Source organism: Phaenicophaeus curvirostris, chromosome 7 (assembly GCF_032191515.1).
Source record: "Phaenicophaeus curvirostris isolate KB17595 chromosome 7, BPBGC_Pcur_1.0, whole genome shotgun sequence".
Classification (NCBI taxonomy): Eukaryota; Metazoa; Chordata; class Aves; order Cuculiformes; family Cuculidae; genus Phaenicophaeus; species Phaenicophaeus curvirostris.
Genome location: NC_091398.1, coordinates 25565649 through 25848343, shown reverse-complemented (window position 1 = coordinate 25848343; position 282695 = coordinate 25565649). Strand labels below are relative to the sequence as shown.

At 51.2% G+C, this 282695-nt stretch overlaps 9 protein-coding genes across 25 annotated transcripts; 5 read left to right on the top strand and 4 right to left on the bottom strand.

Moving 5' to 3' along the window:
- Positions 1–141933: 141933 nt before the first annotated feature.
- On the bottom strand, positions 141934–206385 carry TNS1 (tensin 1). Of its 14 annotated transcripts, none has more exons than XM_069861336.1 (34): positions 206321–206385; positions 202734–202848; positions 201603–201640; positions 186000–186038; positions 183809–183850; positions 181054–181103; positions 180548–180719; positions 180118–180168; positions 179490–179612; positions 179119–179183; positions 178914–178997; positions 178690–178802; positions 177961–178021; positions 176647–176722; positions 176379–176508; positions 175965–176030; positions 175256–175417; positions 164103–165800; positions 161648–161728; positions 157785–157963; positions 157375–157513; positions 154885–154977; positions 153938–153973; positions 150633–150807; positions 149110–149978; positions 147603–147689; positions 146751–146882; positions 146273–146365; positions 145667–145744; positions 145292–145363; positions 145045–145213; positions 144729–144797; positions 144343–144375; positions 141934–143307 (listed from the first exon to the last, which is right to left on the bottom strand). In XM_069861336.1, the coding sequence occupies exons 1-34, from the start codon at positions 206351–206353 to the stop codon at positions 143163–143165; spliced, it is 5568 nt and encodes a 1855-aa protein (XP_069717437.1). In that variant the 5' UTR covers positions 206354–206385; the 3' UTR covers positions 141934–143162. The 14 variants fall into 14 exon arrangements, with proteins under 14 accessions (XP_069717437.1, XP_069717440.1, XP_069717438.1 ...); XM_069861339.1 differs by having other exon boundaries at positions 157438–157513; XM_069861337.1 differs by lacking the exon at positions 153938–153973.
- A 5901-nt stretch (positions 206386–212286) lies between these two features.
- RUFY4 (RUN and FYVE domain containing 4) lies at positions 212287–219054 on the top strand. Of its 2 annotated transcripts, none has more exons than XM_069861812.1 (12): positions 212287–212382; positions 212876–212979; positions 213951–214013; positions 214361–214467; positions 214848–214973; positions 215245–215351; positions 215507–215650; positions 216333–217458; positions 217535–217641; positions 218251–218397; positions 218616–218735; positions 218816–219054. In XM_069861812.1, exons 3-12 carry the CDS (start codon positions 213968–213970, stop codon positions 218916–218918), a joined length of 2133 nt encoding a protein of 710 aa, XP_069717913.1. In that variant the 5' UTR covers positions 212287–212382; positions 212876–212979; positions 213951–213967; the 3' UTR covers positions 218919–219054. The 2 variants fall into 2 exon arrangements, with proteins under 2 accessions (XP_069717913.1, XP_069717912.1); XM_069861811.1 differs by having other exon boundaries at positions 218616–218747.
- A 1136-nt stretch (positions 219055–220190) lies between these two features.
- Positions 220191–223629, bottom strand: LOC138722974 (C-X-C chemokine receptor type 2-like). Of its 2 annotated transcripts, none has more exons than XM_069861810.1 (2): positions 223528–223629; positions 220191–221592 (listed from the first exon to the last, which is right to left on the bottom strand). In XM_069861810.1, exon 2 carries the CDS (start codon positions 221585–221587, stop codon positions 220511–220513), a length of 1077 nt encoding a protein of 358 aa, XP_069717911.1. In that variant the 5' UTR covers positions 221588–221592; positions 223528–223629; the 3' UTR covers positions 220191–220510. The 2 variants fall into 2 exon arrangements, with proteins under 2 accessions (XP_069717911.1, XP_069717910.1); XM_069861809.1 differs by having other exon boundaries at positions 223354–223598.
- Positions 223630–225119: 1490 nt separating this feature from the next.
- On the top strand, positions 225120–246933 carry ARPC2 (actin related protein 2/3 complex subunit 2). The gene is made up of 10 exons (XM_069861333.1): positions 225120–225265; positions 235975–236009; positions 237003–237115; positions 239097–239142; positions 239713–239899; positions 240310–240403; positions 242704–242830; positions 244904–245004; positions 245431–245531; positions 246492–246933. The coding sequence occupies exons 1-10, from the start codon at positions 225192–225194 to the stop codon at positions 246514–246516; spliced, it is 903 nt and encodes a 300-aa protein (XP_069717434.1). The 5' UTR covers positions 225120–225191; the 3' UTR covers positions 246517–246933.
- Positions 246934–247375: 442 nt separating this feature from the next.
- AAMP (angio associated migratory cell protein) lies at positions 247376–251529 on the bottom strand. The gene is given in 13 exon segments (XM_069861101.1): positions 247376–247613; positions 247855–247928; positions 247930–248006; positions 248294–248355; positions 248919–248983; positions 248985–249023; positions 249396–249511; positions 249779–249862; positions 250021–250165; positions 250277–250416; positions 250567–250686; positions 251057–251209; positions 251379–251529. Coding segments are annotated over 13 exon segments (1263 nt in total). The 5' UTR covers positions 251491–251529; the 3' UTR covers positions 247376–247537.
- A 119-nt stretch (positions 251530–251648) lies between these two features.
- On the top strand, positions 251649–266729 carry PNKD (PNKD metallo-beta-lactamase domain containing). Of its 2 annotated transcripts, XM_069861300.1 has the most exons (10): positions 251649–251735; positions 252277–252490; positions 263653–263768; positions 263957–264069; positions 264339–264397; positions 264519–264611; positions 265167–265330; positions 265431–265517; positions 265615–265730; positions 265925–266726. In XM_069861300.1, exons 1-10 carry the CDS (start codon positions 251672–251674, stop codon positions 266096–266098), a joined length of 1200 nt encoding a protein of 399 aa, XP_069717401.1. In that variant the 5' UTR covers positions 251649–251671; the 3' UTR covers positions 266099–266726. The 2 variants fall into 2 exon arrangements, with proteins under 2 accessions (XP_069717401.1, XP_069717400.1); XM_069861299.1 differs by lacking the exons at positions 251649–251735; positions 252277–252490 and adding an exon at positions 261934–262004 and having other exon boundaries at positions 265925–266729.
- Positions 253195–259926, bottom strand: TMBIM1 (transmembrane BAX inhibitor motif containing 1). Its single transcript, XM_069861301.1, has 12 exons — positions 259852–259926; positions 256358–256602; positions 256168–256250; positions 256031–256095; positions 255845–255898; positions 255684–255734; positions 255477–255516; positions 255273–255310; positions 254961–255048; positions 254267–254362; positions 253952–254005; positions 253195–253865 (listed from the first exon to the last, which is right to left on the bottom strand). Exons 2-12 carry the CDS (start codon positions 256572–256574, stop codon positions 253722–253724), a joined length of 930 nt encoding a protein of 309 aa, XP_069717402.1. The 5' UTR covers positions 256575–256602; positions 259852–259926; the 3' UTR covers positions 253195–253721.
- A 355-nt stretch (positions 266730–267084) lies between the features above and the next one.
- On the top strand, positions 267085–269729 carry CATIP (ciliogenesis associated TTC17 interacting protein). Its single transcript, XM_069861100.1, has 9 exons — positions 267085–267148; positions 267613–267825; positions 267964–268019; positions 268275–268361; positions 268500–268670; positions 268810–268934; positions 269014–269090; positions 269190–269278; positions 269490–269729. The coding sequence occupies exons 1-9, from the start codon at positions 267085–267087 to the stop codon at positions 269727–269729; spliced, it is 1122 nt and encodes a 373-aa protein (XP_069717201.1).
- A 959-nt stretch (positions 269730–270688) lies between these two features.
- SLC11A1 (solute carrier family 11 member 1) lies at positions 270689–277148 on the top strand. The gene is made up of 15 exons (XM_069861807.1): positions 270689–270792; positions 271351–271484; positions 272197–272319; positions 272646–272765; positions 273458–273564; positions 273654–273724; positions 273835–273902; positions 274049–274204; positions 274328–274486; positions 274642–274731; positions 274877–274996; positions 275749–275898; positions 275977–276050; positions 276710–276863; positions 276957–277148. The coding sequence occupies exons 1-15, from the start codon at positions 270753–270755 to the stop codon at positions 277065–277067; spliced, it is 1677 nt and encodes a 558-aa protein (XP_069717908.1). The 5' UTR covers positions 270689–270752; the 3' UTR covers positions 277068–277148.
- The last annotated feature ends 5547 nt before the right edge of the window (positions 277149–282695 follow it).

The following is a 282695-nucleotide window of genomic DNA, read 5'->3' as shown; positions in this document are numbered from 1 at the left end:
CAGTGGCATGGTGGTCTCATAAGGATGTTTCCTTGGGGAAAGAGATATGTAATGTATATAGGGAAACACACAGGATAATTAATTAATTGTAATGGAGGGAGAATGAAGCTATATGCTAAAATAACCCAGAAATGTTAACTGATTGAGTTTAGTCAGACCTGTTTATGAATTGGGCTTGGGTAGTGTTTTAATGATTAAATGACCTTTGTGTAAGCTCATCAGATGTGCAAATCAGGAGCAACAGCAGTGTTACACTCACATACTGGTAGCACAAAGCCAGATTGCTGCTCTTCGCCATTAAGAACTGGGGAAGAATTCTCCAATGGAAATGTTTGTTTTCAGAAAATGTGGGTTTATCAACAGCTGCACACATGGTAAGGGCGGACTGAATTTAGTGACACTTTTTTTATTATTTTTTTTTAAATAAGAAGAGCTTTCAGGTCCAGCACAGTCAAAAACAGAGCAGAAAACACCAGGACCAGAGTGCTCAATTCTCCAGTAATTAGCCTGTGAACCTGGAGATGGAAAGCATGAGTTCAAGTCTTTGTTGCATCCGATTCAGCTTTCATGTCCTTTCACTCTAGAGGTGGTTATCTGGGCAGAAGAACATGATCCCACTTTCTGGAGAGGGTTATGTTCTTTTTCTTTCTCTTTTTCTTAATGAAATAGAAGCCATGTTAACACACATTTGCTACCAGAGAATTTGGTCTTGTTTCAGTTGGTGCAAAACAGGAACAGTGAAATATCGATTTAGAGAGATACACAAGGGGCTTTTTTTTTTTCCCACCAACCTTAATTTTCTATTTGAGTGAGTTGTCTGCAATCCAGATGTTATCTATGAGGGGTGATGAAGACAGGCACCATTTTTTTCTTCTAGTTTTCTTCCAGGAACTGCATTGCAAATAAATTTGAAAAAGCAGTCATTTAGAGAAGACCTGTTTCAGGATATCCCGGTTATAATTGTGCAAAGGTGATTAGCACATCTATTTTTCTACAGAGTTTTTATAATTTTTAAGTCCTCAACTGGACATTAAATGACTCACCTGCTTTTAGAACATATTCTTTCATCTGAAACTTTTCTCACTGTGCCCTTTGGCAATGGATTTTATGCTGTAATTTTGTCAAAATATTTGCATGAGTTACTGCAAGATTAAGAAGAAAAAAAGCTTATGCCTTCATCTGTAACTGCATAGCTTTGCACATCTGGAGAGTACCAGGTGATGAGACCTTTCCCTTTCCTAGCACAGACCTGAGTTTGATCCTATGCTTCCATTGTATTACACATTTTAATGCATTTCTCTGCATTCTCAATGATTTTTATGAGTAAATAACATCAAGTACTAGCTTAGAATGTCAAGCTCTTGAACTCAGGATTGGGTTGCACAGTGAACAGTGAAGTTCACTTTCTCATAATGAAAATAACAGGCTTGTATTTGACAGAACCAAGATAAATTCCTACTGTGGACTTTTTCAGTCTTTGTGATGCCTTTCGAGCTAAGACTAGGCTTTGCACATATATAGTAACATACTTAATGTTATATTGCTTTTAGTTAAGACCCTTTCATTTCCTCTGAGTCCTGGACTCTGTTCATGCAATGACTCATGAGCAAACAGCCTTGCAGAACATATCCTTTGATTTGTAATGCTCCCTACCATGCCTCTGCAAAGTCTTTTATTTCTTTGCAATGTTTGCACAGAACACTTTCATAACTATGATCTCCCAAGAGTTGAAATCAATGGGAGCTGTATTCATTACACTAGGGATGCATTTGTCTTGCTGTTTTGAACTTCAAAATTTGGAAGCTTTAAAGCATTCATCACTGAAGGCAAGAACACATACTGCCATGTATGAGCCCAAATCCTGTTAGATTTCAGAGGAGATTAGATACTAAGGGCAGATTCTTAAACAATGTTTTTTAGAAATCTAGCAGCAGTCTAAGGTGCATAAGCCTCCTTTTTAAATCCAAGCTCTCCAGCTATGTTTGTGCTGCCTCCAGCAGAAGCACTTGAGTTCAGAGCAAGCCAAATGACTTTGCATTTCCTTGGAAGCCTCCCTCCTTCTCCTTCTTGTCTCAGAGTTGAGGGACAACTGAAACAATTACTTGACAGTGAGAGCTAGATGGGAAATTTTGTTCCACTCATGTTTTGTTCTCTCTTCTTATAGGGTACTTTATTTTGTTAGGGACTTCAAAGAATTGCACCAGATAAGCAGAGGAGAAACAGAGATTAGTTGAGACATCAAATCTTCGGATGAGGTCAATTAAGAGCCAAATTAAACAAATGGAACTTTCAAATGCAATCCAGACAGGAAGAAGCAGTTGAGTTGCAAGTGTTGGAGATGAAAAGAATTCCAAACGGCTGATGCAGAACAGGGGCATGGAAGTGGGAAGAGCAGAAGGATAGAGGGAGGGGGTGGAGCTTTTTGGAGAGGGGAGTGGGGGGGAAAGAAGTACATTCTCTTCCATCTATTGTCTTCAGACAGGACCAAAGCTCATCTGGATATGTCCTCTATGGAGGATCTGGAAGGGAAAAGACCTGGCCATGCTAAGAACTACTCTGGTGCCTACAAAAGGAAGGAGAAGCAAAGTCCTGTAGTAAGGGTAGGGGTGAGCGAGGGCAAGGACAAGCTTTTCTGCAGCAAGCAGAGCAGTGGTCTAACAGAGAGAAGAGGCAGGCTTTATGCCAAGTGGATTCTGGGTCACGTAACTGGAGCTGCTGAGTCACTCTGCAGAGCCTTCCAAAAGCCACTTTGTTCACCCCCTGCTGCCACAGTCAAACCTGCCTTGAAACAGGGGTCAGGACAGCTGGGAACTGTGCTGTGAATACAAGATACTGGCTGAATGTGCCAGGGGTGACCATGTAAAGGTCTTGGTGCTGAGCTCACAACAAGGCCCTCTAGGTCAACAGCTGACTACCTCTGAAATGCTGAGATAAAAAGACTGGTTTCATTTCATAGAGGAGTGCCAAAAGGTCTTGGCATTTTGCTTTGCCTATCCAATCCACTAACTTGTATGAGACATCAAACACAAGCTGTGTAGAAATATTGACATGGTAGTACCTCTGAGGAGGCAATATACAATGTATGGAGCAATAAATAGTCTCCTTTGGGGGGCTGTTGGCAACTCTGCCACTAGAACATACATGTGGCAAAATCTGTCCTATAATGTGCAAATTCAGGTAGAAATTCTTTCACCTGTATGCTTCAGCAGCCATCAATTTTTGGTCTAAATTTGTCTTGTGACTTATAGGTCTTTTTCTGTTCTGGTTCTACTATATTAAAAAAAAATATTTGCTCTCTGGAATATAGTTGTCAAACAGGTATTTGAAAGACACGCTTGCTGGTTTATGGATCACTCAATCAGACAGTATCCATCTGCTCTCTCAATTAGACCAAAGTTCTCAGATTTTGAATAAAACAGAGGCTGTTTGTTGAATTCTCCTTTCTGTTTTTCAAGATACTTTTTGCAGTGTGGACAACTGGAGCAAAAGCTCCAGTTGTAGCTGTAATAGATGAGAGTAATTTATAAGCAGGCCATACTCTTTGGTCTCATGAGTATTCAAAAAAAAAGGGGGGGGGGCTTTTATTCAAATGACTGCTTCAAATCCCTTTCTAGGATCATTGTTTCCCTTGCTTTGGTCTTTCAGTTCCCAAGTTTAACATATACTTGTATCCTTGCTTTCTAAACAGAAATAGTATTAATGATCTCAAAATTACTGTCTTCAGGCTATGCTTCCACTTGAGCCACCTGACTCTATTAAGACATTTCATTCAGTCAGTTATAATCTCAAAAAGGCTATGATCCCCAATAAACAATGGCAGATTAGAGGAGCTAGAGGCCAACAAGTGCTCTCTTGCCAAGGGAAAAGCTGCAGTTTTATTTCAGTGATTATCTATCATGTTTGGTCAGAAGATCTGGAGTTTTGAACCAGTTATTGATATGTGACCACTTACCAAGATCTAGGAAGATAAGAGATGAGGAAGGGGCTACAGAATGTGGGAACATGGCAAGCAGTCATACAGGGTATGAAGGAGAGAGAAGGTGATTGCATTAGAGGGGTGACAGAGGGGATACTGAATGCAAATCCATAAGAAAACTGTTTAATTTACTTTCTGTGCCCAGGAAATTATTCACCTGCCTGGATCAGAACATGGTTTACTTGAACAAACCTTTCCCTGTAAAGCAATCTAGTTCCAACTAGACGCAGAGCATTCCTTTTGCTACCTATTTACTGCCGTTGCAAAGACCCAAACTTGAAGGCCCCTCCAACCATTTCCCTTCAGTATCTCAGTTTATCTTCCTTTTCTTCTTAAGAATCACAGGATAAGCCTGATGTCAAACTCTTCGCTTCAGGCTGATTTCCATCACTCCCAGAATTATGTTCAAACACACATATAGCCCAGTAATTAATACAAACTATCATGAGCTGACACGCACTCCCGTCTATGTATCAGTATCCTCCATGCCTCCAGAAGATGGATGGATTTAAATAGCATCTTTGAAGACAGCTGAAGCAAGTTAATTAGGGATTGACTAACACAGTAAAGCTATTTTTAGCAGTCAATTTATATCTGGTTACCTTGTTACGGGAAGCTTACGCAATGCTACTAAATTCTTAACTGAGGAGATAGATTGGACACCAAAATTATTTCACTGTTAACACTTTGAGTCTCTCTTTGGAATAACTATAGGACTTCAAAAATTTATACATTGGACAGAGAGATTTATTTTCTTTATGATGCTGGAGTCACAAGAGGTTTATCTTTTCCTTCAAGGTTTCCTCTGAAGCTACCAGCATTTGGGGGCATGTATTTTTAAAAGACTGGTTTTAATATACATGCACAAAATAAACTTTTCTGGGCAGCAAGGAAGCATTGGTACGACCAGACTGATCTGAACTGTCCTAAGCTGGCAGTCCCAGAGAGTGAATAACTTTTCACAGACAGAAAACACCAAGCAAAACAAGATCCCCTTAAAAGTCTGTCTCTCTGGAGAGGGAAGGAGTATGGAAGAGAAGTCGCAATTCCAATTCTGTTTTTATCTTTGCAACCCTGCTAAGATTGTCGCTGGTTCCAAGTAAGGACAGAGTTTGGCCCACTGACTACTGAGCAGGAGTAGGGGCTGATGCAATTGAACCCCTATGCAGAGGCAGCTGGCCAGTAAAAACAAGCTGCCCCGAGAGCCAGGGCACGATACTGTGAAATGCTTGATCCAGCACAGCAAGATGTTTTCCTTCTTTGCAAGCCCTAATAAGAGAACAAGGCACACCAAGTATATATAGGTCTGGGGATCTGGATGGAGAGTTTTTGTGTCCTCAAAAAATATATAAAGAAATAATTTGCTGGACAAAGGGAACAGCATTGCCCAGCTTGGAAGAAATTTATTTTTTGGAAGGCTCAAGGCAAGGCAAATGGCACCAAGCCACTTCTAAAAATTGATTCAGAGGGCAAAGCATGCACAGGTTTCCAACCAATGAGCAAGCACCATGACTTAAGGGGAAGGTTTTGTCGGTAGGATGAAGAATTTCCAATGGTGACGTGTCTTGGGGATGCAGAGCCAGGTAAATGGTAGAAGATCCCTGAGAACTGTCTCTTGAAACACGCTATCACACAGTCCTAGAAATTGTGGTTCAGACTTGTTTAGAGACATAGGGCAGATTATTTCATAGGATCACACATCCAAGGTCTCTTTAATGCCATATCCTGGCCCAAACAGTCAGCAATGCCAGCAGAGCCTTAGAAAGGAATAAAATGTTAGAATCACCCTCATGAGATGAAGCAACCCCATATCCCAAGTTAGATCTTTGATCTTTAATAATCAAAATTGGCCTGCACTGGGTAGCTATGGGTCTAATATCCCTTTTAAAATCACAATAATTAATTCTGGTAACTGAAAAATCTTGTATTCAACATAAAAAGCAGAAACCTTTTCCCGTTATCTTTGATAAATAGTTCTGTGGATACATCCCACTGCAGGGAGTACTATATACCAAGTTAAAAAACAAACACGCACACGTATTTCCTCTGCCCTAGTTCTGAGCTTGTGTGGCTACTTGATGTCACTGAGTGGAAGAATCCACTGCTGTTCCTAGATTCTTAGCTCCTTTGATCCGGGCAGGCCTGGAGGCAGGATCAGTCCTGTAGGTCTCCATGGCAGCAGCTACTCTGCTGGAGTAGACTCACCTCCCAGCTTCTGGCCTCCAGCTGTAGCGATTAGCTCTGTTTTCCAAGGAAAGCAAGTCCTTCCTGCAGCACCTCTCTAACTGTATACTAGTGTGGATGAGTGGAAGTAACTTGACTCATGCTGCCAGGCAATGCCACAAGCACAGAAGACCCAAGGCTTGACAGCCCTTGTAACTATCATCTTATCTGCTGGAGCTGATGTATGCTGGTTTTGCAAGTGAAGTACCTAATCCTCTTTTATCTCTCCTAAGCACTGGGCCTCCCTGTTAGCCTCAGGCAAACCCAATCCCTGTATTAATTATTGGTTGTATTTTCTTAAAGCCCCTCTCTTTTCTTTTCTTTTCTTTTCTTTTCTTTTCTTTTCTTTTCTTTTCTTTTCTTTTCTTTTCTTTTCTTTTCTTTTCTTTTCTTTTCTTTTCTTTTCTTTTCTTCCCTTCCCTTCCCTTCCCTTCCCTTCCCTTCCCTTCCCTTCCCTTCCCTTCCCTTCCCTTCCCTTCCCTTCCCTTCCCTTCCCTTCCCTTCCCTTCCCTTCCCTTCCCTTCCCTTCCCTTCCCTCCCCTCCCCTCCCCTCCCCTCCCCTCCCCTCCCCTCCCCTCCCCTCCCCTCCCCTCCCCTCCCCTCCCCTCCCCTCCCTTTCAGACTGAACCACTCCTAAGCAAAATCCTGTCACTCACCCTTTTCTCATAACTGGCTTGCTTCTGTTTCTGTGGTCTCTCAATATCACAGCAAGCTCTAATTGTGTGAGAGTGGACACATTTGTGGATCTGAGAGCATTTTCGGATCTGGGGAGTGCAGATTAATGATGCAGAAGTTGTGATTAACAAACTGAACAAACTTCATAGCGGCATCAGACTACAGGTCGAATTCTAGGGAGCAAACATCACCTCCACACCTCCAATCTTGCTTCTCAGCTCGTTATGCTAGTTCCATTCCACGGTGCTAGTGTATCTATATGTGCATCCTGAGGCAAAGCAAACATAGCAAAATGAACAAGGACGAAAATACAGGTATATATCTGGCCCAAAAAACACATCCTTAATTTCTTTTTCCTGCCCTACTCACAGCAGCTTCAAAAATGAGAATGAGAGACAGTGAGTACTGGTAGAGGATTCATAAGCCTGTTAAAAGAGTACCATACTACTTCCTATGTAGTATAGCACAGGTGCAAGTAAGAAAACCTCAGGCATATGCATTTCTTATTTTCCAGGTGTAAATTATATCTTTGTAATAACCCCTGGCCCAAGCCTATGGCAGCTCCTGAGAACAAATGACTTTTGCTGTGCTTGGCTTTGTTTGCACCATCAGCATACAGGATCCCTCAGCTTTACACCTTCTACTCCATGTTTTCTATCACCTTCCAACCACCCTTGGCATAACCTCAGAGAGATCACATCACAGCACTCACTACAGTAGGGCCGTTTGTTCCAGATTCGGGATGGTTTCTTGTCCAATTTCCCCCCACCTGCAGAACAGGCATCTGGGGCCTCCTTGGCTGTTGCCCTCTGGAGTGTGATTTCCAAGGGTAACCTTCACTTGAAGGTTTTGATCAAAGCACCTGGGTCACCCCCTTTCCTCTGCTTCCAAGGTGAAGAAGTTGGAAAGCTTTGAGACTCTTGAAAATGCTCTCAACTTCTGGAGAAGCAACCCCACCTCTTCTCACCTCCCACATGCTTGTCATGGGCAAGAGTGGAGGAAGCCCTCCTAGGCAGAGATGACAGGCTTGATTTCACCCCATCATTTGCTCTGGCAAAGAGACTCACTTGGTCTGGACTATCTGCTGCTTCTACTGTTGAAACAGCCTCAATTTCACCTCCCTCCTCTGGCTCCTCTCATGCTGAGTCATGACTCTGAACACCCTGGCCCCTTACACATCTGCAGGGAGGTTAAGTGAGGCAAAGGAGAGTATGGCTTGATCTGCTCCATTGCCTGGGGGGCATGCTTCAGCAGCTCCCTGCTGTAGAGTGAGGAACTGGCTACTGAAAGGAACCATCTCTGTGTTGCAACCTGCTCTCCCTCTGATTCAGTCCAATGCAAACCAGTTACAGCAATGTCAGGCAGTTTCTCGCCTTAAGGACTCTCCCAGCTGCCTGCTGTAGCCTTCCACCAGCTGCAGCTGTATGTATGTATATATATAGATGTATACACACGTACACGTATATATATAAACTACAATCACCATTGGTTTGAAAGGGATAAGTCTGTACATCCAAGCAATTAACCTAACTCTGGTAAGTAGAAGGCTTGGTTTGGTATCATCATTCCTATCCAGAAACCATCCATAGGAAAAACAATAACTGAACAATAAAGCCATGTGCAGTCCTGCAAATGGGCTTTACATCTTTGCTTTCCCCCATTCCTTCCATGTGGCGTTTTTTGTTTGGGGTTTATAGGTAAGAACATATGAGACCTGCCAAGGTACTCCATCCTACCTCTTGGGTCACCCTGAGCCACGAAAGAATAAGTCCTACCTGTGTCCTGTGTATCATCAGGCTTGTTGAGGAGCTGTTTTCAGTCCTGCAGAGCTGTCTGTGTCTGCATTGGGAACCTTTTGCAGCTAGAAGGTGAGCCCCCAGGGGCAGGAGGTGACCCTTCATCTAAGGCAGGGCTGTACACCACAGACTAATAAGGACTTAGTTTTTTAAGTTCATATATTCAGGTCTGAATATTACTTCAAGTTATGATAAATGCTGTCTTTATTAGTTTAGATGCACTACTGTGGTAAGTATATCTCATGTGTTATTCCAAATACTTTGATCTTGTCTTAATACTTGCTTTTGGTGTATGGATGTATAACATGAGTCTATCTATCTTCTATCTCCAGGGAGCTTCTTAGTGGAGAGGAACAAGGAGTGGAAGTGTCCAGATATTTATGGCTTTTTGCAGAACAACATCAAGAATATGTTCTTAGTCATCCCCCGAGACAGGCTGTAAGGGTGAACAACCTTTATTAGACATCAGAAGATCTCTGTGAGACGGGACTTTGGGAAAGTCCCAAACATAGATCAGACCAACAGAGGTGTACACCTCCTCAAACAAAACAGAATTCAGGTAGTCTACCTTATCAAGGTTTCATGTCCCTAGGTTTGCTAATTCCACTGCTTACAACCTCTTTTGTTTCTTTTCCTCCAAAGCTTTGTTTCACAGTTCAGTTCCACTGGGATAACACTAGTTCTTGAGATGTCCGACTTCAGTATCAGCCCGTATGTGCATGTACCTCAGGTTTTAGAGAGCAATGTTGACAAATGTTCTAAGAATACCCTGGCATTGTACTGAAACAATGCCAAATGAAAACAAAAACCATCCTCCTCATTTTTGCAACAGAGATGTTGGGTCCCATGCTGTCTATTCTTAATCTGTAGCACCATCTTTTGAGGGGATGCTGTACTCCCAGGCAAATATGCTGAGCTCTCCCCAGAGGATCCCCATGAGGCCTCACTGGCCATAGTTTAAGCTGGCTGAAAAGAATTGTGACAGAAGCTGTTTTCCATTGGGAAGGGACATTTCAAGGCAAACTGTTTCTTGGGAACATGTAACACTGAGAAAATTTTTGACTGAAAAATGTTGGGCTGCTACAACAGCAAGGAAGACTTACTTTGTTCCAAGATTCTCAAGTTGTTCTGTCCCAAATTTTTTTGTCCAGCTCACATTTATATTTGCCATGTGTATTGATACTTTCTATGCAACATTTACACTGCTATATTTAATGTTTTGGTATAATATTTTGACATTGATAAACTGTCATTTTGGTGTTTTCAAGTGGAAAATTTTATTCAGGATGGGGGGAGGAGGGGAATAGAGAAATGCTGACCTTTTTGAACTGATTCAGGGTGGAACACAAATGTCTAAATGGCAGTTTTCTGCAGGGCAGATCTTCTCCAATCCAACCAACTATTCCCCTAAAAAGTAAAATATGTTCTTCATTCATTCTTCCTCCTTGTTGTTAATGGCATCACCATCCACACAGTTTCACTGTCTTCAACCTCAACACTTAATAGCATATAATTGCTTTATGACACACTTAAGCTCTGCAGGACTTTACAGGGAAGGGAGTGAATGTCTGCGTTCAGCATGTGTCTCCCTTCCCTTCATCCTGGATTTCAACCAGGACTGGGGGAAGGGAAGATACGGAATTATTTACCACAATGTGTCAGTAACTTGCAATGATAAAATTGCCATGCAATTACTGACCCTTCTATCCATACCATGCTCTGGGGTGGAATATTCACACCCAAGAGATAATGAGGAAACTGAAGCATGAGGAAGGGTAGTGATTATTATATAGTTATGCTCCAATACCTTCACCTTTTCTTTTCAAAACTTCATGAAAGACCATGGAACTAAAGAGGTTTGTTTCAGGAGAGTCATTTTTCATTCCCATCTAGGTAGATACTGGGTATCAGCTCAGGGTGATGCACTGCACCACTTGCAAAATGTTACTCAGGCATGTAACCTACTGAGCTGCAGGAGACGGGCAAGGTCACTGAAGCCATAAGTAAGAGCTTGGCACGGTGGAAGTTCCTGGGTCCTGTGGTGTGGATAGTAGTGAAAGCATCTTCCAAATGCTGGTCATGTCTAGAGAGGAACAAAGACTAGGAAAAGGTTTCCACTTTCCTTTTTTTCTTTCTTTTTTTTTCAACTCCTTTTATTTGTCTTGTTTCATAGCTTTACATTGGAAAGAAAACTGTTTCCTGGTACATACAGCAGCTTGACTGAGCATAGCTTGGCAACTGTGTCTGTTGCTTTAGGGAAGAACAGAGCATATTCTCATTGTGCGTGTTTTCCCTTGGAAACATTTCATCCTGTCTATATAATTCTATATATGGCTCCCAGCCATGCCACTACAAGCTGCAAAAACATCAGCTTTTATATACTAACTGTGTCAGGCCTATTGAATGACTGGATCCAGGACCATTAAGAAATTATCTATGATTCTTTCGATTGTCTTCCTCAGACAGATTGAACCTATTTTGCCTTTTTGGAGGAGACCCTCAAAAACCTCATCTGTCCCATGCTCACCACATACCTTCTTTGCTGCTTTTCACAGTGGTAAGAAAATATATTTTGTGTCCCAGCTAAATTGCAGTATCATCAATTTATGTGATTGTCCCTGGTCTGAGGAGTTTCTTGCATCCATCTCACAGAATGCCTGGATCCCTCTTCCACAATGCAAGCTGTGCGCTTCTCTTGCATTGAACTGGATATGCCTGCACTGAAGGACCTAATTCAGCCTTGTTCTTCTGCTAACAAGCTAAATGGAAATAAAAGGGAAGGAATATCCTTCAGGAACTGGTCAAAAGAGAGATTCTTCAGTGTCCTGTCTCTGTAAAATGAAAACAAAATATTACATGTTCATTTCAGGCCTTGTTTCATGTCTACACTAAATTGATGTCAACTTTGCTGTTATTAATAACATTGATGTTAAAACAGGAAGAAAAAGTTTGCAAATTCTTAGTGTGGCTCTCACCCATGTGAGCATGGATTTCTTCTATTGTAACATCTGCCCTACTAAGAGAAGTACTGTTTCTCTGGCTACTTTCTGGCTCAAATCCTCTGAAGACACTCATAGAGCCATACTTTTTAATTGGGTTCTTTATGCATTGTACTGAGTGCCCTCAGCTCCCAAGGTCTGTAATGGTAATTCCATGCTTCTCCAGAGGTGACCTCTATTGGAGCTGTCAGTGAAGAGATATGGCTTTGAATGCAGGGGGACATTTACTCCAGAAATTAGCAGCTTCAGCTCCATCTCTGTCCTTGATGCTGCAGCACTTGCTTGATTCACGCCATCCTCAGGCATAGTGTCAAGTATCTAAGACCTCCTCTCTCTGGCTTCTTCTCTGCTGAGTGGAAGAGTGTTTCAGTTCTGACGTTAATCTAATTTTTAGATGTTTTTCAGCTCCTCAACTGATCTGTCTCCCCAGCGTGTACAGTAGAAGAATGAGGAAGGGACCCCTCAAACTTTTCCTTTATGTGCTTGCTGCTGTCTCTTTGGCAGCTCTGCAGATGCCCTGCTGTTCTCTAGGATGTGATGTTTGTCTGGAGAACAACCTGGCAAGAAGGGATGTTGAAAAATAGCAGTAGCAGCAACAGTAGCAACAGATGGGGCTAGCAACCTTTCCCTGGGTGAGTATCAGAACTGTTACTCTTCTCAGCTGTTTGGCAGGTCATTGCTGGGTTATGCATCCAGTGATGTTTGCACTGTTCTCTGACCCAGCGATGTATATTCCTCTGTTTCTACTCATTACTTTGCTTTACTTTACTTGAGCAGTGTGCTCAAAAGCTCGGCAAAGGTTTTGCAGTATCTGAACTGGAACAGCCAAAGAATGTAATGTCCTAAAGGTTGAAACAACTTGTTAATTTCACAGACATGTATGCATACATACTGCATGATTTCTCTTCATTCAGCTTTGGCATCTGCTCTCTGCAGCCATCAGAATCTTCTGCCTGAAATCGTGTTTTCTCCTGGGCATCATTGGTTGTTATCTCAGGGGTGACTCACTATCTGCCTGAATTGTTTACCAGAGGGCTTTTTTGGGTGTGAAAATTTTCTATAGTGGAGTCATGAACTACAAAGCCAAGAAGGACCATTTTGGATCACCTAAAATAACCCCTGAGCTGTTCATGTATTGAGCTGTGACTGTTGGCTGGTGACTGCAAGAGTTTTGCATACAGAAATGGATGCTTGCATTTTCAGTGCAAGTTTGCGCTTGTCTGTCTTCTCTCAGTAACATTTCCCAAGTTTTCATAATAAAATGGATGCTAACTGTCCTTATGTGGCCCAGAAATTGGGCCTTTTTTCCAAATAGTCATTAAAGACAGTGGATAATAAACATTAACTGCATAAGGTGATGTTTACATTGTACAAACAAGTGAAGGACTGGAATTCCTTGACTAGGGCACCTAGGTGTGACATCCACATGGCATAAGGCACAACAGAAATGTTGCCTTTTCATAAACTGCCTTTTTAGCACAGAGTCACTCCCAAAATTGAAAGTTTGGGTTTTCAGTAAAAAAGTTCTGAATACAGATTGCTTTCTTATTTTTTTTTAATTTATTCGCAGGTGCCATTGATTAGTGTAGAAATGACCCAAAGAGCCATGCTTGTCCTTGCAGCTTTCTCTGTGATAAAGAATTTCCTTCCCTACTATTGCTTGAAAGTTTGATATCCATGTGATTTATCTTCCTATTTAAGGCAGAAGTCCTTGGAGAATGAGACTGTATAATAATAGATCCCAATAGCAACTAATGCTTATGCTTAGGCTGAGGACTGCATAGTAGGACAGGACAGGAGATCTGTCGATAAGAATATCACACTGGACATATTGGGTCAGACTAATGGTCTGTTTGCATACATATATTGTCTCTAATAATACTCAAAATGCATGCCTAGGGAAGGATATTAGAATAGGGGAAGCACCATCCTTTCTCTTCTACCCTTCTAGCCTCCAGCCTTTGGGCATCAAATGGGATCCCATGGGAGCTGAGACCGCTGTAGCCCAAAAGTGAACTGAGCATCGATCTGTATAAGTAAATCAAATTCAAAGAGAATACCTGACAGGTCTTAGACCACCCAGTGATCCTTACTCACCTGCAAACAGAGCAGCAAAACCAGTAGACCTAACCAAAAGGTGAATGGAAGTGGTGGCATGTAGTGGCAGGACAGGGTAATTTTTCATCCAGTATTTCACTAGGGATCAAGTCACGCATGGTATGGCACAGAAGAAAGGAACAGAATACACAACCTGCTCTCCCAGCCATGCTGCCACCTCCCTCATCCATGGAACAAGCTCTTTTCAACGCTTCCAATGGGAGATATTTCCTGTGAGTAATGTTCCCAGCTGTCCAATTTTGTTGTCCCGTTGGCGACATAGCCTTTAGAGAAAAAATGGTCTGTGTTACAAAGGTAAGAGACAGTTCTGGAGTATGGCTGCTGCCAGGTGGACAGACTTAATTGTTTCCTTAGCAACTGCAATTTCTCTTCACACTAGGGAAATAAAATTGCCTTACTCTGAAGAGCTTATCGGCAAGCAGGGCACAGTACAGAAGACCTCATTCAGTTTTACAAGAGAGAAATAGAGGCAGCAGCACCAAAAGGATGCATCAAATTCATCCAGAAACATATGAGACATGAAGCCACATTGCAATTCCTGTCCTTGGTGTGTGTCCTGCCTCAGGGGCAAGATGTTTTTCCTCCGCCCAAGATGACCTGCCTGAACACCTGAGCTCACCACATCAAACCTTCTTTCATGAAAAGCATCGTCGTCCCATGGCTCATTGCTCCCTACCAAACCTAGCCCTTACAGAGCATAAATGCATGTCCAAAGACTGGCTGTGCCCTGAAATAAAAGTGTAGTCAATCCCCACGCATCTGGATGCCATACTGCATGGCTCAAAATGCTTCTTTTGACCGTGATTCATCCCTCTTCATTTTTTCACTCTATAAGGTTCAGTGAGTGATTCAAATCTGACACCCATGAAAGACTTTTATCTCCTTATAATTCCTGTCAAGCTGCTAATTAATTGCTATGCTTGTTCTCTAATACCTGACAAATTAGCATAAGTAAATAACATGGGTAGAACAAGATGTCATGTAGAGCTAATAAAACTACTGCAGCGTCTTTAATTACCATGTTAAAACACTGTGAAGTTTTTACCACAGAAGGAGAACAGGAAGGAAATTGATTGAGGGCCTAAATGATGAGCTATAAGAGGTCTACAAATAAGGACATTAAAAAGTAGTAGTATTTTCAGCAGATATGAAATCAGGAGGGCTGATGAATCCATGCAAGTTGAATACCAGTCTCTAAGCAAGACCCATAGCTGGATCCAGATCCTTAATACTGGAATCACTGTACTTCCCAGCCGATTGCTATGTCTGCTGTACGTTTATTTTACTGGCTCACTATATAAAATTACAGGGTGGAAAGAGCAGGAATGTCTAGGGAAACCTTAGATATCACTGTAACAGCCCTGCTACATTTCTAAAGCTGTATATATGCATTAACACAGTATTGCTTTCAAACTAAACAATATCCTGCCTCTTAGCTTGGCTACTTACCCCAAACTACAGTTCATCAATGCAGGTACATGATTTCTGGAATAGAATCATATGCCTACACTGCTTGGACTAGGAGTAAAGCTGCTCAGTGTCTCTGTTTAGAAATGCTTTGGTGATGGGAAAAGGTAATAAAACCCCAGAAGCTATTTGGAGACGCTAGAAAAGAGAGGGTGGGATTTTTTTATGCGTTCAGTGAGAACCAGGGAAATGGAGGGGCACAGGTTTAGATTAATCATTAACTAAAAGGCAGACCAAACATCAGGATGACAATTCTCACAGCAAGAGACATAAAGCCACAGAGCCGGCTTGACAGAAGCACCATTACTGACACATTTCAAACTAGCCTGAGCAAATTAATGGAGAGAGCAGCAAAGCAGGAAAACCTGGCAACAAGATTGGGGCTGATGATACTACTTGATCCAAGAAACTGTTGGCCCTTCTCATTTTGAGTTTTCTTTGATTCTGCAGAAGCTTTTAATAATTTTATGGATCTTTGCATAAAACAGCTACAGTGTTGCATAAGGTCTCTATTAGCAGCTCCAGCTCTGAAGACATGTCATCAATTCTAGTGTTGCTGCACTCAAAGGGGTTGGAGCAGCGAGCACTGCTTACACTGTGGAGATATCCCCCACCAACACCCTTTTTTGAAGATGGGCACAAAAATGAGATTTATGAATTTTTCCATCTTTCAATGTGGGTCACCTTTCTATATAGTCTATGGAAAAGCAGGCATAGGTGTTAGGCACTCAGATTCTTCCACGGTTCTTTTCAATTCAGACTCTACAGCTGCTAAAACGCCTAGCTTAGGTTTTGAGATACAGTTCTCTTAGCCACAATTTTAAAGGCCTTGAGAGTTAAGCATCTCAAAGTCTCTGCAGTTTACTTTTTGAGCCGAATCCACTATTTCACATGGAAATTCTGAGGTGTGAATCTGTGCTGCTTTCCTTAAACTAGGGGTTTCTGAAACTTGCGGAGTGCCTTTGGGATGTATCACTGTGCATTTACCGTGGTCTTGTACTCTTCCCTCAGTCTGTTCTAGTTACCTCTCTTCATGACATTCACCTGAGTCTGTGTGGCTATGCATATGTACCCGAGGAGACCTGGCAGCTACAGGAGTTGGCTACTACAGCAATGCACGGCAGGCTTTATGTGCTTGCAGGGAGCATCTTGTAGGCATGCGGTCTCCATGCTTATGTGTAGGGACCTCATGTGAAAGTTTAACATCAGGTTTGACCCCTCAGTTATAGGACACAAGAAAGGCTGTTGGAAGCAGCAGGGCAGTTACAAGGAACATTTGGTATGAATTTTCCCCTGTTTTGCAGTTAATGAATCATTCCTGAGCCTGCCCTTCCACTGTTCTCATTATTCCAGTTCATACTGTTAGGAACAGAGCTCTTTAGGAGACAGAGCAGAGTCAGTTTTTATACATTTAGTTTGGTCAGCCAGAGAAAGAGGGAAGATAGACTGTGTGCCATTTATTATCCGACTACTTTCTTAACCAGTGCAAGCTTAAGCCTGCTCTCAAGGCAGTCCACAGTCTAAATTCATAGGCTACTGTGAAGCTATGATGCTTCAGGGGACCCAGGAGGTGTTTTTGCTGTGCCCCAGGACCCCACCTTTGAATGCACCCTGCAAGGAGTTGCAGGTATGGCTATTGCAATCAGGTATGGTGCACAAGGGCCTTTTCCAGATGGTGGACACAGTTCTGTCAATCACAGTCAGCAAAGAGATCACAGAACACGGAAACTGCACTTGGAGCACTGGAAACCAGACACCAGGAACAGGAGCATCAAGAGTGAGTGGGACACCAAGAGATGGTGGACACTGAGAGAAGGGGGATGTCCCTGGCAAACTTCCTCCTTATAAAAGGAGTGTGATCATGATGTCTATGGCATGGAATACTTCGGTTGGTTGATTTGGGTCAGCTGTTCTGGCTCTGCTGCTCCCAGTTTTATACACTTGCTTACTTGTAAGAACATAGGAAACTGAAAAAGTTCTTTATTTCCTAGCAGCAACCAAAAACATCAGTATTTTTCACCAATCTTCTCATAATACTCATGATAAGCAGCAGCAGCTGAGAAGAAAATTAATTGTACCCCAGCTGAACATAAGGATTACCCAGTAACCAGCTAAAACAATATGAGTTATCAACGTAATTGTAACACTAAAATGAAATGTAACAGTTGCTGAGAAGAAAATTTGCTCTATTACATCCAAAATCAGGACAAGTCATCTTAGTTTTAAACACCTCAAGTGCAGAACATCAACAGGGCAGGTAAGAAGTGTCTTTCTGCTAATTACATTCTTTTCACAAAGGAAAAATAAAACCACTGGCTTTTTGTCCAAAACCATCAGCAGAACTTGGCTGACATTTATATGTGCATGTGTGAAAGCCAGCTGAGGGCACAACTCTACAATCCAGGAAAGGGTTAACTTCAGAGCACTGTTGAGCTAGGCTAAACCATTTATGCTGGCCTTCTTCTAGGAAATTCCCTGCAAGAGAAAATTAGAGGCAGAGGACAGTGTGTAGCCATAATCAAATGTTGTTTAGGTTGGCACTTTCTCTATCTATCCCATCTTTACCAATCTGACTTGTTCTGCTGCTTTTCTTGGCTGGATGACCAGAGTGTAGATATATGTAGGTATATGTTATATTTTAACATACACAGCTAGTGGGGCTGCTGCCTTGTCCACGCTTTGTGAAGCAAACTTTGGCAAATTATTTCGAATGCGATAAATATCGTTGTTTTGCTGGAATTCTGCTCCAGGTCTGGGTGGATACTCAGAGCAAGGGTTCTTCTAAGCTTAGCGTGAGAGAGGAGGGGAGAGCGTTTTCCTTCTTGTGTATCAGGCATTTGAACTTCAGACACCTGATGTGCACCCCTGAGATATGTCTGAGATTTCAACAGAGAAGAGTCTGAAAATACTTTCATACTTCGTGCTGCATAGTTGGCCCATGATAATGAGCTTGTTCTAAACCAAAATTCTGCCTTATCTATGCATGCATCTTTATCCCAATAAAACTGAATTTTGTACAGCTGAGACACAAAAGTACCTCTTTAATGTGTGAAAAGATGACCTATAGGAAGGAATATCACCAAAAGCAGCTGAGAAGAGTCTAGGGCATGACAGTGTTTTTCTCCCATTAATGGGCAATCCTTATATTTTAATAGTTTTTTTCTATTTTCCAGAAGTGACTGCCAAACCCCATAAATAAACATAGTATTCTATACACTAAGGAAAGGGATTGACGTTCAATGGTATTTCATAGCATGTACGCTCTAATTAAGACATGATGACCTGGATTCAGTGGATTGACACGAGGGAGCATTAACTCTCCATTCTAACAGTTCTGCTGCCAAGGACAAATTCTCTGTTGCATCGGTGTGACTCAGTTCAAACAACAAACAATCTTGCAATTTAAAATCCCTACAGGCCCTGGTCAAGTTTCCCCAGTTCTTGGATAACTTCCTCTTTTCTCCTTGATGTTTTTCTTAAAGTGAGATATTCTGTTGCTTTGTCCTCATTTTCCAAGTAACGGGTGGGTCTTTATACTCCTGACAATACAGTTGCTTTCCAAATATTTATCACATCAAATAGCATACTTTTCCATGTTATTAATCCTGGAGAATCTCCATCTTTCCATTTGGTGAACTATGTTGTCTAACTGGACAGAATTAATGGCTTGGGATTTCACATTTGTGACATACATTATGAAGCCTATGATGAAAAGAAATAGGGATAAATTCTGCTTTGTTTACTTTTTGTTGTTAACATTGAAGTGGTTCTGCTCGAGTCAGAGATCCCGGACATGTTTGTGTGAAACTGAGTAGTTTAAACAGGAGATGGATGAACTACCAGAGGAAGAATGCACATCATCTTCTGAGAGGTAGAGGTTAAGTTCTTCTGAGTTCTGGCTTGGTAGAAGGGCTACCCATTGAGCTCCATCATACAGTCTCACATGGCCTTATATCATCAATGTTCTTCAAGTGCCTTCAGCACAGTATGAAATTCATGGAGTTGAAATAAACCAAAAATGAACTTAGTTAGAGCTGAGTAAGTTTCTCTACTGCAAATCCATGGTAATGAGACCTGAGCTCACCTCCATAAATCACCCAGTTTATCCTGAAATCTGCCCTTGTCTTCCTTTGAGTGAACCAATAAAGGACTCGGCAGTCTATTACTGAAAATAAGGTAAGGTGAGGTCCAGTTAAAGACTTAGATGAAATTTTGCAGTTGTCTCAGGTCCTGATGTTGCAACAACACAGGAAACCAAAGCCTTTTTGCCAACTCTTCAAACTTCATCATACAAGCCTCCCTTTGGTCCAAAAACCATAAACACACGGAGGGAAGGTGAAAACTGAATCAGAATGACAGCAGAGTCCTTGTAATGTGTCCAACTCACAGTGTTAGGCAAAGCATCGCAAGCAAATGAGAGAACTTTGATGACTTGATTTACAATGCACGCCTACCCATTTTGGTGAGACTATGTCCTACTCATCAAGCATTATATGTGGTGGTTTGCTGCAGAATTTAGTGGGGACATGTAACTGCCTGTAATGGGACCATGGCTTCACTGTCCTAGAGACTTTATAGCTTTTGATGCTCTTCTGGAAGGCTCTGAATCCACCTGTGTGTATAGTATAAGGATGACATCAACCTATTGTAGCTTGCTCCATGTTTCCTAACCTCTGTTAGTAGCAGGCGTTTGATAATTCTATGCGCAAAGGGCTTTGAAACCAAGCCTAGTTGTAGCCTCTGGAATGGGCCAAGAGGTGGGGCTGATGTCTGCATTGGGATGAGTGAGGGCAGTACTCCTCCATGACATTACCACAGGTGAATTCCTTGCTTCCAGTCTTTCCTCATCTGCATATGCATTGGAGATACTTTTATTTTGTTCTTGTGGTCTAAAGACATGAAATTTGTGGAGCCCTTTTTTCTTTTAGAAAGGCATACTCCTGAAGCTCGTGTGCCTTTCCAGTCACAGAGATGGAGAGCTCATGTATGCACACAGCTTCACCTCTGCTGGGGATTATTTTTATACAGCTCCAAATACCACAAGAGCTGGCTGCTTCTGAAGGCAATGGCTGGCTTGCAGTCCTTTCTGATGGATACAGCTTGTGCGCAATATAACAGCTCCTGAGAAAAGTACCAGTAGTTCTGCACAGCCAGTCTCCTGTTATCCTGCCTTGGCCAGGTCTGAGGGTTCATGACAGCTGATACCAGGGAGTCTGTGGAGCTCAAGGGGATGTGGAGAGAATAAATTCCATGGTATGCACTTGTCTCGCTTCTCCATCAATAGCTTCAGACCACACACAGGTCATCGTGCAGGACAGCTGTAAACACTGCCTGTGATAGAGGTCTGGCAAAGAGGCCAGTGGTCCTCCTGTGAATCCAGATGGGTCCCAGAGGAGAACAGCTGTGTGTGAACAGGAAGGGAGAGCTTCCTCCTGCCTCTTCCAAAACCTACCACTCAACCGCTAAATAAATCAACATCAGCAGTGACTCTTCACAAGGCAGAGTGAGCCAAGCCCAGGCTGGGAGTTTACCTCAGTACATAGCAAAGGGAGAGGAACTGCCTACAGCAAACCAAGGCTTTCTTGTCACAAAGCTTTAGGGCATCACCAACACATTTTTTACTTTGTTTTCATATAGCTTCTTTCCTATTCTGTTTGTGCTGCCTGAAGTTACAGCAATGGTATGATGTATTTCACTAGATGGAGAAAATGCATCCAGAGTTAGAACAGGTGAAGTAAAAATTTCTTTCAGAATCCAATAGAAGAAAAATCAAGCAGAGGCTCAGAAAGATTTGATTTGGGTAATGCAGGATGTCTGACCACTACTGTCACTGCCAAGAGCTGTGGAAGAAAACCTCTCCTACTTTCAAATAGAAGATCGGATATGTTTATAAGTTGCAAGCAAGTTTGATTTCTGCAAGAATGTATTCTTGAAAGAATAAAAAAAAAGCAAGACCGAGAAGCTAGACTGTTTGAATCTGCTGTCCCCACAGCAGCCAAACAGAAATGTCCAGTTTGGCATTAGACAACATCTGAAGTGACAAAAGAGACTGCAGTTCCTCTGGTATCTTCACAGAGCACTGTACTGATCATTCAGAATTTTCAGACTGCGCTTGGTGTCCTGTTAACATGAGGGCTTTGTAATCAGCCCATCAAGCCTCATATCTAATAATCTCAGCTTCAATTTAGGAAGTATAACTACAGGTGCTTAGGTATCACCATCATGAATATAGTTACACTACAGTAGGATAAAGGGAATTTGATGGGTTTACTGTGTGTTGTGTATGGTGTGCTCTGCTTAGTATCACAAAGTCACTTATTAGAAGGGACTCAGCACATCTTCTGGTCCAGCTCCTATAGCTTAGGACACTCATACAATGAATGTACCAAGGAAGAATTGTGCAATGTACAAAGCAAGGATTAAACTGCATATCATATTCACTAAGCTGTCTGGAGGCTTCCATATGAGTGGCTGGATAGAACAGCCTGGCCTTTCTAATCACAGAATCACCTGAGATGGAAGGAACCCACAAGGAACATGAAGTCCAACTCCTATCCCTGCACAGGACAACACGTAATACTGTTATGAAATGGTTACCCTTGTTTGTCTGTAGAAGAGGTGAAAATACCCCTTTTCCAAGAAGATATTTTCCTAGAAACATGTTTGGACAGATGTTTGTTTAGGAAGAAGAGTGTGAAAAGCAGAACTTTAAAACCAAGCATTCACAAAATATGTTAGTTCAGTGTGTATGGTTTAGGGCTTTTTTTACATTGTGAAACACCTTTTTAACTCCCTCTTTCTAGGCTGATTATCATACATGACTGAGCAGGAAATAAACAAAAATAACCTAGAGAAATTGTTTAATTCATGAAAGGGAACCAGCTTTCTTTCTCCAGAAGAAAATACTGGCACAGAAATTTTCAAGCACCCTTGTGTTTGCCCCCTATCGGAATGCATCCTGGTGTGGATTCACAAGCTTCATTCTTACTTAGAAGATGAGCTGCACCAGCTCAAGAGCCAACGTTCCCTAGCTGGGTACCTCTCAGTTTTCGTATTGGGTTCACGTAACCTTCTAGACAACTTCTAGACAAGAGACAGGTTTATTCTGGTGCTTCTTAATCTGCTTAAGATTTATTCCAAGACAAGGTGCTCCACTGGGGCCTTAGGGAAATGCTACAGTTGGTAATCACACATGGTTTTTGTTTCCCAGTCAGAAAGTCAGGGTCCCACTCATAGTTGGGTGAACCTGGGCAAGATCAAAGCAGGGCTTGAGCACAGGCGTCTGGCTTCAAAGGAGCACATGCCACACAGCATTCTGGTACCCTTTCTATAGTATATGAATTTCATCCCTGCAGAAAATACATAGAATTTCAGGTATCTACAAATTTTAAACATGTTTAGGGTGGTTCTCATCATGAAACCTCACCAAATCTCACCATCCCTGATTCCCTCTAAGAAAACTCAGCAAATGAAATTTTCTCATTTGTTTAGATAAAGGGGCAAAAAAGAGGCAGAATGAAGCCTTGGATTTTTTTGTTTAAGGGAAACCATATTTTTCTAGCCAGGCTGAAGCTGTTCTTCTTCATGCATCCCAATAAAATTCACATTCAGGCGTGGACTACATTTGGAAAACTTCAGCTGAAAACTTAAATGCTCTGAAACAACAACAAAAAAAAATTTATGAGAATGAATAAAAGAGAGGCTTAGCATGGAAACTGCTCTGCAGCCTTCACTATAAAGCACTGCCAGATGCCTCCTCTAAAAGAACTCATACAAGGTATTGCTCACATAGCAGTTCCATTGGTCCCTTTGAGTCTACGAACATAAATTAGGGTTACTCATGTGAGTAAAGCATTGTGGGATCAGCCTCCTCTTTCACTCAACTGAGAGCATCTGTAAAAAACCCTTTTGGGATAAAAGACACAGAAGAACTATAAGACCCTTATGGCTGTCAAATACAATTTCCTTTACTTGCATTTTTTTCTTCCATTTGGGCTCTGACCTCCATCTGTTTATGGAAATATTTAGATCCCTCTGGTGTATTTTTAGCAGATCGTTTTGCTTTTGCTGCTGCAATATCATTGCATCATCATTCTCCTGTTGCTCAGCTCCTATTCCTAAGCATTTTTGGGTTCGGGTTTTTTTTGGTTTTGTTTTTTTTTGTTTTGTTTTAAGCTTCAAGCATTCCAGCAGACCCACACAAAAAAAAAAGTAAATGCTACACTCTGTTTACACTCTTGAGTGCTCACACAAACATTCTGGAAAAGTGCACACAGAGACACACACAGCACTGCTTGTTGTGAGTGTTAGTGTTGGGCTTTTTTCAATGGTATTTCCATTTGTGAATCATCTTGCCTGAGACATTACAGCATGGTTGCCCTGGAGCCGAGATCTTAGGCTCTTAGAGGTACCTCCTGTAAACAGTTGAAGTCTGAAGATAGCCAAGACTGTCACTGTCCTCTGAAATGTTTGGTGTCCCATTGTTCAGTCAGCCATAAATACACCAGATCGTGGCATATTTCCTTTACAGGTGTTAACACCTGCATGCACATTTGTATATGAATCACCTTTTCTATCGTCTGAACAATTTTCCTACATAGGTAGGAGCCTTCCTTTGACAGTGCACAGTAATCCTCCCTCGCCATTCCTGTTTATTCTGTCTGCAGACATGTCACAGCTTCAGATATTTTCAAAATCAGGAGTCATTTGGGTCTAATTACTTACAAAGGCAGGGAATGAACCAACCTGCTGGCAGACATTAAGTAGAACACCTGCAGTATGGAAACTCAGCTGAGGCCAAACAACTCATTAAATAATCCCCTTTGTCCCTCACTGTCAGGTAACACTCACTGGGTTTTACAATGTCATTACCTACAGTCTGAAATGACCAGCTACAACTGAAATCCTGTCAGAAGTTTTCTGGTGGACCCTGATGAAGGTCTAGGTGAGATCCATGGGGATACAATTAGAACTGACTTCTGTGTGGACGTTTGAAAGACACCAAGAATTATGTCTTCTGGGTGAATAGTTACCCTTTTTTGTGATAACCTTAGGGAAGAAAATATATGACTCGTTGCATGTATTCGATTTCATAACCCTGTATTAGGTAACAAGGTAGAAAAGACAACTATTACATCATTGGGAGGATATGTCATTCTTTGGCCTAGCTGTGTTAGTTTTAGGACACACAGTGATTTGTGCCTCATACATAAACAGACCTGTACTCAGGAGAGGTCAGGCTCCTTTTGCACACCTGAAGAGGCTCTGACTAGGCACTAATGCAAACCCATCAAAAGCCAAGCCATGCTCAACATCTGCTCTTGCTAAATGTTTCAAAATTGCATTGCCATTTGCAAAATTTCAAACCACAGGAGTCTGTTTATCCTTCTTAGCCTGAACAGAGAGTGTGTGATGCTTGCTCCGGACAAATCAAACCATTGCGCTTCTCAAAATGCTTTCATCATCATCATTATTTATTATTATTTATCATCCCTGCCATGTGTTATGCTTTTTCCATGCACAAAGAACAGGCAGATGTTTTCCATCTGCATGATTTCTTAATTTTAGATCTGAGGGGGGAAAAAAAAGAAAAAAAACAAGGAATAAAACCATTAAGAATGAAGAAATGCACAGCATTGTCGGGGAGTGGCACTGACCTTTGTTTACAGGTATGTGCATGCATGAAGTCTCTAGAATCAGACCCAATGGCTTCACCTTTCCTCAAGCTCTTGGATGGCTCAGAAAAAAGGCTCCTGGGATTGCAGTAGGTGACTTCACTAGAGCACAGGTCCTGGAGGAGCTGTACACCATGGGAATGAATTACCTGCTTTGCTTACTTTAAATCAAAATGTTGGAATGAACTTGCGCAGACCCAGGCCAGTGTGCAGATCTGCTTCCCCCATGCAAACTCTTTTTCATGCCTTTGGCCTCTTGCCTCCTTTCAGTTTCTTCTCTGCACATAAGTTCTGCTGAGTCGCCAGTTCCTTCTAAGCTTCTTTCACTATACACAGGCTATGCTCTTTTTTCATTACCTGATGGCTCAGCTGAGCAAAGCTCTTTCTTTTCCCCACCATATGAGACCTGTGGATCAGGCAAAGTGGCCCAGGACTATCCCCTGGCAGCAGGAGGTTGTGCAGCTTAGCAGTCTCTCTCAGCTTTGGCACAGCTGTAGTCAGTGCTGGCTTTACTGGGACACTGGAGTTTTGATTAAACATACATTTTCTTGAAAAGTGTTTTCTTTCCACAGGAATTTTGACTTTTTGATGAAGACCAAAAAAGTTTTGGCCTGAACATTTGAGGATTTTGACTCTTTTTTTGGAGGATACGGAAGGCAAGACATTCAAAAATTGCCACAACCAAATTCCAGGGGGAATGGTTTTATTTTGGTTTCCTTCAGAGTTTTTCCAGAATCCCTTTCTCTTTTCTGAGAAGCTTTAGTGTTTGATGTGCACACATAGCAGGCAGGATACCAAAATGGGCTGACAGAAAGGTGAAAGGACTTCTATGATATATCAGTCTTCTGAGAAATCTAGTTGCCTGAAAGGAAATAATGCATAAATAATAACGAAACAATGATGGGAACAGGAGCTATACTAATAACAATGCGCCATAAATGCACATGGCTTTTTACAACCATATTACTAACAGACCATATCAAAGACCTTGCAAGAACAGCTCAGTGCCTCCAGGGCATTTGGAACACAAACCACGATTTTATCCATAGAAACTTATGTGATACATAAGGTGACAGTTTAAATTCAGACATCTGGTGGGTTGTGGGGAATGGGTACTGTGACTATGGTATTAATAGTACATTCCCTCCATTCACTAGTTCAAACAAGTTGCCGTGTTGTTGTTAGCTTCAGAAAGCAACCAGGCTTGCAAAAAATTAAGCTGTTTTCTTTCTGCTTGACATATTGTCGAAGAACTGAACAGACGCAGTAACAAGTTCAGGCACTCTGAAGTTGTTTTGGTTAGTGATTATTGCTATAAAGTCCTCTGTTTCTTCACCCCCACCACCCTTCCTGCCAAAATGAGAATTTGATGACAAGGTAACTTGACTCTGCCTCACTCTCCAAAAGATAGAAAGATGCAAAAATAGTTGTATGCTTCAGGCTACATGGAAAGCTTGCAAAGAAAATTTACTTGAATGAGTAAAATGAAAATTTGTTGCATGGAAGCTCCCCAAATTCATAGCTGACCAGAAAATCATGAGAAACATTTGACAGAGGGCAAGGGGAAGGAGGGGATCTGGGAGGGTTGGATGCTGCCTGTTGCTGGTTGTCTTTTTGTTTGATTAGTATTCCACCACCTTGGGGATCTACTTTTATTATTCTTCTCCCAGTAAAAATGTAATGACTGTATTTCCAGCCTGAAGATGTGAAGAAAGAAGAAAATCAGATGAGCCATCTACTATTATGTTGATTTGCAGATATTTGGATTAATTTTCTCCCAGGATGCTTCTGCAAAGAGAGACAGCTCTGAGTTGCGAATAATCCCAACCAGAAGAGAAATCTCCCACTTCAGGTCTGCTTTGCCAGGTTTCTGTGACAAGATAATCCTATGGTCCTCTCCTGTAATGTTTGCCTAATCTCTTACCCTGTCTCCTAGCCAAACCCTGCTGATACCAGTACTGTCATGCCCAGTCACCAGGAATAACATGAGGCACTCTGGGAGATTTGCCCACAATGCAGAGCCCAAGCACAACTGAATCGCAGCATCTCAGCTCCAGCACCTCCTCACTGAACTGAGTTTCAGGCTTGATTTTGTTTTCTCTCTGTCTCACCTTCCCCAATGAGCAGAGACACAACTGCTAGGGGATCTGATGGAAAAAACTGTATGTCACCCGCTGCACAAACAGCACTAACAGGTGAGAGAGCCTCTGGTGGGCACCCTGAAGACCTTGGTTTCTGGACATGCCTATTCCCTTGTCCAGCTGCCTGAAGGCAAGGGTGCTAGCAAAAAGAGAGAAGGAGAAGGGCTTATTCACTGAACTAGATTTGGATACTTGGGCTTGATTAGTTTACTCTTAGAAGCAGTGAGACCGACAGTTCACAACAGAAGACAATGGAAATAGAAACAGGTTTTGGAAATAAATACACAAATTCAGTGTCTAACCTCCTTCTCCTCTGTGTGGAATAGCATCCCCACTCATCCATTTCATCATCCTCACATGCAGTCCTCTTAATCTTTACCCTGCACTGTGCTGGGCAGGAAATTCTTGGTAAGATGAAACAGCCAGTGAGATGTGACCCTTGCAGATCCAGCAGGTCTAAAACCTTTCAAATCTAAACTCATCTGTTCTGCCATTTTGCAAACCTTTAAGCCTGCCCAAAGAAGATGCCTCAGCCCAAGAGCCAGAGTTTTCTAAGGGATCCAAGTGAGTTTGGCACGGAGGGGTGGGAGGCCAATGGCAGAGGAAGAGAGCAAGAACATGGTCATGGGTTGAGCATGTTGAAGGCCATGTCTCTACCTTGTAGCACTGGCATTAGCAGACGCACAGGGCCATTTGGCACAGCAAGTCTGGGATAGAGCAGAGAACTGGCCCTGGAAGATGGAAAGTTAATGTTTCAACCGATGGGTGAATCTGTCGCACTAGAAAGAAATTCTTTGCATTCAATATCTGTGAAGTTGTGTTCAGAAGAGGAAGGCAAATACCGTTTGTCTGCACTCATCTCTCTGACAATCCAAACCAATATAAAGAAATCTTTTCTTTTCCCCTCTCTCTCCCTTCCTTGATCCAACCCTGTCTCTCTCTTGATTTTTATTTCTTTGGAAATGCTCCTTCTGGTTCCTTGTGAATGGTCTGTGTGGTGTGGAGACAACTTAAGGGAACTTTTTCACAGGCACAGAAAAGGAAAAGAATCACCTTGTTTGATACATGTTACCTATTTTTCTTTAATCCCTTCAGATGGGGGTATCGGTCCCGACTCCCAGCCTTTTGACATGATGGCTTAACACTGTCCATGAGGTAGAAATTTATTTATTAGCCCTGTGGAATTTTGCACTTCAGTTTATCTTAGAAAATGTGGGAGACTAAGAAGGTACAATTGCATCTATTAAGTCTTTCCAAGTGGTGCTATTACGCTGTTTAACCTTTCCCCACAGATGTATAATGCTAGACCTATCAATCTGGATACAGCAAGTCTTTGCATGTACTTAATGCATAGACAGAGACCAGATCTTTACAAGAAAATGTCTGCATAAGCAACTTCGTATTCACTTACTGGTGGTTCATTTAACTCTTTCTCTCCTGAGATGCATCCTGCTCTCTTTCTACAGCAGGATATATATGTGTATGTGTGTGTGTTATACATATGTATATGTAACATTTGTATGAAGTCATGTTCCTATTACACTGTTTGGGTCATCTAAGGATAAAAAGTATTGCAGGCCAGTCCTGAATTCTAATGATGGAGCCCACGCTTTGATGTTAAAGGTCACAGTTCATACCTTTGATAAGGTTTTGGTAATACATAGTGGCATGTGAAAAACATCTCACCTCCCAATGTAGCAAGTACAATGCAGCTATAGAGCTTAAATTACTTTTTGGGTTTGTTGTTTTAAGTTGAATAAATCTCATTTTTGAGAATACAGTTCTATTGAACAAATTTTCAGTTTGATAAATATAACTAACTTGAACATGATTTATTTTGGGGAGAGGTTTGAGCTGGATATGTCCTCCCCAACATCCCCTGACAACAAAACAAAATATCCCCTAATAGTTCAGTTCAGGGTTGAGTTTCAGAAGTCCTGAAATCCAATCCTGATCCTACTACTATTTCTGCTGTGAACACGGGTATGCCATTTCACTTCTCTGTGCATCTTCTTTTCCTGCTAACCTGTGTTTCATCTACTCTTAGTTTGTCTCCTGTTTTGTACAGAAGCTATCAAGAGCATAGTCCTGACATCATCATCACTCAGCAGATAATGATATAGAGCTTCCCTAGAGATATTGGAGTCTCAGCTGGGATGAATGACAGTGGAGGCTGGAGACCGGTTTGAGAGAGTCCACTTGCTTTGCTTGAACCGTTTGTGTGTTTAAGGGAGAATTCAAGGTGTTTAAAAACTCTAAAAATCTAGAGCTTTTCAGACAGATACGCCCAAGGCAACTAGATGTTCTTGAGTCATTATCTAACCCAAAGTCTTTGTTAGGCCAGCAGATTACTTTGGAACTAACTAAAACCAATCGGAATAACTAAGAAGAGGAATTTAATTCCCAGGGAAATCTCAGAATCTCTTAGTTTTTGCAAAGCAGAATACAGAAATTAAAAGGAAAAAAAAAAGCATTAATGAATTTCTCTGGAATTAGGATTCATGAAGGCATTTAGTTCAGGAACACAGGAAGAGGAGATTCTGTTCTGAAAACATAAAATATTTCATGCAGAATTTTTCCCAGCCAAACTAATTCAAACAGAATTTCTGTGCATCAAAAAATGCCACTCACTGCTACTAGAACTCCAAGTGTGCTAAGAGCAAGCACCTACCTGAATAACCATTTTGTCACTATCTACTGCTACACAGCCAAAGAAGAGAAACCCTTCTCTTCTGGTATATCACCTTCTTTCCCATTCAATGGAGAGGCAGTATAGAACCCCAATTACTTAAAGGTTCACTGATGGTGAGTAGGTAGGTGCTGGGAGTGGCAGACTAGAAGGAAAAAATACAATATTTGTAGAGGAAATCCCAGATCAATACCATGCTTCTGCACCTTGGGTGTGGTACATATTACTTTCCACATCCCAAACAGTTATGATTTCTTTTTCTTACCAAATGAAGATGACAGAATAAGGGAAGGAGTGAAACTAGGATTTTTCAGAAAGAGATAAAAGACAGAAGTTCTTGGCACAGGGAAAAGTTAGTTGGGCAAATTGACTTGAAGGCAGGCAACTTATGCCAAGGAATGAGAAACAGTGGAAGAAAAGCCATGCAAAAGCCAGCACACCACAAAGACACAGCCAGGGATTGGCTGAGAGTGATGTCACTGCCCTCCCCCTGATGACTGACTGTGGGTGATGTCATCTCTTATCCCATAACACGTTCTAACAAACAACATGGTACAGAGGGAGGCTTTTCTTTTTTCTTCCTATTATTATTATTTTAATTTCAAAATTAATTTTGTAATAACAGCAATTAGACTCTCCTGCCAGCTTGTCCCTGGGGGGTGTTTCTAGTTCTTGTGCAGTAAAAGTTTGTTCCTGAAGAACATTGTAACAGGCACGCAATAATCACCCAGAAATGCACAGCCTGTCGTGTCTTATTGCTTAATTATCCATCTTACCTTCTTTCAACCCTCTTCTTACTGTACCTTGTGTGATGCCTGTTTATTTTATTTAATTTTTCCCAATTGCCCTCCCTCCCTGCCTAAAGATTATGAAAGCTGAAAACATTTTTCCCTTTCATTCTGCTGCCCTCAGGTTCCTCCTGTTTGGTCACCACTGATTGTTCCCATGAAGGATTATGGGCTCAACACTTTCTGAGAGCATTTCCCATTTTTAGTTCTTGTGCCCAGTTCTACCAGCTGTAACATTACTACTGGCATTTCACCAAATGTGAGTGTGGCCTTTTGGTTGTACACCCTCAGAATACTATTGACTATGACCCAGTTCCTGAGAAGAACCTCTCCTGAAAGGGAGATGAACCCAAAGAAACGTAACATGCCGCAGCCAAAAACTCCTGTATGAAACAGTGACTAGGAGTTCCTGAGATTGGCTTGGTAGAACATATGCAAAACTGTACAAAAAAAAGCTATTTAATGTTTATTTGGGTGTGCCTTGAGTTCCCTTGCACCAAAAGCTTCTCCAGTCTAAGATAGTAACTAATTTTTGCCAGATGCTGAAATCACAGCCCAGCATCTGAGCAGTATCAGAGTGGAGCAGCCCCTGCCCCTTCCACCCGACCACACGGAGACAAAAAAATCCATTCATTTTGCATCATTTTACTCTTCTGGTCAGGAGAGATGCTCTTTAAGGAGTAGAATTCGAGCCTTCATATCACATCTAAGCAAGACTCTAACTACACTGTGAGTAGTTAGAAACATATATCTGAAGCTGAAGAGAGGAAAAAGCTGAATATTTCACTGGATAGCAAAGACATTTACATCTCTCTTGAAAATATGAATTAGGCTGTGAAGTTGCTGGGGTAAAAGTAACAAAAATGGACAATTTTGTATCCATGTTCCAAAGTCTCTTTGGTTTCTTTATACTCTCATTTCTTGTGCTTTATCATTCAAATCAAACCAGGATTAGGAGCGATTGTGAGTAGTTCAGCTGAGACACCTGTGACCAGGTGACAGGAGAGGATTGGTAGTTGGTTTAGGGAGCAAATGTGCCAAAGGGAGCTGAGAAAATCCACATCACTGGGAGATCCCACTGGAAGCCTCAAAGAAAGGCTTCACAATAGGTGGGGAGATTTGCATTGTATTTGATTTTCCCCCTTCTGTTTTCTTGGAGAATTTTTAGATCAATGAAACAAAATAAAGAAGGGGAAAGAGTTCCTCTTCTGTTTAAAAGAATTTTTAAGAAGATTTTTACCAAATGAGAATGAAAATAAGTAGGCACTTTTAAACTGATGTTTTAAATCCAGTGTTAGCCATCTTTAAACATGTGTAAAAATACAGAAAGGTAAATTTTTAAATGACCTATTTCCAAGGCAAATAATGGAAAGCATTTCTTTTCCAACCTGTTGGAATGAGAAGACTGGACGGGAAGGGGCTTTGGTATTATTATTGGGTGCTTTTTCCCTGCCTAAATGAATTGCTCAGGGGGAAAAGACATGAATTCATAACATATTTCATTACTACTAAATCAGGACAGGATTTGTTTTTTCTTTTTTTCTCCTGATGTAAAAAAGATCAGATGAAAAATATCACCTAGCTCAGTTTAGTTAGTAGTCTAGTGTTTGCTGGAGTTTGCACCTCGAGCATTTCCCACCATGTTTACCCCCGCTGAGAGCTGGGAGGGGAAGTCCATAACTCTCCTTGGCAGGGCCCTGCCTGGCCCCTGTGAGGACCAGGTTTGCTGTCGCCAGCGCAGACCACGGGGCTGCTCAGACAACCTCCCTCCCATGGCCTCCTGCCTGCTGGGCCTCCGGCGGTTGTGCAGCGGAGCCGGCGCGTGTCCAGGCACGCGGCAGCTGGGTGGTCAGCCCTGGGTGGGACAGGGAGTTCCCTGTGTTCACATCTGCACCCAACGCGGTGCTTTATGAACAGTTCGGATACAAACCCAGCCAAGAAATATCACTGGTAATTCCTCCCTCCAAACTACCATCTTTATTTTTTTCCCTAAGATATGTCAAAGCTTAGCTTAGGAAGGGCTTTTAAGAGATCTTTACCATTCGAGGCAGGCTGTGGTTTCATTATTTTTATTATTTTGGTACAATGAGTACATGAATAATAGTAGCTGAGGGTTGTTTCTCTTCATTGACTCTGTGTTAGGTTTGGAAGCTGTTTGACCAGGACAGTCAAAACACAGACAGGAAATAATCTGTGATAATGTCCAACTGGGGTATCAATTACGGCTTTAGAGTTGCATGTTAAAGAGATATTGTCAGATCAAATTTAAACTAAAAGTTGTGGGTTGCGTTTTTCAAATACATGTATATACATATAGACATGTATACGTATGAGAGAGAGAAATTGAGAATACTACAAACATTTCCAATTCTCTTTTATTTTTAAGTAAAAAAAAAAAATATTCTAAAGCAGTCTCCTCCCTGCCATGTGTGAGACTTGACTGCAGACCTCAGTATCACCTGACCTTATGAGCTTGTTGTGTTTTTTTAACACCCTCTCTGAAAAGGCTCTGGTGGGTGAAGTGCCTCTTTCCCCAGAAACAAGAGGGGACACAGGGTTAATCTGTCGCAGTGGCCCTGTTGCAGTCTCTGGAGCAGAAATGGGCATGTGCCCACATGGAGGCTTGACAAGAGCATCTCTGATCAGGGTATGGTAAATCCAAACACAGACATCAATTGGGCTGTTCCCCAAAGAGGTGTCTCACAACAAAATTCACGGGAGCTGGGAGGATGGCATTTAACCCAACCTTGCTTAGCCTTGTACTGTCATGTGAATATGGAATGGAGGGGATGCTGTAGCAACCTTTCTTTTGGCCAGGGTGGAAAAAATAGGTGGGACTGATGACTGATTTTGTGCAAAACCATTTTCTTTTTGGACATCTGCTGTCAGGTCTCATAAAGATAAGAAGGTAACTGCAGCTTGGTGTTACACCAAAAAGTTAGTGAGTGGTCACCAGAAAACTGTGAAATCTTCCATGCCAGGATCATAGAATCATAGAATAACCAGGCTGGAAGAGACCTATCGGATCATCGAGTCCAACCTTTCCTATCAAACACTAAACCATGTCCCTTAGCACCTCGTCCACCCGTGCCTTAAACACCTCCAGGGAAGGTGACTCAACCACCTCCCTGGGCAGCATGTTCCAGTGCCCAATGACTCTTTCTGTGAAAAATTTTTTCTTAATGTCCAGCCTAAATCTCCCCTGGCGGAGCTCGAGGCCATTCCCTCTTGTCCTGTCCCCTGTCACTTGGGAGAAGAGGCCAGCACCCTCCTCTCTACAACCTCCTTTCAGGTAGTTATAGAGAGCAATGAGGTCTCCCCTCAGCCTCCTCTTCTCCAGGCTAAACAACCCCAGCTCTCTCAGCTGTTCCTCATAAGGCCTGTTCTCCAGCCCCTTCACCAGCTTTGTTGCTCTTCTCTGGACTCACTCCAGAGCCTCAACATCCTTCTTGTGGTGAGGGGCCCAGAACTGAACACAGTACTTGAGGAGCGGTCTCACCAGTGCCGAGTACAGAGGGAGAATAACCTCCCTGGACCTGCTGGTCACGCCGTTTCTGATCCAAGCCAAGATGCCATTGGCCTTCTTGGCCACCTGGGCACACTGCTGGCTCATGTTCAGTTGCTGTCAACCAACACCCCCAGGTCCCTCTCCTCCAGGCAGCTTTCCAGACAGACTTCTCCTAGTCTGTAGCACTGCACAGGGTTGTTGTGCCCCAAGTGCAGGACCCAGCACTTGGCCTTGTTAAACCTCATGCCATTGGACTCTGCCCAGCAGTCCAGCCTGTTCAGATCCCTTTGCAGAGCCTCCCTGCCCTCCAGCAGATCGGCACTTCCACCCAGCTTAGTGTCGTCCGCAAACTTGCTAAAGGAACAACATCATACCCTATGACTTTCCTTCTCCCTCTCCCTTTTGCCATCCAGAACTGGCAGAAATATATAGAAGGGAGATGTATTTTTTGAAACTAACCTCTGGCAAACACGTGAGAATAAAATCCTGTGTCCAGTCCTGGAGCTGGCACTTTAAAAAAGAATCTTGGAGAAAACTCAAAGAAGAGCCGCCAGAAAGATTTATAGCCTGGCAAGCATTCTTGCCAGTGAGAGAGCAAAGGAGAGCAATTTGTGAGATGGCATATGGGCTAAGAGGTTAATAAGTGATTAGGGGACTTACAGAGTGAAAGACTGATATAAAATGGATCTTTGATCTAGCAGCCAGGGGCACAAGAAACTCCATGGTCTGCAATCTGGAAATCAGCAAAGCCCAAAGAGGAAATCAGCAGCACATTTCTGCACAGAAGAGCAATGCAGTACAGGGAAAGTTGCACTCCAAGGGACCCTATGGCATCATTTGAAGGCATAGGTTGACATTTCTCATCCTGACCCAAACGAACATGAAATGCTATGTCCCATGTTAAGTACAGAGCCAGATAAACTATTGAGAGTGATGTTTTCCAGATCGTCAGCCTGAAAGGTCTTCTAGGAAGAAATTGTCACTGCCCTGGTGTCCCAGCTGTGTGACCTCTCCAATGCTGGTACAAAACTATTTTCTACATGCATGGACAGAAAGGTATTTTTACATATAGAGGGAAGGGACCAGGAATCCCTGGATAATGCCTCCATCCCTAGCAGGTCACAACTGGATCTCACTTGTACACCATCATGGTTGATCAGGCACTTGTCAGGTACAGAGGCCAAATGGGAGTCTGCAAAGAGAAAACCATATGTAAAGCCTTCCTAGTAGCTGCTAAGTACAGCTAAGTGTGAGCTCCTTGGCTCAAAGAGTAAGGGACCTGAGGCATTTTTCAAGTGAGGTCTTGTGCTAATGTGGTAGGAGCCTTTGGCCTCATGTAGTGATTTGCATGGATTTGGGACCCTGCTCAAGGAAATTAGAGTCATCATACAGCTCCGGGGGACTGATGTAGAGAAAGTTAACAGGCTCAAGGCAAGAGCTAAAACAAGAGAGCTTTTAAGCGTATAGCCACGGGTATAAGACAGTGATTTTCAAGGAGGAAAAAGTATCAAGAAGAGCTGTTTCTGCTCTTTCTATTCTCTGAGAGAGCTTTCACTACTGTTTTCGTTAGCTCTTGGTCTTAATAAAAGCCATGCTACAAAAGACCAGGAGCTACTGCAGACTTATCTCATCCACATCCTTCAAGTTCTAGAGAGAGCTTTCCAACCTTAGAAAACCTTTAAGTCCAGCATGGTTGCAAAGCTTGCTCAGCATTTAAGAGGAATGTGTGAAATTCCAGGGGCATTTCAGAAAAGCTGACTTGTGCAAAACCAGGTCTTGACCCCAGGATATGATTATGCCTGAGGATAAGAGAAAGATTTCTTTATATTGGGGAAATACAAAGGAAAGCAAATTTCCAGAATCAAATAGGTTCTGAGATCTGTATCTTCTTCCCTGACCCCTCTTCTCACAAGTAATATTAAAAACCATGTTTATTTGCAGACAAATCACCCATCGGCAGCAAACTGGGAGGTCTTACATGGGTAATGACTGAAACCTAGAACTCTGTTCCAGAATCTCAATGTAGGTAATCGGACCACGATGTAGAGACTGGACCCAGCTGGGGCATAAAGGCAGGTGTCATGCATCCCATATTCTCCTCAGTCCATAGGAACCACCTCCCAAAGCCACTGACTGGTGGATGCATTTGAAACCCTGACCTCGAGGTGCAAGGTCCCTGTTTCATTGCCTTGCTGTGGAGCTTTCCTGTGCCCAGTGAGGAAGCTTTTTGTCTAAGCTCCCGTTCTTTCTCTCATGCTCCCTTTCTCCCCAAGCTCTCTTAGACAGTTCATGTTCCATGTGACTAGAAACTGGAATGATTAAAAAGGGAGCCTCTGATTATAATAAAACAAAAAAGCCAGTTTGTTTTGTTTTCTCTGAAAGAAGATCCTGTGGTCTGCCATTCTTTAGAGAGTTACAATTTAGACAATTTGTCAGTGTGTTCAGGGCAGAGGAAAGCATGTGACAATGGATTCAGGGACCATGACCATAGCTTGGGACAGTGAGAGGATACACAGTTGACTGATCCCAACAGCATATTCTGCCTTTCTCCAGAGCTGATAAACAGCCCCCAGTGATGATTCAGCAACAAGTATCAAAGGCACATTTTAAACTATTTTAGCCTTTTTTTTTCTTACTCTTGGCTCAAGTAAAGCATTATACCAGAACCCTATGTGTATGTGCTTGAGGTGTTTCACGTAAGCTTAAGGATCATCCCAAGCATCCCATGCTGAACTGGGACATATCCCACAACTGGCCAACAGAAGGCCCTGTATTTAACCCTTTTCACAGAGCCAGAGTGTCAGATTTCTTCTCCCCCAATTTAGCAAGTAAAAATCAGGCTTCTAGCCTAGGCTAAGTACCTTGGGAAGCAATTAATTCTACCTGGAATTATCTAAAGAAATTGAAATATCACTTTCTATTGACTTGTTAAAAAAGGTGGCATCTGATTTTAGGTGGCTGAAGTGTAAATATTCTTAAATTTTTGGGAGGCATACAAACATTATCGGGTTCATGCCAGGACAGAGGAACTAAAGTTTACCGAAGGATAAGTTTGATGATAAATATAATTACAGTACATTCAGGAGATCTTCTGGACAGTAGAGCTGTGGCCTAAATTTCCAAGATAAGGTACCTAACCTGGGGCCCCTACTTCCATTCATATAAAAGGTTGAAAAATACTGAGAACACCTGGCTCTCACAGAGGCCATGCAAAAAGAAAACGAAGAAATAGAGTTGCTAATCACAAAGAAGAGGTAAACTAAAGTAATACCTTTTAAAAGCAGGGACAATGAAAGACAATCTGTATCCCTACTTGATGATAAGGGAAGGCTCAGCCAGGAGAACAGAAAAGTGACAAATTCCGTCTTAACAAAAAGAAATAGATGTTTAGTTTTCATGGGACAGTGAAACTCACTGCCACAGGAAAACTGGGATGCCAAGGGCCGAAAGTTTAAGCCATTGCCTAGTTATGAGCACTTGAGAATTTTTCCATTACAGAGAGAGGAAGGGGCTGGACAGACCATCCAGCAGCTCTCTGCTTTGGATTGCATGAGCTCCCTTCTGAAACACTGGTGTCAGTCGTGACTACAGAAAACCTCATGTGTAAATGTACCAGAAGTACCCTTTGTCTCTGTGATTTCAGCAGGAGGCATGTACAAATGACTTGCCAAACACAGAAAGAAAAGCTTTGAAAGACACCTTCAGATGCCCATGACTTACCCACTCCGTGCTCACCACTTTTTTATTGTCAGGCACCAGATCCTAAAGCTGGGATCATATTCCTAGAATATGAAGGCAAGTGAAAAAGGACAGTATCTCCTACAGGAAGGCATAATGGTGAGAGCATCAATAGAAAATTTGGCATGGATTTTCAAGGAACTCCAGAAATAGCAGACATGCTGTCATTGAAATGTAAGAGGAGGAGGGCAGACCAAAAATATATAGGTTTTATGGGGATTTGGAAGATTAGAAGAACAAATAAGTAACACAATGGCTGGATATTGACTCAAAGAATACTTTAACTAGATTTGACTGGCAAACAGTCCCAGTCTCTATTTGCCAACTGCTTGGAATTGTTTGAGCAATGACCTTGAAAAACATGCAGCAGGCTCAGAGACTGGGAAGCCAGAAGGCCACACTGCACTAGTCTGATCTGATCCTCTGCAAAACAGCATACCTTCTAGTCTCCTAGTCTCAACTCTGCTAACTTTTTAAGCCAGCAAAAGTGGCTTAGCCACTTTAAGATATTAAACTGGTTTAAAGAATTAAGTCCTCCTAAATCTTGAAAGCTGTTTATCAGATCATGCTGGTTTTGAGACACTAAATTCTTAAAGCATCTTAACTCTGGTGGAGGAGCTGAGAGCTTAGTACACCAGAGCCATGCCAACTTAAGAGTTTAGCCTCTTAAGATGCTTTTTACATTATAAGCCAAATTCAGGATCAAGTACAGTGCCCACGTTCTTGCCTGCTGCTAGTTCAGATGTTCCACAGCCAGCTGTGCCACCCTCTTCCAGGCTGAGAGACTCAGAGCAGAATATCTGTTTTAACTCATTGCCTGCTTTGCCAAATCACTTGATTTGTCTTCCAAGAGCTTTTGTTTGTATCAGTCGGACTTAATTTATAAAGTTTATCTATCTTTGCAAATGGTTTTGATGTGGTATAATAGTGCATTGAGTCAGTTTTTTTAAGTTGAACTCATGTCAAAATTTTCTGATGATAAATAAAAGTACAAGATCGTATCCTGATCAGCTCTAAAATTTTAAGAGGCCTGACCACAGCATATTTTAAGTGAAGGCTTTTGCTATGCTTTTGTAACTGAAGCAGCACATATACAATTAGGTTTAAAGAATGGCAGGAGAGGATGGGTAGTTAGGAAATCAGCTTGATTCCTTAGCAAACGCCGGTCCAGAGAACTCACCTTTTAGCAGAAATGTTTATGGCTGGTCATAAACTACCTTTCCTGTGCATGTACGGTGTCCGTATTTACAGCCTCAGAGCTGATCTTTCTTCTACAGGGGTGGAGACATGCAAAAGAACATAGAATTCCTTTTTTCCCATAGAGATGGGCTCACCTGGGATAAGAAGACCTCCTGTGGTTTTGTGGGATATGATGACTCCTGGAACAGTAGCTTACTGTGGTAAAGAAAGAAACTTAACTTACAAAACAGGTAATATATAAGAAAACTGAATGCACAAAAAGGATTTTGTTACATTTTAGAGGTCTCTATATTGTCTAGAGTGAATTATTTGAGGAGGAGAGAGAAGGACTCTCTGAAAGGGTGGTTCAGAGTAGAAGTGTACTCAAGCTATATTTAAATTACAAATATTGTCTTTCACATGCCCAGACCAATCTGGGCCATGTAGTTTGGAGAGATATCTATATATGCACCACTTCAGTGCCATCATCTCCATAGGAATAAAACTAGGCATGTGGGCCAGAAGGGAGACACAGTGTTCTCAAGATGGACCGTCAAGGAATGAGAACCCCTGTGTGTGCTACTCACACACAATTCCCCAGAGTACCCAACACACACACTCTGTATTGCATCAACACCACCTTCTGAAATTAATTCACTATTAAAGGGGCTTTCAGCTTACGATCAAAAGAAGGCTGAGCTTCTTCAGGCTGGTAGTGAGTCCCTGAGATGATACATGTTGTGGTCATCTACAGAGCAGCTCAGCCCAAGACTATATTTTCAGCTTGTTCCTGCCATGCTCTGGTCAGTGGTATAGAGCCAATGAGCCCGCTGTCCATTTCTTTGACACATGTACTTTGCAAATTTGCTTAAGAAGTTAAAGAAAGCCACAGTTAAAAGCAGCTTTGTTTTCCTGAGGTAACAGGTTTGCTCTGTACAAACAGTACCTCTTATCTAATAGCCTTGGAAAGGCATGCAGCATCAAGCTGATACTGTCTTCATGCTTGGCTTATTTTTGCATTTCAGCCCTGAGATATGCAGGCAACCTGCCATCAGCTGTAAAACCACAAACCTCGATCTGTGATGGGGACTGATAACAGAAAATATATGAAAACAGACTCCTTAGATCTTGACTCCCTTCCAGGAGGCTCTGGATTGAGATCTGGCATTTGAAAGTGATTGTTCATGCATAAGAAGCAGCATTTTTTATGTTTCCTTTTTAAGGCTGCAGAAAGGCTAAACGAAAAGTGAGCTAGTAGGGGGGAAATCAACATGATGTTATTAAGCTCCCATCATGACATTAGCAAGTGCAAATCCAGTAGAACAATGGCTTTGACCTGTGCAACCTCCTGTACTCCCAGGAGCCTTGTCCCCACTTCAAAATGAGAGGAAACTTCATGTCAGTGGGTTGACGTGATTCACAGGGACAGAAAACAGAACACAAAGCTGTCAGCTTCCACTCCAATGGGCTGTTTATCAATCCATCTTTCTCTTACTTGCTTAGTCTAAACATGCACTTACTGACTGTAAACTTCAGTCTTCAAGTCTTCTCAGACTTCCGGCTCCCAAATAATTGTTTGCTTCTTGAGTATAGAAATTAGGTAGCATCCCTTAAAGTAAGTTCTTGCTTGTGATGCTCTTTGATTCATAACATTTCAAGATGAAGATAAATCACCCGAGTGCCTACAGTACCTGTGTGAGAATGGTGCAATGATGTGCATGCTCCAGGCTCAGGGCACAACCATACCTACTTTCTTCTTTCGTGTTTTGTGTCAAATTCCTTGCAGAATTTCTGCCTAAAGACAGAACCAAGGTAGTGGAAGAAGAACTCCCCTGGGTCTGTCTGAGTCTGAAAACAGAAACAGCAGCTACTGCTGCCACTGATGTGTGAAATGTGCTTCCCAGAAGGAAGTCTTTGTAGCTGTTATTTAGCCTGCCTCTATCTCAAAACACCAGATTCCCCTGCAGCTTGAGCTAAGAGGGTATTTCACCACCTGCTTGTAGAGCAGGGTCTGAGAGACACTCCCAAGCTGTTGTGATGCTGCCTCCAAGCAGGCAACACCACCTCCACACTCTCACCTGCCTAATAAACATTATCAGTCCTTGCATTTCTTTCTGGGAACAAGCTACAGCCATGTGTTAGGAGCAGGTCTTCCACCCTTGTTGAATGTATGGCATTGACCTATCCCCATACTTCGTCTTTCCAAAGTCCTTGGGAGAAATACCGAGCCACAAAGGAATTTAAATGGATGGGGAGGCAACAACTACACTAAATGGCTTATCTGATTCTCCGGGGAATCCATCTGGAGCCAAGAGCTTTTCCCCATCTGCGTAACAGTGATTACACTGCCTTCCCACCCTCATCCTCCATAAAGTCTCATAATCCCCTGCCTTTCTATCCAGACAAGAGCAGTAATTCTCTGGAGTAAACTGAGCTTGCCAAGGGAGAGCTTCACCTTATCGGGAACACACTCGCCATCAGTGTTCAGTTAAAAGATGACCACACAAATGAAATCTCCAAGAAGAGCTCTTGCTCCCTCCCACCAGGTAAAAGAATGAAACAGAGTTTTGCTTTGAGCATGCCGTGGTTGCACAAAAATATTCTGAAGATTATTAAGATCCTGTGACAGCTGCACCTACCTGGCACTATTCTGGACCCTATTTTCTGCACATCCTGAAAGGTTGAATTCTTCAGTGCACATGGCTACTAGGACCAGTGCAGAGGACTGACACCTTCTTCCCACGATGTACTGCTTATAGATGTTAAGGACATGTTCCTGACTGCCACAGGGCTGGGGAGAAGCAGTTATTGGCATCCTGACCCATGTGGCTCCATTTGGCTCTCTTGAACCTGTCCACTTGCAACAACTCTGAAGAATGGAAAATGTAAGCAAGAGGATGCAGAGTTGAGATGAGGAAATCAGAGTTGAGCGTAGCACTAATATATAGAGACTAAAAGGGCATTTTCTTCATGGAGCATTTCTCGGAATGGTTGGAGCTGTCCAGAGCCAGCTGCAGGCCACTTTCCAGCAGGCCATGAGCAATGAAGAAACCCAAGGAACAGTCACATGAAGAAAGCAAGCATGTACTGACACCTTCCCAGAAAACTACCCTGGACCCCTCACATGTCAGATTTGTGGACTTCCTGAGCCACTTCTGGTGTATTCACACTGAACAGCATTTGATGGATTCAAGAACCAGTTGAAGAGATCACTGGAAGAAAAATCTTTCGCATAGAACATTATGCAGCAAGGAATTCCACAGCTTAGCAACTTAATGTGAAAAAAATATCTCCTGTTGTTTGTTTTATGCTTGCCTTTCAGTTTGTCCTCCCATTTTTCCACCTTTTGAGTAACTCTTCTTTTACTTGTGATGCTTGACCCAAATGGATTGCAGAAGCTCTTTTTAATTAGTTTGTATGGAAAGATAATCTTTATTTGAACATGCAAGTTGCAAATAAAGACAAGATCTGGACTAATTTCCTCGTGAAAAGTCCATGGTTGCTCAAACATACCTAATCACTTACCTTCCTCTAGCCCATATTTTTCTTATTATAATGATTTTCTGTCTTTAACTATATAAGACTTTATTTTTGTATCCTGGGGTAGCTAAATGAATTTGAAATGAATATGTATTTCCTGCTGATCTCATTTAGTTTTAGTCTTCACCCTAGAATTGAAAACATCAATGCCAGGGTGTGTTAGAGGTACACTTCTGGAAAGGCAATTATCCTATAAATGCTCAGCTGTAACTTATATAATAATTATTTCTTCAAATGAAGTGCCTTTTGAAGTACTTTCCAAAAACTTACAATAGTCCTAACCCATAAGAATTTCAGTAGGGCAGGGAGACCAAATTCTGCACTCCATCTGAAACCACTCTGCAGAAATTTTGTCTGAAGTGCACTGGCTTTGGGTGTAGCTGGATAGCTGGATCTCTCACATTAGGTGTTTGGAAATCTGTCTGCAAAGATGTATGCCCTGCAATGTTTACTTTTTAAATATTACTTGGAAATTATATGATGGATGACTGATCCTTTTTTTTTTATCCCCTCTTGGCTGAGGGTTTCCCTGGAACTTGAGACATGTCTATGCTGAAAAAATCACTCAACATTTATGAAGAACAAAAGAAAGCAGAAGGTTATTCAGTGTGTTATGTAGTTTCACCTGAACCCCAGTGGTTTCAGTGTATACGAGATCTACCAAGCATCTTGTCCAAGTCAAAAGCAGACTGCTTGTAAAACCTAAACTAGTTCTTGTGATGCCAGTCATCTGCATTAGCTGATAACTTGTCACTAATACAGCTGTTAACTGAGTGGAGAAAGGTATGGGCTGAGAATCAGTAGATTGGGGGGGTCAGTAATCTTTGGCAGTTCAAGTAATCTTGGGAACCTTCCATCATTTCCCTGGAGCCCTTCCTTTCCTTTCTTTTCTTTTCTTTTCTTTTCTTTTCTTTTCTTTTCTTTTCTTTTCTTTTCTTTTCTTTTCTTTTCTTTTCTTTTCTTTTCTTTTCTTTTCTTTTCTTTTCTTTTCTTTTCTTTTCTTTTCTTTTCTTTTCTTTTCTTTTCTTTTCTTTTCTTCTCTTTTCTTCTCTTTTCTTCTCTTTTCTTCTCTTCTCTTTTCTTCTCTTTTCTTTTCCCTCTTCAAGTCAGGGATTTGTTAAGTCTTGTTCTTAGCACATGGCAGAGGGAGCCCTCAACTGTCTTTGGGATCCATTGTAGGCACTGCCTGAGTTTAGAAATGGTATTAGGCTGCAACATTTGAACGAATTATGTTGGTGAAGAGCAGCCGTCTGGGAGGTTGGGCGGCAGCATGAAGCTGAACAGCTGGAGCAAAGTAGAGAGTCTGGTGTTTTGAGGCAAGGCCTTTTAAAAGTCAGTATGTGCTTAGGATTCAGAAAATAGTCACAGAGGGGCAAATTCACCCCTGGCAAAACCCTGGCCTGGGGTCATTTTAGAGGTAAGCGTGCTTCCCTTCTATCAGAGGGATTTGCAAGCAGAAAGAATTTTAACAAGGTCTCCAGACGTGACTAAAGACCCTGTTTGTTTTAGATCAAACTCCCTCCACCCCAGAGCCCTGAGTATATCTCTTGTTCATAAAATATCACAACCTCGGATATGTGTTTGGTTTTGGGGGTGGTTTGGTTTTTTCCGCCCCCTCCCGTCAGCCTCGTTCACCTGTTAAAAGCTTATGAGAAATTGTATCCGTAGCATTCCTGTCCCTGTAACACCTGCACACGGTGAAAGACAACAAGCTGGTTCTCTTCAGACTATGGGAAAATGCTGTCTTTCAAGCCTTACTTCATCTGAAGCACACTGAATCCTTTCCAGAGATGGCATCTGATACTGAGTTCACACATCTCAAGACATGGAAAAAATTTTTCAGGGGCTCTTTAAGAAATAAAATAATAACAATGATGATGAAGATGATGCTAGTAATAATAATAATAATAATAATAATAATAATAGCCTCTAAATCTGCTGCTGTACCCCCCACAGTTCCTTCTGTTGGGGAGAATCTTATTTCATGGGCTCAAATGGATGATTCACAACTAACTCAATTATTCAAAAGCAATATCCTTCATAAAGAGGAGCCCTTGCTGCTGTTCCTTTGGAGGGTTCCCCTTTCCTGCTCCAAGCAGCTGTGTTGGTATTTAGACACAGGATACCAGCTCAGCCTCTACTTCCAGCCCAACCTCGATTCATATCCTGCAGGCTTTGTAAGTCCCCAGATGGTCCATAATGCTTGTATAGTAGTTAGCCAGCCAAACAGTGCTTGCTGCTTATCTGGTGTATAACTCTCTGGAATGCATGTGGGGGGAGAATGAGAAAAAATGCCAGATCATCTTCCCACAGAACATTTCCTTTCTTGTCCTCAGCCTCCCCTCTCTAAGCCCAGACAGAAACAAAACACCAGCTAGGGAATCGGCCACACTTGCGTCGCAATGGACTTGATCCTTGCGTCTTTTCAGAAGCAGCCTGGTGTATTGTGGCTATGAGCCTTTGATGCCAGGACATTTATGCTGATCTCTGAGCATGTGACAACTCGTTTAGCTCTAGCTTAAATGACAGCACCAGATGGAAGTTAGTAACAAAACATGTCCAAGGCTAACCATTTTCAAAATAATGGAAACTCAGAGGATTCCTGCTAGCAGCAGAAAGAGGACAGAAATGTAACAAGAGAAAGAAGTTATGGGGAAGGGTTCAGCATACTGTTGACATTCGGAAATCTTCATGAGGGTCTTTTGCTAGTTTAACCTTCGGTCTCAGCTCTAGCCTGGCTCTTCCTCCAACATGTAAAGAGCCACACTGGTAACTCCCAAAGTTCCTAGTTCAGTCCTTCACACTGGCCAGCAGACGTGACCACAGTAAGGGAAATATTTTGGGCAGTGGAAAGCCCAAGAATACCTACAGTGAGTAAGAAAACAGGTGTCTCCAGAGACAGCTTACTCTGCTCCCCCAGCAAAGATCTGAGGTTGGCCTGTTTGTTTGTGTTGTTCTTGACTTAATGAGTATTGGCAACATTTGGATGATTCCCATCCTAACACCATGGGCAAATGAGGCATTCATTTCTTTTGCCACTGCTGATCTGTTGTTCTGATACACAGCTACCCCGGAGCAGAGTAGGAAGGCCACAGGAACACACGGAGACACAGATGGAGGTTTTCATTTCACATTCACAGCTTCAGAGGTTCCACTTTAATGCAGAAATGGAATCTTCTGTAGAGTGTGAAAAAACAAATCAGTAAATGTTGCTGTTGTTGCTCAGTTTTTTGTTTTCATGAATAACTGCTGAATCCAGAAAGTGCTGGTCTTGAACATCACCTGTGGCTGGACAAATGAGGTGAGTAATGTGGGCACCTTAGGACAAGGAAAAATTTGTCGTACATCCCAGTTCTTTATATTTTGTTACAGCAAAATAAAAGGAGGCAGGGTGAACACTTTTTCCCTAGATTCCATAAACACTGCTCAATTCCCAAGCAGTAACTCTGGATGCTAAAGAGTATAACACCAGTCAATAAAAAATGCAAAGGCATTAAATAGAAGACAGCAGTGACAAAAGAGAGGTTTCATATTCGTTTGGTGTGATGGTGAAAATGTATACTGTGATACTCCATCAGGTAGCCACACCCAGCTTCGTTATCAAATATTGAATAAACAAATGGAAATATATTCAGTCTTCTATTTCTCAAGGGAAGCCCCTAAGGTTCTTTCTAACTTTATCTTCTGTGATTAAACCCTTACATAAAACGGACTGTGGACAAGGGTATGGTGGAACTGAAGATGAGTCACTGAAAGATCATTGAAGTATTTTGGTCTCTTGTTTTCAAGTGTTTTCAAAGGAATTAAGAACACTGACCTGACACAGAACGCTTAAACCCCCAGCTGCAGGTCAGCAGAAGGTATTGCTATCTCCCATTTCATTCAGTGCCTGAGACTCCATGGATTTTGCTACCCAGAGCCTGAATGGTGGCCATCTAACTTCCAGTGTTGTTAATTGTTCCCTGGAGGCTGAATGAGTGCATTGAAAGAATTAATTCAAAATATATCCCATTGTCTTGATGTTTCTGTCTTTTATGGCAACTCTATCTTAGTGCCTGGTAAGTGTTTACATGTGGTTACTTCTCTTACACATAACATGACCCACACCTAAGACATCAGACAATTGAGCTGGTCAATGACTGTTCTCACAGCACAGCACTCACCTAAAAATTCAAGACTTGCACTGCCATGCAGCAGTCTTTTTCCATGTTCTGCTGTCATGCATTGGGGCTGACATATTACTTCTCTTTTCCCCTGAAAAGATTCCACAGGCTCTAATCCTCCACCAGAAAAACAGGGTGGGCAGGAAGGCAAAAAGCATGACGTTAAAATTCAGATGCCAAATTCAGTAGCATGAATAAAAATTGTCTTAACCTCTGAGGTCAGGAAGTCACCAGCTGGAAGCGGAAAATCGCCACCAGTAAATTGCTGTGGGTTGGAGTGATGAATGCTAGTTAGTACCAGTGAATTTCAGAACAACCTCAGCTGCAGGGAGACAGGGCATCTTGGAACAAGGCTGAACAATTCCCGACTGTGTTTTCTTTCTTCTTTCATCTGTCTTGTGCTTTCTCTGCTTCCACAGATTTCTCAGTTGAGGCAGTGAAAGATTAAACCCTTGTGGGAAAGTCTTGTGGCACATAATAGGGGTGAAAGAAGTAAGATTCCATAGGGATTGAGTGGTATTGTAAGAAAATTGCTCTCATATCCTATGGATGTCAAGAAGGAGGGGAAACACCCCAGTACTTGTGATCTGCAAAGCTAACTGGAGCACAAAGGTGCATGTATTGCCCTAGTAAGCTGAGTTCACTGCCACTTCTGTCAAACTACAGCCCAGTCAAGCAGCAGGCACCCTGTACCAATTATGTGCGCATGTTTGAGCCCTATTTATAAACAGTAAAAGTTGTGAAGGTGCTGAGCTGATCTTTCTCTGCTGGTTAATCTTTCCCTTGCAGGCACATTTTGTCTCAGTTCCCCATTGGCTTACCGTCATTCAGCCATCCATTGCTGTATAGATCAGGTTACAGCCTTGTGGGATGTAGTCATTGCTTAGGCACCACCTAGAATAATGGATTCTTACTCTGTTCCCAGGATGCGTGAATAGAAGATGTGCCCATATCAGTTTAGCTTGTCCAAAATTTTAGGGTGGGGAAGATTTCAGGTTGAAGAGGTCAGACCACACCACAATGATGATACAATTCTCTACAAGACTTTATGGGACACTTAAATATAAGCCCCTACTATTGAGTTTGGTTTGAGGTTTCCATAACGGAAAGGGGCCAGCTTGCATTTCAGATGTCATTTGTGTAGAGGAAGCTGGACAAAAAGCAGAAAGTTGGCAGCAAAAAATACCAGGCTCCTTTCTCCTTCCAGCCACCCCTCTCCAACCTCTTTGGCTAACCCCCAAACCATGGCAGGGGTTGAACACTGCTTTTCATTGAGTGACATACCTGGCTCTAGAGGAAGACGCCCTTGTGGAATTGGCACGTGGGCAACATTTCCATTCCCTCTGCACAACAATTTTCTTTAATGCCTTCCAAACTAAAACAAAACCCAAAAGATTTGTTACCACGTTCTGCTCATTATATTGGTTTTATAAGGGTGTGGAACTTTCTCGCATGATGGCAGGACGGATCCATCCCTAAAAGTTAAAGTACAGCAAAAAAATATAATAGATGGGACCTTTTCCTTTTTTGCCATCAGACTTTTTATGGTTTTGGTTTGTTTCTTGAATACTTACCATTTCATCCCAAATCAATCCACAATAACTTATGTCCTTTTTCAGGAATGTGTTTAGCCTTTAGAGCTAGAACAGCAGTGGTCAAATCAGACTTCTTGGACTTGCTGTGTGGAAAATACAAAGGATCATGGCAAACAAGATGGCCAGGACCTCAGAAAGTCACCATGGAAAGTGACTCCAATACAGGATGGCTATACCTCTGCTATATTTAAACACTTCTTCTAGCTTTTAGGGCTTATGATTCCACAAGTCCTGATGGATTCATCTCCCCATGTTATGGACACGTTTCCCCAAGCTGCTAATGCTGTCCTTGGTCTCTCTGCCCTTAATACCAACAAGCTTTCCTTATTTCCAACCAATTCTTCTTTGCTTCAGTTTTAACCCATTGCATCTCACCCTGTCCGCATTGACAGGCAAGACACATTCCTTTTTCTTTGCAGCTTTGTGTGTGCACAAAGACATCTATCATAGACACCTTCAGTTCCTTTTCTCCAGACTAAACAACCCTATTTTCAATCTTTCTTTCTAAATCAGGTCTTCAATCATTCCTTTTACTTTCCAGCTGGTACACATCTTTCCTGAAAAGCAGTAACCAAAACTACACATAGTATTAAAATTGAGTCCCTACTAACGGCGAGAATTACAGAATAATTTCTTCATACATACAGGCTGTTCTCCTGCTTATCCATCACAATATGGTGCTTGTCTCTTTCCCAACAGCATGATTGTATTAGATTATGCCCAATATCTGACTTGCTCTAGGCAATCCTACTCCTTCCCCTGGCAACTCAGCTGATCATTCTGCTTAAGGGCAACATCCCACACATTTCTTGACTGAAATTCATCCCATTTCCCTTCTACAAGCAGATCTGACTCAATCCACTGTGAAGCCTATAGAAAGAATACACTCTGTACTTACATTACAATGTGTAATGAGGCTATGACGCATCTTCTGTGTAAGCATTCTGCACAAAAGACATGCTACTTACATAGAACCATTTGCCAATTGGCCATTAGAGGAGCATATAGAGATGTAAGAAAGCCATGTCTTTGACCAGGATACACCACTCTGCTATTGCATGTCACTTCCTTCTGTCATCCTCCTCATGATTTTCTGAAGCCTGATGCAGCCATAGTGAGATTAAGAGTCCCTAGGAATATAAGGAAATTGCTTTCATGTCTTACAGACTGCAAGAGGGACGTACATAGTCCCTTGGGCTAGCTAAAAGAATCTCTCTAATAAATCTGTGAAAGATGTGTCTCAAAGAACATCTATTGAGACCATGAGTTTTGAAAATAAAGTCATAGCTCCACATAGGGATTCTGTTGATTTTGTCACTTCCTACACTGTATAAAGGGCTTTGAGAACCCTTGGTAGGAAACTGATGTGGGAAATGCAGTTGTTCTCTTATTCCTTCAGCTGGCTGAAAGCCTGGATTTCAGTTGAAAGGCTTTTACAGTACCTGTACTGCATGGTACATTTATTTTTCAGGGATGAGGCAGGTTATTCCAAGCTGCCACAGGAGTAGCAGTAAATTGAGGCAGATGGTTTGTTTCCCTAAGATGGCATTCCTAACAAACGGTTATGTTCACACAAAGCTTCAATAGGAAGGAAAAAATGAGAAAAAAATGAGGCTTCAAAATGAGGAACAATGTAGATGGAAAGGCTTCATATCAATACTGCCAACTTCCAGCTTCTCCATGGGTTAAAGAGTTCAGCACACTCCATTGCTCCTCCTCCTTCCCTCTCTTCCTAAAAGTCTTGTAATGTGTTTCACAGAAAGTACCTTTTCTCTTCCTTTTTGGTATAATATTAATCTTGGGGGGAAGGGAGGAAGGACTGGGGGGAGGGACACAATGTTTTGAGGTTCATATTCCCCTTGCAGTTAATCTCTTTAACAAACCCCTTTAACAAATGAAAGGTCTGACAGGAGGCAGAGTCATTAAAATGAATTAAAATGCATCCAGGAGAGATTAGTAATGAAGCCACTCAGCAGACAATGCCCCTTTTCTTCTTGTGTGGACTGCTAGGAATTATGGAACAAAAGGATTTGCAGTTGAAAATGCTGATCCTTGAAAGATGCTCCATAGCCTCTTCTCCTTTCTTCCATTCCTTTCTCTACACAAGTACATCTGCAGCCAAGGGATCCAAATTTAATCTCCTCACGGGGGAGGGTCAGAGGGACTGGTTTTAAGTACCAGTGAGCCTGCAAACCCTTGCACATAACATCAGCACACAGTTATTGTAGGCCCAGTGATGCAGTATGGTGTTTATCATATTGGTGTGCTATGACAGCCAAACACATCTACAGAGGAGTTTCCATCAGCATCAAAGGATAAAGCTGGAAGATTTGGTACAGGATGAGGGCCAGGATGAGGTCAGCAGCAAATGTTGCATACATGCAGCAAATAAGAATTTGAGAGGGGAACAATGCAGGCCCAGGAGAAACAAGCAGTCACCAGTGCCCTGGTGACAAGGGATAAATAGGCAATGGTAAGGAGAAAAGCAGCTGTAGGGAGAGAAACTAACTAGATGTAGAAAGTAGGTTTTCCTAACCCAGGCAAGGATGTTAGGATAGAGAATTTATTCAATATTTCAAAGGGGGCCAACTAGATCCTTGCTTCAAGAAATCTGTTGATAAATTGATTAAGCTGAAATTACGCTACTATCTGGTCCATCAGAGAGAGTCCCCCAAGGCACAGCTACCATATGTGACAATACTAACAAAGATATGGCATACCTGGATGATATTTTCTTCCAGCTCTTGTTCAAGGAAGAGACATATGACCAGGTGTGAAGGTGTGGCCTCTGCTCTCAGGCGTAAGTCAGTCAACTTGTGATCCACATGTGCATCTTACAATGAACAGCAATAGAGACAAGCCAAAATTCAGTGGGCTCTAGCTGCTCTTCTGGGTTTGCTCCTTCACTGAAAGTGTTGAGAGGTCGGCAAATTGGCAGGAGGTTGAAAACAACTCCTCTAAGTGAAAGATAAAGCAACAGATAAATAAGGACTGGATGACTTGAGGGAAAGAAATCAGTTTTTAAAATACCTTATATTTTTTCAAAACATAATTCCCACTGGGAGAAAGAGGGGAGAATGTTAAAGACCCTTCACCACTGCTGTGTCTCAGTTCTTTCGGATCTCTCCGTTTTTCTTTCCAGTGGGAAAAGGGTGCAGAAGTTCCCCAAGATGCCACCCACCACATTTGCAGTTTCTGAGCACCAAAGCAAAACAAGTTTCTACCTTCTAAGGTGCCAAAAAATTAATTTTGAAACTCAGCAAAACATGTGTTTTGAATCTGTTGATTTCAATTGATAGAGCCTCAGTTTCCCAACCAGCCCACGTATCTGCCTGGAAAATGGCAGCTGCCGTATCTCAGGTTAAGGTTACTGGTGAACAAAGATTCCCATCTGTGGCTGGAAACTCAGCAGAACTTCCAGGCAAATAAAAAGCCATAATAAGCCACTCTGCTGACGTGAATCAAACTCTAAGCTACGTCGGCTAAGTCTATACCCCAGAGTTTCCTGATGACAGAAAAACAATGAGGTAGTGAATTGGTGAGGGACTCATTTCACTTGTGGTCCACACAGTTGTTATATCAAAACATGTCCGGCGGAGTTTAATAGTGTCAGCATTTAATGTTCAGTATAATGTCATTCCTACAGACCAAGACAGACACTTCCCATAGGTAATTAATCTTTTAGAAGTAATTTAGCCATCGTAAGCAAAAGTGGATGAAATGTATTAATGGAGAGAAAACCATGCATGGAGAAACATTTCTCTGCGTCAGTCCCACAGAATTACAAGTGAGTTACAGCTGATAGATTTAGGACAGTTCCTGTTGAGTAATTGTATTCCATGAGGGTTTTCAATACAATGTGATATTCATTTTCACTTTATACAGTAGAGACAATAATGGCTACAGGTGCACAGGCTGTCTTGCTGGGAAGAATAAAACTGTGATTGTTTAACGTCTGACTTTTCTCACACAGTTACAGCCTTTAGATTTGAGCTATATTTTGCACATGTCTCAGACATGGGTTGTACTTTTTTTTTTTAACTCCAAGAGTCTAGCTTTAAAAAATGCAGGCTCTAAAGACCCATTGTCAAATGAAACACACTTCCCTCATTTGATTTGTTTTTTCCTCTCTTGCGATATCAGCTTTCATTACAGAAATGCAGACAACACCATTTTTGAGTTGAGGAATGAAACTGCCAGCTCATGCAGGTTGCATGGCTGCCAGGCTGGGCTCCTAAAACCCAAGTCCTGAAACGGGAACTTTTCGGTGCACTTCTGAAAACATGGATATCCCTGTAAACTTCTCTCCATTCTACAGGGCTTTATACTGTTGCTTTTTTTTTGCTTTGGCATCTGATCAGAGCTTTGCTGTGTCCTTCTGGGACTTTCCCAGTTTCTCAAACAAGAATAACAACAAATCCAATGAGCCAAGTGAAGAGAGAACCTGAACTTTCTCCTGAAGAAGACAGTATGGCTATTCTTGAGTTTTGCTTGCCAGCTGCCTTCTACCTCAGAAATAAATTCTCCTTCCTTCTGTTCCCCAGAGACACAACAAGTTTGCTTATGAAGTAACTGAGACTAACTGTACCCACCTGTCAGGGTGACTCTGCTTCCTTATGAAGGACCCAGTTATCTGAGATGAAGATGGGACAGGAGAGAAGCTGAACAGAGTCTAGCAAAAGCTTAATATATGGTTTTCTCTCCACCAGAAAAGCTGTCAGTTCAGTCTGAGCAGGAAGTGATTGGAGGCTTTCTTATGTGAAAAATGTACATCATTTTATTATGTTTATATCCTACATTTTAGTTAAGGGAGAAGAGTGATTGCCACTAAACGTGTCATGGTTTCCTGCCATGGAACAAAGAATTTTTTCTTCCTTCGTACCTAAAAAAATTAAAACACAGGCTAAACACTAACTTTTTCTAATGTGCTGGGGAAAAAATTTGTGGGGAAAATCAGGTTAAGAAGAGCTTCAATTTTTTAAACAAAAAGTTGCAGCAGTGTTTTGGCAAAATGTTTGTTGCTTTTTTTTTCCAAAAGAAAATTCCCTCCCACAAGTTCTTTGATTTGGGGAAATATTGACTTTCAATAGATTTCTCTCTTTTAATTGTCTCTGGGTTAACTGCCTCTGGTCTTTGCTCTTTTGCATTTCTCCAGGAAGAAAATAAATCCTGGCAGTTTTGCTTCTGGGCTTAAAGGGTCCGTCAATAAAACTTTTCAAACCATCTTGGTGGCCTGGGAACCTAGGCCCTCCATCCACTCCCTGGGCTAAGTATCCCAAGTGCCTTTTTGACCATTTCCCTTCTATTCTTGTAATTCTTGTAAGAGCTGGCACTTCTGCTGATTTCATACAATTTTGCTTTCCATTGCTGTCCCCAAAGTGCAAGTTCCCATCAAAACTTTCCAACTGGATGAAACAAAATGTCTCTGCGATGTGTAAGAAGAGGCATCCTCATGCTCCTGTCACCAGCTGCCAAGTTTTCTCAAAGCTTTTAGGAATGTAGCATCGGTTGTAGCTGTGCTCCTCTCACAGACAGGAGGCAAATGAGGACTCTGAAAGTCCTGGGAATGGCACAGGCAAAAAGGTACACACACAGCTGCACATGCACACACACTGTGCCAGGTAGCATAGACTTTGCTTCTGTAGGCAACAAGGCTTAAAGCAACCAGAAAAAAACATGCACCCAGTATAAATCATACATCAGCTTCCATCACTCACACTAGGACTTCTGAATCTGTGTTTAGAGCATTATTCTTAGGCCCAGCATTAACTGAGGGTCTCATTTCTCATCTGAAACCATTAAGCTGTTCCCCTTGCGAACTCTAATCAACATCTGAATCCACATATCCTGAACATAATGTGTCACCTTCCCCACTCTTGGGAAATGAAGTCCTCCAACGAGCATTACAGGGATGAAATATGGGCTGCAGATGTTGAACCAGGAAAGGGCACAGAAACAAGTTTGCGGAGCTGAAGTACAACTTCCAAAACCTGTTTCCTTTGACATTTCAGTCAGCTGTTCTGCAAGTCTTTGGGGGGAAAGAAAGGATTGCTGTTTCTTCCCTTCTCCTTCTTCCTTCCCCTTATAATTTTGGAATTTTGGGCTATTATTTATTCACTTTTATCTTCTAACTATTTAACATCTGCATGCATTTTGGAAGTCATTTCCAAAGTTTAGCTTGGTCCTCACTTGTTGAAATGTGCCAGTTTTAAATAGCTCCACTGAGGTGCAGGCAGGGAAAGTGCTGGCACTTCTAGACTCGATGTATTTATTTTAACTGAAATTCATCTTCCACAGGGAATAACTCTAGTGGATATTGAAGGACACAGCAAGGCAGGTGTGGCATGCATCTAGGGCAGGAGAAGGCTCCCAAGCCAGTCAGGTTTGCCCACTCACACAATACAAAAGCAGAAGCAAAATTGAAGCCATATTGATCAGGGCAGGCTCTGGAGCCCAAGTGAGTCATAAGCAGCCTTTCGACTGATTTTGAAGCAGGTCTTTGAGACCCAGTCTATTTTATATGGTGGAATGTGGAAAAACAACCACCACAGCTTGTAAAATAGGGGGAAACAAAGCCATGCTCCTGTGCGCCTGCCAGCCCCAGCTTCCCAGCTCCTTCAGTGCCTGCACTGGCCAGACTGCACCCTTTCCCCACTTGACTCCCACAATTTTCTGACCAATTTAGGTACAACCCGTAACTTCCCCTTTTACATCATTCATAAATTCAAATGCCTCCTAATTTTAGCTGCACCTTGTAAATCCAATGGAAGTGATTGTGTGATCAAAAAGCCTTGGCCTAACTCCCAGAGGAGCTATTCCAGTCATGAGCAATATGGTTGACATCAGAAATGGGTCCCTTTGGAATAAACCCACAGGCACACACCCCATACACGTTGCACATGAGGACACACTCACACACACACACATGTGAGCTAAAGCTACACACGAAACTGAAGCTGCAGGTATGAACGATGTTTGCACAAGTGCAGCTTCCATACCGTATGCACATGGTTTATAGCCTCTGTCCATTTCACAGTCAGTTTTTTCTGGGCAGCTTCACATTTTTCTGAATAAAAGGTATTTAAAAATAGTTCTCCAGGTTGCAGTGCCCTGAAGGCTCCTTTGAATAAAAAAGACCAGATCAGAGGATTGATATACATCAGAGGGATGGAGGAAGAAGGCACTGCCTTTCCAGCCTTGTTGCCTGCAACACACAGAGAAACGTCAGCAGTTGGTACAGGTAGATGGAGGCTGATGTTTATTTTGGCACCTGCCAAGGTGACTTTGTTGTTGGGATCAGGGCTTGGCCAGCAAACTGTGCTGGTAGGATGGCATCCAGACCAATGCAATAAGCCGTGTCTTGAGGAAAGCCAAAAGAAAAGACAAAAAGACCACACACAAACCAGAGTTAGTGCCTGGATTTTACAGGCGGGTGTGTGGAGTTTTTTCTTCCTTTTTTTATTTTTTTCCTTATTTTTTTCCTTAACTTCTTTCCTTATTTTTTTCCTTTTTGTGAATATACTTAAGGAATTGACAAAAGATTTGAGTCATTATGAAAATGTAGTTCTACATGAGACAGGGCAACTGTCTCATGTAGAACTCATGTCTCTACATAAGACAGGGCAACTAGGTCTGGGGGAGTAAGCAAATTGGGTTCTCTGATTAGGAAGCAGGATCATCTTTGGTCAAATTTAATAAAAATAGACTTGTTATATTTGGAACATTTTACCTGAGTAAATGCTGTCTCTTTAATGCCATCTAGTATCTGCTTGTCACGCAGTGAGATAGTTCCTGTGAGAGGGGCAGGCTCTCAAGAAAACTCAGATCTGTGGCTGAGAGGGATCTGTGACTGCTATGGGCAGAAGGAGCTGTTAAGATGATTTCTGGCTACCACAAAATGTTGTCCAGGCTGAGGGGAATGTTAACTTTTACGTGGCAGGAGTTGCCTATAGGAATTTGTCTCCCTCCAATGACATACAGGAAAAAAAATCCATTTGCTTGTCTCGTCTGTCAGCTAAAAGCAAAGCAAAACAGACGCCATGATATTTACAGCTTAGGTTTTAGACAACTGGCTAGTGTCCCTCCTCCCTAGTGAATCACTGCTATTGATTTAATAAGCTTTAATGCAGCATGCAAACAGCAAAAATTAGCCCAGCCAAAACCATTGAAACCACTGGGAAATCCTCAGGTCTTTGCAGTGGTGTTGTCAGCCTGTAACAATGATGGACAGAAACTCTCTGGCAGCCCAGTTTGGGGGCAAATAAGAGATTTGCACAGTACTTAGCAGCTGTAACTGACTATCTATGGAAAGGAGCAACAGCCAAGGAGGTAGTGAGTCAGTAGACTGTAAATCATTAGAGAAAGCTATCAGATCATTTCCCTTCATTTTTTACTCTGAACTCCTTTGGGCAGTTATGGGTCCCCAGTATAAGAGAAATTTAGGGCAGGTGAAGAGGAGTCAGCAGAGAGCCACTGAGATTGACATAAGGCATGAACATCACGTTCAAGGAAGGTCGGAGGCAGGCGCGTAGGGCCCAAGACCTTAATCAGCTTCAGAGCATAAAAGGAAGACTGATGAACAACACGATTTAAAAGGAGGAATCTGTCTTCCCAGATCCCAAAGCTCCCATTGAATAGATTGTGCTGGATTCCACTGGAGAACTGCCCAGAAAAAGAGGGATTTGGTGATCGGGTTCCGTTTTCCTTGTCCCTCATGACAGACCCTCACAGAGTCGTTATCTCCTAGGTCTCAGTCTTGCATTTAGCAAGAAGACATCTCTCTAGACTTGCCGTCCACCTTGATGTAAATTCTACAGTGGTCTTCCTTTCAGAAGTGACCTCTAGAAACTTTCCTGTTAAGATTTCTTTATTCAGGATAAGCCTCTGATGAGCAACTGCTCCACATTCCTCAGAAAACATAAATAAGCTAAACGAGGAAAACCAGTGTTTTTCATCTGACAATAGATACCATCCACTGTAAGGAACTGCTTCACTGTCACTTTATTTTACAGGGTAGGTGTCCTAAAAGTGAAAGTATGAGAAACATGATAAAGCCCAGGATGAGGGAGACAGAGGAATCAATTGACTTTTGAATGCTTCTTTATACAGTTACATTTGATAGCAGAAGTGTCAGACTAGGAAAGCTTTCAGGCTGTAAAGCTCAGTATTTCACTTCTCCAGGGCTTCACCACCTCCAGACACAAGCCACAGACTTCTCTTGGAGTCTGGAGTTTCTCTAATATGTAGTTGCAATTGCCTGCTAGGCTCTTAATACCACATAAAAACAGACTGAGGTTCTAAGAACCTTCTCATCCTTCTCTTTCCTGTCTAATTTTATCTGAGTAGTCTGAAATGTCACCACCCGAGGGTATAAAAATGGTCGCTGATAAAGCTGACTGTACATATTTCCATCTGTTGTTGTTCCTTGCACTCACACATTCTGCCTGTTTGGAGTTAATTGTACCTTGGCTTTACTTCTCATAAGGGACCCAAAGGACCTTGACCTTTGGTACTCACACAGCTTTTTTAGTGTAGTCTTATGCACGTGGATTATGCAGTATGTATGGATAGGAAGTAGTTGGCTGAACATGGCTTTGGAAGTCATGAACTCTAGAACATGTACTGGGATCTAAGGAGACCCTAAGAATTTAGCATTTCCATCTCACCTTACAATATGAGTATCACCACTCTGATACAAAACACCTACAGGCTTAATCTACCCTTGGGTGAGATGAATTCTCTCATAACTGTAGCTTAGCCCAAATAAGTGTATGTGCTGTAGAGACTTGACGCAGTGGGGTAGATTTAATAAACCAGAGCTGCATAGACAATTCCTGTGGTTTAGCTTTAGAACCTCTCTATCGAAAACTTAGGAAATGAAGAGTTAAAAAGGAAATCCACATGTGTTTATAGCCAAATGGACTCTAATGAGTGTGTGAAATGAGTTACCAAGGAAAGTTATTGGTAAATTATGGTTTAAGCATCAAGACCAGTCAAAAAAAAAAAACAAAAACAAAAAAAAGATTAAATGAGAAAACGGAAGACGTAAGATTCAGAAGGTGAAAGTTACAGGCAGCTGACAGGCTTGTCAGAACGAGCATCCATCTTCCCTATAGTGACTCATGGTTTTTACCTCAGTTGCCATGTGTATCCTTTCAGAAAGAGAGCAGACCACCTATGTGACACTGAGTTGCTCCTCCACATGCATAGATGTGCCTATACACTTATAAGCAGAAGGCTGTGTGGTCTAGGGTTTCAAGGGGGAAGTAAAAGTTGGATTCAAGATCCTGAGTTTTAATCCCAATGGTTCCCAAAGGCTCATCACACCAAATCTGAGAAAGTCACTTGCTCCTAGCTGCAATTAAGGAATATGAGACCTTTGGGGGGCCATGTTTTCCATGGAGTAGATCTTTCTTGTTTCCTTGCTTCTTTTTAAGGAGGGTAATAAAAGCAAAATGAGCCTATTTAGATGGTCCATCTTTATGTTTCCATTCATTCACTTGTTTGTTTGCTTGCTTTGCCAAGTGGTCCAGGCGGTAAGTAGACCCATTAAGAATAACTTGCTCCTTAGAGCCTGAGAATAATCACAAAGAAAATATTTTAAGAGACGCCCAGATTCATGTACAAAATTTCTCCCCTAAGATGCGGCTGCTATTCCTTCTGAGTTAGCCCCAGAGCCCACAAGTGCTGCAGCCTTGTATCTTTACCCTACTTGCCTGAGTGTCTTGGAGCCGGAGTTGCTCACCCGAAATCCCAGCCTCTGTTGCTAATGTCTAGAACTTTGTGCAAGTCATAACTAAACCAGGGTAAGAGACATTTATTACACTTCTTGGCTAAGGCAAGCTTGTCCACATCAGTGCTTTCCCCAGGCTAGTTTTGAAATAGCTGAGCAATAAGGAATTTTCATCCTTATAGATTATAGGGTTGTACACTGATGGGATCTTCTTGTCCTGGCTTAGCAATGGAGTCTTGTTATTCCAAGCTGTCCTTGCTCCAGTTTTACCTTATTTTCTTGAAACTGATGACCTCCAGAAAAGTACGGGTGACTTGCCTGATCAACATACATTGTCAGCTCTTGGGTGTGCTGAGGCTCATAATAAGTGAAAGTCATGCAGGAGATCAAGATGGTGCTAGGGTTGTCTCTCCAGTGGAAAGGACAATTGTTTCTCAGGGCACTTTTTTGCATCACACAAAATATCAATTTCTTCAAAACCTCCAGCTATGGAAGGAAGTTTTCCAACTGAAAACATGAAAACTTTCCATTGAATGCCAGATTGTGTGATAAAAAGCACTGATGGTCCTCTGGCCACAGCTGCTTCTGTTTAGTCATAGTGTGAGCAAAGAGACACTCAAATAACACATTTGCACTGGAACAGCCTTTGCTGTAATTTGCATTACTGCAGCTGGACTCACATCAAAACCCACTGCACCGTGTAGAAAGCAATTACCCACTGCAAAATAGTGGAATGAAAAGCACTCTTCAATATCCCCTTTCTTAATGGCGCTGAACCAGATCCAGCAACTCAACAAAATATTTGAGACACTTTCTCTGTTTCCCCCACCCCAGCACTCTTTCTTTCCTTCTTTTCCCCTGTTGTTCAAGCTGCAACAGAAAGATACAAACAGGGATATTAAGATGAGTGCAATTTTACCAGACATTTTATCAGCCCATCCAGGTTCTCAGCTGGCCTGGCAAGACTTGTGTTGCTGCTTGTAAAACTGAGAGTATCCTAGTTAGGGGCCACATTGCACTGATTTACAGAATATAAATAAATATTGTGAGACCAACCATGAGATACGGGGAGGATTCAGCTAAGCTTCTTGCACAGACTTTGGGGCCCAGCTGGTGGCCAGATATAACCCAGCCACGTGTTTTTGAATCTGGGAAGGGATGAGTTGGGGAGCTGTGGGATCAAGGACAGCAAAACCCACAGCAGAAAAATTCATGATGTGGAGCCTGTTAGAAGAGATGAGTAAATTAAATATTAGAGGTCCCATTTGGTTCCATTTCACAAAACAGGTGCTTGCTTTTTCTCCGGCTAAACACATGCTTGAGAAAACACTCATGAGGACCAAGATGACAGCCCTGCGATGCAAAGGAGGGAGTCTACTGAAGCAGCTTTGCATTTTTCAAGTGTGTCCAATGGAGCACCTTTTTGGGGGAGATGCAGCTTGTCAAGTTCAAGTGAAATTAGATCATTGATTTTCTGCTGCAGCAAGCAACACAAGATTTCCAGGCAGCCTGGAGAGTGGTTTGTTTGTTTGGTTTTCATTACTATCATAAATGGTTTTCCTAGCTGTTAAAATTTTTGTTGAAGTACAGTGCCATTTGTAATCCAAGTAATTTAAATAATTTGCAGTAATTTTTTTTATTGTTCCTTTTAGGCTTTCTTCCTACCACTCTGCGGGTAAGAACCTTACCTTTGGAATAAAACATCTCTATTCAGTAGCTTTAGGCCACCTTTAATACTTCATGACCTGCTAGCAGATTGGAGGGCCAGTGCCCCATCAGAAACCAATACCTATCATCGCCTAATGAGCTAGTTAGCACATGGCCTCAACTTCAAAGGTAGTCCCTGCCTCAAAGAGATTGCTACCTACCCACACAAAACTGGGCTGTACAAGTGGGCATCAATAAAGCAAAGAGCACACAGAAATAGTACTCCACATGGGAAGGTGCTCAACGTCTGCTGCCACTCCTTGCAGTCATTCACTGTTGTCATCCTAGTATGCACCATGAAAACACTCAGATTCCCATCCCATGGCAACTGCTGATTAGCCAAAAGTGTACTATCTTGATGCAGTCCTCCCCAAAGCACAACACCAGTGTAGCACACCAGCCAGATGGGTCAGAGCATGTGTCACCCATCACAAGGGATAACCTGGGGTGTTAGTTTGCAGGGCACGCAAATTACTCCTCACCAGCAGAGCTGTGGTAACTGCCTGGTGCACATATGATGTGCATCTGATTTTCCTGAGCCACTGCAGAGGCTTGTCTGGTTGATGGCAGGAGTATCTCCCCACTAAGAAGTGACTACATGACAGGTTATGCAGGGTTAGAGCTAGTGAAGATCTAACCAGTCTGTGGAAGATGCATGACGTGAGGACTACAACTCTGCTCCCCGGAAACAGATACTCAGCAGTTTTGGGGACAAGGCACAGACCAAAGAAGAGGAACTGTGTCTCAAAAGCTTCATCTGAGAAGCACTGTTGTAATGAGTGCACGAGGAGTCAGGGGAGGTTAAAAGGGGAGCATGCGGGGGAAGGAGAAGGAGCTAGCGAGAAGAGCAGCGAACAAGCATGCTAATTGCAAGAGCAGCAAGGAAAATGTGACAGGGAAAGGAGTCGAGGGGAAGCTGGAGGGGCCTCATCAGCCTGCTTCTGGGTCGGGTGCAAATGGTTTCAGCAGAGGCAGCTCACAGCTGTAGGGAGCAGGTGCAAGGGCAGACGGACGTTGCCTTGAACCTGAGGAGAAGGCTGTAGGCAGGAAGGAAACCAGTTTTCCCAAGCTCCAAACAACAGCACGCGAGAGAGGGAGAAGGAGAGTAGCACTCAGACGAAGGAGAAACAGCTCTGTCACTCTCCACTTCAGGAGCTTGATGGGCAGATGAAAGATTAATTTACTTCAGCCACTCCTGTCAGATGTTTCTGAGCTGTGGGACTTATCAGCTGTCAGACCAGAGAAGAATAAGCTAAACAAAAAGCTTTCACAACCCTCATTCCCAAACCTGTGTGTCACAGTGTGCCAGGAAAAATTATTTCTGGCCTTTTTCTATTTTTTTTTTCTTTTTCTTTTCTTTGCTACTACTAAATGCTTTCCTCTTTCTCTCACTGAACAGCTGGAGAGAATCCAGGTGGCTGCTGTTCATGTGGCTGCACGCTGAATGCAATGGGGGCAGGCTTGTAAATGGCTTTCCAAGTAGCCAGACAGTAGGGACAGTCTGTGTAGGGGGAGCAGATGGCTTTCTCTGCCCTGAAATGGCAGGGGCAATGGCAGCGTGGCAATCAAGGCTTCCTGTCTCTTCATTCTTCCACTATCCACCTCAAAACCTTCCGCTCCTCTTCCCCTGCTCCACCTCCTTTCAAGGGCCAGCTTGTTCAGATGGTTGCCACCACACAAAGCCCCGGATGTCTCCACACAGCAGCCTCACTGACGGAGTCAGTTGATGGCTCGTTCTAATTAATTCCTTTTAAACCAGAGTCTGGAGGTAATTGCCAGTCCAGATACTCTTGACTAACTCAAATGAATACCCAGGAATGGGCTGGAGGAGGTAATAGGAGTTCTGCTGTGATAGACCAACTCTCTACCGAGGTCTCAGAATCAAGAAGTAGATCCACAGGACTCCCGAGGACTGTCCCAACTGAATTAGCCCATGTTCCAGTGTGGTATCTTCTCTGCAACAGAGACCTGGGGCAGTTTACTGAGGAATAAGAATGACAGGGATTGGCCACTCCCTTGCATGGTTCACGTCTCAGCAGGTAAAACTCACTCAAGGATCGCCAAACCACATTCAATCATTTCTGACTTCTCCGATGGCATTTTAAGGGGTCTTTACATTGTTCTCTAGTTTACCCGTATTTAGTGTCCAAGAAGGTCTGAGGAGCAGGGTTGGAAGAGTAGAAAAAAAGGTTAAGAGCTTGACCTAATGGTGAGACTGACTTGACAAGAGAAATCAAATCTCACCAGAGACAGAGGAGTCGTGCTTCTTTCCAGGTTATCATGGGTTCATGGGCTACTAAGCATCAGCTAAGCTGTTATATCCATCTACATCAGCAGTCTTAGCTGGACAAGGGAGTATGGCAGGGCACAATGCTTAAAAGAATTTGAGTCTAAGCTAAGTTGCATTACTCTGTCCTTGCTTCAGGTCAACAGGAAACGCTCAGGATATTCCCTTAGCTCTGCTGGTGCCTGGTAACTTGCCGTGCTCTTTATCATCTTATTATGACCGTCACACTCACCCTATGGACTTGGTTGACATTTTTCCTCCCTCGTTTTCCCCTGCATTTTGGCTGTGTCTTCGCATCCGGTCCCTAGTTTGTTTCTGTCAATTTTTTAAACAGCTGCTATGTTCTGCTCCAGAGGTGGCTTCATTCCAGCAGTGGGGAATGTGACTCCTGACATATGGGAGAGCTGGTGCCGTGTGTCAGGAGCAGTGAAGCTGAGAGATGTGACACAACCAGGGTCGGCTTGTCAGCACCATGCAGCCCCAAGAGAGGTCCCAGTTTGGACATTCATTTCATTATTTTCATGTGCTTCATCTTGATTTCTAGTAACAGTTCCTTATGTTCATTTCTCGGCCCATAACCAAGTCACCCCCTCTGAAAGCCTCAGTAGTTGCCATACACTGGACAGATTTCACACACGCAGTCCCATGCTGGAAATGACCCTCAGTCATCAACAGCAAGAAGCACCAGGGAATGGAGTGGCTGAGCATGATCCTAGTGTTGAGTATCCAAGCAGCTGGACTGCTCTTCTCTTTCCCTATGCTGTGTTAGAGAAGGTCATGCTTCATTTGCCACGCTGGGTTGGATCCCCATTTTCAAAATACTTTCTGAGCTTCTCAGGAATCCCCCTCTGGCTCCCTCACTCTTTGCCAGGCTCTTCACCACATCCCCCTCCTTTCTCTCCTGTGGTCAGCTAATGCCAATGCCCTCTACAAAGAAGGACCCATTCACTGCTGCCCCTGGTGTCCAACAGGCTCCAGTGTGTCTGAAGCCTCTTCCACCTATTTCCCATGACAGACACCAGAACACTGGCTGTGCAATAAGGCATCTGTAGGTTTGCTGCATTCTTCTTTTTTTTTTCTCTGCTGTTTCACAGGCCATCTTTGGAGTTCTCTTGTACCAGCAGTTGTCCATAAGCAATCACCTGGGAGAGTCAGCAGTACAGAACATAGGCTACAACACAGTTTCCCACAAACCAATTCCTTTCATGCCATTATTAACCAGTATCAGTATCATAAACTCTCCATACCCTGCGAAGAAGCTGTGGGGAGTGATACTATTGGCATGGAGGAACATTCCAGTATGGTGAGGAGGACAAAAGCATGGGAAGTACAGCAGAGCTAAAGCTACTATATCTAGTAGAAGCTTTTATACTCCCCATTGATAGCAGAAGATCATGAGTCTGTGGAGCACCTCCTCTTCCAGCTGAGCCAGTATACTGCCCCCTCTTCCACTTCCCTCCTGAAGAGCTTTTTTCAACAGCTGCTTTCAAGGAACCTCTGCTCAGTCATTTCTCCAAGTTGTTCACCCCAGCCTCACCCATAATGCTCATCTGTTAAGTCTCATCTTCTTCTTCCCAGGAGCTGCACAGCCATTTCCATAGATAAATATCCCCACTCCACTGAAAGATCAGGCTATAATCAGGATGTCTAGGGCAACTTTACAGCAGACTCTCATGGAAGCTGTTACTGACCTCAGCTCAGCTTGAGACAAGAGTAGCAAGAGGATCTTTAAGTCACAGAATCACAGAATCACAGAATAACCAGGTTGGAAGAGACCCACCGGATCACCGAGTCCAACCGTTCCTACCAAACACTAAACCATATCCCTCAGCACCTCGTCCACCCGTGCCTTAAACACCTCCAGGGAAGGTGACTCAACCACCTCCCTGGGCAGCCTGTTCCAGTGCCCAATGACCCTTTCTGTAAAGAATTTTTTCCTAACGTCTAGCCTAAACCTCCCCTGTCGGAGCTTGAGGCCATTCCCTCTTGTCCTGTCCCCTGTCACTTGGAAGAAGAGGCCAGCACCCTCCTCTCTACAACATCCTTTCAGGTAGTTGTAGAGAGCAATGAGGTCTCCCCTCAGCCTCCTCTTCTCCAGGCTAAACAACCCCAGCTCTCTCAGCCGCTCCTCATAAGGCCTCTTCTCCAGCCCTTTCACCAGCTTTGTTGCTCTTCTCTGTACTCTCTCCAGAGCCTCAACATCCTTCTTGTGGTGAGGGGCCCAGAACTGAACACAGTATTCGAGGAGCGGTCTCACCAGTGCCGAGTACAGAGGGAGGATAACCTCCCTGGACCTGCTGGTCACGCCGTTTCTGATACAAGCCAAGATGCCATTGGCCTTCTTGGCCACCTGGGCACACTGCTGGCTCATATTCAGTCGGCTGTCAACCAACATCCCCAGGTCCCTCTCCTCCAGGCAGCTTTCTAGACAGACTTCTCCCAGTCTGTAGCTGCACAGGGTTGTTGTGCCCCAAGTGAAGGACCCGGCATTTGGCCTTGTTAAACCTCATGCCATTGGACTCTGCCCAGTGGTCCAGCCTGTTCAGATCCCTTTGCAGAGCCTCCCGACCCTCCAGCAGATCGACACTTCCACCCAGCTTAGTGTCGTCCGCAAACTTGCTAAGGGTGCATTCGATGCCTTCATCCAGGTCATTGATGAAGACATTGAACAGGGCTGGACCCAGCACTGAGCCCTGGGGAACCCCACTTGTCACTGGCCTCCAGCTGGATTTCACACCATTTACCACCACTCTCTGGGCCCGGCCATCCAACCAGTTTTCCACCCAGGAGAGTGTGCGCCTGTCCAGCCCAGAGGCTGACAGTTTCCGAAGCAGAACGCTGTGAGAAACTGTGTCAAAGGCTTTGCTGAAGTCCAGGAAGACCACATCCACAGCCTTTCCCTCATCCAGTAGCCGGGTCACTTTGTCATAGAAGGCGATCAGGTTAGTCTGGCAAGACCTGCCTTTTGTGAACCCATGTTGACTGGGCCTGATCACCCGGTTCTCTTGCATGTGCTTCATGATAGCACTCAAGATCACCTGTTCCATGACTTTCCCTGGCACTGAGGTCAGACTGACAGGCCTGTAGTTCCCTGGATCCTCCCTGCGGCCCTTTTTGTAGATGGGCACGACATCAGCCAGCCTCCAGTCCAGTGGGACTTCCCCAGTCTTCCAGGACTGTTGGAAGATGATGGAAAGGGGTTTGGCCAGCACATCCGCCAGCTCCTTCAGTACCCTAGGGTGAATCCCGTCCGGCCCCATAGACTTGTGACTGTCCAGTCGGGCTAGCAAGGCTCTGACCACCTCCTCTTGGATCATGGGAGCCTCATTATGCTCCTCTAGCTCCTGGGTTTGTACACAGACGGAACGACCCTCCTTACAACTAAAGACTGAGGCAAAGAAGGCATTAAGTACCTCAGCCTTTTCCTCATCCCCTGTTACTGTTGTCCCTTCTGTGTCCAATAGGGACTGTATGGTCTCCCTAGTCTGCCTTTTATTATTTATATATTTGTAGAAAGATTTTTTGTTATCTTTCACTGACTTGGCCAATCCAATTTCTAGCTGAGCCTTAGCCCTTCTGATTTTTTCCCTACACAATCTCACTTCCCTCCTGTAGTCCACCCAAGAGGCCTGTCCCTTCTTCCAGAGGCCATAAACATTTCTTTTCTTCTTGATATCCCTCAAGATCTCTCTATTCAACCAAGCTGGCTTTCTCCCCTGCCGGCTTTTTTTCCGGACCACGGGGATGGCTTTCTCCTGAGCTGCTAGGACCACCCCTTTGAAGAGCTCCCAGCCCTCCTGGGCTCCCTTGCCCTTGAGTACTGTCTCCCATGAGACTTCACCAACCAGCCTGCTGAAGAGATCAAAGTCTGCCCTCTGGAAATTTAATGTTACCATCTTGCTAACCACCCTCTTCACTTCACCTAGAACAGAAAATTTTATAATCTCATGGTCGCTTAGTCCTAGGCGTCCACCTACCGCCACATCCCCTACAAGGCCTTCTCTGTTCACCAACAGGAGGTCCAGGAGGGCACCTTCCCTGGTTGGTTCATTCACCAACTGTGCAAGGAAGTTATCTCCCACGCACTCCAGGAACCTCCTAGACTGCTTCCTTTCTGCTGTGTTGTACACCCAGCAGATATCAGGCAGATTGAAGTCTCCCACCAGAACGAGAGGCATCGATCTAGAGATTAACCCCAGCTGTTTATAGAAGAGCTCATCAGCTGCTTCTCCTTGGTTGGGTGGTCTGTAACAGACTCCCATCACAAAATCTACCTTCTGGTGGGCTCCTCTGATTTTGACCCACAGGCACTCAACCTCCTCATCTCCACAATCCATCTCAGTGATGTCCAAGTCCTCCCTTACAAAGAGGGCTACCCCACCTCCTCTCCTACCCTTCCTGTCCCGCCTGAAAAGCTTATACCATGTCAATCCCACTGGGCCATTCTCTAGGCCCAGGAGGAGACTTTGCTCAAAAGATTCCAATGCCGGAATGCATAGCAGAGAAACAAACCTCTACAGGAGGGTCAAATCAAGGTCTAAGCTCTGTACATCTGGAACATACCCTAAATTGGTGGAAGACAAGGACCATCTTTCTGAGCAAGAAGGATTGCTAGCCCCAGGAGTGGGGTGATGACCCACACAAATTGCATAGGTTAAGGATCCAGTTATCCAGAATGTAAGAATATAACTTCTATTTCTTTTCATGAGACCAGGATTTCTTAACATCATATGCCCTGTGCTTCACTTCTGTCCTTTCCCTGGAACAAAGCAGAATGGGACAGCCTGTATGTACTTTAGCCAGTAACAATGAAGACATTTCTTTAGGGATGGGAGAAAAATTTGCTTCAGGTTAAAAAACGGAGACCATTGGGGTAGCCCAAAGTACAGCTGTACGACAGAGTTACAAACATGTTCCCAGCCTCCAGGAACAAGTAAGAGGGCAAAAAAGGCAGGAACATAACAGGAGGACTTTGCACAAGCCAAAAAAACCCAAAGAAAACAAGTAGAGGTACTTGTGGCTTATCTTAAAACTGTCTTTATACTACTGGAGAATATGGAGATAAAACACCACTCAGTATCACAAACTAGCAACAGAGATGTTTGTGATGGAAACACAATAGCTTTATACCTAGAACAAGAACAAGAGACTGAAACTACTAAAGGAAAAGCATAAACTGAACCTGTCAACACAAGCCACATGTAGGGATCTATGTTCCCTACAGCAATGATAAAAATATCACTGCTGGGGTCATTGCTAAATATGTGCAAACCCTCGCCAGAGGGAACACTGGTGCTGTAGACTGATGAACCTCTAGTGGTGTTGGCACTATAAGTTTTTTCTCAGCCATGGAAGTACATCCCATTTTCCACCAAAGGATCAAAAGATTAACTGTGTGCAGTTATTGCAGGATCTATGAGAAAACTACGAACTATCGCACAATGCCGTTCTTGTCATGGAGCCAAATGGCAGCAACTTCTTTGTTTTGACAATGCATTCAATCCTTCATCTACAGAACTGCTTTCTTGGGCCACAAAGTTCAAGCACGATATTAGACAACCAGAGATGTTGGGCTTTTTTTCTTGTACTAAGCCAACACAAGAATATATTGCAGCTTATGCATTGTTTTTCCTGGCTTGACTTCACATCAGTTTATCAAATTGTCAGCATCTCCATCTGCCAGGATGGAGGAGATGTTTTCACAGACAGATCATCTAATTTATGTTATTATTTCCCAGGTTCACAGATTTTAGGATCACTGCAACAAACTATTGCAGTTTTATGAGTAGTACAGACTAGAATCAAGATGGGTTTAAAATTTCAATACTGTCACAAGTAGGGCAAGAACATACCTCCACAACTGCCAGTGGATATTAGACAGTTCTAAATAGAGACGCTGAATAGGAGATGATTGTAGCTTGGCCATCATAATGTAAGGCTGAAAGGAAACAATTTCAGAATGAAGAAAACAAAGCACTTCATGCAGTTTGTCATTGACCAGTTCGAGTCTGACACCGGACATTGAGGAAGCAGAAAGCTTGCATGGACTTAGAACTTCAATGGACACATTAATGGAAAAACAATCCATCAAGATTAATCATGGATACAGCACCTTTGCACCACCAGATGCTGGAATAGTTACCTGCGAAGCATCACCATTCCCCAGGCATCCACTGTTGGACTCTGTCAGAGGGTTCAAGGCAGCTGGGGTTTTAGTTAGATGTGGCTCAGTCTCTCTTATATAGAAACCACTGACAGGCCACACTGAATTTTCAGAACTATCCTGAGCCTGAGAGCAGTCTTTTTATCTGTACTTGAAGGCAGTGGATCTGCCAGTATGGTCTTAGGTTGTACATCACTGAATCTGAGGCTGCATGTGCTCCAGCAGGCTTGATCCCTGCTTCCCTGGGAATCAGCCTAACAGACACAGAGCAGGTTGCTCTGGAAGCTCTTCGTTCTCCCAGTCATTCCCAAAACCACACTGCAGAGCAGTGTAGACACAGCCTGGCAAACTTCTGCTTCTCTGTTTGAAGTACAAACCCTTCACATCAGCTGTCTTCTAGCCTTGGAAAAATATTTAAGGTACTTAAGTGTGAAACCAAGCAAGTCTCCCTATTTGTCCCTGCCAGGAAGCACTCCAGAGGGCTGGAATTTGTTTTTCCAATTAGACTTCACGCAGCATGACCTTTGCCATCTCCAAGCCAGGTCGAGCTGATTAATGGGCTGTCATCCCAGCACAATGAGGTCCAGAGCTGTGCGAGGTTGCTAGGACATTCTCCTAACAGCTTCTGCAGGAATCACTTTCGGATCGGTCTGCATCATTAAGCAAAGAACCTAAGGGTCTTTAATTTATCAGGTGGGAAGTGAGGATAATTACTTTTCAAGCAGCTGATATACCCGACATGCACTCACAGCGGAAGCAAAGAGGGGAAGCTGGGGGATTCAGGCACTGTTTACATTCCGGTGAAACTGGATCTCAAGCTACACACCAAGCTTGAGAAGGGAGTGTCAGACCAGGATGGAGAGGAGGACAGGCTGCTATATAAAGTGACTGACAGATTAATCTAATAGTCTGGAATCTAAAGCTCCACAGGTGTTCAGACCAGTGGTCAGATCAGCCAAATTTGCAGACAATAAATCCAAAACCTGCATGGGGCCATCATGACTAATGTTGCCAGGGGCACTGTCAGGTGTGTGATAGGAGACAGGTTCTCTCCCGCAAGGACCAAAAGGATCAAGTTAATATTGAGAGTATTTTGCAAAAATAATTTCTTTCCCCTTTCCAACTTCTCTCTGGTTTTGATATTATATTTTATTGTCAACATCTTTGGTCATTACATAAACATAAAGAGGATTGAAGCCTGAAGGGGGGACGACCCCTCCTCTTCTCCTGAGCAGAGAGTTGTAGTTGTTTCATGTCACAACAGGTTTGTAGTTACTGTTCAACTTCCACGGGAGCAGTTGAAAGCTTCAGTGTCAGTTGATGGTCTGACCCAAGAGAACCTTGTTTAATATTTTAGCCTGAAATCGAGAACCCCTCTGTGCTCTTTTGAAAAGGTGAGCAGTGGTTTGACCAGAGACTGGTCTCTGAAACTGGGATGGGTCAGCTCTACTTGGCCTGGGAATTCATTTGGGATGAGTACAAACAGTGAGAGATGATTTATTCCTCCCACCTGACCAAGGCTGTCTGAGAGGCAGGACCAGCAAGGCTTGTTATCTTCTCAGGAAGATAATGGTTGGGAAGAAAGGAGGTAAAAGAAGAAGAAGAAGAAGAAGAAGAAGAAGAAGAAGAAGAAGAAGAAGAAGAAGAAGAAGAAAAGAGAGAATCTAAATGTGTTTTTAAATCCCTAGGAAAAAATTTGGGAGCTGACATATTTACCAAGCAGGCATATCTCTGTAGGAGGCACAGGATGGATGGGGCAAACACAAATCCTTTATCTGAGAAGAAGAGTGACTGAAATCTTGTCATGAGTGATGCTGCAGAGCACAGTATACAGCCTTTCCTCCCACCCAATGCAACCAGAATACAAAGAAGACTCAGTATTTTGAGACCTGAAACCTCTGTGTGTGCCACCCCTCCCTTGGATACGGAGGGCTATCACTGAGCAAAGAGCCCGTTCCCCTCCTACAGGCCATCCCACAGGAACCATATCATAGGTGAAACCAACTCACCAATGATATCTTAATAATATTTAACAGACGCATGCACCTCCCATGGGCTCAATAAATACGTTCTAGACTCACCTCCTATCCCTCTTAAAACACTAGTTAAAAGAATGGGGGGAAGGAGGTGGGGGGGAGGGGGCAGGGAAATAACCCCACATGCAGCTCTGAGGGATAAGGCTTGGGTCTCAAAACTTTCTTCATGCTGAACCACCCCCTGCAAGTGAAATATGTCTCACGTGGGGTAAGAGGTAAAGAGATGGTGATCTATCAGCTGCTAAAAGGTGTCAGCACCAAACAAGGAAGCGGAAAAGCAGGCCCTGGAGGGACAGGTGGAGATCATTCAGGAGCACAGGCAACCCCACAAGCAGCAGAGGCATTTACGGAGGCCATCAATCCTCATGGACTGAACAGCCCATCAGTTAGGATCAGGCAAGAGTTTCCTCCCCTGTGTCACGAAGCACTGGTGCCAAGGACCTGAATTATGATGCTGAGTAGTGTAGAGGAAAAGGGCTCTGTCTTTTGAAATATCCAGTGTTGGCTTACCATCAAAAACAGTATAACATGCTGCATGGAGCACTGATCTGGGATCTCCAAGTCTTGAAGCAGCAGCATGGCTGCAGGTGGTTGCAAGGCAGTTGTATCTAAGTACATTGCCTTTATGTTTCCAGCCCTCTGAGAGGAAAGAGAGGATGGTATCATTACTCTTTTATCTAGAGTGGCAGCAGAGGTCCACAGAGATCACAGAAGGACCCTGAATGTCCTTTTCATCCATTGTCCTGCTTCCCCTTGACTGCCCTGTACCCCAAGCGTTGTATTATATGTGAGATCTTTGGGAGAGGACCATGGGTTTGCTCTGTGCTGTACAATGCCTAGCAGCTAAAGCCATTCCCCATGCAGAGCTCAGAGGCACTAGCTCAACAGTACCAGAAATAATAAAATAGCACAAGCACAGTGTAGTTTCAGTAAAGAAATCTAACCACACATGAGCAGGGGGAATTCAGCTTTCTGGTGGAAATTAAAGGGTAAAGCAAACCTCTTAAGACTAATGAAATTTTCCTGGCTGTCATCAGGGCTGAAAAAAAAAATGGGCTTTTCCTGTTGATTTTGCTATTTCCTCAAGCCAGTAATTATTTCCTTCACTTGCTTTAAGCTCTCACACCTTAACCTCATAATCTCAGAGGCTACAAGGATCTCACTCTGTGCATTTATTGGAGACTTTTTGACAAGGTCTATTTAGACACAGGAAACTTCTCTGTACTTTTATATGGGCAAAGTCATAGGGGCTAATTGTCAGTTCCTTGGGAATTTTTATGGGCAAAAAGCCAATTCCTGGTACAACAGCACTAGACAGGCATCTTTTAACTTCTTCAGTCTTTCTTCATACTTAACATACTTAAGTTGTGTTTTCAGAGGATTAGAGAGTCAGAGGAGCACCTCCTATGCGCACACACACACAGAGTTTGTTAGTCTGTGAATTTACTTGGATGGTGAACTTACCTGCATCTAATACAATAGGTTCCTGACTTAGGACATGTATCTTCCAGGAACCTTAACACACACCACAAATCATCACTATGCCTCGTGAAGCTTTGGAGATTCATCTCACTAAATCAGCAGTTATCTCAGTATTATCTCAACCATTTACAGATCCTCAACAGCTGTGAAGATTGTGATTTTGTACATTTGGAGATAACCTCTTGACCCTTTTTCTTCTGAACAGAGCAGTCATCTGGTCAAGGTAGGAGAACTGTGGTCTCCACAAGGGCAATGAGAATGGGCATCAACAGGGCAAAATTGCACTTGAACACAGAGAGACTCTGTGTTAAAAACGGTAAAAAATATTTGTAGCCTAGTCAAGAGCTTTGAGCGAGCAGATGGCTTGACTACAGCACCACCAAGTCAGTCAAAATGGTTTCATGGTTGTGAACATCTTAGAGGAATCTGTTTGCAACACCCACCCTGGCACATATGCTTAAACAACACCACTTGACCTGACAACTACACAAACAGAATCCCCTTTAGAGGACTGTCTTGTAGCACCTGTCAAAGATACTCCTGATCCTCTAATGCAAGGTCTAAGCGAAGAGATGGGGAACCTAACACCACACCCACATGCTGTCTAACCCCGCAGAGAAAACACAGGCAAAGTGAAATCCTTCCCAATCTGTCATGCACAACCAACCTGCCAGAAAGCAGCACATATCTCTAAATACACTGAGGAAAGGAAAACGTATTGATAACACACATAAAAACATGCTTTCGTTTCGAGAGAGGATTGAAAGGTGTTCAAGGCTAGCCAGCAGCAAAGAGGCCTCCAAAGTGTGTGCTTCCTAAGAGCTCTCAATTCTTTCCACTGTAAGCGTTCATCATGGCTTGAATCAACATTGCCAGTGCAAAACCTGTTCTTCACCAATGGCACAATGTTAAGGAAAGCCTATGTTTTGCCTTGCCCTTCTGTTGGGATGGATGTCAATCATCATCTGCGAGGATCATGATCTAATTCTCTGAAAGACAGCAATGAGGTTACCTGGGGCAGTTCATTTGTGGGGAAGTTTTTTCTGCATACATCACTGAACAGAGATGGATATTTGTTATATATATAATATATATCAATATATCATATCTTTTACAATCTTCCTGTTTCCTGGGTAAGTGCTGTTCTAGTCAGAGTGGCACAATTTGACAGTCCCACTATGAACCTCTTTCTATCCGGCTCCACCGTTTTAACTAACAAATGCTGGTATGAAAAGTTCAGTTCCTTTCCCTAGTTATGTCCAGGGTCTACCACAGTGGAACTTCTCTGATCACAAGAGTTTCTAAGTCTTATGTCAGTTGAAAATACTGGAATATTTTATCATATCAGTGATTCCTCTTGGAAATGGTCTGTGTATTTTCAAACTTGGATGCCATTTGTGGATGTGGAACCTAAGCAGAGTATCTACATGCAAGCCGTGGGACCAAGCTCCCAAATAATCAATGGAAATACAGCAACTGCTGTCAATACATGACCTTAGAGCTGGCCAAACAACCAACTTGTGTGTGTACTCTATCTGTTTATAAAACACACAGTCATATAGCTCAGAGAAAAAGAAAGAGACGATGTGATGTCTAGGATATCTTACAGATCAAAATATTGGCTTGATATAAAGATGGCAGCAGAATAATTATTTCCCACAGCAGAGGTGATTCATCTGAGAGAGAAGTTTAGGTACTGTTACTGTAAATAAGAGAAAGATGAGGCATCCTGGAATAAGAGAACTTTGTTCGTGTAATTGCTCTTAGTACAATGCAACTCAAAAATCAGCTATATTTTCTCTCTGAAAACACAGGACAGGCGGAGTTCACTGAGGGGGGGACACTGCATTCATAATAGAGGATCTGAATTAACCAGTAATGTAAAGAGGACACCAGTAAGGTCTGTTTGTAGGCGTACTTATGAAACATACCAGGGAAGAGATGGAAGAGACTTTTGAGACCAGATCAGAGACACCTTCATTACCAAAGCTACTAGATCAAGCCTACAAGCTCAGCCTAGGAAGGTGATCTACCCTTCCTTTCTCAAGGCTCCCCACTGCGATGGGGGAAAGCCATTTCCTTCTCGAGGCTCTTTGCCTGGTCTATGAATTAAGATGTTGCTCTCCGGGGATATCCATCTGGAATGCATCTGACATATTTCTCCGGTGTTGCATTTGGCTCATGGGAATTCCTGTCCTCCCGAATCAGATCAGGGGTCCATCTACCCCATCTGCCTGTCTCCGAGAACAGACAACACCAGATGCTGGAGGTGAAGCTGCAGGAAACCCCTGTGGTCAGGAGTTATAGGATATCCTACCTAGGGAGATATTTTCCTTCAAAAATCTTATTGCTGAATGTTAACGAATGGACTAGAACGTGAGGTTTCTGCCTTCTCTAAGAATATGTGCCTGTGAGCAAACATGAGAAGTTGCTATTTATGGGTTACCCTCCCTCAGCTGAGCTGCTGTAAATAACCATATATGCTGTTGGCCTGCTCCTGCTGAGAGAGAAAATGTGTTAGTTTAAAACTCAATGAACTCCTAGTTCAACCCTGTCTCTTCCTAAAGAAATAAACTGCAATAAAACAAGAGTTTGGCTCATGTTTGATCAGCTCCATCCATCTGAACACACCCCACTGTTCCTGAATCAAGTATGCATTGAAGCAAGATCATACTGGAATTGCACAGCAAGTGAAACTGTGAGAGCTGGCTGTGTTAGGTACAGCGCTTTCACAACAGGGTATAAATCTTCTCTGAGAGCAGGAGGACAAAGGGAAGGCAAAAAGGAGAGCAAAAACAAGGTGCAGCTCTTATTTTCTATAAACTTCCCAGACAGAAAATGAAAGCTTTAAGTCTTGACATGATGTGCTTAGATTCATATTTTTCTTATACACAGTGAAAAAAATAATAAAAGCCTTACATTCCACAGCAGCAAGTCAGGACAAAGATGAGACTGAAACCGTCTATGAAGGACAAGAAACTGCAGAGGTGCAAGACAGTTACCAAGAAAGAAAAGAAGCCAGTGCTGTGGGGGTGTCAGCTGTACCTCTAGGGCTGACTACTGGGAGACTGAAAGTAACCTTCGAGTAGAGTCCTGGTCCATGAAGCAATGAGGGTGCCTGGATCCATGGGTCCACACTTATTAATTCCTTGCTCTGCAAAGGAGTTGTGTGAAGATAATGTTTGGGAAACACAAGGGAATTTCACCTTCTGCAACATCATGGACTTCAGCACCAAACAAATGATGTGGAAATCAGCACAGTACTTGACTGTTTGCATCTATTGTAGGGCATTAAATGGTTGAAATCTTGTCAGCAGCAGTTAGAGCAATGACCAGAGTTTCAGAGGGAGAGATGTTATCTACCTGATGGATGAGAAAATGTTGGGTCTGATACAGTGCTGTTGGACTCAATCATAATTATCTACCTCGTGCCAGTTCTGATCAGGTAAAACCAAACAACACAAATCTCTGAATCAGATCCCATCAAGTGTCCTACCCTGGCCACTGATGGATGCAGTCAGGCTAGCTTAGCCAGCAGGCAGTGAGTAGATAAGCAGGTCATTTGGCTGCCAGGATGACTGATGAATCCCAGCTTCCTATGGCTTTGTGCCTCAGGAGTCATCACCCATCCCAGTTAGCTGGTGTTAAAACAAGGCTGAGGCCATGCCCTGGCTTTCCCCGGACACAGGCACTGAAGGAGTTTCTTTCTTCAGCCAGCTGCTCATCTTATAATTATGATCCAGTACACATGACATGATGTTATGGTGAAAGAAAGAAAAAAACACGCAGTGTAGTCTTGTTGCTTTAGGAACCAGGGTGAACAAGGTAACAGTCCTCCCAAAATTACTGCCTCTGAGAAATCATACACTCCTCATCTGCATCTGCAACGGAGTCAACTCTACCAACTCTTGCCAGACAAAATCCTTGTCCTGGTCTTAGGGACTCCTGGACTTGACACATTTCCAGACCTTCCCAACAGCTTGTAAGGTTTCAATGTTGTCCTGACCACCTTAGGAAGAAAACATAAGACTGGACTGGATAAGACCCTGAGCAACCTGACCTAACTTTGAAGTTAGCCCTGCTTTGAGCAGCAGTTTAGTTTAGAGACCTCCTGAAGTGCCTTTCAACCTAAGCCATCCCAATCTAACCTATGCCACTCCAAGGGTACAGCCATCGCTGGCGATGTGCCACAATGTTCCTGATGGCTGGATGCAATCACGCAGTGACATACTGAGCCTCCACAGCAACATGTTGGTTTGATTGTGGAAAGACACCTGCCTCCAGCAAAGGTGGAAAAGGCAGTCTCCATTTGTTAGATTTATTTAATCCTTCTCAAATTTGTGCCAATCAACACAAAAAGGCTTCTCTCAGCAGAAAAAAAAAATAGAAAGAAAGAAAAAGATAGAAAGTGAGGAAGGGGGAAGGGGGGAAGGGAGGAAGGGAGGAAGGGAGGGAAGGAGGAGAGGGGGGAAGAGGGAGGGAAGGAGGGAGGGAAAGAGAGAAGCAAAGAGAGAAGGAAGGAAGGAAGGAAGGAAGGAAGGAAGGAAGGAAGGAAGGAAGGAAGGAAGGAAGGAAGGAAGGAAGGAAGGAAGGAAGGAAGGAAGGAAGGAAGGAAGGAAGGAAGGAAGGAAGGAAGGAAGGAAGGAAGGAAGGAAGGAAGGAAGGAAGGAAGGAAGGAAGGAAGGAAGGAAGGAAGGAAGGAAGGAAGGAAGGAAGGAAGGAAGGAAGGAAGGAGGATTAAATAAACCCTTATTCAAGGTGCTAACCATCCTGTCAGCCTAACACTTGAAGCTCCTGAGGGTTACCTTATATTTCATCTCTCCTCTTGCCCTTTGGATTCTGGATTTTTCTTCCCCACCCCCAACCTCATTATAACAGCACAACCTTCAAGCCAGTCCTGGCATCTCTCTCCCTCTTGTGCAATGTTTGCCTACTACATAATCCCCTCTTCAGCAAGAGGTGGCTCCTGCTGTAATGAAAGCTGACAGCAAACAGGGACCAAGGCTTGTTTTATGCAGAAATGCACACACCTCACAGATTCCTACATGCTTCTTGCTATTGGCCATAATAAACTCTCCTGGCAGCCTTAAGCAGAATTAATACATGTTCAAGTCCTCAGCTGGGGGTGCTGATGGCATACCAGATAAAACAGAAATGACTATTGTATTTCCAAAACAGCACTGGGGGAGATGTCTTTCCTTATGACACCACATCGCATGAAATCACATGGATTTCTGCTAACGTGAAGCTTCAGGGGATTACTGTGTGAAGCAGAGAGCCAATGGCTTCCTACAGCCCTACATCTGAGTAATTAGCAGTTGTTTATGACCTCACACATACCAAAAGATAAATCTGGAGAAATCGAGGCAGGATAGGGGGCTTTCAGGAAGGAGATATTTCCAGGATAAGATCTAATAGGTACTGTCCTTGAGATAAATCATTGCAGGATATCATAGCATAGACATTATCAGATAAGCCTAGTGGATACTGAAATTGCTTTATGTCCTGTGCACTCATGGCCGGGTCATGCCTGGTGAGGCAGGTTGTGTCATCCTCTCCCTTTTCCTTCTCTTTCCAGGTTGGAAAATGAACTGAGCTCCCACAACAGCCCCCTGACCAAGAGGTATCACATACTTTTTTGATAGCAACCCTCTCTTCCCAGCTGGAGACCATCTGTCTCATGCTGGTGAAACATAGTGGCTATTTAAACAAATTCTCAGCTTTATACAGCAGATAACCCAAGGCATCAGAAGTACTTTCTCCAGCCAATCAAGCAAGTTGTCTTTGGGTAGAGCAGCATGCAGCTACCTAGGCAGGAATTAGGTAAAGGCAACAGAAGCTTTTCCTGCAATGCTTTTCTACAATGTTTTTAGTGGAGCTCTGTGTCCCTTTGGTATGCGCCTCTAAGGCTCTCTTCCTTGTCCAGCACATGAACAGCTGAGTCTGCATTAGGAAGTCATATCAACCCAAACTGCAGAGCTCTAAGTGCTGCAGTGAGATGTTGAGCACTTAAATGGATGAAAGGGATGCAGACAAACAATAAACTAAGCCCAGAGTTCCTGGAGATACCTCCTCTGCAGTATCCAGCTGAAGCTTTGACTGTTTGCCTTGCAGACTAACTGACAATATTTGTTCAGCTTGGGATGCTCAGGACATTTGCATTGCCATACAGATACTGTACTGTAACAGTCCCTCATCTTTCCTTTTCCAAGTCACTAAGCATGTGAAGTACAGATCTACAGGATAGTCCAGGCAGACAGCTTTAGCACTCTTTCCTCTAACAGATTCTGGGGCACTACTATGCTTAGCTGAGTGAACAGGGAACAACTGTTATTATTACTGTAACAGCCAATGGTCCATGGTCAAAATGAGTTGTGCACTAAGCAGACCCACTGACAGTCTGTCTTTGCACTGAAGATATTATACCAATACAGAGAGGATATTGCAATGAAAAGAGGGTCGTGTTCCCCCACGTAAAATGCCCCACTGTAGGAGCAGTGGTAAGGGCAGGTTCTGGAAGTACCTGTCTCTCTCTATTAGCTTAGACTTCAGAAGTCCCTTCCAATTTCATACATCTACAGCATCCACATTACTGGCTTAGGTTAGGCACTCAGTCTGTTGACAGCAAATCCCATGGCTAACTGACTGTCCCAAGCTCGAGTGAGGTCCCCAGCTGAATCAGGAACTGGACCTCTCTTTTTCATCCCTTTCCAAATATATCCAACCCTCTCATCACTTGAATTTTCCACTTTTGTCAAAACTTCTTGAAAACTAACAAAACTTCAGCATTCAAAACCCTGTCTCTTTAAACACCACAGTGACTCCACAGGATGACAGTCATTCCCATAGAAATGGCTAGTACCAGGAGTTAAATGGCTTGCTAAAATTCTGCTAGTTCTCTCTCTTCATGGCTGACTTCCATGCTCTGAAAGCTGAGCACACGCAGGTCTGTGTTTCTGCTCACAGTGCCAAGACTTTGCCCTTCTTTTGTTCAAAACTGCTGGAAAAGGAGGACTGTTTCTTTGTCAGTTATTTGAAACCTTGGTGATTGTATTTTTCATTTTACAAGAGGATGGAAGGGGTGGAGATTAGACATTGCCTATAGCAAACTAGCAGTATTTCACTAGCTCTGCGATGAGAGTTTCCAAAACCTTTGTAATCTGCTCATGAAAGAACACACTGACCGTGAACTTATTTCTTCCAACCTCATTTGCTAGTTTTGACCCTAGACCTTCCTCCTGGTTTAGGACATTGGCTGAAATCTTGCTGTTGGGATTCTTATCTCTCTCTCTCTAACTGACCTCTGGAAGGGGAAACAAGGTTTATCTTTCAGGGAGTTAAGAAGAGGTTTGCGAAGCACCCAGAAGATAATCAGTGAGCCCTTCTTCTCTGCACAGCAGTGTCATTGAAATCGATACATATCATACGAGGGCTTGGGCTCAAAAGGAGTAGGAAGCATGAAGCAATTTTCCTGTTAGAATCAGTTTTCCCATCTCTGTATTTTACTGCTTTGGCTGGGAGAGGAGAATGGGAGCCACAATTGATGTATCTGTGGCCATGGAGAAATCAGCTCCAGATCCGAGACTGTGAATGCCCCTTCTCCTCTTAGCCTCTTGCCTTTCTCAGTTGTCACTATACAATGTCCTTAGGCTGTTGACAGTTCCTCAGCAGCTGAGTTCCAGTTTATTCCTATAGACTTTTATGGCTACATATATCATCCTGAGACAATTTAATCTCTAAGAATCATCAAGTTTATCCTCTTTGATCTGACAAATCCAGTCTCTTTTTTTCTTTTCTTTTCTTTTCTTTTCTTTTCTTTTCTTTTCTTTTCTTTTCTTTTCTTTTCTTTTCTTTTCTTTTCTTTTCTTTTCTTTTCTTTTCTTTTCTTTTCTTTTCTTTTCTTTTCTTTTCTTTTCTCTTTTCTTTTCTTTTCTCTTTCCTTTTCCTTTTCCTTTCTTTTCTTCAGTCTTTGTGGTTAATCTTTTGCCTGCTGCGATGTTGTTGTTCTGCAACTGTAGCAGGTCAGGGAACTTAGCTGCTGACTTTGCAAATATTGTTCTGAATCATGATTTGATGGCTTTTCATCCATAATGATAGCCAAACAACTATGACCAGAGATCCTGTTCCATCATGTGAGTTACCTGAGTTTGGATAGTTGGACCAAAAATATTTACACACACACAAAATCCCTACAGCAAGCACCTAAGTGTCACTTAGGTGGAGAAAGCCACTTTTTTCACAACAGCATCCAACCACAGAGCTCATGGCCAGCTGATCTGCTGAATTCCCTTCTTTTCAATGACCCAGTTCACTCCTATCACTTGTGAATAAGAGGCATCCTTCAGGATTTGGCAAGAGGAGGGGTGCAAGATTCTTTGTCCAATCCCATCTGATGGACCAACAGTCCATTCTTCCCTCTGTAGGCCCCAATCCAGTAAAGCCCTTAAGCACTTGCAAAAACCCCCTTGACTTCAGTGGAATTTCTCACTGGCTTAACGCTAAGCATATGGTTGTATTCATACCACTGCCTCAGCATGCTTCTCCAATGGCTGTGTAACGTGCCCATGACCTAGTAAGCAGCTGACACATTCCACCCGGCAGCAGTTCTCCACTGTGCAAAGTGATTTCTGCATCCAGAGAGCGGGAGGTCCTTCAGCAAGAGAAATGCCTTATTGCTAAATATCCCTTTACTTATTTTACTTATTTCTTATTTTTTTTTGTGCCCAACTCTCAGCAATATATTAAACTGTCAGGAGGGCAGGGAGAGGGAAAAAATCTCTGGTTAGTTTGCTTCTTATCAATCACTGAAACAGGCTGCTAAGAGGAGAAGGAGTGTGAGGACCTGTAGGCCCACTACATGCAAGAATCATAATTACTGACTGAGGGAGGGAGAAAGAGACATATCTTGAGAAAAAGATACAAGTTTAAAGAGAGCTAGGAGCAGGCAGGAGTCTGCCCGTAGGAGACTTGCCTGACAGGTGAGAAAATTCTCTCAGTGGTTGACAAACCCATGGCTAAACCTTCATACCGCCTTGTTCATTTCTTTTAAGAATAACCATGCTTTTTCCACCTTCTTTTCTTCATCCCTCTTCCTTAAGGTCATCCTGGCCCAAAATAAAAGCTTGGGCAGAGATTTTCACATCTGTGGGGCTTGTCCTTCTCTCCCATCCAATCACTGTGATAGACATAGGAACACCAAGGTGGGGAGGCCAGCTACAGAGATGCCTAAGGAAGCATTGCATGGAAATTGCAGCTGGGACAGGACAGATAAGGCAGGATTCAGAACTTGCTACAGAGAAAAAGACTGAAAAATCCTTCTAGGAATATTTTATTTTAAAAGTTGGTCCACCTATAATGTAAGTCCACGTCTGTTCTGTCACATTTCCAACTCCATCTCACCCATGCAAACAGACCAAGGAGGATCTTTAGCAACCCACACTAACAAGACTTATTAAAATGTTTCCCATGGAGGAGATCTGAACCTGACCAACTTCTATTGATATTTCATTTGTACCTGTGCCAGAGGACTTAGAAAAAGACACTGACTTTGTGTTGCTTTTGTTTGTTGACCTCACTGGATTTTACTGCTCCATTTCTGCTGCCCCAGCCATGTGCGTGCTTTGGCAGAGGGTGAATAACTTCTGAAAAGTTGACATCTGCCCCATGTTTCCTTAGCAGGGTTTGGAGTTCATGAGGGATATTTACTTTTGGAAAGTTGCAGGGAGAAAGTTGATGACTGAGACATAGGTGACTCAACAAACAAGAAGTTTGAGCTAAAATTTTAAGGTATACAGAATCCTTCCCTTTGCTAAAAGTGCTACAGTAACTTTGAAGAGATAAGAAAGCAGGTAAACTTTAACAGCCCATCCCCACCTTCCTTCTATTTGCTTTGCAATATTCAGGTTTGAAGTACTTAGTGTTGCAAGAGCAGTCACCAGGTTTCAATTCTTCAAAGACTTTCTGACTTCACTCTGGCAAGTTCATCTGGAAATTATTTTGGCTTGTGAAGAAGCATCTTTCATTGGCCAGAACTGGCAAAGTTGTAACATGAATGTGGGGGAACAGGCCCAGGGAGCAGAGGTCTTGAAGGAATCGAACAAGAGCAGGATAGGAAATGTTCCCTTATCCTTCTCTTTCCTACAGTCTCAGATATTTGTGGGATGTCTTTACATGATCAGAGCCAAGTCAGGTTTATAAAAAGACCTGGTCTTGGCCAGGACCAGATTCCAAATGCATTGTTCTGATGTTTCTACCACCTTCTTTTCAACCCCCAAACTAGAGAGGACAAAGCCTATATTGGGTGTCTAGATGTGACTCTCTGACACTCGACTTTTCTAGACAAATGCACAGATACAACAGATGTCTTTATATCATTACATCCTTAAGCAGTTAGCATCCACCTAGAACGTGGGATTTCACCCATCCATCCACTCATCTGTCAAAAACACCACACTATTTTTTTTCTTAGGTCTTTGCACAGACTGTCCAAAGATCCACTTGTTGTTAGAAAGGACAATGAAAAGGAGAGAACTACTGCTTCAGCACATATCCATGGGAAATTTGTATTTCAGATCCTATCTCAGGGTGTTTAATGAAGACTTTCCAGCTGAATACTATGGTATATAAAATTTAACAATAAAAAGAAGGTGTTTACCCTGTGTAGGTTACTGGCTACCACTCACATGATGGGCTGAAAGTTGCTGAGAGAAAGTAGCTGTGACTGTTTCTGACATATATGGGTGCCTGACTTGGCAAGAAAATAACTTTTTTCTGCAGTATAAAAGGATATAAAAGAATATTTTGCCATAATCTTTGCACCAGGATGGAAATACACATAAATAAATCCAAATGGAAATTGCCAGCTGGTCACAGCTAACAAGGAAAATTTTGGAGGAGAAAAATGGTTCTGTTGGTTTTTAAATTCCCCATTTCTTCAAATAAAACCAAGTTGAGAGCATGCAAAAGACTAGTGGAAGATTCATAAGTGTAATGGCTGCCTTCATAAGAATTCTTTTCGCTGGAAGGAATATTTTCTGTCCCACGTACAAAATAGATTAACCAGAACTAGCATAATGTACCTCCTGGTAAAAGATCTAAGACAAACATCCTTCGACTTCATGACTTGGCCTTAGACTATTCTCCCAGTAGGGAAAAAAACACTGGTCCCAATTTCTAGAACATTCCAAACTAAACTAATCATATAGCTGTGATAATTAATTACGTATCCTTTAGTGGACAGAGATAACAGATAAGAAGATTAATAGCTCTATTACATCTCTACTTTGATATCTGTAATTTCATAAACATGGTACTCATGTTAAGTGTTCATCAAAGTAAATAATAATGCATTTTGAAATCACGTAGAAAAATGGATAAATGTTCCATGACCACAGGTCTTCAGGGGAAGGCAGAAAGCAGCTTGCTTTCAAGAGCTAGCTACATATAATAGAAATTCAAATGATGCACAAGAGATTTACTTGGTGACTGTGGCTTTTTCTCTTAGCAAGTGGTCGTGACCAAGACTTCAGCATTCTCATAATTATTCAGTATGGGGGATTTATTTGTGAATTGCTTAAGAAAGTAAATTCTGTTCCACAAATTATTAATAGCCCCAACTGTTACAGACTACTGATATTTTTTGGCAATTTGGCTAGCCTGACATTAGTGTACGGGAAGCCTTATAAATTTTGCAAGTCTGTATTGTAAAACAAAAGAAAATAGATGGGAAGTGACTTCATTTTACTCCTGTTACCATTTAACTTAAACATTCACTTTGGAAAAGAGAAACAGACCCTCTAGAGGTACTGGTCCTTCACCTTTGACTAGAGTATGAGCTTAGAGAACTAGAAAAGGTTACATTTGTTTAAAGCTTAGGATAAAGCATCGTGAAACAAATCCCACCTCTAATTTTGTCCTATGCTGCATTTTATGACTCCTAGCCATCACTGGATTTGCACTGAAAGTTTTATTTTGTGGCCATCATCACATATGATTGTCCCTAGCCAACTTGAGATCTTTGCAGAGCACTTTAGAAGGAAGTCTGAGCCTCCACAACTCTCAGGGCCATCCCCAGCACCTCACTATATGGGTCCCTTTGCTAGCTGGTGTTCTCACTGTCAGCAGCACTGCATTTCAACGGCATGTTCTTTTCCACATGGAGAAACACAGGTAGCTGGTGCACACAATGCATGTTAAGCCTGTCTCCAAATCAGCATACAGATGCAAAATGCAACACTGATTTATTATTTACTAGTTATCATGCAGATTCACACAATGGAGGATAGAAAATCCTCTTTATCTTTGGTGACTGATTAGCCAAGAGTCATGAGAAATGAGAAACAGAATCCAGAAACTACCACCAAAGCAATAAGAGTGAAATTCTGAAACAGATGGCCTGGAAAGTTTGTGAAATCTCCATCACTGGGAACAAGACTTTTGGTGGAGATGAAATCCCTGTGGGTAAGTGTCTTTGTACTTTGTTCTCTTGGAGAGACAAAAGCCCAGCACAGCAGAGCCTGCACTGACACTAGTTCCAGCCCCTGCCCGTGGAAGAGACAGCAGCTCTCCCACCAGGCACTTGGCTGCAGGATGCACATCACCTCTGTGCCCAGCAGCTAGAAATGCTGAGGCACCCCCAGGCTGCTTTATTAAACACCCTGGCCCAGGTCTGGTTAAGAAATAACCCATTCATCCTGTAGAACAGCATGCTGGACCTCTCTGGGGTACAGCAGCAAAACGACAACAGCACAACCAGAGGAGACCCTCAACCCCAAGTCAGAGCTGCCACGCCAAGGTCTCCAGGCACATCCTTTCTGTCTCAGGTCAGAAGTGAGGGAATAGCAGCTTTCCTTTTGTCTGCCACCGCTGCTGACAGCATTTCTCTCCGGTGCAGTTTACAACAAGCAGCCTCTTGCCCTCCCTGTCTATCTCTCATCCACACAGACCCTCGAAATTCAGCTGTAAACCCCAGCCTCCCCCGGCCAAGCAGGGGAGGGGGATGTTTTGAAGTGGCTCTTCACGGTTGACTCCTTGGTTCCAACGCAGAGTTCAGGTCGCAACAGACTCACTTGTTTGCTTATATTTGAAAGGAGGGGGTGGAAAGGAGGAGGAGATGGGACACAAGTGCAAACTTTTTGCTCTCAGGCAGAGCAAGAGCACCCCCAGCAGCTCACTGCTCATAGCGCAGGCAGGCTGGGAAAAGGAGGGTGGCTTACCTCCAGCCATCTGTTCCAGGGAGAAGAAGGGATAGAAGGAGGCAAAGCACCAACTGACCCTCAGGTCGCAGGGGTTTTCTCACTTCTTATGTTCCCAGGCCCTTTGCAGCGCTCTCAGACCTGTTAAGTAGACCAGGTTAATCTGCCCAAGACCTATGTTGACTTGCAGATGTCTCCATAGCTCAGGGGAGGGTGAAAGTAACTGATTCACTGCAGTTCTGATCTGGAAAGGCATATGTACCCTCTTCAAGGGCTGAGATCAGACCAAGGCTAGTCTGGCTCTTCTGTTGTTGCAGTGTTTCCAGACATAATTGTTGGAGCACAACAAGGTGGGCTCACCTACACCAGAAGGATCAGAAAATCACAGGGTTTTCTTGGGTACTATGAGACTTCACAAAAATACAAAATGATGTTTTGTTTATTTAGTGGCCTCGCTGCTTCTCATCATTAGCTCAGGTTTATCATCCTTATTGCAGAAGTTTGTCCTCTTTCACAGAAAGTGAAAACAAAGAGCCCTGTCATATGATGATCTCATGAACCTCAAAGCTGCAGCTTCATGGCAACAACCTAAAACTGTGGCTGAGGAATGAGGAACATAGCATTAGTCTCTCTCTTCCCCTTCCCATCTTCGCTTATGAACACAGTTTTGTATCCCACTTGTATTAAAGATACAGAATTGGTATGGCTGTCCGGTTTCCAACAATAAAAAGAGGTAAAATGGCACTTCACAAAACTCTCACTCCTTACTATGAAAGGACCAGAGCCATTTCACCATTGTTTTCAAGGGCACTTGTTCAGTATTCCAACAACTCTGTGATCAGCTACATCCCACTAGAACATCAAAAAGAAGCCCTTGTCCTTTTCAGCAAACACTAGCACCTTGTTGCACCTGGCAAATTGTGCAGAAGTCCCATAGAAGTCAATAAGCAATTTCTTTTTAATTTTTGTGTGATTTCAGAACTGTTTCTGAAGGGAGGGCAGGCTAATGAAATAATAACCAGCAAACCTCTTCCGTTGCTTTCCAGAGATACGATTTGATCCAGCTTTTCTCTCGTTGTAACAGACCCTTGAAAATGAACTGATTGTCCCTGGACTTTTCTTCAGCAGAAATATAACTGAAATTTTGCTGAGAGCTGGGGCCCATTTGGCTTCTTTGGAGATCTGAACCATATTATAATAACTAGAAATGACACAGCTGCACCCAGGGACTCCAAAGCTTCTAAATTCTGGAATCAGACCCAATTCATGAGTTGTCTGGTCTCATATCCAAAACTCTGAACTATGCTTGCTTTCTCCCAGCTGAAAGGATAGGTTGACTTGAAAAGGAACCAGATTCATTAGGTCCCTTTGTTTTTCCTCCTACATATCAGCAAATCCAAACTGCTGACATCTGTCTTCTCTCCCAGCTGCAGAACCTCTGGATCTTAGCATTTGCAGAAGGGCCCATGTGACTCCTCTTGCACCTCGCATCTATACACACATCTTGCATTTGTGACAGGTCTTAGAAAGATGGACCATGCTCCCTGCAGAACAGTTGCACTTAGAGACTCCTGTGGTAGTACCGTGATACAGGTGCATCTGCAGAACATGGCAACATCTCTACATCCTCTTGAGGCCAGGAACTTCACCACTGCTTCACCCACATTCTGTAGGCACTCATCTCACCGCCCACAGCACTCCCCAGAAATGCAGAAGTCATGCCAGGAGCAAAAGAGAAGATAACCTGGAGGCAGTTTTATGCTTGCTTATGCAACACCACTAGCTTTTCTGAAGGGATACAATGCCTGGTGCTGCTGGGAAAGCAAGAAAGCCACTACTATTTGCGTGCTACGAAAAAAGCATCCCAAGAATTTTTTTCAGTGCTGCAGAGAGTCTGGAGGTGTTTCATTCAAGCCAGATTCATAGGTGCCCAGCCCATCTCTTGTACACACAGCTAGCTGCTCATCTCTAATTAGTTTTCTGTGCAGGTGCTCTGGTCACAGCCTGGGCCAGACAAAGCCTTTCATCCCAACCAGGAGCAGCCCAGACAATTCAAGCAGAGAAAACCACCCCGGAACCACAGGGATCAGACCTTTCTTTTTATTTGAATTCTATGTTCTTTTTGCATAATGTTCATTTTACATTTCAAAAGCCAAGCCCTAGCCTTTCTTCTTGCAGATAATTAGCTGGAGAAATGCCTATATATCCCAGTATATTTTTCAAGGCCCATAAGGAGTTACGATACTCTTGATCCAGCTCTCTGTACCTCCTCATTAAAGTCAAAGGCATCCTCAGCGACTGACCTTGAACACTTCACAGGGCAAGTTCTTCTTGATGTGTGCATTAAATTCCTAAATTGGGGTTCATATATTGGTGATGCTTTGCCCACTGTTGGGTGCAAGAGTACTTTCAAGAAATGCTATAGAATCCCATCTCCACTATCCCCTAGTCAAGATGAGAGAGCAGCCCTGAATGCTCACCCACAAAATGACATGTGCAGGCACCAAGCATCCTCCATCTGAGTTTCAGCACATGCCTTCAAATAGGCCTGAGATTATGATGCTGCCTGTATGGCCTCAGAGGCAGCTGCTAGGGTCACAGAGAGCAGCTTAAAATCATGAATGGCTGTAGCTAAACAATGGCCACATGAGCCTTAGTTAGACTGGATATTAGGAAAAATTACTCCACCAAAAGGCTTGTCAAGCCCTGGAACAGGCTGCCCAGGGAAGTGGTTGAGTCATCACCCCTAGAGGTATTTAAAAGACATGTAGATGTGGTGCGTAGGGACATGGTTTAGCGGTGAACTCGGCAGTGTTAAGGTTGAACTTGGTGATCTTGAAGGTCTTTTCCAACCTAAACAATTCTATGTTTCTCTGATTTTAAGAAAGGATTGTAAATTGAAGAGAAATAGGCCCCTTATAGAGGAAAAACATGAGATTCCACCCATGTTTAGGCTGTGTCTAATAGACAAGGACAGTTAGGCATAATTACCCTAAATTTCCAAAAGAAGGGAGGAAAACAGAGGCTGAATTTTCTGCTCAAGGTCACTTTATGTTACATCGTGTTTCAAAGACCAGCATTTTGAGTTTAGACTCTAAAGCACTGATTTTAAAACTGGAATTTGAAAGGGTCTCTAGTCAAGTATCTTTGGCAAACCAAAGAACATCACAGCTCAGAACACCAGCCCAGTCTTTCTTACTCCCCACCAACAGGACGGTGCTTTGGGCCAACCAGATCTTGTCTGAGGTGTCCAATGTTAGTCACAATTGAACATCTAGCATAGCTGAGATGGAACTACAAATCCAGTGACAAAGACTAAGTAAAGTCTCTGTTTATTCCCCATTTTATGCTATTCCAATAGCTTCACAGTAATTTGGTGAGTAATTTGCATGCACAATTGCACATCTATACTCACTGACAATCTGATTCCAGACTAATGCTTGCCAACAGCATTCGGCCATCAGTATTTGAGCAATGTGGCCCATATTCAGATTATATGACTCACTTCTATATGGACACTTTATTTTAAATGAACTCATCCAAACAGCAGCATTGTCAGCTCCCTGCAGGCCCTGATGTCCGAGAGTTAATGTGTCTCCTGGTCACCCAAGGTAAGAGACCTCTCTGTCACTTAAAAGTCAACTTACATGCCTCAAAATTTTGCCCTTATCTTCTTAATCAAAGTGGTGATGGGTTTGGACATGATTGCTTCAGTCTGAAGACCTTCCTGTCATGGCCACATGCTCCTCATTTCGAATGACATTTTTGCTTGCACAAACAACCTTTTATACATGCAAAAGCTCACATTTGTGCTTGCCAGTCAAGCAAGTTATTGTCTGCTTAGCCTGTCTTTGTGCCTGCAAAAATTCTAGGGCAAATGCAAAGGCTGGACAGAAGAGCCTTTGGGACTCCCAATTTTCCTAGCAGCCAAAACCAAATGCATTTCTAACTCACAACGACCTCATCACAGTGAACGCAAGCACAAATCCATCCATCCAAGCACAAAGGCTGAAGTCTTGGTCCTGTCCAAGCTGATGGTAGTCCTGCTTCTGATTTCCAAGAGATGCCTGAATTTTCTTTCTGTATTTTTTTTCAAGATTCCCTTTAGGAGAAATTATGTTCCTCGGTTGCATGTGCTCTGCCACTTGCAGCAGTGGAGGCAGCCACATGACCCAAAGTAATTAAGGCACCAAGTACTGTGGCTGCCTTGCTCTCGCATTCTCTTTGGTCACAAAAGAGCAGTCATGGACCGTTTCGACTGAAAACAGACCTGAACACAGAGACTTCATTGTCCCAGGGCCAGAAGAGATGGCTGCTGAGAAGAATTTGAAAGGCATAGGTTTCGGTATATATGTTGCTTTTCCATGAAACTATATACACTTTTGCAAATTATAAGCTGTTTCCCGTCTATGTTCCAGTACTTTGGGCTCAAATTAAAATCTCCTTAAAATTGGACCAGCAGGAGGGGGAAGAAGGAGGAGGTGTTTGCTGGAGTTCTTGAGCAGATGGGAGGAATTTAAGGTCTTGTCCTCTCTAGTTCGTCCCCTATAAAGGAACATACTACACCAGGTTGCCACGTACAGAAATAAACTTGGCAGCAGTGAGAGAAGCAATGTTTTCCTTCAGGTTTTTAATGCTTTTGGCTTGGACTGCATTCTCATTGCTTCTTCCTATTGCATTCTCCTGCCTTTCCATCCAGGTGCAACTTAGCACACTGGCTATTTTGCCCAGGCACACAGCAATAAAAGAAACTGTCCCACCAGGCTCTGATGTTTTCCTTCCCCTTTGCCACTGGTGACCAGCAGGCCTCCAGCCAGGGGGCATTGGCCAAGGGATAGGTAATGTTTTATATGCCCCTTGCGTGGGTCTTGCTTGCATACCAGTTACAGCCTGGCGCGCCTCTGTCCCCCTGAGGGCTGAGAACATCTGGAAGCATTCACACTCCAAGCACAATCTGGGCCAAGTCCCAGATTGGAGGGGAAACAAACCAGAGAGCCCGGGAAGTCAGCAGAGCGAGGTTCACTGAGGCCCACTGGGGACGTGCCTCTGATGTCTCTGCTCCTCTCTCTGCTATGTGATGGGAGTGCTATAGGACAAAGTTATCCACCTGTCTGCTGGCCCCATGCTGTGCCCCTTTGCAGTCTCCAGGGATGCCCTCCTCAGTGCAAAGGATCTATCTCAAGGGCTGCTTGCCTTCTGTCCCCAAGAAGGACTTGGTGTCCCCGTCTCAAACTCAATATTCACACATTTCAAGTCTTGCCTCCTGAAACTGGTGTCCTGTTTCCCTGACTCAGTTTTTCCAATGTATGCTGGATGCCTTGAGAGAGCACACAGCCTCACTGAGACATGGACAGGCACTTCAGCTCCCAGGAGTGTGCTGTTCTCTCTAACACCAATGCTCAGTCGTGGCCTACGACTCTTTCAGCCACTGCAAAGGGCTCAGCATCTGCTAGAGGATAAATAAGGCTGTGCACTTTATACACTGGCATGAAGTTGGTGTGGTGCCCTAAGGAACCAGCTGACATTGTTCTGGAGGAATGGACACCAGGTTCCTAAACTGACACTGCTACAGCGACTGCAGTTGTTGTGTAGAGGTAGAGTGCTCAGTGCCAGCTGCCTATGCCGGTACAGAGCACAGCGTAAGGTAACTCACCCTACTTCTGAGGTCGATTTTCTAGGCCATCTTCAGTTCTGCATCAGCACTATACTCAAGGCACCTGTTTTAAAAGCTGAAACTCAAACAAGCAAGGAAGCTAAATAGAATGGTTTGGTGTAGAAGAAAAATGGACTGGCCTTCAAAGCTTTTTTCTGATAGTTGTGTTGTTGTGATAGTTGTGTGAAAGATAACACCACACCGGAGCCATCTATGTACCAAATAACTGTATTATTTATAGCCCAACATGAGTTCTCAGCTCAGATTTCCATCCAATATTACAGAAACTAGGAACAACCTTTCTAGGTGTATCCTTGGTGCAGAAAGGTGGGAAAAGAAATGTGGAGAAAGCTTTTGAATTGTTTTCTTTGTCTTCTTCTGCATTCCACATATACATAAAGACAAAAAGATAGGAGGTAAGCGGTTAACTTGTTGGCTTGCCACTCTAATTGGAGTTTCAGAGAAATATAAGGCAGGCAGCACAACTGTGATTTTTTTTGCCCAACCTCAGTTTTCTTGATTGAGTGACTGCAACAGCACGTTCCTTTATTTGCAGATGTCTCAAGGGAATAGAAACAGTCTATGTCCTCCTAAGTTGATGTTGGGAGAAGAGATTGATTTTGCAGTGCCTGATACCTACAGCCTAAGCTCCCATAAGATGCTGGCCTTGCTAAGTGCAAATCGTAAGTGAGATACTTGAGTCTTCAACGTGGTGGAACAGGAATCTGTTTCTTTAAGTCCTGAAGGGGACTAGGGGTGTCTTGGCCAGCTGTTTGTCCTGTGCTGATTTACTCTCCACACCCACTCTGAATACTGTTCCTTTCTCTTTCGACATACCTGCAGATTTGAAGGCAGAGTGTTGAGTTGGTACCATGAATCCAGCCCAGGAGAGAACCACGGAAAGAAACAGGCAACCTGGTGAGCAGACCATGGTGAAGCACAAGTGAAAGGGATAGAAGTTACTCCAGTGTGGAACACAGGTAGCCTGGCAGAAAAGGACATATATTCATTTCAGGCAATATGAATCAAGATTCAGTTGTGGCTTCATGTTTTATGTGAGGAATTTCATGGCAGCAGATAGACTTGCAGTCTGGGCGATGAAGTCAAGTGCATTTCTGTGGTTATCACAAGCAGGTACAGAACCAGCAAGAACAGTACTTTCCTGCCTGTGCTTTCAACTTGCTTCAGCTCTGCTAAGGCCAAGACATGCTGAGAACAAAGTAACTCTTTCATTTTTGCCAGCTTCAGCTGGAAGGCTCAGGGGTCTAAACTCAGCTGAAAAAGCCAATTTTTCTAAAGCCGAATTTCATAAAGGTGGAAAAATAGAGAGCACAATAATACAGAAAGCTGCTGCCACCTCTCCATGCCCAGGGTGTGCCCTCTGCTGGAGGATGCAGAGGTGCACAGTCCATGTTCAGAGCTCAGAAGGGGGTCCTTCCTACTCAGCCACAAACAATTGCCCTGGGAAAAGTGTTCCTGTAGGCACATGCCTGCTCTGACCTCACCTCCATTCTGAAGGCAAAGGAAGTTGTAGTTGCAATTTCCAGAGCTACCCAGTCCTCAGGTCTGATTATGATCCTCTTAATGGTCTGCTCACCCTGTCCCTGATCAGAGCCTTGAGAGGTGATGTGCAGGTTCCCTTGCTTTGCACCTCATCACAACCTAATGCCTTAGTCAGTCCCAAAAGAGTTAACAGCTCTGCTGTGTTGTTGTGGGGGTTTTCCCTACTCAAAGCAAAACACAAAAGCCTGTGTGGAGAGGCCTATGCTGACAGGTGTGTTTTGTCTCTCCTTGGGGTGCTCAGAAAAAAGTACTGATGAGGCAGATTTTTGCCTAATGAAGGGACGAAAGAATGAAGGAAAAAAAACCCTGGGGAATCCCCTTCCATTATGCTTCCATTATATTTTTCACTTGAGTGAATGAAATGAGCTAACTTTCTGTACAGCATTTGGGATTTTTCTAATCAAGATGGTTAAGTGCTGCCTGAAACCAATGCAGACAGAGTTTCCCATTGGTCTTTTGGAAACGTTCCATGTGCCGACCTCAAATCCTGCAAGTCCTAGTGGATTTTAAGTGTGTAGCTGAATTTGGCCGTGCCATTCTGCTCATTTGCTTACAGCTCCAGGGTAAAGCCTAGTCTGTGAACACCCTGTGCATGCTAGATAATGAAGAACGTCTAGATGTTCCAGTAGAGGCTGAAGATGAGAGATATCTAAGGCAATTAGACCAATCCTAGGTCCCTGACCATGCTAGGACTCTGGTGACCCATAAGCCAGGGCAGAACTGATTATACCTCGCTGCCCAAACCCTGTTTGTAGACAGGGAAAGCAGCATCCCCAGGAATCAGTTTGTACAGCCTTTCTTGCTTCATTCCTGAAAGGTAATGAATCCTTCCAGTCTAAACAATCCACTCTCTATTAACTGATACCACACTTTCCTCTGCTAGGCATCATATGTCTCTATATATCTCTATACACTCTTAATTTTGGGTCAAAAAACCAAACAAGTATAACACTAGTGAATGCAAATATGGACTTCATCTTACTCCTGATTCCCCAGAGTGGCAAGACTTCTTTAATATAGCTCACTTTCCTCCTGGAAGAGGAGCCCAATTTGAACGTATCAAGTTCTAGCCTGTAAGGAGAGTTTATGAGCCAGCTGTAAGAGCCTGAAAAGCGAGTCCAAAATGTGTCTGAGAATATTGCCAGTGAAAGCCCCTCAACTGAAAATCCTTCATATAAAAACCTTCATTAGAGCAGCCGAAGAAGAATGCTGGTGTCTGAGTACAGGCTGAGGAACCAGCAAATTCATTTGAAATTCAGATGCCAGCACTAAGACACATATGGAAACAGCCCTATCCCTTCTAATCCAGTTGATCACGGGAATCGGGTTCATTGCAGGAGCCAGGCCTCAGACAGACAGAGGGGGTTAGGCAATGGATGACATTGAAAATGCCACAGCATAAATCATCATGCAAGCCCAGGAGGGTGGGTCTGTTTTCCCCATATAAATATTTAAAGAACACTCATTTTTTCTAAGTGATAGATGACAAGCAGGTGGCCTGAAAACTGGAAATATTTTTGCCATTTGTTCAGGGAGCTTTCTACATAGGTTTTGCATTTACTCCTTTATCTATTTATTTATTGGTGGTTTGCCATGTTATTCTCCAAGGCCAGGAGTTGGTTTTGGAAACTTTCCTAGAGAACAGTGCTCCTGCTCTGGGATTGCTTTCTAAGCTTGTGTTTGATTTTAAACAAGCAAGGTCCGATTTCCCTGCTTTGCTCCAAGCTACCTTGCAGATCAGACTTCGGGTCGGACCCTCAGTGCTCACTCCATGGTTGGGACTGTGCTGATTTCATCAGCATGTGAGTACAGCCAGATCCGACCAGCCCAAAGGGCCCCATGTCTTTTCTTTGACATTAGGCAGTAACAGGCTCCCAGTGAAGAATATGAGGCCAGACAAGGGTGCAGTGATGCTTCCTTGGAGCACTCTCCCACCCTCCAAAGGTCAAAGACAGTAGCTTTGTGCTCAAAACCCCTTTATTTATCCAGTCAGTTTTTGAACCCATGCCAATTTTTAGCCTTCAGTTTCCCATGGTAAGGAGCTCCCTTGGTTAACTTTGAGGATTTGGAGGGTGGTGGTGGTTTATATTTGTTTGCATGCTTGTTTGCTTCCTTCATACTTTTCGTGCCTCTACATATGTCTATAAAATCCTCCCTTGGCCACCTTGTTTCCCAGCTGTACAGTTCTAGTAGTTATTTCTCTTATAAGAGCTCTTCCCTGCTTCTGATCACACCTGTCAAAGGAGCACGAGACACAAGTATGAAATCCATCACTAAATCCCAGCACCTGATGGGTTAGGAAGTGGGGCAAGACAGTTTGTATTTCCAGTGTGGCCAAACTTGAGTCCATACATACACACCACATCTGTATCTGGCACAAACATATCTATAAAGGGCATCTCCCCAGCGGCTTTACAATGTAGATAGGAACTGGAAGGAACAAGACAAGACACAAATCAGACGGCAAGATATTTTCTCAGATAACCTGGTGACTTCAAAGTCCATTTGAAGGGTAGGTTAATGAAACAAATATCTATATTATCCTAGCATTAATGGAGTCATGCACCAAGGCCACTTCCTGAACTGGAGCAGGGTTTTAAGAGTAGGTAGGAGAACAGCACTGTAAAAGCACACTTTGTGGGATGAAGTGGTACTGGGACAGAAGCTAGAGACTGGCAGGGAGAAAACAGTTAATGAGCCTCAGTCTGCCCTAGTTTATTTCTCCCTGCCTCCTTGTTAGTATTAATAATAACAAGATAACATGAGAAGGGTTGCTGGTGGCAGGACACTAGAGTCCCAAAGGAGTGTATGCAATTACCTGAATGAGTTAAGACTGAAGCCAGAGATAATCATTACGAATAAATGAGCATGAATGAGATCAGACTGACGTCATTCACCCCAGGCAAATTTTGGACTTCTCTCCAGGTGGAAGTTTCACAAACCAGCACAGTGGAAATAGGAAATTAAAAACAAGCCTCTGAACCATGAATTTCACCATTGAGTGGTAACTCAACTCTCTCCTCAAAGCCAAAGAGGAGGCCAAGTGGGGGAGAAAAGATCAGGTTCCCATTTATCTCAGATCTATCTCCCAGTCCTCAGCAGTGGTTTGACATGGTTGAGTGGCTTCTGATGTGTCACTTCCCTTCAGTCTCCCCTTCCCATTTTCCTCCACCTTATGCAGTTAGACATTGCATTCACAGAGGTAAGACACAACTCCGTCTCCTGTGGTCATACCTAACAGTCCTGATGTTTGCCAAGGCTCCAGCAATTCTGCTAGGAATTTTTTGGACATGTTAAGCACCACTTGACAGCAACAGGAGTCAAAGAGACTCAACAAGCTTTCAAAACAAAGCCAGAGGAGAAAACTGAGCTACTGCTGTCCTTTTTTCCTGTGGAGGCATGTGTATGGAGAGTGGACCAGATGACTGGTCTTGCTGTGACTGACCTGCAACCACTCAGTAAAGCCATTGGCCATGGACATGCAACGGTTGTTTCTTTCTTTTTTTCACCAGTCATATTTATAAATTTGCAGAATGCTCTCTGCAGTTTGCAAATAACTGCTTCATACAGCTCTCTCCATCTTTAAGATTTTTATGATGTGGAGCCAATCCAGTGTCTAGACCAATAATGATAGCCCACATCTCAGCCAAGCCTTTTCTTAAGCATCCACAGGGCTGGTGAGGAAATATAAACATTCGTACAAACGGCGACATTACTAAACAGGCTTTGACCAGCTGGCATCCTTCCCTGCCAGTCCTGGGGCAGCTTCTTACTGTATATTTCCTAGAGCTCAATCCAGTCTGGTCTTAAAATAGCTCAAATGATGGTGGTTCCCTGAGAAGGAGAGAGTTTCTGCAGAAAATGTAATGTCCAAAGACTTGTCTTCTGATTCTGCCCATTGGGGTAAGGCTTTGCTACTCCACTACTCACCTTCAGACCACTCAGCTTCTTTTTGACATAGTGTGGTAGGGACAAGTTTTTTTATGTGCCTCATGGAAAGGCCTAGAATCCTCCATCCCCTATTCCTCTCCTGCATTGATGGGGTCACCTCTCACACACTGGAGTATCAGAGCCATGGCGTGAACCAGTGTCACCTGCCAAGTGCTCCTGGTCCTATTTAGGGCCTACACGGTCACGGTGCAAAAATACCTTTGTTTCAACAGATAGTAGTTTGTATTGGAGGAAGCTTGGATGTACCACCAAGGCATATGTCTATGCCACCCTTTCTTAAACTGTATTATTTTTTTCTGTACTTTCAGCACCTGCTGAATAAGGTTATGTCCTTTGTTCATAGCACAGCTTTCCGTCACTTCTCTCCCCAGCCAGCTGTCATGCAATTTGGTGATCTCCTCATTCTTCCACAGTTTATCCATATCACTTCCAGATTTTTTCATTGTCTGTCCTCCCACTTTGGCTATGTACTTTTACAAAAAGCATGCCCAAGGACAAGTGTTGTGACCCAGATGTGGCTGTACCAGCAGCCTTGACAAATCCTTCCCTAAATTTCTCTGAGACCCAGATGCTCATAAATATGTCGGCATGCCTTGCCATCATGTGGCCTTGTGCCTTTGTGTTCAACCCTCCATATCCACCTATCATATCTCGCTTAACACTGTAAAGTTGCTAGGATGGAATGTTACTCTTAATTTTGAAGTTTAAATAACACCAGGCAAAAGGAGAGAGCAATGAGGAAGGAAATTAATTGGGTTCCTCAGTGTCCCCTCCAGATAAACAATTATTAGTAAGAACCCTTAAACTGCCTGTCTCTCTTGCACTTACAGGGAAACCCTACTTCACCAGCCCAGATCTTGTGTACCCCATCCCAGTTCCATTTCAAGTCCAGCTCAAGCTATACTTTGTGGCATTAAATGGGAGTTAAGTACTGAGCAGGCTTTATGCAGACTTTGGGTAAAGAGGGAAGTTTCACCACAAAAGCATTATCAGAGATTGCTGACTCAACCGCTGCAACACCTCATTTTCAATTGCATGAAAGCTGCAGGATTCAGACTCCAATGTCAGGGGCCAGGGGCTTCAGGGTTTTGGTTGGGGCCTATGCCCCCTTGCAAATTACCACTGAAGACACATGCGAAGCTGTGGGGTGTCACATAATATGAGGCATTTTACTGCAGCCGGATTGGGGTTTTAAAATAACATGATAACATGCATCGAACAGTTGGGGAATGGAGCTAGAGAGTATGCCACTCCAAGCCTTGCCCGCTGGGAGCCAGCAGCAGAGCCAGGACATAAACCCACAGCTCCCAAGACCCAAACTGGTGGCTGAGCCACAGGTTCATTCCTCTCCCTTTCCGGCAATCATAGTAACTGCCCCACCCAAGGGCTTGCAAGCTCCCCAGCTCCCAGGGGACCCAGCAGGCAGAGCAGGCTTACAAAACATCACTAGCAGAAAGACTTAGATGATGCTGGATCTTGTCCTCATAGTGTAGAATCAGCTCTTGCTGCTACCCAAGATATAATCATTATGTACATTTGTGCCATGCTTGCTGGCAGGGCGCAAGGAAGCTTGGAAAGCTGCAGTTGCTTCTTCCTTCCAAGTATTCAGCTTCATTTCTCAGATAAAAGAAACCCAGCGAGTCTAGGATCCTCCATCCTAGACATTCTGTGCAAAGATTCTTTCAACATTACTAAAAAATGCAACCATCCCATTTCACTCACATGTTCAGAGATAAAACATATTGACTCTGGATGCCATCACGTTGTCAATGTCATGGAGCAAGAGAGGTGCAGTTAGAAGCTGAAATGTATGATACCCTGATAGGAAAGCATCAAGCTGGGCAAGTCCATTGAAAAGAGTATTCACCCACAGTCACCCTCTGTTTTCTTTACTTCCTAATAGTCCTGTGGAAACACTCGGGTGCTGGGTTAGTGCAATTTCAAGCACTCACTCTTCATCTGAATTCAGTGGGAGTTGGGCAAATGTATACCAGTAAGCAATGTCTACTGTGTATGAAGTGATTAAATGTCCTTATAGAAAACAAACAAACAAAGCAAAAGTATATGCCACCATGTCCAAATGAATGTTGCGCGCACAGACTATTTCTAGTCTCCTGACCTTGAGTTTGAAAGCAGAGCACTCTATTCACTTCCTTTTTGATATAATACTAGCAGAGCTCCATCACGCCTCTGTTACTGAAAGGATTGTGTCAGCTCTTCTAACCACATCATTACATGAGGAATGTGTATTGAGCTGGACAGTCACCATAAACCCTATGTCTTTTGCATAGTCACCATTTTTTGGAGAAGAGCTTTTCCGTTTTTTCTAATTCACTTTTCTTTTTTCTCTACAGATAAGTGCATAGATGTATGCATGTGGCCCTTTTAAAACCCACTTCCACGCACAACCAGCCGTCACTGCTCAGCTGGTTATTAGCAACCAAGGGGTTGAGCCAGATGGATAGATCACTGCAAACTTGTGGTAATGACAGCATTGCCCTGGCGCACAAATGAGAGGGTTTCTCATCTCCTGTGCTTCATTGTTCCCTAGAAGACGAAGTCTTCCAGGCTGCAACCTGGTGCTCTAGGTTACTGGGAACATAGATACTATAGAAACAAAACAGGTGGGTGGCTAAATGGTTGGAGACTTGTCAAGCCAACAAAAATAGCTGAGTAATGCCACAGCTTGAGTCAAGGATGGATAAATTCTAAATTCTTGAGAAACTCTTGTATTCCCAGGCAGGTGTTCAGGGACCAGGCATATGCATTTTAATGCTGCAACTTTCCTAATAAATCCTACCAGACCTAATCTGGGTCTGCATTGCTCCCACAACAAACATGCTTCCAGGATGGTAGGTCCAACTGTAAACCAGATACTGTGGTCTTCATCCAACTTTTGGGTTGTTTGTTAGTAAACCTTAAACAATCTAAACAGAGAAAGCAAACATGGGATATGGCCCCCTCTCTCATGTTGACAATGCTTGTCTTCGATAAAAATGTCAACATTTCCCTGTTCCATAAATCCTTTCCATTTGTAAGGACACAAGGAAAATAACACACATTACACAGATCATAAACTGCTCTAGGCATTGATTCCACACAAAAATTCTTACATTTGGAGCATGACATCAATTTGGCCCAGTGGTCACATGAATTCCCAGGCCTCTCCTCTCCTTTTTACTTACAGACAATCCCACATTATCCCCATTCCACAAAAAGTGTAGGGAAAGCTAGAGCAAAGGCCAGGATGTTTCTTTCCTCATGTTAGAGGCAGCTCCAGAAGTGTGATGTAGAATTGGCAAGTCCATCTTCAAAGGACATAAAATAGACAGAAGGCAATTACTTTAGGGCATACCTGGCATAGCTGTTGTTTGCTTGTCATCTGGTGCTCAGCCTACCCTGTCTAGCCAGGACCTTCCTGCAGGAATATTTCATTAGCTGCCTAAACACACCATGTGCTGCAGTCCTGGATCATGGGTCATCTGGTTCTAGTGACACAAGACTAGACTTTAGCAGGTCCATTCCTCACAGGGCCACAAACCATTTTGGGGAATGTAAATAAATCCCATTTCCACTTGTGAACTGTAGATAATACTTCTTTTCAGACCTTCTTTGCCTATTAAATTTATAATCCCTTTATGGCTAGGGCTGTCCATTGACCATTCCACACCATGCATGTCCAATTTCATGTGAGACACAACATCCCCACCACTTCTGACCTGCCCAGTCAAAGCAACAAGGTACCTTTTTACTTACAGTTTGGCAGGAAGCCTTTGCCATAAGTGTGAAAGAAAATGTGAACTCACAGCCCTGGACCTGCAGCAAAATACTTGAGTTGCTTTGGTATCTCATGCCAGCTGGAAATAGTAAATTACGAACTAGATAAAAGAACAATGTCGGTTCTTATCTGTGTACACACTTGGGAAAATGTAACCCATAGTTCTTCTAGAAGTGCAGTTCCATCTAAAGCAGCAGTGGATGTAGGCTGTGGGTAGCTCTAAATCCACCAGAGCTCTTAAAGAAATGCTATGGTAAGCAGCAAAGTGGGATAGTCATCCCTAGAGCCAATAGCAGGAAATTAAATTTGACAGCTTTCTGGATATAAAAATGCAAGTTTTGAATACTGTATACTCACTTTTGAAATTATTTAATTGGAACTGCAGCAGATTTTCCATTGTTTGAAGTCTTCAAAGTGAGGCTGGGACTATATTGAGATGACCTACTCTTGATGCCTCCTTTAATCATTACACATGCTATGCTCTCAAAATAAACCCAAGAAATTCTGGTTGTTTTCTCTCCAGAGCTATAAGATCCTTGGACCCCTGTACAGTTAGTGGAAAGAGATGTTCATAACAATGAAGTCAGCTTCCTAGAATTGTTGGCCTGCAGTTGTTTATGGCTGCCTTTCTGTGCAATAGGCTTTGGCTTCACCTCAGATTGGTGGATTCAACACACAGTTCTCCAGGATTTGGCTTACGTGCCACATATCAGATTTCATCTTTATAATTTCCCTGTCCAACCCTAATGCACAGGTACTACCACTTAGAACACCTTTAGGGAGAAATGAGGAATGCCATAGATATTTTCAGCTAGAGAAATGATCATCAGCTGAAATTTAGTGTGGTCTGGGACTTTTTAGTGGTGCTACAGATTTGTCTTTTTAGTTTGCTAAGAAGTTATGACAGGCAAAGGCAGAAAATCAGAGCAGTCACCTCTCCTTTCTGTGGGATGAACATATTCAATAGCTCCTTGATCTGTTTCTGTTGGGGACCATCCCTCTACTCCATCTCTCCATGATGCATGAGCACCATAACAGGAGTAACACAATTACCATTTGTCTTCAGCAAAGAAGGGGTTAAGCAGGACCACAAGTGTCTTGTAAACAGACTAAAAGTGTAACTTTTGCATATAAATCATGTGTTCAGCCCCAGAACATGCCTTTAATCCAGCAATTGCACTCAGAACTTGCTGTTTTAGTTAAGGAAATACGAGCTTCTCTCCAAATGGCACCAGGGCTGACCTTAAATGATATGTTAGCTCCCCAAAATGACCATAGAGCCCCACAGCTTCCAGTATCTCATTCCCAGGCAGTAGGGCAGAGAGGAGCACGTGCTGGGTTTTGTGAAACTTGCCTGCGGGGGCCTTGCCTCCAGCCAGTAATTCCCCAAGAGAGAAAGATTGTCTGCAAGCATTGAGGTGGTTTTGCAGCTGTGGCTGATGGGAATCCAGCTCCTCGGCAGCTTGGGTGCACACAAGGCTGGGGTCAAACTTTCTGACCAGTCCTTGTAGTTCCCCACCCTTGTAGTACCATAGCAGCAAGATCTCTCTGCTCCCTCCAGGGCAGTTCTGTTGCTCAGGACACAGAGTATGACCCCTCTTTGTCACCTCTCATCCTCTTATGGACACAGCCTGTCTCCACAATCCCTAGGGAATGAGCAATGGTCAAGAGCAAGATAAAGGCAAACAGGCAGTTCCTTTTATTGGCTCAGTTCTGCTTATAAATCAGCCTCTTCCTGGAAGCTGACTAACGTCTCTCTCTGTCACTGCGTGGCTGGAGCAGGAAACACAGCTCATGAGACCATCTTAAGGATCACCCCCAGCCAGGGTCCTGTCTGTACTATTGACTCCTAGTCACAAATTAAAGGCTGGGAACTTATTATAGAAAGAGGTTTCTGCCACCATAGTGATGTACAGGCAGCTGACCAGCCCTGCAAAGCTCTTATGTAGTGTTGCGTGCAGTTAATGGACCCAGCTGGAGCAGGTCAGAGACTGCAGAGGTCCCTCTGGAGGAAAAAGAACTCACCTGCAAAAGCACTTACTGTAAGGCTTGAGCTGCAGGGCTCAAGTCCATTCCCCAGCCTGTTTCTGTCTCCATACAGCCTCAGAAGAGGAGCTGGGGGACTTGCAGGCTGTCCACAGCAAAGCAGGAATGTGAAGCTAGAGCCAAGGCCCCAGAAAGGCATTTTCCCCAGCGTAGTGTGCAAAGATATCTGCAAAGGGAGCTGCCTAGCGTGTTGAGGTGGTCACCTGCCCTTGGTTAGCTGCAAAACAATGACTGTGTAACCACGGTTTTCATTTATTCCCAGGATACCTGTGTTATCTTATTTTGGTTAACCCCAGGATAATTTTCACCCCCCTTCACCAACAGCTTCTTGTATGTGCTGGGGAAGTTTTGTTAGTTCTGATCAGGATTCTTCCATGGGCATATTTTCTCCAGTACTTTCAGAGGTGGATCAGGAAGGAAAAAAATAAAAAGGAACTGTAAAGGTAGTATGGCTCCTGAGTCCCAGCTGGTCTGTCCTGGAAGAATTGCTTGAGCTAAAATTTATTAAAAGTCTAGTAGAGCTTTGAGTTTCTATCAGGAAGTAAAAGCAGAGTTACTTCTTCCTGGACCCATTTAGTCTTCCTTATGATATAACAATGTGCTGTTTTTGAAGCATCTCAAATGGACAAATGAAGCACAGAGCTAATATCTCCAAAGAGTGGCTGGCAAGATTCTGCAATAAGCAGATGTTCTGCCAGCACCTACGGAATTTCTGGAGCTCTTAAAGTAGTAAACAGGGTTATCACATTGCAATGAACTCCCAAGATCTCTCTGGATTGGATCCATTTTCCATCCCCTTCATGGGAGCGATCCTGGAGCTGGGTGATTCATTAGAGGCAGATGGCCAGAGCATGCAGCAACAGCACACCTCCTGCGTTTTTATGGGAGCAGTTGCATTGTCCTCACTGCAGAAACCCTGGTTCCTTTCAATTCACAGCTGCCTCACTGCTGTGAATCCTCATTTGAAAGATCTTGCCTCCCCCTTATAATTGCTTTGCCAAGCATCTACAGGGCACGGAATGCCACAGGCAATGCTGGACCAGCAGATCATGCTCTGTTGGTGGTGACGTTAAACAACAGAGTATCAAATGTCACTTTGCAAAACATGCACCCATGATTCGCCTTAAAATCAAGCATGTATCCTTCACACTGGGCAAGAAATTCCAGTATTCACACCACTCTCCCAAATACCTCCCACACATGCAAGGATAATGTGGTGGCCTGAACATCTGGCTGACCACAGGTGAGCCTTGATGCACAAAAGTACCACTGTCTTATCCAAGGCCTGCAGGTAGAATGGAATTCATTGTTTATACCTGTTGGGAGATTATGGCAGCCTGTTGGTTTAGACAGAAAACAAAGTTCTTGGGCTACACTGCTTTGGACATAAAATGAAATTGGTAAGGGCAGAGGGCAATGCAAGCAGCGCAATGCTGGTAGGTGTAGACCAGCTGTTGAAATGCTACTTCCTGCTGAACACACTTCTTATAATTGAGACAGTTTACATCAAATTCTTGAATCCTAATCTTTAAGTCAGCACCTAGGAATTTACTCCCTTTCTCTTGGTATGCCTGAGCATAGTAGTTCTGTAAGGATCTTGAATTTCTGAGTGTGTTATTATCTTCTACCTTTGCTCCCAGTCAGGTAGTTTCTTGATTTAAAAAAAGCCTCCTTTGGCTTTTACAACCCATCTCCCCAAATATGCTTTTATTTCCTCCCTCATCCCATTGCAAAATGTTAGCATCTATACTAGATCTATGCCTTTCCAGCAACACGTGACTGATAGCCTTTGAGGCTTGGCTCCCTCTCTGGGCAAGATTGCCTAGAACTGATCTGTCTTCCAGCCCTGGGGATAAGGGATTGCAGCTCCACAGCCCTTCTCAGAGTTACATTCCAATTTTTTTTCAGGCCAGAAGTATTCAGTCCTGCCTGAAGCACTGGAGAAACCTTTCATCCTGTGCACTGGATGCATGCCACTGAGTCGTACCATGTCTCCGTACTGCTAAGCCCATGCTTCTGATGACAGCAAGGCAGATACAGTTGATTTAGGGAAAATAAGAAAATAATCTACAGTTTCCGTCATATTACTGCTGCTCCCACAAAATGCATTTGAACTGGTTAAACTGCCCTGTTAGTGCCCTGCTCTTCTGGACGAACACTGCAATACTGTATCAATTTAGTTTGTTAAACTTCAGCTGCAGTGGTATGGCAGGACTTTTGTTGAACCGATTTATGAGACCAAATAGATGTGGTGTGGCTGAATCTGGCTTCAGAAATCACTGCTTTTCTAGAAGACTTCCTCCTCTTCCCTCTAGGTCTGCTGTGAGATTTTTAGCACAGATAGCTCCAAGACAAGAAGTAGACCTCACATAGTGGGATTTTTCTGCCCTTCATTCAGGGATGGCTGAACCAAGAAAAGGGAGAGCTCAGACTCTACTTACTGACGTGTGGACAGAACAGACAACTGGCTGCAGAACAAGAACTGTCGGTTAATTCTCAATGGGATCCTTTCTAAGCGGGAAGGAAGTTGCTTGTGGAATACCACAAGGATTAGCACTGGGCCTGCACAGCTTTTAATTCTTTATATTGTTTAAATTAGATCTGGGGAGTCGTTGAAGGGGAAAAAACCTTACCTGGCAAACCTGCTTTTCTTCCTCCAATTCCAGCTTTCAGTCTTTCATGCCTACTTTCTCCCTTCTCCCTTTCAGACCTCAGATCTCCACCATTACCCAACTTTTTTTTTTTTTTTTACCTTCCTTTGCTCTAGGACTGCATGACGTGATGCTGTGCTCCAATACAGTTGATGTATATTGCACTCCACCAGCTTGAATTCAGAGGGAGGCACAGTTAAGGCTGTGCTAGCACTTTGACTTTTAACCTGTTTATTGCCAGTCATTAGTGATGTGCAATTCATTAGATCCTTGCTGCAGCAGGGCACTGTGCCTTCATATAAAAGGAGAAGGCTTCTCCCCAGAACACCAATGAGGCATGAGCCAGCTCCAGGAAAAACCTCACAGTGCAGCTGATCTCTCTCTAGTAGTTGTCTAATTGTCCTCACGGTACCCTAGCATGACACAGTTCAGACAGTTGTTTTACCAACTGCTAGTATGGCCAGCAGGAAAGACTATGCCCGCCCAACCCAGCAGACATTGCAAAAAGTGAATCTAGGGATCTGTTATATTTCATGCTCAGTCTACCAATGGCAAACATGTTGGATGAGGGGTGTGTCCAGACTAAGCGTGACCAGATCCAGGGAGCAGGTCATTCTGAGACTTGTCATGCCAAAATCTCTGGTTTAGTGAACCCGGGAGGCAACAGAGGACAAGTCCACTTCATATCACTGTCACTCCCACTGTTGATCCCAACCTGTTCAGAATGACATTTCCATCACTTTCAAGGCCCGTTCTTATTTCCAGTTCCACTGAAACAGGGGGTTAGGCCTTGTTCTTTAATTGGAACTGATAGGAAGCAGCTGCTTTGCTCTATCTAAGCTTATATCCAGTCCTGTTCCCGCTGGTCACATGGCTGCAGAGGTTCAGGGCTGAACACAAGAAGAACAGAAGCAAAGCCTGGAGAAAAGGAGGCTGAGGGGAGACCTTATCACTGCCTACAACTACCTGAAAGAAGGTTGTAGCAAGGTGGATGTTGATCTCTTCTCCCAAGTGACAGGTGATAGGACAAAATGAAATGACCTCAAGTTGCACGTGGGGAGATTCAGATTAGACATCAGGAAAAATTTCTTCACCAAAAGGATTATCAAACACTGGCACAGGCTGCCCAGGGAGGTGGTTGAGTCATCATACCTAGAGGTACTTAAAAGAAAGGTAGATGAAGTGCTCAGGGATATGGTTTCGTAGTGAACAGATATGGTTGGACTCAATGATCTCAAAGGTCTCTTCCAACCAAGCGATTCTATGAGCTACCTACAGAGTCTGATTTCTAGAGTTTGCTCTTTTCTTTTTTTAATTGAGGCAATATGACTATTAAGTGAGCAAAGCAACTCAAACTGCAGCTTTGCAGGGTGAACAAACAGTTGGGAGGAAAAATCAAAAGCCATGAATTTTGCTGTGCAAAGGAATCATCTGACCACTCATCTGACCTGACTCATCTTGCATTTTCCCAGCAAAGGCAGGGGGGTGTTTAAGGGCTGAACTAAAACACATGAGAAAAGAGATACACAGCCTCAACTTAGGGGCACATGAACTGCTTCCTTCATGTAAGACTAAGGAAATAAACTTCCATCTACAAAGTAACTTCTTCAGCTCCTACACAGTCACACTAAGCATGAATCTGATTCACAGAACAGAAGAAAACAAACAAACAAACTCAAAGAAGGTCAAAGAGCCAAAGAAAGTGAGAAGAATGCAATAGGAAATGCAGTCAGTGGTTTCCTTTATGTCCTGAACTTCTCATAGGCCTGAACCCTGAGCCCACAATGTAAGCACAGACATTTTTCATTACAACAGAGGTATTTCAAAGCATTGGGATCTTTGGCAATTGAGCTTAACTCTGTCTATATAGCCCCCATCAGGAGCTAAAGGGGATCAGATTCATAGTGAAGGTGGCTAACTAGGATGTACAAGGACCAAGGTTTGGGATTGCTTGCCCCTCTGCTCTACAAACATTCATCCACCAGCAAGGCAGGTAGAAAGGGATGGGGTGGAAACAGATGTTTCCCTCAGACTCACCCTCCCTGGGAAAACCAAATTCATTGAGGCAAAAGCTTTTCTGGCCCTAATGCATTCTTATTGCATGAAATATTGGTGCTTCCACTCACAGGAATGGAGTTTCCCATACCAAACCAATGTGCTGATATCCTTTCTCTGATGGCAGCCAAAACTAATGCCTCAGAGGAAAGCAATAAACTGCCACAATGCACCTGGCCAATTCTGCGTGGCTAAACAGAGCAGAGGAAGGAGCTAATTCTTTCCCAGCTCCCAGGATGTTCCCTCCATTGATGCCTGAGATTTCATTACTTTCCTCTTTCCTTGCATGGCTCCAGTTGTTTCTGACCCAATGTTTACCCTGCCAAGCTGCTGAACTTGCAACAGAAGTTCTCGGTTGAATGAAACCAATGTTCACCTTTTCTCCAAGCATGGGAGGAGTCAGATTCTGACCTACTTGTGCCTCTCTCCATCCAGGGACTTAAATCCCATTCAAAACTAAGACTGGCACTCTCCAGAGCCACAACAAGGTTTCTTATTAATGTCCCTGTGATCTTGTAGTCATCTAGTCCTGAACAGGATCACAGCAAAGGCACAGGAAGCGTGATCAGACAAGGCCCAGGAACAAAGTCAGCATGTGAGGAGCGATGCAAGCCAACCATTTAGCCCTTGACACATGCAATACTCTGCAAGGGCTTGGGGAATGACTTTCAGCTATGCCTGGAAGGGACCTAGAAGTCCCTCTGAAATGTTTGCTGAGCTAAGGACACAGACAAAGGCCACATGGTTTGAATGCCACAGAGATCCCTGCCAGCACATCACCAGCTATCCTGTTCATCAACGCTGGTGTGGGAGGCTGTCAATATAGTTGTGATTTGACTGTGGAAAATAGGCCAGTGGGAACTGAAGTAAAGCATGTTTTAGAAAGACATGTCTCTGATAAGACAGGAAGAGCAGCTAGACCAAAACCACAATTCAGGTCTCCATGACCTTCTCAGTCCAGTTCTTTCTGCTCTTACATAGATAGTCAAAACCTGTCTCAAGAACCTGCCAAGCTTGTCATTAGAAACTCCAAATCTCCATATGTAACGAATATTTGCTAGTTGTATCTCCTAAGCATGCTCCATGCCTGTGGTTATATAACACAAGTATCAGCTGATCCACAATCACAGATAGACTTGAGGTTACAAACATGGGCGTGCTGCAGTGTATTTGCAAGCCTCCTCAGGTGACATGACAAACACACACATCTGCACTTCACCATCACATTCCTGAAATTTTCTGATGTCTGCTCTATGTACTGCATGCAATTGCAAACATAGCCCCAGCTATCATGACTAGCTGCACCAGCCAAACCACTTGTGTAATTATTGAGGTGGGAACCAGAGCATCCCATGTGTCCCTGTGGACAGGGAGTAAGCAAAAATCTCCATGGCTTTGCTCAGCTTAGACACAGAGCCTCCAAGCCCACAGGAGGATTGTACAGGCATCTCAGAGAATGATTCTCAGCTTGTGCCATGAAGCCACAGACCATAGCCAGGACTTGCCTGTGTTCTTTGCCTGCCACCTCCTGTTAACTTTACTTTGTAAGAAGTATAACTGATGGCGTGATTGTTTGCTCTGCTACAGGTAACTTTTACCCTAGTTGGTTACTTTCAGCCAGCTTCGGAAGCTCAATCATAACTAGACACCGACACCTGGGATCATTCTTCTTGAACGGAATCATACCTTATAATGGAAATGTGGCTGAGGGGAGTTCAACTCTAATTAGCCATCAGAGCATCTACATGAGACACCACAAGTCCTTCGAAGAAGCTCAGCCATGGGACAAGTTTCAGCAGAACCCTATGCCTTCTGAGAAACCAAAGTGGGCTAGCTGTGAGACAGAGCTCTGTAGATGGTCAAGTACCCATAGTCCTGTTCTGTCCTGTCACCTTCTGACACAGAGCAGAACAACCTCTTAGAAGGAAGCAGGATGAGGGAGAGCATGGGAAGCAGCAGTAGCACCAGAGCATAACCAAACATCAAAAAGAGCCCTGCATGGGAAGATAGTCAACCTACCCTCAAGTGACTAAGCCCAAGGGCTACATAGAGGCAGGGCAGAAATTCTCCTGCCAGTCAAGTCAAGCTGCAGTGGGAAAGTTTTGTCTAGGAAAGGAAAAAGCTTTTGTGTGGAGGTTTAATTACATGCATCCTTCCTGACAAGGGTTGAAGGGGGTGAAGTGTTTCCATTGAAAGAGTAACAGAAAGGGAAAGTTTCCCCACTCCTGTTGTTAGGATAAACAGAGGGGTGGGTGGCAAGGCTGTAGTCTATTGTTTGCTGACAACTTTGCTTTCTAGTTCTGAAATCAAGCAAGCAAGGATCCAGATGGCAGCCAGGCTGCCTACAAAACCCACCTTCCAGACCCTCCTATTTTACAAAATGCCTTTTACTTTTGACATGGTTCCCTAAATGAACAGGCTTATGTGATCTCACAGTCTGCATATCGCCCTCTCTCCATCTGTCCCCTCCCTTAGCAGCTCTGGAACCCATAGGCTCTTCCACTGAGCAAACTCAGTGGAAGAGATGTCAAAGATAGGCAACTACTGACAGATTCATGAAAAGAAGCATCCAGAGAGAGGACACAGCCTGTATTGGGGATTCTGCTGCATGGTAGGGTGAGACATTAACTGAGCCATACCAATCCACACATAGGTGCACCATCAGTCATTAAGTTTAGGCTCTAAGGCCAGTCTGCACAAGGGTCGCAGTCTTGATTAACAAGCCAAAACCAAACCATGCTCCCCCCAGTATTCAAAGTGCTGCACTCCTCTGAGCTGAGCCACTGTTAGGTTTGGAGATGCCTCTGGGCCACCCATGGGAACGCAAGAAGGCTTTGCTGGAGGAAAACAGCTAGCAGAACCTTGCCAGCAGCCACAGGCAGGACTTGAACTCAGTGCCAACCAGTCATGGCCTGCAACATTTCACCTTGAGCATCCCAACTACTCTGCTAAGGTTGTCCCTTCCCACAGAGGACAGTAAGAATAAGCTATGCTGCCTTTCAAAGAGCGTGGCAGAATCTAGTGTCTTCACTGGGGTGGCCTCACTCTTTGACGGGAGGTCATCTCCAGCAGAGCAAAATCAAAGGCATTACAAAGCTGAGGCTGAAAATGGGTGCTCTGCTCTGGGGTTTGTTTCTAGTGCAAGTCCCTGGACAAGGGGAATGAAGACTACCCGCTGAGATTTCTGACCTGGCCCTTAGGAAACAGTTCATAGCACTGTCCTTCACAGATTGTTTTAATGTGCATGTACCTCAGGGCTGTGTCTGGTGGTCTCAGTCTCTCTGATGGGAAGCAGGATCCCCTTTCTTCCCGCAAGGAATACAGGATGGTGCAATGTTTCCATCATCACAGAAGAGGAAAACAAGCTGCCGCATGGATCTATGGCACAGCTGGACTCAGAGCCACTTGGCCAGAGGCCCTGTACTGTTAGCAACAATTCCCTGCCAGCTCTTCCATGTCTCATTTTTCCATTGGAGCCCTCTGAATCCTATTGCTTCTGCAGCTGCAATGCTCAAGCCCCAGCAACACTGGGATCAACACCACTAGATTTGTTATAGCCTCCCGCATTTTGCGAGACTTTCAGGCACTTGTTTGCCTTTGGAACATTATTGATGTGCCCAAACAGAACCACCAGTTGAGAGCAAGTTTCTCAAGCTGCCATCCTCTCTTGCAGCAGCAGGAAGCTAGATGAACAAGCCTTGGCTTCAGAGAAAGGGCTGAACCCATCAGATCTGTCTCACATCACCATGGGAGTTTTAAGCAACCTGGCCCATTTTTGGCACCAGCCCAGGAGTGGGTGCCGTGGGCGTGAAGTGGCTCTCCGTGGTTCAGAGAAGCCTGGCAAAGGCTACCCCCAGTGGAATGGCATCCCAGTGTTTTCCCACTTCTGTCTCTTTGCCAGCCAAACTCCATCTCCCTGGTCTCTTCTTTCTTGTGTGTCTGTCCCATTCCCAGCTGTGCTGTGGCATCTCCATCCACTATTAGGCAGGGGAGCTCACCACAAATTACTGACTCCATGTGCCTGCAGGAAACATGCCCTATCATTGGTGCTGGGCAGGAAGAGAAAGGGTGTTAGCTCTGTGCCAAACACACACAAGCGCTGCTCCCTCCAGCTGCCATTGTTTTCCCTGCAAAGCTGCTATGGCTCCAAATAAAGATCCCTGAATCCACAGAGAAGCCGTTGTCCCAGACAACACAGCTTCAGAGCCCTAAGCCCAGCTGTGGCTCTGTGCCCTAGCCCCTGTGCTCACAGTCACTTTCCTCTTCACACAGATCCTGTTTAGCTAACCAAAGACTAGGCTGCAGGAGTCAGCAAACCTCCAAAGGGGAAGCCATGAAGGAAGGCCACTCAGCCTCACCTCTGTCCCTGGAAAGGTGATGGAACAGCTCATTCTAGATGTCATCTCCAAGTGTCTGGAGGAAAAGAAAGTTATCAGGAGTAGTCAACATGGATTCACCAAGGGGAAGTCAGGCTTGACCAGTCTGATAGCCTTTTATGACAGCTGGGCAGGTAGATGAGAGGAGAGCAGTGGAAAATTGTTATATATGCACTGTTGTCAAGCTCAGGGTGTGTTAAGCAGAACTTCACTAGCTGGGTTCACACCCCAGCTCTTCCTGCCTGTATTGTTATATTGTTATTCCATTGATGTCCACACTCCACCATGGTCCTAGCTAAGAGCTGAATCAGCAAAGGCTGGTTTCTCCAGGAAAGCAATTAATAACTTAGATTTTATGCCAAGACTTGAGAAGCGAGTAGTCAGTGTCCACCTGAGCCATATCTGTTAGCATGACAAAGGTCACATTTGGACTTCAACTCCTCAGTAAATAATCACTTATAGCCTCTTCTCTGCTACTTTTGTTTTATGCCCTACACAAGATGCGCTTGTTGGTGCCTCCCAGTGTCTACCCACAAGAGTTCTTAAATACAGAACTGCTAAGTAAACAGGGCTGAGTCTGGAGCAAGGAGAAGATGTATTTTACTGAAGCTGACTTTGAGTGAACTATTTCAAATGCAGGAAAGGCTAAGAATGCACCCCAAACCTCAGTATCATCGACCAGTATGCCTCCCCCATCCACCAATGAATGGAAACGATGTCAGGAGTTTGCAGCTGCTGGAAGGTGTCTGGATAAACATGCAAAATACACTGAAAAAAAAACAGCAACCAGATAATGTTTTGGAACATGGTGATATCATTTTACCAACACAGTCACAATCTCAGTGTAAGCTCTGCCAAAGGGCAACCAGGACTCCAGGAAGAAAAGCAGGTCTTGATCTTGTCTGCAATTTCACAGATCCTCTGACATCAACAGGAAAATGGAATCCCCAGATGGACAAGTGGTAAAAGTCATGCATCCTTTGTCCAGTGTTTGCTTATGTCTGTAAGAATGGGACAGGCAGGAAAAGACTCCACAGACATTACATGAGAAAAAAGAATGTTTTGAGTCCTGACAGTGAGCTTTTTGCTCTGCCTGCCTGCAAATTGCATTCTTACAGCATGGTATTTTTTCATTATTGGGCTGAGCACCAGCAGAGGGAAGCACGAGTCATGTTGGTCTTCACTGGGAAGTCCATGGAAGGCTTAGCTGGCTGGAGGACTAATGCAAATCATAAAGGTGATAAGAAGGAACCCATGGACTTCACACTAAGATGAGAGGAAGGGGAACTGTGGTTTGGTCCAGCACTTTTACCTAGGATTGTCATTGAGTCATGTTTCCCAGTCCTCTCTCCATCCGTCCTCTCTCTGCCCAGATGAGTGAGCACTGCTCTAGCCAGGACAGCCTGTTCATTAGGTAAGTGGGCATGGGATTACTGTAATAGAGCTTCCAGAGATGAGATGAGCTACCTGTGCTATCCAGGACCTAATCTGGTAGACAGGCAGTAGAGAAGCAAGAAACCTGGGTCTCTGCTCTGTTTTCACACATTGGGCAGGCAGTTCATCTCAGTGTCCCCAGCTAAGAAGTATGGGTGATCTGCTGACAACTTGCATAGTTACAACCTCCTCCTGAAGTGAAAATACAGCAATGGCTTCACATATTATCTCAGAGATTCTTCATGGCTTATCACCATCTAAATGTCCAGTGTGTGTCTGGGCTCTCAGACATCCTCTGCAGCATGGCCACATGGTCCTTCTTGGGGCATTTAGAGGCATCATTCCAAAGTGAATGCTTGCTTGGCTTCATAATATTATCTTTGCAAGACAAGCCACACTGCTCCATGCCTTCCCCTTCCAAAAGAAACATTTATAATCAGAGCTTTTATTTTGTGAAGCAGAGCTGCACCCTGACCTCTGAGAGGGGAGGAAGAAGATGCCTCCTCCCTCCTGGAAGGAGGTCTGTCCTTGGTCTTAGTTTGGAATGGCACAGATGAGCTCAGCAGAGGCAGCATCCAGTGCTGGGAGGAACAGTCCTTTTGACAGAGCCCATTTGAGGTCTGGAGTGAGGAGTGGTGGTGGGAAGGAATTAAACACCATAAAGACATAGAAGGAGTGCTAAAGACATACACTGCCATTTAAATAGATCGGCGCGATTAAAACCTGATGTGTTGTAAGATCTTATGGGCATCTCATTAAAAACCTATTACTTAAAAAACACAGCTTAGATGGGAATGTTGTTAAAGAGCAACTTAAAATAAAACTGACCATCTGGTCCTCATTAGGCAATTGTCTATAACCACTGTGTTATTATAAAATCCACTGTGTGCTCCACATCTGCTTATCTCATGCCTGCCCCTAAAAGGGCAACATCAGCTGAGACACAAAGGCTGGAAGGGGCATGGTCTGGGGGAGGCAAAAGGGATATGTGCTGGTAAAGGACTTCTAGGTGATAGTGATCAGCTCTTCCCACATTACCTACATATCCATGCATCCCCTTATTCTCTTATTTACTCCCATGCCTTTTATCCATCCCTACATGGTATTTCTATTGTAGCAGTCTTTTTCTTCGTCTGTCTCCCAACATAAGCCACTCATCTTTCTACTTTATCCTCACTTTCAGCCTTGCCCAGTGCCCACAGCACAACTAAAATACAGACAGTTAGCAACCCCAGGGATTCCAGACTTTTTCACCCCAACGCACAGCAGTGTGACCCCAAGACCAATGCCTTCTGCTGCGTCCCCAGACTGCCCACACTGCAAAAGCATGGAGGGAATCAGCATCACAGAGAAATATGAAAGACAGGAACTCATCCCCAGCAAGCACTGGCGCTGTAAGTCCAGCATTTCCTGGAGTTGTTGGACTCTTGTGGTGTCTAGCTACAAATCACAGACTTCATCAGGGATTCGGTGTCCCAAGGCAGCCTCTGTGGAATAATAGAACCACACTGTCAATATAAAACCTACACGCAGAGACATCAAGATTTTTATCAAAAATATTACAGGAAATCCCATTCCATCACAGGAAATCCTCCAAATATGCCCAGCAAAGACTTTCTGTGTAGAAAATTAAAGGGATCAACGCCACAAAAATAAAAAAAAATAGAAACAAGACTCAACTTTATGTTTGTTAATTGAGAGATTTAGGATGAAGAGGGTTTGTAGGAACAGCTGAAGGAATTTCCACATGAGCAAGATGTACACAGGCAAGAGATGCCCCCAGTGAAATTTATCACCTGATCAATGCCTGGGAGCAGGACCACATGCTGATTATGGCATCCAGCAACAAGCCCAGATGAAGCAAACAATGAACCAGTCCAGGATTCATACAAAAAGCCCAGTCAAGATCAAAAGTACACAAGGTGAAAGGCAAGGCTGCAGTCAGGCATACCTACACCACAGCTCCAGAAAGAACTACTTTTCCTGGGCTGAGCTGAAATGGAGCTCCTGCAGCATGGGCAGAGGCTGTGAGTGGAGGTCCTAGGTATGGCTAGTTAAGGCAAATAACATCTATTAGTACACTGAGGGGCCTGGAAGAAGAGTTCCTGTACCAAGAGAAGTCAGAGGTGGGGGTGTTGTGAGAGGAGGAGCGATTTCAGTAAAACACTGTGTCTATACTGGAACAACTCACAAAATCGTTTCCTTCATCTCAGCATGATCTCCATGCACTCCACTATACCTGCAAGAGGGGTCCTGCCTGTGCCTTTCCTACGTGTATGTAACAGGCCAAAAAAGCCCCAGGACACTCAGCCACACAGCTCAAACATATCCAGAATGTTACAGCCCATCTGGATATAGCAGAAGAAACTGGCTTCCCTCTATAGATGCCTTGTTTTTCCAAAAGGGAATTAACTGAAATTAAGGCATAACATCTCTGTGTTGACATCAGCACTTCAGTTGCCACCTGAATAGAGCTCATTATCTTTTGTTATCTACCTTGTTATCCCATGTCCCCCATGAGAGAAAAGGTGACACAAAAGGTGAGCTATCCACAGCCGTGGGTTCACCTGTGGGTGTTGTTTCATCAGGAAAGACCTTCTGCTTTAATTTGTGTAGGTTAATTTGTAACCTGCATCAGACCTCTGTAATATACATGTTCTTTAGAGGCAAGTGGTGTTCCTTCAAAGTGGCTCCCACAGGAATGAATTAAACTGAATTCTTCTTTCCTGAAAAGATTTGCAGTAAAGTTAATCTCTCACTCCAAGTTCAGGCTAACATTTGGATATACCAAACCACATGCAGATATGAGCATCTCCTGTCTCACTATGGTAATACAGAGGTATTTTAACTATTCCACCTCTTCCATAAAGAGCATGCACCTGTCCCCCCACCTCAAGCAAGAAGCAGCCTTCTGGACTTCAGAAAGTGATGTGTGATATTGTGGACATGTGCCTCTCTCTGTGTCCAGCTGTGAAGTGTATGACTGCACATATCTAAGAAGTGCTTACAAGAGGCGTTGTCCAAAAGCATTTTCTACTGCAGGGAACTGAATTTTAATAGCATCAGTGACCTGGTGAGGTTTACTCTTCACTTTCTCCTCTCCCTTCTCCATCAGCCTGTGTCCTCCAGAGAGTCAGCTTACTTGATCCAGAATGAATTCCTGCCCACAGTATCTTCTTAGCCTTCAAGCAAAACAGTGAGAAGAACTACATCCTTCCGCCACAGCTGGCTCCAAACAATTCCGGAGCATGGGCACGGCTGCATGTTGCCACTCCAAGGACTTGGCTGCTTCTGCTGAAAGAGGAGACATGGAGACATACAGAGACGTGTTGCAGATTTGGGGGCAAACCTGAGAGAGATGACTCTTGCTCTTGCTGCCCTGAGAGGTGGAAGGTACAGGCAGTAACTGCCCTCTGGGAAGAGATGGATTGCAGAAAAGCCTCAAACACAGAAAACTCATTCTTTCTTCAGACACAGCCAGCCTGGCATTTCTGCTCTGCACAACTGCCTAACTTAGATAACCACTTGCTTGACTTATCACTGAAGTCCTCCTTGTCTGACCCTCCCCACAGCATACATCTAGCATATTCCTCCATGCAGAAGATGTGGGAACACACTTTTCTGTGTAGTAAATTTATCCATCCAGTATACACAGGATCAAACTAATGGTTACTCTTCCATTCATGGTCCTTTGGCTGAGAAAGTAGAGACAGGATCACTCCAAATATCCAAATTGTCTTTCCATGCCCAAAAGTGGGGCTTTTTTGAAGAGGCAAGGTTCAGAGGAACCATTTGGCAGCCTTTTAGCACTTTCAATATAAAACATGGGCCTATCTGACCAAGAGGAACACTCAAGCAGCCCCAGTCATGGTGTGTGAGCTCATGATCCCTGGAACACACCATCTGTCAGTCCCACCTGAAGTGGTGGAGACACAGGTTTCCAAGAGAGAGCCAACACCACTGGAGAAATGCCTTCTGGCTAGCTCACAAAGAAGGAAGAAGAAGGAAGTGAAGGAAACAGGCACTGGTCCAGTAGGAAATGGCAACTGTAGGAACAACATCCTGATCCCATTCTGTTTCAGAAGGGCTGGACCATTGAAACAGCTTTTGCTGGACTTTTCCTCTTACTTCCCCAGGGAAGAAGTCAGTGATTTGCAGTTTGGTCCAAGCATTCACCCTGACACAAGTGCTCTGTGTTAATTGCCAAGGTGCACCTCCTGCCCCCAGGCTCTGGAGAGCAGAGTCAGAAGTCATTTTAGGAACAGGGGGCTGTGTGCTTGTTTGTTTGTTTGTTTGTTATCAGGATGTTGTGAGGGCTGCTTGGTTTGTTTGTTTGTTTCTTAAATCTCCCAGGGGAAGTTTCTGGCAGAAAGGACCTCCTGACCATGCCTGGACCAGGGTGTGCTTTGGCTGGGAACTGAGGCCATCTGCGTATGAAGAAACAAGATGTGAAGAGAACTGTCAGGCCAGAGGGCTAAGGCTTTGACTTTGCTGTGTAATGTGGTCATTGGGCAGGGACAAAACAATTAGAAAATCAGAAACAAGCTTTGCCCACAACACAACTCAAACCTCAGCAAAAACCATTGTAAATATTTCCATTTTAACTTTTTGCCACCATTGGGCCTCCTGTGTGTTTTATGTGACAAGGGCTACTCTGGTTCCTGTTGAGAATAGTGGAAAGCTGCCTACTTTAGTCTAGAGCCATGTGAACCCCCTGCTTGGAGAGGGATCAAGAGTTGTGAATGTAGCTTGACATGACTCAGAGATGTTACAGATGTTTTGTCTTGGAGTGGCATCCAAGACAGTTAAAATTCCCTATGAGGGCACCTGTCAGCCAGCATTACCTTTGCCACTTTTTGAACTACTTCTGTGAGGATTTTTCTTACAAAGAACTCCACAGATCCCCAGAACATGCCTGATAGGGAAATCTCCAGACACAAGATAGAGACAAAGGGCTGATTTACTGGTGTCACAACAGTCAAAGAAACATGCCCTGTGACTGCTAATCTATCACAAAGCCATAGGAGCTGTGGTGAGCTGCAGCAGTAGGCAGCAGTTTTCATGGAGACTGGCTCTGCAAGCTGCTTTAGCTGGCTATTTAATTTGGTTTAAAACAGCAGGACACGTGGAAAACAGAGTTACCTTTCCTGTTCCCTGTTTCTCTAGGGATAAACAAATATCACATGGGTCACTACAAAGAAATCTTTCTAACAAGATGCCAGGTCCCATCCGCTCTGGGAGAAATCACATTCCTGCATTCAAAAAGACACTGATGGAAGGAACAGACAATGTACTAATGATTCTTGGGGGTTTTAGACAGGTTTAATTAGGAAACCAAGTGTGTGAGATCACAGTGTCCTTATTTTGCCAATTCATCTGGGTCCTTCTAATATCTTTTAACTCACAGGTTGGTTTCAAGAAAATACAATAGAAGAGTATAAGTCTCCAAAATAGGAACTTTCTGTGAGATTTGTGAGAATTATTGGTGAAGTGGAAGAGGAAAAAAGTTTTGATCTAATAAAAAAAAACACTGCTGGATTAGCTCAACCTTTTACAAGGCTTCAGAGAACACACGAAGTTGCTTATCTTCAAGTCACATTAGAAACAAAGCTTCCTTGTTTTTTGTTGTTCACGCATTGATTTAGGACATCTTTGGGCATCAAATTCTCAATAAATGGGTGTCCTTGTCCCCTTTATCATGCAATGCATCTTCTGTTCGGGTCAGGACAGAGATGCATCAAGCCTGCCCAAAAGATGTTGCAATGCAGGATGTAGGTTGGTTTTACAGTTGGACTCAATGATCTTAAAGGTCTTTTCCAACCTAAATGATTCTGTGACTGTGGTTCTGTATAGGATCATAGCAGTTAAAGCTTGTGGAGCTCACTTTGGGAAAGCAACAAGGGGAAAATTCAGATAATTCTTACATCCCAAAATAATTATGCAAATTTGAGCACACTTTTTGTGTTTGAACTTGGTTTCCTTTTCATCCCACAAGCTCTAGTGTGAAGGAATCTATTTGCCTAAAAAACATGTGCTTACATACTCAGTGCAATTTCCTTTAGAACAAAAGTAGTCTTTTTTTAAAAAGTAATTGAAATAAGATTGAAAAGGGCTCTCAAAATGGGTGCTACAGACCATCATTTGCAGAACCGCCATGCCACCCTGGCATGAACACATCTGTGAACACACACACACACACCAGCACACATTCATTCATATAAATGGTGCTCTGGGTGTTGCGGAAGAAAACATGGAAATGGAAGCAAAAGATGCAGACCACAGTGGCCAAAGGATCAGCACGGTGTTAATTACTGTGGCTGGTGTTAACACAGGAGCACTAAAGCACAAGTCTTATGGTAGTATCTGTCACTACATGCCTGGGGAGGTGCCGGAGCACTGATGCCAAACAAAAGTCTTCCCTTGTTTTTCAAACAGCCAAAATCCTCTCTCTCCCCTTATTAGCACCCATCTTTCCACTGATCACATCGTTGGTTTGGAGGACAGTTTTCCCTAGTTCTCCCTCCAGAGGCTAATGCAAGAGGAGACCCACCACCAGCATTAGCATGTGGCCATATACAGCAGAGGACTTGATCTCCTCATCCCACCTGCTGCTTCTCATCACAAACCCGATACTCCTCGTGTATTAATGTCTGAAATGCCACCTCTGCTACTTTATTCCAGTCTTAGTTTTTAAGTTATGCCAAGCGTAAAAAGCCTTTTTCTTCCCTGGTCTCCTTCTCGACCTGACACAAATGTGCCAATTTTCCTTTCCCTTGTTTTGTATCATCTAAAAATTTCAGTGATGAAAGAAACCCTGTCAGTGTGTGCTGTGAGTGATGAAGTGTAGTGTAGGGTTAGCTATGAACAGATAGCAGGTTGTGGTTACCGTTCCTAGCCAGCTGAGAACTGCACATCTCCTATCATATTTATTGGTCATCCATCCTCTGTCACCTCCTCCTTCCTATTTACCCCATTGCCCACCTGCTGTCTCTCATCTTTTAGGTCTCTGGGACATGGAGATTCAATTATGATGGTTATAGCCACATAGGAGCCTTCAGCTGCCTCCTAATATACATTTTTGTAATGATACTTACATGCTCATTTCCATTCAAAGGCACTGTCAGGTTTGACTTCATATGCTGATATACATAAGCAGAAAGTTAGAGATCTACCCAGGACTCAACAATGACTTAAGAATAACATAGAGCTAAGGAACTGTAAAGTCCAGATTCACAGCATCAGCAGTGACATATCCTGAGATATTTTGGGCACATCTTGAATGTCTGATGATGAATGGATCAGCCTGCGTGTGTTTTAGAAAACCACATGAACCTTCATTAAAATATTCTAACAATGTTATACATCAAAATCAGATGTTATTCTTTTTCAGTAAGCAAATTCCTAGCCAATTCAAGGAAAATACTCATTCAGCTTGTTACAAGAACTATAAATATGATATAAAAGTATATTGCATATTGTTTCCCTTTACACCCAAACAATTAACAACATGGGAGACCTTTTATGATTGCCTCCATTAGAGAAATTGATCCTACAAGAACAGTATATTCTTGATGTCATGTTATGAACATTTTTTTTCTGAAAACTTAATTTTTAAAGTCTAGTTTCCCTTAATAACACTGGCATCCCATTTTATTGCTGGAAATTCCCTATGTAGGTTCGCTGTGTTCCCGTGAATTTTGTTTCTAGAAAACCATATCATCTTTTTTTTTCTTCCTTGCATGTTATTTCCTCACTCCACAGGTAGTTCAGAACTTCAGCAGTACAGGAGCAGCCAGGAGTTATTTGTCTCTGCAACTGTTTTATGCTGTGCCCATAGAACAGCCCAGGTGTTGCTGGTCCTCTGCTTCTCCCATGCTATTCCTTTTCAGGAACAACTCAAGTTGCTTCTGCAAGTTGTCTGCTAGCTGCCCTCTTCCTGGCTCTTCCCCTCCCACCAGGAACCTCTTTCCATCTTTTATTGCCCTCACAGAATTACGTTTTTGAGGGAGGTGGCCAGACACGGGCTCAGTGGAACACAGATGTAATTCAGGTTCAAAAAGACCTTACTTTGGGGTAGCCTCTGATCCACATTTGACCCTTTGGGCACAGCTTTCCCCTTCTGCCTCTGGACCCATTTTATCCCTGCAGCTTCTTTCTACCCTGGAGGAGGTGGAGGAAAAAGGGGAGGTGTTTTCTTCTCTTAGTCTCTTAGTCGTGCTTTGGAAGATGTACAGTGCCCGTGCACAGCATTCCCCTCCCCCTCTGCCATCCTTCCCCCAGGGTGGCTTCTGGTGGCCACAATAAGAGGTTAGCCAGCCTATTTCAATTAGTGGCAAACCGTGTGGCGTGACTCCAGGGATTCCATATGTTCATAAGTATAAGCAACCACACTTTCCTTGACGCATTCCTCATTCCAGGGAAAGGCCACATCTCCACAGCTTGCTGGCACAAGTCACACAGGCAACTGCAGAAGAGATGGGATAATAAAAACACACTCACATACACACACACACACACACACACGACAACTTGGCACCCTCCCACCCTCTCCCGTGTTGACTGCCACATGGTCCCCATCAATTTTTGTCAGCGCCAGCAAGCCAGCCAACCGCTCACGGATGCTGACAAGGCAATTTCAACAGCTGAAGGGACTTCTCTTCTTTCCTCCACAAACCCGTAGGATTTTGGTTGGGTTTTTTTTCTTTAAAGGCATCTGCTTCTGGGAGACATTTCTTAGCCACGGTATTGCCAGCTTCCAGGGTGCCGGTCTCTGCAGCTGGAAGTCAGCAGGTTTCATGTGTGGGGAGATCCTCATGATGTGCCACCTCTACTATCTCAGGCATCCCTGCAGGAGACTGAATGTCTCCCAGCCCATTTGCTGCCATTTTCCCATATTGCCTGCAAGGGTGTAGATTCCATCTACTCCTCCTCTTCCCTGAAAACAACTGCTGCTCTCACATTCCTCCACCCCACCACTTTCACTAGACTTCCTCCCCCTTCCCTAATGCTGTTCCCCACCCCTCACTCTCCTTTCTTCTACTTACAGCTTTCTTTTCACCCATCCCTCTGTCACTACTTTGAAAACTATCTTTCTATCATTTCTTGACTGCCAGTTCTCCTTTACACCCTGCTGTGCCCTGAAAAAGCTGCTTTCACCCACATCTCATTGTCTTCACCCATCCATGTACATCTAGTGATCCTTCCTTAATTTATAGTGTGGCTTCCAGAAATGCTTAAGAAAGTGATGGAGATATGACTTTCTTCAGCTATTTCCTTCAATCTCAGAGAAATCCTGGTGCCACTGAAACCCTGGCAAAACCTCTCATGGTTTCTCATCACAGTGCTCTCCCGGATGAAGCTCAAGAACATCAGTCAGGTGCCATATAGGCTGTTGTTTTCACCCCCATGAGAAGAGGCATTTTCATGGTTCCCAACTATCATCTATGCAAATCCCCTATACCTGACTCTTCTTTCTCCACTCAGTTCTACCCCAGGTCAAGAGAGGGGTCTGTGTTTGAAATGTGGTTCGACACAGAGAGAAATCCCCTGGGTTGGCATCATCCTCCAACCAGCTGTTTGCAGTACAGCTGTGGAGCCGTGTTGTACAAGCAGGAACGCGCTGCTCACTCGGATGCCAAGAAACATCTGTGCAGACAGTGAGACTGACAGGTGCATGGTAGGATGGGAAGCCAGGAGAGAGCAGGACTGGGGGGACTGGGAAAGAACTGAAGGGAACTGTTTCAGATAAGCAAGCAAATCTCTTCTTCACAACCATAGTGCACAAGCAGGTCTGGCAGAACTATCCAGCCAGCACAGGAGCACTCTTCCTCCTCCACCTCCGCTATGGTGTCCATGATAGACAGGACAAGTGAAACTTCTCCCACATTGCCAAATGACATATCATGTCAGCCTTTGCCATTCAGACAAAGAAACCACATCACTCAAGCAGCCCCATTTATCAGAGATGGAAGCAGCTGAGTCAAGGACATGCTTCAGGAAACAGAGTTCAGTGAGCAAGTCAGGCTTACGGTGGGATCATGGGTATGGTCAAGGCAATGATGAGGAAGCACTCTGACCACAAGCCCACACTGCTTGTCACTTACACCAAAAGACATATCTTCTGACAGGAACAGGGATCGTGTTAGCAGAACAGACCCTTAAATCTATCCAAACCTGGTGAACCTTTTCCCAATCACTAGCCTGGGCTCAAGATGCAGCATTATGGGATTTCCCTACACCTATATCATGGCGCTGCTCAATTATATGTGTTATGGTATTTTGATCTCTCTCTCCAAGGCCCTGGGCGTTGATCACAATGATGACTGGAGAGCAGGCAAGGATAACCATCAATTTGGAGGGTAAGACTACAAGCTTTGAGAAGCTGGCTAGGCAGTCTGGCCTCACAGAGTAAAACATTGTCATTTCCAAGGATATACAAAGTGAAAGATGAAATAAGGCACTGGGGTGAGCTGAGGAATCAAGGAACCTTGCACCACTGTCTTTAGAAACTTGGCCATATCAGGGACAAGGGCTACTACTGGAAAACGAGCTGGAGGGTGAAAGCCATTAAAACTCTTAATGAACAGGACTTCTGCAGCTTCCCTGAACTCTTTGTTGGACTGCCAGCTGAACGTATAGCTGTCTCATCAAGCCAAAGTCAGGTGTACTAGCTGAGATTTCAGATGGATGAGGAAGGTGGAGGTATCTGACAGCTGTCTCAGAGTCCTGGCAAGCTACCGTGGGAAGTACTGTTTTGTCCTGCATCTAACGATGAGGTTCACACTAAAAGAAACTTGTTGTTTCTACCACACTTCTGGACTTCCAGTCCTCTTCCTGAGCATGGATCCTGTAGCGGAAATAAAAGTAAGAGTGACCAGATTAGCCTAGGGTCTTCCAAGGAAGATAAAATAATGCCATGACATGGAACAAGGCCCCTGTATCTTGCTCTTGAGATGCTTCTCTTTCACATTCCTACCTACACATCTGGGAAGGTTAGAAAAACAACAGGAGAAATGAGAGAAAGTTGCAGAGAGCACATAGTTGTTTTCAAACTCAACCCAAATGTGTAGGGAACTCTGTCCCCTGTTTCCAGATTACCAGTGATGTGAAGAGATGACTGCTGTCTCAGTGCCTGGGATGAACATTTTATTCCCTGTGGCTACTCTGCAGGTAACAGTGGAGACACATGGTCCAAGAAAGTACGAATATGGGAATTTTTCTTTGATAGGTCCATATATTTCCCCAGTCAGTCCTGAAACACTCTCATCCTTCTTAGTCACAGTTGACAGCAACAAAAGTCATCTGCAGAGAAGAAGGCAAAAGAGAAGGAATAATTTGATTTGTCAGTTTTGCCAAACTGATCAAAAGCTCATTGTCCCTGTACCTACCTAGGTCAGAGCTAAACCTCATCAATAGTTTTAAATCTCAATTGCTGGCCATCTGGGTGGCTGAACCCAGCTGGAGCACAAGGCCACGCAGGCACTTATAAAGACCTCCCAGAACAACTCAAGGAAAGATCTAGAGTTTCATTGTTGGTTGAATGAAATGAGCTGATTTTGCCAGTTGCCAAGCAGCAATCACAGCCCTGACAGAATAAACCAAATTCCTTCTGCAGCCAAATTCCATTGACACCTCCACAGAGTTGGCTTTCATCATCCTTCATGACATCTGCTGAGGTCCACAGGAAGGGGAGAGGTTGTAGCTCTCCGTCCCACCCTGGGTTCTTTTTACAGCTGGGAAAAGAGGTGGTGAACCTGGATGAGAGGGTTGTAGGCTTTTCCAAGGCAGTTCACAAAATCTGTGAAACCATAGCCAGAGTTTACAAGGCCCCCAGTCCCCAGATCAGCAGCTCCAAATGTGTCATTGGCACTGAACCTAGAAGGGCCATGTGCCCTAGAAAGGAATTTCCCTGGTTCTTCCCAAGCAGAATTTTTCTGCACATAAAGAAAATCTCTCAGCCAAGTACCTGTCTCTCCTACTGGTATAGAAACCTGAAACAGATGCTTAGAACTCATAAGCTTCTCCAGTCCTTCTGGAGGACACAGCGTCAGAGAGTACAGGCAGGCATTGGGACAGAAAGAGCATCCATGGCACGGAAACTTTTTGCCCGCCCTGATACAAGACTTCTTGAAAATAGCCAGCCAAGAAAAGATGATGGAGCTGTGCTGATTTACATCAGATGAAGATGGATCCCTTGAAAATCAGTTCCAGGTGAGTTATGTGGAGCTGCCCAGAAGTTGCTTGCTAGTTTCTCTCTCTCCCCATTCCTTGTTGCCAAAACACGTTGAAGCTGAGGATTCACAGGCAACGCTGAATGGTTCCCTCAGGAAGAGCCATTCCACACATGCCTTCCCAATAAGCTATCCCAGCAGAGTGGCAATGTTTAGAAACCAAATTGGTCATTGCTGGCAGTTGTAGAAATGGACAAAAATAGTAGAAAAAAATGTCACAATTTCCTGCACATTTTTTCTGATTGTTCCACAAAACATATTGGGTTATCCAAAAGAGAAGAATGGTTTAAGCAAGCAAAATAACGGTAATCACCTGCTTTTCTAAGTGTTTGCAAATATCATAAACTGTGCTTCTTAGCCAAATATCATTCCTTTCCACAACCATCACTCCCTTCTCCCAGTTACTCACTGTGACTAATGGAGGAGAAAGAAAGAAATTATTTACTTTTTTCCCCAATAGATTTCAACTTAAAAACTTTCATTTTAATTGGAAAGTGCTCTTCTCACCTGCTCTTTGCTCCACAGGATGGGCGATGCCATTGCACTTGTGGCACAAATTTCTTTGGCTTTTGTCACTTAAAGATTCAGCAGCAGAGGACAGCGTCTAGCTAAATCCCATCTGGCAAACTGGGCTTGGTGAGTGAAGACCTCTAAGTTTATAGCACTTCTCCAAAACACCCAAGGTTCCTCAGAAGATCCTTCATCAAATTCTCAGTTCTGCTAATTGAGCTACCAAAGCTGTGTTGAAGGGAACAATTGTTTATATTTCTTTCTTTCTGGGCTGTAGACACGGCCAGTAGAATCTTCAAAATGAGAAAAGAAAAACCCTCTGACTCGTTGCCCAGAAACTCAATCCCAAAACCCTCCTCCCAACCTCTGTTTACAAAATTATAAGCTTTCTTTGTCCTAACCATTTTCCTGTTGCAACAATATTCTTCATTTTCTATCTGACTTTTTTTTGGTGCATGGAAAATATGATTTCATTGTGAAAGGATTTCTTATGAACCAATACAGCAAAGGGAATACAGAGATGTTTGCAGTAAATCATCCTCAAAACAGAGACATGTAGAAAATGAGTTACAAGAAAAAGTAGATAATCCCAAGCCATTTCCAGATGGAAGGAGGTTATATTTTCCATACACTGTATCTGGTTTTTGTGTCACAAAACACGCTGGTATTTATTTGAAGCATTATTTCTTGTACTGCAAAGTTATGATTACATGAAAAAAGTTTCCAAAAATTACAAAAATTGGCCTGCTTTAGGTAACAAATGGAAGAACTGAGGTACTGAGTTCAAACTAGCTCAGCCCGTTTTGAAGTTAAGAGGCCAGTCCAGCAGCAGAAGGCTGACTTCCATCCAGCAAGGATCCCGCTTCTGCTGGGATGGTCATGACCAGTGCAGAGGTCTGATTTTCCAGTGTTTTGCAGTTTCTTTCACCCACTTCTCCATAGCTGGCAGGGACGACACTTGGAGGTAGGCTTGCTTCTCCCCTTCTGTAAAGTGAACTCTGTCATCACCATCTCCTCAGAGAATTCTTGGCAGAACTGAAAGCCTGGTGACTTGCGGAAGCTTCTGGATCACTGAGTTCTTGGAAGCACTGGACAGGGAGCAGCCTGTCTGAACCACACATCAACCTGGGTGTTAGGTACCAAACCATTCTCCTAAAGGAGAGACATCTGAAAGCCATTTAGAGAGCATCTGGATGGAATCAGGTCTGGCTGCTACCCAGGGGACTGAGGCACATCCTCTGAGTGATTTAATCCTGCAGTGATCTAAAATTTAGACAGGTAAATGAGGCAACTACACCCCTTTTACAAAAACTCCCTGCATCCTGAAAACCTGGTGAAAAATCATCCCATGGGCTCTTCATGGAACCATGGCTCATCAACACTACAGGGGTATAGCATCCTGCAAGGCAACTGAGGAACCACTGACTGTAATAGATACAACTTCAGACATGCGAGCAAACAAACAACCTGTGAAGAAGTAAAACCAGACTTCTCTAAGCTCAGTCTCGCGGTGGGCAGACAGTATAGGAAAGCTTCTGCATAGACATTTGGGGAACACATTCCAGAAATGGGAAAAGTCCTTTGAATTTTAAAAACTGGCAAGAAAGATCATTCTGGTGTCCATGTAAGCAAAGCAGAGTGGGTCTTGGCTACCTATGGCATGGTCAGTAGCCCATCTCCAACCAGCCTGGAAGGTGAAGCAACAAGAAGAAGATCTGGGGTCACACTAGCCAACCAGACAGGGGGGCTGCACAAAGAGTTGTTTCAGGCAGAGCAGCCGATGTACCAAAGTTTCTGTCCTTCACTATCCAGTTAATGCAATATTCATAACCAACTTCCTACCTGCTCTTCACAGTTGAAGAGCAGGTAACAGCTGAACTGAAGAAGGACTCCCAATAATACATACAGTTTAATTGCAACCTGCCTTGTCCAGGTATGCCAGTCCAGCCTCTTCCTTGCTCTATAGATGGAGAGAACTGAGCGAAGCATGAGTCAGATTTTCATTAAAACCCCTATTTGTATCGCTGCTGAGAACCCCCTAATCCTAATCACACTCTCAGGGGGTGGGACCCAGAGCTGGTGGTTACAAGTGTTTCATGCTCAGTGAAATGTCCTGAGGGCATGATCAGGTCCCGAGTTCCTGCAGATCACTGAGCAAGGAGAGAGCACAACCAGTACCAAGTACATGAAGCAAAGGGTGACACTTTTCACCCTTCCAATAGCTGGAGCTGCCTCCGAGGCTGCCAGAACTCTGTGTGCACTGGCTGCCTACTTGAATCTTTTTTTTTTTTTTTTTTCCAGGAAAAGCTGGCACTCTGGCTATTCCAGCACTCCTCTGCCTTTAAAGACTTGAACTTTTTTCTAGCGTGTCAAATACACCAATCTATAAGAGGAGCAGTATCAATCCTGGAAACCTGGCCCGGGGCCAGGAGAAATGTCAATATGAGAGGAAGTGTCTGTCACACACACACACTGTTCCATCAGCCAAGCTGTTTGAAGTCATCTTTAGCCTTGCTGCTCCCTCCTCCTGCTTTCAGCGGTCCCATTGGTAGGGACCAGCCGACCTCTAGTGGTGTGAGTGCTAAGCAACGAGGCTCTCTTTGGGCCGGGAAGAAGCCTACATCCAGAGCACAGCAATCCACGTGTGCACGTATTTCACCTATGGATGACTTGAGGATCCGAAAAGGAAGGAAAGAAGTGGGAGAGCAACTGAGAGGCCATAGGAGTGCAGCCTCAAGAGCTCAGATCACCAGCGGTGCCCTGGGACTTGTGTTACCGAACTCTTCACAGAATCACAGAATCATTAGGTTGGAAAAGACCCACCGGATCATCAATTCCAACCATTCCTACCAATCACTAAACCATGTCCCTCAGCACCTCATCCACCCGTCTTTTAAACACCCCCAGGGAAGCCCTCCCTGGGCAGCCTGTTCCAGTGCCCAATGACCCTTTCCGTGAAAAATTTTTTCCTGATGTCACACCTGAACCTCCCCTGGCAGAGCTTGAGGCCATTCCCTCTTGTCCTGTCACCTGGGAGAAGAGGCCAGCACCCTCCTCTCTACAACCTCCTTTCAGGTAGTTGTAAAGAGCAATGAGGTCTCCCCTCAGCCTCCTCTTCTCCAGGCTCAACAACCTCAGTTCCCTCAGCCGCTCCTCATAAGGCTTGTTCTTCAGCCCCGTCACCAGCTTTGTTGCTCTTCTCTGGACTCGCTCCGGAGCCTCAACATCCTTCTTGTGGTGAGAGGCCCAGAACTGAACACAGTATTCGAGGAGCGGTCTCACCAGTGCTGAGTACAGAGGGAGAATAACCTCCCTGGACCTGCTGGCCACGCCATTTCTGATACAAGCCAAGATGCCATTGGCCTTCTTGGCCACCTGGGCACACTGCTGGCTCATGTTCAGTTGCCGTCAACCAATACCCCCAGGTCCTTCTCATCCAGGCAGCTTTCTAGACAGACTTCTCCTAGTCTGTAGCTGCACAGGGTTGTTGTGCCCCAAGTGCAGGACCTGGCATTTGGCCTTGTTAAACCTCATGCCATCAGTCTCAGCCAAGCGGTCCAGCCTGTTCAGATCCCTTTGAAAAGCCTCCCTACCCTCCAGCAGATCAACACTTCCACCTAGCTTAGAGTCACCCGCAAACTTGCTAAATATACACCAATCTTGCAGCATCTCTATGTGAGATGTTCCCCAAGGACTGGTAGCTCTGAGAAGATGCTTGGTTAAAATGAGGTTAAGGGAGAGAACAGAGATGGGATAGGAGGGTGCTGACTTTGGAGGTGCTGACCTGGTTTGTGAGGCCAGATGGACTATGGTTAGGGTCCCTGGGTTCATGTCCCATGCTCTGCAAAATCATTTTTCTTTCCTTCATGCAGCAGTTTCTGAAGCGTCTAAAGAGGAGATGTCTCCCTATTTCCCAGCCGTGTGAAAAGTTGGAAAGCCAAGAATGAGCATCAGAGCCCTGAGAAAGCTCACAGCCAAGTGCTTTCTCCTTGCTGGAAGGTATTTAGGAACTCCCTCTGATTGCAGCTGAGGCTGGAGCTGGGAGCCCTTGGGAATGAAGGACAGTCATCATTTGCAGCCTGGCAAGCCAAGGCAGATAGCAGCCTGCCTGAGCAAGGCTGAAGTTTCTCGCACGTGGAAGTGTGAGTTATAAAGACGTGCGAAACCCTATCTTCAGTTCTATCTATATCAAAGAGTCCAAGATGGGGCGGGGTGGGGGGCTGCTTTAAAATAGGACCTTGGCACAGGTTCCTGCTTCTCTTCATGTCTTACTGAGCTGTGTTCTTACTGAGTGGCTTTCTGCCAAAACGCCAGTTTGGCTGTTCCACATGTTCCAGGCATCCCAGGCATGTCCTACAAACCTTTCCGGTGCTCCCAGAGAGATTGCTGCTTCCACAAACAGCCTCTCCTCTTTCCTCTCAGCTGTGGAGAGTCACAGTGGCCCCCAAGCACCATCTCCACAGCCAAGGAGCAAAAGGAATGTCTTTTCCAAGGTGCCAGAAACAAGGACTGGAGTCATGCATGAAAAGGTCTCTTGAAGACAGTGTTGGCCAAACTGTGCAGGGACTCTCTTTTTCTGTCTCCTCTAGATGAGCACAAAGGAACCAAGGGGGAAAGCACAAGCACAAAGGAACAAGGCAAAGCTGGTGCAAATTAACTTGGCTTTCTAGTATAAGTGGAAGTTGAGTTTTCAGATGAGGTGATCACACCAGAAGGACAGTATGTCATCCAGAGGGACCTGGACACGCTGGAGAAGTGGGCCTGTGTGAATCTCATGAGGTTCAACAAGGCCAAGTGCAATGTCCTACACCTGAGTCGCGGCAATCTGCATTTTCAGTACAGGATGGGGGATGATGTGATTGAGAGCAGCCCTGTGGAGAAGGACTTGGGGGTGCTGGTTGGTGAAAAGCCTGACATGAGCTGGCAATGCACGCTCGAGGCCAGAAGGTCAACCATATCCTGGGCTGCATCAAAAGAAGCATGGCCAGAAGGTCAAGGGAGGTGATTCTGCCCCTCTGCTCTACTCTTGTGAGACACCACCTGGAGTATTGTGTCCAGTTCAGGAATCCTCAACATAAGAAGGATATGAAACTGTTGGAACGGGTCCAGAGAAGGGCTACAAAGATGATTAGTGGGCTGGAGTACTTCTGCTGATAGAATTGGGGTTGTTCAGCCTGGAGAAGAGAAGGCTCTGAGGAGGGTGGCCTTCCAGTTTCTGAAGGGAGCATACAAGAAAGCTGAGGAGGGACTTTTTACAAGGGCATGGAGTGATAGGATGAGGGAGAATGGCTTTAAATTGGAAGGGGGAAAATTTAGACTAGACATTAGTAAGAAATTCCTTATAATGAGGGTGGTAAGACACTGGAACCGGTTGCCCAGGGAAGTATTCGAGGCCAGGTTGGATCTTGAGCAGCCTGATCTAGTGGGAGGTGCCCCTGTCCATGGCAGGGGCATTGGAACTGGATGATCTTTAAGGTCTCTTCCAACACAAACCATTCTGTGATTCTATGATCATGGCCATAGGTATCCAAAGACTGTGCTCATGAGGAGCCAGAGGCAGACAAAGCTGTGGCATTTTGAAAACCACTTTATGCACATAAACAATGGAGTCATCTCCCAGAGGCCATCCAAATACCACAGTAAAACCCTAAAGGGACCACACAGAATCCACTCATGCTGTCCTGGAATAGTGGCTCAATCCAAGTTGTGTCAAAGGGAGAAGAATATCCTAAATCACCGTAACAATTTTTTCCCACTCCACTCAGGCTTTCCTCCTTGTTTTTTCCCTTCTCTACCTAGCGCACTTGCAAACTCCCAGACCAGAGAGGGAGCCAACATGAGCAGAAGCCTTTTGAGATTGCCCCAAGGCTGGTGGGTGAGTGTTTTCTCCTTACTCTCTCAACTGTGTAAACAGGGAAGGGGGACCCAGCAAAGATACCCAGCAGCATTGGAAAAACTGAGATCCCAGTAAAGCCAAAAGCATTTGCTAAGCCTCTCCTACTAAGACAGATTGCTCTCACCCAAGCCGTCCTACAGACAGCCAAGGCGGCAAAGTGCTTCAGCAGTAAACCGCTCTTCCCCTCTCCTTCCTGGCCTTCTTGTGTGACTGCAGCCCATCCCAGCAGAACTCTGCTACACCAGGGCCAAGTCTGCTGCTGCACTCTGCTTCAATTCAGCACAATGTCCCCTCCCACATGCTGTTTTCATTAGAGTACAGCTCTTCTGGCAAGGGCGCTGTGCACAGTCACGAGAAGCTCTTCACTAGTGGCTTATTATATTCAGTTGTTGGAGGCTTAAAACAATGAGCCTGCAAATACTGCATTCCTCCCCGCAGTCTGCCTCCGCTTCTTTCTTTCTCTCTTTCTTTCTTTCTTTTATCCTTTGGCCTCAGGACATCAATTCAGCCTGTCTAGGTCCCTCTGTAGACCTTTCCTGCCCTCAAGCAGATGAACTCTCCTGCACAACTTGTTGTCAACACAAACTTATTGAAAGTGCACTCAATCCTCTCATCCAGATCATTGATAAAGATATTAAACAGAAACAGCCCCAACACTGAGCCCTGGGGAACACTACTTGTGACCAGTCACCAGCTGGATTTATCTCCATTCTTTGGCCTGGCCATCCAGCCAGTTTTTTACCCAGTGAAGAGCACACCTGTCCAAGCCATCAGCAGCCATTTCTTTCCAGAAGAATGTTGTGGGAGCAGTGTCAAATCTTTGATAAAGTCTAAGTAGACAACATCCACAGGCTTTCTCTCATCACCTTGTCATACAAGGAGATCTGGTTTGTCAGGCAGGACCTGCCTTTCCTAAACCCATGCTGATTAGGCCTGATCACCTCATTATCCCGTACATCCCGCATGATGGCACTCAGGGTGATCTGCTCCATAACCTTCCCCAGCACCGAGGTCAGGTCCACAGGCCAGTAGTTTCCTGGATTCTCCTTACAGCCCTTCTTGTAGATGTGCTAACTTCCAGTCGACTAAGACCTCCCCAGTTAGCCAGGACTGATGATAAATGATGGAAAGTGGCTTGGTGAGCACTTTTGCTAGTTCCCTCAGTACTCTTGGGTGGATCTCATCTGGCCCCACAGACCCATGTGTGTCTAGGTGGTGTATCAGTTTGCTAACAATTTCCTGTTGGATTATGGAAGCTCCATTCTTCTCCCTGTCTTCCAGCTCAGGGTGCTGGGTACTCAGAGAACAACTGGTCTTACTATTAAAGACTGAGGCAAAGAAGGCATTAAGTACCTCAGACTTTTCCTCATCTTTTGTCACTATGCTTCCCTCAACATCTAATAAGGCTGGAGATTCTTCTTAGCCCTCCTTTTGCTGCTAATGTATTTATAGAAACATTTTTAATTGTCCTTTACCTCAGTAGCCAGGTTAAGTTCTAGTAGGGTTAGACCTCCTGAGTTGCCTATGCCTTCTTCCAAAGGTCACAAACTCTCTTGTTTTTTCTGAGTTCCAGCCAAACCTCTCTGTTCAGCCAGGCTGATCTTCCCTGCCAACCTGTCTTCCAGCACATGGGGACGGCCTGCTCCTGTGTTTTTAAGACTTCCTTCTTGAAGAATGTCCAGCCTTCCTGGACCCCTTTGCCCTTCAGAGCTATCTCCCAGGGCACTCTGTCAGCCAGTCTCCTAAACAGGCCAAAGTCCACCCTCTGGAAGTTCAAAGTGGCAGTTCTGCTGACCCCCTTCCTCACTTCTCTGAGAATCAAAAACTCTTATCATTTCATGATTGCTGTGCCCAAGGTGGCCTCCAGCCACCACACCATCCACAAGTCCTTCTCTGTTCATGAACAACAGGTCCAGCAGGGCACCTTCCCTAGCTGGTTCACTCACCAGCTGTGTCAGGAACTTATCTTCCACACACTCCAGAAACCTCCTGAACTGTTTACTCTCTGCTGTATTGTATTTCCAGCAGATATCTGGTAGACTGAAGTCCCTGACAAGTACAAAGGTCAGAGATCGTGAGATTTATCCCAACTGCTTTTAGAATAATTTGTTTGTCTCTTCATTCTGGTTGGGTGCTCTATAACAGACTCCCAGCATTGTATCTGTGTTGTTGGCCTTCCCCCCATTCTTATCCATAAACACTCAACCCTATCATCACCATCATTAAGCTCTAGGCAATCCAAACACTCACTAACACAAAGAACTACCCCACCCACCCTACCCCTGCCTCTCCTTCCTTGCCTATCCCTTCGGAAGAGTTTGTAGCCATCCATCACAGCACTCCAGTTGTGCAAATTATCCCACCATGCCTCAGTGATTATTTCAGTTTTGACTGGAGATGAATTACATGCCTGTTTCTACTGGGAACTGCCGGACCCTCGTATAACAGTGAGGGGGGCAAGTGGTGAGAGAGTGCAAATATGGGATGGCAGCCAAGAGGTAGGAGTCACTCTGAGACCATCAAGACACAAGGAGGCAGAGGACAGTTCTGCTTGGGTCATCCCACCACAAGGACAAGTGGGTACAGCCAGTTGTAGGCCATCGGTGTTGTAGTTTGAAGTAGACACAATGCAGAGCAAGAATGACGTGAGAAATGGAGGAATGCTGAGTATGTTAGAAGAACCCCCTTTTCCTCAACTGGGGCAGAGATGTTGTGAACAAGGTTCTTGACATCCCTTCGCTAACTCTCATTGATTTCTTTAGCCTGACTGTAGCATGCTGGGACAGTCTGGACTCGACACTACTTCACGACCACCTAAAATTGCTGGTGGATCCAAGGAACAATGGCGGGGGCATAATTCGGAGGTGTGCTGCGAGAGAGAAGCTGCAGGAGGAGCTGGCTGCGAGCAAGGAGACATCAACTCCCGCCTCGTCTGCTTTGGGCGTGCGTTGCTTGAAGGCTTCCATCACTTAGAGCCACATCCCTGTAGATGGAGCCAGAACCTCACAAAGCAGGACAGGTGACTCCCACCCTTCGCCATTCTCTGCTCTGCGGAAGGCCTAGCTCAGCCCCTACGCGTCCTGCCCTCAAACACCTCCAGGGTTTCAGCTCCATTCCCTCTCCGGAGAAACCATTCCAGAGCGTTACAACCCTTCTGTTGCCTTTTCGTGTCCAACACGGCTACGAGCGGCTAAACGCTGTACCACAGGCTGGATGTTTGTGCCTCCCTCCAAGCAGTGACACCCCACCCTCTCCACCTTCCCGGGCTGCTGCTGAAGCTTCTAGAGCTTCTAGAGCCATTTTTATGGCTAGTTTTTTTGCACCACCAGCCTTATGATGGACTTCCCCAGGCCCTGCTGGTTGGATGACCAGAGGGAATGGCCTCAGGCTCCACCAGGGGAGGTTCAGGCTGAAAATTAGGAAAAATTTTTCACAGAAAGGGTCATTGGGCACTGGCAGAGGCTGCCCAGGGAGGGGGTTGAGTCACCTTCCCTGGAGGTGTTTAAGGGACAGGTGGACGCGGTGCTGAGGGACATGTTTTAGTGATTGATGGGAATGGTTGGACTCGATGATCTGGTGGGTCTTTTCCAACCTGGTGATTCTATGATTCACACATCCTCTGCCCTACAACTGCCTTGGTCCCCTCACAGGGAAGGTCTGAGGGTCTGGCCCAGGAGACAGAGGGGGCTCCAAGTGAGCTACTTAGACACGGGAAGCTGGTGCACCCCCCTCTTTCACTTCTAAAGCTCCTGGTTTGGTGCTGCCCAGCCACAGTCTGTGTGTCGACAGGAGCAAAAGGCGCTTGGGCAAAGAGCCTTTGCATCTCCATGAATGGCTTGGGATCTCACCATCACACACAGTGGCAGAGCACCTCAGGGATGCAGTAACTCAGCAGCCACACTCTGGGAACCACAGCTGGTTTTGCATCCTGCAGGGATGAGCTGCATCTCCCACATGTGCAGCTCCCCCTGGGAAGCTTGTGTATGTGCCCATATTTGTCTGTGTGTGGTGTGTCACACAGAGGAGCATGTGTGCATGGCAGGCAGTACTCTGCCCAGTGCACCCACCGCCCTGGAGAGGAGCATCAGTCAAACCTTCTGTCATGCTTGAGTGACTTCAGTACCCAGAAACTGTTTTTCACTTCAGATCCCAGTCCCTCCTGCCCATGAAACTGCAGGGCCTGGACTGGTCCAGGAAATGAGACACAAATGCTTTACTGGCAGTGGTGTGGCATCTGTCCAGCCCAGGTCCATGTGATGAGTCCCTCCTTTGTTTGGTACTGGGGTGAAGGCAGGTTTGGACCAGCAAGGAGGACGTGGCTGGGGTGGTTTGACATTGGTAGTTGCAGCAGAACACGACACTGTTTGCTTAACAGGGTGCAGGTGCAGAGCACAGGTGACCCCAGCCCCAGGGTGGTTTTTGCCCAAATCAGATCTACTCCACCGTTCCCAGCTTGGGGAAGCTGGCTGGCTCCTGGCCTTTGCCCAGACACGATGCTTGGGAAAACCCAGTCTGTGTCATGCTTTCTGTCCCTTGGGGACACTTTTGAGGGAGCTCCAGCGCTGCTGAGAAACCTGAGAAAGAGTAAAAGCAAAGGGAGATAAAATTTCCCCATCTCCACCACCATGACTCCAGTTCCGCTCCAGATCTGAGGGTTGTTTCTAGCTTAGTCAATGGAAAATGATGATTCGTAGGAGGACGGACTCATCTCCACAGTCTTTCTCCAGGTGGACCACTCCTTGCTGTGGCTGCCCCTAGACTTGAGGTATGGCTTTCCAGCTAGATTTTTATCTACCAACAGCACCCCACAACCCGATAACCCTGTGGGGCCCTGGGCCTGGTCATGCTGTCTTTTAAGACCTGCTGAATAAAGGTTCCTCGGAGTCGGACCACATTTGCGAGGGGGATAGCTAGGAATATTTGCCTTCTGTGAAGGCTTGGTGTCCCGAACCCAACCCAGGGTTTCCTTATGAAACCTCTGTCCTTCCTCTGTCTGACAGTATTCCCACCTCTTTCTCCTGGAGCAGGAGGCAGAGAGAGGAGGGAGAAACTTCACTGCCTATTGCAGCCCAGCAAGAAAGACCCCATCGGGTGGTCCAGAGTCTCTGAAACAGGGGCTGAAATTAGAACAAATGGCTGATTTCAGAACCTGAAATTGAGGCCTCAATAGGCATGGGGTGATGTAATGGGGACAAGGCTTCCTGGCATGGAGCTGGTGAGATCTGCATTTCCTGATGGTCATACCAGAGCCACCAGCCTGGCCTGGAGCCATCAGCAAGCTGCGAAGAAGAGGATCCTGAAAAGCTTGCACTGTGAGAGCCAGTGAGGGGAAGCGGGTGGTAGATAAGAACATGTCGAGGGAAAACACAAACCAGAAGCTCCAGAGGAATTTTGGAAAGGAAATGGGGAATTAACTGCAGAAAATGAGCAGGGGGAGGTGCAGGGAGGGTCAGAAATGCACAGCAGTTTATGGTTCGCAAGAAATAGTTTGTGCCACCTCCCCAGGCACTCGCCACCTCTCCTTTCTACCCTGGAGACACCCAGCAGCGACCATCCCAGCCAGCACTGTGAACAGGGAAGAGGCTGTTGTCAGCTTCTGGGGTGGCAATTCCAGCAAGAGCCAGGGAAGGAACAAAACCAAGAGTAGCTGACAAGACAATATCATCCCTGGCACCTTCATTCCCCAGCACCATTTCTGAAGTCCCTGCACACTCCAGGGTCTGGCAGACCTCTGTCATAGGAAGAGGATGCTGCGTGCCCCATCTTGCCAGCGGGTAGACAGGAGACAGCCAAGGCCAAGGCTGGCAGATGCCTACCTCCTGAGGTCCTGTGGTGCAGCCTGGCTTGGGGACCACATCATTTGGGTGCCCATCCATAGCTCCAGAGCTATTTTTTTGGGGGGGGGGGGGGGGGGGGGCAGAAACCATCCCATCTCCCCTTTCTTTTTTTAACCCTCTTGCCTTTGCCTCCCAACACAAGCCCCACAGCACAGGGTCTCTGCACAAGCAGCCCCCTCAATCTGCCCCTCAGCCTGCAGCTATTTTAGTGAAAAGCAGGAGGTATTTTTAGTGCTGCCAGCTCCCAAGAGAAGCTCTGAGCCTCTGAGCCGCAGCAGCACTGGCGCCAGAGAAACTGCCGCTGCTCTGGCTGATATTTCTTGTATAATTAAACTCAATCCATCCCGGGGGCCGGGTCTTGGCCACCAACTCAGTGAGGAGGGGAGGGAGCAGAGCCAAAGAGCCGGGGGCTGTGGGCTCTGACGGATGCTGGGAATTGCTCCATGAATGCTAGAAAAGCCAGGCCTGAGACTCTGGGGGGAGTTTTGCCAGGCACAGGGGAACAGGGTGGCTCCAAACACAGCAGGGAGTGGGATTCAATGGCAGCAGACCTTCACAAAGGCAAAAGACTCCGTACCAGCATCATCCCGTCCTGTTCCCACATGGGAGATTGACTCCAAGGGCATGTCCACAGCTGGACAGATGGTACCTAAAGGGAACATGTGAGAAAGCAGAGGAATTTGAAGAGCTCCCAGTGCCTGCAGGTCAGTTCAGAGAGATTTTTCCTAGTAAACGAAAGCCCAAGCTGGAGCTGGAGCCATGTAGGAAGACTGGGGGCTCTCTGGTTAGTGAGCATCTGGTGACCACAAGCTGCAGCTGGAGGCTGACAAGTAGCAGCACAACCCCTCCTTCTTCTCACGCCCACCACCCGGCATCTCTCCAGGGGCCCCAATCTGCCATCGAGGAACAGGAGGAATGTTCTGGAGAAAATACAGCACCCGTCACATTTTAGGGTTTGGGTTTTTTTTAACCTGTGCAAAAAAAGAACAGCGCATTTATTCCTGCTCTCCCTTAAATTTCAGGATACAGTTCCAGCAATCCAGACACAAAGCTGGCATTCCAAGCAACAGTATATTTTATATAACTGATTTTTTTTGTTGTTTTTACCACTTTATAAAGCCATACAATGAACTGCAGAGAATCCAACATCTGTACAATGGGAAGACAACAGTGGAGTAACATTCACAACATGGACATGGTGCGACCGAAGTCATCCTTACACAAGCCACAACATTATGGGCACAAAGATATAAAATATAACATTTTTTTCCATCTATATAAATACACAGAAATGGGTGAGTCTAAAAGTTTGAAACTGTTCATTAACACTGATTAGCAAATAAATCTGTAACGTTCCCAAAGTAACAAAGACAACAACAACAACAACAAAAAACCCCACGAATAACACAGCGGCGCAGGATCCGCCAACAGAAACATCAGGTTGCTTCCTTTTTTTCTTTTTTTTTTTTTCCTTTTTAAGGAAAAGAAAAAAACAAGAGTAACCCCAAACCAACCTCACAATTTGCAAAACAAACTAACGAAATGAAACAAGCCCCTGCGGGCTCCTTTGCTGTCTGATCCTCCTGCCTGCTCCAACGGGACGGGTTGCCTTTTGTTGATGTTGCCGTCTGGGGTTTTTGGGGCAACTGGTTTCTTTACCCGCCGGACCTGCTGGGTGGGGATTTACTTTGCACTTCGGTTCAGGCGGTTGAACTCACTGGAAAATCAATGCCCGGAGGCTGGGTTGGGTTTTTCTCCCTACCTGGCTTGTTTTCTATGTGTGGTTTAACCAGGGGCAGCCAGCAAATGTTGCGTCCAGAGGAACCCTAAACTTTGCTTAGTTCCTCCGCTTAAACCCATGAGCCCCCCATCTCCACTGGTGATGGGGGGCTGGCAAAGACCGTGAGATAGGTGTATCCCATCAATAGATAATGACACAGATGATCCCCCAAAACAGTTCCCAGGGAGGGGGCAGAGCTGGAGGCAGCCCCGTTAAATGGGAACCCCACATTATACACGTTGCAGTGCCCTACAGACAGCAACATCGACAGCAAAGGGGGGACGGGTGGGAAGGGGCTTCTCTGAAGAACAAACTGACACAAAAAGGGCACATACAATACACAAAAAAAATATATATATAGGGAAAAGTGCGTTTTTAAGGATATCTTTGGCAAGAATATATGCAGTTCTTTGTGCAGGAAGGAGGGATGTGTTTGTGTGTGTGTGTGAAAAAGAGAAAGATATCATCCAGCTGCTGACAGTGGCAGTGTGATTACAACGAAACATATGCTGGGCGCAATTCGCACAAGCTTGAATCTCAAATACCATGACTGCATTTAAAAACCAAAGAAAAAAAAGAAGAGAGTCTTTTCTGTCCCTTTCATAAGGAAAAAATATCAACACTAGGACCCTGCCAGCCCCAGGACGTGGGCAATCCTCAATGCCAGCTGATGGTCTCTCCCAGGGACAGAAAGGGTAGTTACACCTAAAAATGTAACTTTAAAAAGGGGATAAAAGGAGGGGGGCGGAAAAAAGTGCCTTTAAAGGGAGCTGACAAACACCTGGCTACATCATTGGAAGGTGATTAGCTCTGTGCTAAGAAAATAATATAATCATCGGACAAGTTTGTTAGTGTTTGAGGTTTTATATGGTATAAATCTTCAGCTAGTGGGTTAGTGGGTAAGCCGTGAGCGGCTCAGGGCCCAAAGCAGGTGTGATGCCATCGGCAGGTATCTGCTGGGGTTGACTTCTATGCAACATCTCTGAGGTGCCTAGATCTGCTTCATTTGTATGGGGAGAAAAAGAGCAATGGGAGTTTTAAGCACCAGTTCCCAAGGCAGCAGATTAAAATAAAATTACATTATTACCATCTTTTTTCTTAGCAGTGAGAAAACCAAGTCTGAAAAATAGAGGCTTTCAAAAAATATATCTTTACATATCTATAAACACAGTGTTTTCTCTAATCGGTGAATGGCAGGGTGAGGAGATTACGGGTGAGATCTTCTCTTATCTCGCTTGAATTTCGCAGAAGGAGGGAATCACTTTTTGGAAACATCAAAAATGAAAAGGTCTCCACATCCATGAGGCCAGGGAGCTGGGGAGGAGGAATACTCTCCCCCTAGAACTCCCTGTCCTGCCACCATCTTTCAACCAACTCCCCACAAAGCATCCTTTCCTGCTCACTTCAGTACAGCCTCCAGCTGCACCAGCCCCCTCCAGGCACCCACGCTGCTCACTCCCCCACGCGCATACACACACACACACACGCGCGCGCGCGCACATACACGCCGGTCACATGCATGTCACCCCAACACGGGGGACCCCCAGACCTCTTCCCCCATCTGTAATTTCCCTTGCTCTGGATTTTCTTTTTACATGCACGAGTTTCCCCAGGGCAGGGGAAGGGGGCAGGGGGTGGATATAATGGGGGAGATATGATGTGTGGAAAGCAGTATGGCAAAAATAAATATTTTCAGAGTGTAAATTTAACCTTTTTTTCCTCCTTAAAATTTTGTTAGCTTACAGTATTTCATCAGCATAGCTCATATATATATTATAGTTATCAAGGCAAAGGCGGTCCAAGGAAGGCAAGCTTTCCGAGGGAGGGCTGCAGTGCTGTTTCTAATTTTTGCCCCCAACAAACTATCTGGGTCACTTTGAACTGAAATCTCCTAAAAGGGTCTCAGGGGGATACCTGCAGCAGAGGGCTCAGAACTGACTGTTCCCCTCACCCCAAACCTGCGCATGTGACTGAAGCATCCTCTTCCCCTACCCCGACACTGCGGGGCTGGGACCTCCACCTGTGGCACCCTAACCAACTCTCCCCTACCACAGTAGCACAGGGGATCTTCACCCCTCTCGCACCCCAGCTGGCCCTCCTCACCTCCCAAAGCAAAGGGAAAACCTGATGGCATTGAAGCCACTGCAAAATTACAGTGCACTCAGGCACAAGCCTCCAACCATCTGGTTTTGGGGACGCGTGCCAAGCAGGGTGGCTCTTGGAGGACCTGTTACCTCCCCAGCTGAGCTGAAGTTGCCCAGCAACTGCAGGGCCTATCCTTTTCCTTTTTGTTTTCTTTTTCCATTTTCTTCCTTCTTTTTCTCTTTTTTTTTAACATGACCTCCAAAATAAAAGGATAAAAAAGCGCCTGAGTTACTTGTAGTCATTTGCCTTTCGTGCAACTTGAATGTCCATGCAATTTAAAAACTGCTTGCACGTCTCCGAAGAGCGAGATGGGGTAACCATGGGTCTGCTGTTTTGCACAGGGAACCCACTTGTGCCAGCATCCACTATTATTATTATTATTGTTATTATTATTATTACAATGTTTTTGTTTCCTTTCTCTTTTTTTTTTTCATGTTAAGAGAACGTGTGACAGGCTGCGGGAGAAAACTGCCAAAGAGGACTAGCGACGGGAGAGAAAAGAGGAAGATGAGAGAGGAGGTAGCTTTCTGCATCCTCTCAGGAGGTTCCTGGGGAACATCTGCCTTCCTCAGGTGTGGGATAGGGAAGGAACAAGCACCCCTGGGAAGTCAGAGAAATGCCTTCACCTCCCTCTCCAGATGGACTCACAGCAGCTCACCTGTGACTGGTGTTGGGCTCTGGGTCAGCGACAAAGGTCAGCCCATGACTGAACAACCTGGGGATGGGAGGACTCAGCACCTGTGCCCTCCTGTGCCCCCAGAAAGGTGCCAAGTCGCTGGCAGGTTTCAGGAGAAGCACAGGGGCCAATGAGGACCCTCTGCTGCAGCCAGACAAGGGAAAGTTTCCAAGGGTATCTCCTTCAGTGTCCTGCAGATTCAGCTCACGTTGTTATCTCCTGTGGGTCGTTTCAAACACACATCAGACATTCACCAATGGAGCTGCTGGAACAGAGCTTATTCCATGGGTTTTGCCAGTTGTTTCCTTTTTCCCAGATAGAAAACACCAGTCATGGTCCCACGCTGGGTCCCAAGCCAACATCATCACTCAGGACTGTGATGCCAAAAGCTGGGAACATGTCTCACTGCCACCTTCACTTTGGTCACCTTCCCCGTGATGGGACATGCATCTTGTCTAGCATGACTTTGTCGTTCTCTTACACAGGTGCATGGTTTTGGTTCCTCTACATGTGTGTTCAGCTTGTGTTGAGTTTTTAGGGGTTTTGTTGGGTTTGTTCTGTTTTGTTGTTTGCTGTTTTCCTCCAAAATTCCAACCCTTTTCCCCCCTCCCCCCGATTCACTTCCCTCTCCCACAATGCACTTCCTCACACTCCTTCTCGGATCAGCTCCAAGTCCTTCTCCAAAATTCAAGAATCACCCACATGCGCCAGCTCATCTTTTCTGGCCAGAGCCAAGCATGACCCTGGAGACAAAGTTGACAATGGCTGCAGCCGGTTGGTCTGGGTCCAGCTCCGCAAAGAGGTGGCAGACGTTGTCTGTGGTACTCCCTTGCTTCCTGGCCACGAAGCCGAAGAGCCTGAGTGTGGAGAAGGCAAGAGGCTCAGTGACATTTGCCAACATTGCTCACCCAAGGAACACCCTCTCCCAGCATGATCTTGTCTATCTCCCCTCTTTAACATCTACTTCACATAATGCAGAGGGAAACATCACAACCAGCCTGCATGAAGACCAGTCTACTCTTCCCTTTGCTGCACTTTCTTTCAGGGCCAGCATGGTGTTTCTATCATCTCTTGGCGAAGCCTCCCCTAGCTCTGACCACCCCTGCCACCCTTCCCTAGACTGTCCCTGCAAAGGGACTTTACAGGTGGCCACAGCATTGCTCAGTTTGGGTGATGACCCTCGAAACCAGAGATGTGATGGGCTAGCCGTGGTGGAAGACCCCATATGAGAAATCCCATAACACTGGGAAGGCCATACAGGGACACAGGGAGCTGGGTGAGACCATGTAGTTATTTCTATCTGTCTCTTCTCTGATAAATAAAATGTCGTTCCCCCCCCCCACTTTTTTTTTTAATTAGAACGTGCAAACTCAAGTTATAAATATGGGGGAACAGAATGTGAGACAGGCCCAGGCCATGGCATTTCTAATTGGAGAGGGAAAATATCCCAGCAGCTGGACATCCTAATAAAAAAACTCTTTGCTAACACAATGGCTAAAATTAGTGGGAATTGGCCCCTGGAAATGGGATTAGCTGGCAGCTCTGCATTTCCATGGGCCGGGACAGGGAGGACAAGAGGAAAGGGAAGAGCTGGCTGGTGGCTCACAAACCCTTAGCGTAACCCCCAGCTCTGCTCCACAAGCTGTCTCCTGCTGATGTTATGGGGACAGTTTCCAGTAAGGCCCGTTCAGTAAGGGCCATGCCTGCTCTGACCAGGAATTTGGGTCTGAAAGATGCTTCCTGAGTCCCTGGTCATGACCATGGTCTCATGCTCAGGTGAAATATTCTTGTAGCAAAGAGTTGAGCGCATTTCACACTACCCTGTATGGGGCATCTCCCAGCTAATGCACCCTGACAGCAGCTGGGAGGAATCAAGAATAGAAAGTACTTACTTGGCTGGGCCGCTGCCATCAGTTTTCGTCCACCTGCAAGGAGAAGAGGAGGTGTGAGGGATGGTGTGTCCTGCACCCCACAGAGAGACAGGACCATGATGGGGGCCATGACACCAATGCTGGAGTGCCAGCCTGGCTTTGCACAGGCTTGGCTCTATGGAAAAAAATTGATGCACCTCTACCCCAGCATGAAGATGTTTGGAGACACCAAGAAGTCACCAGGAAAAGCTAGTATTGCCCCACAGTATCCAAGGAGACCTTCCATCTCTGTCCTCCACAGGAGCAAGGAGGACAGAGCAAGAAAAGACGCTGCTCCAAGCAGCCCAGGAACCTGGGTAAGGGTGTGGGGCAGGGGACATGTGCTCCCCTCAGGTTAGAACACTCACTTTCGTTCCTGGGGGTCCAGGTCACAGAAGGTGACAGTGTTGAGGGGGTAGTGTCGTCGGAAAAACAATCTGAAACATAAGACATGGAGCATCAGGGCCAGGGAACTCCCATCTCTGCCCCACCACAGCCCAGCCCTACTAGTGTGGCCAACACTCCCATAGGTCTCCCCTAGGATGCTCCAAGAGTCAAGACAAAGCCCAGCCCTGCCCATGACCAGGTTCATAATACCCCAGACACAGCCTTCATCAACATGCTCCCTGGATCACAGCCCCACTGGGTTTAGGGAGCCAGGGATGTGGCCACTGGAGGTCTTACTTCCTCTGGTTGTCAGTTAACGTGATGCCTTGTGCAGAGACTTTGAAGTGGACAATAGTAGCGGTGGGTGTGGGGTCAGCCACCAGTGTCTCAGCAACAGCCTTCGCAATGGCCTGGGGGCCTGTCAGTGACTCCATCTCCACCGAATTGATGAACAGGACATTGCAGGCTGGAAGAGGAGACAGCAGGCATGGGGTCAGACATTGTTCTGGGCTACACTGATCCTGCAGCAGCCCTCTCTACTCACCTGCACCCTGTTTGAGAAGGTCAGTGGCTGAGTTGGTGGCTGATGCTGAGTCTTTCTTTTCTTCCATGGGATCTAAAAGAGACAGGGTGTTATCACTGCTCCCTGCTTGGAAACCTACCCTGTCCCTGCAGGCTGCCAGTGTAGATATGGCACTGGGGATAAAGGGTAAAGCCCTGTCTGGCTCCAAGTTGTCTGAGCAGAGCGACGAGGGAACTAGCAAGGAGGTACATCCCCCAGGATGGAGATGAGAGGGGTATATCCCCAGAGCTGGTCCCACTGGGGAAATACAGCCCTGAGCATGGGAACCCATACTCCATCCCACGCAGCAGGGGGGACAAGGCTGTCCCACCACTCCCATCTGGACCTGGGTCTTACCTCTGTCAGGAATGACCAGCTTGCAGGGCAGGGCCAATGGCATGATGGAGTGCTGGTACACCAGAGCCGAGAGGCATCCTGGAAAGAGAGGGGACCGGGATTTCCCTGGTGTTAGGTCATTGCTGCTCTGGGTGGATGGAAACAGGCTTTTTGATACATTTCTTCACTGTTGTCCTAACACCACAGGTAGCATTTTCCTCTTGCTGAAACCAATGTGGCCATGGAGGGCTAAGGGAGGGGGCACAGATGCCAAGGCCACCTCAGGAATAACAAATTGGGCAGACATTCTTGTGGAGCACCTGGGAGCACATTAGCCATGGGATAACTGGAACAAGGGGAGCCCCTGCCCTCCACCCTGCCCAGCAGCATCATTTGTCCTACACATCTGTGCAGGAAGGTATATACCTGTGCATACATACACCTTTGTGTGCACTCATGAGTGTGTATCACCCCAGTGGCTCCAAATGCCCACAGGACTCAGTTTTGCAGGAACAAGAGAGAGTAAGAGGTGGGGGCTCTCCCAGGCAGTCTGCTTTGATAGTCCAGTAAAGGCAAGGTTTCCCCCAACCCAACCTCGCATGTGGGAAGCACACTGCGTGCACTCACCAAAATTGGGTTCGTTGGGGCATCCTTTTAGTTTCACACCCCGCGGGCTGGTCTCGATGAGGAAGTGCCTCACCAGTTCGTTGGTGATGTCTCCTGGGAAGAGACAGGTTGTTCTTACATCAGAACCATCCCATTGCTCCACTCACCCTGCAGCTCCAGCTCAAGGGAAAGGATCCCTGCCACTCTGCACGCCCTCCTACAATCCAGCCCTTGGGTCAATCCCAATCCAGGCTCCCCCATGGTGCTGGTGGGCTGGGAAGGCTGTGCCAGTTTCACCATGCTGAAGTCCAAGATGCAGATGCCCCTGAGCTCTCCACAGATCTGGGCAGAGGATGTCTGGTGCTTATCTGTGCCCTGGGAGGGAAGGGCTGGAATGGGGGGATCCTGCCACATCAGCACATACCTAGGGCCATGCCTGCTCACCCCAGCCAAACGATGGAACGCATCTTGGTGTGGGATGGAGAAGGGCATACAATACCTTTCTTGTTCTGCTGCATGACTGTGGGAGGTGGAGAAGCAACTTTCATGGCAAGGCCGTAGGCTCCCCGGAATGAATGGCTGTCTCGGATGATGAAAGCCCCCGGTTCCCTGTCCTTCAGCAGCGCGATGGCTGTGGGAGAGAATGGCAGATATCAGAGCCAGCACAGCCAGAGCAGATGTGCCCTCTGAAGCCAGCTGGTGGGTGTTAGGAGAAGGTGCCCCAGCCTTGCTGATGGGCACCACATATTATAGCCCCCCATCCGCATGTCTGGATGGGCATCTCAAGTGGTTCTGTGGCCAGGCAGGGCCTCATCTGCCCTGTTCTACTGGCCTTGCATGGGCATTTCAGAGCATCCATTCCCACCCAGCCCAGCTCCAAACAAGAAAGCTCTGGAGAGCAGGCAAGGGACCAGGGGCCAAATGCTGCGACTTTGCCTCTGAAAGGCATCTTGCCCCTTCCTTGTTCTCCTCTCTTATTTAAAGAATATCCCCAAGACCCCTCTGAGCAATCTCAATTCAAGATCTGGGTTGCTTTGCACCCTAAACTACATAGGTCCACTGCACACGGTGGGGACTGATGTTCCTCCACAAAGGGAAAAGTTTGAGGAGCCCCTGTTGTGCAAACCTGCAGCTGAGCTACAGGCTTCAGCCCTCTTTCAGCCATGAGGCCACTGCTTTGTTTGGATGTTTTCAACCACCGGTTTTCCAAAAACAACTGAGCATCCACAATCCACTTTTGCTTCTAACCCAAACCCTAAGAGAAATCCTTGTTAATCCAGATCCCAGAGCCACCACAACTCCCAAACATGTTTCACTTGACTGTATCCTTCACCCTGTGCCATCTACTCACCCTGCTCCCTGGAGATCTCTGGTTTATACCAGTACTTGGAAGTGTCCTGCACAAACTTGACATTAGCACGAGTCTCAGGGCTGATGTCTGCAAGGAAAGGAAGAGAAGAAAACAAGAAAAAATCAAAAGATGCTGTATCTAAAGCTCTGTATGAGTTTTTAGCAACTCCTACCTGCAGTGCAGCATGGTAGGCTGGTCTTTGGGAGTATTAATACCTCCACCCACTCTCAGCCCCAACATGTGTCCTTAACTTCAGCCCAGTCCTCCATACCCAGGCAAGCTGATTGTCACCTGGAGCTTATGGAACTGCTGGGCATCTAAACCTAAAACTCAGTGCAAGGGCCCTTGAAGGGCTGCACACAGGATGAGCCTCTATGTCACACAGCCAAAGACAGAATGGGAATTCATCATTTAAAAGGGATGGGGCAAATGAAATGAAAGCTGACGGAGGAAAAAGGCATGTCCAGAAGGTGCTGGGGATATCCTCTGACTTCAGAGGAGCTTTACTGCTCTCTAATGTTCAAAATTCGGCTCATCCATCATAAAAATAAATTCCTTCCCTTACTTTTGCTCCATGCAGAGAAGCTGCACAGGCCAACATACCCTCAGAAACGCAGCCACAGCCACAGCCCAGCCCTGCCTCACTTGTCACCCAGCAGTGGTACCACCCCAATGGGAGCTGGTCCTGGAGCCGGTCCTCCAGCCACTGCTTTGCTTGGACATTTTCAACCACCTGCTTTCCAAAAACAACTAAGCAAACAACCCACAAACAACCCAGAGGGCCAGATAGCATCTCTGCTGGAGATGTGTTATCAGCTTTCTGCAATCTGGTCGCCTTCAGAGAGGTGGGGGGCTCACTCCCCTCCCCAGCCCACTCTCTAATTGTTACAGATTTTAATTGCTTATGCTTCCCCACCAGGAAAGGTCCCCAGCCACAACGACTCACGGGGTTGGAGTAGGTGCCAGTGTGCCCACAAAGGGCTGCCCGCTCTGCAGTGAAACCAGCCTGGCAGCCGGAGCCACCGCTGCCCCGCGGCTTTATTCCCCTTGTCCTATCGGTCTGATCTTGGCGTCACTGAGGTGTCCCATAACCGGAGCCAGCAAAGGCGTTCCAGGCACAGTGGCACCCAGAGCACAGCACACCATTTGAAATGAGGAGGCAGTGCTGCAGCGGGGTCTCGACAGGGTAAAGCCCACTGGGAACAGGGCCAGGAGGTCAGCACATCCCCACGGCAGAGAAAAGCCGCCTCCAAGCGCTTTGATCTCCCTGTACACAAATCTGGGTGCCATTTACGCCAGTGATGCTGGGTCAGTGCTTTTCCTGTTTGGATTTGCCAGAAAGCACAGGAAATGGCCCAAGACCCGGTGGTGCTGCTGGTTTGAGAATGGGCAGGAGGGGTAAATCAGGACGCAGCTGCAACTCCTTCCCCACCAGCTGGCAAGGAACAGGAGGGAAGAGGCCTGGGTGAGACTGAGGCACATGGGGACATCCAAGGGCATCCCTTACCTGGCATGGATAACTTGGAGAAGTCTGGCAGGGTGTGGGAAAAGGCAACAGCGCTTCCGCCACTGGGGCTGGACATCCCACTGGAGAGGGGTGAGGACACCTTGCCGTTGACAGTGGCGTAGTTGGGGAGGCTGTTGGAGCGATCCCCGGTCGACATCCGTCGCTTCTCAGGCAGCATGGGCTGCGGCGTGGGGCTGCCCTGGCAGTAGGCAGCTGAGTCAGGGGAGGAAGAGTGTGGTGTGCTCGTGCCAGGGTAGTAAGCCGGTGAGACGGGGAAGGATGGGGTGGAAGGAGGCTGGTAGCCAGAGGAGCTGCTCTGCCGAGACAGCGTCAGGTGCCTGTCCTCTGGGCTGGGGTAGCCGTACAGCGGGCTGCCGGGGGGGACAGCCATCGCAGCTTGATGCCTGGCCAGGCTGGGGCTCCCTGGTGGGGCCACCAGGTTGCCGTGGGCTGCCACAGCATGTCTGCTCAGCCCAGGGCTGCCAGGAGTGCTGCTCACACTGGGATTGATGGCTCTTCGCCCGAAGCCAGGGCTGGGTGGCGTGTTGGTAGCCACCGTCCGGTGCAGGGTGCGAGGGCTCCCTGGCAGGGCATGGACAGCCACCACATTGACCTGTGGCTGTGGCCGAGCCTGAGGGTCCGGCTGGAGGCCAGCTCGGCCATCAGGGTAGTCAGGGCTTGTGTACAGTGAGCCTGGGGCCCCGCCCTGGACCATTGCAAAGGAAGACGGGGATGAGTTTTGGTAGCTGCTGTGAGCAGAGGGCATCTGTGAGCTGGCAGGAGACCGGTAAACAGGCTCGGTGGAGGCATGGGGAGGTGTAACCGTGCCATGGGGGCTGCCCTCCGATGGGTAGCTGCGAAGGGAGGCCCTGAGGAGAGGAAAAGAAGGAGGATTCAGCTCAATCTCTGGTTCCTACTGCTGGCTGGCACCTTCCTGTGAGTGATGCACAGGAAACTGAAACATGGTGCCAGGCAGCTGCTCGGTTACTCAGAGGCAACAGTGGGATGGGTCCTGTCAGCTGCATGAAATCAGGAAGCAGCTTTAGTTCCCCCATGCATCCCAGTTCCCTCTCAAAATATGATTTTCTGGGAGACAGAGCCTTTTTCTAACGCTTCTCCCAGCAAAACAGCCAGTTCATTCCTCCCTGGTAGCCTCACCAGGTGAGCTGGTGCAAGAAACCCCATGGGCAGGATGGAGTGGGGCCAGGCACTATGGCTCCATCGTACCACAAGGCACCAATGCTCAGCTCAACCCAGATCTAGGGGTTAGCACAGACCACATCCCTCCTCCTGCCCCGAAGGCCATGTTTCCAGTGAGATGCTGCCAAGGACCGGTGACCACCAGTGACCTAGCTTTGTGTCCTCAGGGCAGCAAGGCCGCATGGTTAGACAGGACCCCTAAACCCTGTGTGAGAAGACAGGGGTTCTTGCAATGGAAATATCAAAGCGGGAGCAAGCCTGCGCACCTGGCAGGGTTCAGCTCCAACCCCACCAGCCCCAGGGACCGGCACCCACTGCCTTACCCGTCCACGCTGTGAATGGGGCTGCTGGTGGAGACAGGACTGGGGGCATTAAAGGAGTTGGTGAAGGTGCCATTCCTGGCAGGCACCTCTGGGCCCCCAGGCTGGATGGTGGGCAGGCTCCCTCCCCTGCCTGTTGTGGCTGTGCGGGCCACCGACTCCACATAGCTCCTGGGCTCTGCAGCAAAAGAGAAGGGGAAACAAATGAGCCTGCAGCTCCAATGGGAAGTGGTCCACGCCCTTCCAAGCATCCTCATTTCAGCCAGTGAAAGTGCTTGAGCTGAGCTCCTCCAGCTGAATATTTCTCCCATCCCTCTTCCCCCATCTCAGTGATTGTGCAAAGCTATGTCTGGTTCATCTGGGCCTTTAGGTTGCTCCAGGGGTTGCTGAAAACCTTAGCCAAGGCACAGGGAGAAGGGTCATGCCTACCCCTTTGAGGGGACTGGAGCACATGGGGCCACGGTCCCTTCCTACACTATGGCCCCTCCACCCCACTCTGAGTCAGCGTCCTTCCCTGCCTGAGATGCCACACAGCACACGTAGTGCTCCTTGCTCATCTTCAGACCCCAAAAATAGAGCCAGTGACTGTGTCCAGCCCATGCTGACTCACACGGGACTGACGGCAGTGCCCAATGGTCCCTGCCCCACACAGCCCACCTCTGCCAGTCTTCTCCAGCAGCAGACCAGAGAGCAGCCCTATTAGAGCAGCTATTTCCACTGCAGCATCCAACACAACTCCCAGCCCAGCTTGAAACCAGAGCCTGCAAGCATGACCAAGAAAAGCAGTTTTCCTTTGGAGCCACCGAGTTGTCCCGTGCCAGGAGCAGAGGGCTGGGCTGGCCGTCACCAACCACAGCAGCCGCCAGACCCAGCTCTCACATCTCCCTTCCTCTCTGATTCCAGCCCCATCTGGGCTGGTCTCCATGCCTATGATAACCCCAACAGCCCCCAGTTCCCCCCCAAAAAAGTAGCTTTATCTATATTCCTTAGTGCCCCAACTTGGCTGACAGATTCCACTGGCTGCCTCTGTGTTGGGGCACAATGCCCTACATGAGACCTGCCAGTGTCAAATGCTATGGGCTGGGCATCCTTGCAGGTCTGTGGCTCCAGGCTGGCTGTGTTTGAGGTGGCTCCACAGTAGTAATTAGCATAACAATTATTATTATTATTATTAGTCATAACAGCCAGGCTCTGGCTAAGCCTGCCAGCAAGCCAGCCCACTTGCAGCCAGCGATGCCAATGCACAGCTCCATATTTGATGCCAGGCCAGGGGGCTGCAAGGATAAAGATTGTCATGGGTCTCCCTTCTTCTCCTACAGTGCCTCTGTGTCCCTGATGCCAGTAGACAGGGGAGGAGTTGTCCATCTCTTGGACTGATCTCCCTGCCTAGCCCTGCACCAGGAAGATCCGAGCCAAAATCAGACCAAGGACCTAAACAGGGGCTGGGTACCAGCATCCACGGCAGGACACGTGGCTTCCAGTGACAAAGATGAAGCACTGCCCAGGGGGACAGTCAGGGCAGCTGTGAGAAACTCATTGCTGCTTAGGTAATTAAATTAATTTCACAGCTACTCACTTTTCCTCCCCAACTCCCCACCCCAGACTAAAATTAGCCAGACAGTACATATGAGTCAGACTGCAAGAGGTTAAGACCAAACGGCTGAGAAAATGCCAGCCCCTCCTAGTAAAAGAAGGGGAGGTGGTGGTGAAGCAAGGCCGTAGCTGGGGGCTCAGGGAAGGGGGACAGTGTAGGTGCGCAAATGGGGGCATGAGGGTTCAAGTAATTTGGTTCAAAATGGGGAAAAAAAAAAAAGAAAAAAACCTAGGAAGTTTCAGGCAGGAATGTTTTAGGTTGGTAAAATCCAATCTTGCTTTCCAGTGTTTTCTTGGAAGAAGCTCCAGAGATGGAGACGGAGAAGACAGTGGGAAAATAGAGAGGCTGTGAGTCACTGAGGGGTAGGCAGTCATTAGAGAATCCCAAATCCAGGCAGGGCTGCACTCCTTCCAGAAACCCCTAGCTCTGTAACTGTGCCGGACTGCTTTAAAGCTGCTTAAGAGGCTGCAGCAAAGCCCTGAGCTCCCACACTGCCAGAGCATATCCTGGTCCCAGGGGTAGCTGAGCAGAGTCCAGTGGGGCAGGGATCCTCATGGAGTGTGTAACTAGATGCAGAAGATGTTCTGCCAAAGCTTTATTAAGCCAAAACACCAATCCCTGCTCAGGACTGCAGATACACGCACTGCCACCCCCAAAACTATCACATTATCCAAAAGAAAGAAAGACAAAGGCAGGAAGTCAGGGCAAGAGGCTGGTTGTGGCCACTCAGCCCTTACTGTACCCAAGAAACCATGGCTGATAAATCAGCTCTGGAAACAGAATATCATCTTCAAGCAAATACTTTCTCCAGTATTACACAACATTCAGGTTTGGGTTACGTGCATTTTGAGGAACCCTGCAGGAGAAACACTGACAACTCCTGGGGCCACAGGAAGCGTTGCAAACTCATCAAGAAGGACATCGCCTCCCCAAACCCCATCCTGAACATATAGTTCTCCATCCCAGCACCAAGGGCCCAAAGTTTCATTAAAGAAGAAAGCAAAATGACCAAACAACTGTTAAATAGCAGGCAGGGAAATTTAGCCTCTCCTGAAGCATCCATCCCCTGACAAGATGTGCTGCCCTGGAGTCTGCAGTGCCCCTGCCATTGGCAGAGCCAACCCCTAGCTGTCAGCTCAGCCCAGCCTTCGGCATCCCAGGAGAGGAACAGCTCAGGGATGGGAGTAATGAGTGGAATTTGGGAAGTCTCCTAGCCAGAAGAAGATACACACTGGCTGCAGGCGCTGTGCATGCTGCTGGCCTCTGTGCCTGGTGACCTTTTGTGCTGCACTTTGGTTTATTTTCACTCCAAACAGCAGCAGCAAAGCCAGAAGGGGAGGACAGGAGCCCAAAACTGGGGCTGCTGATCCCAGCCCACTGCCAGTCTCATCTGCAGCTGGCTGTGATAAGCCAGCACCCCTAGCATGCCACTGGCAAGGATGCCACACACCAACAAATTGTTCTCAGCCCCCATGGACAGTCACCACCCAACATGACAGATCCCCAGCTCCATTGCGGACATCGGGAGAGCCAACCACAACACAAAGCATAATATTCCCTTCTCAAAAAGGGAGCAGTACCAGCAAGACTCAGGCTCTTCCATCCTTAGGGGCCAGTGCAAGGGAAGGCTGCTGGTGCAGACAGCGAGAGTGACAGTCCCGAGGATGGGAATGAGCAAGGAGGAGAGAGATAGAGAAAGAAAAGCCTTTCTTACCTTCTTCAGAGCCACTGCCCACCTCCCCTTCTTGGTCTGAGAGGTTGCAGGGCAGGGGAGTGACAGGAATGGGGACAGAAGAAGAAGGAGCAAGACAGAAACAAAGAGAAATCCAGGTTAAGCAGCTTTGCCTTACGCAGGCAGGGACACACAGAGTGCAAAGAAGAGCCCCACGCATCTGTGACACTGCACCCCAAACTGGGACCCTGGCCTTGAACACACCCAGGGTCCACCTGGGCATCCCAGAGGTGATGTCTAAACCCCAAGAGGCTGATTTCAGGTGGGGAAGAGGAAACAGTGGCGAGCCACCATGAAGGGCTGCTCCAGGAAACCGAGCAAGCACCAGAAATGCATCAGCTCGCCCTTAGAGGCAGAATGAGAAGGGTCTTGCTATGTGGATCAGCCAAGCCATTCCCCCAGGCTCAGCTGGGTATCCCAGAGGTTACACTCAGCCCTGACATGGCTCAGGAAGGGGCCCTGGATGCTGGAGAGAGGCAAGGTCTGGCTTGGCTGGCTGCTCTGAGACATACCCCCGGAACAGCAGGGCCTTTGCATCCAGGGACCACTCTCCGGGATGGAGAGGGCTCTGGATACTGTCCTGGCTGACAGGCTCAGCTCAAGGACAGCAAATCCTCTCCAGCTGTGCTGGGGAGGAGAAGGGAAGGAGGCAGGGAGGGAAAAGCATGGGGGTTGGGAGGAGGTAGCACCCTGGGGCTTTCCAGCCTCTGCTACCAGAAACCCCACAGGGCTTAAGCTCCCCAGGGCAGCACCAATATCTCCCCACCCTCACACAGTCCCAGAGTACCCACAGGAGATGACAAGGACCCCAAGGCCACCTGGCCCCAAGAAGGAGGCAGAAGGGCCATCTCCAGCCAGGCGACACTTCCAGGGCATCCTCATGGACGCCCAGCCCAAAAACCACCTGCAGCCCCTCGGCCCACACTCACCTCCCACTGGGTGCAGCAGGATCTCGGCCGGGTTGTGGGGTTTCAGCCCGAGCGCTGAGAGTGGGGTCTTGGCCAAGCCAGGGGGAGATCGCACTGTCATCACAGGGGGAAACACGAGTGTTAATGGAAGGGTGGGAGGTGAAGCTTCAGAAAGGCTGGAGCTCTGGCTGCCCAGGTGTTTAGAGCCCTGGTGACCCATCCCACCCACCAGCTGCAATCAGGGGCTTCTGAAAAAAGGAGATGCCCTTGTGTAAAGCACCGCTCTGGGGAAGAGCACTGACCACCCATTCGGGGATGTGCACAGGGCAGAAGGAGCCTGGGAACAAGCAGTCTGCCCCATCACACAGCTGGCAAGACAGAGAAAGGTGGGAATTCCCACCAGGATGGCCCATCTCCCAGCAGCATTCCCACAAGGGAATGGTCCCACCATGGGCATGAAGCCTCTTTCACTGCCCCTGTGCAAACTGTTGCATCCCCAACCCAGTGCTCCAAAACCTTAACTCCTCTCTGCCAACCCCTATGTCTGACTGAGCTGGGACCGGGCTGCCCCCGAGCAGCTCATCACCCCATGAAAAGGGCAGCGAGACAGCCAAAACTTCCCCCACCCTCCAGATCAGCTCAACGAGTGGGTTAGGATGTTCACATAAAGCATGTTCCCTGAGGGGTGGCAGTGTAGGCATGAGGTCTGCACCCCTGTGTCCATACATACATACCAGGAGGAGCTGTGTATGTATGTATAGCTATAGCACGGATGCACCAGCAGTGCGGGGCAGCAGGGCTTCACAGGGCAGAACAGATTCCCCTGAGGCGACTGTGCCTCCTCTCACCTCCTGCCCACTGGGTCTGATCCATCTTTCTGATACTGCATCTCCCTGGGGGAGACTTCCAGGTCTCATCCTCAGCAAGAGGGACTGGAAGGCACATCCCTCCATCAGCATTGGAACATCCCTGACGGGTCCGAGGGCACAGGACCCGCAGCGAGGCCGGGAAGCGGCGGGTGGTGGGAGCTCTGGAGGAAAGCCAGCCCCTCGCCCAAAGGCCAGTTTCCCCCCCGGCAGCCTGAGTCTGGAGCAGCTGAGCAGCCAAGCCCCTGGGAAACCAAGAGGGCAGCACCTTCCCCAACGAGTGTCAGGTTTCCCCAGATCTGGTCGGCCACAAGCCGCAAAGTCAGCTCACGCCTCCATTGGCTGACAAGTAAGCGGCAGGGTCCTCCCGGGGCCAGGAAATCCCCTGGGACTGCCGTCTCCCCACGGAGAGGAATCACTCCTGCACCCTCTCCGGGAGGCCACTCTGGCAAAGCCTGCAACCTGCAGCTTCAAACTTCCCAGGCCTCCCCAGCTGGTGTTGGATGAGAAGCGCTGCCTCAGGGCCACCTCTGCAACCAGGCTTTTTCCCATCACCTCTGCGAGTGACTCATCCCCGCAAACAAACCACTGTTCCACTGCCAAGAGGCTGCTGCCCCAGGGCCACACTCTCGGGGGTCCCCCAGAACAACTATTTCCGAGCTGCCAAATGCCCTGGGAATGCTCCCACACTCCAGTCGCTGCATACCACAAGACAGGGCTCAGTTGCCAGTGGGTTACAGAGGAGGCACAGCAGCAGCGCAGAAGGATGGGCTGAGCTATGGGGGGCAGTCAGCCCCAATGCAACCAGGACGTGGCATCAGAGGGGGCTGCACCCAGCCTGAACATCCCCAGCCCCAGAGCATCCCTTAGTATCCAGCCTACAGAAGTGGTTTTCAGGAGGTAAAGGAGGGGCTGCCGTCTTTTTGATGGGTTTCCCAGTTGACTGGCTGCTCCTTTGCTCTGGTCCAGCTAGAGCTGTGTTGTGCCAATGTTGAGGCTGCTCATCGGGGTTCATCACTCAAGCTGGTCACACAAACCTGGTCCACTCAAACCCACCATGACTCTACAGTCGGGGTTAGTCAGAAAGGAGGCATGCCACACCAAAAGAGCAGAGACAGGCTGCATGCAAAGGGCTGGCGTCTCCCAGTCTTTTCCCCCTTCTGCCCTGGAAAGAGTGAGCAAGAAGAGGCACAGCGTGCAAGGGTCTGCCCCAAGACTCCTCCTGGCTTTCAAATCCCTCCTGCCTCCTCCACACTTGACTGTTACCGCAGCCCCACTGCCTGTCTTGCCATGCAGGTAGGAAAGATGGGGAGGTGCAGGACCAGGACAGGGAGAAAGCAAGCTGTCTTTCAGACCCTGCCTCTCTCCTTATCCTGCCTTGGGATCCCATCCAAGAAAGACCCCAGTGAGCTGAGGGTTGGAAAAAGCAAACAGGAAGGTGCCGAGCATTGGATGCTGATGGCAGTGGGATGTTGATGGCAGCGTGGAGTGGTGGGACGCAAAGGAGGAAGGAAGATGGAGAGGAGGAGTGGTTAACATTGATGGTGGGTGTCTGGAGCCCAGAGCTGTCTGACACTTGGTAAATTTCTGGCTTGCCGAGAGCCACCCACTGAGCCCCTCCACCTCCCGGAGTCGCAGCACTTACAGGGGTCGGAGTAAGGGGTTTGTGGTGAGACGGGGAAGGCTGGGGTTGGGGGAGAAATCTCACCGCCGCCAGAGGGTGGGCTGGTAGGGGAGGCACCCTCCATCTCTTCGAAGGCTTCCTTGTAGCTGTGGAGGTGAGGCTGGGGGAGAGCAGGAGAAAAGGTCAGTCCCATCCGTATGATGGGCACAAACCTCCAGGACACCCCAATGAGGGAGCAGAGAGGGCAAACGGAAGGTTTCCACCTCCTCCCTGCCAACCATCACCACCACCACCAAAAGCATAATTGACCCCCCAGCCCTCTGGGATGCCACAGATGCTAAAAGTCCCATACCCTGCTCCAAGCCTTCTCACTCTCTGGAGGCAGCTGCATCCCACCAGGCACCCCAGAACCCCACTGAGCCCCAGCACACCTCTTTGGGCCTCCCTCCAGGGTTGGCTGCAATGGTGCTGACCACCTCAGGTGAGAGGACGGTGGGACTGCGAGGAGAGCTGGGCTCTGGTGAGCTCTTCTCATAGTGGCTGTCGCTGGGGGTCCGCTTGCGGGCAGGGACGATGCTCTCCTCTGGGGGCTTCTCCCGGGACTGCACCCCTGTGGGGCAAGCACAGGGTGGGAGGTGGGTGAGGAGGTACCAGCTAAGATAGCGATCATCCAGGGCTGATCCAAGAGGCCTTTCTGAGGCCATGTGCTGCAGAGGAGGCCATGTGCTGCAGAGGAGGCCTCTGCACAGTGGAGGTGGCAGCTTCAGCACTCACCCGGATCTAACCCCTGGACCAGCATGCTCAGTTCTGAGCTGGAGCAAATATACCCTACAGCACTGGCTCTGGGCCAAGCAAAAAAGCAAGGCAGGGCTGTGGCTAGATCGCTGCATTAGCCCTCCCAGGCACCTGAAGTCTTGGGCTCGGGGACAGGATCCCCTAGCAGTGGGTGTGAGGGGCACAAGCATCCTGCAAGCAGCCCTGCTGACCCAGCCCCACAGAGGTCAGGAAGACTGGAACCTCCTGACAGCATTACGGTGGGGAAGGGCTGAATCCCTCAGCACCAGGGCAGATGCATTTGGCAGCATCCCCGCTCCAACAGTCTGATGCAGCTTCAACCAGCCTGGTTTTGTGAGTCTCCAAGGCAGAGGGAGCACGAGGGCAGCAGGAAGGACTCCAACAGAAGGATGGGGCAGGGAACTCCAACTCCAACAAATCACTGCCGACCCCCAGCACAAAGTCTTCATAAAAGGGGAGATGAACCTCTCTATCTTCCCCAAAACTCCTTCTCAGATTCCAGCGCCGCAAGCCACAGGGGCCCACAGCCTGAGGCAGCACCAAGGGGCTCTGAGATCCCAGGGAAAAGGAAGGGAGCAAGCGAGTCACCACTGGAGAATGTGTTTCTCTGGGCTGTCAGGGTCTGGTAGATCACACTGGCAATCCTCACAGGCTGGCCTAGGAACAGGGATGAAGCCAGTACAGGGCCTGGGGGGGCTGGGATGAAGGGTGTGACCCCAACTCATCCAAACACACTGCACCGTCTTGCCTGACAAAGAGAGTAATGATGAAGAGGCTTAGGGATGATGGTGCTGAGCTCAGTGCAAGGAAACCATGCAGAGCATCACGGGTATAGCTCAGAGCCCCTCGGGACTCCCACTCCTCCCCAGGACCCACATGGCAGTGGGGTGACCCCAGTCTCAGCCCCACTAGCAGAGGTAACAGCACCATTCCCTCCGCCTTTGCCACAGACACAGGGAGTGCTCACAATCCCCAGGGCCCAGCACATCGGGTGCTGTGGGGTGGGAGTGGGGAGTGTAGGGATGGAAGAGAAAAAGGAAAACAAAACGAAAAAAAAGAAAAAAGAGTCCAGCATCACGCTCCAGGAAATGCACTTTTCAAACACCAACTCGTTTCCCACGAGCTGCCGGAGGAAAACCAGCCATCAGCTGCTTCCCCTCGCTCCCGGGGGCTCCATGCGGGACCCATGCCTCGCACCCACTGGGACCCATGCCTCGCGCCTGCTATTCTCCCCTCTTCTCCACTCCGGCACCCGCACCGGAGCTTTCCCAACCCCGTGGAAAAGGCTGGGAGCGTGGGAGGGAAGGAGGTGGCCTGGGTGCATTTCTAAATAATCAGCCCAGTGAATGGCAACAACAATAAAATTGCAGCTCAGGGGGAGAGGCGGCCGGGCTGCAAGGCGGGGGACGTGAGCCAACGGGGCTGGCTCCAGCCGCGGAGGCGGCCTGGAAAATTCCACTAAGAGCGACTTTGAAACACAACTCTCTCCGATCCCTTCTGCAGGTGCTCGCCGGCACTGGGGACAGCCATTAAAAAAGCCCATGGAAAGGACAGGGGGACAGAGAGGGTCTCTGGGAAGCTGATCTGCAGGTGCGGTGGCCGAGGGGCAGCATTGTATAGGGCCACCCTGTATCTTTTTCCCTGCTCCTCATTTTAAGGGAATGAAGCCCTGAATTGAAAGAATAGGGAGGAACAAAAAGGAGGGAGGGGTGGAAATAATGGAAATCCCCTGTATTTTCTTTTCTCCCCTCTGCTTTAGCCCGGTGTCCTGCGTGCTGCGAGAACATCACCAGCAGCGTCCCTTGGCCCATCCTAAAGTGAGCTGCAGAGACTGAGTGCTGGAGGGAGACACGGGCTGGCTTCTCAAGCAATAGAAGCGTGCATTTTTCATTTGGGAAAGCACAAACAGCACCTCACCCGAGCCTGCATGTCAATGCATATCACACCTCTGCAGTATGGAACCCCCCTGCTCCATCACTCGGCCACCGGCTGCTGAATCTGGCCTGTCAGGATACCCGGGAGCTCACCAGGCTTTGGCTGCTCCAACTCCCCAGACATGGAAAGCAGCCGGGGCCACAAGGAGGGGAGGGAGGAGAGGGGGAAAAAGGGACTCATTGTTCAGAAGCCGAGAGTGGGAAACTTCAGGGACTGCCCGGAGCAAAGCCTGGAGGAAACCCAGGCTCTGAGCACGGCTCCCTCGACCCCCCGGGTGATTTATGGGCTGGAAACTACACTTGAAAAACAAACTCTCCTTTCCCCTGCTTGCTCTGCGCCCTCGGCAGAGGTAGAGCCTCCCTTAGCCATGGCCCCGCCACCAGCTCCCCAAGGACATCCTGCCCAGCTGCAAGAGTTGGGGTTCCCCATTTGAAAGGGGAAACAGCAGCCAGCACCTCGCTCCTCACCCTTGCTCCCATCACCTCTAGCACCGTCACCCTTCCTGCTGTGCCCTCCTGCTGTCCCTTTAACTCTAACCTGGCAGCAACCCTTTCCCAGCAAAGTCCTGCCTTTGGACTAAATACAGCTCTAGAGCTGGGGGAGGGCAGAAGCACAACAGCCACAGGAGGAGGAAATAAGGGGTATTTAAACCAAGGTGGTTTTGCTGCTGGGGAACCAGGTTTCTGGGCCAAACCAGGAGGCAGCTGCTTTTTGAGCACAAGATGCTGGATCTACTGCCAGTCAAGAGCTTGGCAATGCCCCCTGAGTGGAGGGAGAGGGCAAAGCAGCACCCCATGGCCCTCAAGATGTGGCATCCAGCAGTTACAGCCAAATGGGTACACACAATGCCCAGAGAAAAGAAAGATGCAAACTCACTCCCTGCCTGCAGGAGGAAGAGCAGCAGACATTTTACTCTCTCTCCCAGAGTCCAACTCGCCCTGTCCCATCAGGTACAGATAAGTCTACTGCTCCTCTCCTCCCCAGGTACTTCATTGATGTTTCACCTCAAAACGAGTACAGCCAGGGGCCCTCCCTTGCACACCCCAGCTGCAGATGGACCCCTAAAGAAACCCTTGGACCGAGGCAGGCGAGACCCTGCCTGGCCAGGAGCTGGCTGAATCAGGAGGTCTGCAGAGCTGCATCCCAGCCCTTGTCTCCCCGAGGGATGAGCCACAGCCAGGGCAGAGCTCTGAGGGGTTGGAACGCGGGTCCAGATCCAGTCCAGAAACAAAACCCCAACAAAGAGAAGTGCCAGCCTTGCATGAGATGCAAAACCAAGCATGGGCAGGGGAGTCTATATCCAGGGTAAGGGGCTCCACCATCACCACATGAGGTCAAGGGGAGCTCTGAGAATTGCTTTACTGAGAAAAGGGATTAAGCTTGCACAGGAAAGGTCTCCTGAGCCTCTGTCCACACCACATCCATGCAACACACAGAGCACTCAGCATGCAGGAACAGGGGAAGAAGGAGGGACGGGAAGAAAGGAGGGAGGAGAGAGATGGAAGAAGAAGGATGGATGGGGAAGGATGGAAGACAAGGAAGGAGGGAGGTGGAATGAACGAACCGGAGAAGGACCGTTGCTGGTTCAGAGGAGGACGGGGGGCTTTGGTGCTCTTGTTGAGTTCCCTGAGCTTGGCGTTGTACTCTGCCAGCATACCATGACAGGGGGTGCAAGGAGGGTGGGAGGTCACAGAGAAAAGACATAGTCACCCAAGGAGAGAGGAAAGGGCAGACAGGACAAATGTCACAAGATACAATAGGGAGAGAGAGAGAGAAAACAAGAAAAAATATTAGTCAGGCTCCAACAGATGAGCCTAACGTCACTTGGAGTCCAAGAGAGTTCAGACTCTACCCACTTCGAGCTGCTTTCCAATCACCCCAATTGTCTGACTCCAGGCACCACTTAAACCCACATGGGAAAATCAATAGTGGCTCCCAGCCACACGTGGCCTTGTACAATGCCACAAATGCTCCATCAGTGTCCCCTTCGGGATGGCACCATGCAAATCCCCTCCATCATGGGATACCTGGGGCTGGGAAGAGAAGGGATGACCCCAGATGCCACACTGGGAGATGATGGGGACTGAAGAACAGCAGGACCAGGTCCTCTCTGCAGAAAGGCATCGGGGATGCTAGTGCTGCATCATCCCATCTCTTCGCTTCCATGACCAGCAGGAACAGAAGTGCTCCCCCTCTGAGCACAGAGGAGGTGTGAGATGTTCCTCATTGCTGTGCCACGACACACAGGCAATTTATAGCAGCAGGGAATGTAAACAAACCCATCCATGCTCCACTGTCCCCATCAGCCGTCCCCTCCCGGCACTGGCTGTGGGACACCTCGTTCCTGCCGGAGGTCAGGCCGCCCACCCCCACTGTCCTTGCCTCAGCATAGACGGCCAGGCTCCAGCGGGGACAGGTGGCCATGGGCTAGGGACTGTCCCTGGGATGCCTCTCCTCCCCAGAAAGCTCAGTGGCTGCAGGGGGATGAGAGTGACCCCAGCCCAACCTTGAGGATCTGATCGCAAGTTTGGGGGGGATTGGATTTTTTGGTAGACACCACCAAACATCCATTTCCCAACCACTGCAATTCTGTTCCTTCTTTCCCGAGGCTCTCCTCTTTTTCACCCCATTTTTTCTCTTCCATAGTTGCAAGGGAATCTGCTCCTTATAGTATTCAATTCAGACATATAATGTGGTTTGGGCATCCATGTGTCCTGGCTCCCTTTGTGTATCTGGCCTGGATCACTGAAGGCCGATGTGGATTGATACAACTGCCCCCAACATCTCTGCACCCCCGTCCATGTCCCACTCCCCATCGCTGGCACCCCTCCTGCCCCCACCCAGCGCCACAGTGACTCAGTCCCCACGCCTGGGAAGTTGGTGCTGTTGGATTTTTCCAGTCAAGCCTTTTCCCCCCTCCCTCTAATGCCGAGCGAGTTTCTGAACTGAGCGCAGAGGTGGAAGGGATGGAACTGCCAAGCCCAAGCATCACGAGCTGGCCCCCAGCCTGGCCACAGCCCCAAACCCTTCCCAAATGTCACTCTGTAGTTCAGCAACTGCAGCTGAAGCAGCAGGGAGGGAGAGCACACATCCTGCCACAGGGCCAGAGCACCTCCTTCCCCGGAGCCTGGGACCCTCTGTGTCCTCAAAGCCCCTGAGCCAGAGCCACAGGAGTGCAGGGAGTCAGAGGACGCGGTTTCCCTCTCTGGAGCACAAAGCAAACACCTTCATCCAGCCACAGCACCAAAGCTCAGCTGCACCCAGCCTAGCATTGCACAAACGTCTCAGGCAGAGCTGGGAAATGCCTTCCCAGCCCCTGATCATTGCCCCCAAGGGCAGGTCAGCCTTCAAACCACCTGGGGCCAAGCTGGCTGGGCCACCAGGGCTGCAAGGCTATTTCCAGCCTGCCCCTTGGCCCCCAACTCCAGCAGCACCCTGGCTGCCCAGGAAGGAGGCCCAAGCACCAAGCCCAGCATGCTGAGGGGAAAGCAGGGGTTGACATCAGGGAAGAGCTCAGCTGCACTGAACACAAGGCAAGTGCTCTGCTGAGACCTTACATCAGCCCTTACTCTCCAGGCAGGGAAAGCATCATGTCCAAGGTGGGGTCCAGGCAGAATACCCTCAGCCAGAGCTGAAAACATCTTCCCAAACTGGGCTATACTCTCCCTAAAAGGGAGCCAGTGAGTGGCCCTGCCACAGTGGACAGACCAGTTCCATATCCCAAAGGGGTGTGGATGGGGGAGCTGACCCCCTTGGCCACCCCTTCTCTCCACCTCTGGGTGATGGTGCTGCAGATGGCGAGCTGTAAGAGGGGGTCTCAGCAAAGGAAAGCAGCACTGGCTGCCCCCCAGCCCAGTGTGCCCCCACAGTGGGTGTCTCAGTCCCAAGCCCTTATCCAGAACAGACAAGGAGTCGCCACATCTCCCATCCCTGGCTCCACCATGCATGCCACCCCCACAGGCTCTGGCTTCTTGGGACATGCAGTCCTCCCATCCCCCCAAGGAATCAAAGCATCCTACCTGCCACCCTGTGGGCCACCAGGCCCTCGAGATTCAATGGCTCTTCTGCTGACCTCGACAGGTCTTCATAGCTCTCCGGTCCCTTGGGGCTCATCTGTGTTTGTGCCAGGATGGTGGGGGAAGGAGGGGAGGAGACGACGAGCTGCTGAGACCCCACAGGGCTGTAGGAAGTGCTGAGTGGGAGGATGCCCATTGGTGCTCCGGTCGGCGTATGGCTGTAGCTCCTTGGCTCCGGCACTGGTGCTGGCTGGTAGCTGTAAGGCAGGTAGGTTTCCTGGTACTCTTGCACCCTATAGTCCGGCTCCCCAGGAGAATAAGCTTTGCCCCCTGGCTCAGAGACCACAGGGCTCACAGAGGTACTGAAGGACCTTGGCTGGGCCACCTGTGGAGCTGAACGGGCATAGAGACCGGTGACAGGCTGAGCTGAGAGGGAGGAGTGCAGGGGTCCCACCGGCTTGTCCTGGCGGGAAGTGGCAGGAACACTCTGTGACTTGTGGACAGCAGGCGCAAGGTCCAGCATGAGGACATCGAGGGCTTCGATGGACTGCTCGATCTCCCGGCGGGAGGGCGCTCGGGGGAATTCAGGCATGCTGTGGCTGTGGGGGGGCACTGGCTGCAGCGGGCTGGGCTGGGGGCTGCAGCTGGAGACACTGGGACTGTGGCTTTCCACACCAACCTCCTGCAGCCTGGAAGGTGGCCGGCTCCCTCCTTGCTGCTGCCATGAATTCAAGCCCCTCTGCACAGCCTCCCTGCTGCTGGTGCTGCGAACTGGGGCCTGGGGCAGTGCCGGGTTTGTATCATACTTTGCCACGTCCACCGCGGGGAAGGACCGGGAGCGATAAGTGCCAGGGGGGTCATAGCTGTATAGGTAGGGCTGGGATCCAGGCAGTGGCTGGGACTGGAGCCAGCCTGGGGCGTGTGAGCCCGGCGGGTGTTGCGGGTAGCCAGCTAGGTGCTCCTGAGCAGATGCTGAGGGCCGTAAGGGAGGCAGCGGGTCACGGAGGTGGTGGCCAAGCAGAGTGTTCTGGTTGTTGTAGGGGTAGCCACCATTGGAGAGCGGCTCGCCATCGTACAGACCTTCCTTCATCAGCTTCTCAGCCCCGTTGCAGCTGGAGGGGCCATTGGGTAGGGAGGAGAGGCTGCCCACCCGGCGTGCCTCCTGGTAGCCAGCCTCGCTGGCAGTGGTGGTGCCATCCAAGGAGGACAGCGTGCCCAGGCTGCCCACACTGTGCCCGTCTTGGTTGGGCAGCTCATCATCCAAGATATCCGTCTCCCGCTCAGCCACCAGAGCTGCAGCGTTCCCATTGACGTGCACTTGTGCTGGCACCACATGACGCCCCGGCATGGCGGTCAGGCGTGCCGGCACGGGGCCAGGCACGTGGTTGCGCATGGGTGGTGCACTCTCCAAGCCAAAGCCAACGAGGAGACGATCCAGCTCCCGCTTCTCTTCGGGGCTCAGCACTGCCTGGCTGCTGGGTGCCCCGGGCACCCCTGGCTCATCGGTCCGGTCAGTCTTGGTGGATGCGGTGGAGTTGCCTGAATCACTGCTCACTGACAGCGTGTACTCAACGTGGTTAGGTGCTGCCGAGAGTGGGAGACGAGTGGTGTTGACGGCACCGGTGCTGCCGTGAAGGGAGTCTTTCTTCTTCACTTTTGCGTAGAGGCTCCCGTCCAGGGGCCCTTGCGTATGCCCAACCTCTGCAGGGGGAGAAACGAACACGAGACCCCAGATCAATTGCTGGCTCTGTGCACGGAGCTAATGGATCCCATTAGCCGGTGGTTTCGATCTCTTCCATGCCGCCAGAACGCTTAACGACCAGCATCGTCGTCTCCTCAGCACCCTCTGCAATCCCACAGGTGCCACCATGCAGACACTGGAGCCAGATTCCCCCCATCATCGTGCCCCGACGGCCCCCAGCTCTGCACACCATCCTGCCCTGCCCTGCAAGCACCGCCTGCTCTTCTGGGATTTACCAAATAACCCACTCCACCCCTGATTCCAGGCATCATTCTTGGCAATTCCTCTCCATGGCTGGCTAGGGCCAGGGATGCCCACACAGTCAGCCGTCACTTCACCACGTCCCTGCTGCTCTGCAGGGCTCAGTCAGCCCCCAAAGGGCCACATAGCACTTGGAAGGCGAAGGGGGCAGGTGGGAGAGATGCACCACAAGCTGTGGGAGGACAGGTACAGGCAACCAGGATCTGGCTTTGTAACTCTGCATATATCGAGCTGGATGGAGGTACTCAGCTCACGGGTGAAGGACAGATGAACCATAGACCCATCTTCCCCCACCCCACCCACTCTCCTCCCAGAAGATGCACGGATCCAGCCAGCTGTCCCTCCTTGACATTTTCTTCCCTGTCTACAAGCAGGCTCCCACCTTTCCCCCTTCCTCTCTCAGGCTGGGCAGATTTGCCCCAGATCTTTCCTCGCAGATGGACACTGCCCTGAAGCACCCTCATAGGCAGCACCTCTGCCCAGCCCTGAACATACAGGATCTCCTCCTCGGGGAGGTATTGACTGGTCCAAACCCACGATCAGAGGGCAGTGCAAGTAGCTGGCATTGCTCCACCGCCCCAAAGGGCTCAGGGCACTCAGGATACGGCAGCATCACCACTGGCAACCTTGCACCCCAGCTCTCAGCTTCCCAGCTCCCACCATCCCCGGCAGCCCCAACATCACAACCAGCTGCACTCTTTAAACTGTTCAAAATGGGACATCCAGATTTTGGGAGTATAAAGGGACCCCAACCACTGAGACAGAAATGGGGATGGTCCCCAAGCTCTGTGTGTGTGTGTGTGTATCCCCGCAGAGCACACGCAGGACTAACCGGGCTGAAGACTCCTGTTTTTCCAGCTCCTCACCAAGGTTTCCTGGAAGGGCCTTTGAGCAGTGTTAAACACTTTCTTTTGGAGGAAAAAATTACTCTCCCCTGGCGAGGGGCCAAGTGGCTGACTCAGGGACGGAAGATGGCCCTAACGCGATAGTGTGAAATCAGAGCGCTCCTATCTGTGAGCAAAACACTTCCGAAAGCCAGCTCTGAGCTGGGGACAGTTTAACCAGTCTCACGCCGCTGCGCCCACGTCCCAACTGCTCCTGCACCACTGACTCCCCTCGCTGTAAAACAGAGGGGGGTAACAGCACCAACCACAAGTCCTACCAAGTCAGAGCCCCCTCCTCACAGTTGATTTTCCATTCCTGAATCCCTGCCAACAGCCTTCCAGGCAGCTGAGCCCCATAGATGCCCAAGCACCAGGCAGCAAAGTCCTCTCCAGGCACTCAGTGCAGGAAAGGATAAAGATGGGAGTCCACAATTTCTCCCAGAGACTCAGAGCTCCTTCAGCCAGTGCAGCCAGGAATCAGCAGCATTTCACTCTGCAGCATCTCCCGTCTAGCGGAAAAGGGGGATAGAGGGAGGGAATCCCTTCCCATGGAGGAAGAACGGAAAATGCAGCATGTCCAGAGGCAGCATCAATGCTGAAGAGACTGAGACATCGCCTGGAGTCAGGCTGTCATCCAGCCCTCCTGTCTGGTGGCAGCAATGGATACCGGCCAGTCCTAGGAAACAGGGCAAGAGCCATAGTGGGGGCTGGGATAAATAGGGCAGGGGAATAGAAAGGAAAAGGGAATATATAAATATAAATGAAAGCACGTGTTGCCAAAGGAGAAAATAGCTGGGAAAGGCTTTAATTAGACTGTGGGCTGGGCACCACCCCAGGGCTGGAAGAAACATCTCGAAAGTGGGGTCAGAATGGGGCACAATGCAATTCATGACAGAGCCAGAAAACCCCAAGCACCCCGCCCCATCTTCCCTGGACCCTCTGGCCAGGCAGGGACATGGCGGGGAGGGGTCTAGGGGCACCCACCCCAAGAGTGGTATGGGCTTATCAAGGAAGGAAGTGGCTATGACATCTCCACCATCAGCCAGACCCTCATCCCATGGCTGCTCTGTCTCAGAATCACAGAATCACAGAATCACAGAATAACCAGGTTGGAAGAGACCCACCGGATCATCGAGTCCAACCGTTCCCATCAAACACTAAACCATATCCCTCAGCACCTCATCCACCCGTGCCTTAAACACCTCCAGGGAAGGTGACTCAACCACCTCCCTGGGCAGCCTCTGCCAATGCCCAATGACCCTTTCTGTAAAGAATTTTTTCCTAACGTCTAGCCTAAACCTCCCCTGGCGGAGCTTGAGGCCATTCCCTCTTGTCCTGTCCCCTGTCACTTGGAAGAAGAGGCCAGCACCCTCCTCTCTACAACATCCTTTCAGGTAGTTGTAGAGAGCAATGAGGTCACCCCTCAGCCTCCTCTTCTCCAGGCTAAACAACCTCAGCTCTCTCAGCCGCTCCTCATAAGGTCTGGTCTCACAACTCACTGCGCAGCCTGTCCTCATTGCTATATGGCCACTGGGCTGTGATACCAAGATCCAAATCCTGTTCTTCCTTACAGGCCCACCACCCACTGGCCATGCAACTGCTTATATGGCCATCCATCACTTGTCACCTGAGAAGGTAAATAAATTCCCCCAAAAAAGGCCAAGCAAAGGAGGGACAGGCTGCCTTAGCTGAGGCAGCCATCCCCAAAGCAGCAGGTTCTCACGTCCCCATCTGCAAAGTGTTTGCAGGTCCCAGCAAGGTCAGATTTAATTCATGAAGGTCAGAGGAGCTCCAGCGTGGCAGGCTGTGCCATCCCAGCATGGGTTGGATTTGCCCAGGACTCAGCCCCAGACACGCTCTGCTCTGGCTCTATCTGCCCCGGCTCTATAGAGGCAGCTGGGGGAAGCACTGAGCCCAGCCTGGTCCAATCTCTGCTGCCAGGATCACTGCCCCAGCAGGGCAATGCTCTGCCTTCTCCCTCACCAGCACGCTGCACCTCAGCTCAGGAGAAAAACTGGTCCAAGATACACACACTGATGGGATGGGGGGTCAGCTCACGTCCCCAAATCCCAGGCACCCGCCTCCCACCCAGTGGGGTCCACAACACAGCATTGTGCGCTAGCATAAATCCTGGCCAGGGCTCTGCACCCATGTAGAGGGCAAGGCTGGGGCAATATTGTGCCTCCTGTGGTCCTGCCCCAGCAGCAGCCCACCTGCTGCCTCCACTCCCTGCCAGGTAGAGTCCTGGCTCTAGGGCATCTCTGGAGCATTAGCCAGCAAGGAAGATCTTGGGTCCCTGAACTCTTCTTATGATCATAGAATCATAGAACCATAGAATAACCAGGTTGGAAGAGACTCACCGGATCATCGAGTCCAACCATTCCTATCAAACACTAAACCATGCCCCTTAGCACCTCGTCCACCCGTGCCTTAAACACCTCCAGGGAAGGTGACTCAACCACCTCCCTGGGCAGCCTCTGCCAGTGCCCAATGACCCTTTCTGTGAAGAATTTTTTCCTAACGTCCAGCCTAAACCTCCTCTGGCAGAGCTTGAGGCCATTTCCTCTTGTCCTGTCCCCTGTCACTTGGGAGAAGAGGCCAGCACCCTCCTCTCTACAACCTCCTTTCAGGTAGTTACTATGATGAAGCATACAGTCTGAGTCCCATGGGGAATTGCTCAGCCCTTCAGCTCTAGTTTCATCCTATGCCCAGATACGATGGAAAGAAGTAACTGCAGCTCCTAAGCAGTGGATCATCACAGCCATGAACTTCCCACCCACCCCCAGCCCTTTCCCCCATCCCATCCAGCTCAAAGAAAAGCAAAGTCAGGACTTACCAAAGGGGATGGGGAAGAAAAGATCCTAGGCGAAGAGAAGGAGCGAGTGGCAAACTCCCTTTCCTTCTCTCCTTCCAGCACCAGAGCCTTCCAGGAGAACCTGGCACAGTGGCAGCTCGAGCGGTGTCCACAGCCGGCTCCCTGTGTGTCCGTCCAGGACAGGAGCCGACAGCCCACAGCTGGCTTTGGTTGGCGTTTGTCTTTTTGGCTTTGCTTTCCCTCTCACAGAGGGAGCTATTCCCTCTCCAGCATCATGTCCCGCAGGGCCAGTGAGAGGGGTACCCTGACCGCAGCAGGGTGACGAACAGGCTTGGATACGGGTACCCCCTGGACACAGGGTGCCGGAGGGGAGGACAGAGGAAACGGAGGCTGTGGAGGCAGGAGATGAGCTGGAGGCAAGGAGGTGCGGTTGTTCTCTCCTGTGCCCCAGACCACACAGGAACAGAGGGAAGGGGAGCGGTGCAGGGAAGGCAGCTGGGGGCCGCCCAAGCCGGAGTTAACCCCAGCGAGGTGCAGGGAGGGCGAGAGCCACCGAGGGAGGACAGCAGGACACACAGCTCCTAGCTATGAATATTAACTACTTCCTCCACAGGCAGGGTTGTGCTGCATTAACTGTTTCCTAGGCACGACAGACAGACAGCTGGACAGTCTGCCCCGGACAGACCGAGTGCTGAGCATCACCCTGCTGGATGACCCCCACCAGTCTGAGACCCCAAGCCCTGCCCAGCTACTGTGTGCACACGCATCACACCTGTCCCCAAAAAGCAGCAACCCATTCAGTCTGGGGATGTACTTTTAGGCTACACGTGATGCTGTAAGCCACCCAGGACTGCAAATCCAAACGTCTTGCTGGAGATTGGAGTTTCTCCATCTTAAATAAATATAAAGCTGAAGAGAAGTGGAAACCCACTGCAGACAAGCCACCAGCCAGGCTCTCTGCCAATCCCAACCCATTTTCACACCCCTGTCACTGCTTCGCCAGCACCATGGCACAGCACGGACACATCAGCACTGGTTTCAGGATGGCATTTGCCACCCTGTCCCATGGCAGGAGGCACAGCACAGATCCTGGCCATCCATGAGCCTCCTGTAATCATATTGCTCTATCCTAGGCAAAATTCCCACTGAGATGGTGCTGATGATTCACTGGTCCAGGTGATGGAAAGACCACCCCATGTCCGGGCCCCTGCTTGACCCCATGCTCAAACCTCTACTCCTCCGTCGATCCAACATACTCAGCAAAACATGAGGCTCCCCCTACTCTCATCTCTCCAATCACGCATTTCCCACATGCCTTTACGATGACAACAGGAGGATGAGAGCAGCATTTCCAGCTGCCCCCCTGACTCACAGCCCCACTTGCTCCCAAATAGTATCACACGGCATGTCAGCATCCTCCCAAAACCTCCAAGGTTTGCTTGCCTCTCTGCCTTTATTTTTCGCTGTGACGGCGCAGTCTGTGGGAGGGCAAGCTTACAGCTCCCCTCTGCAGCCCCACATACACACACTGTAGGTTTTGACTTCAAAGATAGTTTAAAGGGTGAAGGGGCTGAGCTTCCACCAGCTCATCCCTCTCTCCATGCATCCCAGTCTCAACGGGACCAAACCCCATCACCACCACCCCCATTACTACCCCAAATACCAGGTCAGAGGACAGACCATGCTCCAGCCGAAACGTCTAGCCAAGTGCGTGGATGCTCCAGGATTTCTCCCATAGCACGGGGAGTAAACAAGCAAGAGGGAGACAGGGATCCCCGTGGAGCCCAGACGGGTCTCCGCTGCCCCTCGAAACATCCACCCCGCCGAGTTCTTACCTTGCGACGGTCAGAGCGCAGAGCGGCGGAGAGGGGCGGGATGAGGAGGGGGAAGCGGATTCCTTCAGCTTTAGTCAGCTGGCGAAAGCAGGCGGAGAGCCAGCGTCTCCCCTCCCCGCCCAACCCGGCCAGGGGACGGATCCAGCCGCGGGGGGGGGAAGAGCCGCAGCCCGCCGGCAGCTTCGGCGATGGTTTTAGCAGCTCTGGCTTGTCCCATCTGGCTCTCCACCTCTGCCCAGCCCGCCTCGTCCTCCTGGGCAGCGGCAGCCCCAGAGAAATGATGCAGGATTTGACCCCCACTACGGGAAAATGGACCCCCCAGGAGATGCCCACCCTCCTAGGGGACCAAGGGATGACAGCGACCCCATCTAGCGACGCACTGCCCCACGGAAAGGTGCAGGACCGACATCCACCTCGATTTTGGGGGGTTCTGGGACACTCCAGGCTTTGCCACGCGTGGGTCAGGCTCTGCAGCGAGTTCCCATCGCCAGAGGGGTGGGATGCTCATCCCGCTTCCCACCCCGGCCAGCCCTGCCCTGTCGCAGGGCTGAGCTGCAGGGAAGCCCTGCGCCAAAAGAATGACTCAGGTGAGGATTTAGAAAGTCTCCCACAGATGTTGGATTTGGCCAAGGCCTCTGGCCACCCCTCTTCTAGATCCGGTAAAAAAGAAGGGATGGGCAGGGCTGGCCCACAGTAGGGACTGGGATGGTACAGAGGTGGGGATGGGGACCAGCCGAGGTGTCCCCAAGGGACAGACAGGGAGCTGCTGGACCAGGGACACACACCCTGCCATTCTGCACTCTCTCACACCACATTCTCTCAGGGTGGCAAACTCTGGTGTCCCACCACCACGGTCACGCATCCAGACCCCGGGGACAACCCCTCCACTGGCTCTGTGCCAGCCCCAGCACCCTGTTCTCCATCAGCAGGGTTTTTCTCCGCAAAACAAAACAAGGCCATAGATGCTTCCCATCCAGCTTTGCCTACCTTCCTCTGCGGTACCCCAAAAATTTCTCTGCAGTCATCACCCAACCAGTTGCAAATGCAGCAGTGCAACATCCAGCCATGGGTCTTCTCCTGCCTTCTTGGAGCCAGTTTGGCCCCCCAAGGGGAGGCATCACAGTGCTAGCATTTTCGCCCACATTGGACAGTGGACATCAGAACCCCAAAAAGAGCCAAAGGAGGAAACAGAGGAAACGTACGATCACCACCCTTCAGCCTCCAAACACGCTCTCAGCCAACTGATGGCTATTGGGACTGCAGCAGGAATCTGCCATGCAGCTGGTTCTGACCCTGAAGCCTCTTCAAGGAGGAAGAAGGCAGCAGGTAAAGCCACAAGCCACTTGCGGACACCATTTACCTCCACCATGCCACGCTGGGATGGATAACAGGCAGCAAGATGGGTCCACACGAGTATCCCAGCACACCCACTCTTGCTGAAGACCACAGAGCAGCCAGAGCCCAGCAGGCAGCAGGGACTCTGCCTGGGTAAAGCAGAAGGGTGAGTTCAACAATGGGGCCAGCCTGTGCCATGGGGATTGTTCGCACATCAACCCCCACCTGCTAGACCCAGCTGGGGCAGAAAGCAAGATGTGGGGCTTCGGACCCCTCTCTCAGTTGGCAACCCTGCTGTGACTCAGTTTCCCCTTCCCCAAGCCCTCACAGATAAGCATAGCAGAGGTGAGGACAACACCAGGACAGGCACCATCCCTAGTTATCCACCTGCCCCTCCAGCTGTGGGGGGGTACCACAGGGCCACCTCCGCTCTGTCAGCCAAACCACCCAGCCCACATGGTGCCCCTCACCAAACCAAAGCCACCAGAGAAAGAGCATCCACCTCCAGGAAGAGCAGCTGCAGCCAGCAGAGATGCAGCACGTGGGGCACCCACCAGTTGGTGGGCGATCCTGATCCCGTCAGCCCAGGCTGTGGTGCTGGTCAGTGGGGAGCCTTCGCAGAGCAGCAGGGACGGGCAGTGGCGGGGACAAGCAGCAGCGGCTGGTCCCACTCCGACGCAGGTCCCCGTGCCAGCCTCACCCCCCTCCGCCCCCAGCCGCCGCTCGCTCACGCCTGGCGGTGCCAAAAATGTGGCGTGCAATTCCCTGACCAAATAAGGTGAGAACAACCATAAACAGGGACCCCCCCTTGCACAGCCAGGCACCTGGGTCCCCATCCTGGCCTGGGATGGGCTGGAGAAGAGGAAAAGTGCTAGCAGAGCAGGATGAAGATAGGAGCCCCCAAAGCCCATGTTCGATCTCTCCACTGCAGCTCAAGGTGCCCCATGGGGTGGTCTGGGAGAGAGCCCCTGTAGATGGTCTGTCTCACAGCTGCCTGGGCTGGCATGGGTAGGAAGGCAGCCTCCTGCCTGGACTTCACCCTCCAGCAATCCCAACTCATCCCCAAACCAGGGCAGTGTTTTCAAATCCATGGCACCCTTGTTCTCCATTGCCACCCTCCCTATAGGGAGGACAGCTTTTCTGATGCATGGAGGGACCTCCACAGCCCTGACACCTGCCAAGACCCCCAGAAGGAGACAGAGAGGAGCCCTGAGGTACCTCTGCAACCATACAAGGGGCTGGGAGTGCAGCAGCTCGGACCCAAGGGCCAGAAGAAAATACATATGCACCGAGGCACTCGGGTCTCTACAGGCAGGAGAAGGTTGCCAGCCAATCCTGCCAGCTCGGGCAGAGGCAGAGCCACATTCTGAGCTCAGGGTGAGGAAACACATCCCCTCCCCTCAGGGCTGGAACCGCAGCTCCCCAGTTCTTCGCTGCATAGCTAAGCCCGCGTGTCACGAGTTGCCTGTTTATTGCCCTGTGCCAAGGCAAGTGCCCATGCCAGCTCTGCACAGACTCTCTGGGTCCAACCCCATGTCTCTACCATGGGCAAAGACACCCTCACCTACCCCAGGCACCCGGAGTCCCCACCCTCCCCAGTGATCCTGGCTGCCCACAGCTCCCACTCAGAGCAGCTGGTGACCTTCAAAGACATCAAGGACCGCAGCTGTCCCCACTCTGGGAGTGCCTGTCCAGACTGGGACAGGAGAGATCAGGCATCTGCTTGGCCACAGGTGGCTTTGCTGCCAGGATAGAGGCACACCGCCCTTTGACATACAAGTACTGCCTGTCCCTGCCAAGAGGGTGAGAGCTGTCGACTCACTGCATCCAAATGGTTGCTCAAGGGGCTTTTTCCAGCTCCTAGTAATGGTGCAGACCCTTCAGGGCCAGTGAGGCATCCTCATCCCCTAGGGGAAACTGAGGCACACCTACATCCCACCATGCTTGTGAAAGGAGCCGAGAGACCTAATGGTCCCTTTGTTAGGTCTCGCTTCACACAGACTTGAGGTTTGGGTTTCCCAAAGCTCTGGGGCATAAACCAAAGCTGGACCCTGTTCCATGGAAAGAGGGCATAGAGAGCAAAAGTGCCAAAAAACGTGCCTGAGCTCCCTGGCACCACAGTGGGAGGGAAGTCCACGAGATCTTCTTCTCCTGTCCCACGCCCACACTCCTCTCATCAGCAGTTGCCTGTTCCCAGCTCTGTTGCCCACCAGGGTCCCCTTCCCTGGGGCAGGGGGCATTCCCATGGGGACACTTTGGCCACCAAGCATCCCATGAGCCCTAACCTTTCTCCAGGTGCTTGCTGGGCAGAGGCGGCTCAGTCCAGGCACCTTCCACACTGTCCTCACGTTGGATGTTGAAGTTCTCATAGGAGTCCCATCGGATGAGTGGGTCAGACGTGTTGTAATCCACAGAGACGCTGGGCCCATTCTCCAGGTGCTCCATGCCTGGGAAGAGGCAGGACAGTCAGGGTGATGATGAAGTCAGTGCAGGTAGGACAAAGAGAGGCAGGAGACAGAGAAGTTGCAAGCAAGGGAAAAAGGGCAGGAGCCGTACAGCAAGGCAAGAGAACAGGGCATGTTAGAGCAGGGGCACCGAGAGAGATGGATATAGGTTGTACATCAACACCCACAAACAAGGTGTGCAAGTCTGGCTGGGGTTTTGGAGATTGCCAAGGGACAGGCAGATGGACTGACAGCAAGTGTGGACTTTTGGGGCAGCAGGTGCTCCATTCCCAAGGACACTTTACCTCTCTCCCAAGCCAGCAAGTGCTGCAGGGAGTGGCCTCCTGGAGAAGAGAGTGAGGGTAATACGGCACCCATGGGGCCCCCTAGACCAGCATCACTGCCTGGACCCCTCATCCCACCCTGGTGACAAAGGGACTGCAAACGAGGCATGGGGAGGTTGCCAAGGGGGCAGCAGAGGATAGAGCCAGGGAGCAGGAATGGAGCCAGCATCCAGCTCTGAACCCCTGCAGCAGTGAGCCAGACGTACCTTGGATCTTCTCAGGGCCGTAGGAGAACACAAACTCCACTTTCCCATATTCAGGGAAGCGGTCATCTGGCAGGGAGAGAACAGATCAAAGTGACCATCTCAGTCCATACCTCCAACAACACCCAGACAGCCACCTCAAACGTGCCCACAGGCCAACTGGAGCTGGGAGGAGATATCCCAGCATGGAGTGGTGCATCTCAGCCCCCAAAACAATCCCGAGGCAGTGCATCGGTACCAGTTTTGGCAATGCAGAGGATAATTCTGCTCCCGAGTGGCATCACATCCTTTGGATGGACAAGGGGTGCCCTGCTTTGTTAGGGGTGGATTTGGGGTGGGTGCCCAAATGTCCTGCAATGAGAGCAGTGTCAGAGGAGCAGGAAGGGGTTCTGAGTGGGGAGGTGCCAGGGTGGTTACCTCTGAAGGCTTCATCCAGGTCCTCCTTGCCAAAGACAACATCGAGGTCGTGCACAGCACACGTGTGGAACTGCACGCGGAAAATGACGTCACGGGTTGGGCTGCGAAACTTCTTGTGGTAACATTTCAGCTGTGAAGAGGGAGTGGACCCAGGCTGTCAGGACAAGCTCTTGGAGCTAGGCAAGAGGGAACCAGGGGATCCCAAAGCATGAAGGCCACCTGTCCACCAGCTGCTCCCCACACAGGGGATTGAGCTGAGGCTCCTTACCAAGATATCGCCCTTGAGGAGTAAGCCAGGCTCGATGGTGATGCAGATGCCCGTCTGGCTGTCTCCTTGCACGTTGCTGCAGAGGTGGATGGCAGAAGAAGCTAAGCTGTGCTGCAGGGCCCCCACCCCCCTGTTCCCCCCAAACAAGCTCCCAGGGCCACCTCAACCAGCCCCTTCCACGCCAACCCAATCAGGAAAGGAGCAAAACACAGAGCTGGCCCTCTCAGTGGCAGAGAAGGGTCCCATCCCCACCCCCCCTCTCCCCCTCAAAGGGGCACCCATTCCCAGGGAGATGAGGACAGTAAGGAGAAAACTAGGCACAACTGTATGTGGTTGTTATAAATCCTGGGTGGAAGGGTTTGACCAGGGTTCAAGTGCTGAGGCTGGGATATCAGCTATCTGCCTGGCTCCCGTGGGTTGGACGGTGCAGAGGATGCAGAGAGAGAGCTTTGGGGGAAAGCTCTCATCCCTACCTCAGTTTCCCTGCCGGAAGCCCTCCCCTTCCCTGGGCGCCAAGGGGCTGCCTCCGTGCTGTGGCGTCGGCAGTGGGGGATGAAGGGAGTAGGATTTCACAGGCAAGATAAACCTGGAGTTTATTACCGGCATCCCATAAACAGTCTATTAAAAGCTGAAAGGGGAGGCTGGGATGGCAGTAAATCTCAGCTAACGGGGACACCCGACTGTGGGGAAAGGAGATTCTGGTTCAGAGGGGTGAGATGGGAATCCCCCCAAGTTGAAGGGCTCTGTTCCCTCAAGGAGCGTGAGGAGCCAGTAGTCCCAGGCTGGGATGTGGCCCTGGCAGAGCATCTGGGCAGCTGGAGAAATCGGTTCCTGCTTTGCCTTTGCCAGTGCCTGCTCCCAGGAGCAGCATCAGAAAATGTTGTCCAGGTAAATTGCGGGGACAAATTTTTGGGGAGAGAAACGGGGCTTTTAGGACTAATCCAGGTAGGAGGAGCAGCTCTTTGGGCAGGGAAAGGAGAAACTAAACGCCTCCATCTCCCAGGGAGGGTGTCCTCATCCCTGTGCTCATTCCCTCCGGGGCCACCCAGCCTGTACAGCCCTGGGCTCCCTCTGCTGATACACAGAGTCACTACAGCCCTCCCAGCAGGCGGGTCCAGTATGGCCCAGTATAGCAAAGTTAACACCTATAAGGAAAAGGAAGACCCCTTTTATTTTCAGTTTGCTGGACCTCAAAGAGAGCAAGAACAGAGTACCAGACCACTGGAGACTTGGCCTTGACCCTCCCCCTCTCCCCTTGCTTGCTGAGCCCCCGTGCTGGGGAGGAGGGAAGAGTCATGGTGAGGAGATAGTTACTAGATCCCTGATGTGTAGACGGGTTGCATGGCCTGGTAGATTTTCAGGAAGGGCCGACAACCTGGAAGACATCAAGGCGGGGAGAGAGAAGGCATGCTGCTGTTAGCCGGCAGGGCGGAGGGGCCGGGGCAGGGATTAGTCACGGGGGAGAAATCCAAACAGGGAGGAAGCCAAGGCAAACAGCCGCTCCCCACCCCAGCCAGCCCGCACTGGCCACAGGCAACATCTGGGATGGGCAGAAAGGGATGCTCTGGATGGCACGGGTAAGGGGGAAAGACCCTATTTTGGTCCTGTAGGACTCCGGGCAAAAGCTGGGCTGGTGATGGAGGTGGAGGTGGCATGATGGGGATCACGGTTTCTGAGAGAAGGACTGCTTCTGGGTACCAGCACTGGGCATGGTGCTGCATCCCGAAACCCAACCCCAGCCTGATGCCATCCTCCAAAAAGCCATCAGTAAAGCCCTGCCACCCCACAGCTCAGGTTAGTGCCCAGCCCCAGGAGCCCTGCATAGGGGGACACCTCCCGAGGACATCTCTGAGGGAAAAGGGTAGCACCCTGCTACAGTGAATGGTCACGGAGAGGGAACAGTTCCCGAGAGGAAAAGGGAAATTCAAATTGCTGAGGAAAATGTGGAAAATATCCCCTGTGCAGAACAAGCCTGCCAGGCAATGGGGGCGGGTGGCAGTGTGGGTGGGACGCCAGGTGAGAGGGAGGCGTGGGGACACCTACCGCCTTTCGACTCGAAGTTGGGGATGCCGTGCATGATGACATGGTGGAGGAAAAGGGGCTTGTTGTTCATCTTGATGCTGCCAGACAGGAGTCCACTGAAGTAATGGATGTACCTAGAGGAAGGACAGGCAGCTCAGGGGCAGAAGACACAGCGGAGCACCCGCCTTGGCCTCCCCGCTCCCAACCACCCTGGCCACGGGGACAAAACACACACCAGGACTCACCTCTTCTGGGATGGCTGTCCCACTGGCACTACCTTGTCCTCATAGAAGCGCTTCATGGCAAACCTGTCCAGAGCTTGGTCAGCACTGTGGAGACAGAAGGGTAGGTGACGGTGAAGGAAAGTATTGGCATCAGCACCCCAGCACCACTGGAATGGAGGTCAGCAGTGGGCCCCAGGGCTACCCCGAGACCACGTATCCCCCTCACCTGGCTGAGATGTTGCTGTAGTGCATGTAGGCAGCCACCACCACCCCCAGCCGGCCACGATTCCCCTGCAGGCACAGAGCAGAAGGGGTGTCACGGGTGGTGAATGCAAGCGCCCAGGCACAGCCATCCCGCACACAGGCGCACACACACCAGTCCCTACACACGTACACTAACCCCCACACACACACTCCAGCCCTTAAAACACACACCAGTGTATGTGTATGCTGACACCTACACACATCCCAAGCCACAAACCACCACACTCCCTGCACCCCTCAGCCTCTGAGGATGCTCAGGCCCATCCCTGCAGCTCCTCTCCAGATCCCTCAGACCTCCATTACTCTGCACCCCAGGGACAGGTTCCAACCCACCTTGTTGTGCAGCACCACCACGTTGTGTGGTGCCGCGTTGAGCCACGTGTCCATGGCTTTGCAAATGCTGCAAATCTTCTCCAGCGCCGGGGTGTGCAGGTCAGGCCACCCAAAATCCAGCACCTGGGTGGTGGAGGCAGACAGTCAGGGGTCACATCCATGCTGTGCTCTGCCCCCTCCACAATCCCCAACCTGCTGGTGTGCAAAACCCAGGGCACATACCCAGGCTGAGGCACCACCACATTGCCCTGATATGCCCCCAGCCTCTCCCTAGCTGTGTACCCCACTGCATAAAACCCTGCCCTTAGGGCCATTGGGGCCACCCCAGATCTCTGCCCCCTCTGTGTCATTCAGCTCAGCAGCCCAAGGCTCCTCCATGTTCACAGGGATGGGGACAATGCCTTAGGGAGGTCTCCAAGAGGCCAGGTTTGGGCTGGGGGCAGGGTGAGGGTTAAGCTGAGACCCCATAAACTCATTGGGAAGTCTTCATGCTTTCTTTCCCCTGCTCCTCCACCAACTGGACAGGATAGAAAGGGTGACTTCCTACCCCAAACAGCTTGGACTGGGGAGCTGGTCCCACAGACAGCCCTGCCCTGAGCCCCCCCTGCTCCCCACAGCTGTGACCCACCTTGGGGTGAAGTTTGCTGATGTCATGTCTCCGCTCAGAAAGGTTGAAAAGCTTCAGGGAAGAGGAAAGACAGAGTAAGGGGACACCTTCCTCCCTCACTGCCAACCCCCACCTCTTCCTCACTTCAAAGCCTCCCCAGATCCCTCTGAGAGAGGCTTCCCCAAACACATTAACCCAAGTAATGCCTTGCTGTGGGGCAACTCAATGGCAAAAAACTCCCACAGGATCCAGGAGGGACTGGAAAGCTTCAAGGAAGAAAAAAATCCATCCACTTTAGTGCAGAGACACACACCCCACCCCGCCCCACCACCAGAGCTGAGCCCAGCGGGAGGCAAGGATGGAGCACCCATCAGCTGCAGCAACCCATGCCCAGGACCCAAGCACTCTAGCCCCTTCCCCAGTCTGGCAGGGACCCAGCCCTGCCCCTTACCACATAGTTGTTCCCATGCTTGGACTTCAGCATGTGAGCCACGTCACGGACATTGTTGCAGAAGCTCTGCTCCTCAGCCGTGCTGGGGTAGGAGACGGCAATGATCCGCTCCGTGATGTAGACCAGGTCCAACTCACAGCTGCTATCCATGGCTGCAGTCAGACTCATGCTCCTGGACAAGGGAGGGAACTAGCATCAGAACATGGGATGGGGAAGTGACTCTGTGACCTTTCCCCACACTGCACGGCCCCTGTGGTTAAGCGAGATGGGCTGGGACACACAGGGACACAGCAGCAGAGCTGCCCACAGCCTTTCCCCTGCTACCAGCCCCACTGAGGTGTCTTGGGGATCCTGAGTTGGGGATGATGGGTCATAACCCCCATGTCTTCTCCATGGGGAGCATTTTCCAGCCGCAGCACATCTGGAGAAGCACAGTGTTGGTGGGGGAGGGGGAGAGGTTCAGAGAGGGCAGACACAGTCACCAGAGGGAAAACTGAGGCATCTACCTGGATGTTTTGCGGCGTGACTGCATGCTCCTGGGGGATTTTGTGGCATCCTAAAGAACCAGAGAGGAAATATGAGTTATAGCCCTGACCCAGCCCATAGCCAGCACAAGCATCCTCCTTGAGCTGAGTGTGATGGTGCTGCCAGAGCACCCCACCTCCAGTACACTTCACTGCACATTATAACACCTCCAAAATATCTCTGTCTCCAAATCCCACGCTGAGCATCCTGGTGGTACCAAACCATCATTCCCACATGGCCATGAGCAAAACCCAGGTCTCACAACCCCTGTGCAGCTGAGACCAGCTGCTATGGACACTGCAGGGCTGGTGCCTTGACACAGGGTCCCAGAGGACCTTGGAAGAGGTTGCTGCGGGTGGGGGAACAGTCTCAGGCATGCCACGAGTCCCTCCAGCCTCAGCTGGGCTCTGAGCACACACCTTGCAGGACAAAGTGGCTTTAGCGCTGCCTGAAGCAGGGGCAGGTTTGCTGCCCAAGCAGCGGCAAGGAGCCAGCCAGGCACAAGGGTTTGCTTTGGCCCCAGCTCTGCAGAGCCAAACGCCGGGAGGAAATGTTTGAGCTCTCGGAGCAGGAAACTTCTATTTATGCATGTTCTCTGGCCTCAAGAATTTCATCTACAGCCGGTTTTCTCGGTGACTTTGTGACCTCAGCCGAAAAACAAAGCAGGTTTCCAAAAAAAACCTCTAAGAAAAAACACACTCACACCTCATTAGTTTTAGTATCGCCAGCTAACAAGTAGGAGTCATTTAAAGACTCATCTAATGAAGGCAGCACGTCCCGAGCTCCCAGAATATCCAGAAATAAGAGATGCACCCCATGGCCAGCTCACAGAATGTCCCTTTTGCCCCCAGAGCTGCAGGACCTGCTGCTACCCTCCTTGGGGCTACAGCATGCCACAGCCAGCACACCAGAGGCAATGGGACAAGGTGGGAGAAGTTTCTCCTGTGCCCATTGCCTGCAGTCTACCACCCAGCACGGCCCCGCAGGCTGCTGGCATCACCCTCCACCACCCTCACGTCCCGCTTTCAAGGTGAGGCTGTCCAGCAGAGCAGATCCAGGCTTGGCAGCCCACTGGGCTTGGGGACAATGGTCTCCCCTCCCAGTTGAAATCGCTCTGAGTGGCAGCAGCCCCACCTCAGTCTCCTGGGGTGCTCAGGCAGCAGTGACAATCCCCACCCAGGTTCTCCTTAGGGTGCCTGTAATCACCGGCTCACCCCAGAAACCCCACAGCAGCGCTGGGGGCAAAGAAGGAGTTAAGATGTATCAAAAGAGAGATAAAACCTTCCCTAGGGAAAGCTAGGGTGCATGGAGCAAACCTGAATCTGAGCGTAGGCTTATCCTTGTGTCACCCACTAGTGACCAGGATGGGATCCCCACCACAGGCTCTGCTTTGTCCCAAACCGTCATAGCTGGAGATGTCTGGGATCCCGCACCCACCAGCCAGGGCCACCCTATCAGCCAGGGCCGCCCTATCGGCCCTTATCACCCCACCCGCACGCAGCAGCTGCCAAAACTGCAGCCTGGCCCAATGAAGGAGCTGACATGGACTCACCCTGCTCTCCTGCCTGGGGAAACTGAGGCACGGGAGGGCAAGCGAGGTAGGGATGCCAAAACCCCTCTCCCTTTCTGTACCTTGATGGTGGTGAGACCCTTGCTAATCCATTTCCATGGCATGGTGGCTCTACTCCATGCATCCTCCTAGCCCTGGAGGAGTGAGTGCCTGCAACCAGGGCCCTCCAGTGTCCCCTGCTCTGCCAGGAGTCCCCTGGCCCTTCCCTGCTCCCCTCCCCAATCTAACTGTAGCCGCACTACTGTCTCTGCCACCAGTCCCTGCATGAGAAGGACTGAGCCCGCGATAAGCTGACAGGAACAAGCGCACACGTTCATAAACGCTCCTGTCCACAACGACGCCAGGAGACCCTACAAAGGTCCCCTCTGGAGCAAAGACCTTGGCCAAGCCAGAATGTCCCAGTCCAGCACAGCACAGGCTGGTCTCAGCCACACTGGGATGAAGACCCTCCCTTGCGAGATCCATCAAGAGTCCACCTCCCAGTCCCAGGTTCTGGGTGATATTCAAAACCCACAGGTCCCTTCTGCCTGGAAAGGGTGATCTGAGGCAAGAGAAAGGCCGCAGAAATACCGGGAATCTTACCCAAAAGACGACAAAGCCATCCAAGGGGGGTCCTGACTCTCACATTGTTCTTTTCTAGCTGCGGATGCTCTTTCTCTAGTTCAGAAAGGGATTAGAAACATGCCCTGGACAACCAAAGGGATGGGGAAAAGCTGGCTCCCAGGTGACAAAGGCTTTCACCCTCTTCCTTGTGGTAACCACTCTGCCTTTATCCCTCGGGTCCCAGCCCTGGCACACAGGGAGCCGGTGAGCTCGTTGCGGGCAGTGGGGTAAGCTGTCCGCGTTGATTTTGGCAGGGCATTTGTCTACACTGTCTTAGCAACTTCATGTCCACAGATTAAATAACATATCCCCGGCTCCAGGACAGGAAAGCCGGCTCTGCGGCAAAAGCCCTGCCCCCCTTTGCCATTTCTACCTCTGCCACTGACCCTCGGCACCTTGCTTGGCCTGTGGCATTGTCATCATCATCTTGGATGGCAAAGGGAGGGCTGGGGGGTGCCAGGGATGTTGGAGGCATCCCAGGCTGAGGGGTTTGGGCTGCAGGGGAGGCATGCAGCAATGGGACAGGCACAAGTGGCTACCCAGGAGGTCTCAAAGGCACTTACCAGGACATCTGCCTGCTTCACGATGCTCTCCCCCGGGGATGGCTGTAGGCAGGCAGGCAGGCAGAAGGAAGGGGAGGGTGAGAAAAAGGCAAGCGAGAGAGAAGGGGAGAGAGATTGAGAGACAGACACGCACACAGAGCAGGGGCTGGGGTCAAAAGTTCCCCCCTAGCTATTTCTGGCACTTCCTAGGAAATGCACCGCAGTCTTGTTTCCTTCCATGCCTGCCAACATGTCCACACTTCCTAAAGGTCAGGAATCCCTTGAAACCCAAGTGTGGAGCTGGGGCAATGCTTGGGTACTGAGGATGCTGCCGTCCTGCCTCCCAGCAGCTGCCTCCTGTGCTGGATCGCTGTCAAGGATGGAGAGTGCTGGCCTGAACCCTGCACCCCGTGCTCCACCCCACCTCTGGAATCCCACCTGGAACCTCCATGGTCAGGCCCTGCAGACAGGAGGTAAACAACGGGGTGAGCCTTGAGCAGCTTCACGCCCAGCTTGGCCACCAGCAAACCCAGTTCCTCAAGACAAACGCAGCCCCGAGGGACTGGCAGAGCACCCCAGTGGGACCTGAGCCAGCATCCGAGATACAAAAAACCAGGCAAACTCGGTGACACATCACTGGAGTCCGCACAGAACTTGGAAATGGGGCTGAGGACAGGAATTAACTTCCTGGGGTGGGAGAGAGAGTACAGATCCCAAATATAGGGAGTAGGAGACAGACTCCTCTGCCTGAGAACAGCTGCTTGGGGTGCCTGGGAGTGGCAGAGCAAAGGGACCCAGCTGGCTGGCTCCTGGGGGTCTTGGGAACAGGGGGACCCCAAGACAAAGCTGCTCTGGTCCTGGCAGCAGTGCTGGGGCTGCCATTTACAGCCCATGGGACAGGGAAAACCCATTTTGATTTCCTCCCCAAGCCGCAGTAACGGTCCCAGCTCAAAGCCAACATGTTTTTGCTGGTGATAAGTGCCCAAGGAGGCTGGCAGAGGCATGGGGTGCAGGCAGAGATTAAACCCAGGACAGATAACCACCACGGGGCCCCAGGACAGGCAGCATGCTCCCTTCCTCTCCCTTGGGCTCACATGCTGCTCTCGTGAGCTCACACAGAACCTTCCCCTAAAGCCACTTTCCAGGTGAGGCCCCTGCTCAGCTACAGGATGCCCAGCCCGGGGCCGTGCATGGGGCACAGCGACTGCCAGGCTGCTGAGCCCGGAGCTGAAACCTTGCCAGGGCCTTCTCACCCAGGCGCCTGCCCCAGCAAGCCTCGGCACACGTCCGGAGCAAGAAGGAACGGCAGCCGCACCAGCCCCTGGTGATGCCAGCCCCCCTGCCGCCACACGCCCACCTTGCCCGCCGCCACAGACACAGCTGAGCTGGGGAAAGGGCAGGGGTACCGCTCCACTAGCAAGATGCTGCCTGGTGGGCCCCACCATGCCACAATTCCCAAACATCTGTCCCAAGCACAGTCTTGCTCTCGTCGCCATAGCAGCGCCCCACCATCCCTTGAGCCCTGCCGTGGCCCAGACAGCGCGGCAAGGGAGCACAGTTGCCTGCCCAGCACCCCTGCGCCCATATGCCCCCAGGATTGGGTGTCCGAAAATGGGGCACCCAGCTGCTTTTACTGTGTCCAGAGAGGACAAGGTGGGGAGGGCTGTGCATCGCTCACACACACTGCTCATTAAAGGTCCCCAGGAGGGACAAAAGAAGGAGGTGACAATAACAAGGGACGTGAACGCGTGGCCTTGGGTGCCCTGATCCAAAGGTACATCTGGTAGAGTCATCTCCGGGCGTGCAAGAAACCGCCTCAGCTTTGGCCGGGGAGGGGAGGTCCTCAGCGTCAGGGGACCTCAGAGCCCAGGCTGGTCACGTCCCACCTGTCTGTCCCCTCAGGAACCCTGCACACCTCTCTTTCCCCAAAATTCACAGCTCCAGGAGTCCCATGGTGGCTGGGCTGCCCCAGCTTACACTGCTCAGACATGGGATGCCTTCCAGCCAGCAATGCTGGGGGTGCACAGCACCGAAATGGGGGTGTGTTATTACCCCAGCACAGGACCCCTGTGGTTTTGGGGATGAAGGATTCACACCCTGAAGCCCTCAGATAGAGAAAGCTCCATGCCCAGTGCAGAACAGGGGGGTCCCATTCCCCCAGGCGTTCCCAGAGCCCTGCTTGCCATTCATGGCTCACGGGGGTCTCGCTTACCAGCTCATAGTTGACAGCAGGGGAGCAGGGGGTCACGGCCTGCAAGGAAGCAGAAAGAGTGCCAGAATTAGTCCCTGCAGCCTCCATCGCAGCAAGGGGCATGGAAAGGGGCCAGGCTGCAGCATCCCATCCCCTCCAAAGAAACCCAGAGCCTGCCCAAGGAGGTGACAGGGGTACCCGCGATCCATGGCCCTGCCACCCCAGACAGGAGCACGGGCAGCATCCCAAGGTCAGGGATGGGCTCCCTGATGATGGGAGCAGGCTAGGAGACATGGCAAAGGTGCTGTTCTTCCTGGGGCAGCCCCAGCCCTGGGTGGGCACAGGGCGGCTGCTGATGCCAAGAGCAGCTGCTGGAGCAAACCCCAACCCGGCCTCGTGAGCGCTGCTGCAGCCGCCAGCTGAACAGCCCAGTTATTGTTACCTTAATTACCAGCAGCAATTACTGACAATTAACCTTGGGTTTTGCGTGCACCCTAGTCCGCCGGGAAGCAGCAGCACGCCAGGGTGGGAGAGGCAGCACATCATTTGTTGGTGCCGGGGGCAGCAGGAAAAGCCACTCCAGACCTGCGCTGGCCCAGAGATGCTAGCGGCAGCGGGAGGGTGTGATTCAGGGTACTTCATCCCCTCCAACCCCCACTCCATGTGTCCCCAGGAGCACTGACCCCCAGACAGCCATCCCCTGCCCACCACAGCATCGAGTCAATATGCCAAACACCACTCAGAGGCTTGTCCCTCACCATGGCAGCATGAGGAATCCCTCGCACTTCTCTGAACCTCCCCAGTTCTGGGTCATAAAAAGCAGGATTTGCCCCAAGCACCCCACTCGGAGCAGCCAGATCCCACCCCATCCTGGTGCCTGCAGGATGACGCCCAGCGCCTGCCCTCCCTCCCCAGCCACCGGGATGTTCCCATCCCGCCTCCCTGTTTTCTTCAGGGGTTGTTCCTCCTCCTGTTCCCTTTCCCTGCGTATTATTATTATGATTTTATTCTAATGTAGAAACGCTTCCATAAAAGGCCCCTTTCCCTGCCCCGCGGCGCTGGCCCCACGCCAGCCTCCCTGGAATGTTCTCCGGCACTGAGCCGCTGCAGACAGGGCCAGCAAGGGCTGCGCCGTACCCCGCACCGTGCCCTACACACCCTCATGCTCTTCCCTCCAGGATGCTCAGCCAAGGGCCATCAGCTCCCACTCAGCCCCAGCTCCTGAGGCTGGAGATGCGGGAAGATGTGCAGCAGCTCCCCATCCACGGGAGACGCTGTTCCCATGGACAGGTAAGGTCTATATGCCCACCGCTCTTCGGCTGCCAGCACCAGGAGGTTTGCAGGCAACAAATGATCCTTCTGCTTGAGAAGGGAGAAAACTGGGGTGCCTGTGGTTGTATCCCCGGCCCTAGCACATTCTCTGATATCTAACAGGAGCTTGAGCTCAGTCAACACCATTCCTCCCATCCACAGGAGACACCAACCCAGGCTGTATGGAACTTTCTCATGACAGAAAGACAGTTTTAGAAAGACTGCAGGAATATAACGCTGCTTTCAGCTTCCATCCCTCTCTCAAACATGCCCCGGGTGCAGGGAGAAGCGGGAAGACCCTGCCCCAGGCAACAGACCCCTCCCTAGGGAAGCGAAGCTCCGGACACAGGGGTGCAGAAGGATCTCTCCTGCCCTTTGAACCCGTTAAGAGCTTCACCCCGCACAGGACCGCAGCAACCCCCACGACCACTTCCACTTCCATCCCCCAGGACCCCCACATCCCCCATTGCTGGGAGGGGTAGGAAAGGCAGGGGGGACCTGCACACCCCTGGTCCAGGCTTCTCCTCACTGTAGCAGACACAGCAGCCTTTCTTCTCCCCCCTCAACCGGTGTTTGCATTCCTGCCGCCTGGCCCCTGCCGCTGCGACCCCGCCACCCGGCAGCCCTGCCCAGGAATGCAAGGAACGAGGCGCAGTGGGGCTGCCGCCCACCCCGCCAGCCCCCCACTGGCCCCCCAGGTTGTAGCCCAGTCCCCTCCCAGCAGCCACATCCCGCAAGCCATTGCCTCGAGACTCAGGTTTTGCAAAGAAGCAAAATCAGTTTCCCAATAAAGAAGTCCCCACAGTCACGAGTGATGTGGACTCTTGGATGTCTCATAAAAGGGCTGGGCACACCCTAGAGCCTTCCTCTGGAAAGCAGTGATGAACTCGCTCACTTATAGCCAGCTGTTCACTTATACCTAGAGAAACTCGACACCCTCAAGATGCCTAAGCCCAGAAGTAAACATCTGGCTGGCAAACACCTGGCAGCCCCTGGCCACACCATCCCAGAACAGAGCAACCCATGGGAGCCCCCCTCCACCGGCGGCCGCTCAGGGATCAGCCTCGACACTCCAGATCCCTGCCAGGACTTAGAATCATAGAATAGAATCACCAGGTTGGAAAAGACCCACTGGATCATCGAATCCAACCATTCCTATCAAACACTAAACTATGCCCCTCAGCACCTCGTCCACCCATCCCCGAACTTCACCAGTTCACAAGCACCAAGCAAGGCTGGAGGGATGCAGACACCCACCACCACATGGTGATGAGACACCTCAGAGCCTTCTCCATGCTGCAACGACCAGCCACATTTCCTTCCCTCCCAAATCGTTCCTCTCCCTCCTCCTCCTCCTCCCTCCACAAAATAACCCCTGCAGCCACAGCGGTGCCCAGGGATATTGCCGCACTCTGCTCCAGCCAGAGCATCCCTGCAAGTTGTAGCCCCAGCATGCGGGATGCCAGCAGGGTTACGGGGGGACAAACCTCCACAGAGAGGCCCTACAATCCGAGAGCGGGCTGGGTCGGTGCAGCATCAGGAACGGGGGACCACGAAGGTCACCCCTGGCCAGGCTGCCAAAGCCCAGCGAGCGCTGGCCTGCAGCCCACGGTACGGCCCGCCCGGCTGCCGGTGGGCAACGCAGGCCCATCTCTGACGCATATCCCTTCCTTTGGGTGGTGGTTTTTGTTTTTCCCTTCCCCAGGAGCTCCGATAAACATTCCCCAGCCGGCCAATATCCGGGCCAGTGCTGACCCTTGCAATGCCAGGAGCAGCTGTAGCACCAGCCACCCTAGTCTTCATCCCTGCACAAGGGAGTCGCTTCCCACAGCCAGGCACCAAGATGCCAACAAGCCAGACTGGCTGCTGCAATTGGAACTGGAGTCATGCTGTCAAAAAGGACACACTCAGCATCCTTGACACCCAGCAAGCCAGCATTAGACAGGCACAGACTTCCTAGTCCCCCTACCCAAAAGGGATGTGGACACCAAAAGAGGGGAGAAAGGCACTAGAAAGGGGGGACCCTTGCTCAAGCCACCCTCTGAGCTGGGAACATGGTTGCCAAAGAGGATGGTGACTCAGTGGCTGGACTGGCGTCTCCCAGGACAACACTGGGGTAGCATCAATGTCAGCTCAGCCTACGTGATCCCACAGGGAACCTCATGGGGTCCCACGTCACCCCATGGGGGCCCTCTTCCTCCCTAGCAAAGCCACTGAGCTTCGTGCCACCCACATCCCAGCTGCCATGCCCATCACCTGGCCATGCGCTCCATGGCTCCTCTCACCCCAAGATGCTGTTCAAGACAAGGAGGGGGTCCTAGGGATGGCCACTGGCCATGGCAACCCTCCAACTGGCCCAAGAGCCCTTCTCTTGCTTGTCAGACCCTCCAGCCCTGCCACAGCCACTGACCCTTGCCAAACTCCCTTTTAACTGCAGTGCAAGGCAGAGTGGGAACCCTGGGATGGCACCTCACAGCAGAAAGTACTTTAAGGGGACCAGCTGGGGCCACCAAGCTAGGGATGTCGGGGAAGGTTTTCCCCTCTCCAGCAGCCCTGTTCGTCCCTTCCTGGTGGAACCAGCTGTAGCATCCTTCCTCCCTATCAGCCACAAGGGAGGTCTACAGGGTCTGGGCTCAGAAAGCCCCCTCTGCCCATCTTCCCTGCCCTCCACAGGGGTCACATTCTCCCTGCGCCACACCACTTGTTGCCTGCTCCTGCCTTCACATTTCTTGCAGCTCTGGCAAATCTCCTGTTTATGCAACAAGTCCCCTGGCGAGAGGACGGCATGTTTCCATCCACACCCGCACCCCCCCTCGCCCCAGCTCCACCCTGCCCAGCACAGCCCCGGGTGTGAGGCACAGGATGGCTGCGTGTAGCCCCTCGCACGTGGGTCCCTGCGAAGGGACAGAACCCCAGCATCACACAGCCCCTCTCTGCACCCATCAGCATCACAGGCTCTGCTGCTCTGGGACTTTTCCCCTCGGGTGGGGGCAACTGGCAGCTGTGCCGAAGGGCTGGGGAGCGGCTTGGCCGGTGGCTCAGGGTGAGTCAGGCTGGGCTGAGTCCGGGGCACGGAGGTCTCGCTGCTCCCAGGCTTCTCTCTGAGCATCCCCAGCCCATCCCGCACATGGGCCAGGGACTGTCACCATGCCATCCCTTCCATGCTAGGACGCCTGTCAGTGCCTGTGCCAGGGCAGAAGCCACTGGGCTGTCATGCCCCTGCATTGCCCAAGATGCTGGTGGTACCAGGGAAGGGTACTGCACAGCAAAGAGCCACCACCGTGCCAGGGATGGACCCCAAGCTGAGACAGACCCCATCCCTTCTGTCTCCCCTCCCCTCTGTGTCCCCAGGGAGCTGCCACCATGGCCCATCCCCACCAGGAAGGCGGCAGCAGGGCCAGGACAGAGGTCACCTGGTGCACCCAGCCCTGCAGATTGGGATTGAGATACCACGAGGGACAACAGCCACTCCACCCCACAGCAGCCTCAGGGGCCACTGCTTGGCACCTCAATGCACTCCAGGACCCAGGGCACAGCCAGCAGAGTGACAGCCCCCAGCACCCCACAGCTGGCCAGGCCAGTAGCTTGGGCACAGGGAGATGGGATGGGACAGGGAAGACATCACACAGGGAAGCTCCAAGGGGTTGCGATGGAGGCGGCAGCACCAAAATAGCCCTGGTTTCAACCCAAATAAGGGCAGGTCCCGGCTCTGGGGTGGTTTGAGCAATCGGCCTAGGGGTTGCCAAGTGCTGACTGGGGGAAGGGGGGAAAGGTAGCGTTCCTGGGGCTGTCCGGGTGGGAAAAGGAGAGTTTGGAGGTTAGGAAGGGGACGGAGGTGCCTACACATGCCCAGGACAGGGGCTCGCCCCACTTTGCCAGTGGGCACTGGTTTGGCACAGGGCCGGCCACCGGCAGGGAAACGCTGTGCTCCAGTGCCTAAAAAGGCAACATCTGCAGGCAGCAGGGTCTGGATCCAGCCCTGCAGGCCATCGCCTGCCTGGCACTGGCCCCACAGCCCCAGCCATGACCTGCTGCCAGCACCTACCCAGGCATGCTGCCACCCCACTGCGGGGACATCCCTCACCCTGGTCCCACAGGGAGCCCACAGGCAGCCTGCCCCAGGGTTGAACTTGGAGTCACTGACACCCTGCACCCAACATGCCCCAAGAGAGGACATGGGGGAGCCCCCAGACCCAAATTGGCCAGAAGGATTGGCCAAAGAGCAGATCCTACATCAAGGATGAGCCAGGAGCAGGCTCACACTGGGATGCAGACGGCTACAGGCGGCTTCACCAGGATTGGTTCATGCACTCAGTGCCTGGATTCTTAGGATTGGTCACCAAGTGGATTCTTACATGGGATTGATCACCAACTGGATTCTCACCTGGGAGTGGTCAATGCATGGATTTTTACATGGGATTGGTCACCAATTGGATTCTCACCTGGGATGGTCAGGCATGGATTCTTAGGTGGGATTAATGAATGCATGGATTTCCACAAAGGATTGGTCAATACACAGATTCTGACATGGGATTGGCCAGAGCAGTGATTCTCACACAGGATTGGTCGGAGCTGTGATTCTCAAGCAGGATTGGTCAGAGCAGGGATTCCAACACCGGATTGGTCAGTGCACCGATTCCCACATGGGACTGGTCAACAAATGGATCCAGACACGAGAATTGTCAGAGCAGGGGTGCTCACGTGGGGCTGGTTGGCTGCCTGTGCCCCATAGTAACCCTCGTGAGGGACCTGCCCCACAGATCAGACCCCTTCTGCCACGCTGGTGGAGCACTAGGCTAGCCCTGTCACTAGAAACCCAGCTGCAGGCTTTGGGCTGCCCATGGCACCAGGGCACCCACCAGCCCCTGTGGTGCCGTAACCCACCTCGAGGGATGGTCAGGGTGCCAAAACAAGCCCTGGCTGCCCCAGGGGATCTGTGCCTCCCAGCAGCGAGTGTGAGGGCTCCCCTGATGAAGGAAAGCCCCAAGCAGATGGAGACATGGGTCAGCACCGTGTCATCACCCTGCAGGGCAGACCTGAACACACCACAGTGAAACCAAACTGTTGAGCAGCACCCCTAAAGCGGTGTCTCCGTCTATGGGCTCGGGGGCTGAGGGATCACGAGGAGGAAGCAGAGACAGAGCTGCTCACTCCTGCCTGGGGGCCATGCCCTGGGGCTGCTCCACTCACTGCACCCCAGCACCCATCAGGGTGGCTCTGGTGCCAGCAGTGTGACAGGATCGCATGGGGACGGGCTGCACAGGGCCAGGCAGGGGACAGCGGCAAGGCAAGCAGGACAGTGGCCAAGGGTAGGGCACAGCTCTGCTCCAGCAGCACCCCCTAAACAAGCCGGGATGCAAACAGACCCCTCAGCTCAGGACTCCAAAAGGGGTAGATGTAGAGGGGCACAGCCCCAAGGTGCATCACCCTGCCTGCAGTGGGGTCAGCAGCCCTGTCGATGCCACCAGCCCTGCCCTCCCTGAAAGAGGGTCCAGCAAGATTGCTAACAGATGTTTCATCAGAGAGGATGAGGGGCATGGGCTCAGTTTCTCCTGAGTTGCTTTCCCCAGGGGTGTCACCCCCCAGGGGTGGCTTCAGACTCCAGGCAGGACACACACAGCCCTCCCAGTGCCACCAACTCTGTAGGGACATGGTGCCCAATTAGGTGGCCCCTGGTACCCTCCACCTCGTCATGCAGCAGATGCCACCACAGTACAACTTCTGAGGACCTGGGGGGCACAGCCACCATTACCCTCTTGTCCCTGCCAGCCACCTCCCAGCACCCAGCGCGGGGTCACTGTCCCCACACCCGGGGCTGACCCCAATGCCGAGTGCCACCAGCCGCGGGCACCCCGGGAATGGAGCAGTTCCCTTTTACTTTGGTTTTTTTTGTTGTTTGTTTTTTTCCCTTAAAATCAAGAGGGCTGATGCCTCACTTGCCGTTTCCTCTCCCAGGAGCACAGCCCAAAAACATCTGTGCCGGGACCAGCCCTGCTGGATTTAACCCTCTGCAGTCCCGGTGGTAGCGAGGGGTGGGGGGGTCTCTGTCCAGAGTTGGGGGGCTGCCACCCTCCGAGGCTGCTGGGCTCCTCAACACTCATTAACTCGGGGTTTAACCATTGACGGGACCGAGCAGGGCAGTTAACCCGTGGGCTGCCAGGGTGTCGCAGCTCAGGGGCTGTCCCTCCCCGTACCCCTTACGCCAGGGTGACAGGAACCCACCCAGCATCGCCCGCCCAGCCCCGGGGTGGGAGTGGGGTGCCGGAGGAGGACCCCGCTTTCCCGCCCAGCCCTCGCTCCCCAGGGACAGGTCCCTACGCAGTTGGGAGGGGACACAGACCCCCAATGCCCATGTGTCCCCCTCCAGGGGGTCACCCCGTGCGTCACCATCCTGGTAAGGTAGGAAGGTGGGCACAGGGGGCACAGCCTCCCCCTGCATCGCTCACAGCTCCCGGCCAGCAGCAAACTAGTCCTCACCCCCTCCCCAAACGCTCCTCCTTGCGAGCACGGCATTACCCCCCTGCAAAACCCCCGTACCCCAAGAACTCCTCTGGAGACCGACAACTGGGGACCCCCCGACATAGGAGGGCTGCAGCCCCTCAACCACACACCACCCCATCACCGCTCAGATATCATGTGTGGCCCCTCAGCCACGTAAGAAGATGCCACCCCCTACAGCATCCCCCCACCAGGAGGAGGGGTGGGGGGAACTGGGGTCCCCGGTACCCTCGCCGCCCTCCCGTACCTGGTTCATGACGCTCCCGAAATCCATCCGGGGTCTCGCCTGCCTACATCCGAAAGGGACGGCAGCACAGCCTCACCTGGCCCGGGGGTCGCGGGGGGACACAGGGGGGCCGGGCGGGGGGGGCAGGAGGGAGCCCGGCGTCGCCCGGAGTTGCAGGCGTGAAGGCAGACTGCAGGCAGAGCCCCCCTCCCTCCCCGGGCCAAGCCTGGAGAAGGAAGGAAGGAAGGAGGGAGGGAGGAGGGAGGGGAGGGAAGAAGGGGGAGAGCCGAAGGGTTTCGCGCCCCGCAAGCAGGACCCCGGTGATGGAGGGGTGCAGGGGGGTCCCGCCGCCCCCCGCTCCCCTCCGCAGCCCCAGGCGGACGGGGGCTGGGGAGCCCGGGGGCACCAGCCCCGGCCCTGGGGAGGAAGGGGGTCCCGGGTGGCCTTTTCCTCCGCTCCCCTCCCTCCTCTCTCTCCTTCCCCCTCTTTCTTCTCCTTTTCCCTCTCCCCAGCTGCACAGCGCTCTCCAAGTCCAGCCCCGCTCCGTTCCCCTCGCCTCCCCCAAAACGCCCTTAAAGGCAACAGGGAGCCCAGCTCCAGTAGCCAGCCCTGGCCAAGGATTGCTGGCAAGCAGGCAGACCCTTCTCCCCCCCAAAAAAATAAGTAACCCCCAGATACCACCAGCACCACTGCCTGCAAAGTGTCTCGCGCAGCCCGTGCCAAGGGGCCACAGCGGGCAGCGGGGCACAGCGGGACCGGGGCCTTATCACCCAGCATGACGCCACCGGCGTCCCTGTGCCCTTGGCAGGGGGTGGCAGGGACGGGGGTGTGGGGCCCTTCTTGGGACCTTTGTCTGCCTGGCATCCCCAGGCACAGCTTGGTCCCCACTACTGCAGGCAGGACGGGTGCCCAGTTTATGGTCCTTCAGTGCCCCACACCTCCAGTGTTGGAGGGATGTGAAGATTTACCAGCCCACACCCCAATTAAAAAGCAAAGCCAAAATGCTGGAAAAATCCTGGCTGTCCCTCGGCACGTGGATCCGTGCCAGCCACCGCTTGCCTGTCCCAAACCCAGAGTGTGCCCAGCATCCCCCTCACCTTCCTCCCATCTCCCTTCCTTCTCCTCTTCCTCAAGGGCTCCGTGCGGCGATGGATGGAGCCCTACTCTTCCTGGGCATCCCTGGGACATCCCAGCCCTGGCCTGACTGTGAGAGCAAGTGCTCTGTGCCAGGAGACCTGGAAGCAAAGTGGGGAAGCCCCCGGTGGTGCAGGGCAGGGGGCCTGTCTGGCAGTGGCCCACAGAGTGGCGAGCCGGCCACAGAGGCGGCAAGCCAGGCACCCAGCCCAGTGCTGTTGACATTTTCTCACCCAACGCCTCCCCATTCCTGTTTGCGTTTCCGTCCTCACGCCACAGGCTCAGCCAAAAGGCTGGGGCTGGCTCTGCCAGCACGGGACAGGACCCCAAGGACCCCTCTCACCTTGTCACTCCCCCAAAAGACACTGGGGATGGGGTGGCAGTGAAGGGCTGTCCCTCTGCCCTCCTCCAACACCCCCACAAGATGCATCAGCCCTGTGAGTTCAATCCTCCTCCAGCAGATCCTGACCAGCCCCTCCATGCCTCAGTTTCCCCTGCAGCGGGACACGAGCACCGAGGGGCACTGGCTGACCCTTCCCACTGCTTGGTCAGAATGCCAGAGCCCCGGCATCCCCAGCGGGCACCTTCTCACCCCTGTCCTGAGCAAGTGACAACCTCACTGCCGCCCCTAGAACTCAAGGGTATGGGGCCAGACCCCAACAGCAGCTGCACTGGGGACAAAAGTCCCCTGCCAGGATCCATTGGCACCCCCAAAACAGCCCGCGCAGCTCCACAACCCCCAAAAAGCAGGCAACCCAGAAAGAGGGAAGTGCTACAACTGGGATGGAGGGGCAATGAACACATTGTACTACAAGATTAAGTCACAGACCCTGGCTCAGCTCTGGCAGACACCCCAGCACAGCTTCTGGACCCTGGAAAACACCAGCAGTGGAACAGCCAGGGCCAGATGGGAAACTTTCAGTGGCTGAACGGGGTGGAAGTGAGTGGGTGAGTGAAGAGCACTGACAGCACGTCCCCATCCCCAAGGAGGTGACAGGAGCTGTCCCATGGGGAGGTCACATGTCCCCTTCACAGGACACAGCCAGAGAAGTCCTGACAATGTCCCTGAACTCCAGCCTTCTGGAGCCACTGGGGCCAAAGCAATGGTGAGAGCAACTCCAAAGGTTGGCTAAGTGGCTCTGGTGGCCCCTGCACCCCATGGGGTCCCTCCAGCACCCTCAGAGAAACAACCTCCCACCTGAACCAGCTCCTCCGTATCCCAAAACAAGCACCCTCAAGCATCACTGCCAGAGATGTCAGCAGAAGGGGGACCTGGGGACCAAGCACCAAGGCAGGGGTGATCTCCAAAGGTTCAAGCACACAGGGAGGAGATGAAGTGCCAGCATGGGATCTTTAAAGCCCCTTCTTGAACCAGACATTTTGGCTGGTTTGGAGTCAGCACCACCCATCAAAGGGTGCTGGAACCCAGCGCCCTTCCCGGGGCTGGTCCCAGGAGGAGTGGCCAGGAGGTGGTCTGGAAAGGGAGAAAATCAATGGGAAACGAGACAGAAACCGTCCGCGGGAGCCCGCCATCCAGCTCAGATCCTGCTTCCCACCACTGCAAAGCCCTGAGGGTGGACTGGATCTGGTCCTGGGAGCCCCAGAAGAGGGAGGCTGGTGGTCCCCAGCGCCTCGGTTGACACCTCCCAGGCCAGCCCCAGCCAGCGCTCACCAGTGCAGTGAGCATGGGTGTCCTCAGCACCCTCGCTGCCCCACGCCCTCCCTGCACAGCAGCACACGGAGGGTGCAGAGGAGGGCCCCAGCTCCTCTGAGCAGCCGAGCCGACCCCCCCGGAGCTGAGAGAGGCTGAATATTTGGGCGGTGACGTAAAGAAGGGGAAAAAGGAAAGAGAGAAGGAAAAAAAAAAAAAAAAAAAGACAACCAAAAAAACCAACAAAACCCAGAACCCCCTCAAGGACCCGCTGCACAAACAGGACCTAGCACAGCACCAGGGTAGGGCTGACCCCTGCAGCCCCCCAGCCTGCCACCCTGGCTGGGTCCGTGCCAGGGCCAAGGACACATTCCTGCAGCATTCCTCCCCCCTCTGCTGCCCGCTCTGTTGTGGAGACCATGGGTGTTGCTAATTAGCTGTCCCGAAGCACTGGGGAGGTGGCTATTAACGGGGCATCGGGGACAGGGACAGAACGGGCGGCTCCCCGTGTGACTGGCACGTCATCCCCTCCGCTGCACAGGGAGGAGGCAGCGGGGAAGAGCAGCTGGAGCGGGGACGGGACAGCCACATGTCCCCTAGCACTGCCACAGCTGGGACACGGATGTTCCCTCCCTACAGCTACTGTGCAGACCCCTTGGCCATGGCAAGGCTGTGGGTGCCAATTATCATGAGACAAGCCTGACGAGAAGGGTCCAACCACTCCCTGCCTCAGTTTCCCCTCTTGGCCCAGACTTGTTTTTCAGGCAGAGTGGGTCCCTAGCACCAGGTGAGGCCAGGAGATGCACGTCCCCTTTGCCACCGCTGAGGGTCCCGTCATGGGTCCCACTGTGTTCCTCCACTGCCAAGGGTCCCTTGGTGCCACGGGCATTGGGAGCAATTGCTCCATCCGGGATATGCCTCACTGCCCAGCACTGGCCCCGCTCCAGTTTCTGGTTTAATGATGGACAAACCACCCCCCCTCGAGTCACATCGCAGGGGGCACTCGAAAAACAAGCCAGGCCTGGCATGAGGCCAGTGGGGATGGAAAACACTGAACTGGGAGCACACACGTGTGACCACTTGCCTGCATGTGAGCACATGCACGCACCAATGAGGCTGTGCGGGCAGGAGCACTCGGCTGTGGACACAAGAGGCCCCAGGGCAGCTTGTACGTGTGGTACCCACGGATGCACATGCACCCATGCGACATGCTGGTGCACTTGCACTTGTGAGTGAGTTTGCACACTTGCAGACATAGATGGATGTTCTTGCATGCGTGTGCATTCCCTGCAGGCTCACATGCACATGCACGCTCTGCAAGCATACATGACCATGCACATGAATACACACGCGTGGTCAAGCAGACACACTCATGTTCAGACACATACTTGCACAATCACACATGTGCATCCATGTGCGCAGATACACGCATACTCATACACACAGCCCAGCATCCCAGCAGAGCTCCAGAGCCTACTGCCAGCTCCCTGGAGGAGACATCAAGGAAACAAGGCAGCCCCAGACTCCTCAGCCCCACACTATGTGCCATGACTCAGTTTCCCCCCTTGGTAGAGCCCAGCATCCCTACATTCCCAGGACCTGTGAATCCTGTGTTGCACAGGGGCAGGCTGGAGCCCCACCGTGGCTGGCACAGCAGCCACTTCCCAGAACCACCCACCAAGCGATTGCCAATTCAGCAGCCAAACTCTGCACCTCTCCCCATCCCCCAGCCAAACTGGCCATCACTGGGCCAGCTCCTGCCATGAGGAGGAGCATCATCCCCTACCTTTTCTCAGCTTCTCCAAACAGTGTTATGGCAAAATCCAACCCCAGTCAGAGCAAGTGTGTCCCAGTGGATGAGGATGCCCCCAGCACCTCCCTTGCTCTGTGATTTGGGACACGTCTGCATGGCCCCGTTGCCTTAATCATCCTCGGGCTCATCCCTCCATCCCAGACCACAGCGCAGCATCGCCACCACATCCAAGCTGTGCAACAAGTGGCACATGATAACACATGGGCTCATAGTACCCAAACACTGCCACAGAAAGCTTAGCACCTGAGGCTGCCAGTATCCATCCTGCACGCTGCGTTCCCCACATCTTGCTGCCCCACAGAAAGGGCTCTGTGACTCAATTTCCCCACTTTTCAAAGAGCAGTGCCCCCGCTGCTCCAAGGAGGCAGTTTTGGTATGTGGAGAGAGGAAGAGGACAGGCTGTGGGGGTCAAATACACGCCCTTGTCCACCCATCCATCTGTCCGTCCCCCTTGGAGGGAGGGAGGTTTGCTAAGCAAGGAAAAATCCGTGAGCGGAGGGGCCGGGCGCAAGAAGGGCCTTACATGGGCATGGGGACAGCGTCGTGCTTCCCAGCTGATGTGTGCGTGCGGCTGCCCCAGCCCACCCAGAGCCGCCCACGGGCTCTGGGCACCCCGCCAGTATCACTGCCACCGCCGTAGGGCATGGGTCACACCATTGTCCCCCTGCTGTCCCTCAGAGCAGCAGTCCTCTTGAGGGACGCAGGTCACTGCCAGGACACAGGTCCTGCCTGCCCTGGCACAGCCCAGCCTGCTCCCCACCTCCCCATCTCCCCAGGATCATGGCACTCCCAGCACCCCTCAGCCTCCCCGGTACCCCCACATATGCCCTAGCGTGCCCATATCCCCATCACATCCATGATACTTTCTGGTACCCCACACCCATCGTACAACCCTTCAAACCCCACCAGCCCCTCTATCCACAACCCTAGTTCTCCCCTCTCCCAGACTACCCAGTCCATCTGGGATTTTTCACTGCGGGCTTCCCTCCCCAGTCAGCGCAGGAGGCAGAACAAGGGGTCAGAGCAGTCCCAAGGGTGTAAATACCGGGACTAAGGGGAAGATGCTGTGAATACCATGGTGGGACAGGCTCCAGGGCTAAGAGTCACTGCGGGGGGACCTTTGCAGCATCTCCAGAGCAGAAGGAGGAAATGCCGGGGGGATGCAGCTGCCAGCACTTCGAGGGTGAGACCATCTTCCCTTCCCAAAGCATCCTGGGGGTGCAGGGGTCAAACTTGAGGGGCTTCAGGTAGACAAGAGGCTGGTTTTCTCAGTGCCAAGCCCCCTCCCCACACGCTCCCTCTCCAGGGACCCTACAATAACAAGACGGCGTGTGAGTCAGCTGGACGCTTGCCCAGCCGGAGGAGCCCCTCCCTGGGCGCTGGCCCAAAGGAGCTCTGCAGAAGGCCCCTGGCCCTGGCCCCATGCACGAACCCTCCCAGCAGCTCCCCCCTCCGCTAGCCAGCCCCACCGATCGGGCCTCTGGCTTCCAGCGAGCGTGGGAAGGGTGGAAGAGGCTAATGAAATGCAGCCGGCCCTGGCAGCGAGCCAGGGGCTGCCCCTGCGCACACTCTGCGCAGATACTGGGACCCTGGTGGGATCCCCCTCTTGATGCACAAACCTCTATCAGACATCAGAGAATCCCCGCCATACCCAAACCCAAATGCATGCACTTCATGACTCTCCCTCCTGCCTGGAAACCACTGGCAGATGCTCCCAGTCACGACCCACCATACTGCGTGTGCCCCCTTGCTGTTCACTCTCCTTGCCTCTCCCCGTGCCACCCTGGCACTGAGGCAGAGCCCCAACGCCAGCCTCATCCCCCAGACGTCTTTGGCAGAGGGTCCCCAGGGTGGCAGAAAGCTCTGGGATGGCAGAGGGTCCCCAGGGTGGCACAGGAGTCGCAAGGCTGGCAGAGGGTCCTGGGATGGCAGAAGCTTCCCAAGGTGGCACAAGGATGCTGCGGCTGGCAGAGGGTCCTGGCGTGGCACAAGGGTCACGCGGCTGGCAGAGAGTCCTGGGATGGCAGAGGGTCTCCAGGATGGCATAGGAGTGACACAGTCGTGCCAAGCCTCCCAGCCACCTCTGCTCTGCCCACTCAGGGACCAGGGTTCTAGACACATTGCAGTTGTGCCCCCACAGCCCCCACCTCCTCCAGCACCCTGGCTGGGACCCAGTGCCAGGGCTGCTCACAGTGCCTGCCCCGCGCCACCACCCACACTGCAGCATGCAGCACAGCCCAGACGCATGCCTGCTCCCTGGCACAGGCCCCCCGGGCCCTTCTTCTCTCTCCCTGCCTGGCCTGGCATGGGCACGGGCACAGGCATGGGCATGTCCCAGCCTACGCTGCCCGCCCAGAGCATGCCAGCCTCTTCCCACCCAAAATGCCAGCCCCAGAGCTGGCTGGCACACATGCCTCCCCAAGGATTCAGGAACACGCAGCCTTCCCTGCCCAGGCAGTGCAGCAGTGGGCACGGTGCCCACCTCCAGCTCCCCAGAGAGCCTGGGTAGCCATGGGGTCCTCCTCCGCCAGTGCAGCAGCTGGACAGGCAGACACCATCACCGAGCATCCTCAGCTCTGCTCCCTCCTGCCAGCCAGATCTGCCCCCGGCGGTGCTGGGTACTGGGAGAGGTGCCCAGCCTGCGTGTGTTTGCCGCCAGCAGCACTCGGCCACGGCACACGGCACCCACGTGCGGCAGCACCCACCCTGGCAAAGGGCACCCTGCTTCAGGAGCCAGGGTACAGCTCCCTGCCAGCCCACTCTGCGCAGGGTTGCACCCCGAAATCCAGACCCACACCCAGATAAGCAGACACCATCAAGGGCCAGGCAGCAGGATGGCACCGCCAGCTTCCCTCCTGGTGACACCGTGACCAGCCGCAGCCACCAGTCCATCTGGCTGCCCACCCGGCGGGGTCAGCTGGCATGGGTCATGGCACCCCCTCCCAAGTCCCTGGTGCTCTCCATGCAGGGATGGGCACACACCAGCCTTACCTTGGCTTCGCACTTGGTGTGACAGGAGAGCTTGCAGCCTGCAGGAGAGAGGAGAGATGGTCAGTGGGGGCAGGAGAGGGGGCACTGCCAGGAGGCAGCCCGTGGGCAGCCTGCGCTGCAAGGCTTGGAGCACCTTGGCAGCAGGTATCAGCCACCGGGACACGCACACACAGATGCCCACACCTTGCACACATACATGCACACACTAGGCGACACCAGCGCTGCACAGCACCGTGTGCACATGCCTGTGGCCATGCGTACGATCTGTGTTGCGTTCCCAGTGCCAACAAGGCATGGAGTGTGCACGTGTGCACAACGCAGTGCCCAGGGGTGAACACAATGAAGAGAGGCCACGCATGGACTCATCTCACGTGGCCTCGCACGCATTGATGTGCATGAGAGCACTGTCAGGGTGCTGCCAGCGCCCAGGCCCCACCAGCCCATGTGCTGCTGTTGCACACTTGCACCCACGCCCCTGCAGAGGACGGTACGTGCACACACATCAACGTGGGCGTGTGTTTGCCATAGCTGGGGACACACATTTGTACAGGGCACCACCACACTGCGAAGCCCCATGTCCCATCCCCAAGGGACACGGGGGTCCCCATGTGATGTAGCCCTGGCCACAGCCATCGCCCAGGCCCTGTCGTACCGTGTTGCCCCCCCACCGGGGACGTTTCCTTCGGTGCAGGAAGATGCATTGTTCCCGTGTCCAGCAGTGTTTCCGCTTGCTGCGCCTCGCACGGGGCTCGACAGCAGCACACACGTGCGAGGGGCCGCAACACCATCTGCGTCCCACCGGGTGCCATGGGTTGAGAGTACGGCAGAGGGCACAAGCTCTCAGCCTTGCACACACACCTACATGCACGTGCACGCTCATGTGGTGACAGTTGCACACTCAAGCAGCTGACACAAGGCCACATGCACGCTTGCAAGTGCCTCCACAGGTCGCTCTTGCCTCTCAGCCACCTTCCTGCCCATCGAAGCCTCACATCCATTCTTGCACACCCTCTAACACACTCACACACGTGTGTGCACAGGTTGGCACAGCCACACATTCCCATCTTCCCATCGTGGTGCACGCAGGCATGCGCACATGCATCCCCCGATGTCTCGATGCCCCCAGCTCACCTCGGCAGGTGCTACCCTGGCGCGTGATGGCCTGCCGGCAGATCCCACAAGCTTTCACCTTCTTGAAGCTCGTCATCTTGAAGGCGTGTGCCGGGGGGGACTCCAGATCCTGGGGCTGGAGGGGGGACACGGGGCTTTGTCAGCAGGAACTGGTTGGCAGGGAGACCTGGGCACTCACCCCTGCCCTGCCACAGTTTCCCTCTGGGAAGAGAGGGTCACCCTCCACCCGCCCCCAAACCTCCGCGTGAAGAAATGTGTGTGTGTCTGGCACCCCCTCACCCGGGGCTGTGCCCTCTGTGGGTCGGGGCTGTGGGGCGGTGGGACACCCCTGCTGCTGACCGGGGGGGTAGGAGCAGCCCCCCCACGCCGTGGCCCCGTTAAAGAGCCTTTGTCGCCCTCTGGCGGGAGTGCGTGCCCAGATGTGCGAGTGCAGAGGAATGCGTGTGCACAGATGTGTGTGTGCCCAGATGCGTGAGTGCAGAGGAATCCGTGTGCACAGAAGTGTGTGTGGCCAGATGTGTGAGTGCAGAGGAATGGGTGTGCACAGAAGTGTGTGGACAGATGTGCAAGTGCAGAGGAATGCGTGTGAACACGTGTGTGCCCAGATGTGTGAGTGCAGAGGAACCCATGAGCACAGATGTATGTGTGCACAGATGTGTGAGTGCAGAGGAATGCGTGTACACAGATGTGTGTGCACACAGCTGTGTGAGTGCACAGGAATGTGTGTGTGCACAGATGTGGGTGCACACAGGTATATGTGTGTGTGCAGGTATGTGTGTGTGCATATGCATGTGTGTGTGTACAGATGTGTGTGTGCGCAGATGTGGTTGTGCCCAGATGTGTGTGTGTACAGATGCATGTGTGCACTCAGACATGTGCACACACACACGAGCACTCATGCCTCCCTGCATGCTGCTGCATTCGCACATGTCCCAGTGAGTGTGTGCCTGTGCACAAGTATTTCCATAGGCACAAGCACATATGTCTGAATGCACGGGGGTGAACACATCTGTATGTACACGTCTGTGTGCAAACATGTGTGCATGAGCACATGTGAGTGCACATACACAAATTTGTACATGCACAAGTATGCTTGCATGCACATCTGTGAATACCCAGTGTGCAAATACACAAACATGCACACCCAGGTATGTGCAGGTGCTGGCAGACGGTGCTTGTGCAGGGGGTGTCCGAACGTGATGCCGTGTTCTGGGGTGCACTCTGCCTGGCACCAGACCACGGTGGGGAGAGGCTGATGCCAGAGTGTGAGCGCAGGATGGTGCCAAGGTGCAAGCATGCAAGAGTGTGTATGTGTGCTCGCCAAGGGGGCTGAGGGAAGGGGGGGCTCCTGGCACAGCTGCAGGCAGGCAGCACCACTCCTGACACCCCCTCCCCGCCGCTCTTTGGGGCGGGGGGCACCCCCTGGCAGTGCTCCAGCCCTGCCCACCCACCCGCCGCCAGATGAAGACGTGAGCCCCTGTAAAGCCCCTGTAAATCCGCCTTTTCATGCCAAGACTAATGAGATTAAGCAGAGGCCCGGTGGCCCCCCCTCGCCTGGGCACCTCGCTCTCCTCCAGCCTCAGCTCTGCACCAGAGAGCCGGGGGGGACAGTGCCCGGTGTCAGGGTACACCCCCACCCCAAACCTCCTTGCCTCAGTTTCCCCAGCGCACACAAGGACAGGCAGGAGGGCCACATGCATGCAGCATGTGCCTGTGTGCGTGCAAGCAGCTCGGGGCTGTGAGGGCGCTGCATGTGCTCCGTGTGCTGCGTGTGTCAGGGTGCTGCACGCATATGCACGCCTGGAGGAATGTAAGTGTGTGCAAGCGTGCGCATCCCTGCCAGACACAGCAGCAGCAGACGTGTTCCCTTGTGCACATCCATGTGCAATTGTGCACACACTCGCATGGGTTTGTACACACGCGTGCAAGCCCCTCTTCCCTCTGCAGCAGCTCCTGCAGGACCACTCACTAGTCCCTCAGCAACACCCAGGACTTGTGCCACCCTGCGAGGGACCCGTGCCACCCTGCGAGGGACCCAGACACACACGGCTGGGACTGTTCACACGTGTGCACACGTGTGTGCACAGGCATGTTGTCACCCATCTGGCAGCCGTGGGAAAATCTCCCTGAGGCCAGGGGCTCCCACGGTGCAGTTGCTGGGTGACAGTGAAGCCTAACGATGCCACGAGCTTGTTTGCATATGCAAAGAAGCATCTTTGCTGCGGGGTGCCCCGGGAAGAGGCCTTGCCCCCCACTCCCAGGGACCCAGACAGGATGCCCAGGGACATTGACGCGTCTCATACACACACACTCCTCACTTGCCCCTGGCTCCACACATTAGCATGAGCCTGCTTCATTAGCAGCAATTATCCTTGATAGCAATTGAGCTGCTTCTCCCCCCCATACACACACCCCCGCCGGTTCTCACTCCATAAAGTCCCCTCCACTTGTCCCATTGCCAACAGCATCCCAGTGCCCAACTTGTACCCCTGCCTCCCTGCTGCGGGGGGATGCACCTTGCCCACCCAGTGCCACCCTGCTGGCCTGGGAACCAGCCCATCCCACAAAACAGCCCTCTCCCAGCTCCATACTGGCAGAATCCCAGTTAGCTTCCCTGCCCCCAGGGCTGGGAACTTACATGGGATGTTGATGAAGGGGGTTGGAGACTTTCTGGGGATGCTACCCACCCATGGGTACCCACCTCCAGGGGCCGGCCCCCACACGATGCAGAAAGGGTGGATGGGGGGCACAGCCATCCCTGGCCATGGGCCCCCCAGCACACAGACCCAAGGAGGCTGGAAGAAGACCCAGATGTCCTGGGCTGGAAGAGGCACCGGAGATGGATGCCAGATTAATCAGGAGCTGGGAGGCCTGGGTTCATTGCCCAGCACTGCAGAAAGGTGCAGCGGGGGGTGGTACAACTGGGATGCCCAGTCCCCGCGAGGCTGCAAAGCCAGGTTGGCTGGGGGGCACTGGGCTGTCTGGGTCCAGCCCCACGGCCTCAGGGCCACCCACCACGCTGCACCCTCCTGCACCCCGGCGCCCCGTTCATCTGCGTGGCTGGGAGGGAGGTGGTGGATCCCTCCAGTTTGCCCAGTTTCCCTGCCCCGAACCCAGGGAATGGGGCAGCCGGTGACACGATGCTGGGTGTCACGGGGGATCAGCCCTGCACCCTCCCCATCCCACCACAGCCCCGTGTCCCTGTCCCATCCCGGTCCCCCCTCGGTGCCCCCGCAGCCCCGTCCCCGCAGCCGCCGCTCCCTCCGGTATCCGGGGCTCCTCCCGGCCCCGTCCCTGCCCGGTGCCCCCCAGACCCGTCCCTGCCGGTCACCGCTCGGTTCTGTCTCCCCCGGTACCGGTCCCTGCCCGGTGCGCCCCCCCAGCCCCGCCGCTGTCGGGCCACCCTTGCCGGTCTCCGCTCTCTTCCAGCTTCCCCCGGTGCCGGTCCCGCACGGCCGGTTCTCCCCGGCTCCCGGTGCGCCCGTCCCGGTGCGAACCCCCCTCTCCCCGTTCCATCCCGCTCCCCCCGCATCCAGCCCCGCTCCGACACCCGCTCCCCGCGGTGCCCCCCCCGGTTCGGGCCGTACCCAGAGCAGACAGGAGAGGCAGAGCCCGGTCATGCTGCCCCCGGCGCAGCCCCGCCGCCCGCCGAGCCCCCCCGGCCCCCTCGCTCCGCCCGCCCGCCCCGCCCCGGCCCGCAAAGCCCCCCCGCACCCGCACCGGGTGGGATGCGGGACGGGGACTCCGGGATGAGGATGGGGAGGGGTGCTGATCCCCCGTCTCACGCGTCCCGAGCACCCCCGGACCCCTCAGCGGAAGGGCTGCGGGGCTGGGGAGGGACAAGAGGGGCTACGGCTCGTCCCGGCCCCCCCCTCCCTCCCTCCCCTCACACCCACGCATTTGGGATCCATTTCCTTCTCCGACCCGGGGAGGGAGGGGGGGCACTCGCCACCATCGCCTCACCCCCATCCCTCCTCCGGCTTCCTGCGAGCCGTGCGGCCGGGTTTCCCCCTCCACCGCATCCCCAGCCGTGTCCCCCCTCATCACCCCCAGCATTGTCCCCCCACATCCGCAGCCGTGATCCCCCCCATCCCCAGCTGTGTTCCTTTCACCATCCCCTGCCGTGTCCCCCACCACCTCCAGCTGCGTCCCCCCCACCATCCCAAGCCATGTCCCCCCCATCCCCAGCTGTGTCCACCCTCCATCCCCAGCCACGTCCCCCCCACTATCCCCAGCCATGTTCCACCACTATCCCCAGCCGTGTCTCCCCATCCTCAGCCGTGTCCCCCAACCATCCCCAGCCGTGTTCTCCCCACCATCCTCAGCCCTGTCCTCCCATCCCCAGTTGTGCCCCCCCCATCCCCAGTCGTGTTCCCCCATTTCCAGCCATGTACCCCTGCATCCTCAGCCACGTCCCCCACACACACACTATCCCCAGCCGTGTCCCCCACAAGTTGTCCCGGGATGGGAGACACGGAGGGATGGGCAGACATCCATGCGCCGAGCCAGGGGCCCTCAGTGAGGGGGGAGAACCTCCAGGCAGGATGGAGCACATCTTGGCAGCCCGCCGCCCTGACAGGGATGGATTTGGCAGGGGGGGTGCCCCAGACCTTCCTGGGGGGGCTTGGCTGGGCAGCACACGGTCTCCCCCTCACCAATGCTGAATCCGGCTCCAGCCTGGAAACTCGTGCTCAGCTGGCCGTGACCATGAGAGTGTGAGTCAGGGTAGGGGGACGTGCCCGGGGGGAAGGACACACTGGCTGAATGAGCCGCGGCTGGCTTTGGGATGTGGGCAAGTCAGGGACATGGGCACTGATTCCTCCCGGTCCTGTGCCTCAGTTTCCCACCTGTACGCTGTGTGCAGCCACCAGAGAGGAAGGGCAAGGTGGGACAGAGGGGGGGCTGCCTTTCCCTGTTGCTGGGGTGGCTTCTGGCTCCCCCAAAGTGCCACACCCCCTCCCCAAAATTTCCCTGTCCCGCTACCCTCCACGCCACCACTCCACTGTGCCCACCCAGCCTGTGGTGGAGGTACCGCTGTGGGGATGTGCCAGCCAGGACAGAAGATAGATGCCAGCCAGACCCAGGGGCAAAGGAAAGCTGGAGGGCCCGATCCTGCTCACACCTTCAAGCAGGCAGCAAGTGCCCATCTGTGTAACCTCCCCTCCATCATTACAGCCCTCATTAATCAGCCTCGCTACTGCACACAAATGAATGCCTCAGCGGAGAGGGGTGTCCCCACCCCCCCATAAATCACCCCCTCCAATTCACTGCCACGACAATCCCGGGCCCCTCAGAAGGGCAGGGGCAAGGGTCATGCGACAGAGATGGGGTGGCTGCAGGGACACTGCCCGTGAGCACCATTTAGGGCTTATTTTCTCAGTGAGGGCAGGCACAGACGGGGACACTCAGCCCAATGACCTTCCCCCATGGGTATCACTGGTGTGGGCATGTGCAGGGCAGTGCTGGGGCAGCCTTGGCAGGAGTCTTCTGTATCCCCCCTCCCAGGGTCACCGTGTCCCCAAGCCCCCCCACATCTGCTTCCCATGAAGGTGTCCCTGCACTGCCCTTGGGTGCACAGGGTGCGTGCACACACTGGGGCACACTCGTGCACACCGCATCTACCACCCGTGACACGCATGTGCTGTGGGCACCCATGTGTGTAGGTGTCCCTCAGAGCACGTGAAGGGCTAGGGGACACCCCTCTAGGAGCTCATTACAGCATAAAGCCCCACTGCTACGGCACCCAGCACGCACGAGCATGCTAAGGGCACACGCATACACATGCACGCCCCCCACCAGTGGGCACATATGCAGGGATATGCACCCTATGGCAGTTCTCCAGGGAGCTGCTGTGCACCCACCCTTGCGTGAGCTGCAGATCATTCTCTCCGAGCGGCATCTGCATGCTCATGAACACACACACATGCAAACACACACGTGTGTTAGATGCACACCCTCCCCAGGAGCCTCCACACTCACACCCACCTCAGAGACGCACGGCCACGGGGACAGACATGGCACATCAGCCACCTCGCACCCCACCAGTGCCACCCATCCACACCCCTGAGCACCAACCCATGCCCCCAGCAGCTCACGGTCCTGTGTCCCCTGCAAGCGCTGGGGTCCCCAAGCAGCCAGGGGCCTCACTTGCCTCCACACCGGGTCCCTGCCCCAGCACATACTGTCCTGTCACCACTCTGCAGTGACACTCCCCCAGGCACTGCCCGATGGTGGTTTTGGCACCCACTTTCCTGGCACGGCGCAGAGTGGCCCGTGCCACCCCACCAAGCACGGGGCAGCTTCCCAGAGGACAAGGAAATAAGTGAGGATGGCACAGCAGGCGATCCACACCCTCTGCCAGCCTTTCCTGCCTCAGTTTCCCTGGCACGGGCGGCAGAGTAGGATGGGTCCCACACAGGGTGCTGCGGGGAACAGGGATCCCCCGTGCGGGGCAATCCTTTGGCACAGGGATCCCTTACACGCCGAGTGTCAATGGGCATAGGGACACCCCATGCCTACAGGTACAGAGGTCCCTCATGCCGGGCGCTTCTTCGGGCACAAGGATCCTGCATGGAGGAAACAATTTATGGGCACAGAACTCCCCTGCGCCCGGTGCTTATGGTCACAGGGACCCCTCACCTTGGGCACTTTATGGGCACAGGAATCTCTCACTCCAGGTGCTTCATGGGCACAGGGGTCCCCGTGCTGTAAGGACACAGGGACACCCCCGCCTCTGTGCTCGTTCTGTTAAGGACACAGGGACTCGGACAGATCCCTTTGCATGAAATGCTGTGCACCAGATCCCAGCAGATCCCTTCCAGCCAGGCACTGCGGGATTGTGGGGAGGAAGGGGGGGGTCACTGTGCCACGCTGAGTTGGGGACCAAAGGAGAGACAAAGAACCACCCCCCCCGGCCCCCGGCATGCAAGCGCACGGTTTGAGCCCCCGTGCCCACGGCTGGCGGGGCCGGTGCCCCCCGAGCCCCCCCCCAATTCCCCCGAGCCCCTGCCCCGAACGCCGTGCCCGCTTACCTCCCGGCGGCGGCGCAGGGGCAGCAGGCAGGACACCAAGGATTTCCCCCAGCGAACCAAGGTGGCAAAGCACCAGCTCAGCCGGGTCATGGTGCCCGGGGGTCACCCGGCCGGGTTGGGGGGGTGGGGGGCAGCGGGGTAGGGGCCACCCCCAGCCCGGGACACGCTCGAAGGGGCGGCCAAAGCCCCCTCCGCTCGGGCTGCAGCGAGCTCCGGTGCCCGGCGGCGCCCGGCGGTGCCGGGGATGCGCGGCGATGGGCTGGGGGCTGCGGTCCCACCGGGCCCGGTGTGTGTGTGTGTGTGTCCCCCGCCTCGGTCCCCCGGCGTCGCCTGCGCGCTGGCGGCCAGGCAGGGAGCACCGTGCCCGCCCATGTCCTGCAGTGCTTGGGTGGGAGCCAGCTCCGCCACGCTCCCCCTCCTCCTTCTCCTCCTCCTCCTCCTCTGCCCCACACACAGGGCTCGGCATCCCCCGGGAGAGGGGGGCGGGGGGAGACGCGGACCCTCGTCCAGCCCCCTCTATTCTGGGGCTGGGGGAGCTCAGACACCTGTGGGGACACAATCCGTGACACTGCCCCCAATCCTGCCTCATTTTCCCTCCGCCACCCTCTGTCCGCTCCAAGCCATAAATAGCAGAATCTGCACATGGAGGTGAGGGAGTCCAGACACCTGTAGGGACACAGTCCGCGACATCCCCCCCCAACCCCTGCCTCAGTTTCCCTCCACCACCCCCTGTCCACTCCAAGCCATAAACAGCAGAATCTGCAGATGGGGGGGGGGGTGGGGGTGTCCCTGCCCCAGCCCGCTCTGTTCTGGGGGTAGGGGAGCCCAGACACCTGTGGGGACACAATCTGTGACACCCCTTGACCCTGCCTCAGTTTCCCTCCCCCACCCCTGTCCGCTCGAAGCCATAAACTGCAGAATCTGCAGATGGAGGGGGGGCTCCCTCCCCCACTCCCCCTCTGTTCTGGGGGTGGGGGAGCCCACACACCTGTGGGGACACAGTCCATGACACCCCCCTTCCCCCCAACCCTGCCTCAGTTTCCCTCCACCACCCTCTATCCACTCCAAGCCATAAATAGCAAAGACTGCACATAGGGGGTGGGGGTGTCCCTGCCCCTCCACCAGCTCCTCACAGTCCCCCTGGACCCTGTCCCCTTCCCAAGAGCCTCCTGAGGGACACCCTACCCAGCCCCTGACCCCCAGCAGGGTCCCCTCTCCGAAGGGTGTCTGGCTGATTCCCCTTGCTGTGGGCACAACATCACCCCGGGGAACCCCTCACCACAGGACACCCCAACATGGCCCGTGCCCCCCCGCCCTGCTACAGGGCTCGCATTTGGCATGGGGAAGGGGGACCCCACATACCCCGCACTGCAGCTGTGCCAGGGAGCCCCCCGAAACCTGCTGGATGGTGCCAAGGTGGGGCTGGCTGTAGCACCCTCAGATGCCGCCACGATGCCGCGGTGACAGCAGGCGAGGACCCATCCCTGCAGGGCAGCTGCTTGTGCCAAGCATGGGCAGCGGCTGTGCCAGTCCTGGGCGCTAATTGCGTTTGCCCCAGGAAGGCTCTGAAGGAGCAGCAGCGCCAGGGAGGGGCACAGCGAGGGGCAGGGAGGTTGAGGGGGGTCCCACACACTTCACAAGTGTTCCCCACAGCCCTGCCCAGCACCCTGGGGTTGGCAGAGGGCTGGTGAGCAAGGGGTGCCAGGGTATCCCCCCCCAACCTAAGTGCTGGGGAGTTGACATCACTGCTGGCTCCACCGTCCCCCACCCGCATTTAATTAGCAGATGGCCCCCGCACTCTGGACCCCCCCTCGTCAGGCAGCGCCAGGCCTGTGCGGGGCCATTAGCTTTATTGGCTGTGCTGAACGAGGGCCAGGCCTCGTTAATTGAATTGCACCCACGCCAAGGACGGACGGGCGTCTTCTCCCCTCCCTTAGACCCCTGACGTCCCCTCTCTTGCCCTTGCCTGGGGCAGGGGACCCCAATGCTACAGTGCCAAGGTGGCACCCACCCTGGCGAGGGGTGAGCAGGGGTACGGTCCCCCCTGGGTGTCGGGGTGCAGCCTGCGGGGTGCCTGGCACAGGGTGGGCAGTGTTGGCAGGTGGGTGCAACTGCAGGCACGAGCAGGTGTGTGCACGCATGCGTGGGTGCCCTCTCAGCCCCATGCCCACGCCTGCCACACGCATACGGCTTGCACCCACCCGCTCCCCCCTAGAGCCGCCCTCACGCAGCCAGCACACGCATGCGGTCGCACACACGCAGGCACATCTGCAACCCCCCCCAGCACAGCGAGGGGATGCTCCACTGCCCCCTCAACACCCTGCCCCCATCTGACATGGGGTGGTGCGTTCTGTGCCCAGAGGACCAAGCACTGCAGGGTAGCATGGGGGCAATGGGGTGCTGAGGTGGCTGTGTGTCACCCCAAGCGCTGCCACCAGCTCTCCCATGCTCCCCAGCGGCCTGAGTGCACCCCAGGGCCCAACACACACCCCCGGCAGCCAGAGGGGTGCAGGGAGGCCCAGGCACCCGCTCAGCATCACTTCCTACTTTCGCTTTGGAGCAGAGCAGAGACCTGGCCCCGGGGAAGCGGGTTCCCCCCGGCCCCTTGGGTGGCACAGGTAAGGGCAGCGGGTGCTGCAAGGGGGAGTGCGGCGGGGGGCAGGGTGTGGGGGTAGCTGGGCATCACTGGGAGCATCCGCCAACCCAGGCGGTGGTGAGGAGGGGGATGGTAGTGGATCCCTGCACCTGGCACTGGGGAGATGGACTGGTATCACCCCCAATCTTCTGCCCCCACCCAGGATTTAGCTGCCCAAGGGGCACTGCTGGCTGCAGCTAGCTGGATATGGGTCCCATACTCCACAGAAACTATACAGGGGTCTCCCAAAGCATTCCCAAGCCCCATTCCCATGGGAGGGCATCAGGGTCCTTCCCTCCCCCATGGGGGCTGCAAAGAGGGACCAGCTTGACTGACTCTCTCCCCAAAACTCTGAGGCTTCCCCCAGACCGAGGAGCTGTGTGCTGGGGAGCAGTCACATTGCTGATGTGATGTAGGGAGGGAAGGAGGTGGCTCCTGCAGCCCTCCCCGATATCCCATACTTCCTCTTGGCCAAGGTTCAAAAGGAGAAGCAGGCAGGCGGTGCGGGCACGGGGGCACGACAACATTCCCTCAGCAGCCAACGAGCACCTTGGGGCACCCCACAGCTCCCCAGCAACAGGTAATGGGCTCTTCGTCTTTGGGGAAACTGAGGCACAGGCAGGGTGGGCTGGCAGGAAGATGGCTTATCCAAGGTCACCCAAGGGCACCAGGATTGGAAACTAGGCATCTAGAGTCCCCTGCCCTGCCCATCATGTCACCCTGCTGCAGTGGGGAGCGTGAGGAACTCAGTCATGCTTGGGCACACTCGGGCACGCTTGTGCACACACACTCCTTGAGTGCACACGCACCCTGCCACACACACCCCTTGCGCACACGCATGTGCTCCCCCAGCCCTGTGCCCAGCCACCACTCACAGTGACAAGCCCGGGACTTGTCACCTCCATGGGCACTGTCCCTCGCCCTGTCCCCAGGGTGCCACCTGGTATCCCCCAAAACATCCCTGCTGCGCTGTGCCCCCTACCCACAATACCCCCAAGCTCCTTGCCAGCCCCTCAAGCAGCAAACCTGGGGGGTTTCCTTGGGGAGCAGCTAAGCTGAGGGGGACTATATGCCCCCCTTTCCCACCCCATCAGGAGACCCCCATGCTGTTCGTGGTGTGAGGGAGGGAAGCGAGAGCAGAAGTGAAGGCAGCGCTTCCCCCACGCCAAACCCACATCCTGAATCCCCCATCCCACCCTGGGTGATGGGGACAGGGACAGGGATGGAGACAAGGACACACTGAGGTGGGAGGCTTGGCCCCAGCAGCCCCTCATGGAACTGAGGTAGAGACTGGCCATGGCGTGAGGGCAGAGCCTGAGGGCATTGTGGGTCAGGGCACATGGACAACCAAGGGGGTACAGGATGGGACTATCCGTACTCCATGGAGTGGGGTGACACAGGCAGGGAAAGAAGGTGCTTGAGCCCAACCCCTTATATCTTAAGAGCAGGCAGCTCTGTGGCAGAGCTGGAGGGTGCAGAAGTTCTCCTTGAGGCAGAGTTTGGGAGTGCCAGGTGAGTGCCAGCCTGGCACACCTCATCTATGCTTTGCAGACCCGCAGGGGACAGCCATGGCGAGGGATGGAGAGCATAACCGCATCATCAAGGACCTGCAGAGTAAGTGTGCCAGCCTGCTAGCATGTTCCCTGCATGTGTCTCGTCCAGAGTGTGGGTCACTGCCATGGGTACCGCACTCCCACATTCTAGAGCCTCCCACTGCCAACCCTGCCACTGCTGCATGATCCCGTCCTTGCTGCCAGCCCCAGGGGACCAGCAGTGCCAGCCCCCGGGTACCTGTCCCTCTCACTCCCCTTCCTTCCCCATTTCATCCTGAGATAGGTTCCTCTTTCGCCAGCCGGCAGAAATCCCCAGGCTGGGAGCTGGGAGGCAGCAAGGAGTGGAGATGGGGCAGGGTGGCAGCTGCCTGGGCAGGGACATGCCAGCTCAGCCTTGCCATCTCGCAGAGACCGTGGCCGAGCTGAACCACAGCTACCGGGAGCAGAGCCTGCCAGTGACAGACGGGAGCCGGGAGCTACACAGCCTCTGTGCCCAGCTGGAGTTCCTCCTCCAGGTACTGTTGCTGATGTGTCTCCACTGCTCCCTGACTCAATTTCCCCTGGAGAGTAGCTGAGAGCAGTGGAGACCTCACACCCACAGTTTAGGGAGATGAGATGACCCCACCTAATGTTGTCCAGCCTTCAGCATCCCCAGCTACATGAACACCCATACCAGGCTCACCCACATCTGCGTGTCTAACTGCACATGCTACAAAGGGGAAACTGAGGCACAGAGCCAGCAAAGAGGGGATAGCCAGGGGACACCAGGACCCACCCTGCTGTGTTGGAGGGCTTGATCCCAGCCCTACAAGGGACAGGCTGAGAGGACAGGGGATAGGCTGGGGTGATAAGGGACACCCCCAAACAAGCAAGCCCAAGCTTGTGTTTCTGCCAGTTCGACCTCAAGGAGAAGAGAAGCTTCTTTGGGCAGCGCAAGGACTATTGGGACTTCTTGTGCCAAGGCCTGTCGCGGCGCCGGCAGGAGCATGAGGGCATTCGCTTCGTCACCTCTCTGGACAAGGTGGGCTAGCGGGGTGCCCAGGGGCTTGTGCACTCATATGTGCACGTGCTTGTGCTTGTCTTGGATGCACACGCACTTGTGCGTGGGCACACACTCACCCAGGCACCAAGAATTCACACACCAGCATTATAAAGGACGTTCTCTCCACTGGGGTCCCTGCTGCCCCTCAGCCCTCACCCTGGGCACCCCCTTCCTTCCCACATAGTCTACCGGGGAGGGATGGAGGGGGCAGGCTGGTGTAGCAGGGCTGGATAACCCCCTCTCCCTCTAGCTGAAGACTCCCGTGGGCAGGGGCCGAGCCTTCCTGAGGTACTGCCTGGTGCACCAGCAGCTGGCAGAGTCCCTACAGCTCTGCCTCCTTGACCCCGAGAACCTTTGGTGAGAGCAAGGGGTATGGGGAGGGGATGCTGGCAGTGGTGGGGGGCACGGCCAGGGCAGGCAGCGCCCTGCAGCACCTGGTCAGCAAGGGTGCTACAAGCGCAGGCCCCATCTGGGGCACAGAGGGATGTGTCGAGCCTTTTTTGTGGTTGCAGTGAGTGGTACTACGCCCGCAGCCCTTTCCTGAACCCCCAGCACCGGGCAGAGATCCTGGGCACCCTCTACGAGCTGGATGGTGTCACCTTCCACCTGGCCCTGTACAGGGCTGACCTGGACACCGCCTGGCCCATGTTCTCTGAGTGAGCCTGGGGAAGCAGGAGGCACTGGGGGCAGTGGGGTTACCAGGGGAATCAAGGGCACTGGGGGCGTTGGGGGCTCGGCATCACAGAGCAGCACAAGTGCTTCCCTCTGCCACCCTCAATTCCCTGTGGCTCCCCAGCTGTGCCAGCCCTCTGTGCATGGTTCAAGGCTGGCAGAGACACCATGCCTGTGGCTGCAAATATGCCACGCGTGTGTTTACACACACATGCTGCCACCCTATCCTAAGCATGTGCCCAGGCACAGGTCTGCAGAAATACGGTGACACTGTGACATCTGAAACATGGAGGCACATGCATGTGTGTGTGCACACGCTCCGGGTACAATTGCAGGGGGGCATTCATGGATGCAGCTGCTCCAGGACACTCATGCCTGTTCTGCTGCTCACACACTCCTGTGCGTGCACCGCTACAGGCACACACAGCCCCCAGTTCCCCCCTGTCACTCCCACGGGAGTCGCTAGGTGCCACCTGTTCTGTGGGCATCCAAGCTGGTGGCACCAGCAACTCTGGTCTGCTGTCACCACGTGCCACCCTGTGTCACCAGCCACACTGCCCTCTCCATCCCCCAAGGCTGGCAATGCTCAGGGAGCCCTGCGGGAGGACAGTGGTGCTGTGCTCGCCTTGGGGTGACCTCCTGCCCTGAGCCCTGTGTCCGCTCTAGGACACTGGTACGGCCCAGCCTGGCAGGTGGAATCTGCCCAGCAAAGACGGTCCCACAGACACACAATGCCAGCACAGGGACACACGGATGGACCAATGGCATCGACCATCCCACCACGGCACCCCACGGGGTGCTATCCCATTCATACCCACCCACCTCGGCTGCCCTGCGGGTGAGGGGTGTAGAGGTGGAGCACATGGAGGGGAATGTGGAGGACATGGAGATGAAGAAAGACATGGAAGATGAAGAAAGAAAGGAGGTGGAGGATGTGGAGGAGAATGTGGAGGTGGAGAAGGATGTGGAGCAGGAGGATGAAGAAGATTTGGAGCAGGAGAAGGAGATGGGGGATGCGGATGTGGAGGAGAATGTGGAGGTGGAGAAGGATGTGGAGCAGGAGGATGAAGAGGATGTGGAGCAGGAGAAGAAGGAGATGGAGGATGTGGATGTGGATGTGGAGGAGCTGAAGGAAGCACCCAGCGCTGGCAAAACAACCCAGCCCAATGGTGATGAGGAGCCTAGCACGTCCCTGCCACACGGAACGGGGTGTGTGCTGGGCTCCTCAGCACTGGTGCTTGGACAGCCAGACAGGACAGAGGCGTCTGTGTGGGCGCTGGTGTCCCGGCTGCAGGCTGACCTGGAGCAGCAGGAAGCAGCATCGCGGGCGCTGGCAGCCCGGCTGGTGCAGGAGGAGCAGCGGCACCGCCAGCGGGAGGAGAGCAGTGCCCAGTGGGTCCAGCTGCGGGCGCACGAGGCTGAGGCGCTGCGGGAGACCAACGCCTTCCTGGAGCAGATGCTGGCAGAGGTGGTGGCAGCAGGGAACCCAGGGATGCTGGCGCAGGCACAGGAGGAGGCGCAGAGCTGGCGGGAAGTGGCAGAGGAGCGGGGCGCCCAGCTGGCAGAGGCACTGGCAGAGGCAGCAGCGCTGGCCTCGCGCCTGCGGGACTGCCAGGCGGCACTGGCAGTGGCAGGACAGACGGACACGCTGGAGGGTGCTAGTGCCCCAAACGAGGTGGCTGCTGTGGAAGAGGTGCTGCGGCGGGCATTGGAGCTCGCCCGCTGCCCCCAGGAGCCCCTCCTGGACCCCGAGGTGGAAAGGGAGCTCAGCACAGCCACTGGCATGGCCATGGTACGGGCAAGCCCGGGAGGACCCTACGTTGGGGTAGGGGGTCAGAGATCTGGGTTTGCTCAATGCTCTCTTGCAGCATCTGGCCACCCTGGCCACCACAGCACAGGAGGAGGCCCGGCAGAGCCAGCAGCAGCTCCAAGCCCAGCAGCAGGAGGTGGCACGGCTGCAGGAACAGCTCAGCAGGTTGGGCAGCAAAGTCCCACTTCCATCACACACAGTCCCACCATGTGTCCCCTCCATGCCCACCCACCGCAGGGTTTTCCCTGGGACCCCTTGTGGTGCCCCTCTTGGACCCAGGGGAAAGGAGAGAAGGATTTGGAGAGGGAGGGATGGAGGCATCAACTTGGGTAGGTGGATGAGTGAGTGAGCAGCGGGGTGGAATATTGAGTTTGGGGTGAGTAGATCAGCAGAAAGATAGAGGGCTGGGCGAAGAGGTGAATTTACAGTGAATGTGTTGATGGGTAGGCACACAAAGTGTGGAGGGATGAATTTGAGACAAGTGGATGGAGGGATAGAAGGATGGAGGGATGAATCTGAGTCAATGGATGGATGGGTGGGCAGGGGGACAGAGGCACCGGTGTCGGGAAAGATGGATGAACAGCTGGGAAACAGATGGATAGTCCTCCCAGCACGTGGTGAGGTGGCTGTGGGGATAAGGAGCAGGCTGAGCTTGGGGATGGATGGGCAGTGGATAAAGGGGTGGATGGGAGGAGGGAGGTAGGAAGAGAGGGATGGATGGAGAGGTAGCTGTCTGAGGGACAGAGGAACCATGTCCTCACTGTCTCGCACCAGTGCCCGGCAGGACGGGGAGCGCTGGGCATCGGCGCTGCAGCGGGCGCAGCGGGAGGCCCTGGAGCGGGAGGCCACGCGCGGTGCTGAGCAGGCGAGGCAGCAGGAACTCATCCGTGACATGAAGGGGAGGCTGCTGGAGCTGCTGCGGTGAGAGCCCAGGGAACCCCGGTGGTGTGGGACCACACACGAGTTGGGGGGCCCAAACTCCTTTGCCCAGAGGAGGGCACCAGAGCCCAGGCGAATCCAGTTTTCCACTTCGGAAGACTTAGGTGCCCACCTTGGGTCTGGGGTGGGTCTTGGGTCTGCTCCTGAATCCCCATCTCCAGGCATGCTCCTACCAGGGTTGACCTGTCCCCTCCCTGCAGAGAGAAGGATGCCCTGTGGCAGAAGACGGAGGGCATTGACACCCCAATGCCCAGCCCGGTGCCTCATGATGCAGGGGTCTGTGCCCGCTGCCGGAAGGATTTCCGCCTCCTCTCCCGACGGTACAGCTGCAGGTGGGCTACGGGGGGCACTGGGGGCAGCACAGGGATGGCACGGCTCTCATTGCCCGCTCTCTTGGCAGGCTGTGCCAGGGCAAGGTGTGCCACACATGCTCTGTGGACGTGGGCAAGCAGGGGCGCTGCTGCCTGCTTTGCTACCAACAAAGGCACCCACAGGCTACGTGAGCTGGGACCACAGCCCTCGCACCATGCCTGGGACACCCCCTGCCCTGGCTGCCTTCTCTCGAACTTACTGGAGACCCTGGTGTCAGAAGCCTGCAGGCAGGTCCTGCTGCCCAGCATTTTGGCTTTGGGACTTGTCTTTCTTGTGGCTGGTCCACAGAGAGGAAAACAACTCAATCCTGCTAGCCCTGTGGTTCCCGTGTCATCTATCAGTCATTGATGGATTGATCCACAAGCTGGGTGTGGGGTTGGAGCACATTGGCATGGGGGTGTCTGAGCCTTCCTGAAGGGAACTGTCCCCATAAGAGGTATCCCCAGCTGCATCCAGGCTGAGCCACCTTCGGCCCCGTCCCACAGCAGCAGGCAAGGGAAACAGCTCTTGGCCAACAGCCTCAGCTTCCTGCCAGGCTGCAAGGAACTGCTTGGGCAAGAGGTTTCCCAGATGCAGAGGTGCTGGGCTGTCCCTGCTCAGCACCCCTGGTGACCCTGCCCAGCCCCAAGTTCCCAGGGAACCCCTGTAGCCACCCACAAGCCAGCAAATGGCTGGCAATCACCGATGCCCCCACAGTTAAGGATCCCCAGGAGCCTGGGCCAGGGGTGATGGAGGAGCACAACAGGACCCCCGTGGAGAGAGCGCTAGGGCAGGCACACCAGTTTCCTGGCACATAGGGTGACAGCAGGGACCCCAGCAGGGCCACAGCCCTCTCTTTCAGCCACTCTGCCCCGCACCGGGGCCAGCCCTGGTTGTCCAAGCCAGGCTGGAAACATCCTGGTTGTGTAAGGGACAGGTTCCCAGACCTTTGCACAATGACGTCCCTGCACCACAGCGCTGGGGGAGCAGGAGGTGCCCTTCCAGCAGGGTTCACAGTGCCAGCTCGGTGTCAGCGAGAGGCTGCCCAGGGATCTTACAGTGATTTGCTCCACTAGGGTTCAGATCAGGGTTGGGAAGGGGGTGGCTTTGACCCCAGGTTGGACAGACACCACAAGGGACCCCCATAACAGGGGAAGTGCCAGGACCTGGTTGGGTGGCTGCAGGGACCAAGACCAAAGGTTTGGGTCCCCTCTGGGAACACACAGGACACCAAATCCTCTGCAACCGCCTCATGGGCAACAGCCGTTCCCTGGCCTAGAAGCAGGGTTACCCACAGCTTGCTGAGCTCAGCTGGCACCAACACTTTGGTACTAACTTCAGGAGTCCAGGACCCACTGCCACCAGAGATGTGCCCTGGCCCCACTGCACTGTCCTCCCCATGGCAAAGAGGAGCCAGACCTGGGTGACCAACCCACTAACTCCTTTATTGCTGGACAGCTGTCAGCCACAAACACCGTCCCTATAGAAGGGTTGAGGGGTCCCCAAAGTCAGATGCTGTACCCCAAAGAGCAGGGATGGTGGGTGGTACCTGGCATGGCTTCCCTGACAGGTCCTACCCTCCTCACTGCCCAAGCACCCTTGCAGACACAGTCCAGCATCTACTTGTGGCCCTGCTCATCCCCGTGGCATCACCACCTGCATGCCAGGGGCTTGAGCAAAGATGCTTGGGTGCTTGGGGTGCTGTGACTTGCTGGGAGCCATGAGGGCTGGCTGGCAGCAGGGCTCAGAGAGTGGTGGAGGTGTTGCCAGAGGTGGAGGCATAAGAAGCACGGCCGTAGCGGGCCACAGCATCCTTGCTGATGAGCCCACGCTGAGCCAGGATCTTGAGGAAGCTGTTGCGAAATTTCTGCCCAATGAAGGCGTAGATGATGGGGTTGATGCAGCTGTGTGCAAAGCCCAGGACCTGGGTGATGGAGAGGGCTGCGTCAATGCGGTTCCTCCTGTCGCAGGTCTCTGCGATGGCCCCCGTCCTCATGAGGGTGTCGCTCACCAACGTGATGTTGTAGGGCAGCCAGCAGATGAGGAAGACCAGCACGACAGCGAAGATAACCTTCATGGCCCGCTGCTTCTGGGAGTTCTTGGTCTGCAGCAGGGTGTGAATGGTGACACCATAGCAGAAGAGCATCACCAGGAGAGGCAGGGCAAAGCCGAAGGTCTGCGGGAGGATCCGCAGCACCACCCGCCACTTGGCCGTTTCCTCACCACTGATGTACTCGTAGCACACGGTGCCGTTGCTGGGTGAGCGGAAAGCCTCACGGAAGAGCAGTACAGGCAGGGAGAGCAACACAGAGAAAACCCAGATGCCCAAGCAAACAAACTTCACCCAGTGCCTCTTCTCAGTGGCTGCCCGGGTGGCATAGACAATGGCCAGGTAGCGGTCCACACTGATGCAGGCCAGCAGCAGGATGCCACTGTAAAAGTTGGCCTCCTGCAACACAGAGATGGCTTTGCACATCACGGTGCCAAAGACCCACTCATGGGCTCGGTAGGCGGCCCAAAGCGGCAGACTGAGGGCGAAGAGCAGGTCTGCCACAGCCAGGTTGAGCAGGTAGACGTCAGTGACGGAGCGGTTGGTGTGGCTGGAGGTCACCACCAGCACCACAAGCCCGTTTCCCACCACACTGAGGATGAAGACAAGGCAGTAGATCACCACCACTAGGTACTTGTTGATGGCAGAGCTATTGGGCCGGCACGGGGCAGAGGAGATAGCAGTGTCAGGCATGGCTGTGCTGTAGTCATAGGTGTAGTTGTAGAGGAATAAGAGATTGGATAAATCCCCAGTAAAGGAGAAGGACTCCATTTTGCCTGTGGAACATAAAGCAGCATGATTGTGGCGTGGGCGTGTGGTGTGCCACGGGTGACAGTGTCTCTGGCCACTCCGATTGCTCCCCAAGTCCCCTCCCATCTAGTGAACAGCTCAACTCCATCACTCCACTGTATGCATGCTGGTGGTAATGGGGAGTGCTGCCCACTGTCCCTCATACACGCTCTTGTACAACACTCCCAGCACCCCTAGATCTTTTTAACTGCATCCCAACATTGCACCTTCCCTCTCCCCTATGGTGCGGCCACATCTACTCAGGTTGGGGGTCTCCCCTATCAATGCAGCATCATATCCTTCCAATCCTGCCCTCTCTATCATCCCGCACATCACTGGGACCCGCTGATTTGTGTGAGTCCTTCAAAAGCCTCTGAGATCTTTGGGCATCTCAGGGCCCTTTGGGCACCACCAAAGTTCTTTGAGCACCTCTGAACCCTTCCAGCCTCTCCACCCCCTCAAGCATCACTGCTGGAGCTGCCTTTCTTGCCATCCCAACCAGCAGTGAGGCTGTGGTCATGCTCCCAGCAGCGGGTGGCACTTTAGAAGGTCTGAAGCTGGTTTCATGACCTTCTTCCCCTCATCAGTCCTGTCCCTCTGTGAGTGATTTCACCTCCCAGACGGAAAGATGTGTCACCCTTTGCAGGCAGCTTCGGAAATATTTCACGTCTCTGGTTTTCCTGTTGTTCACGTGCCCCCCATGCTCGGCCGTGATGGGGAAATCACAGGTGAGAGTCACTCTTAGCATCTCCTCGTATGTAGGACACCCTGCTCTGTCCCTGCCTTCCCAAAGACCACTGAATTTCAGCCTTCTCCCAGTACGGATCCAAACTCTCATTTCACTCCAGTTTCACCTGTCTGCCCTGATTCCAAACCCCTGAGACCCTCCAGCGCTTGGCGATAGCAGAGCTACTTGATCATGCTGAGTCTCCACAGTCCTGGGGGGTCCCTGGCCCCAGTGTGGCTCTGCTTCAACCCAGACCCTCCATGGGACTAACTTTCCCCTTCTGCCTGGCAGGAATTCCCCTCTGCAGCTGGGCCGATGCCTGTTCCAGAAAGATATTCCCCTGGCTCTGCCAGCCCTGTTGCTGTGATGATGCTGGGATGGAGATCCTGGGATGGTGATGCCCCAGCATCCCAGAGGGCCGCAGCTGGGGACACTGACGGTACCAATGGGAGGTTCCCCCTGAGTGGGGCCACTGCAAGCACTGGGCAGAGCAGGACACCAGCACTTCCCCTTGGGTCTATTTCTGGCTGCTTCTTTTTGCCTCCCCACCCCAAAATCCCAGTTGTTCCTCCAGGACTTGGTATCCCCCACCCGCAGGTACCCTGCAGCCAGCCCAGCTCAGGGGGCAAGCAGCACCCTATCTCCCCTCCTTACCCTGGAAGGGCTGGAGGATGCTGGGGTGACCCTAGGGGTCCACTTGGGGAGGAAGGAGGGACACGCCATGGGGAAGCACCCTCCTGGTTCATCGCTGTGCGAGGAAATGGGAGCAGGCGCTTCCCCCCAGGGCATCCACAACCAATGTCCCTGGGGGCTTGTTGGGGGTTGCACTCCAAATCAGCCCCAAACATGACCCTGAGTGCCCCCACATGCTGCCTCCCACTCCCCCCACCTCAAGCAGCTAGAGCTCATCCTGACCCCCCACTCAGCCCACTCCACATGTGAAGGGACTCAGCCAGGTGCCAAGGAGACAGCGAAACCCAGGGAAAGCCCCAATTCCCAGCAGAACACCCCGGGAACTCACCACTTACTGCCCTCACTGGCCCTGAGCTCCGGGGTCTGCTCCCAGTCCCAAGGTGATTCTCACCAGGGGCGCCCAGGCACGGGACTAATCCAGATGTCACCCCAAAGGGCTCTGGCACGAAGCGTGGCAGCACCAGGGCTGGGGTCCCACCAGGCCAGCCAGAGGGTCTCTCACCTGCGCCTGCTGCTGTGCCACCTCCCGGCACCTCTTCCCTCCACTCCCCGCTTTATGCTGTCCGCGGAGGAAGCGAGGTTGCAAAACCTTCTCCCAGCATGAAGGGGAAGTGGCAGCCAGCAGGGACCCTTCCCCAGCCCCCTCAGGACGCCCTCCCTGCAACTGGGGGGAGCCTGCACCCCCCACCACCCTCCTGTCACACAGTGTCATAGAATCATAGAATCACCAGGTTGGAAAAGACCCACCGGATCATCGAGTCCAACCATTTTTTCCTACATTAGGAAAAAATTCTTCACAGAAAGGGTCATTGGGCACTGGCAGAGGCTGCCCAGGGAGGTGGTTGATTCACCTTCCCTGGAGGTGTTTAAGGCATGGGTGGACGAGGTGCTGAGGGACATGGTTTAGTGTTTGATAGGAATGGTTGGACTCGATGATCCGGTGGGTCTCTTCCAGCCTGGTGATTCTGTGATTCTATGATTCATTCCTATCACTGTCCAGGGTCAATCGCAGCAGGTGACATGGGGGCACACCCTGTGGTGCATCCACCCCTGCAGTGATGCTCCAGCAGGGGGTCCCCACTCTGGCCCCCAGTGTTCGCAGGGCTCCCCTTCGAGCCCCCTCCCGGTTGCTGCGGCCTCCCCGGAAAGCAGAGACCCCCGGGGCTGGGGAGTGGGCAAAAGCAGGGCAGGGCTCCGTGCCTCAGTTTCCCCATGGATAAAGTGCTAGGGTTTTGGGGGGCACAGGGGCACAAGACTGGCTCGCCCCTCTTGGGGGTGCTGCGGGGGTCCTTCCAGAGCAAAGCCTGTGTCGCTGCCACCGTGGCTGCACCAGGCTGTCCCGAACTGAGTCGTGCTGTCAGGCAGAGCCATGTCCCTACTCCAGCCTCACACACTCCGGGGGAAACCCCCTGGCCTCCGGCACCCCCATAGTCCTGGGGCACCTTCAGTCCTCTGAGAACCCTTATTGCCCTTAAGGGAAACCTGCACCCAAGGGCACCTCCTGGGTGCCCCATCCGAAGCCTTGGGGCACCCAATCCTCACAGCTTTGGGGTGCTTGCCACTCCTCGGCGTACCCCACACTTTTCAGTCACTTCTCCTCCCTGAGGGCATCCATACAGCTGTAGGGTGCTGTCACAGCCCTGGGGCACCACGCATTTTTTGGGACCCCTCCTCACCCCAGGAGCACCCCATAACCTCGGTGGCAACTCCACACTTTAGGAGGCATCGGTACCCTAGGAGCACCCCACATCCCGGGGGGCACCCGACCCTTCTGGACAAGCCCCGCACTCCAGGCTCACCCCATATCCCGGGACACCCCACACTCTCGGGTCCCCCCATGCCCCAGGCTCACCCCATATCCCGGGACACACCACACTATCGGGTCCCCCATATGCCGGGACACCCCGCACCTTCGGGTCCCCCATGTCCCCTCCCCCTCCCCCACCCCCGACTCCCCCTCCCCCTCGTCCCCCCCATCCCCAGCGCGCGCCGGTGCGCGGGGCCTCTACGTGACGTCACAAGGGGGCGTGGCGCGCGCCCTCGCGCCGGGGCCCTGGGCGGGGCCGGAAGTGACGCGCGGGGCGCGAGGGCGGAAGCGGCGGCGCAGGCTCGGGCGGGTCCCCGGTGCGCTCAGCGGGCTCGGCTCCCTCCGGCCTCGGCGCCGACATGATCCTGCTCGAGGTCAACAACCGCATCATCGAGGAGACCCTCACGCTCAAGTTCGAGGGCGCGGCCGCCGGGTACGGGCGTGGGGGACGGGCCAGGCCGGGACGGGGGCGGCGGGCGGAGGGGAGGGCGGGGCCGCTGCAGGATGGGGGCCCGGGGAGTGAGGCGAGAAGGCCGGGGGTGTGGAGGGGCTGAGCTGGGGGCTTGGGACGGGGACAGGATGGGGGCTGGGGGCTCGGGACGGGGCCAGGGAGTGGAGAGGCTGATCTGGGGGCTTGAGACGAGGCCCGTGGGGGTTGAGCAATGAAGCTGGTGAGGGGGCTGGAGAATAACCCTTACGATGAGCGGCTGAGAGAGGTGGGGTTGTTTAGCCTGGAGAAGAGGAGGCTGAGGGGAGATCTTATTGCTCTCTACAACTACCTGAAAGTAGGTTGTAGAGAGCAGGGAGCTGGCCTCTTCTCCCAGGTGACAGGGGATAGGACAAGGGGCAATGACCTGAAGCTCCAACAGGGGAGGTTCAGGCTGGACATTAGGAAAAAATTTTTCATGGAAAGGGTTATTGGGCACTGCTAGAGGCTGCCCAGGGAGGTGGTTGATTCACCTTCCCTGGAGGTGTTTAAGGGATGGGTGGACGAGGTGCTGAGGGGCCTGGTTTAGTGTTTGATAGGAATGGTTGGACTCGATGATCTGGTGGGTATCTTCCAACCTGGTGATTCTATGAGGGGCTGCGCTGGGAGGGTGGGACTGGGACGGGATGGGGACCAGGGGATGGGGAGGCTTTGCTGAGGGGTTGTGGCAGGGACAGGATGGGGACCAAGGAATGGTGGGGCTGGGCTGGGGACTTGAAACCAGGACCATCGGGTGGAGGGGCTGGGATGGGGCAGCAGGACGGGCACAGGGTGGGGTTTGGGGGTTGGGATGGGGACAGGGTGGGGGACAGGGAGTGGAGGGGATGAGCTGGGAGCTTGGGACAGGATGGGGGTTTGGGGATGATGGGGCTGGGCTGGGAGGTGGTGACAAGGCAGAACAGGAGCCTGGAGAATGATAAGAGGTGGCTCTGAGGTAGGATGGGGGTTGGGGAGTGAGGAGTGTAAAGCTGGGACAGAACGGGTGGCTGTGGGCTGAGAGGGCTGGGAGGAAGGTTGGTACTGGAGAAGGGGGGCTCTGGTTTGGGGTCACTGGGCTGGAGGTGATGGAGCTGATGGGAGCTTGGGCAGAGTGAAGGCCTCGGAAATGAGGGAGCAGAGGCGAGCAGGCAAGAGTTGGAGGGGAGAGCAGGTTTTGATGTGATGGTTACTGCTGGGGCAGCACAGAGACCCCGAGGGAGCAGAAGGGAGCTGTGGAGGCTACTGGAGATCACACCATCAAGACAGGCAGAGCTGGAGGAGTGGAACTGGACAAGGACAGGGCTGGGAAGAGGGGATGGTAGATCTGCAGGGGTGTTTGCTCTGGGTAAAGCAGTCTTCATCAGATCAGGCCCAGCATGGTGCCACACTGGTACAGAATATGTGTGGGGAGCTGAGGAACAGGAAGCCTGCATGTGGAGCCGCAGCCTCAGCCTTTTGCTTTGGGGGCGGGGAGCAGATTCCAGCCTGCCCCCTTTCACTTTGCTGAGCAGGAGGGATGCAGGCTGTGGGTCTCCCGCAGTCCCTAGTGCCAGGCTGGTGGGTGTCCTGGTCTTGAAGGGTTGTGTTGAGGGGGCTGGTTTGCACCTGCACCTCTGGCTGGGACAATTCAGTCCCTGGGGAGCCAGTGGTTATTTTGCTATGAGTGTTGCACCAGGGCTGTAAAGGTGCTATCTGAGCATAGCTTCACTCAGAAGAGAGTCCCTTCATATAAAGGTCCTTATCTGCAGCCAAGGTACCTGTGATCTTGCTTCGCTGTCTGCACAGGACACCTTTGTATGGAGACAAAGCCTTGAGAAGCAAAGTGTGGTGGCATTATCTCTGGAGTGCAGCATGCCCTGGTGCCTCAAATTGCTTGGCCCAGCCTGCTCTGGGAAAGGATGCCCCAGACAGGTGCCTTTTTCTGTGTCACCTTTTCCTTCAGCAGCTTTTGAAGCTCTCTGCCTTTTACGTGCAGAACTCAGAGGTCATTTCCTCTGCTTTCCCCTCTCAGTTGACTTCTTGCTTAGGTTGGGTTTGTTTTCTTTTGTTTTTCATAAAATAACCTCACAGGCTGCAGTGCCTCCTGGGATAGTCAAGCTGCTCACAGGCTTTTAATTCTCCTGGGGCCTGATTGTTCAGTGCAACAAGTTTCCCCAGAGTACAGGCACCGTACTCGGGAGAGCTCCCAGGTGACTGCTGTGATATCACAGCTGCATCCATTAGAAAATGTTATGTATGCAGAGGTTAATAACATGTCAGAAATGCTCGTTCATCACAAGTCCATACTGAGGCACTCTTCCTGCTGGTGAGAGAGGAATGTGTATGTGTTCCTGTGTTGGTGTAAATGTGGAAGTGGCACTCTGTGGGTTTAAATGCACCTTGAAACCCCAGCTCTGTGTGCTGGGGTTTCTTGCTCTGCACCAACCTGCAGGCCCACAAAATTTCCGTTTTCTCCTTACTTCTGCATCAGCACACTTGCCTGGTGTAGAGATTGTGCCTGGATCGATTTCTAGTGCAGCTGATGGTGCTTCTGCCTCTTATTCATCTACAGTGTATTCTTCTCTCTAGATGGTGTTTTAAGTTTTGTGCCTTGAGTGTGTTGCTGGAGGAGAGGAAGTTCTTTACTTCCACATTTTCTTCTGTACTTGTGCTGAGGTCCTCCTGTCCAGGCAGAAACAAAGGTCTGAGATATGTAGGGAGATGTATATCTTTTCTCTTGATTTCAAGTCTTTTAGGAAATGGGTGCTATGCAGTGTTTATTCACATGAAATTTCTTCTCCCTCTGACCACAGTTCTGGGGTCAACTCCTGTGGTGCCGAGTCTGAAGGCTGGAGGGGATTTCCTGTATTTCACTGTTTCAGTGATGGGTTTCCCCAAGGTGCATCTTGGGGACAGATAGAGGACAACCAGGGCAAGGTCAACCCTTGAGGGATTTGGTGACTGGGCAGGATGAGCCTGGACAGTTGGACAGAGTTGTGTTTGTATTATTTGCCCTAGAACAGGAGTGGGGCAGGTGCAATGAGTGGATTTGTCCGTACTACTTGATTCAGAGCCAGGTGTGCCTGGTGGATTCAGTACCAGCTTGAGAGTCAGGCAGGGCGGGGTTGTTTCTAAATCCTTTGCCAGAGACCTGTTCTGTGACATGGGCTGTGTTACTCTACTCTGCTTCCTGTGGCCACACTGTGGCTGTGATTCAGCTGGCTCCCTGCAGAGCTTTCTTTCCTGGACCATCAGGTGAAGGCGTGTTTCACTGTGTTGTATAGAGCTAGGTCACATTTAGAAGTTGGGACATTAGAAAGTTAGGAGCTTGTAACATTATTGTCATGTAATGTGTCAAAATCTGCTCTGCATGAAGGTCCATGAACTGTCTCTGGAGTCCCATCCCCAGAGGTGTTCAAGGCCAGGCTGGAGAAGGCTTTGAGCAACCTGATCCAGTGGGAGGTGTCCCTGCCCATGATGGGGGATGGAACTGGATGAGCTTTAAGGTCACTTCCAACCCAAAATACTCTGATTTCCGGTGTGGAAGGTGCCTTGGCCAACTGCTGACAAAGATCAGCACTCGAGGCAGGGCCAAACCTGTTTCTAAGAGTCCTCCCTTTACAAAGTTCTTGTGGCTTATCAGCATCCACCCATTGACAGAGTAATTCCATAATTCCAAGTTATTTTGTGTTTGTAAGCAAAACACATGGAAATCTCACCTCCTCAGACAGCTGCTGTTGAGGTTTGGCATTTGGATCAAGGTGGTGACAGGCAATGGACTTCAATGCATCTCATTTTTTTCTTTATTTAATATTGCAATTTCTTGTTTTAAATCCATTTCCTTAAACCAACCACATTTTTAAGTAAAGGCTTAAAGCTACCAAGAATCTGTTCGAATAACTTGAGTTAGGAATTTGCTGGAGAAGCTTTCAAGCGTTGAACTGCTGCAGTGGGCGAATATCTGGTCAGTATGGAATGAGGCAACTTGTGAGCTTTTGCCAAGTGTCAAGAGAATAAATTTTTGTTACATAAGCTTTTGACTTGAGAAGTTGTCTAGAAGCTGAAGTCACGCTCAGATTTTCCCATTTCTGACAGAAACATGATGTGAGGGGATGAGCCCTACCAGTTGGAAGATTTTGTTTCTCATCATTGCTTCCCTTTGCTCACTGCAGAGATGGGGAAAAAATCAGTGAACAATTTAAGAATAAAACATTCTGATGTCTGTCTGCTGTGCCTGGTGAATACTTGTTCATTTCACTCACAAGGATGAACTGCCTCCCAAAACAAATTTGCTGTCCAGTTTTGTCCTGTTCTAACTTAACTGACGCCAGTGAAAGCGGCACAGGACCTTGTTCGTGGGGTTTGGTTTTCCAGCCATACATAATCTCTGGTAAATTAATCACGTATCTCAAGCTGTTTCTTGGTATTTACTCACTGTGCAAAAGAAAACAAATTTGCATAGCTGGAGAACACTGCTTTTATTTCTAGGGGGCGGAGGGGCATCTCAAATCTTTGATTTCTTTACAGCCTTTAATAGGTAAGGATCTGCAGGGCTTCATGACTGTTAGCTGCATAGGGAAACAGCTGAAGCTTGAACTTCCCTGATGCAGAGCGGTTCCTATGAGCTGGCCGGAGAACTGGGCTGAAGCTGCACCCGTGTGCTTTATGGTATTTCCCACTTGTGGTCGCTTTGGTGTTTGTTGCTGTAGAGCTGAGCCCTTCAGACAGTGAGGCCGAGTGAAACCTCGGAGTGTGAACTTTGTGATGTGACATGCAAAGTGAGTTCATTATGGGAAACAGAGGAGCATCTGCAGGCCATTGGGCTTACTGGTAGGGTAGAGGAGCTTTGGGTCTTGACAGACACCATGGAGAAACTCCCTGCAGGGGTGGGTATGGGTATGGCAATCCACAGCTCTGGCCCAGCATTTTAGGGGAGCGTCGCAGCCTGAGTGAAAACAGAGGTTGCTCCTCTGCCCACCCACTCCTTCTTGCTGACACAGGCATCTCTATGGCATCAGAGGAAATGGGACTGGGGAAGTGACCTGGGTTAAAATTACACAGGCAGAACTGGGTATTTTTAACCCAGATGCGTTTCCTCATCCCATTCATTGCACGAAGGCCACTCACCATGGTGGAGCCCAGGAGCAGGGATCAGATCTCCTTCCAGCAGCAACAGTAGCAGGTGCTGGCTCAGTGTCCTCCCAAGCCCAGCCTGGAGCCACGCATCTCCTCAGCGGCATCTCATCTGCTGAAGTTCAGTCTGCCTGATTCTGAGGAGCACTTGGGCCACGCCGCTGGCAGAAAGCGGTACCCCTGGATTCAGCGTGGCATGGGTGGCACTGTAGACCTTGGCTGTCTGCGTTGACCAAGTGTGCTGTAGGTGGCTGAGCAGAACTCCTGGGCTGCCACAGCGCATGTGGCCTCAGCCACCAGAAAAGGTGACTTTGCATTAATGGTGGATCGTGAACCACTTCTGACTGGAGCTAGGCAGTGCTCCGCTTTTGAGCAATAGTGCAAGGAACAAGAGGGAAGATTGGCCCAGATCTTTGAAGTGTTAGGCTTTTCCAGGTCATTTTGTCATTGCTTCAGCCTCAGTTTTCATCTCAGATCTCCAAGAGGCGCCTGCTCCATGTTATCCTTTGAGAATGGTTTTCACTGCAGCCACTGTTGTTTGACACCAGAGAAAAGTGGGTATTGTTCGCTGCACTAAAGAAAGGCATGGAATGGTGTGTGGAAGATGAGGCTCTTCCCCAGAGACCTCCTGCAGCACTGGCAGCTGATCATTCCAGTGAGGAACCGTGGGCTGCCTGTCCCCAGGTGGAGTGGAGGCGTGCTTCAGAGTAAAGACCTGGTTGGAAACAGACCTGCCTATACCTGAGTGCTGCAGGGCAGGCCTCAGCTTTGTCCACTGGGTATCCTAATGCCTGCCTACCTACCAGCCAACCTCCTCCAGGGTGTCCTGCTTGCTGTGAGGGAGAAACTTGGGCATGGAGGGGTCACGTAACTGAGAGGGGAGAGCCAGCACGCGTGGGGGCTGCCATTCGCCACTCAGCATCGCCCTGATGGAGCACTCCTGCTCAATTGAGTTTGTGGTGGGTGTGCTGCCAGAGCTATGGGAGCTCTTCTGATTTCATACGCTCCCGCACCTTACGCAGGGTAGCTTTTGTTAGCTGAGTGAGACCCAGGAGTGGAGGAACTGTTCAGATAATTTTAGACATTGCTCATGATTTTTTTTTATTGGGGTGACCTTTCTGTAGTGAGAGCCTGCAGTCTGTCACTGAATCTGGTTTGCTGTCTCCAAACTGTATATCAGCTCTGGTGATCTGAAAGCTCTCCTCAGAGCTTTAAGCTTTGAAATGCCCCCACCCCCGCCCTTTATTTTTTCCCCTTCTCCTCTGGGGCAAGAGATTAGAATATCTGCGTGCCTGCAGCTCTTAAAATAATTGCCATCCTCCTTTTTTGGGTACGGGTCTTAATTGGGATGTGGGAGATGCTTCAGTACATGTTGTCAGCCAAGTTTGCATTTAGGTCTGTTTAATACAGAAGATAAGGGCTCTGTATAATTGCAGTCTTCATTTTTCTGTTCTTAAATTTGTTGTAACATATGGCTAAGAGCCTCGTGGCCTGGGAATGAAGCGGGGAAGTTTGGATGTTGTCCGAGTCAAAATTGAGGAAATGCTATCAGAAAAAAAGATTTGCTGTTGCTCTTAAGTGCTTGCTGGCATCTCTCCACATGCGCTGTGGATCTTCATGGATGCTCTGCCGGGGTGAAAAATCTGATTTGGAGCTGGCTCTGTATTAGATAGACAAGAACGTAGGAGCCATTCAGAGGTGAATAGGAGAAATGCAGGCAAGAAGACGTAAAACCTGTCATGGCCTTTTATTGTTACAAGCAGAGGGCAGATGGGATTTGGTCTGGATTTAACTTCAAACCTGATAAGTGTTATCAGAAAATGGACTGTTGCCGCTGCTCAGAACAGCTGCCATTTTAGTGTCTGAGTCCAGGCAGGGTTTTGCAGAAAGGTCTGGTTTGGATTCAGTGTTGAGTGCAGAGAGGAGCCATCTCTGTTATTCCTGGTGTGAGCAGGTTTGTCTGCTTAGGGCAAGAGGTAGCAGGCTGGGGGAGGCTGGGGTTCAGGTAGGGGTGTTGGTGTTAAGGTGCTTGCAGGGGTCACAGCAGCTCTTTGTCCTGGGAGCAGATGGGCTCTACTGTCTGAAATCCTCTGAGTGTAGCCAGGCTTAGTCTGGCTGTCAGAGACTTGAATCGGGGGTGGAAGTGAATCCCAAAGGAGCTCACAGAGCCCTGCTCCAAAGTAAAAAGCGAAAAGGATGGCTGGGATTTACAATAACTGTGCACCAAGCTGCTAAACTACCAATTCTTGCTATGGGTTTGGATGGGTCTCATTGTGGAGGCAGGGAACACTGGGCCACACTAGATTGACCAAAGCTCTTTGGGATTGCACCAGTAACCTGACAGTAACCTGTACCTATCCTTCAGCCGCACAGCCTTGGTCCCAGGCCTGCTGCACATCCCCAGTGTGAGAGCAGGGCGGGCTGGAATGGCTAAACACAGAAGGGATATTGCTGCGCCTCCGCAGGGTGTTCAGCATGTCACTGCTGTTTCTGTTGCGGAAGATGGGTTTGGTGGGTGGTCGAAGGGAAGTGATTGCGTGCGTACAACCTGCAGCCCCACTGCTTGTCTGGAAGCTGCAGGAGGCTGGAGGTTAGAGTTCCTCTCCCTTCTGCTTGGGGACTTCTTGATGAAGGAACAACAGTTTGGGTAGCAAAAGGGGTGGTTTTTCTGTTGTAGAATTGTTTTAAATAGCCAGGATGTTTTTGGTGATGCGAGCCAGAGAAATATATAGAAACACTTACAAGCTTTGGGGTTGTAAGGTTGCTGAACTGTGAAGGGCTAAGAGAGCTCACTTCGCTCCCAGTCATGCATCTCTCCTGGGCCAGGCCTGGCTTACCTTAGGCGTGTGCTGGATGAGGTAGAAAAACCACTCTGCAGTAGGTGACAGAGCCAGTGTGGCTGCAAGGAGCTCTGTATGCAGCTCACGTGAATGCTCGCTTCACTGAGGCCGTGCACTGGGAAGTGGTTGAATATTCAGCACCCAGCGTTCTGCCCGTGTACTTGCTTTTCCCTTAAATATTTCCCCTCTTCACTATCCATGGCTACAAGAACTGAGCCACTCAGGAAGTCACTGTTAAAATAACTTCTCTAAGAAATCCATGCTTGCACAATGAAATGTTCAGAAATGGGATCGTGTCAGCTGTAAGCTTTTGTGTACAGAACAAAGGCTGTCGTGCAGAGCCATTAACTGAACAGGTATATGGTGGCACACGGTATCTTAAATAACACAAGTGATTTTCCTGCCATCCCACCAGGTACCGGGTAAATAATCAGGGAATCATCCTTCCTGGGCAAAGCCACTCCAGTGCACTGTCTGTCAGCTGTTTCTTGGTGTTGATTGGAAGGAGTTGCTGTGTTTGGAGGCTCTGCCGGGAGCTGGGGTTCTGGGAAGCATCAGCTTCATGTGTGTGGGGAATGGGGCTTGAACAGTGTAGCTCTGTGAAGATGAAATGGGGATTTAGGAATGTGTCCTCTTTAATATTCTTAGCTCTCGTGTGCCTGACTGTGCTATCTTTAAAGCTTCCTTCATAGGTTTCTTTTTTTTATGAAAATTTATACTGCCATCCAAGCTGATTCCTGAGTGTAGTGCTCTGAAAGAGGAACACGTCTGCATCAACTGACCGAGTGGGATCAGTGGGATTTTCTTTCATATCTCCTCAGTCCTCAGTCAGCAGATGTGGCTTGGGGAATCACTCTGCTTTCCAAGAGCCTGAGTTCAATATGCAGCCAGGGATGCCCTGTGAGCTCCATCTCAGGCCCAGCTGGGAGGGGAAGATGAGAGCAAGAGATGTGGCAGGTAGCTGGCACAGACCTTAAACTATTAAGGACCTTCCTTGGTGCACTCACTCTGCTTCTTTCAAGTGTGTGGTTTTTATCTTCAGCAATGCAGCACAAAAGACAGAGGCTTTCCAGCCTCACAACAAAAAGGGCTGTTGCTTTTCGCAGCTAACAACTCTGAAGAAGCAGCAACACCTCATCATTTCGACTTAGGATCTCCAGCCAGGGGTAATTCCTCCCTTTCCACCCGAGTAAAATGTTATTGACCCAGTGCATGGTCTGGGATCAGTTCTGTTCAGTGCCTTAGCCTTCCTGTATTGCCCATCTTGAGTTTTAGCACATCATGGCTATTTATGGCTTCCAAGGATGAGACTGTCTGCAGAAAAGCTGATGGAAGAACGGTGCTTTGTTCTAGAGAAAAAAGTCATTAAAACCTTTCCAGAATATAGTGAGGGAAAGTAGATATCGAGTCATCACTTCCCCCATGCCTCTTGGTGTGTGTACTGAGGTGTAGCTGCTACCCAGCATGGACAGAGCAAGTTTTGGCAAAAGGTTGAAGTTGGTCTTTGGACAGTGGCAGCGTAGTTGAGACCACAAGGCTGCCCTGGTGCTCTGTCTTTGGTTTTGGGAGATATTTCAGTATGTTGGTTCAGGCGCGTGTGAATGAACTGTTGTAGAGGATGGTTTTCTGTTAGCAGCAGCAGCCGCCTCTGCTCTGTTCAGTAGAGGCTGCTTTTGCAAAACAAGTGGATATACTCTGAAACAGCATTAGCAGTCTGTCACTTTTATCCTGTTCTCGTTTTCTACCCCTGCTCTCAGCAGTGGAGGTACCTTTGTGTTGCTCCCTGTTGGAGAATGACCTATTAATTAATACCCATCCCCTCAGAGCTGCCAAAGTAGTTATGTAGTGCCACTCCCAACAAAATCACTTCTCAGAAGCAGTTAGAGCTTTCACTGGATCGACTCTTCTACAGAGCCTGGACAAACTGGCAAATGGGGTTTGTTACACTGTTGTTAAATCTTCACACCTACAGCATAAGACCTGATGTCACTTTGGCTCCTGAGGTGTTCTTGTTGCAGATTGGAATCCCAAAAATCACACTGAGCAGTGTTAGAGCAAACCCAGACTTGCAGTTTTTCCTACAGAGGCAGTTGGCATAACGTTGGAGTATTTTGGGAGGGATGTGGCAGGACAGGATGAAACACACACCTGGAAGGTTTCCTTCTGCGGTTTGCTCCCAGCCCTGAACTTGGGGAAGGTGTCTTCCAAAAGTGAATTATATCAACACGTTTGCGGAGCTGCTGTTAATGGCGAAGGAGGCACTACGTCAGGAAGGATTGCTTAGCCTCCAAGTCCCTTCTGTGAAGTGGTATCACAGGAAGTTACAAAAGAACCTCTGTCCTCAAACCTGTATTGTGGCTGTTCTTTTCTGAGAAAGCATTTGTTAAAACAGACTCATCAATGATTAGTAGCATTCTCAGATATTTCTAACTGGAAATCGGCGATCTCAAAATCTATTTGTAAACTACAAGTAGTAACAATCTCTGCTAGCTTCAATGCCTATTTTATATCATCTGGGGTAAAACAGGTGCTTATAGGAATGGGGAGAAGTCTAAGATCTCTTGTTGAAGGTTATCAGCTAGGTGAACAGCAGGAGATAAAAGGGTTTCCAGGTAGAGCTGCTTGTGAGAAATAAGGCATTGGAAATTAATCCACTTTCCTTCACAGATTGGAGGCTGCTGTTTGAGCTCTCATTTACTTCCTTTTGTTTTCTTTGCTTTCTAGAAACAAACCAGAGGCAGTAGAAGTAACATTTGCAGGTAAGCTCCACAGGTCGCAACTTCTCTGAAAAAAGGGCTGGCTTGAACGGTCTGCCCACCGTTACACCTGGTGTGCCTAAATTCACCCAGCGCTGCTGTGGGTGGCAAGAAAAGCCATGCAGGGCCTGATAACCCTGCAGTGTCCCCAGAGCTGGGGTTTTGTCAGCTGCCGTATGACTTTGTCTGTCCATCTGTCTTCCCTGGGACTTTCCCCACCACAGTGGTGGCAGTGCTTGCTTGAGGTGTGTGTGCTACGTAGCTCTCTTATCTCACCTGTTCTCCAGTGCTGCCCTGGTGCTTCTTGCTGTTAGGTTTCTAGCACCACCTGGTCCGGGTTGTTAAAAAGCTGGCTCCGGGTGACAGGGAAGATGAATTTATTGCCTGAAATTCGCTCTCCAGGATGAGAAGCAACAAGGAAGTTCAAGTGTTCATTCTGCAACTGATTTTTTGTTTCTGTTACCAAGAATCTATGTAAGCTGCAGAGCTCCACGGGAAAGAGGAGCTTGCTTGGTAGCTGCAGGGTTGCCTTTCCCTGCTTTCTGCCCTCCTTGCCCGTTCTGCAGTGAAGTGGAAGCTGTCTCAGCAGGCAGCAGCTGAGCTGACTTTGCATGCAGAGATGTGTTCTCCTCCAGGCTGTGGCTCTGGCCCAGTGGGCACGTCAGTCACTTTCCGTGCTGGCCGTCCAGAAGGCTCCTGTCTCTGCATGTTTGTATCCATGTGTATTGAGCACAAGTGGATTTGCCAGGGATGCTGAATGACACTAAAGCTTTCTGTGATGGACAAGTGCCAAAACTGTGTCAACCCTTTGAATAATAAGAGGTCTCCGTACATGACATTACCACTTTCCTTCATAATGAGTTCCTCTCTCTTGGTGTATATGTGAGGGCTGGAGCTGGACGAGCAGTGTTGTTTTATGCAGTTCCTAGAATGTGTAGGGTAAAAACACTCTCAGAAATAGGAGCTGATTCTATGTTTCTCTTGCTTGCTTCTTAGACTTTGATGGAGTCCTTTACCATATTTCAAACCCCAATGGAGACAAGACAAAAGTGATGGTCAGTATTTCTTTGAAATTCTACAAGGAGCTCCAGGAACACGGTGCTGATGAGGTGAGTGAACATCTTTGGGCCATGAGCCTACAAATGCTGCTTAGGATGGGCAATGTCCTTGTGATGTTGATGGATCTAACATTTAATCCTTGGAGAATCACCTGTTCTCCCATCTCATGCTGGTCAAACAAGCAGCCCTATGTCAGCCAGGAATCCCAGTCTGCTGGAACACAAAGGCAAGGTGTGTTCATACTCTCTGAAGAATAAGAAGTCATCTTACATGACCCTGAAAGCTGACAGCCACCACAAATTTTACAAGTCCAAATGAGTGTGAGGCCTGACCATACAGGAACAGTTTCCCTGACAGATGTACTGAATCCACCAGTGAAGGAAGGCACCACGACAAATCTGGTGCCACTCTTCTGACTCTAACCACACTTGAGAGCAAGTGATGGGCTCCTGCTGAATGTGCAGACCTTGATCTGCAGCCTGGTTCCCTTTTCACTGCTGCTGTGTGAAGTAGCAGGTTCAGTTCCTGTTGAATGGGCCGGGGCTGTAGAGGACCATTTATGGTAGAAATAAGGAGCCTCTCTGAGCTGTGGTTGGGTGGTGAGGCAGGAAGTGTGACTCAGTTCCTCAGGCAGTTTTCAAATCTCCGCGTTGTAACAAATGAGGTTCACCCAAGGCTCTTCGGCAGCCTTTTGCCTCTGGGTGTCTGTCCTTGGATGAAAACAGGCAAACTGCTCCAGGAATTTATTGTGGGTCTGGCAAGAAACAGGCCATTTGAACCCAAAGTGAATTCCTGCAAGTTGTTGCAAGACCTGCGAAAGTCAGAATAAGTATGACTGAGTATCCTGCTTTCCTGGTTCCTGTATGTGGACCTTTCTAGGAGCAGCATTGCCTGCTCCTGAAGGTACTGCTGCTGACAGACAAGAGTCAGGCAGCCCAAACGGTGGAGCTCTCCCAGCATGTTTAGCAAGGATGAATAGTTTGTGATCCTAAGAGAACCACTGTGGTGGGTGAGTGGCGGACACCGCAGTAGTGGTGGAAGGCAGCCTTCCAAACTTCTAGAGGAAAATGGGATCTCTGTAGGACTGCCTTGAAAGTACTGACTGAATAGAAATTATATTTTCAAATCACCAGTTAGCAAACTTGTTTTCTGTGCTTCCCTGGCGATGACAGAGCTTGTTTCTGCTCTGTCTTTGGTGAAACCCCACTGTGACTAGTGCAAAGTGGGGTTCTTGCTAAGACTAAGCATCTCCCTGGCCTGCTGCAGGCAGGCTCTCTGCTGAGAGGAGGCTTTGACGTGCAGAGAGCCCATGCATCTTATCTGCATGGTAGTGGGTGTCATCCCAGGAGGGCCAGTTCTGCTATAGCGATATTGTGTTCTTCTCTGAAATACCTCCTGTTCCCAGCCTCCTCATTGACACGGAGCTGTGGCTCAGTTGCAAATTGCCATTGATGTAAAATTCAGCAATGATTATGTCTGAATAAAGGTTTTTGCTGTGCCGTAGGCGGCTCTGCTTCTGGGAGGCATCCAAGCTGCCTGGCAGTTTCCTCTCCATTGCCATCTGTCCCGTGCGATTGGCTGAGGCAGGGCAGACACTCGCCTAGCCACGCTGTGCCTGACCCCTGACCTTCCAACAAGGAGAGGGGCAGGGCGTGCTTTGCCTCTGCCTTTGAATGAGAGTAAGGGTTTCAGCCCTCAGATCTGTTGTGTCAAGCTCTTTGAAGGTATGAAGTGTACAGAAGGGGTTTTCTTCCCCACACAAATTCAAGAGTAGCAAAACTTTTAAAACTTGCAGTTTTGAGTTCTGTTCTGCAGCACATCCCCTGTCAGTGGAGTTCAGGGAGCTCTGCTGAGAGCAGGAGCAGCCGAGAGTACTAAAGCAAATGACTTTATCATTGTCCAATTCACTTAGACTAAGGGAGACAGGTGCTGTAATTTGATGTTTCTAAACAGAGTCCAAACATGGCTTGGGGTGTGCCAGAGGAAACAACTCGGATAGCTGGTGCTCTCAATGTTTAATTTCTTTCCTAGGTTTTGAAGAAAGTCTATGGAAGCTACTTGGTAAATCCTGAATCAGGTAACGCTGTGATAGCATTTACTCTTTGTGTGTGTGAATGCAATTCCAAATTTACTTAAGTGGCCTCAGAAATGCTCAAATGAAGGCTGCACTGCAAGAGTTTGATGTCTGGGGGCTCTGTACAATGAATAGCAATTTAATAGGTGGCTCAGGTACGTCAGGTCTGAAGTAACGTGCAGCACAAGCTGTAATTCTTGATGCCGCCCTCCTCCAGGAAGCCTCGTTCCTCATGGTTGGGGTCTTTGTTCTCCTCAAAGACGCTTTGTGAGACACAGGAAAACCATGGTTACCTGTGACAGCATCTCTTCCTACTCACTGCAAACACTTGAGAGCAGCTCAGCTAGCACGTGTGTTTGGCAGCTCAGGAAGGAGCCCTAGGAGCGTTGCTATGGCCACGCACCAAGTTCAAGCATGGGTTCTGTCAGCGCTTGGAGTGGGAAGCAGTTACCCCTGGGGGTTTTCAGAGGGCTTAAGGGAAAGTTGGGACTTAAGTGTCTCTCTCCAGAAAACGTCTCTGGTTTCATGAAGGTCCTGCATAGATTATTAAGATTTGTCACTGTCCTTCCCCAGGTTACAATGTCTCTTTGCTCTATGACCTGGAGAACCTTCCTGCAGACAAGGAGTCAATCGTACACCAAGCTGGCATGTTGAAGCGCAACTGCTTTGCTTCAGTCTTTGAGAAGTATTTCAAATTCCAGGAAGAGGGCAAAGAAGGAGAAAAAAGAGCTGTCATCCACTACAGGGATGATGAGACAATGTAAGTGTTTAAACCAAGCAGCACGGGCATCAGACAGCTGCCAGCTCCTGCTTACAGCTGCAGGTTGTGGTGGAAAGTCAGGAAATCCTTGTGCTCTGTACTTTGGCTCAGTAATAAGGGCCTGTCCTAGGCTATTAGAAGTACCCACTGAGGGTAAGGCTCATCCTTTGGGCTGCAGGGGTGTTACACAAGAGTCTCTGTTAGTGGCAGCACTTGTGGCTGCACGCAGGAGAGGAACTGGCTGCTCCCAACAGAAATATTTTGCTCCATGTAAACACTGTTTCAAGGGAAGGGAGATTTTCAGCAGCCAGACTTGTTAATGGTTGTTGTATCTACTTGACCTTGCCATGTGATTGCTTACTTCTTGGCTCCTCTTCACTTCTGGGTTCTCATCTCTCGCCCACCTGCAGGTATGTTGAGGCAAAAAAGGACCGCGTCACAGTTGTGTTCAGCACGGTATTCAAGGATGATGATGACGTGGTGATCGGAAAGGTGTTTATGCAGGTATGGAAACTGAATTATGGGGAAAGGGTCTGGTCGGATGCATTTGTGCTTGAAGCAGCATTGCTAACAAGCAGATATTCAGCTGAAGTGAGGTTGCAGCTACTTAAATGCTTGCAGGGCTCCAGTCTGCTCTGGGATGGAAGAACTACGTTCATAGGTACAGGTGTATCTTCTAATCCAGGCCCTTGCATTGGCGTCTTTTGTTGTCAATAGCCTTGCTTGTATGGATGATCAAACATTTTGTGTTAAGTTGAGAAACATCTCAGTGAATACTTTAGTTTCCACCTAGAGGCCCTGTGTTGTAGGAACTGAGCATGGTGGAGGGGCTGCAAAGGGAGCAGAAAGGGTGAGGTGATGTCATGTTGTGCCTGGGATGGTGCTGAGAGTCATCACCTCAAAATCTGTTCTTGCTAACACTCAAATGCTGCAGAGACTCAAACTGGAAGCAGCTCAGTGTTACTGCTCTCATGTGCTGTGATGGTCTTTTGGATGTGAGCCTTTCAAAACTATGAATTTGCTTGGTTTGCCGGCTTCGATCAATCATAATAATGCCAAATAGTTCTGGATTCAGCTGCCCTTTGCAACTGCCACTTAGCTGGGAAGCATTCAGGTGCTTTACCTGTGGTAAATGCTTCACGGGTCTCAGTGACTGCGTGTAGCCTGTTAAGACTGAGGTGTTTGCTTACAGCTGGAGAGGGAGGGCTCAGTGCATGGTGACTCATATGTTCATCTGTGTCACAGACCAGCTGAGCTCACCTTGTGCCTCCTGAAACACCTGGGGAGCCTCCTGCGCTGGCACAGCCATGGAGCAGGACCCTGCAGCATGTTCTGGGACAAGAGGAGCTAATTTAGACTGTTCATTCAGGGGTGTAAGGCCATGTTACTGACAGGCTTGTGAACAGTAAGTCACTGGTCCAGTTTGCTAAATACCAGTCTATCTGGTTTCGGAGTCGTTACAACAGGAATTGTGATTGGAGTCTTACCCCACAGCTCTGCTCTGTGTACCTTAGCTATGAGCCTGGCATTTGCTGTGGCTTTGAGCTGTTCCCTACCAGCATATCCCACAGCCTGGAATTCCACTTTTAAAACAAGGACAAAGGCATGCAGAGAACAAAGCAGGGTTTGTGAGGCTCCAGGGAGGTGGCAGGGCTTCAAGGCAGCAGCTGTCCCAGAGTCTCCATGTCCCAGGTTCTTGCATTTTACAACAGCAAACCCTGCTCCTGCCCAGCCACAAGAATTTCCAGTCAGAGCCACACTGGTTCCATCCCTCCAGCTATGGCTCTTGCATAACACAGCCCAGCCAGCACGTTGACTGCTCATCTGGGCTCTCATGGAGAAAATCTGACCATTAACTAACCAGTAAAGCCGTTTGAGTCATTTTACCCTCTGGCATAAGGAGACAGAAGTTAAGCAGACACAAGCTAAGCATTTCATTAAGGAAACCCCAGTGAACTACTCAGTTCTCCAAAAGGGCACAGATTCTTCCTCCCCTTCTGAGGGTGAGCTGTGCTAAGAAGAGAGATGCTGGGGTGATGTGTAGGCTAGGATGGGGGTTGGTGAGGCAGAGAGGAGGCTGCCCCTCTGCCTTGTGGCAGGAGAATGGTGTTGGGACTTTCCCAGCCCTGTGTAGGGACAGTCCTGTAATTCCTGAAAGGCAAAGCCCATTCATTCCATCTGAGAAGGTTGTTGTGCAGCTGTCAGAGGTTCTGTGGCAGAAGGGATCTCCCTGCTAGGAGGTACTGTTTCAAGATGCAGGGAAGTATTAGAAGGAGCAGGCTTCATGCACAAGCTTCAAACCCCATAGATGCATCTTAATGCCTAGGCAGAGTTCTGGTGGGAGATGCTTTCTCAAATGGCAGAGTCCTTTCACTGGGTGTAATGTAGACCTTGCAGCCCTGTCTGAGAAGTCCCTTTCCTCTGGGTTGATGGGCACTGTCTGCTTTTGCCAGAAACTTTGAGGGTGTTGACTTTCCAGCAGGAGTTGTGCTGTCTCATGTGCTTGCAGAGAGGTTCCCCTTCCATAAAGCAACCATGTCAGGAAGTGTGATGCTAAAAGGCACCCCAGCTGAAGGGCTGTGCTACAAACACATGTAAATCCATGATAGCCATATGTTTTGGTCTGGTTCTGCTAGGAAAAACTGATGGTTTTCTAGAGAATTGGCCTGATGGACTCGGGCCATTCAGGGAAGGCTGGGAAACCTCCTTTTCAGTTGCTCTGTGGGAGTGGGGACGCTCGGTTTGCTTCTCGTTGTATTGCTAGAGTGTCACAGTGGGACCCACCTTTGCTTTGTCTTGTTCAGGAGTTCAAGGAAGGTCGCCGGGCGAGTCACACAGCCCCACAGGTGCTCTTCAGCCACAGGGAGCCACCCTTGGAGCTGAAAGACACAGATGCAGCTGTCGGCGACAATATTGGCTACATCACCTTTGGTAAGCTGGCAGCTTTGAGGCCTGGACACTCAGGGAGTGCTGCTCAGCGCTCAGGGAGTGCTTTTTCATGCTGCTGCATGAAAAAGGAATTTACCTTCCCTGAGCGTTCAAATGGATCATTGGAAGCTGCAGAGACTCAAGTTGCATTCTGCGTTACCTGCCCCCGTCAGCGTGTTCCTTTCCTGTGTCAGGTGGGCAAGAAGCCACAAAAGCAGACAGTGAGCTATTTAGTGTCTGCCTACAAAATAAGTTCAGCATTTGGAAGCAAGAGAAAGGTGGCGCTGCTGTGATACTGTGGAAACTGAAGGTTTCTGATGGGAGGTTTCCTGTGAGAGGATTTGTAGCTTACCTAGCTGCAGGCACCTGTGCAGAGCTTGATCAGCAGAGGCAAGCAGAGAGCAGGAGCAGGGCAGTGAGGTCTGCTTGTCCAGCTCTGCCTCTTAGCTCTGGGCCGATCGCTTCTATCTCTGATGAGCCACTTTTCACTGCCTGCAGAGGTGCTGGCCAGCAGGGTCATCGCTTCCTTCTGGACAGTGATGCTGATGGCTGAACTGAGGAGTCAAAGCCCTGCCCTGTGCAAAGGGAAAGGTCTCTTCCAGAGAAACTGGGAGCCATGCATGGGTGTGCCATTAGGATCTCTCTCAGCCTGGCATTCCCGCAGTTCAGATCTCAGAGGTGGAGCGCAGACATTGCAGGGGGAAGGAGAAGTTAGCACTGCCCTCCTCCTGCACTGGGAATGGGGCAGACACAATTTCCCTGTTATCTGATCTGACAGTCCCAGGTGAGACATCATCCAGACAAAATGATCTTTCTGCCTTTGGATCCAGGATACTTAGCACAGGACCAGCCTGTGGGAAGGGCAAGCCACTGGACCCCTGCAGTAACCAAGTCTGGCTCTGTCACAGGCCGGCAAGCTGTCAGGCAGGGATCTACAACGGATTTCGAGATCGAAGGGCAGTCAGGATCTTCAGATCAGTTAAGCAGCCAGGCCACCCTTGTTCACCTCCCAGCTCTCTCCTCTGTTTGCTTCTTCCAGGCACTGAAGTAGCATCATGCCATTTCCTACAGTGCCATCATCTTTGGGCACTCAGCCTTGCCTGCGTCCTCTGGAGCACACAGCTGTGTCCAGGCTGCAGCGGGAGATATGGAAAACTGCTGCTGAGCCCTGTGTGGTCAGAAGTGGTGCTTAATCTTGTTGTGCCCCAAGTGCACAACAACCCTGTGCAGTGCTACAGACTACGGGGAGAGTGGCTAGAAAGCTTTCTGGAGGAGAAGGACCTGGGGGTGTTGGTTGACAGCGACTTGAACACGAGCCAGCAGTGTGCCCAGATGGCCAAGAAGGCCAGTGGCACCTTGGCTTGTATCAGAAACGGTGTGGCCAGCAGGTCCAGGGAGGTTATTCTCTCTGTACTCAGCACTGGTGAGACCGTTCCTTGAATCCTGTGTTCAGTTCCGGGCCCCTCACCACAAGAAGGGTGTTGAGGCACTGGAGCGAGTCCAGAGAAGAGCAACGAAGTTGGTGAGGGGGCTGGAGAGCAGGCCTTATGAGGAGCTGCTGAGAGAGCTGGGGTTGTTTATCCTGGAGAAGAGGAGGCTGAGGGGAGACCTCATTGCTCGCTACAACTACCTAAAAGGGGGTTGTGGAGAGGAGGGTGCTGGCCTCTTCTCCCAAGTGACAGGGGACAGGACAAGGGGGAATGGCCTCAAACCACACTAGGGGAGGTTTAGACTGGATATCAGGAAAAAAGTTTTTTCACAGAAAGGGTCACTGGGCACTGGCACAGGCTGCCCAGGGAGGTGGTGGAGTCACCATCTCTGGAGGTGTTTAAAAGACAGGTAGACTTGATGCTCAGGGACATGGTTTGGTGGCAGATGGGAATGGTTGGACTCGATGATCCAAGAGGTCTTTTCCAACCTGGTGATTCTATGATTTGTGTCACAGTTAGGGACTTTTTGTAGAGAGCAAAGCGGGCATTCGGAGCAGCGCACTCCAAAGTCTCCAGCACTGGAGGAACCTGAAGCCTTTTGGTACCTTGGAAGGTGCTAACAGTTTTTGTCACCCTCTTCTTTCAGTGCTGTTCCCCCGTCACACCAATGCTGCTGCCAGAGACAACACCATAAACCTGATCCACACATTCCGGGACTACCTGCACTATCACATCAAGTGCTCGAAGGTACTGAGGGGATGGGGGACACAGGGTACCTTCAGCCCATCTAACCTGGGTGCTGCAGGCGCAGGGGTGTCCCCCTGAGACCTCTGCAGGGCCTGGCATTGCCCTCCCCAGTCACACAGGGTTGGCATCATCACCTTCTCCCTGTCCTTCGGCACAGCCAGCACCTGTTTGCTTCCTATCCTCGTAGTGTAGTTCCTTTTTCCCTTTACAGGAGTAAGAGTAATTGTTCAGTGAGGCCTGGCTTTGACCAGCACTGGGACAGTGATTTTCACTGTCGCCTCTTGATCACTCTTCATAGCATTGGGGCTGTGCAGAGCTAGGTGCTTTCTCAACAGAGAGCAGAAAGATAGCTCCCACCCCACCCTGAAAGCTTGGCTATGAAAACAGGATCCTGATGTGTCCCTGTTTTGTCTCAATGAAATGCAGGCCTATATTCACACGCGTATGAGGGCAAAAACATCAGATTTCCTCAAGGTGCTGAACCGTGCCCGTCCAGACGCAGAGAAGAAAGAAATGAAAACAATCACGTGAGTAGCAAAGCGGGGCCTGGCTCTCTGGGATTCTTCACCAGCCACAAGCTCGCTCCTCCTCAGCTTGGCAGACCCTGGTCCGGGGAGGATTGGGATGCCGGATGAGTGACCACACCAGGGCCCCGTCTGAGGGAGGAAGGGAGGGTTTCACAGGGAAGTGCCTCTCTGGGTATCTTGAGGTAAAAGACTGGATCAGGCTGTGTTGGGCCCCCCTGTGCTTCCTTCACCAGGCTTGCTTCCTACCCTGCAAATTCTTCACTAGAGCTGGCTCTGCAGCACACCTTGTGCTGGCAGGTCCTGTGTGAAAGAAGGCCCATATGTGGCTCCTCCAGCCCTGGTGTCACCTCTGTCCCCACTGACACTTTGGTGGCGTTTGTGGGGCTTTTCCCCTTTGTTTCAAAGCTGGCTGATAAGCTCTGGGGTGATTCCAGCCCACAGGGAAGAGTGGCCAGGTCCTTCGTGGGGGTTTGTGGGTGCTGGAGCAGCTTCCCGATGCTTAGTGCATCCCGGGTATCTGCTATAGCCCAGCAGATACCTGGGGCCAAGAGCACTCCTGGGACACCACGCTGGCTGGCCGGCCGGCCAGCTCCCTTTTGTGAATAAAGCAGCCCAGAGTGACATGACGAAGGAGACAGGTTGTGTCATCAGGTTTCCCTCAGGTCCTTTACCCTCTGCTGATCCCATAGCCTGTTGGCATCCTCTTTGCACCCCGGCATGTCCCCTCTGCGTTCACTCCAGGGCAGTGGGGTTGTCCACTCTCCAAAAGTCAACCCCTCCCCTCAGCCCCATAATCTGGTTTTGCAGCCATTGATCCCTGTGAGCTCTGAACCAGCAGTACCTGCCTGGCTTTTCAAGAGCTTGGTGCTAGCGTGTGTCCCCCAAAAAGCCCCACAGCCACCTTGGGCCACCCCAGAACAGCAGCAGGGGCTGCGCTGACCTCTCTCTGCATCCTTGCAGGGGGAAGACATTCACAACCCGTTAACACCAGGTTTACTGAGGCTGCCGTGGAGGACGAAGGTTGGGGCACTTGCTACTGGATAATCGTAGCTTTTAATGTTGCACCTCTGTGAGCTCATAAGGAATTCAAGCAATCGGGGTCTGTTTGTACGACAGTTTGGGGAGTAATCTGCAGAAACGAGCTGTGCTTGCGAGGACTTGATCGTTCCAAGAAACAAAAACCTTAATTCCAGTTTGATTGACTTCATTTCTTTTCTTTTTTAATTTTTTTTTCTTTTCAAGCTGTTTCGCTTTGCAATATGTTACCAGAAATAAGTTGCAGTATTTCTTATGAGAATAATGCAATATTAACTTGTTTTCTTCTGAGTATTTGAGTTCAAAACTCCTGTATCTGAAGAAATACTGTTGGGGTTCATTAATAAAGGAGATCTTTCTATCTTAAGGGGCTGTGGGGGCTTTGGCTTGTCAATACCTGTGGCCTTGCCCTGGAAGGGGTTTTTTGAGTCACAGGCACAAGAAGAATAATTACTGTATCTCAGAGCAAATTATTTGTGGCGATTTCTGTCTTGGGGACTGAAGCAGGAGTGCTGTTCCCAGGTCTGTGAGCGAGTATCCTGTTGCGTTGGGCCACTCCTGGATTGCACAGAGCAGGATTCTCCTACCCTCAGCTAGCAGTCTGCATCCCTCCCTCCTACCCCGAGCCCCTCATTCCCCCTAAAAGGGAGAGCAACCTGGGGCTGCCTGCCTCCACTCAGACCAGAATAAAATCATCCACTATTGACTCTCAGGCTAGGGCTGGATGCTGGGGCAATCCCTGAGAAGGGTAGGAGGAAGCACAGCTCCCCAGATCCTCTTTCCCCTAACAAGCAGTGGATGGTATCCTGTTAAGTGAAATAATTTATATAAATTAAAGACATTTTTATACAAAACCCCAGGGCAGAGTGGGGCAGGGTGGAAAATTACAAAGCACACACTGGAGAAAGGTGGTGAAACCCATCTCCCTCATCCTTCCGCACACGAGCCAGGATATGATCCCTCAGCAGTTCTTAGCGATCGGGGCGCTGGACACAGAACACTTTGGCTTGGTGGTCACCAGAGGTTGTCACCACGATGGAGGCGTCCCTGTGGGGAGATGGGGCTCAGAGAAGGGTTTGGAGTCTCTCACCCAACACCCCTGATCTGCTCCGCTTCCCCCTGAGACCCTCAAGTCTCAGAGCAGACCTGGGTCTGTTCCCTACCTTTGAGACCAGACCCAAGGGGAAGGAGGCAGCTTGTGATTCTATTTCTTGAGGCTGGAGTCCCCCTGCCACACCTCCTCCCTCTGCCCAGCACGGGAATGGGGGGTGAAGGCTTCCCCACTCACTTGTTGACAGCGAAGTCAAGGATTTCAGCCGAGTGCCCTCGGTACTCGCTGATCATCTTCCCCGAGCGGGCATCCCCAGAGCCGCACGACCCCATCCAGGCTGCAGGTGTACACCACGGCCGAGCTCTCCTCCCACAGTAGCTGCACGATCCCTGACTGGGGCAGGGGGAGGTCACAGCATGAGCGCTAGGGATCCCCAGCAATTCTCACCTCCCCCCACAGCACCTCCCCTGTGTTGTCTGCTGTCCCCCACAGAGAGAAGAGCCGGCCCCCAGGGCGCCAAGCTCTGAGGCACCTCCTCCGTGCGGGGGCTGCGGCTGCCTTTGGGGAAGCCCAACCCAGGGCTGAGGGAGAACCACAAATCGAGAACTGGCCTCAGGGAAAAGCCCCTGCTCCAAGGCTCGTCATGCCAGACCCCGGCCCGCAAGAGAGGCAGTACCTCAGCCTCGTTGGCACTTATGCCTCAAGCTCTGCGTGGAGAGATCGTAGATAGCCAGCGTGCTCCATCCAGTTAGCACTACAGCAGCCAGCATTATACCTCCACACCATCCTCAGGTACCAAGCACCTGCTGCTATCCGGGCGGAAGAAACAAGGATGGAAGCACGTGAAGGATCAATATGGAAGGCAAACCTCCCCCCTGCCCCTGAGTGCTACTGCATATCCAGCATTAGATACAGACTCAAGACTTTCACTGACCCCCCATATCAGATACTCGAACACCCCAATCAGGAAACTCAACAAGACAGCAAGAACCAGCCTGAGGTTCATGAGGGAGAAGACGATGTCCTGGTAGGACCCCCCCCCCCCCCCCACAGCTCGGTGTCAGAGGGTATCCCAGGCAAACAGTGCTCCATTGGAGTAACCCCAAGATCCAACAGGTCTCAGCTGGGGCAAGGACGGAGCAACTGGTGTCCCTTATCCTCTGTCACACCCTCGTGACAGCCAGCTAGGGAGGATGGAGGTGAGCGAAACGCAGCAGAACAAGTGTAAGGGATGGCAATGGATCCGTTTGTAAGAACCCCTGTAAGATCTAGCGCTGAAGAGGGCCCATTCCAAAACTCACACGTTGCAGAAGCCCAGCGACTCCACCGAGTTGGACTCCACCTCCTCGCCCTCACCGCGGCCGGACCTTGGGGACCACGCTCTCCAGCTTGAACACGCACACCACCTGGGTGGAGGGAGGCTGACTAGTGCCCGAGGGAGCAGAAGGCAACCCCTAGTTGCATTGGTGTCCCCTTTCCTACCCGGGATTGAGCCTGTACCCCTAGACACCAAGCCCAACCCCAAAACCTCAGCTCCTCAGAGCAAACAATGGGGGGGGGAACTTCTTTCTGTGAACGCAGCAGGACCACCCAGCTACAGGTCCCACCAGTAACAGGGAGAAAACAGTTGTGTGTTGGCCAAGGGGCGCCTCCTGCGGGCCACTGGTGGCCTCCACGGGCCACTCGGGGCCAGCAGAGCACTGAACCACCGGGTTTGGGGAGGCCGGACTCCCCATCCCCCAAGGCTCCTGGCTTTGCCCTTGCCCACAGGGACCCACCTTGCCCGTGGCAGAGTTGATCAGCTTGGCGTGACAATCCACAGAGCCTGTCATGATCAAGGTGCCATCCTGGTTGCTGGCCACACATGTCAAGGGGTCCTGGTGGCCATCCTGGCCTGGGGGGTGAACAGGAGAGGCATAAGCTCCATCTGCCCTCCCCAGAGACCCAGAGGGCCTCAAAACCCACCTTCCCACAGCCTCCACCTCGGACGGCTCTACCAGCACCCCGGTGGCAAGGAGCAGCTACTCATGGGGAGAGGGAAACACAGCACTAGGCTCCCTTTGGAAGCCTCTAGCCTCTCCACCCAGGCAGAGGCCAAAGCCCACTGGAAGGGGCTGTTCCCCAATTAGGGAACACTTTAAGTGACTAACTTCTTCCCTACCTTTCAGGACATGCAGTGAGGTTCCCTGCTTCAGGTCCCAGATGCGCATAGTCCCATCTTCGTACCCCACCACCGCTCGCTTCCCTGGGTGAGACAGAACCAGCAGATAAAACCAGAGCTCCCCTCACCCCTCCACCTCCTGCTCAGCACAGACTGGCAGAAGCAGGACAGCAGATGGTGCCAGCAGGATCTGTCCCAAGAGCTGGTGACGTTCCCCACCCACTACAGCCCCCGTGCCTCACCATCAGGCAGGATCCTGCCGCACGTGGCTGGGCACGCAGGGCCCTGGAATGTTTTGCAGTCTCCACTGGGGATCTTCCACATCCAGGAGTTGCCATCAGCCGTGCCAGCCAGAAGGACGTGGGCTTGAGGGTGCCACTCCATCCACTGGGCGGAGGGAGAGGCAGCGTCACGGGGGCGGCAGCCTCACCACCACCCAGCTGAGACCCAGCTGCCGCCCCGCAAGCTCCCTGCGGCACCAGGGCTGCTGTCACCCACCTCCAAGTCTGCCATCTCGAAGGACCACACTTCTTCCTTAGAGTCCACTCGCCACACTTTGATAAGCCCAGACATGTCACCCGTGGCCACAAACACAGAATCGTAACTGAAGCCAGCACAGGTGACCGAATCCTTGTGTCCTAGAGATGTCAGGGGACAGAGACTGCTCAGACCAAGCTACAGAGGATGATCAGAAGCCCGACTCCAGCACAGCATCTCTCTGACAGCGTGTCAAGAGATGTGGCTGGGAGGGGACACAATGCTCACTCAAACAGCCTCAAGCACCTCACCTGTGCATTCGAACAGGAGCTCTCCATCGCTTACGCGCCACACAAAGGCCTTGTCGTCCTCCCCGCCCGTCACCGCCAGCGTGTTGGTCTTGGGGTCAAGGCTCACACAGAAAACAGAAGCTTCACAGAAGAGAGACGCTACGTGGCTTGGATGCCACTTACACCCCACCCGACGTTTCCCACGGATCCAAACCCCACGCAATGGGCAGGACACAGCAAGCTGAACTCCCAGCCCAAATCAGTAGGAATCTGTTTGTCCCATGGGAGCAAGCAGCAGAGGTGGGTTGTCTGCTGAGCTTAGGGTGAGATGCCGTGGTAAGAGGCTCGAGGGGCCTCTCTGTACATTAGAAATCAGCAAAGTGTCGCAGCCCTGTGGCGCGCCGGCTGTCCCAGGAATGGGACAAGGCCCTGCCGCACACCCTCACTCTGGGGAGAGGCAGGGTGGGAGCAGGTTCCCAGGGGACTCCAGCCACCCGTGCCCACCGCTCACCCGAGTGCAGGGAGAACGTGACTTCGCTGTCGTCCTGCGCCTCCATGCCGTCCTCCAGCCCCTCCTCATCCTCCGTCTCCCAAGCTTCGGCCTCAGGCTCTTCCACCTCATCGTCGTCAAAGTCCACGTCCTCCATCTCATCGGCCAGGTCATCTGCGGGGGGCGGAGATCAGGCGGCTGCAGGCACGGGGGTTCCCGCCGAACTGGCGGCGGGGAGGGGGGGGGGGGGGGGCGGGACCCGACGCCGCCGCGGCCGGGAACCCCGGAGCGAGGGTTCGGGGGAAGGGAGGGGACCGGAGCGGCGCGGGGCTCCCCGTCTCACCCGGCCCGGGCGGGCCCAGCTCCACCACCTCGATGATCTCCTCGTCGCCGTGGAAGCCCAGCGCCCCCGGGCCCTCGGCGGGCCCCTCGGCGGGCTCCATGGCGGGCTCCATGCCGACTCGCCCGCCGCTTCCACCGCTTCCGCCGCTTCCGCTCCCGCCAGCCAACCGCGGCCCGCGGCCTCCTTCTGTCCCCGCCCCTTCCGCCCTCGCCTCGCGGGGCATCCTGGGAGTTGTAGTTCCTCCCGCGCCGCCCTCCCCCGCGGGACCCGCGCGGGGGACTGCGGCTCCCAGCATGCAACGCGGCGGCCACGCCCCGACACGGCGCATCATGGCGGTGGCGCGCGGAGGCCTGCGCGGTAAGGGCGGGCGGGGGGCTCCAGGGGGCGGATCGCCACCATCCTCACCGCTCGGCCCCGCGGCCTCGGGCCCCTCCCGGAGCGCTCCCGGGCCCGGGCGGCGGGGCCGCAGCCCGTCCGGCCCAAGGCAGGGCGTAGAGCCAAGGCCCCGCCTTGGCCTCGCCCGCGAGCGCCCCCTGTGGGCGGGGGAGGAAAGGGCAAGGCAGGGGGATGGGGACAGAGACAGGGACAGGAGGGATGGGGATAAGGGCACGGGGAAGGGACAGGAGAGATGGGGACAGGGGCACGAGGAAGGGACAGAGGGGATGGGGATAGGGGCACGGGGAAGGGATGGGGCAGGGACACGGACAGGGCCGGGGACAGGAAAAGGTAGGGCAGGGGTATGGGAAAGGACAGTGACAGGGGAGGGACAGTTGCAGATTAAAGGCAGAGTCAGGGGACAAGTGGAAAGGGCAGAGTCAAGGGACATGGATCAGGAGCCTCAGGCAGCTCCCGCGTGCTGCCCCGTCTCTGCTCCTCTCTAACTCCTCTCTCCCCACAGGGCTGCTGGCGGCAGCAGGGCGGGCAGCGGGTCCCGCCAGGCCCTGGGAGCAGCCGGTTCCCCATGGCACACGACTCCTCAGGCAGAGCTCCAACCAGCCAGCAGGTCCGCAAGCTGGCCCGGAGCCCATGAACAGGGGGCTCCCCGAGGGGGTGGAGTACATCCCCACACGCAAGAAGGGCAAGAACCCGATGAAGCCCGTGGGGGTGGCCTGGTGAGTGGCTGGGGTGGCAGGAGAGGCTTGGCACTGGGAGACTCCGCTGCTCTGTAGGGCCGAGAGGGGGATGGAGGGTCCCAGGGGGCTGCAGTGCTGAGCACGGGGTGTTTCTCTGCTGCTCTCTCCATCTCCTTCCCACCGGCTGTCTTGCAGGGCCATTGGGTTGCCCTCTGGTATCATCCTCTTCCTCTTGGCCAAGCGAGAAGTGGACAAAAACCGTCTGGAGCAGCAAAAAATCCGCCGGAAGATGATGGAAGCCAACCGAGGCGAGTATGAGACGGAGCGATACAAGAGGGTGGCCAGAGGGGCATAGCTGGACTGCCCCTCAGCCTGGCACCATGGCACCCCAAAGGGACTGACTGAGAGGATGTCAAGCCCCAGGGCAGTTGTGGGCTGGATGGGGACAAATAAACCTCATCCCTGGTGAGTGGAACAGCTCAGTGCCACTACGGTCGCTCCCTGAGTGCTCAGCCACAGGCTCTGCCTGCCCCCACAGCAGGGCAGCCCCAGGTGCTCTGCAGCCAGGGTCCTGCCCACGGGGACAAGACGAGCACCGGCAAGCGGGGGAGACCTGGGTTGGAGCGGCTGGACCTTGGCTTTTCATCCCAAAGCAGGGGTTGTGCTAGCCCGGGCGGCAGCCCCCGCACGGAAGCCGCCCATAGGGTTGTCGGGGGAGTCACCACAACAGTAAGATTGGAACCTTCTGGAAAATTAAAGTGTTTTATTTAGCAAGTGCATTTTTGCCCACGCTTGTGGCTGCCCAGCCTCTGCAACGTGAGCTCTACTACGAGTCCCACCACGGGGGGCCTGGCTGCCCCCACCCACACCAGGCGCTGCCCCAGCTCGGGGAGGGGGGCACGGCCGGAGCTGCATTTAAGGCACCAAGTGAATGACACGGACCAGGCACTGCCATAAAAATCCCAACCCAATCCCAGCAGCCACTGCCAGCTCCCTGTGCCCAGGCAGGACTGTGGCGCTCCACTGCCAGCTCGGCACTACCAGCATCACCTCGGTGAGCAGCGCCGAGGCCAGGCACTGCCCAAACACCAGTGGCTGGTGTCCCCCACCACCCTTGGAGGCTTGTGGAGGGGTGATCAAGGGAAGCCCTTTCCTTAGCAGCCTATGGGTAGAGATGCCAAAGCGTTAGGAGTAAGTGGCCGTATCCTGTACAGAGGCCAGAGGAGGGGGTGCAGGGCAGCAGGGTCGGGGGACAGGAGGGATCCCGGGGCTAATCCCGACCCACGATCTGCAGGATGAAGGTGAAGATGTAGACAATGTCGGTGTAGATGGTGAGGGCGCCATAGATGTACTCCTCGGGGCTCAGCGTGTTCTTCCTGTTCCCCAGCACAAGCTGGGTGTCATAGGCAAGGAACTGGGGGGGACAAGGGGTGTCAGGCAAGGATGTGGGCGAGGGGATCCCTGCCTGACACGCTCTGCCCACCCCAGCCGTCAACTCACCAGGGTGAAGGCGATGGCGCCGATGGCTGCATACAGCATGTGGAGCCAGGGGACCTGTGTGGGGAACGGGATGGGACATGAGCAGGGAGAGCTGGGTGCTGGCAGGCAGCGGGCAAGGCAGGGCAGGTCCTGCTCACACCCAGCTCCCCAGGAGATGCTGCTGATGCCGACACACCCTCTCCCTGCAGGCAAGCTGCCTCTGCCATGGCCAGCACCACACCCTGCTTCCCAGCAAAAGGGGACCACTCAACCACCCCCTACCCATACCCGGGGACGCCCATGGCACCCCACAGCCCCTCTGTCCCCCTCGCTCACATATTTGAAGGAGAGGACGATGGCAGTGATGATCCCGGTCACCATGACCACAATGCCCAGCACGCAGAAGAGTCCTGGACATGATGTAAAATCAACCTGCCAAAAGGGATGAAACGCATATGTTATGGGGGAGCCCGGGGTGTCATAGAATCACCAGGCTGGAAAAGACCCTCCAGATCACAGAGTCCAACCATTCCTATCAAACACTAAACCATGTCCCTCAGCGCCTCGTCCACCCGTCCCTTAAACACCTCCAGGGAAGGTGACTCAACCACCTCCCTGGGCAGCCTGTGCCAGTGCCCAATGACCCTTTCTGTGAAAAATTTTTTCCTAATGTCCAGCCTAAACCTCCCCTGGCAGAGCTTGAGGCCATTCCCTCTTGTCCTGTTCCCTGTCACTTGGGAGAAGAGGCCAGCTGCCTCCTCTCCACAATTTCCTTTCAGGTAGTTGTAGAGAGCAATGTGGTCTCCCCTCAGCCTCCTCTTCTCCAGGCTAAACAACCCCAGCTCTCTCAGCCGCTCCTCATAAGGCCTGTTCTCCAGCCCCTTCACCAGCTTTGTCGCTCTTCTCTGGACTCACTCCAGAGCCTCAACATCCTTCTTGTGGTGAGGGGACCAGAACTGAACACAGTGTCTCCACCACCCAGCTCCCCACGCCTGACACCCCCCAGGGCAGCGCACATCCCCCTCCTTGCCTTGGTCTGGAAGCAGAAGATGGTGACAATGATGGCCACAATGGCTGTGATGAGCATGGCAATCAGGACAGCTTTGGTCTCGTACATGCTGTGGACAGAGGGGACACCAGGGTCACCCTGTGCCTCAGCATCCCCCTGCCTGGGGGGTGTTGGTGACCCCCCACAGCCCGGATCCCAGGCAGGGACCGCACTGTCCATGAAGCCAGAGGCCCAGGGTGTTCCCTGGCTTCTGGCAGCTTCTATTTGATCCAGCCACACAGCAGGGGACAGAAGGTACCCATCTCCTGTCACTGCAGTGTCCCCGAGGCTTACCTGGCAATCGTCCCTGTCATCAGCCCCATGGCACACGTCTGCAGGAAAGAAGGGGTGGGTTCAGCAAGGCAAACAGTACCGGTGGAGGGGGGGAAGCAGTTCCAGGCTGCCCCCACCTGCCATGCATCCTCCCACCCCTCGCAGCCCATCTGGGAAGCCGGGGGGCTGCGGGGGTACCACCATCCTCCCCGCTAGCACACTCACAAAGATGCTCAGCAGGATGATGTTCCAGGGGAAGCGTCTCCTGGGGACAAAACAGGGGGAGGAGAAAGGTGAGCTGGTGACAGTGTCCATGTCATGTTCCACTGGTCCCCATCCCCCAGGGGCAGCCCCAGGCAGGGACCACCCTCCTGATGCCCTGAAGACCCTCCACACTTCCCACCCCGGGGGTCCCAGTCACCAGCGACTCACCGGGGACCCTGGCAGCAGACCAGCACCAGGTAGGTCACCAGGAACACGGCGCTGCAGAGAGAGACAGCGGGTGTCAGCCCTAAGGACCGCCCCCCACCAGAACACCCTCCAGGCTGCCACTGTGGGGTGCCAGCTACTGGAGGTGCAGACCCCCTACTCACTACGAGGCGTAGTAGACGGCAACGTTCCTCTGGACGAAGGAGCGGACGGGGGAGCTGCAGAATAGGAGGGACAAGCATGAGGGATGGGGGACAACAACTACTGTCTTTTGGGGGTCTTCCCACGGGGTACACAGGGCCAGGATCCCCCCTTTTTTGCGCAAGGTTAAGGAGGAACCCCCCACTCACACGAAGGTGAACGTGGCGATGATCCCCACCGTCACCAGCAGCTGCAGAGAGATAATGGCATAGACCTGCAAAAGATTGAGGGGTGTCAGCACCTGGCCCCCCACCCCGATAGAGGCCCTTGGTCCCCCAGGACTCACCTTGCGGATGAAGGTGTGCCGGACTTTCCTGTCATCCCAGTCAGATGATTGGAAGGGGGAGCCATCCCCGATGCCATCCTCACCTGCAGTGGGGGACACTCCCTCAGCACTACGTTGGGCTGCACAGCCCCCCATAGCATCCCCATTTCTAGTGTGCCCCACAAAAAGAGCCCAAGGTGCCCCCACTTACCGAACCGAATAGGCATATTGGGCATGGCCATCCCTGGCTGGGGGTACCCCCCTGGCTGGGGATAACCCCCTGGCTGCGCGTACCCCCCTGCTGCAGGGTACCCCCCAGGCTGCGGGTACCCCCCGGCGTAGTGGGGGGGCTGGGGGTACCCCCCTGCGGGTGGGGGGTAGAGGGGGTTCTTGTCATCGTAGGGCGGTGGCGCGCTGGGCTGTGCCATGCCGGCTCCCTGTGTCTCCCCTGGGCACCTGGAGGGGAGAGAAGATAAGGGGTGTCAGAGCAGGTCCCCCTCCCCGGGCAGGATGTGTCCCCAGCAAGCAGAGCCAGGGGACAGCGGAGCCGCAAAACCTACCCTCCCACTTTAATGGCAGCTTCTAATTAATAAGGGCAAGCTGGCTTCAATGTCAGCGGGTCAATGAGAGGCAAGGGACGTCCCCACTGTCCCCCGGCTAGGGCCACCCACATTCCTGTGCCCTGAATCTCCGGCACCCACGTCAGTGGCCAGCCAGAGGCAGGGCACAGCCACGCTCTGACTCAAGCTGTAGTGGGGACGTGATCTCTGCACAGGGAATATGACCTCTCCGGGCTCCAGAGCCCACCCTGCCATCACCGGGGGATAGGGAGCCCCCTGCCCTGGCCAGTCGCCAGGTCTTGGGGCACTGCCCTGGGGACAAACAGCATCACCCTGCTCCCTGACTGGGATGGAAACCCAGGGCCTGGTCCTGATCACTCTCACACAGACCCCACTTTGGGGGTGCCCCTGCCCAGCAGCTTGGCAGGGCATTTAGGGATTCCAAACACCCCCAGTCCCCTCAAGTTGTTACAGGGCACAAATGCCACCTGCGTCGCCTCGGGGGGAAGCAGACATGTCCCTGCGGGGAAGCCAGGACCCCCAGGGGCTGAGCTCCCCCCTTGCCGAGCCCCCAGCAGCTGCGAGCAGCCAGCCTGGGCCCAAGGCCAGCAGGAGGAGGAGGAAGGAGGCAGGATCTCCAAGGCCAGGAAAACAAAGGTGCTGCCAGGGGCCAGCGCCAGGCCTTTACACGCCAGCCACCCCCCAGCGCTGGCACGGGGGGACGCCCACCCCGAGCCTTAGGCGGGTGCCAGGAGCCTCCTGCATCCCCCCCTGCCCGCAGCAGGGACGTGACTGTTCCCAGGAAGGGACCAGGATCAGATCCCAGCTGGGACGGGGCTGGGAGGGGACCAGGCGCTTCCTCCAGCGTGACGCCAGCTTCCCGCAGCCGGGGGGGCACACCCTGGCCAGCCATGCCAGGCCGGAGGGGGCAGCTCAGCATCCACCCCTCTGTCCCTGTCGCTGTCTGTCTGTCCCAGCTGTGTCAGAGCTGCCACAGCCGCACCGCCCCTTGCCTTCGCAGTGACGATGGTGCCAAAAATAATCTGCGTGGCAGTGACCAACTGGCCAGGAAGTTTCAGTTTTGCTATTCTGCCGTTTCCCAAAAAGCACCCGGTGTCCCCTGGCATCACCTCATCTGCGGGGCCAGGGAAGGACCCAAAAGAGGAGCCTGACCCCAAGAAAACCCTGTGACTGGCACCCAGTGAGGGCAAACCGGGGTACCCAGGAGGGAACCTGGGTGTTTGGGGAAAGCAGGGTATATCTGACTGGCACACGGTCACTGCGGGTCCCCCCTTGCGCCCATGGCTGGCACCTCGCAGCAGGGGTCTGCCAGCTCCCCCAGCCCCCCCTGTCCCCACCCCAGCAGAGCGGCCTTGGGGCTAGGGCAGGAACCAGCCTGACGGGTCCCTGTGGCCGCCGCACCCAGGGAAGCAGGCAGCACCTTGCACCCTTGCCGGGCCGGGGCACAACAGAGCCCCGAAACCAGACGTCATCGGCCACAGGGCCACGCGGGCTGGCTCAGTGGCCCTGGCACGACGTGCTGTCCCCAGGAACAAGGGTGCCGCTCTGCGCTGGCACCGTGACTCAGCACAGATAAGGCACACACAGCCGGGACATGGGGCGCAGGCGGCTGTCACCCCCAGCACAGCCCCATGGGCGGCACTTTGAGAGTCCCCACTGGCCGCCCCAGCGTTCCTGCCAGGCTCAAGCTCCTGCCACCATCTCCATCAGGACCTTAGAGTGCCAAGGGCCACCTTGGGACAGGGCCAGGGTTTGGATGGGGAGCAGGGCTCCCCGTTTTCCTCATGACCCCCCACGCTGAGGGTGCCTGGAAAAGCATCTGACTTCCTGGAAGAGCCTGGAAGCTCCCACCAGCGTGGCGTGGCTGAGTACAGCACAGCCTGGCATGGCACAGCCTGGCACAGCACAGCTCCAGACGGCACAACCCAACCCAGCACAGCACAGCTTGGCCTGGCTCGGCTCGGCTCAGCAGGGCTCACGTCCCGAGGGTCAGTGCACCCCACCCAGGCCAGGTTCCCCCGCTGCCTGTCCTGACGCCGCTCACACACGACACAAGTTTGCAAGAGCTCGGCATTCCCGCCACCTCTCTGCCCCGCGTCCAACCCTAGAGTTCGGGCTCCTCTGGGCAGAGGGGGGACAGCGGGGATGCCTGGGGGACAGGGGCGTGTGACAGAGGTGCTTGTCCTGTCCCCAAGCCCAGGCACCCCTGCACTACCCACAGCCACCCCACACCCTCCCTCCTGAGACACCCCAGGGGCTCTGTGGGGCATTCCCGCAGCACAAAGGACGGTGCCCCCCTGGACCACCCCATGCCGTGCCCTGATTCACTCCATGAGATCGCATGGGGTCCATAACATGGCACCTGCCCTACAGCAGAGTTCCAACAGTGGGGGTCCTGACCATGGGGTCCCGCCCAAGGGGGTCCCATCTGTGAGGGTCCCATCTATGGGGGTCTGGCCCATGGGGTCCCACCCGTGGGGGCCCTGCCTGTGGGGACCCGTCCATGGGGGTCCTCCCCGTGGGAGCCCTGTCTGTGAGGGTCTCACCCATGGGGGTCCAGCCCGTGGGGTTCCTCCTCTGGGAGTCCCATCCAGGTGATCCCATCCTTGGGGGTCTCTCTTGTGGGGTCCTGTCTGTGGAGGTCCTTCCCGTGGGAGTCCTGTCTGGGGGGGTCCCATCCACGGGAGTCCAGCCCATGGGGTCCCCTCCATATGGTCCCATCCCCTGTGGGGGTCCTGCCCGTGGGGTCCTGTCTATGGGTGTCAAGCCAATGGGGTCCTGTCCATGGGGGTCCAGCCCGTGGGAGTCCTGCCTAGGGGGGTCCCGTCCACGGGAGTTCAGCCCATGGGATGCTCCATATGATCCCATCCCCTGTGGAGGTCCCGCTCATGGGATCCTTCCCATGGGGTCCCACCTGTAGGGTCCCATCCATGGGGTCCCACCCGTGGGGTCCCGTCCATGGGGGTCCTTTCCGTGGGAGCCTAGTTTGGGGGGGTCCCACCCACGGGGGTCCCGCCCGTACGGTCCCACTCCCGGCGGGTGTCCCGCCCGTGGGGTCCTCGGGGACCTTTCCCGTGGGGTCCCGTCCCCGCGGGTCCCCGGGAGCGGCGCGGCGGGTCCCTACCTGCTGCCGGCGGGGCTGCGGCCGCGGCGCTGCGGGACGGGACGGGACGGGGGGAGGCACCGCCCCCACCGCGCCCCCCGGCGGCGGCTCCGCGGCCTCGCCCCGGGGGGGCCGGGGCACCCCGGGGCACCGCCCCCCCTCACCCCCCCCCCCCGCCGCTCCCGGGACCCCCGGGGCTCTGACGTCACCCGGGGGACCCCCCCCAGGCTCCTCCGCGCGGTGACGTCAGCTGAGGGAACCCCCGGGGGGAATCCCCGCTGTCCGGGGGGCACGCGGCCGGTGTCCCCCGCCCGCCCCGCGGCCACCGGGACCCATAGACGTGGTCACAAACAGTGGGGCGTTTGCGATTGAAGCGGCAGCAGGTTCGGTTTCATCTGTGTCACGGTGTGTTTGGGAAGTCAGACAGAATGCAGAGCTTTGGAATCATAGAGGAGTTTGGGTTGGAAGGGACCTTAAAGATCATCCAGTTCCAGGCCACGGGCAGGGACACCTCCCCAAGGATCAGGGGCTCCAAGGCCCCATCCAGCCTGGCCTTGAACACCTCCAGCGATGGGGCAGCCACAGCTTCCCTGGGCAACCTGGGCCAGCGCCTCCCCAGCCTCATCGTGAAGAAATTCTTCTTTATGTCAAGCCTAAACCTGCCCCTCTCCAGTTTATCCCCGTTGCCCCTAGGCCTATCACTACGAGCCTTTGTAAAGAGTCCCCCCCGCCCCAGCTTTCTCGTAGCCCCTTCAGGTACTGGAAAGTCGCTATAAGGTCTCCTCAGAGCTTTCTCTTCTCCAGGCTGAACAGCCCCAACACTCCCAGCCTGGCCTCACACGGGAGATGCCCCAGACCCTCGATCCATCTTTTCCCAGGCGCTGCTCGCTCCGGGGCCGAGAACGCCTGGTGCTCGGCACAGTCTGTGCCTCCTGTCCCCCCGCTGTCTGCAGCCTCCCCTGCCTCGAACGCAGGGTCAGGCAGAGCTGGAGCCGGCCTCAGATTAGCAGAGGTTTGACCGTTGGTAAGTTCACGATAACGTTAAAATTAGAGCTTGGAAAGTAGCAGAATATGTGTAAGATTTACGGGGAAATCTGCACATGTGCTCGTAGGCGCGAGACCCGTTCCTTCCGCAGCCCTTATGCCGCTGCACGGGGTGTATGGAGACCGCTCCCTCGCCTTGCCCAGGCCGGATAAAGGATCCTCGCTTGCTGAAACTCCAAAACGCGTTTTAGGATTCGAGTTCAGTCGCCGGCGTCTTCGACCCCGGGGCCAGCAGGGGGCGCGGCGGGAGGGGGCGTGGTCAGTGTGAAGGGGGCGTGGCCTCCGCGTACATGGGCGTGGTCGTGGGGGGCGTGGCCATGTGGCCCTTATAGAATCATAGAATCACCAGGTTGGAAGAGACCCACCGGATCATCGAGTCCAACCATTCCTATCAAGCACTAAACCATGTCTCTTAGCACCTCGTCCACCCGTGCCTTAAACACCTCCAGGGAAGGTGACTCAACCACCTCCCTGGGCAGCCTGTTCCAGTGCCCAATGACCCCTTCCATGAAAAATGTTTTCCTAATGTCCAGCCTAAACCTCCCCTGGTGGAGCTTGAGGCCATTCCCTCTTGTCCTGTCCCCTGTCACTTGGGAGAAGAGGCCAGCTCCCTCCTTTCCACAACCTCCTTTCAGGTAGTTATAGAGAGCAATAAGGTCTCCCCTCAGCCTCCTCTTCTCCAGGCTAAACACTCCCAGCTCTCTCAGCCGCTCCTCATAAGACCCGTTCTCCAGCCCCTTCACCGGCTTTGTTGCTCTTCTCTGGACTCGCTCCAGAGCCTCAACATCCTTCTTGTGGTGAGGGGCCCAGAACTGCACACAGGATTCGAGGAGCGGTCTCACCAGTTTAGTTAAGGGGCGTGGTCTGTGTGGATGGGGGCGTGGCCATCTGAAATAAAGGCGTTGCCGGGAGGGGGCGTGGCCTCGGGATGGGGCGTGGCCTCTCGGCATGGTGGGCGGCGGGGGGCGGTGCCGGGGCCATGGCGGCTCCGGGCGGCAGGGGCGGCCGTGGCCGCTGCCCGCGGGGCTGGGGGCCGCCTGCCCGCGCCTCCTCCTCCCCCTCTGCCGCCTCGCCCGCCGCGCCGCCGCCGCGCTCATGGCCCTAGCCGGCCCGCTGCTGTTCCGCCTGGGGTGAGTCCCCCCTCCGCGCCGGTGCCCCCGCCGGGAGGGAGTCGCCGCCGCCGCCCGCCTTTGTTCCGCGGAGCTCCCGGTGCGCGCCGGCCCCGCGGTGTCCGCCCGGTTGCCGAGGAGGCTTCCCGGGCACCGGCTCCCCCCGCGGCCACCCGGGGTCTGACACCCTCCCCGCCGCCGGGGCTACTTCCCTCGGGTTTAATCGTTAACCCGCCCCGCCGTGACCCCCGGCCCGAAACGGCGTGACCGGCAGGGCCAGGGAGGTTATTCTCCCTCTGTACTCAGCACTAGTGAGGCCGCTCCTCGAATCCTGTGTTCAGTTCTGGGCCCCTCACCACAAGAAGGATGTTGAGGCTCTGGAGCGAGTCCAGAGAAGAGCAACGAAGCTGGTGAAGGGGCTGGAGAACAGGCCTTATGAGGAGCGGCTGAGAGAGCTGGGGGTGTTTAGCCTTGAGAACAGGAGGCTGAGGGGAGACCTCATTGCTCTCTACAACTACCTGAAAGGAGGTTGTAGAGAAGAGGGTGCTGGCCTCTTCTCCCAAGTGACAGGGGACAGGACGAGAGGGAATGGCCTTAAGCTCTGCCGAGGGAGGTTTAAGCTGGACATTAGGAAAAAATTTTTCATGGAAGGGGTCATTGGGCACTGGCAGAGGCTGCCCAGGGAGGTGGTTGAGTCACCTTCCCTGGAGATGTCTAAGGGATGGGTGGACGAGGTGCTGAGGGGCATGGTTTAGTGATTGATAGGAATGGTCAGACTCGATGATCCAGTGATCACCAACCTGGTAATTCTATGATTCTGTGAAATTGGAGATCTGGGCAATCACCAACCACGTGAAGTTTAACAAGGGCAAGTGCTGGATTTTGCACCTGGGACACAGTAACCCTGGATAAACAAACAAACCGGGGAGAGAGAGAGAAAGGCTGGAGAGCAGCCCTGCGGAAAGGGATCTGGGGGTTCTGGTTGACGGCGAGTTGAACGTAAGACAACAGTGCCCTGGCAGCCAAGAGGCCAGCCGTGTTCCAGGGGGCATCCAGCACGGCATCGCCAGCCGGTTGAGGGAGGGGATTGTCCCGCTCTACTCTGTGCTGGTGCAGCCACACCTCAAGTGCTGTGTGCAGTTTTGGGCACCGCAGTATAAAAAGGGTATCAAACTACTCTGGAGAGCGTCCATACGAGGCCACAAAGTTCGTGAAGGATTTAGAGGGGAAGTCACATAAGAAGCAACTAAAGTCACTTGGTCTGTTCAGCCTGGAGAAGTAGAGACTGAGGGAAGACTTCATTGTGGTCTACGGCTTCCTAGAAAGGGGAGGAGGAGGAGCAGGTGCTAATCTCTTGTCTGGCAACCAGTGATAGGACCCGAGGGAACGGCAGGAAGATGTGCCAGGGAGGGGTAGGTTGGGTATTAGGAAAAGATTCTTCACCCAGATGGTGCCGGAGTACTGGAACAGCTGCCCAGGGAAGCAGGCACGGCACCGAGCCTGATAATGTTAAAGAAGCACTTGGCCAAGGTCCTCAGACACATGGTATGAATGTTGGGGTTGTCCTATGCAGGGACAGGAGCTGGACTCGATGATCCTTGTGGGTCCATTTCAATTGAGGAAGTTCTATGATTCTGTGATTAACACGGGGGGCGTTTGCCCTCCCCAGGTACACCCTGTACGCCCGCACGCGGCTGGGCTACCTCTTCTACCAGCGGCAACTGAAGAAGGCCCAGGAGCGGTACCCACACGGACACTCCATCCCCCAGCCCTGCTGCTTCCCCGGTGAGTCCTGGCCAGCCCCACCTGGCCACGGCCCCAGCATGTCCCCAGCACTGGCATTTTGGGGTGAAGGAAGGGGTTGGCATCACCAAACTGCCCAACACATTTGATTTAAGATGTGAGGTGTTTGGCTTTGCCCCCCTGTTTTGAGCAGAGGAATGCTCTGATGTCTGTCTGTCCTCTCCCTCTAGGGGTGAAAATCCTGCCCATTCCCGTACTTTCCAGCAACTACAGCTACCTGATCATTGACACTGGCTCCAGCCGAGCAGCCGTTGTTGACCCCTCTGACCCACTGGCTGTGGAGGTGAGACCCCCATGGGAGCCCCGAGCGGGTGTTCATGTGTCCCTGGATGAGGGGGCTTTTGGGCAGGGCAGAAGGGGAAAATTTGCCCCTAATTTTTAGCCCTAGTGCTCAGGGCAAGGTTGGAGGGGTGGCGGGGCTCATTCAGCACCTGCGGAGCTGGGCAGGGCCAAGAGGGGAATTTAAGGGAGACCAGTGTTGGGAGTCTGTCCCTGTACCCCTAAATCTCTCTGTCCCCGTTCCCCTAAATCTCTCTGTCCCCCAATTCCCAGGCTGCCATTGAAGAAGAGGGTGTGATGCTGGAGGCCATATTCTGCACCCACAAACACTGGTAAGGAGCAAGCAAGGGGTTGGCAGCTGCTGTGGAGGGTCCCCCAGCTGAGGTGACCCCCAGCCCTACCCCACGTGCAGTGGGGGGATGTGTTTGGGGGTGCTGACCTGCCCACCTGCAGGGACCACAGTGGGGGGAATGCGGCACTCCGACAACAGCACCGCTCCTGCAAGGTGTACGGCAGCGCTCTCGATGCAATTCCAGAGCTCACCAAGTAAGTCATAGAATCACCAGGTTGGAAAAGACCCTCCTGATCATCGTGTCCAACCATTCCTATCAATCACTAAACCATGTCCCTCAGCACCTCGTCCACCCGTCCCTTAAACACCTCCAGGGATGGTGACTCAACCACCTCCCTGGGCAGCCTGTGCCAGTGCCCAATGACCCTTTCCATGAAAAAATTTTTCCTAATGTCCTCCTCCCCTGACGGAGCTTGAGGCCATTCCCTCTTGTCCTGTCCCCTGTCACTTGGGAGAAGAGGCCAGCACCCTCCTCTCCACAACTTCCTTTCAGGTAGTTGTAGAGAACAGTGAGGTCTTGTGCCCGTGTTCCCCCAGCATCCCTGTAAATTTGGGAGGCAGGGACTTGACCCCAAACCACCACTCTCTGCTCCAACCACCAATCCGTCCCCCGTGCCGTGCTGCCCGCTTCACAGGCAGAGGTCTGGTGCAGTCATGATAGTGATGCCGGGGAGGTGCTGCCCAGGGAGGTGTGTGTTTTGGGGTGCTGGGGGTGCCACCCTGACGGTGCAGCCCTGTGCCCGGTGCAGCCCGCTTGCAGACAGGGAGACGGTGAGCGTGGGCTGTCTGACCTTCAAGGCACTCGCCACGCCTGGACACACTGTGGGGCACATGGCGTACGTGCTGGATGGGGGGCCCTTTGGGGGCCCTCCCTGCCTCTTCTCTGGGGACCTCCTCTTCCTCGCCGGCTGTGGTGAGTGCAACCAACCTTGGGTCTTGGTGGCTGGGTGGGAAGGGCTTGAGGTGACCCCCCTGGTCTCCCTGCCATGACGAGTGGTTGTGTGGGGGTCCAGGCAGGCTGTTTGAAGGTTCCCCCGAGACCATGCTCACCTCCCTGGATGTGGCTGTGAGTTTGGGCAAGGACACGCTGCTGTGGCCAGGTGAGTGTCCCCAGCAGCAGGGAAAAGCTGCTAGTGTCCCTCCCAGCTGCTGCTGCCGAGCTGGGGGTGCGATGCTAACGGATGTGGGGTTCCCCAGGGCATGAGTATGCGCTGGAGTGTCTGACCTTCGCCAGCCTCCTGGAGCTGGACAATCCCGCACTGGACCAGAAGCTCCAATGGGCAACGCAGCAGCGGCAGGAGAAGAGGAGCACGGTGAGGCTGGGGGATACCCTGGCTCCAGCACACCCCTTCCCTAGCCCCTCACTGGGTTCTCTGTCCCTGGGCAGGGATGCTGCACCCCAAAACCCTCTTGCATGGTGGGTGCCACAGGGGAAGGGGGTCCCCGTTCCCTGCCGAGGGTGCTGTCTCCAGCTGGGGGGCACTGACCTGAGCGGCTGCCCCCACAGTGTCCCTCTACGCTGGGGGAGGAGCAGACCTACAACCCTTTCCTGCGGACCCACCAGCCGGAGCTGCAGGCAGCGCTGGGGATGCAACAAGGCGCGAGGGAAGACCCCGACGCCTTCCGTGCCCGTGTCCTCAAGGAGGTGCGGAGGCGCAAGGACCTCTACAAAGCCACCTAGACCCCCCTCTCTGCAGACCCCTGCCCTTTCCATGGGGCTGGATGCTGCTCAGGCAGAGCGGGGCTGAGACTCTGTGTTGTTTTTTTTTTCTTTTTGCTGTGAATCCCCCTCCTAGGGTGCAGGGATTGGGGAAAGTTTGGACACTCCCCCCCATGCGGGCATTCCACGAGTGATCCCCACCTCTCCTCCCCCAGACTTGAAGGTTACCAGCTGTCACCTAGACGCACCTCTAACCCCTTATGGGGGTCTGTAGGCCCCCACCCCACTGTTTGGGCTGTAGGGATGGCACCAAGGGCTTTTCCTACCCACCCTGTTTTTCTAGGAGTCCCTGATTCTCCCTCCCTCAGCACTCAGGGAGCTCTCCCTTCCCCTAGCAGCCCCCGGTGCTGTGCATCTCCTTTGGGGGGCCTGAAATGGAGCCAGCAAGGGTGGAGAGGGATCCTAGAACTACCTCCAGGCAAGGGGGGGGTCTTTTCCAGCTCCACATTTGGTGCTGGAGAGATTCCACCTCTCCCACCTCCCCTGCACACGCACACACCCCGACACGCACACGCATACACACTGGGGTGGGACCATGGGGGCACATGCTGGGGTGGGGGGTGCCGCTGTACTGGGGACTGGAGCCCCTCCCAATAAAAGGCTGGATCGAATTTGTACCTGTGTGGGGTCCTTTCCCCACCCCCAAGCCCCGCTGCCCCTTTAAGAGGCGGGACCGCCCCCCGTTGCTGCAGCGACCGGTGAAGCGTCTTCGGGGTGGGGGGACACACAAACCTGGGTGCAGGTCGGGAGGACGGGGGTGTTGGGGGGGCTGCTGAGGGGAGGGGGTTGTTAGGGGGCCGGGGAGGAGGATGAGGGGGTGACGGGTTGGGAGGCTGCAGAGGCCAGAGTTGGGGTGGGGGAGTCACTGTCTTGGGTACCGCGGGTTTGGGGGGAGATGTGCTGCCCCGCTCACCTGGGGGTCCGGCAGCAGAGCCCCCAGGCGAGGCATGGAGCAGCCCCCGGAGAGCCAGCAGCAGAGCCCAGCAGCCGCCGAGTTCCTGAACCACGTCGGTGGGTGCCCCCAAACACCCTCCTCGTCCCCGTGTGCCATGGGCATCCTCGGTCCCTCCTATCCAGGAATGCACTTGGCCCTTGAACTGGTGCAGATTGGGTTGGCAACGGGTCTGGCATGAGGGGCTCCGGTCACAGAATCACTAGGTTGGAAAAGACCCACTGGATCATCGAGTCCAACCATTCCTATCAATCACTGAACCATGTCCTTCAGCACCTCATCCACCCCTGGGGGTCCTGGGGGCTGGATCAATGGCACAGGGCAGGGAACTGGGGCAGGAGAAGCTTTGGGCACGGGTGTTCATCCCTTGGGATAAGGGTGTCCATCCCTCGGGGTAAGAGTGTCCATCCCTCGTGGTAGAAGCATCCATCTCCCTGGTGATGGTCTCTCTGGGCAGGGGTGTCCATCCCCCCAGGCAGGGTTATCCTTCCCTCTGGTAAAGCATGATGGTCCCTCTGGACAGGGCTGGAGGAGCTGCAGTGCTGCCTGTTTGCTGAGACACTGGAGGTGGTGCCAGCAGTTGGTCAGCCCAGTGACCAGGCAGGAGGCCAGTGGTGGGTGGCAGCCCAGTGGGCACCCTACGAGCGGGCAGGGGAGCTGTTGCGGAGCTGCATCCTCGTGCAAGCCGGCTCCCGTGGCAAGCAGGATGGCGTGCCCTGCTGCAGCACCCTCAAAGGTGAGCCCATGGCAGCTCGGGGTGTTCCCCAGGACCAGAACATCCCAGTCCCACTGGCACCTGGGGCTGGGATGGGCGCTGCAGCAGTGCCAGTAGGGTGCTTGAGTGTGGTGGGCTGAGCCTGGCTCTGCTCTGCAGCCTACGTGACCCCGCGGCTGGAGACCCTGGAGCAGGAGGAGCAGGAGCGCCTGGAGGTGACCGGCATGGTTGTGGCACGTCCCCTTCCCCGTGTCCTGCACTTGTGCTCTGAAGCAATGCCCCTTCCTGGCTGGGACACCAGCTCTGTCCCACCAGCCTAGTCCTCCTCCCCTCCTCTGGGTGGCAGCTGGAGTGGGGAGTTTCCCACAATGCATCTGTCGTGGTACTCTGAAAGGGATGGTGGGGGTGCCACCTCAGAGAGGGTGTCCCCTGGCGCTGCCCTCCACCCTGCGTCCCCACCCCTCCTGCAGCTCAGCGAACACCCCATAGAGAGGAGGACCCACATGGTGAGCCACCAGCACGGGATGACTGTCACCAAGACCCTCCAGGAGGGAGAGGTGAGGCTGAGGAGGGTCTCTCCTCCCTTTGCCCCCGAGATGAGGCACATCCTGGGGTGGGGGTCATGGCTGGCCTGTCCCACCCAGGGGTGCCCACAGGTTCTGGGATGCCATCGGGGTGGCTGTGTGTTTCCACAGGCGGAACCACAGCGCCAGAACTTCTCCTACAGCCAGGCCGAGCTACAGGGGCTGCTTCCAGAGGGTGCCAACCTCCTGCTGCTGCGGGTGTTGGCACGCCGGCAGGCAGTGCCCCCCAACCTCATCTTCCCGGCCATTGACACCGAGGGCCACCTCTGCACCTCCAGCTACGTGAGCCACTGCTCGGGGGATCTCATGGGATGAGGGGGTCTGGGTCAGGTCTGTGGTGCCAGGGTGGGATGCGGGAGGCAGGGGTGAGCGCAGTGCGGGTGATGCCAGGACAGAGGTGAGACCTGGTTGTTACCCGCAGCGCACCCTGGGCATCCAGCAGCAAGCGGTGGGCTCGGCAGAGGTAGAGGTGTTTGTGATCGAGAGAGCCCTGAACGCTGGGACGGGCGTCTCCACCACCTGGCACAACAGCTTCCTCCCCAGCGGGTACGGGCAGGGGTCCAGCCAGGGGCGCCCCCAGCCTGGAGGGACCCAGGAGGGCCCTCACCAGCTCTTCCCTCCACAGGCGCTTGGCCCGGCGGGTGCAGGTTGGCCATCCCACGCTGATGCTTCTGCAGGATGAGTCCGTCCTTGACGAGAAAGGTATTGGGGGGAGGCTTGTGCCCCCCAGCCCAGGCAGCCCCTGCCCACTGTTTGGCAGCCGAGAGGGGAACGAGCTGCCCTGCCTTTTTCTGCTGCCAGGTGGGGTCGAGCCTCAGCCCCGCTTCCCCAAACAAGCCCTGGACTGGGAGGAGGACCTTCAGCTCTACTCTTGGTTCCTGGACAGGAAGGTGAGATAGGGGCACGAGGGGACAAGGAGCTGTGCCGCTCTCCAGCAGGATCTCCCCTGGGGTTCCCAGCAGGGATCAGGCTGGCCAGGACACACCAAGCTCTTCAAGGGTGGGAAAGGATCCAGGCATCCTGCTTTCCCCCCAGCATGGTGGCTGGGGGGACACTGGTGCCCCAGGAGGGACATTGGTGCCTGTGCCCACCCTGCTGCAGGAGGAGCTGCGAGCGTCCCACGCCGCCTACGTCCGGGAGCACCCTGAGATCCAGGAGCTGCTAGCAGACTTCCTCCAGGCCCTGCTCCTGCAGCAGCCCCACGACCCCGTCTCCTTCGCCGCCCAATTCTTTGCCCCCTTTGGCCGACGATGGTCGCCTGGCCCCCGCTTTGCCTCCAGTGGGGATGACAGCCCCCTGTCCTGCTCCTTGCACCACGAACCGCCAGCTAACAAGGAATAAAGCTGCCAGCACTCCCTGTCCAGGCTCGTTTGCTTTGGGTAAACTGGGGCACGGGGAGGGCAGATAGTGCTGATTTTTGTGCTAACCCCCATCCTCATCCCAGTCTAGGGGGGACACAGGCATCCTGCCCCCACCCTCAACTGTTCTAGCTCCCACCTGGGGTGGGGGATGCCTGGGACATACCCTGGGGCAGAGCCAAGCTCACTTTTAGTGTTTGATAGGAATGGTTGGACTCTATGATCTGGTGGGTCTTTTCCAACCTGGTGATTCTATGATTCTATGATCCCAGTGCTGGGGCACCCCACATCTCCCTGGGGGCAGAGCCCCACTGCCCACCTCTCTGTGGGTCACAGTCTGGTGGTAGAGGGGTGCCCCAAAGAGGCAGCTGGCCTACCCAGGCACCCACGGGTGCATCTGGGGTGCTCCTCCTCCCACCTCACAGGGATGGGGTGACCCCTTTCCTAGGAGCAGCCTGAGCCACCATGATGCTGAGCTCCCCATCTTTGGGGTGAGGGTCCCCCCCTACCCAGGGCTGGTGTGAGCACCCTGTGCCACAGAGCCTGCCTGAGTGTTCCCCCCACTCCCGGGCAGCTGAGTGCATTTTGACCTGCTCACGCGCTTGTGCAACGCACGCTTACTTCCTCCTCATTCCCACTTCTCCAGCTTTTCCCCTACTTCCACGGGGTCAGTTCTCGTTCCCTGTGCTGTGGGACACTATCCCCTGTCCCCTCCAACTGCCCAAGGAGCAGAACCCCTGGCAAGTGACAGGGGGTGACACGTGGCCATGACAAGGGGGAGGGCAGCGCTGGGTCCTCTTCTCCTGGCACAGGGTTGGGTAACTGAGACCTTGCACTCATAGCACCCACCCGTCCTCGCCCTTTCCCAGCCCGAGTCAGTGGGTGGGGTAGCAGCTTCTCCTCCTCCTCTTCCCCTCCTCGGGGTGGGGGGAGGCCACTGGGGGCTCCTTTAAAATCTGGGTGGCGGGCATCACACCCAGTGTCGAGGTCGGGGCTCCCCAGCAGCATGTCCAGGTCAGGTCCAGCCACAGCATCTCTGCAGCCAGGTGAGCCACTCAGATCACCCGGTCCCTCCTTTCCTCTACCAGACCCCCCTTCCCTCTGCTCCAGGATCCCTGGCTTTGCTACTCATCCGAAGTGGGATTCCTCTACCCCAGCCTGTCCTGGCTTCCCCAACTGCCCCGTCCTCTGTTCCCCCAACCCACCTGTGATTCACCCACGACGCGGGTGGGCAGGGGGCGGGTTGGGACCGGTACCAGCCTTTTGTCCCCACTCTGTGCCCACCCAGCAGCAGGACCCGGAGCAGGGTCCCTCCTGTCCAGAAACGCACTTGGCTCTTGAACTGGTGAGGATTGGGTTGGGACCAGGGTTTTTTAGGGATACCTGAGCTAGAAGTGTCGCCCGACACCTTTTGGTAGCCACTGACAGCCCCTATATAACCACCCTCAAGGATCCCCTGGAAAAATGGGTTCATCCCTCATGGGTTTCATTGGGCAGAGGCAGGTGGGACTCAGGGAAAGGTGGTACCAGGGCTGCCAGCCCACCAGTGTCCTTGTCTCCTTGGTGGGCTGTCACCTTCCCTTCCCTCTTCCTCGCTCCCCTAGGTCTCACCGGGTCCCTGAACCAGGGCCAAACCCACACATATGGCACTGGCTGGAGCCCCGTGCCCCCACAGCACCCTGGCACCCGGGATCAGACCTACCTGGATGAGCTCATCAGCATTCCCAAGGGCAGCGGGGTAGGTGCTGCTGGGCTGGGAGCTGTGTCTGAGGGTGGGTCAAGATGGGGCAGAGGATCGTTACCACAGGGAGCTTGAGGTGCGGAGGCAAATGGCCATTGCAGGGGTGGGGAGATGTGCCCTGGGGATGTTAGTGTCCCCAGACCTGGTTCAGGCAAATCACAGTCCTGGCTGAGGTTTTCCACACTAAAAAGTTTCCAGATAAGAAAACTGAGGCACTGGGCGAGTTGCTACCCAGCCACAAGGATCACGGTGTGGCTCGTGCACCTCTTGGGTGCCTCTTGGGTGCCCTACCAGCCCCTAAACCCAACCAGTCCTGGGCAGGGGAAAGGAAAAGGGAAAGGAAAAGGGAAAGGAATGGGGGTTCCCATGCTAGCAGGGGTGATAAAAGCAAGGCTTAGCGGTGGGATCCCATAGGATGCAATTAATGGTGCCTGACAGCCACAGGACGCCCCCTACAAATCACTGTGCAGCCTGTCCCCGTGTTGGATGTGGGTCTCGCTGCCCCCCAGCACTGTTGCTAAGGGAGATGGGCTAGGAGGCAGCAGTTCCCTAGTCAAAACAGGCAAGAGAAATGTCCTCTGGATGCGAAATGCAGCCGTGCAGGCAGCAGAGGGCTTCCCAGAAATAGGCTAAAGGGAACTGGGGGTGCAACTGGGTGACGCTGGTTTTGAATGGGAGCGCCCCGCTCTGACCTTCTGCCTCGTCCCAGCCGGGCTTCAGCTTTAGGAAACTCTGGGCTTTCACCGGTCCCGGTTTCCTCATGAGCATCGCCTACCTGGACCCGGGCAACGTGGAGTCGGACCTGCAGTGCGGGGCAGTAGCGGGGTTCAAGGTGAGCCCTGGGGCCCCCCCGGTCCCGGGGTCAGGAAACAGCTGAGGTTTCGTAACCTCTCCTGCTCCAACGGCCACCCAGCCCCATGGCAAAGCGGCTTCCCCATCCCGGGGAGCCGGAAGGGAACAAGGGGCCATTGGCAGTGGGGGAGGGCATGCAGGGGTGCAAGAAAGACACCCCTTTGCCTGGGCTGGGGACCACTACCAACTCCTTTTGGGCTTCACCCTCCCCGCGTCCCTTGGGTGCTTGATAAGCTCCCTGGGAGCCTTGGGCAATCAGATCCTGCCTGGTACCCAGTCCCTGCTGCCTCCCTCCTGCTCCCCCAGCTGCTGTGGGTGCTGCTGTGGGCCACCATCCTGGGGCTGCTGTGCCAGCGCCTGGCCATCCGCCTCGGTGTGGTGACGGGGAAGGACCTGGGCGAGATTTGCTACCTCTATTACCCCAAGGTGAGCTGCCACGGTGAATCCCCAGGGTTACCCCACAGATCGGTCAGGGACTGGGGAGCAGGGCTGTTTAGGGCATGCAGAGGAGTGGGAAGATGCTGCAAGAGCCTGTCCTTTCCCAGGGGCTCCTCACTCCCTGCCCCAGCCCCAGTTCTCCCCCTCTGGCATGGGGAGATGGTGAGGGGAACAGCCGCCTTAGCATCCTGGTCTGATCTGGGGACATGAGCGCGTCCCCAGCGGGGTGGGCCGGGGCGTCGTGGCAGTGACGCGGAGCTGAGACGCGGGGCGAGCCTGGTCACGCTGGCGCAGGGCGGATGGCGTGGGAAAGAAGGGGGGTAGTGTGGGTCCCCATTGAGGTGGCAGGCTCCTAGCAAGGGGAGAACAAGCTATGAGATGTTGGCTGACAGGTCCCCAGAATGAGGGCTGGATACATCCCTCTGTCCCAGCGCTCCTCAGGAGCATCGTATCTAGACAGCTGGGTCCTGTCCTCGCCTCCCACTGGGGTGGTTGGATTGGGAAGGGGGGCAGGCTGGGATGTAGGATCCATCCTGCACCACACAATTCTGTTGTGGGAGAGGCTGGGGGAGTGGCAGTCTCCTGGTGTCCCCACGCTGCTCTGGGTGGCCTGACACAGCCTGGGGACAGGCACAGGGGTCTCAACTCTTAAGCACCTCGCTGCACCCTGTACCCTCCAGGTGCCCCGCGTGCTGCTCTGGCTCATGATCGAGATTGCCATCATTGGCTCGGACATGCAGGAGGTCATCGGGACGGCCATCGCCTTCAGCCTGCTCTCAGCTGGCCGGTGAGCCACCCCGGGAGGCCCCCAGCCCCCTCAGTGGTCCTGCTCTGTGGAGGGGCACGTGTCTGACACCTTTCCTTGCCATCCCACAGCATCCCACTCTGGGGTGGGGTCCTCATCACCATCATGGACACCCTCTTCTTCCTCTTCCTTGACAAATACGGTGAGCACCAGGGTGGGGGGACAGGGAGGACACTTGTCCAGGCAGCCGTGGTGCTGATGTGGCACTGGGTGTCTCCTGCCCTGTCCCACCTTGGCTCTCAACCCCTCTAGGACTCCGCAAACTGGAGGCATTCTTCGGCCTCCTCATCACCATCATGGCCCTGACCTTTGGCTACGAGGTGAAGGGGGGGAGCTGGGGACACCCCCTCTCCCCACAGGATGCTGGCAGGTGGGGGCTGGCAGGGAAGCCCCATGAGGCATCCCTGCTGGCACCGGGCTGCAGCCGGGAGGCTGCCAGCTCACGGTGCCCCTTCCCGGTCCCCAGTATGCCGTGGTGAGGCCGGGGCAGGTGGAGGTGCTGAAGGGCATTGTCCTGCCCTACTGCCCAGGCTGCGGGCGAGAGGAGCTGCTCCAGGCTGTGGGCATCGTCGGTGCCATCATTATGCCCCATAACATCTTCCTCCACTCCTCCTTGGTCAAGGTGAGGCCAAGGCAGTGCCATGGGCGCTGTCACCCCAGGGTGCCTCGGGGGACACTCAATAGGGACAAGCTGGCCCTGGTGCTCACCTGACCCGGCGGCACCCATGTCACCCCCCGTGCTCAGACGCGGGAGATAGATCGGTCCAAGAAGGAGGCGGTGAGGGAGGCCAACATGTATTTCCTGACCGAGTCCTGCCTGGCCCTCTTCGTCTCCTTCCTCATCAACCTCTTCGTCATGGCTGTCTTCGGCGAGGCTTTCTACCACCAGCGAAACGAGAACGTGGTGAGTGTCACCCCACACGCCCCGGGGAGGTGATGGTCATGCCCAGATGAGGAGACAGGCAGAACAAGCATCCCTTGGAGAGCGGGCGTCCTCATCCCCTTCTGTCCCTGGGGCTGCGGGGTGGCTGTCACACTCACACCCACCGTGCCTTCCAGCACAACAAGTGCGTCAACAGCAGCGTCAGTCGCTACGCTGGCATCTTCCCCACCAACAATGAGACGGTCTCCGTGGATATCTACCAGGGGGTGAGTGGGCATCCCTACCCATCAGGGGGACATAGCACTCCCCCCGCATCAATCCCAGGAGCTGGGGGCTGCCAGGACCCTGCTGGGTGACCAGGAGCTGATGGGGTGCCCCAGGGGTACAGGACATTTTGGGGTTCCCACACAGGGTGTCATCTTGGGCTGCTATTTCGGGACAGCGGCACTGTACATCTGGGCCATCGGGATCCTGGCAGCAGGACAGAGCTCCACGATGACCGGGACCTATGCGGGGCAGTTCGTTATGGAGGTGAGGAATGGGAATGCTGCCCCTCATCCCTGTGGGGAGGTGGGGGGAATCACAGATGGGCTCTGGCTGCAGGATCCTGCTGGAAGCACCTCCCCAGGGGTATTTGGCAGAGTTCATTGCCCCCCAGTCCCGCAGGGAACTGGGCAAGGGTCATTGGCCTCAAACTCCACCAGGGGAGGTTCAGGCTGGACATTAGGAAAAAATATTTCATGGAAAGGGTCATTGGGCACTGGCAGAGGCTGCCCAGGGTGGTGGTTGAGTCACCTTCCCTGGAGGTGTTTAAGGGACGGGTGGACAAGATGCTGAGGGGCATGATTTAGTGGTTGATAGGAATGGTTGGACTCGATGATCCGGAGGGTCTTTTCCAACCTGGTGATTCTATGATTTTATGTTGCTCAGCTGGTGAGTGGCAGCTTGATGGCACCGGGGTCCCTGGTCCCCAGGAGATGGGGTGGGGACAGTGCCATCCGTTGCTGCTTCGTGCCCACCCCTGCCTTCTGTGACACCCCCTGCCATCAGCATCCAGTGGGTGCCCCACAAAGTGCTTCCCTAATGAGCTCATTTGCTTAATGAGCTGGAGCTGACACCTAGTGGGGTCCAGCAGCCCTGCAAGGCCCTGCTCAGCACCCTAGCACAGAGGAGAGGATGATGTCTCCCATGTACCTCCAAGCCACAGTTTGGGGAGGGGGCATCCTGGTACAGCACCCTGGGCATGGCAGGGGGTGAGGGTGCAGATTTTGCTGTGTCCTCAGGGTTTCCTGCAGCTCCGCTGGTCCCGTTTTGCCCGGGTGCTCTTCACCCGCACCTTCGCCATCCTGCCCACTGTCTTTGTGGCTGCCTTCAAGGACGTCAGCCACCTCACTGGCATGAACGACCTGCTCAACGTCCTCCAGAGCATTCTGGTAAGGTGGGGGGCACAACCTGCACCCCAACAACCCCAGTCTGGAAGCTGTGCTCCCCTCACCCGCCTCTTCTTCCAGCTGCCCTTCGCCGTCCTGCCCATCCTCACCTTCACCAGCCTGCGCCCGCTCATGCAGGACTTCACCAACGGCCCGTGAGTGCCCGGGCAGGGTGGGACATGGAGGGGGACAAAGCAAGGCACCCTTTGGACCATCTCGTCCTCCCCAAACCACGCTGCAGGAGCAGTTGGCGCATGGTCATTCCCACCAGAGCAGGATAAAGCCTATAACTGCCCTCTCCATCCTTGTCCTAATGCCACAGGGGACAGGACGAGAGGGAATGGCCTCAAGCTCCAACAGGGGAGGTTTAGGCTGGACATTAGGAAAAAATTTTTCACAGGAAGGGTCATTGGGCACTGGCAGAGGCTGCCCAGGGAGGTGGTTGAGTCCCCTTCCCTGGAGGTGTTTAAGGCACGCGTGGATGAGGTGCTGAGGGACATGGTTTAGTGTTTGATAGGAATGGTTGGACTTGATGACCCGGTGGGTCTCTTCCAACCTGGTGATTCTATGATTCTATGATCTGGCTGCTGCCTCGGGTACCCCCAGGATCCTCAGCATCCTCCTGGCACTGCCAGCCTCACACCTCGAGGACACGCAGACCCCAGTCCCACAGTGGGTGTGTCAAACAGCCACAGGGTGCAGAGATGTCCCAGTTGGAATCTTGCTCACCTCCAACCCCAGATCTCCCAGATAACTGTTCCCAGTGGCACAGGGAGCGCTGCTCTGGCACTGACACCTACTCCCCTGCCCGCAGCCTGGCAAAGGTGCTGATGACTCTCATCACGGGGTTGGTCTGCGCCATCAACATCTACTTTGTGGTGGACTTTCTGCCCACGCTGCGGGGCTTGGGATACTACATTCCCCTGGGTTTGCTGCTGGCTGCCTACGTGCTCTTCATCACCTACCTGGTAGGGCTGGCAGGGAGAGGAGGGGTGGCTGGGTGGGGGACAGCATCCTTTTTGGGTACCCACCCATCAACCTGCCCTCTTTGCTCTCCATAGATCTGGACGTGCAGCATCGCACACGGAGCTCGGTTCCTGGCGCGGGGTCACCACAGCCGCTTCGGCTTCGGTGTCTCCCATGACCCGCTGGCCCCAGGAGGGACCCAGTGACAAACCTCAACCCCCTTACTGTCCCCTCTCCCACTTGGGGCACCAGTTTAATCACACACCGAAGCCGGGGGGATATGTTTGACCCAGAAATACAACCAACAGGGACAGAGTTCCCAGCCAGGCAGACTTTCCCCCCCAATTTTTGAGCCTCCTCCCTCCGATTTTTGAGCATCCTCCCAATTTTTGAGCCTCTGCCCCCGATTTTTGAGCCCCCCCTTGATTTTTAAGCCTCCCCCCGATTTTGTGAGCCTCTGCCCCGATTTTTGAGCCTCCCCGCCGATTTTTGAGCCTCTGCCCCGATTTTTGAGCCTCCCCCTCCGATTTTTGAGCCTCCCCCCGATTTTGTGAGCCTCTGCCCCGATTTTTGAGCCTCCCCCGCCGATTTTTGAGCCTCCCCATCCGATTTTTTAGCCTCCCTCCACGATTTTTGAGCCTTCTCCTCCAATTTATGAGCCTCCCCCCGATTTTTGAGCATCCCTCCAATTTCTGAGCCTCCGCCCTCGATTTTTAAGTGTCTCCCCCGATTTTTAAGCCTCCCCCTAGATTTTGTGAGCCTCTGCCCCGATTTTTGAGCCTCCTCCCAATTACTGAGCCTCCCCGCCGATATTTGCTCCTCCCCCGCCGATTTTTGAGCCTCCCTCCACGATTTTTGAGCCTCTTCCCCCCGATTTTTGAGCATCCCCCCAATTTTTGAGCCTCCCTCTCCGATTTTTGAGCCTCCCTCCACGATTTTTGAGCATCCCCCCAATTTTTGAGCCTCCGCCCTCGATTTTTAAGTCTCTCCCCCGATTTTTGAGCCCTTCCTCGATTTTTAAGTCTCCCCCCGATTTTGTGAGCCTCTGCCCGGGTTTTTGAGCCTTCCCCCAATTACTGAGCCTCCCCGCAGATATTTGCTCCTCCCCCGCCGATTTTTGAGCCTCCCTCCACGATTTTTGAGCCTCTTCCCCCCGATTTTTGAGCATCCCCCCAATTTTTGAGCCTCCCTCTCCGATTTTTGAGCCTCCCTCCACGATTTTTGAGCATCCCCCCAATTTTTGAGCCTCCGCCCTCGATTTTTAAGTCTCTCCCCCGATTTTTGAGCCCTTCCTCGATTTTTAAGTCTCCCCCCGATTTTGTGAGCCTCTGCCCGGGTTTTTGAGCCTTCCCCCAATTACTGAGCCTCCCCGCAGATATTTGCTCCTCCCCCGCCGATTTTTGAGCCTCCCTCCACGATTTTTGAGCCTCCTCCCCCCGATTTTTGAGCCTCCCTCCACGATTTTTGAGCCTCCTCCCCCCGATTTTTGAGCATCCCCCCAATTTTTGAGCCTCCCCCTCCGATTTTTGAGCCTCCCTCCACGATTTTGAGCATCCCCCCAATTTTTGAGCCTCCGCCCTCGATTTTTAAGTCTCTCCCCCGATTTTTGAGCCCTTCCTCGATTTTTAAGTCTCCCCCCGATTTTGTGAGCCTCTGCCCGGGTTTTTGAGCCTCCCCCCAATTACTGAGCCTCCCCGCAGATATTTGCTCCTCCCCCGCCGATTTTTGAGCCTCTTCCCCCCGATTTTTGAGCATCTCCCCAATTTTTGAGCCTCCCCCTCCGATTTTTGAGCCTCCCTCCCCGATTTTTGAGCCTCCCCCTCCGATTTTTGAGCCTCCCTCCACGATTTTTGAGCCTTCCCCTCCAATTTATGAGCCTCCGCCCTCGATTTTTAAGTCTCTCCCCCGATTTTTGAGCCCTTCCTCGATTTTTAAGCCTCCCCCTCGATTTTGTGAGCCTCTGCCCCGATTTTGTGAGCCTCTGCCCCGATTTTTGAGCCTCCCCCCAATTACTGAGCCTCCCCGCCGATTTTTGAGCCTCCCTCCACGATTTTTGAGCCTCTCCCCCGATTTTTGAGCCCCCCCCGGGTTCAGGGATGCTGGTCCCGGCTGGCTACGCTGCAGCGGGAGGTGCCCCCAGCCCTTGGCGCGGATGCGCCGGCGAAGGAGCCGCCCTGGAGCCCTCCCTCCCCTCCTCATTAATGCCGGGAACCGCCGGCCCACGGGGCCGCTAATTACCTCCCGGGACCGCTAATTAGCGCGCCCGGGACCGCTAAGCATCCCTCCCCGCCCGGGGGCTCCTCGTTTGGGGATGGGGGGGGGCTGATAAATGGCGTGTTTGCACCCTACGACCCTTTATCCCGCGATTTCGGGGGAGGGGAGGGGGGCTCAGCCCAGCCCTTTGCATCTCCCCCCCCCGGGTTTGGAGGTGGGGGGGGGGGTCCCCGCTGCCCTTTACCCCCACCCCCTCCCCGCCTCTCCCGCACTTGCGAGACGCTCCCTGGGCTGTTTCAAGGCTCCCCCCTCTCCCCATCCAAAATTCCTCCTTCCCAAGCCAATTCATGAAGAAGGAAAGAGGGGAATGGGGGGGGGGGGGCATGGATAGGGCCCCCCCTCCCCGTTCTCCCCCCCCACCTCGTTTCCCGGGGAGGGACCCCCCCCCCCCTCTTCCCTCCCCTTTCCCCGCGCTTGTTTATGTGAAGAATTTCCCCTTTCTTAAAAGGGCGATGCCGGCCGCGGCGGGCCCCTCCTCCCCCGCCCCCGCAGTGCCTCGGGGAGGAGCCGGAGCGGCGGGGCCGCCGAGAGGAGGGGTCTGTCCCCACCCCCCCCACCAAAAAAGGGGGCACGACCGACCCCGGTGCCCCCGCCAGCTCCAGGGAGGAGAACCCACTGCCGGTAGCTGCGGCAGCGCCCCCAGGGCGGGGGGACGGGAGCGGGGAGTTTGGAGGTCGTCGATGGTTTGCGCTGGAAGGGACCATAAAAATCATCTTTTATGTCGTCGTCCAGCCCCCCGCGGTGAGCAGGAGCAGCTTCCGACAGATCAGGCTGCTCAGAGCCCCGTCCAACCTGACCTTAGAATCACAGAATCACCAGGTTGGAAAAGACCCACCGGATCATCGAGTCCAACCATTCCTATCAAACACTAAACCATATCCCTCAGCACCTCGTCCATCGTGCCTTAAACACCTCCAGGGAAGGTGACTCAACCACCTCCCTGGGCAGCCTCTGCCAGTGCCCAATGACCCTTTCTGTGAAAAAATTTTTCCTAATATCCAGGCTGAACCTTCCCTGGTGGAGCTTGAGGCCGTTCCCTCTAGTCCTGTCCCCTGTCACTTGGGAGAAGAGGCCAGCTCCCTCCTCTCCACAACCTCCTTTCAGGTAGTTGTAGAGAGCAATGAGGTCTCCCCTCAGCCTCCTCTTCTCCAGGCTAAACACCCCCAGCTCTCTCAGCCGCTCCTCATAAGGCCTGTTCTCCAGCCCCTTCACCAGGGCAGCTGGGATGCTCAGGGGATGCTGTCCTTGTCCTGGGGCTGTGGGACCCGCCAGGGGACATTTGTGCAGACCGAGGCCTCATCCTGCATTCCCAGTTCAGTTCAGGAGCCCCTCGCTGGATGTGGGGGGCCGTGGGGGCACCTTCCCTGGAGGTGTTTAAGGGACGGGTGGATGAGGTGCTGAGGGACATGATTTAGTGATTGATGGGAATGGTTGGACTCAGTGGGTCCTTTCCAACCTAGTGATTCTACGATTCTATGAAAGGCACCGGGCTCCTGCTGAGTCCTGGCTGGAGAAGAGCAAACCCCACAGGACCTCCTACCCCACCATTATCCATGGGGCTGGTCCCTGCATCCTGCAGACCCCACTGCCCCCCAGCCCCACACCTGCTGAGCCGTTAGGGAAAGACGTAGTGGGTTTATACTAAAAGAGAAGAGGTTTAGACTTCCTATTAGGAAAAATTCTTTTACACCGAGGCTGGTGAGGCACCAGAACAGGTTGCCCAGAGAGAAAGTAGATGCCCCATCCCTGAAAACATTCAAGGTGTTTATGCCCTGACAATGTTTAGTTTAGTAACAGAGGCGTAGCCTGCGTCTCAGGAGGACAAACAGAGCAACGAAGCTGGTGAGGGGGCTGGAGAACAAGCCTTATGCAGAGCAGCTGCGAGATTCTATGATTCTATGATCTGCCTCTGAGCCTGTGGGGAATAAACCTGGGAAGGATGCTCCGACTGCTGCTGCGCCTGGAGAGTTCCCTAATGAGATGATTTAGAGGACAGGCAGGGCCCAGCAGAGCTGGGGCTGCTCCCTGTGCATTGAGGAGGGAAAATCAGGATTTGGCTTTTGGAGGGACAGAGGTCCCGGAGGGGACAGCGTGTGGCCCCCACAGCCGCCCCCGGGTGAGCAGCATCCCTGGCACCCGCTGGGGACGAGGCGCTCACCCTGCCTGAAATGGAGAGGGGAGGAAGCTCAGCTCCTTCCTTCCTCTCCCACCGGCTGCCACGCTGCCCGCTGTCGCAGCAGGTGACGGGGAGAGGTGTCCCTGTCCCCAGCCACAGCCCAGACCCCACTGGGTCTCCCCCAGTGCGGGAGCCACAGGTGCCAACCGGCTTTTGCTCCGTCCTGCCAGCCCTGCAGCATCCTAATTTCCCAGGGGGCCACCTGCTGATGCCGGACCCCATTTTCCAGTGGGGTCACCTGTGAGAATGTGTCTCCTTGTGTGGCACCGGGGGAGCCACTGCCACCACTCCCTGCCTGCCCGGGGCCCCTGGGCCAGAAAAAGAGGATTCCAGACCCTCAAATTTCCAAAGCGCAGCTGAGAGAGATGGAAAGACCCCCAAAGACCTCATTGAACGGGACCCATTAGACCTCATTGCTCTCTATAACTACATGAAAGGAGGTTGTAGAGAGGAGGGTGCTGGCCTCTTCTCCCAAGTGACAGGGGACAGGACAAGAGGGAATGGCCTCAAGCTCCGCCAGGGGAGATTTAGGCTGGGCATTAGGAAAAAATTCTTCACAGAAAGGGTCACTGGGCACTGGCAGAGGCTGCCCAGGGAGGTGGTTGATTCACCTTCCCTGGAGGTGTTTAAGGCACGGGTGGACGAGGTGCTGAGGGACATGGTTTAGTGTTTGATGGGAATGGTTGGACTCGATGATCCGGTGGGTCTCTTCCAACCTGGTTATTCTATGATTCTATGATTCAAAGAAGCTCAGATGCGGAATTTCCAGCTGGGGATTGATGGAGGGAGCGGCACTTCTGGCAGGGCCCAGCTGGGTTTCCAGGTGGGGAAGGTGCCAGGGATGGAAGGAGGAACCGAGGGGATGGAGGGAGGCACCGGGGATGCCACCAGAGGGTGTGTGGGGGGGGTGGGCAGCATCGCATCTTCGAGTTCCTGATAAAAGCAGCTTTCAGAGAGCATCTGGGAACATCCCTCCTTCTCCCGAAGGCAGGAGGGGCGGGATTGCAGGAGGGAAATTAGATATTTTATATATATATAATATCGTATATATTATATATCGTTTATGTATATTATGTTATGTTTATATATAAATATATATAAGTATATAATATATTTTAATGTATTATGTCATATTTATATAGATAAATATATAAAAAATATAATATATTGATATATTATATTTATATAGATATATAAAATATACAGTATATACTATATATAAAAATATATAATATATATAATGTCGAAAAATACATAATATATATAAAATATATAAAAAAAATATAATATATATAATTTCCCAAAATATTAAGGGAGAAAGAATAAACAAACGAGCACCGTCACCACTACCCATCGTGCAGGGGAGCCCGGGGAGCGGAGAGGA

Bases quoted from the DNA above. Each gene is read 5' to 3' on its own strand.
- TMBIM1 (XM_069861301.1), bottom strand. From the start codon at position 256,574: ATGGCACAGCCCAGCGCGCCACCGCCCTACGATGACAAGAACCCCCTC. The intron at 255,311-255,476 runs GTGAGTGTGCTA...TCTTTCCTGCAG, and splicing joins TCATCCTGCTGAGCATCTTT to ACGTGTGCCATGGGGCTGAT. The intron at 254,006-254,266 runs GTGAGCGAGGGG...TTCCCCACACAG, and splicing joins TCGTCCTCTCCTTCAAATAT to GTCCCCTGGCTCCACATGCT.
- LOC138722974 (XM_069861810.1), bottom strand. From the start codon at position 221,587: ATGGAGTCCTTCTCCTTTACTGGGGATTTATCCAATCTCTTATTCCTC.
- SLC11A1 (XM_069861807.1), top strand. From the start codon at position 270,753: ATGTCCAGGTCAGGTCCAGCCACAGCATCTCTGCAGCCAG. The intron at 273,565-273,653 runs GTGAGCCACCCC...GCCATCCCACAG, and splicing joins AGCCTGCTCTCAGCTGGCCG to CATCCCACTCTGGGGTGGGG. The intron at 276,864-276,956 runs GTAGGGCTGGCA...TGCTCTCCATAG, and splicing joins TGCTCTTCATCACCTACCTG to ATCTGGACGTGCAGCATCGC.
- PNKD (XM_069861300.1), top strand. From the start codon at position 251,672: ATGCAACGCGGCGGCCACGCCCCGACACGGCGCATCATGGCGGTGGCG. The intron at 251,736-252,276 runs GTAAGGGCGGGC...CTCTCCCCACAG, and splicing joins GGCGCGCGGAGGCCTGCGCG to GGCTGCTGGCGGCAGCAGGG. The intron at 252,491-263,652 runs GTGAGTGGCTGG...TGCCCTCCCCAG, and splicing joins AAGCCCGTGGGGGTGGCCTG to GTACACCCTGTACGCCCGCA.
- TNS1 (XM_069861336.1), bottom strand. From the start codon at position 206,353: ATGACCGGGCTCTGCCTCTCCTGTCTGCTCTGG. The intron at 186,039-201,602 runs GTAAGGCTGGTG...GCTTCCTTGCAG, and splicing joins ACACCAAGTGCGAAGCCAAG to GCCGTGACCCCCTGCTCCCC. The intron at 154,978-157,374 runs GTAAGTGCTGCG...CTGTGATGACAG, and splicing joins AACCCCTTACTCCGACCCCT to TGCGATCTCCCCCTGGCTTG.
- RUFY4 (XM_069861811.1), top strand. From the start codon at position 213,968: ATGGCGAGGGATGGAGAGCATAACCGCATCATCAAGGACCTGCAGA. The intron at 215,352-215,506 runs GTGAGAGCAAGG...TTGTGGTTGCAG, and splicing joins CTTGACCCCGAGAACCTTTG to TGAGTGGTACTACGCCCGCA. The intron at 218,748-218,815 runs GTGGGCTACGGG...CTCTCTTGGCAG, and splicing joins TCCCGACGGTACAGCTGCAG to GCTGTGCCAGGGCAAGGTGT.
- CATIP (XM_069861100.1), top strand. From the start codon at position 267,085: ATGGAGCAGCCCCCGGAGAGCCAGCAGCAGAGCCCAGCAGCCGCCGAG. The intron at 267,826-267,963 runs GTGAGCCCATGG...TCTGCTCTGCAG, and splicing joins CTGCTGCAGCACCCTCAAAG to CCTACGTGACCCCGCGGCTG. The intron at 268,935-269,013 runs GTACGGGCAGGG...TTCCCTCCACAG, and splicing joins AACAGCTTCCTCCCCAGCGG to GCGCTTGGCCCGGCGGGTGC.
- ARPC2 (XM_069861333.1), top strand. From the start codon at position 225,192: ATGATCCTGCTCGAGGTCAACAACCGCATCATCGAGGAGACCCTCACG. The intron at 242,831-244,903 runs GTAAGCTGGCAG...CTCTTCTTTCAG, and splicing joins TATTGGCTACATCACCTTTG to TGCTGTTCCCCCGTCACACC. The intron at 245,532-246,491 runs GTGAGTAGCAAA...GCATCCTTGCAG, and splicing joins AAAGAAATGAAAACAATCAC to GGGGAAGACATTCACAACCC.